Source organism: Oenanthe melanoleuca, chromosome 2 (assembly GCF_029582105.1).
Source record: "Oenanthe melanoleuca isolate GR-GAL-2019-014 chromosome 2, OMel1.0, whole genome shotgun sequence".
In the NCBI taxonomy this organism is placed as follows: domain Eukaryota; kingdom Metazoa; phylum Chordata; class Aves; order Passeriformes; family Muscicapidae; genus Oenanthe; species Oenanthe melanoleuca.
Window position 1 is genome coordinate 63875685 of NC_079335.1, and position 280967 is coordinate 64156651.

Here is a 280967-nt window from a genome sequence, read left to right on the forward strand (position 1 = left end):
AAACCCACCCTGGCTGGGCCTGATCTCCTGATTGTCCTGTCTGTGCCATGTGATTGCATTCAGGACAATCTGCTCCAGGACCTTCCCTGGCACTGAGGTCATGCTGACAGTAATTCCTGGGATCCTCCTTCCAACCCTTCTTGTAGATGAGTGTTGTATTTGCTAACTTCCTGTCATCTGGGACCTTTCTGGTTAGCTAAGACTGCTAGTAAATAATGCCAGGGTTCAATACCCATATGGTCATTTACCTGAAGAGTTGATGATCCTTCTGCATGCCTTCCAATTCAGATTATGGTGTGATTCTGTAAATGATGGAAAGTGGCTTGGTGAGCTCTCCCAGGATCCCTTGGGTGCATTCCATCCAGCCCCATAGACTTGTGCTGTTGTCATATTTAGCAGATAAGGCAGAGGGAAGACAGAAGAAGTGGGGGATGCTCAGAGTGATGGAGTTTGTTTTCTCAAGTTTCCACAAACATGATGGAGCCCTGGTGGTGGCTGAACACTTGGCTGCTCATGGGAAATAGAGAATGCATTCCTTGTTTTGGTGTACTTGTGTGCATGGCTTTTGCTTGACCTGCTAAACTGTCTTTATCTCAACCCACAAGTTTTCTTGATTTTCCTCTTCTGATTCTCTTCCCCATCCCACTGCAGGGAGGGAATAAGTGGCTGTTTTAAGTTTAGTTTCTGGCTGTGGTTAAACTCTTACAGTTGGTCAACAGCATCAAATATACTTTAATTTGTATTTGAAGAGGGACATCAAATATATTACCTACCAGACACAGCAAATATCCTAAAAATAAAGCAATATATTGAAAGTAATGAAGCACAACTGGTAAGAGTAGCTCATCATATATTTGTTGCACATTGATTTTTAGTCTGCACAAAAAATTCTGAATCTTTCAAGCTGAACAATCAAATGATAATGGAAAGGTTAAGAATGGGAAGTTGGATGAGAAACATTATCCTATATTTAGGGACATTTTTAAGTCTGTAAAGATATTTCAAAGAGAGACAGAATTAATTTTTTTTACAAAGTTGCCAGTGTGTTAAAGCTAACCTGCTGGGAGTGACTTTTGGAAACTTGTGATAACAGGTATAAATTATAAGCTTCATGGTTATAAACAACATATATGTGGATGTGTTGCAACTTCTATGCAGTAGAGAAATCTTCTTTGCACTTCTGCATGTGTATTTATGAAATGTTTTGGATTTTGTAACTGTAAAAAGCCATTTTGCCATTTAAAGTCGGTATCACTAAGCCTCAACCAGCAAGATTATGACTCTCCAATCCACATTAATAATTCAGTGTAAAATATCTTCACAAAGCTTGTAGCCTTGTCAGAGATAGAAAGTGTTTATATTTTCTGGATACATTACATTAAAGCAAAAAGCATTTGTATGCTGCAAGCATTTGCAAATCTAGTCATGCTGGATGTGTTATGAAATGAAGACTATAATTTTGAACCCAACCCTGCATTATCACTCATGTTGATTTCTGTGGACATTACTGACTTATAACAGGCAACTCATGATAAAACTACCCCGTCTGGACAGGTGTTAAGGGTGAGGACAAGTGACAAAACCTGAATCCCAACTATATTCACTTCTGACCTACATAGGGGGTATGAGGTTCGCCAAAAATATTGGGTTTGGTCCCTCTTGTTAAAGCATATTTTGGGTTTGTGTTTCATTCAGTCCTTCTGTTTTTCTTGTATTTCTATCTAGTGTGCCCTGCCTAACTCTTAGGGTGACAAGAGGTGCATGCAAATGGGTTTCTACTGAAATCTTCTTTTGTCAGAATGACTAATGAAAGATGGCCTAGCTACTGTTTGTCAAACCCATGCATGTCATATTTGCAACACAATCAGCCTTTTAAAAGCAGAGGCTTATGCAATCAAGTCTTCCTTTGAACTTTTGGATTCTCGTGAGAAGCACAAAGCTTTGTCATGCTGTTGCAAAAAATCATATTTTAATAACTGTTAAAACCTTTGAACATGAAGTTTAATAATAACACTTGCAGGAATTAAATACTTTCATTGAGTGTCTAGTGCTAAACCTGTTAGATGATCACCACCTGCTACAGAAGCTGGCACTGGGGTTTGCCTCCGAACAGGGGCTGTTTGCAACAAACACTGAAGAGATGTAATCAGTAACAATACAAAAAAAAAGCATTCTGTCCCAGAGCTTAAAGTTTAAAAACACAGGCCTGAAGAGGAGTGGGGAAATGGGGCAGAATGTGCCACCTGTGCTATCAAGGGTTTCTTTCCCATCTCTTGATAATTGCTACTTTTTTCAGGAATGGGGATCTATTTCAGGATTTACCACTCACAGGCAAGGATTAGGCAAATTCAAAGATAGCTAAAAGAGAAGGTGTGCTGCAAATAGACTGGAGGAAGAAGTGGGAAGCACATGTAGGTTGAAGCTATGAGGAAATGGTGAGCATTAGTGGAATGGGAAGGTAAAAAGGGTAGGGAACTGACAGGCAACCCATCCTACCTGCTGAGTGGTTAGCCCCACCAAATCATTGTGGCACCTGTGTTTCTGCTCAAGCTTCTTGCATGACCTGTCCTGCTGGCTCAGGAGTCTTCTCAATCTGCTGATCTGGATTTGCTTAGAATTGCTTGCCCTCATAAGGGAATGATTAAGGCATATGGCTGTACAGTCCTGGAAGTGGTTGACCACAACGGACTGGAGGATGCAGAGGTGTACAGGGTTGTTATGACTCTGCCAGTGCAGTGGTGTGAGGGGCTGCTTCCCTGTCTACTCTCACATTCCCTTCCTGCAGTGCTTCTCCTCAGCTGTTGAAGTGGCTCTAAACACCTATGGTTGCTCTTAGTCATAGTCTTGGTAATATTGGGGAACATGCAGCAAGCCATCAAGCAGGGACAGCCTTCTCAGTGATTCTTCTGCCAAGAACTTATTTAGGAATAAACCCCAAGTCTATTGGTAATGTACTTCAGAGCTGGAGTTAGTCTTTTGAGGGCTGAAGCATTTTCTGTTCTTTGAATCAACAGACTCCTTCCACTTAAGCCACCAAAACTGTATTTTCATGCTTGCTTTTGCTACAACTGGAGTACAATTGTTTTTTGTTTTTTTTTCCTGAATGAAAGATTCCCATAGACCAAATGTCTGAACAGTTCACAATGACATGTCTAATCCTGCTGAGAAATTTGGCCATTTTCATTACTAAAGACAACCATCTGTGTGCAAAACAGAATGCCAGATGTCAGTGAAGAAATATTTTCTTTTTCTTCAAAATTGTTTATTGTGGCTTTGTTTAGGGTGGGGTTTTTTTTGTTCTTTTTTTTTTTTTTTTTTTTTTTTTTTTAGACAGGAGCAAATTAACAAATAATCTTGGCTTTTGCTCTCTGTGCCCTAGCAGATTTTAGATAAAGTTTTCATTATAGCCAACAAAGCCAAAAATCAAACTGCTTACAGTTAGTAAGCAACAGCATCAGATTTCTGATCCTGCACATCATTTCAGATCAACCAGTGAGTCAGACTGGAGCACTGTGTGCACATATTGGGATGTCTCTACAATGAGCAAAACAGTATTTTATCATTCTATGATGCAATATGCAATAGAATATAACAGAGTGAACTAAATTTTGCATATAATGAATAATAACAAGGGTTTTGTCAGTCCTACACATATAACAAGTGTAATCTGGGCTGCAATGAGTTAATAATGCCTTTGCTATCACAGAAGCACAAAGGGGAGGCTGTGCCTGTGCTGACCTCAGTGCAATCATTTAATGGCTGTAGCATTCATTTTCACTAGTGCTTTCAGTGTCAGCAGAGGATCAAAGAGAATCTGGCTTTCTGCTGGCAAAGTTCTGCCAGAGAGCAATACCTCTCCCTTCCAAGACCTATTCTGCACTTTTCACATACACTGCATTATCTTGGCTCTTACTATTCTGCGTGCTTCCTGTAACATGATTCCAGACTGCTCAACTCTTTAATACAATATCCAATCATGCCCATAAGCTCTGACTCACAGTTTTCAGTAATTTATATCTAAGGCTACTCAGATATAAGTAAGGAAGGGATACCCTCTCCTGCTCATACAGTAGGCCAAGGCAGAGACAAAAAGCCCTAGCTCACAGGTTTCTACAGCACTAGTCTGTGTGTTTTATACCCGCCTTGTCAGTAAAGCTTTGTCAAAGCAGGTAACTGTAAGACATGCCTTGGTATAGTCTTGTTATGGTTAGGCAAGGTGGGTGTGACAGGCTTCAGAACTGGGAATCATGGCTTCATGTCAAAATTCCATGAAATCTCCAGCTTTTACCTCAGAAATAGTGTTAACAACAAAGCCTAGTTGGTTTTTTAGAAGTTATACTAATCTTCCAACACAAAAACTTTCATCCTGACACTGAGCGACTGAATGCCTCTCACTATCTAAAGACTCTGGTCAGCCTTTATGACAGATTAACGAAGCCTTTTATTGGAAACTGGTACAACCCCAATAATCAGTGTTCATCCCCATGCTACATACAGTGTGCAAACAAAGCACATTCTAAATTAATGCTGTCTCCATGTATGTGTTACTTCCAAAGGGCTAGTCTTCAAAAATCAGGACGAAGAAAAGACAGAAATCAATTGTGAGGGACAATATTTTATATAAAAATGTGAATGGAAATTCAGTCTTCGAGACACATTTATAGTAAGATCAGCAAGCTGCATTCTGTCATCTGTTTAGATGGGGAAAACTAGTCTTGTTTCAATAGGGAACTGCAAACAACTACATGACATAAACAATATATGAAAATGGTGAGAGAACTATAGCAATCAATATAAATAAATTGCTCTGTAAATTGATAACAGGAATCTAGAAATATGAAGGAAAATCTATAGCAGGTATTTTCTACATACACTTGCAATAAAGAAATCATAGTGAGGGCATAGGTTCTCCTAAATTGCAATGCATAAACTGTTAAAATAATTTCACAGAAGGTATTTGAGGCAGGGTTTTTGTTTGGTTGTGGTTTTGTTGTTTTTTGTTTGTTTTTTTTTTAAGTGGTGTCAAGAGATCAGCCAAGAACATTCCTCCACTTGATAGCAACTGTTCTTTTTTTGTCAGCAGCGTTTTGTTCATCTGGAAGGAAATGTTTAAGATGTAACTTATTTCGCAATTAGTTCTGGTAAAATCATTGGCTGGCTGAAAGGTGTACTATTTCACCTGGGGATGTCATACACTACATACCTGCCCCAATCCTGAAGAGAGTCAGGGGCAAACACATTTTTATAGTGTTGTAGAAATATATGCCCTGAAGCCAAGGGCTATGTGTTTAAATTCCTAATATATAAAACAGGGAGCACATAAGCATGCATTTTATGCCATATATTTAATTTATTAATTTTTCATTCAATATATGTCACATACTTCATTTTTTCATAAAAATGATTTTAAATAATTTACAATAAAATATTTTATTATTTTCTAAATGGCTTTATTTCAGTACCACTTTGTAAGTGAAAATCTTTACAGCTCAGTTTGGGCTGAAGTTTGTTCCGTGTAGTTTCCCGTTTCACTGACATCCCACTATCAGCATTTTGTACACTGTAATGAGAGTCTGCCTTACCAGTTTCTGGATGTAGGTCCATCCTAACATGCAGTTCAATTTTGGCATTGGTATTGGACTAACACGGGAGGTCATTTAATGCTCTGCAGATTGCAGAGCTGTAAGTAGGAAAATTCTTTGCAAGTAGCATGTCAGGAAAAAAAAACAATGCAAAAACAACACAACAAAGCAACATAAAATCCAAACAAAATCCAACAGCAAAACAACAATCAAAGCAAACAAAACCCCAAAACAAGCACATTCCTTTGGCTATAAATATATATATATATATATATATATATATATATATTTTTTTTTTTTTTTTTTTTTTTTTTTTTTTTTTTTTTTTTTTTTTTGTTTGTTTAAGTATATGATTACAGTTTATCTGACAAAGCAGAGTTTTTCTCGGGAATGGTTTTCACGTCGCAGAACGGGCTGTTCTCTCTACCCCTGGTGCCCAGCTCAGACCGCTCCTTTGGCTCGTGGTACTTTGGCCTCACAGCACCTGCGGCCAGGAGAGCTCGGCGTGCTGCAGGAGTATCGTACACCAAGTGCCAGGAAAAGCTGAGATTGAACTGGAAAACTTTAGGGGAGAGAGATTTCCGTGAAGTATTTCACGCAGCACGCCTCAACAGGAGGGCACACTTGTTGCTGCTGTCCACAAACCGATCTCCCAGCGCTTCGGGAAACTTCTTTCACACGGGAAACTCCTCCCTGTGCCGCCCCGGTGCCCGGCTCCGCCGAGCCGGAGCGGCCCTGGGCAGGCGGGGCGGGAGGCGGGCGGAGCGGAGCGGATCGGCCGGGCCGGGCCGAGCGGGCCCAGAGCGCAGCGCCCGCAGGCTGCGCCGCCCGGCGCCGCTCTGCCCTCAGCGCGGGCCCTGCCGGCAGCATGGCCGGGGAGCCGCTCTCCTTCCGCGCCTTCCTCGCCGCCCGCCCCGCCGGCTGCCACTACGGCTACGGGCACGGCGAAGGGCTCAGCGCCCTGCGAGAGCGCGAGTTCCCCCGGCTGCGAGGTACGGGGGGCGGGCCGGGGGCGGGCCGGGGGCGGGGCAGGCGCGGCCATTCCCGGCCCGGATCGGCCCCGTGAGGGAAGGCGCTGGTGCGGGGAGCGGGGATGGGCGGGCACGGGCACGCCGCTGGGAGCGCGGGGCTCTGCTCGCTCCGTGATTTCTGCGGCTCTGCCTGTCCTCCTCCCTCCGGCACAAATGCCGTGGATTCAGCACAGGATTTCGATATGGATATGAAGACAGGGGTTGGGAGGGGAAGGAGAGACATTATAATAGCAAACCAGCCCATTTCTAGTAAAATTTTACAGTTGGACAGGTGTTTGTGAACCACTTTTGTAGATTTTACCACCCTCTCCCCCCCCCCCCAGCATTAAACATCCTTGTGCATACTGCTAGTGAAATATAATCATGACGGTTATATGACAGTAATTTGTCCTTTTTAAAGAAGTGTCAATGCCCATGATATTGACACTTCAAAATTCTTACAGCAAAAAGCCCCAGGTAGAGCGTGGAGTAAATCTCGTCAGTTTGGATGCCCTATAACTGTTACTTAGGCCACTCTTGAGAGGTTTGTGTTACTGCTTTTTTTATTTTTTGTTATTTTGCCGAATTTTGGTGATTGAATATAAGAGCAGGATTTCTCAGGCACAGGTGTTTAGATTGAATGGAGTTATACTTGGCCTCTAGAGGTACATTGAAAAAACTTATGCAGCCCTTTGATTCCCTAAATCTTCAAGTTCTTCAATGTCACAGTCTTGTTAGACAGATACTAGACATAGTAGTTGCATCAGGGAAAGTTTGAACGTGAGAAGTTGCTTGTCTGAAATTTAGGTTTAAATTGTGAAAAGTGGCTATTTTGTAACTGAAACATTGTTTAGGCCTTTAAACTGATGAGTTTCTAAATCAGGCCCATTTCTCAGAGGCTCCCCAGTTTTGAAATAAAGCGTATCTGCTAATGAATGATGTCTGGTGGATTAGTTTGGTTCCTAAAGGGAGGTTACTGCAAAGGCAGAGCATTAGAAGTTTTCCTCTATTGGAAAATGTTTTTGCTAATGTTGTCTTCTGAGTTGTGCAGCCTGCTGATATAAGATGTAGATAACTTAGAATGTTTCTAGAAAGAGATGAACAAATACAGGGTATAAAATAGAATCTTCAATGATGTTAGCTAATTGAAATTACATTATCATCTATGGTAAGGTGACCTAGGCTGCAAATTCCTTCTGTCTTTTGATTTCCCCTTTGGAATTTTAACATGTTATCTAATTCATGAATTGTCATCCATTCATCTGGCAAGTTTGTGTCACCTCTGTGAGGAAACTCTCTGTGAGGAAATGTAACTGATTGCTGTGCATTCACATGGTGTCCTGTCTGGGACTTCTTATCCCAGTGACACATTTCTGGTCAGGAACTGGTGCCTTCAAATGGGACCAGCAATGTCAAATGAAAGGTGCCCAGGGACAGATTCCTAGGCCTAGTGTCTCCTGCCTAACATCTCTTTGTCTCAAAGCTGAGTAACTGGACTAGTCCAGGACAGACTACAGGAACTGGCTGACAGCAGAGCATTGTGGACAAGAAGCACACTGCTTTTACTTATTTCTTGGTCTCCTTTTATTTAGCCATGTTTCCCCACTTTCCAAAGGTCTCAACACACTAATGTTGATGTAATGAAAATTCTTTTAAAGCTCTCAGTTTTGTTGCCTTGCAGGAACAAGGCAAAGAAAGGGTGGCTAATGTACTGGTTGGTAGCAGCAATAGTAATAATAATAATAATAATAATAACAACAACAATAGCAATAATAGCAATTATAATAATAAAGGAACATTCTCTAAGTGACTTAGAAAAAACTAGCATTTACCTGCTCAAGCATTTTCAGTGGCCTGCCAGAACATGCAGTTTGCAGGATGAGGTAGAAGTTTTGCATCTCTGGTGGCCTTGGATCAGCTCTCTGGATAAATTCTGGTTGGACACACAGTGATACACTATAGGAACTCCACCTGTTCATAGTGTTGATCTCTGTTGTGTGTCTGTCTACTGCACAAAGCTTCTGCAGTTTTATCCCTTCTAGTAAAGAGCAACCTTAACTAGTTTCAGGGGCAAAAGAGAGCAGGTGCTACTTTAGGGACTTAACAGCAATCATAGAATCATAGAATGGTTTGTGTTGGAAAAGACCTTAAAGACCATCTAGTTCCAACCCCCCACCATGGACAGACACCTTCCAGTAGACCAGGTCACTCAAAGCCCCACCCAGGCTGGCCCTGAACACCTCCAGGGATGAGGAGTCCACAACATCTCTAGGCAACGTGTTTCAGTCCCTCACTCCCCTTATAGTAAAGAATTTCTTCCAAAACAGCTAATCTAAGCCTACTTTCTTCCTGTTTCAATCCATTCCCCTGTGTTCTCTGAATACATGCCTTTGTCCTAACAGTACAAGTCCTCTCCACTTCTCCTGTAAGCATCCTTTAGGTACTGGAAGGTCTCCCTGGAGTCTTCTCTTCTCCAGGCTGAGCAGCCTCACTCTCTCAGCCTGTGCCCTGTTTATTTGGGGCATGACTTAACGATCTTTCCCTCATTAAAGCTGGTTAAAAATCCAGATTTTGCTGCTCACTTTTTATGTGAGCAGAATTTTTGGGGTCCCCTTCTAGATAACCATGAATTAAGCCTAACGTTTGATACAGGAAGTGTCATTTTCTTATTAGCATCATGTGTAAGTAATTATTGCATATCAACATACTCCCTTTTTCCTGATTGCTAATATTTTGTGGCATTTACTAAGGACATATTGTGCAAATGGTGTTCCCTGGGGAAGGCAGAAATCTTTTCTGTGTTACAGACCATTGCTTACGTGGTGCTGGTGCTTCTGTTGTCACTTTAGTATGAAGAGTTGCACAGGTGCCTGTTGAGCAGAAGGTGCAACAGATGTCTGGAGGGAACACCAGCTTAGCTACCAGGCATACTGTGAAGCCAGGATTTCTCAAAGGTGGTCCACCTGTGGCCATATCAAGTCTTGGGGTGTTTCACTCTTAGCTTCATCAGAAGGAAAATAAGGTTCATACTCTTTTGGGGATTTCCCCTTCAGGTTTTTTGAAGAGATAAAAAGAACTACTTTGCTTCCTTAAATCTGCAGGGGTCTGTCTGTTTGGGCACAGAAGCCTTAAATTTTCCCTTCTAAGCCAAAGTTTATCTTCACTTCTGTAATTCAAAGGCTGTTAGCTGATGACTAGAGCAGCCCTTTCTAAAAATATATGTGGAGTCTGTGAAACAGATCGCTGTTTCGCAGGCAGCAGTGTATGTGCGATATGTGACCTTGACTTTAATCTTGTGAGCAGTATACTCTTATCTGCAGTGTAGGATTTTAAATTGTGCTTTAGAAACGGATAAAGGAATCAGCAGGAGTTTATATAGGTTCTCTTGTTAAGTAATGGGGATCAATATGCTTCTGTGATGTTTATCATAGCAAGGAAAACATCAGCTTCAGTTTGTATCATGGTTTTAAAAAAGAAAAACCTGACATGTGATTTGGGTGCAGCATTTAATCACAAGATACCTTTCCATTTTAAGTTGTGTGCCACTATTCTCATCTAATATAGCTGTGGTAGTTCAGTGGGAGCTTTCTAAGAGCATTAAGTAGTAGATATCTATCCTCCAAATAAAAAGCAGCATGTATTAGGAATTGGGTATTCTTAAAGGGCTACTGACTATTTGAAGATAGTCTTTAGGAGCTTGAGATGGACTGTCTCATTTAATGTTAAATTGGTCACTATCCTGTACTTCAGCATCATGCCTTACCTTAGTAGTATGAACATTTGTGATATGTGTGATTGCAAACAACTAACAATAATAATGAAATCTGTCCATTAAATGAAAAGGAAAGGCAGACTGAGCTTTGAGTAACAGAGTTGGCCCTTGTTTCTTTGAAACTCAAATGATGTCTCATGAACTGGTCATCTGTACGAGATCTTATTGTATCATTCAGTTAAGGAATAGCTGGGTATTGGATTGACCTTACACAAAAATAAGTCTTTTTTACTCATATTGCTGGTAATTATTTGTGTGGTGACTTTTCCTGTGAGTAGGAGAATGTGAAAAGCAGATTTTCTGTGTGCTGCAGTTAAGTCCTGTCCTCAGCAGCTCGGTTAGCAAAGTTCATCTCTGTCCTCTGAGAACAGAAAAGCCAATCTGTTTTGTCACCTTTGGGGTAATACAGTTTTTTTGGCTGAACTTCAGAAGTAAGAAATACATTCTGGTGTGTCAACTCAGAGTAATTTTGTTGATAGGTAGCTGATGCTCACACTTTATGAAACATGTGAAGATGAGTGGACTGTGAGCCTCAAGAGTCGTGCTCACCTCTTGATTGCAAATTTAGGCTTGCCTTGTCAACCAGAAATTCTACCAGTCTTGTGCTTGAGGCTTTTTCTTTATTTTAAAAAAAAAAAAAAAAAGGAAAAAATTTTGCATCCTAAAATGATTGCTTTTGGAGGGGTAGGTATGGTTATTTGTTTTTTGTTGTGCTTTTTATAAGACCATTCTGTTCAGTCTGGTAGCTGTCTTCTTTCTGTGTATGTGTTACTCTGCTGATTTCTTAACTATCAGTAATTTTTATCTGTGGATGAATAGTTTCCTTTTCATCTCATTTTTCCTTATTCTTGAAGACTTAAGTGACTGAGTTTTTAAGCAAACCTTTAAGTTCTTTGAGCAGTATTGGTCTCTGACCAACTAGGCAAATCTGATCTTATTCTTTAAAAACCAATTTGATAGCGAGGGATAAGTTTATTTTAATGAGTTTTTGTGGAAGACTATCATAAAACAGAAACAAGGCATGTGCCATTTTATGGTAGGATGCAGTGCTTACTGTGAATTCCCTGAAGCACACCCACCCATTGCTAACCAGAGTTGAGACAGCTTCTCCTGGAAAGGACAAATTATTTCTCCTGCAAGCAGAGACTGGCATATGTTAATGCTAATCCAGTGCTTGCCTCTCCCACACACAGGCAGCAAAAGCAATGTGTAGGGGAAGGATGAGGTTACTTTTTGTTGTCTCGTTGGAAGATCCTGTGTAGCCTGGAAGAGCTGCTAATTGTGTTCCCTTATCTGTAGCTCATCCTGAACAGAAAAAAAAAATCTTCCAAATTTTTCCATTTGGTGTTTAAAGCTGAGATCTTCTCTTCCTACCACTGTCCAGGCCTTTTCACTCTCCTCAGTGGCTATGAGATCTCTGGTAATCTACTACTGTTCTCTGTAGCCTCTCCACCAGAATGTGATTTGATTTTGTGAAACACCTAATTATTTTTATTTGGAGGTGAAAAGAAAGCAAAAGACATTATCATTATTGAAGGAAGCTGCTGTTGGAAAGTCTGAAATGCTAGAACACCTCTGGGAAGATGTGTTTAGTGGGTGGAGAAGGTATTTTAAAAAGAAGTTGAGGTATGGGAGGTGTAACCACAAAACTAATGACAATAGTTTTGTAAAAATAAAACATAAATATGCTCATGTAAAGCCTTAACACTTCCTGGTGATTTCAAGTCAGCAGCAGTTATCTACATAAGCTCTTATGTAAAGAACTGAAATCAGAGAGGAAGTATGTGATGAGCATAAAGTGTGTTTAGTCCTAAATGCAATAACAATAGCTGTGTGTTCGTTTTAGATGTTTCTCTCTGCCTACAGAGTAATAACAAGTAGAGTTAAGGAATTCCTTACATTGCATTTCAGGGTTCAGAAGATGGTCTACTCTGTGCAGGACTGATTTTTCAGTTGCTGGTAATTATGGAGATAGCTCTAAATGAAGAGTAGTCAATGATATTGTCATTGTAATATTTCAGCACAGAAAACAGTTTTAGGTTTTTTTAGGTTTAGTTAGTGAAAAAAAGAAAAAAAAAAAAGAAATATGGGGCAGGAAAGCAAAGTCCCAAACCCTATAAACCTGATACTGCTGATATGAAATCCAAATACTCAGTGGTGTTTTAGAAATTAATAGTCAATCGGTTGGGACTAGATTCTTTACAAGAAGAAATAATATATAGACATTAGATTTTTAAAATCAATATGTAGATGTAAAAAAATACTAGATTTGGGAAGATAATTTAGGGAACTCCACAGATGCTGCAGGGTATCAACTACCCATTTTTTTAAAATTGCACTTTTAATTAAAAGATATATTATCTCTAAAATTAATGCCTGTACAAGATATTAGTATTCAAAAGTATTGAAATAGGCAGATGTTCTACTTAGAAGAGCATAAGATGCTTTTTATCTCTTATTCACAAATTGGAAAAGCACCAAAGTATTTTTCCAACAAAATACCATATTTGTTGTACTTTCATCTTTCTGTTGCCTTTGCATCCTCTTAGATTCTCTTCTGTCTGTCCTCTTGGGTTGTTGTGATGTTACTATATGTGAGATATGTATTGATTTCTTTCCAGCCTATTTCTATATGTTTCTGTGTGATCATGGACTTTTTTTTTTTTTAGTGTTAAATATGAGATAATGAATTAAAGAGTCTATGCATGTTTCCAGCAGAATTGATCTGCTTCTGGTGTTCCTGCACTTATGCTGAAATTTCCTCTGCCAAATCACAACATGGAACCTGATGCCCTTGAAATTTCCATTAGCTATTATGGTAGCAATTCCCATTTCTGCACTGCTTTTTAGAATTCAGGGGTGCTCCCTGTGTAAGGACAAACAGACAAATGGAGAGGTGAGAGGTCAGTCATTCTTGATCAGCTTGATTCATTGCATGCCTGGTATCAGAGAGATGCTGCAGAGGCATTGCTAGATGTGAAAAGACTGCCATTGAATTCAGGAAGGCCATACTGCAGAACACTGCATAGTAAAAAGCACTGATATGAGAGATTGATAAATGTGTGGACAGCACAATATGTTTGGAGAACAGGAAGCCAACAGGATGCTTAACTCCCAGAGGATATTTAGAAAGTAGGATGAGCTTCCAAATGCCGCAGGCTTTTCATAACTTGTTGTTCTTGGTCCAAGCCATCAATTTAGATGTTTTCCTTTGTGTGACACTAAAGTAGTTGTAAGGTGGGCTTTTTAATTTTTTTTACTTCTCTGAATTTAAAAAGGAGACTGAAACAAAATAAAATTATTTTTAGGAATGAAATAAAAGTGTCAGCTTGGGGTTGGCATTGTTTTTTTCTTTCCCTTGGTTAAAATGCTGTTAGTGTTACCATGTCTGGATATTGAGAAGCACTGACTGGTTCCTACATTTGGAAGAAAGGAATTTGTTTTGAGGAGGCATTAGAAAAAGGGTGGTGTCAAGACTGAAGGTGTGGGACAGGGATGTCAGAGTTAGAGAGAAGCAGGTATAGTAGGGCAGGGAGGTGTAAAGACAGGCCACAAAGCATTCAAAAGTGAGACATAATTAGTTTAATTGCTAGTGAGTCAAGTTGTTAGGCTCCTAGCAGTATTTGTGTCAGGCCAGATAGATCCTGTGCCTTCTTCCTGTGCTTTTTCCTTTTCACCTTCTGCTCTGCTGTAGAGAAGTGATGATCTGTGAGATGCCTGTGGTGGGGATGTGACCCCGAGTATGCAGCTCTTGTGAGAGTGGCATGCAGGAAAGTGTGAAGTTACTCTTTTTCCCCCAGTATGTGAAATACCCTTATTAAATTGAAAGGCAAGACTTGAGACATCTTTCTGTCCATAGTATTTTATTTATTCTTCTTGCTTTCAGCGTTGACCTGACTCACTCATGGTTTCTTGTAGCAGCCATGGGAATATGGCTTTCACATGAGAAGTAAAAACCAGATGTTTCTGTGCTCATTCAGATTAGTCTCAGGAGCACCAGGATCTAAAGCTTTTAGAAGAAAGCTAAGAACATGACTGCACAGGGCTTTTGTCACTTACAGTCATCTTAAAAGAGAGATATCATCACAAGGATGTGATATTTTGGTGACATCGTTAGCTGTGAAGGATGATTACACAACTAAGTTTATTTCTTCTGCCAGTATGCAGAATAATGTTCCAAATTAAAATTTGGAAAGATGACAGGAAGCTTATTTGAAGAAATATTCATTAATTAAATTAATGGTGTGTGAATTAATTTCATTAATGCACAATTAAGCACCAGATATCACTGTGTACCCCTTTGCAAACTTATGAACAGGTCAGGTGAAATTACACAGTCATCAGAAAGTTTCTCCTGTAATTTCTTCCAGAGGAAGAAATTGTAGCCCAGGATTTTCCATATATTTATGTTCACACCACACAGCACATTAAAGATGTCATGATTCAGTAATTTGGAATTGATGATATGAGGACTCCAGTGTATGTTGCCTTTCTTTAGAAAAAAGGACTTGGTGTTGTTGTTGAGTAATATACCCTGTTCATCTGCTGTGCCATTCATTTCCCAATTTACTGAGGAGTGTAGCTTATTAAATGTGCCTCAGAGTTGCATTTTTATCATTTGTATGCCTGCCTATAATTTCTTTTAATGTTAAGCAGTTAAAATTTTCAAAAAGCAAAATGATACTTGGCTGCTCTGGCAGTATGCAACTTTCTTTAAATCTGTCATCTTCTTTGATTCCTCACACACTAGGAAAATATTTGTTACATATTTAATCAATTTAGGTGTGTGTAAGCCCAGTGAACAGAGTGGCATTTCTTTTTGTAATACTTTGTCCAATCTCAGCTGTGATGGACAATTTGCTGTGATAATACACTTTGCTTTCTCATAAGCCTGGATAAAAAATGATAAATGAAAGTGGATACCTAGCAAGAGTTCCCTACCTGGCAGACTGAATGGCCCAGAATTAAAGACTGCATGAAGAAGAAGCTTTTGCCATCCACAGACATGTTGCTTTCTCATCCCCACACACATAAACTCAGGAGTATTGCTTAGCTGGGAAGCTGACCCAACTAATGTTCAGATAAAGCTCTGTGTAGGTTATTGCACTTTGTTGTTGGTCATGGAGTTTGCGTTCACAACAAATGAAGCATTTGATGAATGAGCAAATTCCCGAAGAATGCAAATTCCTCAGAAGTAATGTGGTTTTGGCAAGCATTGGAATGGGCTGCTCAGGGAGGTGGTGGAGCCATCATCCCTGGAGGTGCTGGGATGTGGCACAGTGCTGTGCTTCAGTTGACAAAGTGGGGATTGTTATGGTTTGGAGGTGATCACCTAGGAGGTCTTTTCCAACCCTAAAGATTCTATGCTTCTTTGATATCATGGAAGGTTGTCATGAATTGTAACACTATGATAATGTTCCTCTTCTTACTACCTTAGAATGGATGTTAGAGACAGGTACAATGCCTCCAAGACAGCCTGATACCACAAATATGGGAGGACTGTTTGCCCTTCTAAAAAGAAGATAATTTAGTACCGCTATAATGCCATTGAAATTCATCAGAAGTGACTTGGAAGACTTGGACTAATAAGAAATAAACTAAAATCCATGTAATCTATGATTTGGGTAGCATGAAATTACATACAAGAGACATTGAAATGCAAAAATAACCTTTGAGGGATGACTCAAAAGGTGTACTTTTAAGATAGACTACGGAAATGCACCTCTGAGCTGCACTGCAGCTCACTTTTTCTGGGGAGAGAGCAGCCCATGTAACTGGGACCCACAAACTCCATTTAGTTTTTTTCCATTTCTGATATGACTGAGGTGCATGTCCCTGACAGATATTTTTCTGGTAATGAAATGAAATGAAGACCTCTTTTTACAAATCATTAGCTCTTTAGTAAACATTTGTTCTGTGAACTGTCCACACTCACCAATAACAGAAATACAGAAGGGAGAGAAAACTATCACAGTTGTAAAAGCAAAATTACTTTCTGTATATTAAATATTGCCAAAAGCAATCTTAAATTGCAAAGATGGAATCTTAGTGAGAATCAGCCTTCCTTCCTTCCTTCCTTCCTTCCTTCCTTCCTTCCTTCCTTCCTTCCTTCCTTCCTTCCTTCCTTCCTTCCATCCTTCCATCCTTCCATCCTTCCTTCCCTCCCTCCCTCCCTCCCTCCCTCCCTCTTTGATATAGGTCTTCTTGAAACCACAGTTATAAATCTGAGATTTTTTTTTTGTTGTTGTTAAATTAGTTGTGGATTTCAGTGAAACTATTCAAAATTTACACACAGGTGAAACTCTCTAAACTGGAATTTGATTAAAAAGTCATAGCATCAGCAGATTTATCTGCTCTTGGTCCTTCAGGGTCAGTTTCAGAGTAATAGGTTAACTTGTCTAATGATCAGAAAATTAATGATTTGTTTTTCTTCTGCAGAAGGAGTAAAGGTTCTGATTTTGGGTTACATGGAGATTAAGCCTTTCATCAATTAGAATAGCAGCTATTGATGTACTTACACACAACTACTGGCTCTGCCATGTTGAGGAGATTACCATGCTTTGAAGAGGTTCTATGAATGGAATGCTGCAACTATAACTCCAGCATAAAGGAAATCTATTCCTTAGGAAGCACCTTTTTTCCTTTCCGATGCTGTTAAATATCTTCCTTGAGAAGGGTTGATTGAGAGTTCAAGTCATTTCAGTTACATTCCTCAAAGCCTCTGTGAAAATACTGGAGAAAGAGGTGGGGCATGAAGAAGGGGGAATGAGGCAGATGCCTGGGTCAAAAAAGAAGCTTTTTAAATATTCATTATTCCTGTCACAAAGAGCTGTTTCAATAGTAACTTCAACAGCTTATTGTAAAGTTGAGTTTTAAACTTTCCATTTTCTATTTCTGTAGAGGCCTAAGTATATTTGTTTAGAAAATAGAATTTAAACTGATCTTTAGTCATAAACTAGGGCTTGGAAAGAAATCAAACTTCTGTAAATAAGTAAGGAAGTCATGATGGGATTGTTAGGAGCTGCCTCATGTTCAGGCTTGGTGAAGCTCATCTGCAGAGTGCAGAAAGCATCACTGACCACAGAGCTGTGGAACCAGGGCTGCCTTCTAGTGAGCACTGACATGGCCTCAGCTTCTACTGATCCACTGGGAGAGACTGGAGGGCAGGAGACAAACCCTTCATGTAGCACTGTGGGAAGCCTCATTGAGACGCAGGCTGTGTAAAAACAAAAACCAAATCCTCCCTCCATCCCCTCCTTTTCAATGTCATCTTGCCCAGAGGATGAGGCTACTCCAATAAAATGCTCTCTAGGGCTTGAAGCCATCTACTTCTCTCTCTTACATCTCATCCTCTTGGTTGCCCTTAGAAACCTGTAATAGTAAGAGGTTGAGTGCTTCGTGAATGATGAAAAAGTATAAATTCTGGTGAGTTACTTCAATACTTTATTTTTGTGAGTTTCCTTTCCATCTGGTGTTTTTCAAGAGTTGGAAAAGTCTTCCCCTCTCAGCCCCCTCCAGTGTCGAATCTAAAAACACCTGCTTTTGTTGGAATATTTATATGCTGATTAGCAATAATGAAAGGCAAATCAAGCTTTTTAGCTCATGGGTGCTAAAGTTATCCATTAAAAAAATTTTTGAAAACGTCTTTTTCTTTGGATGTGGAGTTCACAGTGTGTAATGCTTGTTTGAAGGCACTCAGTATATTCTCCAGGCTGTGCATCATTGAGCATGACAGTTCCTGAGAGATTAAAGAGCTGTTACCATCAGAACTTTATTCAGTTTTTCTTTCATTTTTGCAAGTACAGAGAATTATAGGTGTACGTGTAAAGTGTCACAAGGATTACACTGCAGTGCATTCTGGATAAACTTCAGTGCCACTGAACTGGGAGAAACAGTACCAAATAATCTCTTGACAGCTGTCATGTCTCAAAAAGTGTCTGATCTTATCTTCAAATCTGAATGTTGGATACCTTGTGGGTACATTTAGCCTCTAGTAGACATCACTTATGTTTTCATCCATTCTAGTCAAAGGGATGTGATTAGGCACTAAACTAATCAAATTAATTTAGCATTATCTCAATCTTACATGTGGAATGATGTATGAAGTGTGGGGTATTCAGAAATTTTGGGGAAACCTGTCTTTGCCTTGTTCCCACTTCTTCAAATGCTTCCTAAACTTCATGTTTAGAGAATGTATTGTGTCTTTAAAAATTATTTGGATTGTTACATGTATTGAAATAGCATGAGGCTTTCTCAAATGAGTAAAACTGATATTTATATTATAATTATAAAAATCTTCCAGGTATGAAGCATGGAAGGGGAGTCTCTTGGGTCTTTAATATGAGAGATTCTGTGCATATGTGGTGTTTGCTTGATTGGTTGGTTTGTTTTATAATTAGCTACATGACTTGGGTCATTCTAGTCACTACTTTTTTTTTTTTTTTTTTTTTTTTTTTTTTTTGGCTTATTAATTTTTTTGGTTTTTTTTTTTTTTTTTTTTTTTTTTTGGAGGTTTTTTTGTTGGTTGGTTTGGGGTTTTTGTTTTGTTTTTTACTGCAGGTTGAATTTCTCTAGTTGTAGAACAGAAATAGCTGAATCCAGAGGAGAAGCTTTACTGTTTAGGCTCTTAATTAAAGTGAGATATAGCCAGTGTTGCATATGTTGAGTCTACTTCACTGTATTGTGTATTCCATGTGGAATGACTCAGAAGAAAACAGCAGTCTAGTCTAACATACATAGTCTCTGGATATATGTTGTCTGGAGTTCCTGGCTTCTAGACAGCAGTATATTAGAAAAAATGGAACACTAGAGAAAAGGAGTTATATAGGGAAGAATCTATTCCTATCAAAACTGATTGTTTCTTACTGTCTTTCCACTGAGCAGTCATTACAATGGGTATATATACAAATTCAGATAAAAAATATAAATAAATGGATCTCTCTCTATAAATCTATGACTTTTACTCTCACTGTGGTAAGAACACAAAGCATCATCTTTCATAGCAGAAAGAAGAAAAGAGTTTCAGATTAGAAGGGAGAGTAAGGAAAAGAGAGCACAGAGTAGGCATGGGGAAAAATTTGCCCTTAATACTTTTATTCTTGTCCCTCAGTCAGAAGGAAATGGGAAAAGAGAAGCCTGTAGTTTGTTCTGTAATGAAAAATAAAATACTCTGTGTACATTGTGCAATAACTGATCTCACAAGGTTCACTTGGCAAAGTACCAGATATCTGGTGTCTGTAGAAAATATTGAGGAATACTTGTTTCCCATGTGGAAACAAACTTCCTCAATTCAGTTATCTCTCATGAAGCCAGCATTCTGTGCAGCTGAATGCCTGGGCTCATTCTTGCTTTACTACTGGGGAGCCATTAATTTTGTTATGGTAGTGGTTATATGACATAGTAGGGATCATTTGCATTAAAGTATTTATGGCAGAAGTTTGGAGGGGAGTTTTTGGAAGTAAATAGGTCTGGAATGAAACATGTAGAATGAATTGTTATATGCACTGAGTTAGATGCATTCTTTGAGTTATCATTGTTTTAGGGTATTGTTGCCCATATTTTTTCCCATTAGTTGTTTGAATTTTTAATAGTCTAATTTGAAATGTGGTGGGCAGATTGAGATATCATTGAACCAGATTTACAATAGAGTTCTTACAATTCTTTGGAAATTAGATCCTTCTTGAGGGAGCTATAACTAAGGACACAAATGAGGGCATGCTAACATACTAATTTTAAAATTAAAATTTTTATTTAACCAATTTGATTTTGTTATTCCTTTGCTTAGAGGTATAATCCTTTCCCTTACAGTTTCCAAAGCCCTGAACCATACCTTGACATTTTGGTGTTCCAGTAGAAGCCTTTACTCACTATTTTAGAATGTGGTGTTGCTGTGTTTAGGTTTTTTCATTTTTATGTATCCTGGGTGTTTTTTTGGTGAAAAATGTTCATGTGGTTTTCCTAAAAATAAACAGAATTACAAGTTAATTTCATCTTAATGAAAAATAAGTAGCTTTAGAATGCAAGTTATGGGAACCAAATGTGCTATTGTTGCCTTGAACGTATTTGCTTTAGGGGAATATGGTAATAAAATGTCTGCAAGCACAAATTCAAGAAAAAGTAGGAATGTTGAGGATATAAAAGGAACTCATTACAGAAGCTCAGTACTATTCTGAGATGTTACCTTTAGTTAGAGCAAGTCTGAAGGAAGTATTTGAAAATTAACAGTGCATAAATTAGCTTTGGAATAATAGCAAATTACTATTACTTTTCCAATTATGGTAATACTGTTCATTATTAATTAGATAATTCATTGTCATAAAAAATGTTCACTTCACTTAAAATTCCTCTCCATCCTCACTTCATGTTGTGGAATCAGTTCCTGAATTCCTTCGCTTGTGGAAATCTTCATGTGTTACCAGACATCCTCTGCCTGTGTAACAATGAGGGTGTTCAGCCATTGCTTTGTACAGCATCTGTAGAAGTGGTCTGTAAAGAAAAAGCATCCTTTGGCCTGGCTAAGGAATTCCAGCAGCTCCAGCACTTCCGTGTGGCTGTGCTGGTTATGGACCTGTTCTGTTTAGGAAATTGCTACCCATACTTGGAATCCCATCCTGTAGTCACTTCTAGAAGCATGTGTGCTGTGTGTAGCTTTATCTAGGTAGCATTTCCAAGTATCTTGTGTCAGAAATTGAGTAAGATATGTTGTATGAACCTTGTGTCTGGTCTTGTCATTTATTCAAGTATTATACAGTTTGTGGGGGAAGACCTTGATTTTTAAATACATCATGTTTTCTTAGATGCTTTGACGCAAAGTGCAATAGCTGGTGTTGGGGCAGAGTTGTGAATTTAAACTCAGATTTCAGAGATTAGGGAAACTGGAATATTTGTTTTTCCATGCATAATATTTTACTCATTTTCAAAGCTAGCCTAGTGTTAATGAGGCCATTTGTATTTAGTACTTTGAATAATTTATGATGAAATTATAATTCTCTTTAATTTCTAAAGTCATTAGTATTAGAAGCCCTTTGATTGAGAGAAATTTATACTATGATCTAGTGAAGCACAGGTGTATGCTTATAAAACTGGGATGATGTAGTAGCAATTGCTTTATTGCTGGGTCCATTAAAAAAAACAAAAAACGAAGAACTGTGAAACTCATTTTTGTAGCCATAAGTATCCAATGTAAGGTTGCTACCAAAAATGAAATTCTGTATATTTATATCAGTAGTGTCAGATTGTTACTGAGTTTTTATGATGCTCAGATATTTATACCTCTTGGTACTGACTAAAATCAGACTTAACTTCACAGGTGCCCCAAATACTGCTGTCATTTAAACACAGAGCATTCTGATAAATAGAGATGCAAGGTAGTAGTTGACTGAGTAGACTTGCATTGAGCTGAGCCGGATTGTAACTCAGTCCCCAGTACTGGAATTTTATAGTAGATGCAAATTTATTCAAATTAGAAACGTGCCTGACTCTCTGAAAAGATACTCGCTGGTAACTGTGGTTAGCATAGTGTTACTATAAGTTGGTTTTGTTTTTGTTGAATGTTGATGATGTTCTCTAGATGTTAATTTTAATTGAAAGCAGATGTGATGGCTTCTATGTTATGACTTTGCTACAAATATCAAATGTACAATTGGAGAAGCGCTAGAGAAGAGTAAGTGGAAAAGAGCTGTAAGGGAAGAGAGTCTTCAGGTTCACATCTGCTTTTCCTTATGTTCTGCTGCAAGAAGCACCATGAAAACATTAATTATCCTCTAAAGGGGATACTTATTTACATATATTCATATACCTATTTCAGTGCTTCATACACAGGCACATTTGTGCATATTTGTAAATAAAGGTGTAGAATATGTTCTAGGAGGAAATGGGGAATCATCTGGATACCTTAAACATACCTCTGGAGCAATTCTTCATTTGATGTAACTGACTCTAATGAATTAATTTATGTGATTTTGAGATTCTGTTACTTTTGCCTGTTACTACAGCACTCTTACTTCTCTTGTCTATGAGTTATTTCAAATGTTGCACGTTTAAAATTAATTGCTGGACTCTTAGAGAGTGCATGCATACCCTAGAGTCTGAAAATACTCTGTAGGTGCCAGATGGAGATACGGCAATTTGAGCAGTCCAATGCTTTTGATTAAAGAAAGGAAAATTTCACTTATTTCAGAGGTCATTTAAGCTTCTATGAAGATTTTAACCCAGCTTTTTAATTTGGCCTGGATGCAGAAAGGTGATCAGTGCAGTATGTTTAGGAAGTGCTGGTTATAGTGTATTTGTTAATGGTTTAACTCAGAGGTGAGCAGAGCCTCATAATTACTTCGTAGGCTCTGGGTACCTCCTGGACGTGTGTTCTCATACTTGAGTGGAGTTTATTTCTCTTTGCAGAGTGGAGGTCTCTGTGACCTGCTTTGGTTATTCATTGCAGTACAGCAGAAATGCTGTCAGACTCTGCTTGGGTTCCTTTTGAGTCACTGGACTTTGCAAAATACTTTTATTGTTGGGTTGCAGCCCTTTGAGTTCAGAGAGCCTATCCTCTGAAGGTACAGTATCTATACCCTGTGCAAGGTAGTGTCTCTTGAAGAGCCATGAACTCCTCCTTCTAAACAACTTTAGGGCAGAGTCCAACAGTAGATTGTTGCTGCCCAAAGTCAGATTCAAAGTAATCACCAAACTTCCAAAAGTTGTGTCACATTCTAGCTGTCATTTAAGGAAGACGTAAATATAAATGATGTATTTTTGCCAATAGCTCAAGAGATTTTCACTTTCCTTTTAGAAAGCTTTAATATGGACATCAGAGAATTTAAAAAAAATTGAGTATCTGGAAGCTGTTATCTGTATTTAAAGCAGGTCTGTTAAGTAGGATTTCTCTCATATGCTGCTGTGTTCAGACCTACTCATTAGGAAGTTGGTATTTTTGTCAGAACTAGTTAACAAATCTCTACAGTTGTCAAACTATTTCAGAATTAAAACCTTTGGTTTCCTATAACAGTATTTTTTGATAAATGTATTTTTTCATTCCTAGAACATTTCTGAAAATGGTTGTTGAGTATTTTAATCTATGCTTGGGAATACCCCTAAGAAATGGAAAATAAGCTGTGGAAACTAATTTAGGTTGAGTATAATAAGGTAGTAACAGAACATTTATTCCAATGTTTAATTGCATACCTATTAAATTTTATTTACTGAAACCTGTGTCTGTTAGATTTTATTTTTTCTTTTTGAATGACAACATTTTTATTTGCCAGTTAGGAGATGCTTTTTGTACTGAAACATTACAGGTTTTTTGGTGGTATCAGGAAATTACAGTCAGTCCTCAAAAAATTCGCAAAACAATTTTTATATAAAAAATTTCCCTAAATAAGAAATAAGGTTATTCAATGAGTTCTGTTATTGATATCTGCATACCTAATATGGTCAATGAACTTCTGTAGAGGTAAAGCAATTGAGTATAACCTTACTTTTTATGTTGGTCTGTTTATAGTTGAACAGTTTCACCTGAGAGAGCAGTTTGAATCAAATTACTATAAAACATAAGTTAATCTGTGGGAATGTGGAGCCAAAAGGTTTTATGATGGAAAAATGTCTAGATTAACTCAATACATATACAGAAGAAAAGCTTAGTTTTTCATGCATGCTTACTATCTCCCTAATGAAATCTCAGTCTTTTCTCTGCCTCATTAAAAGTAAATTGTTTGTATCAAGTCTTAAGTATTTATTCAGTAGCAATACTGAAACTCCTACACTTAACATTTTTACACACCATTGTTGTTGTCTCATGTTTGTGGTTTCACTTTTACTTGGCAGCTGCTCAGTGGTGAAAAGGAGATACAGGAGATTTTGGTCAAGCATTATATATGGGCATTTGAAGCATTATATATGGGCATTGCAAGCATTTAACATCTGCTTGGTTTAATAATGCTGGGTTTTTCTGACTACACTACAATAATTTAGGAGTGTAAATCAGGTAAGGAATAACAGTTATGAGTGTTACCCAAGAGGTCTGGATGTGTGGGTCTAATGAGGTATTTTTCCAGTGAAGTTAGGGACACTTTCTCTAGGTTTCCAAAATTCCGAGATTATCTTCTGGAATGCCTGTTCTGCACCCTCACTCCTACTCTCCAATCCCCTGTTGCTCCCAGAGAAAGGGCTTCTAGCTGGAAGAGGCATGGTTGGGATTGAAATGAGTTGCTAGAATTACCATTTATTAGGAATAAAGGAACACAGCAGTTTTAGCCAGAGCGAGTGGACAGATGCTACTGGACTGTCAAGGGAGAAATACCTGTTAAAGCTGCTTGGCTGAATATAGATATTAAAGCAAAACAATGCTGACTATGGGAGATATGAGAATACACTGATCATGGAAAAACAGTCTAGAGATTGATATGTAGTTTCTTACTAGGAAGATGCAATTCTGAAGCACTGTTCTGATAGACTAATAAATTGCTTATTTTTAAGATGAAGGTGGCTTAGCTAATGAGTGTTGTAGCCACCACTGTGGGCCAGGAGAAACTTTTTAGACCTCTCAGCTTGTGAATGTGGTTTATGCTAAAGTCATCACTCACACTCTTCTTTCCATAGTCTTTGAATTTATGCACAGTTCTTGGTAGTGTGGTCATTTGGTTTTACATATTTTTCCCTGAAAGACCAAATTTATGCTGAATGGGAATTTATGATTCATTTATTCTTACATCCCTGAAATTGATCTTCACTATTTGTTCCTGGACTTTTTGCTGGATGGTACAAAGAAATCAAGGGCTCTAAATGTCTGTGGGGAACCTTGTGTGAAGAGATTCCATTGGAGAATAAAACTTGACCACTAGTTTGCAGTAGCAGCTTTGCTTCTTTGCCAGAAGAAGCAGCAGCGAGAAGTACTGGTACATTGGCCAAACAAGGTGATACTGTGGTCTTGACATTGGGAAGGAATGATGGCTGGGAAGTGCTTCTGCAGGGCCTCAGCAGTGGGGATGATTGATTTTTGCTCTCTGTCATTGAGTGTTCATTGTGTGTACCAGTTCTCATGTGGGTGTTTAATTATTGCTATGGTTGGAAGTTGAATCCAAGGCTCCAGCTGCCAGAGGCTCATAAAGAATTATTTCTGTGTAATGAAATGAGTTTTAAGGGAAAAGGGTGTAGAAAAGTGTTACTCTTTGGTTTTTGTTTTGAACTTAGTTTATCTTTTAATGCTTTTGGGAACACACAAAATAATTTAAAAGACTTTCTATATATCTTTGTACAATTAATTTGATATATTTTGGAGAAAATATTGAGTCACTATATTTTCCTATCATATGAAGCCCATTATTTCAGCTACAGAGCAAGAAGTTGAACTGATTAGAAAAGTCAGTTTTGAACAGTTTTTGAAAGTCTGTGGCTGTTTTATGAGAAGAAAATGAAGGAAAAAATGAGCAGGAGTATTCTATTAGAATGTTTAGGTAATGGCCACTATATAAACAACTATTTTGATTCTTTAAACATTTTTTTTTACTATTGTGTTTTCATCTGAAATGAGAATTCTCTTTCCTACACAAAGCTGCCTCTTTCCTACATAAATGTGAATGTTTCTGTGAAATTTTCTGGAAAACCAACAAAAGCGTTTTTCGGTAATAGAAGAACAGGGAATATGTTCTCTTTCAACTCTTCTTTCATTTGATCAATTGCATCAGAGAGACAGGGAAAAAAGAAAGAGACTGAAAAATGGTCATGTCTTCACTAGGGAGGTGTGAATGCTGGTTTCTGTCTGAGCAAGCCAGAGTTGTTTGAAGGCATGCATGAATATGAATCACTTGTGATGTATATTTCATTTAGAGAGACAGGCTGAGGTAGGTTATTTGTATGAAGCTGTGGTATCTCTGGTTCATGCCCACAAATAAGACTTCAGCCAGTGTCACACAACCATTAAAGCTGTCTGTGGAAATAACGTCCCCGAGTGCAGTCGATATTTAATCCTGCCCCAGTGATGCACTGAGTAAAGCTCTGCCTTACAGGTAGGCCTGTAAGGGTGGGGTGCTGATGGATCTCTTTACTGCAGTCTTATTTAAGACAGGAGTTGGCAAATGATGAAATGCAGTTTTTATTTATATGTTTTTCTGTAGCTGTGAAGAATATATAGGCTTGGATATGATTTCTTAATAAATGTGAAATCATTAATTTTTTTTGCTCTCTCCTCTTCCTCAGTACCAGTAAGCTGTAAACTGAAAGCTGCAGGTAGGGACTCATGTACATAGAACAGTGTCAGTGCATAATGACACTGAATAACTTTATCCACCTAAAGAGCTTTTGTTGGTATAGCCCCTGCTGGGGAGTACAGCAAGCAAAGAGTGTGTGTGGTATTTTCTGTAAAGAGTTTTGATGTTCTGCCTGCTCTGCTGTAGGTAATAATGCTGTCAGACAAATAATGCAAGCCAATAGCACATAGAAAAAATAATGGGAACTTATTATGGATAAATGTAATTGCACATTTCATGCTTTGCTTTTTGTAATGAGTCCATCGAGTCAAACACTCAAGGACATAAATTAAACACCGTTTTCCCACAGAACTCAGAACTGGATAGAATTAGAATATTGGTACTCTTATCCAGGTTGGTCACAGCCCAGTGCAGAGCAGCATTTGGCAGTCAGGTCAAGCTGTGATTGCTCGAATTGATGAATTTGGTGTACTGGCAGAATGTGCCCCGTGGCTGTGGGCTGACTGCTGTGTTACTTCACCAGGCCTGCAGCAATTAAGTCAAATCATGCTGAGGAATCTCCTTTAAGTGCATAGTAAGTATTCAGGTTTTGAGCATCTATGGCCTTGCCCATCAAGCACTATGCTTTTGCGGTCTTTTGAAGGGCTCCTTGGCCCTAAGCAAGGGAAATAAAACATTACCTTGTCTAGCAGAACTGGACTGTTCAGATGAGAGGTATGTTTTTATTGAGAAAACATACTCTGATGTGATAGTTCTTTGTCTCATTTGATGCCAAAAAGGAACTGAAGGTGCACATAAAAATATTCATTAAATGTTTAATCCGGAAACTATCCAGGAAAGGCAAATCTCAAGCCGTATTAGTAGGATTTTGTTTTCTTTTAATGTACTTCATTAATGGTTTTGCATAATGAGGATCTGTATCTGTCTGCCCATTCCAGTGGGCAGACACTGTGCCCAGTGTGTAGGCATATCATGCCCTGTGTCAGAACTTCAGGCACTTTTAGAAAGGCTACATGTATTACATTACATAGTTAAAGCTACTTTTGCTATTTAATTTAGGAGTGTCCCTTGGGGGAGCTAAGTCTTATGCAGTGACTGGAAAGAAGGAGCTGACTCTAAAGGGTATCTGACTTAGATTGCTAAAATAACCTGGCCGTGTGTGCTGACAGCCCAGAAGGCCAGCTGTATCCCAGGCTGCATCCAAAGCAGCATATCCAGCAGGGTGAAACAGGGGATTCTGCCTCTGTGCTCCACTCTGATGAGACCCTCCCTGCAGTGCTGCATCCAGCTCTGGGGACCCCAGCACAGGGAGGACACTGACCTGTTGGAGCAACCTAGAGGGGGCCACCAAGATGATTAGAGGAATGGAGCACCTCTCCCATAAAGAAAAGCTGAGAGAATCGGCATTGTTCAGCCTGGCGAAGAGAAGGCTTCAGAGTGACCTAACTGCAGTCCTTCGGTACTTGAAGCCTACAAGAAAGATGAAGAGGGACTTTTACAAGAGTATGTAGTGACAGGACAAGGGGGAATGCTTCAAAGTGGAAGAGAGTAGGTTTAAATTATGTATTAGGAAGAAATTATTTACTGTGAGGGTGTTGAGGCACTGGAACAGATTGCCTAGGAAAGTTTTGGCTGTCCCATCCCTGGAAGTGTTCAAGACCAGGTTGGATGGGACTTCAAGCAACCTGGGCTAATGGAAGGTATCCCTGCTCATGGCAGGGTGGTTGGAATTAAGTGATTTTTGAAGTCCCCTCCAACCCAAACTATTCTATGATTCTATGAATCTGAGGTACCTGATCTGATCCTACTTGTTAAAACCTCTGTGTGTCCAAATGATACCACACTTGTCTACAACCTCTGTAGAGCCTGCTTCTCCCTTTTCGTCACTTGTTTTTTCTCCTGCTTGTGGTTTGGTATATGGAAATGTGATATTTATCTTTTGACAGATAATGTTTAATTTTGCCTTCAGCTTGTTTTTACATAATCTATTTCATACTGGTTTGTTAATATTGCCATACTTAAGATATATATTCTCTCCCCAGGGCATTTTCTGTATCTGCTTTCCAAGTAATATAGTGCATATAATCCTACTGAATTGCAATTATATCCACCAATCAAAATTCATGACTCTATAGAGTTGCTGCCTTGTAACTACACATTTCATTCTTTATTATGAGACTTTTGGCAATATAACTGGCAGCCTATAATCAGCTGGAGTGCAGGAATTTTGAAGTGTCAATGCTGTGGGAAATAATCTGTGAAGCTCAGGTTGGCTTGTTTTGGTGACTATAGTGGAATCACAGAATAACTAAAGGTTAAGGAGGTGAATACAGAGTGTCCAGATGATGTATAGGTAAATTGGTTATTTTTGGAAGTGATATTTAGACAAAATGTGTAGCACCAAGAACAATTTAAAGGATTGCAAGAACATGTAACACCAAAGTAGCAATTGTTTAGCCAGAGAAAGCTGGGTGACTGGACATGGGTTCATGAGTGGGTTGTGAAGTCAGAGACAGCTTAGTCCCTTAGTTGCATGTGGCACTAAGCCATTGTAGGAAGTGCCTCCAGGGTGTCTCTCTGTGCTTCCCCTCTAGACTGTCCTCTGGGTGGTAGACATTTACACAACTTAGCAGTTACTGAAAGATTTAGTAAAGCTGTAACTGCCTTGTTCAACTTTCGCTTCATCAAATTATGTCTTCCAATATATTCTAAGTCAGGTGGAATAACATTTTAGACGTGTGCTTTTGTCAGAAGCAGGTATTTGGCTCACAGAGAGTAATCTGGTAGTTTCCTCTTTGCCTTACATGTTTTGCAGGTTCTCAGACTTTTGTGCAGTTGAGTGTTCTCGCTTGGCCTTAAACTCTAATATTGAAATGCTCCAAGTTAAATTATCTTTTTTCTCTTAAGAGGTAGAAATGTTCAGTTAAACTGGATGATCCCCTGGCATTTATGAGGCTGTATGTAGGTGTGCACTCATGAAGTTTTACAAAGAGTCAAGAGCACACACTTTGTTAAGAGCTGAATTGTAGCATGTAAGGAGATCAGAGAGCTGGGCTGGGACTTTTTCAGCAGGACCGACTGGCCTGTATTGACTCCCAAAGACTTCCCCATGTAAAATTATTCTGCAAGGATATTAGCATATGAATATTGCAGCTTATGAACCGCTACTCAGGCTGAATAACTCTCCATAACTAATGCCAACACATTGAATTTTTTTTTTATACTTGTATTAAAAATAAATTTACTTCTGAAATATGATTTTATCAAATAGTTGGTATATTATTAGACGAGTTACACACTCCAAACATAATAGTATGTAAATGAAACTAAAAGTTAATTTTACATTTTCCCTGAGCAATGAAACGACATCCTGATGGATATTGCATTTTAATGTTCTTTTGGTTGATCATATTATATTTTCTTTCTCCTGTTATTTCCCATAAACAGGATCATTTCATAGTGCTGACAGCCTATATACTAAATACCACAGTGGAGCAATGGCAACTGTATTGTTCTCTATGTACTGACAAATCTCTTTGCTTAATGTGCATTCAATAAAGATAAAATAGCAAATGTTATTAAACCAGGGGAAAAACACAATGAAAGTTATTAATGTGTTTTTCCATGGTATTATACATGTGCCACTTTTTTTTCTTTTCTTTAAAAAAAAAATTTTTTGAAGTAAGACAGCAAGGAAAAACTGCATCATAAAAGTGCAGTAGCAATGAAGATATTTGTTTCAGTGCAGCCTCAAATGACAAGAGAGACCATTTCTTTTTTTGGGCAGTTGGAGAGAGTATTAAATGCTTTTCTCTGTTTTCAATTAGACAGTAGCATTAAATATAAAATTAAAGTTTAAGAATTAATAATTTTTCCTTCCTCAGCCAGATTTTCTCCCAGATTTTAAAAGTATTATACCCAGAGGAGGAGTTTAAAAAATTACTAGCTTCCATTTCAGAGAACTGCAATATCATCCTTCATCATGAGCTACATAAGGAATCAAATTTGAAAAACCACTTAAGGGGCCTTTACCTAGAGGTCTTTCAGTACACATTGTCTCACAGGAATGTTGGTCGGGATGGGAAGTGCCTGTCCCTTGTCAGTGGATGGTTTGTGTTTGAGGAGCTGGTTTGTATTGAGGAGCTGGCTGCTTGTTTTTTGCTCATGCTGTAGGGCTGTGTAATGACTTCAGTGCTGGGACTTTCCTTGGGGCTGGAAAGGTCCAAACACAGCAGCTGCTACCAGAGGAGCATCACCTGGCATCACCTGGTGTCCATGAGAGCCAAATGACATCTTTGTGGAGGCTTTATTGCAAGAGTGTTGGCCAGGGTGGTTCCTTCCAGGACAGCAGTCATTCTTCTTGTGCCTGGCTCAGGGCTGCCTCTTCCTGTTCTCAGCCCCAGTCCTGTCTTTCCCACCTCTCCCAGCTGTAGCCAGTGACCGTGGGCTGCCTGTTTTCCTGACTGATGCTGTTGGAGCTGGTGGAGGTCCTGGCTGTTGCTCCAGGCTTTAGCTCCATCTCAGGGCATGCCTGAGCTTTTGGTGCCAAGCTGCAGGTCCTGGGTGGCCATGGGCAGTGTGCCTCTCTCCCTCCAAAGCCCTGCATTCCTGCGGAGAGCTGAGCAGCTGTCAGGAACTGAGCAGGTCAGACCTCCATATGCATTTTGACCCCTCAGGGTTTCTGCGTGCTGCTTCGTACTGCTTGGGAGAAACTTCCTTGGATTCTCCTTTGTAAACAACTAAAAACCTAAAAAAAAAAAAAGGACCTTAAAACACTTGATTGACTTCAAGCCATCATTAAGGATTCTGCGTCTGCTAGGCACTTTAAGTGAGGAAATTTTAAGACAGGAAAGGAGTCTTCTCTTTTGAAAATAAAGGGTAGATGTCTGGATTGGTTTTATTATTAGCACTGCCTCTCAGCTTTACCCACTGGATCACTGCTACAGTAACATAATATATAACAGTATATATTTCCAAGTGTCAAGGCTTCTCATTTAAAGCTTAATTTTAAATCCATGTGGAAAGGGAAGACCTTTAAAATACTTAATAAATTCTAATCTTAATCATATTCATCATTATTAAAATTTGAAATAGGTTGAGATGCTTAAGGTAAGTGAAATGAAAAAACTAATAAAGAGCACAGAACACACTGGAGGAATGGAAAAATAATTGCTAAAGATTAAGAAATCTAAAATGGCCAAACATGAAACAGCCTTCATTTCCAATAAGCATTTCTTTTAAAGTTTTGCAATAACTTAATAATATAAAAGGAGATTTTAAAAAGGAATTGAATGTTAAGTGCAGCAGAATGGAGAGACATGATTAAATACATTAAAACATACTAGTCCTGTCTTTGGGCTTCAGGTCTTGTCAATTCTTGAGAGAGTTGCATGACCTGTCAGCAAGGAGACAATATCACTATCGGTGTTGCTGTTAATAATAATTATTAGCATTGTGGTAATAGTAGTTTTCATAATAAGTAGTGACTAAAAGTAGCAAGGTACTATAGCTGAAGACACCAGCTTACTCAGTTTTGTACAGGCCAAACAAAAGGTTTTTCTCTTCCAAAGATTGTGAAATCTAAGCATGAAAGGAAGGACCTATTTGGTTTTAATTAAAAATTATACACAGGTGACCAAAATGTTTGCCTTCTATTATTTTTTTTTTTTTATTGTCTGCTAGTGAGTGAAAAGGGGTGTTTGAATGGTGCACTTCACAACGTAATCTGTGGGAGAAAATGGCATTAAATCTTTTAAAAATTGAAACTAGTAATTTTATTTGTATTTTAGGGATTACTTACCTTGACCATGCTGGTTCAGCACTTTTTCCAGAGAGTCTACTTAAAGCTTTTACTGATGACCTCAGAAACAATGTTTATGGTAAGTGCAAAGCAAAATTCCCATGAGTCTTCTCAAGTTTCCATCTAAATCATTCAAACCTGAGTGTCCAAGTTTAGGACAAACCTGGGGGGGAAACCTCCAAAGGAGACCCCCAGAGAATAAGCCCCCCTCACAATTCCTCCCCCCACTGGGCTCGGAAAGAATTGTACTCGGGGGGAAAAGTGGAAAAAACCTATTTATTAACAAACAAAGAAAAACACTTCCCAGCAACAGGAAAGTACAATCCCAGATGACAAAAACGTTTCCACCAGTGTGAGAGACGGTCGCTGCTGGGAAGGGCGAGAAGCTTCTTGGGCAGGCTCCGGAGGCAGTCTCTGATGTCCAGGTCCCGTCCGGAGCCGGTTCAGATCTTGGAGCTGAAGGAGAGAAAGGGGGAGGGGAAGGCAGCAGCCGGGGCAGAGCTGGGGCAGCAGCAGCAGGGCAGCGGCTGGGGTAGCAGCAAGCGGGCAGCAAGCAGCAGCAGCAGCAGCAGCCGGGCAGCAGGGCAAGCCAAGCAGCCCAGCCCCGGGGCACCACCACCCCGGGGGGGGGGAAAGGGCACCAGGGGCAGCTCCATACAGACAGCGAGGTGTGGGAGCAGGAGAGGAGCAGACACAACACCAACCCAGGACATTCCACCCCTTATCCCACATCGTGAACGTTACACACGATTGGGATATACACCCACTCACTACAACGTAAAAGCTTTCATCCGACTTGCTCAAACCTTCATCACTTACACATTTCCTCTCATTTCACTTACTCAGACCTTCAACACTTACATATGTCTTTCTGTCTCATCCTACAATCAGTTCTCCCTGTGGTACACACCGTGTTGCTCCATCTTCCTGCATTATGCACCACGTGCATCCTGGTCCTTGAGCAAAGACAATCCCACGAATGGGTTTGCCTGTACTCGAGGCAGGATTAACCCACACTGCCTTTCCTAACAAACCTCTGACATGGGCCACTGGAACTTTATCTCCATCCACTGTATTAAGGGAGTCAGACTGGGCAGGACCTGCTCGGTTGATGGAACCTCTGGTGTTAACTAACCAAGTAGCCTTTGCTAGATGTTGTTCCCAGTTTTTAAAAGACCCCCCACCCAATGCCTTCAAGGTGGTTTTCAGTAATCCATTGTACCTTTCCACTTTACCTGCAGCTGGTGCATGGTAAGGGATGTGGTACACCCACTCAATACCGTGTTCTCTAGCCCAGGTGTTAATGAGATTGTTCTTAAAATGAGTCCCATTGTCTGACTCGATCCTCTCGGGGTGCCATGCCTCCACAGGACCTGCTTTTCCAGGCCCAGGATGGTGTTGCGGGCTGTAGCATGAGACACTGGGTACGTCTCTAACCACCCAGTGGTGGCTCCCACCATGGTCAGGACATAGCGCTTGCCCTGGCGGGTCTGAGGCAGTGTGATGTAGTCAATCTGCCAGGCCTCTCCATACTTATACTTGGACCACCGCCCCCCATACCAGAGGGGCTTCACCCGCTTGGCCTGCTTGATGGCAGCGCACGTGTCACAGTCGTGGATAACCTGGGAGATGCTTTCCATGGTTAGATCCACCCCTCGGTCTCGTGCCCACTTGTAGGTGGCATCTCTGCCCTGATGACCTGAGGCATCGTGGGCCCATCGAGCCAGGAACAATTCTCCCTTGTGTTCCCAATCTAAGTCTATCTTCGACACCCCTATCCTTGCAGCTTGATCTACTTGCTGATTATTTTGCTGCTCCTCATTGGCTCTCCTTTTGGGGACATGGGCATCTACATGGCGAACTTTCACAGGTAGTTTCTCTAATCGAGTAGCGATGTCTTTCCACTCTTCAGCAGCCCAAATTGGTTTTCCTCTGCGCTGCCAGTTCGTCTCTTTCGATTTCTTCAACCATCCCCACAGAGCATTGGTTGAAGCTTACTTTCTAATTTTGCCCCTGTCCTCGAGCCTGGGGTGCTAACTACAGCCTGAGTAGCTGGCATAGTAGCTATGTTATCTCCCTGTTCCCTTTCCTTTGTTTGTTGTTCTACACTATCAAACAGGGTACGATAAGCATACGCCAGAGCCCAGCTCACTGCAGTGATTTTTTTTTCTTATGGTCATCCTGGCATTTCTCTCTCAGGTATTTTGCAACCTTGACTGGATCCTGAATCTGGTCAGATGGGAAGTCCCAGATTATAGGGTCAGAAAATTCTTTCAGAATTTGGCCCATGTTCTCCCATTTCCCATTCCACTCAAGATTCCTTCTGCTTGGCTTTACTCCTAAATCAGGAGTCTCACCAGCCCCTCTGGAAATCTCAGCCTTCATTTTATATAAGCTGCAGACAGTATATAAAAAACTTACTAAATTAAATACCAAAAAGATGATTTCCTTAATATTCAGGGAGAACTGAACATTTTCTAACAGAGATGTAAATGATTCAGAGGAGAAGAAGGAAAATAAAGGCGAGAAGTCCTCTTTGCCTGCTTCTCCTCTAATAAATTGAGTGCACAACAAAAACCAGGAAGTATACATCCCTGAAGTAGATTCTAACATTCTTATGAACCTCCTGCAAATCATCACAAACAAGCCTAGCCCAATAAATATTTTGGTTAATACCCCTTTAATGCAAAAACTACTTATTAAGGATAACACCGGGGCTATCTCCGGATAAGAGAACAAGCCCAAAGACCACAGGGGTATTAACACTTCAAAAAGCCCTAAAGACCAAATATACAGGCAGGCTTCCACTCCAAAAGCCATTATGGATTCAATAACCATACCAATACCAACACAAACAATTGAAAACAAAATATTATTAGAGTAAGGTTTTTTCCACTTTGTCTGGTTTCCCCATACGGGCCACCAAATTATTTGTCCAAGTTTGGGACAAACCGGGGGGGGGAACCTCCAAAGGAGCCCCCCAGAGAATAAGCCCCCCTCACAATTCCTCCCCTCACTGGGCTCGGAAAGAATTGTACTCGGGGGGAAAAGTGGAAAAAACCTATTTATTAACAAACAAAGAAAAACACTTCCCAGCAACAGGAAAGTACAATCCCAGATGACAAAAACGTTTCCACCAGTGTGAGAGACGGTCGCTGCTGGGAAGGGCGAGAAGCTTCTTGGGCAGGCTCCGGAGGCAGTCTCTGATGTCCAGGTCCCGTCCGGAGCCGGTACAGATCTTGGAGCTGAAGGAGAGAAGGGGGAGGGGAAGGCAGCAGCCGGGGCAGAGCTGGGGCAGCAGCAGCAGGGCAGCGGCTGGGGTAGCAGCAAGCGGGCAGCAAGCAGCAGCAGCAGCAGCAGCCGGGCAGCAGGGCAAGCCAAGCAGCCCAGCCCCGGGGCACCACCACCCCGGGGGGGGGAAAGGGCACCAGGGGCAGCTCCATGCAGACAGAGAGGTGTGGGGGCAGGAGAGGAGCAGACACAACACCAACCCAGGACACTGAGTTTCTTGGAAAAGACCTTCTGCAGGTTTTTATCTAGTTGAGAATCACACTCTGAATGTGATTTTGTACAAAGTCAACAGCATCCATTGTTTAAGAAATACTGTTACTGTGTGAAACAATTTACATTAGAGTGAGTCATGCTCAATCAGAAAAAAATATACTGCACAGTATTATTGATTACTGAAGTAATCAAAGTTCCTATGGTGTATTCTGTGGGTCATGTTTTGGCTGGTTTTTCTTGTGCTCCCTGATGCATGGAACAAAGGGATTCATCACTTGGGAACTAGGTACCACTGCTTTACAAGAAAATGCTTGTTCACTCCAGCACTGGCACACATATGCTTATCACCTGGGCAAGCCACTTGAGAGTTTTGGATAGTTGTCATTTTCCATGTGCCATTATGTCATTTCCCCCTATTCTTTTTCCTGAATGCTGGCAAGGCTGGGATCCAGAGCATAAATTTAAGTTTCACTACAAATAAGTGTTCTTGATAGGGATAGGGACTTTTTCCTGTTATAACAAAATACATCAATTTGATTACATTCAAGATCTCCTATTCAAGTACATGACAGTGATATGAAAATTAATGTTCTGTCACATTCACTCTGACATTGTAGAGTGAAATATATGTGCTCTGATCTTACTTATTTCAAACAACATTGGGCTCAACCCTTTTAATAAGTGCCATCTGTGGCAGAAAAAATTAATTTGTGAATCAATTGAGTGCTTGTGAATGGAAATAGTAGTACTGCCAGTTTGGAGCAGATTTGCATAGTACCTATAATGCTATAGGAGAACAAATTGTGTCTTTTTATTGGTGTTTTCATCTAAAACGATGATGAGAGCTCCAGCATGGTCAATTTTTTTTTTTTTTCATTTTCATCTTATACTCTAAGGACAGTAAATTCTGTATAGGAAGAGTTAATTTAACAAACACAGATATGAATAAAGGGGGTTTGACTTGCAGCTTTTTTATTTTCTTGGTGATAATCCACAGGTCCAAAGACCTGCAGTATAGCTGTTGCATGTGTAAATGAGGGAAAGTAATATAAGTAAGAGAGTACTTCACTTCTAAATTGAAAATATTTAAACTGAAAATTACAGAAATGCACCATCGGACATGAAAAGTCTTAAGTTTTGGTTTTCAGTTTGAGCTCTAAAGTTACTATTTTCAATACCTTCACTCAACAACTTTCAGGATAACTTTTAAATTTTGAAAAGAGTAGCTAATATCGGAGCCTATTGCAAAAACTGTGTTAGTATAGCAATTTTTTCCTTATTCCCTTTCCAAACTGTTTTGCCATGTTCTCTGAGTATTTGCTGATAGGAAAATGTGCTGTGCCTGGGTGAATCTTGCAGTAACCTTTTTTACTCAAGAAGATAAAATGCTGTCTTAATTGTTATATTGTTTGTGCTGAGCTGGGCTAAGGCGACTACTAACTTTGCAATAACATTTCTATTTCAATGAATTATTTGAATTTCAGACACTGAAAAAACAGGATTAATTCTGTCCAATCATGATTGTCTATTTTCTCCATATCCTGTCTTTTGCTTCTTAGCTACTGCACAAATACATTTATGAATGTGCACTCCATCTGTAGTTTTTTTTAGTATGTTTGTGAATATGCTGTTTCATTTTCTTTTTAAGGGAACTGCATGAGTATTAATAAGAGATTTCAGATGAAGTTTCTGGGTCTGTCATAATTGCTTTACCCTGTTGTGTGTCCCTTCTCTTGACTAGGGGGCTTCAGGGAACTGCTGTTAAGTATGCATTGAATCTTTATCATCTTTTACGCTCACTTGGTGTAATACTTTGATAAAAGAGAAATTTAATAAGAAATTTTTGATTAATGATTAATTTCTGTATTTCTGTTGTCTCCTAGGCAACCCTCATAGTCAGAATATCAGCAGCAAGCTGACATATGACACAATCGAGCATGTTCGATACAGGTAGAATAATCTTTTTTTCAGATGTTGTATGATGCACTTGATTGTTTTCATTTTGGTCAGGCCTGCACTGTTTTGATGACTTTGATGTGATACTATTTTCTAAGGGTCAACTGTCATACCTAAATAAAACACCTCACTTTTAAAACACAAGGTATTTGGACAATCAAGTCTTGGATCATATGAATTCTTTTTCTCCCAAATCCTCAAAGTCATGTAGTTAATTTAGTGCTGTAATAGAAGTCCACAGTTTCAATTAAGATATAGGACTTGGAATTTCAGAAGTGATTATGAGTAAGATGGTATGGTAAGATAGTAAGGTGGGACTAAGTGCAAAGACATGGTTAAAATTCATATTAAATAGGGTGTAATGGCTTGTTAGAATTTACAAAAAGCCTATGGGAATGTGTATGTTGTTTTACAACAGGTACTTCCACTGGAGTAATAAAATACCTTTTAAAGCAGTTTTAGTATAACTTTTAAGAGTAGAAAGGAAAAAAATGTAAACTTGAGTGTTGGGGCTTCTGGTATGGGCAAGAAAATGAACTGTTTCTCTAAATAAAGTATTCCTTTGAAAGTTCGGGGTGGAATGTGCTGAAGATACACTTCTTGCCATTGATTTGTCATGATTTACATCATGACAAAATGTACAACTTAGGCACTTGGTTATTGATTTTAAGATTTTTTTTTTTTTCAGAAAAGTCTTGCTATTTTATAAAATATGTTTTTATCGCAGAATGTGGATGCTTTGAGTTTATTTGCCTGCTTTTAATGACACGCTTAAGGCAAGTAAAGAATGTAATGGATTCCTATTTTATCTTCTTCCTTTAAATATTTTTTCCAAAACACATCACAATTCAGATCAATAGCATTCTAGTGTTCATAGCTGTAATGCAGAAAATCTGCTTTATACCTTTCTGCTGCATTTTCTCTGACTGTTCTTATGGGAAGGTAAAAAACCCAAGATTTCTAGTTGGATGCTGCTGCTGGCTGTAATCTGTTTCCTCCTTCCCATCACCAGCTTTCTGGAGAAAGCATTTCTTTTTGCTTCTGCCACAACCCTCAATGCTGTGCAGGATGACAGCCTATTAATGTATGGCCAAGTGAAATGAAAGAGACTACCTCTGAGGGATAGCTGTCTCCAAAAGCAGACACTTACAGCCAGTTACAGCAATACCCACAGTCTGCAGTCTTTTGAGCAGACCTGTGTGCTCACATGCAGAGTTAGCATCCTGATTTCTGTTTGCTCAGTGCTGTTGCAATGTTGCTGTTTCACAGTTCTGCTTATGAAGGCACAGTAGGAAGTGTAACTGTTTTTAGAATAATTACTAGTGTACTGTGTGTTCTTCATTGTTAGGGAGTAAAGAAATAGGTTTTCACTGAGTAAAAATCTAAATCACTTGAAAAGAACTTATATCTTCAGCATGTTTTATTTTGATCCTGCTTTAAAAACGCTTGAGACATTTTCAAGTGTGGAATAGGAGATTGCAAGAACATACCAGTGTTAGTACTGAGGGGGTTTTTGTGTGTTTTGTTTTTGTTTTTTTAAAAATGCCCTCTGCATCTAAATGAACATGTTGGTATTACACGTGATAGAATTTTTCATCTGTCCCTAAAGAAATGCAGCCATTTTTAAACTCCCAATAAAAATTTAAAAAGCATAGTCATCAAAAAGGCATAGACATAAAAATTCAGGAAGAAAATGCCCCAAACCTACTGTCAATAAGTCAGCTATCCAAAATGCAATAAAAGTATATTAAAAATCTATACTTCTCTGCCATTGCAGCTAATAAAAATAAGCAGTATGACAAGACAGGGAGAGAGGCAGCTCTGTCCTGAATCACAGTGCATAGATTGGATTTCCTCAGTGAAAAAATAATTCAGTAGGCAGTTTAAGAAATCTTAAAATGAGTTGATGGCTTGTAATTTGCCTTTTGGCATGTGGCTGCAGTCAGAATTGTAGCTTTTTTTTCAGTGTTTGACTCCTAGACAATGGTATTTTTTTTAAGTATTTTTTTAACATTTGAGTTTCAGATGTGGTGGCACAATCAACTAATTAAAAATTAACACAAAACCTAATTTCAGATTTAGATTTGCTGATATGGGTGACAGCAGCATCAAAATAGAGTTTCCTAATCTGTCAGGGTACACTGTTTAATGGTACAAAGCTGAATGATTTGGCTTTACCTTCATATCTGCTTGACAGAAAGAAACCATTCTTAGAATGCGGCTTTGCAAGAGAATAACATAAACAAGTAATGGAGTCGGTGGATGTTTTCTCTGATTTGCAGAATTATAATAAGATGCTTCACCTCTTGACCAACTCAAGTGTAATAAGATTAGAAATAACTATTTTATTCTTAAAAACATTGCTTCTCTTTTCTCAGCGTGAACTGCTGAGTGATTTTAAACATTGTGCATACCTCAACATTAACCATGAGTAATGCTGAAAAGAGGAAGGAAGAAATGTAATAAATGTAATAAACCTTACTGAAATGTATTAAATGTATGCGTCAAAAGATTATAGATCCTTTTTTATTACTTTGCTTGTGGATGTATGGCACTGCCATTGCTCCACTTCCACACAGCTAGAAAGTAGGAGTACAATATCTCCTTATGATGCTTCAGTTAATGTAACTCAGAAATTCATTACACTGAGTATTAAATAACCCTTTACCCATATGAAAGCATTTTAAAATATTAGATTTCTGAATATTTTAAAACATTGTCCTTGTGGATCTTGCACTTGCAATATCAAATAGTGCAGCAGTGTCTTCTAACTAGAACCAGACTGAAGTTGCTTGACATTTGTGGTATGTTTAAAATATGCAACAGGATACTTTCTCATTTAAACACAGTGTTGTAATAGAGTTTTGATGTTCATCCTTAAACTTTCAAGTCCTATGTAGAGTTAAACTGAATCATACTTCAGGAATTCAAAAATATATTTAAAAACAAGGCCAGAAATTTCAGTTATGATTTTGGTACCGAGCATCTCCTAGACTGTGGCAATATGTGTATTACAGAATTTTCTTGCTGAAGCTGAAAGGATTGGGCATTGAGCTAAGTGAGATCAAGTTAAAATATAGAGCCAAAACATGTATTTCTATAAAGGCTTCTCTCAAAATATGCCATCTAAGTGAGCTGCAAGAGGATAATAATCTCTGTGGCCAGTACATAGAATCAAAAACAGGTACAGTGGGCATGCACAAAATGACCGTAAATGGCTTAGTATTTTAAAAATATATTTGTTTCTGTGGTAAAACACACAGGTGGTACCAGATTATGCTAAGGAAGATTTGCATTGTATTTTTAGAGAACATTTCATGATAGCAAGATAGAGCTTTAGATTCCTTCTGCAAGCATCATACCTTGCTTATGAAATAAGTTTCCATTCCAAGTCTTTTCTTTAAGTTAGCACATTTTGAAATGGTGTTTTGTGCAAGATAGGGTTTTTTTCTTAATTCTCAGGTTTAAGCAGTTCCCTGTTTGAAAACAGTAATGTTGGAACTGATACATACATGAAAATGGTTGACCTTTTCTACACAGTAAGTAGTAGATACAGTATCTGCTTAGTATTGATTTGTTTTTTGCAAAGGTCATTGACAGGAGACCCATGTGGATGAATGACATCTGAGTGCTGCATCCTGTCCTCCTTAATGGTACCCATCAACTTGTAAACCTTGTTTCCAGTCTAGGGTGGTTCAGCCCTTTTGCATGCTTGTTTTAGAACACTATTTGCAATTGCTGCTTTTCCTGATCCCACTGCTCAGTGGGACAACTCTGAAATACCAGTCAGTGAAGTCCCGCAAAAGGTCACCGTGCTCTCTGCAGCGACTCTGTACGTGGCAAATTAGAGAGGTGTTAGAAGATAATTAGGAATAATGGATAGGTTTTTTGGAAGAGCTTAGGCCAGAGGCGTGATCTTTTCCTTGTGGTTCATGAAATTATTTAGGTGTGCAATTAAAGAATCCCAGCGTGCCCACAGTGAGTGGCTGATGACCCCACTGTGGGCTCTGTCATGTGCTGAGTGACAGCACAGCAGGGGCTTTGGTGCAGATGCTTCTTGTTTTTCCCTCAGCCACATCTAGTCTTTTGTGCAAAGGACTCCATTTTATAAGCAGTTGTTTCTATGAGTCAATCCATTACTTTGGTGGGTTTACTCGTTGCGATCTTATGCAAGGTAGCAAAAAGCTTCTGGTCTTCCTGGGTAACAGGTACTGTCATTTTTGAGTGAGTTAGGAGACTGTTTTAAGAACAAGTAATATCACTTTGTTTTACTGTGGAACTTTGCTCCTGGACTTTCAGCTCTATTTTCATAAATGAATTAATTATTAACTTGATAAACTGAAGCTTTAGAAAGGAATTTTCTAATGCATTCTGTTACTCTTCTGGTAGTCAGTTTTATACTTTCGTATATATGGAGACCAGTAAATAAAATTGGTACATGCACTGTCATGCTCTCTGATTAATCTTTGTTGCATAAAGAGTCAAATCTGGAATGCTTCATTTATTGAAAGAAATGAATACTTTAGTAAAATAAATTAAATGCTAGAGGTCAAGATTGCTAGTTTATGGAAAAAAAGGATGAAATGCTTCTGGGGAAATTCTGAGTTTTATTATTATGGGTGGCTAGAATGTTTTGCATAGAGGTCTGTAAAGGACTGGATACAATTTTTTTTTTTCTGATTCAGGAGAAAGCCCTCAGGACTCTGCTTTTATAATATGTCTGTGACAAAGAAGCTATGAAGACTAAGTTTAAATGTGATCTTTCTGTGCTATTGCTCTCTAGATAACATTCAGAGTAGAGAGAGTGGTACAGGCTTGCTTGGATTCAGGCCACCAGTTTAGTTCACGTTTTTTCAAATGTACACAGCCTTGATGCCTCCTCATCTGCTTTTCTTGGCAGGAACCCAATGGCCTCTGTGCCCACGGGGAGGTCTGTGAAAGGGCACATGAGCTAATGAATGAGATAGTCCAGCTGGAACAAAACACTGATAAAAATAGTGAAACTTCTCCAATGCAAATGCCATTTTTCCATTTTCTCCGTCTCTTTGTCTTTTTCAGGATTTATATGGCAGCTTTTTTCCCCTCCCAAGGCTGTACAATACTTATAGAAGCAGTGCTCTTCTCTCTTCCGTGTTTGCAGCTGCTTTTCCTAAGAACAGCATTGTAAGACGCCAGTGGGTGACGTTTCTGGTGACGTGTGCGTTGCCTTGGATGTTCAAGGAGCAGTAACATTGTCCTGCCTGGCTGCTGGGAACACTAGCTGTTCCTTTGCCAACTCCAGGGGAGCCTGACAACTTCATTCCTGGTTTACATGATTATTTGTATTTCAAGTAAGGCTTTTGGAAGACCAGATATTTAGCACAAATATGATTTCTTCCATCCTCTGTGTGCACCTGTTGTGCTTGACAACTTTGTTTTGGCTTCAGTGCACTGCTGTTTCTCAGCACAAATTATGTAGCATTGGAGAGGTGCTCCAGCTGACTGAAGTCAAGAAATTTTGAAAGCCACTTTCAGTTATGTATATTATTCAAAATACGGCTGATTTTTTTCATGTCTAATTTTTTTGAAGTCTGTGGATGCTTTCTGTTTTGCTCCATCTGAAACTGATCACTGTGATCAATGTGTGATCAATGATCACTGATTCAATGTCAGTGCCTGAATGACAAATTTTAATTTGTGCTGTTCATACCTTATATTGTATTTAAAATCATAACTTTGGACAATACTAATTAATCTAGTTTTTTAGAAACACAGAGATAATTTATTACTGGCCCTTTTAAAATAGTCTCTAATAATCCTGTGAAATTAGCAAACCCAGTATTGAGCTCCATTTTGAATCTTATTAATTTCGCTTGTAAAGCAATATGAGTATTTAATTTATTGTTATAATTTAGCTGTTCAGGACACACTAAAGCATTCCTAAAAGCTTCCATGGTGCCTGCCATCTGTGTCTCAATGAATCTGAATTTCCTGGTGTCATTGCTACTGCAATGCAATTTTGCACACATTCTTTATTTTCTATCTGAGCCCCACCTTGGTGCACTTTTAACTAGCAGATTTGAGTCCTTAAAAAGTCGTCATTTGCACTATGAGTCTTCTTGCTCCCATGCAAAATTCTGACTGCCAGTTCTGATTCTACTTTTTGTTCTGTTCCCTCAGCACTTTGGTACTGTTTTTGTTGCTCCTGCTGTATGATCCTTATTGGTCCAAATCTTTAATAATTTAAACACTGGTATCCACTGAAGTAGTTTTATTATAAAACACATTTTTATATATTTATATATTTATATAATATATATTAATATATATATTTAAATATATTTATTTACTTAAGTGAATAGCTATTAGTGTTGCCTATGTTTTTATTATTATGAATGGGGACAAACTAGTTCATAACTTACTATTCAAGTTTTGGAAAAAAAAAAATTTATATATATATATAATAACTGCTGGTGAACTTCTTATCTTCTAAATGTAGCAATGTCTTCAGGATCTTCTGCTATTTTTTTCTCCAGATGCAGATATGACATGCAAGTAGTAGTAACTTTGGTATAGGTGCCTCCACAGTGTTTGAGTGATTCCATCACATTTCTTTTTCTTTCATTTCAAATATAACCTTAAAATTATCTTCTGTGCCTGTTACATCAAGTGTGACTGTGACTACCTTCTCATCTATGATAATGCCAGTTTCCTCTCTGCATTGTTCCAGACTATCTATAGCTCATCTGGTGGTCTTATAGACAGAGCAAACACATTTACTTTGTCAAATGATGGCACAAGCCTTCAGCTCCCTTTCTCAAATGAGCAGGCTGTTTACAGCAGCCAGCTAGATGCTGTAGTCCTAACACTGTTGGGGTTGTTTTTTGGTTTTGAGTTTTGTTTTGATTTTGTTGTTTTTTTTTTAATTTTGCTGCCCTCTGCAACCTGCTGTCTTCCTGAAATTCTCAGTTAATATCCCATGTCTCTTAGCAGTTGTTGTCTTTTTTTCCTCCCGTCAGCACTGAGACTGCATTTGGCCTCAGGCAGGTGCCAGCTAGCTCTGTTCATTAAATATAAAACAGCCTGTTGCTGAGGCCATGGCTGGCCTGATGAAAACTTTTCTGTAGCTAAAGGCAGGCAGCTGCATGGCCTCCAGGCTGCCCAGGAACATGTTAAACACTACTGGGAGCAGAGCCAGCAGAGCACTGCACCAGGAGAAACTGAGGAGAAGAGCAGAAGGATGGGCAGACCCTATCAAGGGGTGAGGGTGTGGTAAAACCCAACCACCTTAACCTGGACAGGGATCAAATGAGTCTGTGTGTGCCCAGTAGGGATTTTAGGGTGCCAGGTTTTAGGACAGCCTGGTCAGAAACATATCCCAGCTGATATGGTTCAAGAGCATAGGAATACACGTAACCTTCAGGGTTTTTGTGTTCCATCTCTAGCTGTTATAAAGTACTTTTCATCTACTGTTGATTATTTTTCCCCATTGGAAGGAATAGGACACTCCCTCTTACACTGGGTCTTGAGAAACCAGTGCCCTTTTGTTCCTACACCAAAATTTTGTGTTGCTTATTGTGGTCTGTTCTATTATTAACCCCTTCTGATGTATTTAAGTAGAGGAGACCTGTTTTCATAGGTTGAACAAGATATGCTCCTCTAGATACTACTTCCAAAATGCATTCTTCATCCCCCACAGTAATCTCAATTACTCTGTTTCTGGCTTGATCCGAATTACCTCAATCTTTCTGAAGTGTGTGACCAAAATAGAATGGGATTGTTGAAGTAATATCTGCAGTCTAGCAAGTGAAGGTTTGGTGACTGAGACAGATTAAAAGATTCTTGAAATGATGGTGTGACCTCATCAAGTGTTCTGGGTGCTATGAGAACACCACAAGTATTGTAAAGCTAAGGAAATGGCTCAAGCATTTCAAATAAATAGAGGAAATCTGGTGGCACAACGGATTTCCAGAGAGCAAGGAAGCACATCTTTCTGGGAATTCTTCTGGAGTGTAAAAATTTGTTGCAACATGAGCTTTCTTGTTTGTTTTTGTTTGTTTTTGTGTTGCTGGGCTGAAAGTGATAATATGGTCCATAAACTTTTTGATACTTATAAGATTGGGGCAAAAAATCAAAGAAGATTGTGAGATTTTGTACAGAGTGTTTTTATTTATGGATACCACAATGACTTAAAGGAGAGAAATTTTTTTTATTAAACTTGGTCACTTTAAGCATTTGATTCTTTGAAGCTAAATGCACTAATTGGTAATCTGAAATACCTAAAACTCTGATAGAACTTTGTAGTGTATGCTGGCAGTATTAGTCAGTTCCTTCTAACTTTCATTGTTCTTTCTGTTGTTTCTCTGCTGATTCCATTGATTTAAGTTTCTTACCTGTTTTAAGCTTTATTTCTAATTTGAAGGTTGTAAGCAAAGATGGTATCCTTGAAATTAAAGGCTGCCTTTAAGAAGCAGCACGAGACATGGTAAGATACAGGAATACAAAAGATAAATGAAGCAAGACTTTTAACAGAACTGTCTCCTTTATATAAAGGTTAATTACACCTAGTGAATACAGGTTTAATTTGCTAGATTTTATTGGTGTATTTGGTATGTGTCAAGGTAGAAGAAAATTGCACCATTGATATTACTGAGTGCCAGCTCAATAACATGTTGCGAATAATTTAGAATTTATTGCAAGCTTTTGGATGGTGAGACTATTTAGAGGAGAATGATGTATGTACTTCGGATTTTATGGAGACTCCCTAGGCTTGTAATGAATCCAGTGATCACAGACAATGATTCTCAGAAGAGCTTTTCAACACTCAAGCTTTTCTCAGGCATCCACTTAGAAGTTTCAGTTTGTCTGTTTTTACCTTTTTGTGTTTAAAATTTCAATACCTTTTTTTTTTTTTGCACCTGTTATGTAATAAAAAGGAGATTTTATATGCATGAAACATGTGATCACAGACCAGATGTTTCTCACTTGTGAGTAAACTATGTATGAAAACAGTATTGCTTTACAGGAAGGAGAAAAAAATGAATGCATAACTACAGAAAAACCAGAGATATGAACAATACTAAATCTGACCTCTAGAATATAAGGCTGAGGCTTCTGTGCTAACAAGGGGAGCACTCTGCACAGAGGTGTGAGGCACAATCCTACTTATTTTTCCTGTGCTAAAAAAAAATGTCACTGACCTGTTGGTTCCAATATCCTGGTGCCAATATCTTGTATGTTGTCCAATTCTGTCTTCTTTTAAGTGCCTGGCTTTCTGGTAAGCTGGGTGTGAAACTTGCAGTTCAATGACTGTCCAGCTAACTTGCAAGAGGAGAAAGAGATCTGCCTGCCTGTAAGAGCTTGACCCAAGACACATACAGTCTTGCTGTAAATTCATAAACGCTGAAGGTTATTTTATTTCACACAGATCTGTCTTTCTGTGAAAGGTGAAAACAAGCATCCAAAAAGTTCATCTTGCAGGACTGTAAAGCCTTTAGTCCCTCACCCCACAACAATACACTGCAAACCCTAAAGTCCCCATGTACAGACTTACTGTGAAGTGCCTGTCTGGCCTTCCAAGGACCAAACAGCCCACCACATATGTAAAACTTTATGCCAAAATACTTAACATTAACTCCATCAATATCCTATACACAGTATAATGTTTCATACTTGAGGAATGCTTCATTCCCTGCAAAAGGTATTTATCGGTGGTTTTGGTAATTTAATTTTTACCTGCAATCATAACAAAACATTTACAATAACTGTTATTACAGCCTGCCTTGATAGCAATTTGAGTTTACCATGCTTTGAAACTGGAATGAGACCAGGTGACAGACCTCTGAAGTGTTGTGGCTGAGACAGTGTATGAAGGCTGTGACTGAGCCTAGATTAAAACAGACTCTTCTTGGTCATGTACCTGCTATGTGAAGAGTGTGCTACAAGCAGGTAATTGCTGCATTATTGTCCATGACTTTGGCACAAACTGCCTGTGTTTGTGATGAGCTCAATGTGTTGCTGAGGTAGAGAGAAAGGACTTTGTAATACAATCTGTCAGCAACTGGTTACCTCAGCCAAGGAAGAAACCTAAACAACCATGGTATAGTTCAGCTAACCAGATGTGCCTGAACCAAAATAGTGCCTCTCCCTCCTACTTGGCTGACAAAGTTGCTTAGATGAAAGAGGAAGGCTTCCAGCATTCCAGAACACTTGTCACCTGTCTTGAGTGGCTGTTATAGTAATGCCCATAGTAAATGGGATGCTCTTGCTTGTTTTAAGACTCCTTCTCTCTTCTTTGAGTGGGGGGAAGGTTTTGTGCTTACTTTACGTGTGCATTGTCTGAAGGCAGGGCACAAGGGTAAGTTTCTGTCGGTCTGTGAGGAGTCCTTGCTGTGTGAGATAGCCCAGCAATGAGTATAATATGCTGCTTTATTTCTGAGAGGAAAATAAAATAAGCTGGTTTACTTTATAGGTACACGTACAAGCAAGATAGTTTTTCAATGCCTTGAGCCATACCTGTGAAAATTTAAAGTGGAGGATACATCATGTAGCTCACAGTAGTGGTTCGTTCAGATACAGAAGACTTCATCTGAAAAACCATAGAACAATCACAATCCACTGTGAGTTTATCTGACTGTGTTTGCCTATTTAAACATCTAAATGGAAAGGGATTGCCATAGCAAATAGTACTGGCATTTAGCTTTCCTAATGAACTTCAGAATGAGTTTGATGAAGTATGCTTTTAGTATAAATTGGAGTTAAGCTGCACTGTCAAAATTTGATATTATAGGTGACATTCTTAACAATGAAGTGCAAATGGAATTCTATCTGCTTTTAATTAAATAAGCACACACTCCACTGAATTTTGGAAATTTAATTCTCTGAATCTGAAGTCTCGGGCCCTGAACAACTATTGTTATTTGAAAGATAGTGCTGATATATTTCAAAGCTGTTTGTACTTAACAAAATACTGATGTTGTTTTCTTTGGTAAATTTGGAGCCCTTTTGATTTCTTCAGGTATTTCTTTTTCAATTGTGTGAAAAAGAGCTAAGGTAACCTTCCCCCTAGTTGTGGCCCATGAAAATCAGAGCTGTAAGCATGTAAGTATCAACAGCAGGGCTAAAGCACCTGGAATCTGCGCCAGCATCTGGAATACTGAGGAGCGCCTGGAATCTGGAATACTGAGGAGCTGTTGGTTGTGGCTGCACCCTGTGGACAATGCAATGAAGTGCTTTGCTGTGTATGAGGAATTCATGCCTGGCAATTCAGAGCTGTCACAGGCCTTCCCAAGTGGAAAGGGATTGACTACAAATTCTTGCTGAGTGCCCTGCCATTTTTAAACTGTATGACCATGATAAGATGCTGGAAAGCCAGTTGGCTGAAAAATGTTCCTCTAGAAGGGTCATAAGGCTTGGAGGAAGGAGATTCCCTTGATAAAGCCTTCTACAGGATTAGCACTTAGCAGTGCTAATTACTTCGTTTTCAGTGTTGTGAGAAGCTGTGTATACCAAATTGAATAGGAAGGGAAAAAGAGGAAAAATAACTGTCAACATTCATGTAATACTGTGCTTTGAGTTACAAGCCTTTTAGAGAAATTAGTATGTGCTTCATCCTTTTCCTCTTCCTCGACTTTCAGTATCATATGATTCACATTGCTACAAATAAAAAACAAAGATTTATATAAAGTCTTTTAAGGATAAGAAATACAATTTTATTTGGCAAAAGTACATGATAGGAAGTAAGGTCTAGTTAATTAGCTAGTATGTAAAAAAAGTTGCTGTTCCTTGAGTTTGGAATAGTCAAATTTAAATGTTTCTCTGGAGGGTTTTTTGCCTACAAAGACCTGCATTCAGACTGTTTCAGAACCATTTATAAGAGGTGGCAATCTTTTTGAATATGTTTATATGTGGTTTATGTGTTTTGGAGTCATCTCAGTTTTATTTTCACAGCCTAAAGTATTTTTCACCTCCATTATAAGTAATTTAAAACCAGTGGCATATAATATTTTCTATGTCAGTTGCTTGACTTTCATTTTCAAGTCTAATTGACGTTTACTTGCAATGAATTTGAGCTCTCAAATCACTAAAACCATTACTGTAGCAGAATCACTCTGCCTTTAGGGTGTACTTATATTTCTACATTAGCAGATTTGTGTTTTGTACCTGTATAGTGAAATTCCCTGTATCAAACTCAAACAATAAGAATAAAAATTAAATCCTCTCTTTTTGTTCTCTCTTTCTAGATGTGAGAATTTTGCTCATGTGGCTATATTGAATTCTTATCTACCTGACCAATATAGCAACTATGGCAGTAGAACTAGCTAGATATGGAATTAAGCATTTGGGAAAACAATATTCAACGTAACTTTTCAAGAATTCAGAGTTATAGTGCACAATTAACAGCTTAATGGACCCTTACATTTTCTGAGATGCTCATTTTAAATGAGACAGATTGCTTGGCAGTGTTTAATAAAAAGTTTGATTACATGCAGTGTATAAAATGAAGACTTAGAAATTAGGCATGTTCAGAAGCAATTTCTCTCAAGCACACGTGGGTTGCTACAAAAGGAGAGCGTGTGTGAACTTGATGACTTAGAATATAATTACTGAGGTGCACAGCATATTGTAAGTAATTTAAAATTTGTGAATGGCAACTCTCTGTGAAGGTTTAATCACAGCAAAATGTAAGTGTTGTTAAACTTGTTTTTACAACCACAGTGAAAGAATTGCCCTCCTGATTTATTCTGTGTAGCATGCAGATCAGTGTCGCTTTTTAGAAGGAAAAGAAAAAACAGCAAAGCATTTTTTGGTGAACAGAGGCCAGTAGACTTAGCGGATAGGGCATTCTGTGTGTGAAGACAGCTCGTAAGGGAGCCATGAGATGAGATGTGACATAAATAATGCTCTACCAGCTTTGGTCATGTGCTGTTACTGTCTCCCATGGGCTCCTTCCATGCTTTTTCCTTGGTACTGGCAGACTGGAGTTGCTGACAGTCACTTGAAGTCCAAATGCTGAATGTGGAGCTGAAGCAGTTGGGACACACATGTGCACAGTACCAGCTGTGGTGAAGACAGGTCATTTTGGGCAGGCAGCAAGGCAGACGGGGTGGGGCATGGTCAAAGCCAGACTCACAGCAGCTTAGAATAATGCCTATGGCACGTGGGATGTCTGGGGTCCCAGCTAGTGAAGCTGTAAGATGGTAACTGCTACCCTGGAATGTGGCCTTCTGTCAGTGCTCTGAGTGGATGTTCAAATTGTTTGAGACTTGCACTTACTCGAGGATCCAGGGCTTGAAAATCCAAGATAGTGGATCATTTGGTAGAGATCAGCTTTCTGAAGGCTTTTGCATAAGAAAATTTTGTTCTCAACCAGTCCTATTCATTATTCCCACTGTTAATGGTGTCAGAAGAGTTGTGCTAGATGGATTTTGGCTATTTATAACTTCAAAGCTTTTGGGTCTAGCACAAGCGTGTTGACCAGGAAAAGCTACTGATACAACGTAAAGAAGAAAATGAGAATCCTGAATTCTTCCTGGGAAAATGTGAGATTATTATTGAGTTACTCAACAATTTAAGGCCTGTTAGACCTATTAGAAAATTAATACATGTTCCTCCATGCATTGGTAGTCCCACTGCCACTAAACTTTCTGAATTTACAGTATTTATAGTTTATTGAATACAATCTGTTATGCTAATGGTGTTATATTTGCTTATTTATGTAGGTAATTTTAAATGGAGCTTCTCACCATTGTACTAGGTGCTTTGCAGAAAAATTAAAAACATAAATTACATAAGCTACCTGTGGTGGATACAGTAATCTAGGGCTGCTGATAAAAATGACCACCAAAGCTGAGTTCTCTGAAACGAAACTGAAGACAAAAATTTGGATGAAAGTCAGGAGAGAAGAACTGCTAGTCAGATGCAAAATTAAACATTACTTTCTTCTGTGTCCCAGCAGTAGTTTGTACTGGGCCAAAATGACTAATGGACTAGAAGAAGGGTTATAGCAAATTTAATCATATATTTTCTACATTTCTTGAATAATGAAGAATGAAGTTTCTTCCCTTTTCCTCAGGCTTTCTGCTCTAGATATGTTCATACAGGTTTGTCTGCTGATTTCATAACAATGAGAAGGGATTATTTTGTTTTCTTTCTGCTACTATGGGCAGGTGATTTGGCTACAGGAAAGAACTTTGTAAGGCAGAGCAGCATTATATGGTTTTGTCATACCTTATACCTGTGTGATGTGTGTGATGTACCTAGAAGGCTGGTAACGTGAAGGGAAAAAAAACCCAGCAAATTCAACTCTGTGGGTGATAGGCTACTGAGAAAGAAAACTCTTTGGTCTTTACATATGCAGTTCTATTTCTGAGAGCAGAAATAGAAGCAGACTGAGATGAGAGGCCTTAAAATGATCTTGATAACCCTGAGGGCTTCTACAGTGCTATGTGGCTGCCATGATTTTATTTTTTATTAGTTGTGTTTTTCTCCATTTCTCTAGCACACCTTTTAAACCCAAGTTGTATAGGAAATTCTGAGAATTTTTCAGCCATTTTCACATCCTCTTAATGCTGAGTTCCACATTTTAGGACTTTGGAGATTCTTTTCTATCCTCTTACTTCATGACATGGGATAAGACTGATTGCATGCTGTTATTGCCCAGAGAACAGTTAGACTTTAAGGAGGAAAGTCATACTGCCATTCATCATTGTTTTCTTTGATCTTTTTCCTGCTTGTTTTGTATCCAAAGTATTATTTTCTCACTTCATGGACTGCATTGGTGTTACCTGACTGTTTTATCTCCTTGGCCCCTTATCACCCTTTTCACTAATTTCACTGTCAGGCACTCCACAACATATTTTCCATTTAAAAACAACTTTGTGAGCTCACTTATATCCTGATATTGTCCATGTAAAATAGATTGTCAAATCATCCTTGCTGCTTCTGAAGAGCTGCTAGAATAGCAGCAGCCTTCAGATTCTGCCTGGTGCCTGCCTTGAAATAATTTGAAAAGGATGCTTTGGACATGAGAATTGTGTCATGGCAGCAGATGTTAAAAAATGCTGTACATTTAATAAACTGCTAACCAAGCAATAACAAGACAAACACCAGAACAGAATTTAAGATTCCAGCTTTTTTTTGCCTCCATGGACTCTGGGGTCTGTACCTGCATCTTATGTCCTCAAAAAGACGTGTGTCTCTTGTCTACAAGAGGAATGCTGCTTGTATTGATTGTGAAATTGTGAGATTTTGAGTGTTAAAGCCCACAAATGTGACTTCTGCTCCAAAGAGAAAACCTGACATGATCTCTGCAAATATTAGGAGACTTGTGGTATCTCCATTTTTGTTTTTGAATGCTTCTGAATTGACATTACTAGTAAAGAGCACTATAGCATGTTATTAGGCTCAGATGGGCATTTTGCTTGACTGGCTGGCTTGGCTTCTGAGAGGTGGCATATAGCAGCATCCTGCTTAGTTCAACTGCAGCTGAGAAACACAGTATTTTTTTTATTTTTTTTTTTCCTGTTCCAGAAGTCTCCGAGACCTTCTCCCCTAAGTTGTACTGATTTGAAATTTGACAGCATCCTCAGGAAGAGCTTGAGGTACAGATCCTACCAGAGGATGTAACATGGCATAAAGTTCTCCTTATCCACCCCAGAAGGCTGCAATTATCACTGGGGTTTGTCTTTATGATCCTTTGTGAGTTTTTATTGTGCTGATTTGCTTCTGACAACAGGACAGAGAAGTTACAACAACAACAGAGAATTGAGGATGGATAATCAAAGGCAAGGGAATTTATGAAAAAGAAAAAATTAAGTACATCCTATGTGTGCATGTCTAGCATGTAGTCCCCAAGTATATTTTCCTGAGCAGTCTTTTCTACCTGATTTGGCCCGTGGGTTTAAAACTTCACTTTTTTTTTGTTTTTTTCCCTGAGGATGCCACTAGCCATTGATCAAGAGAGTTGGTCCCTAAACACTTCTTTTACCTAATTATTATTAGTTATATGGGAAAGAAGTACTAAGTGGATAAAGAAGATGCACATTTTCTCTCTTTCAGCTAGTTTATGTGATACTGGGGTTTGCATGAGCTTCCTTGTCTCAGTCTTGCATAATAAACACAGTCTCTTTTTTTAATGAGGTTTTAGCTATTCTGGGGATTCCTTTTGCCTCTCCTAGAGTGTTTGGTCTTGTCCTTTGTGAAACATGGAAAAAAAAAGCCACAAACACTTGCGTGTTCATGAAGACCTCTTCTCTCCAAACCTTTCCTGTTTAGCATTTGGAGTTACCTGCAAGGTTTTCTTACTATAGTAATTACACAGACTCATAATGCTATGAGGGAGTTGTACCCATTTGCAGCAATTGCAATCTTAATCTTCTTCTGCCTAAGTCACTGGAATTGGTTTGCTGCCAAGCACAGAAAGAAGTGCACTGTTGTTCTGGAAGAATATTTTATTCCACAAATGTCTGTAATATCTGAAGCTGTTTTTCATAGTGGATAAATAAATTGATGTGGTGTCTGGGTTTTTTATCCAGTGAGAATCAATCCAGATTTCCTTTAATCACTGATTTTGAATTTAATTGTCTACATGTAAGCATCTCTGGTCACACAAAATAAGTGCCATACAGCTTTGAGTACAAAGGATTGGATGGTAGCAATTGCACTGTTTGCATTATTTGATAATAGCTATAAGTCTGTGTGTATGAATTATGAGGGATGCACATCCTTCATGAGAAATGTTCACTTTAGTTTTATAGTCTATTCCACGTGCACAAAGCCAGGGAGTGTGTACTGCTATAAATGGTCTCTGATTTATTTTGATAACTTCAATTGTCAGAAAGTATTTCTATGTTTATGTACCCACTGTAGTTTGGACATGCTGTAAGAGGTGGACTATCTAATTTAACTTTTGCATTGAAGTCTGTGCAGGTGTTATGCATTTTGGGATGCATGAGGGTATGTTACCAGTACCAATATATACCAATATCCTTTTCTTCTGCTCTCCTTATCTTTCTTACTTACCCTCTGGAACCTTCATCAACTTTACTGCCCTTCTCTGGACTTGCTCCAGCACTTCAATGTCAGTCCTGACCTGAGTTTTGGTACTGTTCATATACAAGTTGGTCAGTTTAGTTACCTTAACTATCTCAGTTTGAGATTGGTATCTAAGGTAGGTAGCATAAATCTACTGTTTTAGGGATGACTAGTAAATGTTTAGATGTTAAATTTAGGCGAAGCAACTCCAGTCCCAGAATCCAAAATGCATTATTTACAGTATGCATTTCTGATGCTATAATTCTATCTATAGAAGAAAACAGACATTATATAAAAGTGGTCCAGAATGTAGTAATCTGTAAGTTATGCAGAATTTTAGAGCAAAAGGAGAGAAGGAGGATGATAAGGATTTTTTTTTTTCAATGACAGGAATGATTGAACCAAGATTGATATTGGCAGCTGTTTTTACTTCTGTTTGTACTTCTAAAAGTGGCAAAAATAGTTACTGTACTATAGTGCAGTAACCTGAGGGAGCAGTGGCTTCTGAAGAACAGTCTACTTCTGAAAAAAACAAGAAAATGCTGTAGAATATTCAATGCAAAGCTCTAAGTTTGTGGGATGCAGTCATCTCAAGCACCATAACTGCTAGTTAAGGATCAAAGACAATTCATTGCAGTCAATGGAAACTGTAAGAAGTTGGTAGATTTAGGACCACTCATGCCCCCTATGATTCATGGGGAAGGACTGGGGAAAGACATGACTGTTCTTTGTTGCTGTATTTTTTCCCCTTCCAACGCTGGGGCAGTAAGTTTCCTATAAGTACAAACAACTGTGTTATGGTTAATCTTAATAACTAGTACATGTGACTGGAGAGCAAATGTAGTGCACTCTCTGCCCTTCCAGTGTTACATGATGGCCACATTATTCAATTTGGAGTCCAACCTTAAAAAATATTTTGCTCAGAAAATTGGGAGTCCAGCCTTTTGCTCACAAAAAAACCCCAGCTGTAACTAGGAAGATGTAAAACTAGAGTTTTGTTCCTCTTCACACAGCTACTTGGAGCTTTCTTTGGCAGAGGCTGTGAAATAACTGTTTAGTAAGAGACAGTATGATTCTTAGTGCAGAGCTGATGGTTTAAGCAGCAAGGTGGGAATATATGGCAGTACCATGCATCCCTCTGCTGAATAAGTGAAAATGAGAAGAGCTCTTAGTTGCAGAAGCCTGCTCATTGGTTTTTTTTTTTCTGTGCTGTAGCCTCTTTAGGGGAGGATTAGTGGTGATAGCGGCATATCTATGTGTTACATGGCCTGTTCTGTATCTTCTTTTGAATTTACAGATTTTTGGAACAATTAAAATCATTGGAGAAATACAACTATGTATTGAATGCATATTATAAAAAACACTTGTAAGACAATCAGATGTCGTTATTTTCATATGCAGTACCATATAGCTGTAAAGCTTTCCCACATATTGTGGTTGTGGCAAGAGTTTAGGATTTTATTTTAAAATGCTCTTCCCTTAAGAGAATGTGCTAGATGTTTTTTTAATGGTAGTGTAAGATGAGACAAAGGGCTATTATTTTGCAATTACCCTTAGCTATACAGGCCATGAAATGGTATAACTTTTGCTCCAGCTCTCAACAGTGCAAGAGAGACTTCAGTGTTAAAAATTAAACCAAGAGGTCTATCTGCTCAATTCTTATTTTCACAGACACCTTCCTCACTACAAATGAAGCCAGCAGGTATGGGAAAGAAGAAAGATAACCTCACCTGTACTGGGGCTCCTAGCATTGTCCTTAGGGCTACATCTCAGCCAGTGCTAATAAAATAGGGAAAGCTTCAGCTGAATCTTTCATTTGCACAGAGCAGTTCTCTTATCAGAAGCAAAGAAATTGATATATATAATGAATTTTTTTTTAACCTATGTTTGGGTCTATTTAAAAAGATTTTTTTTTTTTGAGAAGTCTGGGAAGGAAATTTAAAGAGGGAGTATGTTTCTTACCTTAAGCCCCCCACTTATTCAAGGAAAATATTTAGACAAGTGAGTGTGAAGGAGCCCCAGCTACAGCGGCAAAATGCAGAATAGAAAATGTTGCAAGGAATTATAGTCTCTCCAGTATTCTGCCTAATTAGCATTAGGTGTGTTTGTGCATGTAAATACAACCTTCCCTTGTGTATACTCTGCTGTTCACACTCAGAGTTAAATTCATCCATGGGACAGCTACTAATGTGCCAGCTGCATTGTTAGTACGTTTAATAGACTTAAAAACATTGTAAAGCAGGACTGCACTTCAGTGAATAATAACCACTGGAGAGGAAGGGGAATATGTTGATTGTAGTCTCATTAACATACATCTGCCTGAGGTCTTTTCTAGTGGTGGAATGTGGTATTGGTAGAGTGTTGCCCCTCTGCATTGGTGGTGATCCATGAGCCAGATTATTCAAAATGCAGGTTTAGGGGATGTGTGAAGTTAAGACACAAACCAGAAATGTGATACTGGAGGTAATATGCTCAACACAGCAGTGCAAAAGAAACTCAACACAGAGTCATAGAATCTTAGAATGGTTTGGGTTGGAAGGGAACTTAAAGATCACTCAGTTCCAGTCCCCATTCCAAGGGCAGAAACACCTTCTAGTAGGACAGGTGATTCAAAGCCCCATCCAGCTTGGCTTTGAACACTGCCATGGCTGGGGTATCCACAAATTCTCTGAATAGCCTATTTTAATTCAGCAAGTGTACACTTCAATGAGTTACTGAAATTTAATTCAGTGAGGTTAAATCCTCCAAACCTGAATAGCCATTCTACTACATAATTAAAATACTATCTTCTTGTAGTCTTAAGTGAGGTTTCTATATTGAAGCTGCTTTGCATTCTATAGCTTGCTAGGTCAAACTTTGAAGTAATCTGTTTCTTCAGACCTTTTTGAGATTTTTATGTTACATTGTCCCTAGAATGTAGCACAAGATACTCGCTTGATCATTATTGTAATTGATAATATATCTTAAAAGTTTGCAGTTTCTAGATTTTATTATATTCCAAGTATTACAAATTTTCTGTGAGATTGTTGATTAGCAACATTAAGAAATCACTCACACTAGAAGTCAGATAGCTAATCATAGATTTAGAGCTTGCAAGAATTAGAATTCTTCTTGATAGACCAAATTATGTGATACAGTGGCTCTGTTTCAACTTCTTGGAACCTTTTTTTCCTTATGTATAAAATGTGAAGATGATATCTCGCTGAGTTAGAGAGGTATTTTGAAGCTTACTAAGGCAATACTTTTTATCATTGTAAGACACTTGAGTAGAAAATAGTATACTGAATTTAATTTTAGAAATATGCCAAACTTTATCAAAATCAGTGTTATAAAAGGAGTGTGTCTTTCATCTTTGGGCAGTTCAAGACCAAGGTTACAGATTGATGTTTTCTTAGAATAAATAGCTTATGCTTATACAAGTAGCCCATACTGCTTTTGATGGTTTGCTGTGAAATAAATGCTCCTAAAATTCTGTAAAGTCTATACACAAGTGCAGTTAACAAGACCTAGGGCCTTGTCTGTACTCAAAATTGCTAAGTCATTTGAGAGTGTGCTATGTCCTTGCAAAGCATGACATGTACAGTCAATGTTTAAGCTCAGTTTGTACTGATGTTTCTATTGTTCAATCTCATGAAATCTGTGGGGAAGGGGTGTCCACAAGCAGTAATGCTTTTGCCATCATGATAGCCCTTCTGAAATAACTGCCTGAAGTGACTAAGAGCATGATACATGAGGTTTATGGAAATGAACCACTATTTTCTGAGTTCGTAACTCAGATTTTGTTCCCCTCATTTTGTAGCAAAGTGTATACAGGTTTTACTTTATTTTAATTAAACCATTAAAATAGTGATATTTAAACCTGTATGCTTTTGAGTAGGACAAGATAGGCAGAGTGTTGATGATGTTGGTTTTTCTTTTTTCCTAACTGTGAAAATCGTGTATTCGGCTTTATGGAGTTTGTTAGTTTACAGGAATGCTGACTGTGAGGATCATTCTTGTTATTTGTGCTGCTGAAATGCATTACATCTTTTTTGTAGCTGTTAAGAGGGTAAAAAAAGCCTGTCTACAATAGGCCTTTTTTAAAACTTTTTGTTCTTTTTTCCCCTCTTACGTAGTGGGGGAAAGGGCACACAGTTAGTTGGGAAATATCTATGAAAGCTTAGGGTTATGAAGAGCAATACAAGTTAATAATTGACAACCACATTGCAAGTAACAATGGCTTTTTTGTGAGCTAATTTGCACTGTCTCTGTGACCTGGGCATTTTGGTCTTGGCAGTGACATGAGGTCAGTGTTTTGTCACCATGACCTCATGTACCTTAACTTCACTTACTTAGTCCACTGATGGGATAGAACAGTCAAAGAACACTTTCATGTTCTTACCCTTCAAACAGTTGAGGCAACTTGCACTGATAATTTCTAAATAATTTGCCTGATTGCACACATTGTGAAAAATTATTGATTTCAAATTACACACATTTGGAACTAAGTTCTTCAACTCACAGATGGCTTGGATAGATAAAAAGTGAACCTAATTATTGAAGAGGAAAATATTTACAGTACCATTCTAACATTTATGTAGCTTTTGGGGGACTCCAGATATGTCATTTGCAATGCACGGGCTTTGTTCAAAAGTATTTGTTCTCCTGTGAAGCTTAAACAACTTTATACCCATGAGCTTGACATCTCTTCTGATATCTATCTGAAGGGTTCAATCAGTAAAATATTAAAGGATAGCAGCTTTCTTAATGCAAATCTGTGTGCAAATCAAACTCATGGAAAACAAATCTTGTTTGCTTGAGACCATTTTCTGAGTTTAATTGAGAGAAAGAGCTCTTGACATATGAGATTTTTGACAGGCATTTGACTTAGCACTGCACAGATTTTCTTGTTTTCATTTATGTTTTAAAGGTTCTGCACCCAGACATGAAAAGCAGATTTTCTTTCTACAGAATAAAGATCTGTAATTTGGAATGAGTGACTCAAAAAGGCTTGAGATGCATGGATATAACAGACATATGCTGCACTTCTGCTGCTAGGATAAATAAACGGGGGGATTTTAGTCAAAAAGAGATTGTTCTGCCAGTTGAGGAAAACTGACATATGCATATACCAGAAAGAAAAGATGCATGTAAAAAAATTATAATCCACATTTTTGTTTGTTTTCAATGACAACTATTACGTAGCAGGAAAGAAGTTGAGTTTACAGGCTGAGACAGTGTCTGAGAGGCAAAAGAACTATGTTAAAACTTCTACAATGAATAATGGAGATACTCTCATAGAACATGCATGTTTATGAAAACATGTTTACTGAGATCGGGAGGCACTTGGGAAACCCTGACATATTTTTTACTGCTTCCTTACACTAATAGTGGAATTCAGTGGATTTTGATTCCCATGGAAATCAAGGAAAATGTATATGAAGAAAGATAATGTTCAGTTTAAGCTTAATCCACACCATATAAAAATGTTTCACATCAGTGAAACGTGCAGAGCTTGTTTGTAAGTTTACTGAAAAAGTCAAGATCTCAAATCACCTATTTAAGCCTCTTATCAAAAGAAGCCTTATAATAATTCATTTTTTCTAATATTTTTCTTATAATTACAATAAGTAGTCCTGCACATGACCATCCCCAAGAATCACACCATGTGCCTGAAAGTGTTGTCCAAATGCTTCTTGAACTCTCCCAGGCTTGGTGCTGTGGCCACTTCCCTGGGGAGCCTCTTCCAGTGCCCAACCACCCTCTGGGTAAAGAACTTTTTACTAATATCCAACCTAAACCTTCCCTGACACAATTTCAGGCCATTTCCTCGGGTCTTGTCACTGGTCACCACAGAGAAGAGAGATCAGTGTCTGCCCCTCATCTTTCCCTCATGAGGAATTTGTAACTATGCTGAGGTCTCCCTTAAGTCTGACCAGACCAACTTCCCCTCAAGGCCCTTCACCATCTTTGTTGCCTTCCTTTGGATGCTCTCTAATAGTTTAATGTATTTCTTATATTGTGTCACCCAAACCAGCCCCCAGCACTGGAGGTGAGGCTGCCCCAGCTCAGAGCAGAGCAGGACAATCCCGTCCCTTGCCTGGCTGTGATGCTGTCCCTGATGCCCCCAGGACAGGGCTGGCCCTCCTGGCTGCCAGGGCACTGCTGGCTCATGGTCAGCTTGCCATTGACCAGAACCCCCAGGTCCCTTTCCATGGCACTGCTTCGCAGCATCTCCTTCCCCAGTCTGTCCTGGGTTGCTGCATCCCAGGTGCAGAATCCGGCACTTTGCCTTCTTTAATTTCATCCAGTTGGTGATGGCCCAGCCCTATAATTTGTCAAGGTCTCTCTGCAGGGCCTCCCTGCCTCTGAGGGAATCAGCAGCTCCTCCCAGTTCTGTACTGTCTGCCAACTTGGTCAGTAACCCTTCTAATCCTGTGTCCAAGTCATTTATGAAGATGTTGAAGAGCCCAGGACCCAAGACAAAGCCGTGTGGAGCTCCACTAGTGACAGGTCACCAGCATGATGTCTCCCCATTCACTATGACCCTGTGACCCAACCCATGAATCATTTGCTCATCCACTGCGTGATGTGTTTATCCAGATGTGTGCTGTGCATTTTGTCCTGGAGGATATCATGAGAGATGGTACCAAAAGCTTTGCAGAAATCCAGAAAGTTTGCATCAACTTTCTTCACTTGATCATCTAGGTGGATTATCCTGTCATAAAAGGAAATCAGGTTTGATAAGTAGAACTTTCTCTCATGAACCCATGCTGACTGTGATCAATGGCTGGTGTTTTTCATTAGGTTCCAGAATAATCTCCTCTATGACTTTACCAAACACTGAAGTGCAACTGACAGGCCTGTATTTTCCAGGGTCCTCTTTTTTGCCGTTCTTGAAAACTGGGACAACATTTACAAGCTTTTCAGTAAGCTGGGACCACTCTGGCCCAAGACTGCTCAAAAATCATTGAGAGAGGCTTTGTGGTGACATCAGCTAGTTCTTTGAGGATTCTCAGATGAATTCCATCAGGTCCCATAGATTTGTAGGGATTCAGCTGGAAATTAATAGTGTTTTCGTATGGCCATCAACAAAAAATCTTTTTCACCAGGAAAGATACTCTCTGTCTGTTGCAGAATGATTGATATATTCTGAAAGTTAAGGAAAGCGTCTGGATTTAGTAGACCATCTGCAGATGGCTGTTGGCAGAAATAAAAAATAAATTATTGACCACTGACAGCCCCATAGCATTCTGTGGCAACTGACAAGTTGTTTTTCTTAATGCCTTGGAGGTTGTGGCAACTTTTCTACTCTAAAACAATGTACCTCTGTGAGACTTAAGGCTTCACCTGACATGCTTTTTAATAGAAAAGTAAATAAGTGGGGAAATGTCAGCTTCAAATGACACCCTGAAACCATTGTTAAAGATCCCGAGAATACCGTAACTCTTCCCTTTGCATGGAAGGTGACAGGTCACAGTGCATTCTTAGGAAATATTTTCCGTCTTAGCCAGCTATGATCAGTAAGATTTTCTCTTGTTTTATTTTTAACAAACTGCTGGAAGTTCCTCTCTGGGTAACAAAATGAAATCATTCAGGACAGAAGAAAGACATGAAATGGGAAAGGGGAATTGTTTGAATTTCAGTACAATTTGACTTCGAGTGGCTTTGGGCAAAAAGGTAAGGAGTTGTCATCTTTGCAAATCAAGATGTCCCATAGCCATTAAAATGTTTCTGTTTTCTAATAAGGTCTCTTTACATGAGATGGGCTTTATAATTTACACCTTATGTCATGTCCAAATTACATGTCATGAAAATCATATTTTTTCCTATTGCATCAGGAGCTGTAAGTAGTCAGTGTATTTTGATAACTGCTAAGGATTTCTGTTAGCTCAATTCTAATTAAAAACATATTTCAATCCCTATGTGGACATGTCCACTCAGAATGACATAGGACTTCCATCTCCATGAAAGAATTTTTAGTTCTGCTGTATTTGAGAAGACTGATTTTGAAGTCTATGTTCAGTCATAACCAATATACATGTGGTTCATTGTCTAAGTAACAAAGAAAGGATAAAAGATGCTTGAAATTTGAAGAGCGAACTTCAAGACTTGCCCATGTAATGAGAGTACATTTTATGTGTATCAACAATTTTTTATTTATTTACAGCAGTGCAATAATCTTTCTTCAAGGAATAGATGCATCTCCATCTTCATGGAACACTGAAGTCTAATTGCTGGTGATAGGAGTACTGGATGTTGATAAGTTCTATATTATTTTTACTGAGCTGTCAATAAGACCTCAGACTTGCAGGTGGCATTTCCAGTGGCTTAGTTTTGCCACATAGACTTGCAATGACTGTCAAGACACTTTGCTCACTTTTCACAATAACCCAAATAGAAACTGAGATATTTTATTAATTTGAGGGTTAATAAAAACTGCCTTTTGTTAGTGCCATGAACTTCAGTGATTTTTAAATTTGTAACTTAGGCTGAGGTCTGTGCCACCATCCTTACCCATTTAATAGTTACAGGTGTCCTTGGAACTATTTATAGGACTATGGTCTTTTTCTAAATAGAGAAAGATTGATGTATATATCATCCTTGACCTCATTTTAACATTTACCATAATTTTCAAGCTGCACGACAATGGTGGCCTTGTGAGAGGTTTTTGTATATATTGAACAATCACAGAGAACATGGCTCAGTTTTTATCCTATTGAAATCAATACATCTTGTCAAGTTTATGTCACTTGCTACTATTTAATTATCTACAAGCAAGTCAAATTGATTACGCAATGTAAGAACCTTACAGCTTTGAAGCAAAATAACTGTGCCTTTAGATTTGGCTAGGATAGCTATCAATGCTGATGGCAAAATATAATTAATAAATTAATATTTTTGATTGCGAGGAACAACTTTTAATAACTTTGAAGGACTTGATACCAACTGTAGCTTGGAACTAAAATCCATCATAAGAGTCAAAATCATTGTTGGGTATTGGCTTTTTCAATCTTCTGTCCCAAGTTCTTGGTTATCAGAGGTGCTTGTTCACATATATATCTTCCCTCTATTTTGGATATAAAAAACAGTCTTAAAGTTTTGTCCCTTATTTCAACTTTTGTGGTTATTGGTGGAGGAGATTTTAAGCTTGGGATAAAAACAGAACAAACTATCTGTGAATGTATGCCCAGGTAAAAGGTTGAGCGAACTCTTTTGCAACAAGAAATGCACGACTTGCGTGCCCTGTATGTACATGCATACCTTGCATGAAATCTCTCTAGATGCTGATAGAAATCCTTCAATTGACTAGGAAAAAAAAAAAAAATAAAAAGTAGTTATTGTCCCTAAGAAGACATTTCATGGCTCTTTGTTTCTTTTTATTTTTTTTTTTTTTTTTTAGAATGACAGTGAAAAATAAAGTTGTGCGGGTTAAAACCTAAGCATATTGAAAGGAGAGAGAATAAAGGACATTAAAATGCCAGTGCAGCAAAATTAAGGATATTTCAGAGGGATACGGATCTAAGAAGGAAGGCAAATTCTTGGTTAGGTAACAGATGTTTTCCCTCAAGGATACTGATGGAACAGAGGCACCAGAACAGGGAAAAAAAAAATCTAATGAACAGCAAAATCTCTTATTTCTTGTTTTTCCTTCTACTCCCAATGTTAGAACAATGTCTAAAGAAGTTGACAAGATCTGTCACCTTCTTTGATATTGCAACAGCACCCAAGAAAACAGATAACTAATTTTTAAATTTCCATGTAGGATGAGAGGTAATGCTCCCAATAATTAGATGACTAGGTCTATCAAGGGAAGCTCTGCACAGCTGAGTACTGTGATGTAGTTGAGCTGCTGTCAAGGGGAGAGTTGTGTGTGCCAACATTTATTGTTTTCTCCTTTCCATTGCTGCATACAAGAAAAGAAGAAGGAAAGTGCTTTACTCCCTAGAATTCTCACTAAAGTAGGATGTTAGTAGAATATTCATTAGAGGTTTATCAACATGTTTGTGTTGTGAAGGTTACTTTTGTACTTATTGTATCTTTGGTACTAGAGTAGTTAAGTCATGCACATTACTTCCTTACACATTTTTCCTGATTGCATCGCTACCTAAGGTCAGGTTGTGCACTAACTTGCAAGAGAATTGAATAAATCCATTTAACATGAAACGATAGACTTTGACATTTGGCTGGCACAGATTTTTTTTAAAAAGATGTTGCCAACACATCAGTTTCCATGTGATAAATACATTGTTTCCAATATTTGAAAGCCCAGAAGTTTATCAGTATAAAAGGTCATCTCCAAGTCAGAAATGGAAATGTATCCATGACTGTATGACTTTTTCCTTTTTTCCTTTGTTTCCTCATTTTTATAAGAACAACTAGGTAAGGCAACGGTAGGCTGTGAGCCAAATTTGCCCTTTGACATAGATTTCCTGTTGGTTATAAACCAGGGGGAGCCATATGCTTGTGAAGTTAAAGTATGCTTTTTTTATGTTTATTCTGTTTTAATGTAGGCTATGATCCTGCAGTCATTTATGCAGTAAAAATTCCCATCAAATTGAACAGCAGCATGAGGATCAACAGTGGCAATTTTCTCTTAGTAGGGTTTCCAGCAAGAGGCCGCCTGCTGCTCCGTGCCATGGCAGAGTGCAGCCTCACGCTGCTCACGGGACTGAGGGGCTGTGATCACATTACATCCACCCAGCAGTCTTTTCACTTGCTGCCTATAAAGTGACAATGGATCAATTCTAAACTGACCCCACTGACTTTCAAAGTCCTTACCGTAGAAGGAGCTGATTTTCTGCAAACCTTCCCAATTCCTTTGGCTCTTGAGTCTTCTCAGTTTTTTTCCTAGTCAGAGTTTACTTGGCAGGAATTCTTTTGTTGTGGGCACAGTGGTTTTTGTAGCTTGTTTATTCTCAAAGATCTCTGCAGTTTTTATCCTGCCATTTTTTAAACAATGTTGTATGAAGCCAGATTTTTGACACACCCTTCTCTCCTCCCCAGCAGCAGTTCAGTTTTAGTTGTTCTTTTACAAAGGATCAGCAATGTCATACCTTACAGCATTTCCTAATCATTTTGCCTAGTTTCCCTTATGAAATGAAGATCCATACAATAATTAAGGTTAGAAGGGATCTCTGGAGTGGCTTGTGTCACCAAACAGGGCTACCTTCCAAGCTAGGTTAGGTTGCTTGGGATTGTCAGTTTGGTTTTGCACACATTCAACTGGAGATTAGTGTCTTGCTCTCCATCCCCAAGCATGGAGGTGACACAGCCTCTGAGAAGCCTGTTGTAGTGACTGGCTGCCCTCATGGGGAAGACTTTCTTCTTTATGTTTGATCAGAATTTTCCTTGCTTCATCTGTGATTATTGCCTCTTATCCTGTATACTGTGTATGTCTGAGAAGAGTCTGGCTTTGTTTTGTCTATAACTCTTCTCTCTTTAATTAATGAAGGCAGTAATGAGATTTTCGGAAGCCTCCCTCCTCCAGGCTGAGAGAACAGCATCTTTCAGTCTTTATAGGACAGCTTCCTGGACATTTTAGTGGCCCACTGTTGAACTCAATGCAGTTTAGGAATACTGAAGACACAAAACTGAACAAAGTATTCCAAACATCCTTTGAGTGCTGGGCAGTAGGAATAACCACTGGACCTGCCATCCATGCTGTACTGCACAGTATATAGCTAGAATTCCACACAAGTGCACTGGTTGCACACACTCAACTGGAGATTAGTGTCTTGCTTTCTATGCAAATTAGCTATCAGGCACTGTGCATTCCTCTAGACCTTTCTAGTGGGAAGTGGGTTGGAGGCCCTCGGGGGTCTTCAGTGATCTTGATTCACCCCCACTGGGTCAGCTTTTTGACAGTCCATGCCTTTTTCTCAGACTCATTCCTGCTCATGCATTGTGCTATGGTGTGCTTGTCTCCAGAAGCCAGAACAAGGATGTTTGTGCCAGAGAAGTACAGCCCTACCTCCATTTGGTCCCCCTCTCCAGCCACATCCTGTTCTTTCTCACACTGTTAATACCAATAGTCCTTGGTTGGCTCTACAAGTATTTGGCCTGGCCATTGGTGTTTGAGTAATACACATTAGCTCTCTTATCTTCTAGGCTTCACACATGGGCAGACTGAAACTCTGATTTGCATTTTCTTTCTTTCTTGGGAGTCCACTGTGCATAATACCACTGTGTGTAGTGGGGGGATGGTGTATCCCTCTGGATATGGACAGGGTAATGGATAGATGCCCACAGTTCTGAGCACCTTGGAGATATGGAGATGTTTTGACATGAGTTTAGGTATTTCTAATGTTGTGGACAAATAGGAGATTTACCACAGAGTGTGGTGGGTCTCAGTGCTGGTTACTACTATAAGGACACAAGTCTATAGCTTGTTCTTTTGGAGAAGATGGTCTGTACATGATAAGGTATTTATCTCTAAGACTCTTAATTTTTGGCCTGTTTGGTTGCTCTGGAGGTTTTCCATGCCTCTTGGCTACATATACATGTGCTAAAATGGGCTCTACAGGCACTACAGCAAAGCTTAGCATCTTTATGAACCTTTTTATTATTACTTGAGGGAAATAAATGTCTGTTTGCATTATTCATGAGCATGCTGTGGTACTGAATTACTGTGTCTTCCATTAATTTGTCTTGTTCTCTTTCTTTATCAGCTAATGCTCATGATAATTTCAGGGGTGCATCTTAAAGCTCAAACAAATGAATATCATAACCCAAACAGGTGGAAGAACACGATATTAGGCTTCTGCATATTCTAATACATGAAACAGCCAGCCAGGTAGTTATGTTTTAACAAAACAGAGATATATCTGTGTAATAAAATTTACTGTTGCTGTAACCATTACACTTAGAATGATTACATGTTTATAATAAAAATGCAGTGGCTATTTGCTACATTAATTAGCTGTTGATTTAATGTTATACAAATGTGATTCCTTTCAAGTAATCATATTTCTTGCTGACATTTCTGAATAGGACTACCAATTGGTTAAACATGGGTAAATAGCAGCCCTGATTATAGGTAAGCCACAGAAGAAAACAATGGAATAATTTAAAAATTTTTAACATGTTACTTTCCAAGCCATGTTGTTGTTAATAAAAACTTTTGATGTATTATCAACACTTTTATAAATAAACACAGACCTTTGATATCCACTGCCCAGACAAAGCTGCCAAAGAAAGAAAAGCTCTCTCTCTGTGCTGAAATTCTTTGTAAAATCCTTTATTTTTGTATCTCCCAGCAAGCTCAGCTGCCTAAACCCTTAGTGAAATACTTAGTGGTTTACCCCACTCCATCTCAAGATGAAATCAAGGGGTACTTTTAGTGGTTTGGAATTTATTGCCATGTTAAAAGTGTCTCTGTAAGTACTGGAAAAGTTTTTTACTTAATGAAAAGCAGATAATATGATCCAAATGTGAAAATGTGTACAGCTTCTTCCTTGACTATCTAGCTGTCAAAGCTCCTCAGAAGACACAGTTTACCCTGTACTAATGGGGCTGTTTCATACATCTTCCTCATAGTGAGGATGCTTGCAGAATCCCTCTGCCTCTTGCTTACCTGTGCAAACCAAAGCCACATCCTCAAATGTCAGTGTCTGTTTTTGGTGGGGTTTGTTTCCAACAACTTGTGCTTAACTTGATGGATCTGAGGACTGGACCTGCATGATTTCCATCAAGTGGTCCTGACCTTAGGTAAGTTTTATGAGTCTGAAAAATTACATGTTTAATCACATGTGATACTTCATTGGTCGAATCCCTTAAACAAAGTGTAGATTTCTTAATTAAAGTGTTTTTTTCTAGTGATTGTATAACAGTCTTTAGATTGGAAGTGACTTGGGGATTAATAAAACGTGGTATTTGCTCTAGGCATTTTTGAAAAAGAAGTCTTTTTGTGTGCCATCTTGTGTATAGTTTTTCTTCATATACCTTGCTATATTCTTAGCTGCTTCCCTTCTATATATATATTAAAAGAACATGTAGTATTTCTTGTAGGACTCTCTCATACACACAGATATATCTTTTTATGTAAGACATTTGCCTAATCAGTAAACCATCAGCGCCATAAGACTTCAACTTAATGTCTTTAGAACTCTGCATGAGCATCTTCTACATTTGCAAAACTATAATTAGCCAGGACTTTTTGAGTGGTATTAGGAGGTAAAACCAGCCAAGTTCATTCTTGGTTTGTTTAAGCAGCAACAAGCCAATTCAGTCAATCATGCCCACTGGTAAGCTGTTTCACAGAAAGCTATGCAAAGTGCAGTAAAAAAATCCATTCTTTTCCTTTAAAAATGCTTAAAAACTGTAAAAATTGTATTTCAGAGAAATATTAGTGAAATTTTAATCTGCCTGGAAACTACACAAAGTGACAAGTTATTCTGGTTTCTGCACATCTGTAATGGTCTGCATTTAAACATTCATTTGCTGTCACAACTTCTCATCTTGCACAAGCAAGACCTACCACACATTTTGTATTAGGATTCAAATTTTTACTATACTCATACACCAAGGTGATACAAAGAAACCTGGGAAACTAAGAAAAAATACACCAAAGAACTATTGTACAAAATATGAATTGGTAGCATATTTTCTTCATTGTTCTATTTGTCCAAAATAATATTTCCTCTGGACTGACTGAGGAAGAAATATATACTCACACACATGAACCTCAGACAACAGAAAACCCTTTACTTTGGATTTTGTGTTAGGCAGACAGAGCTGAAGCAATCAGAAGGGAAAGAGGTGAAGAAAAAGTAAATCATTATTTTAAATGTTTTGGTTTGGAAAGATAGAGCCACTGGATTTTTTTCTGCCTTGTCTTTTCTCATGTAGTACTTGCAGATAGCTCTGGTGGTAGATGCCAGAAAGACCCACACAGACATGGACAGGTTTTAATAACCTAATCTAAGCCAACTTAAACTTCCTTTTGGTAAACAATGTCAGGCCACCACTCCAGAAGATAATTCAATTTGTCTCTTACTGTCTGGACTAACATATAAGCATCCATTAAAATCTCTAGTGGGACACAAGCCCACATTTAAAACTAGGTGTGTGTTTAACTGCTGTTCAGAGCAGGGTTTTTTTATTAGCAGGCTTTATTTTTAATTGCACAAGCACAAAGAAGGACAGGATGGGAGTGTTTGGTTTTTGGTGTTGTTTTTAATTTCTGGTTCGTTTTATGTTCTTGTAAACGAATTATCTTTAGACATGTGGTTTGCACTGTCAGCTTTGAAAAAAAAACCAGCAGCGCATCCAGTTGGAGTTAGCAGCCAGACTTCAAGTTCTTAATTATTTAAGACTTAACTATTTTTATTTTTCTAGTTGTGTGACATATATCAAACCCGTTTTCACACTTGCAAAGACGAAAGCACTAGCTACTTTGGGAGGCGTTTTTGCTCTACTTCTGGCTTTCTTGTTTCTGTGAAGTGCAAAAGAAAACAGCCAAAGATATCAGTCATCCCTTGTGAGACAGTTTAAATGTAGAGAACCTTAGGAATGGAAGGGGAAGGTGTTTGGTATATGGTGAAAGCCATACACTTCTTGAAAGCCACATCCATTTGTAAAGCTCCAAGAACCCCAGTCTGTATAATACTTCTTGGCAAAGTTTCATTTCTTTCCTGTCCCCATCGGGCAAAAGCTTTTGCTTTTTGATACTCATTTAATTTAATATATTTTGCCCCACATCCTCACGCTGCAGCACTGTGAGGAGCCTGTCTCTGTCTTCTTAATGACCTCCTCACAGGTAAGGGAAGGCTGCTGTTAGATTCCCCTGAAGTTTTCACTTCCAGAGGCTAAAATCCCTGCAGGTCATGTGCTCAGCCTTGATGTTCCTGCACTGAATTAGCTGCACTTGATCATTGTCTTTCCTGTGCTGGAGGCCTGAAGCTGTGGTGTTCCTGATGATTGCTTCATAGAGGAGGCTGATGGGCTGTGCTTTAGGTAATCCAGCCCAGGATGCTTGCCTTCTTGGCTTTCAGGCCCATATTCCCTTTTGTGGACCTGTATCTTTATGTAAAAGGGAGTGTTACTCAATTACTAAAACTTTATAGAGGTAACCAAGCCTCCTGGCAGGAGCTGGTTAACTACTTGGCAGAATTGCTTGGCCTCACTCATCAACAAAGTGCTCCGTTATTCTCCTACTAGATGTAGCTGATCCTGGGATCTGCAAAGGCTGGTACTTTGGTCTGTCAGATATTTGGTGAATTGTAAATGTTCTGTGCACACATTTTCCCAGATGTGATACCTGCTAATCCCCAGTGACAGTGATCTGCTATTTTGAGCATGGAGTTGATGCATTATTGATTAATGCAGCTTAGACTGCACTTAAAGTGGTTGTACTCTAATTACATCTGGTGTCTAGAAATAATAGTTTAGCATTTCAGAGGCTTCTTGGGAGAGATGGGGTTTTCTGTACCACAGAATGTTTATTCTGATGGTATTTTTGTCTTAGCAGGAAAAAAGTGTACCTTTTAACAGAGTATTCTTTTAATCTGGTTGATTTTATATAACAATAATTTATCATTAGCAAGCTTCTTGTTCTCTGTGGATGTTTCATTTTAGCAGTAGAATTGGTTGCTTCCAAAGAAAATAATGTATCACTTGAAACCACTATACTGTAATCTCATAAAGAAGTTCTTTAGTGAACCTTTTCCTTTCTGTGTGTCTGTGTGTGATTTTTTGGTCAGTTACTCATGTTTTATTAATGCTGAATTATTTTAAAATATTTTATCTTAATAGTTTCTGGCTTTGCCCATTTGTATACTCTCTTGCTTTCTGATATTGAGAACAGAGATGTAGCTAAGTTTCATGGTTTAAAAATAGGTCTACAGATAACTTTCACATAAAATGTTTTATTTTCTTTTTGGGTACTAATAAGTACCCCTTTAGCATCATATTGATTGTGAAACGTTTCAGATTGTACAGCTGATGGAAATCAGCTTTATGTAGTAATTTGAAGAGAGGAGATCTACATTTTCACATATTCTCTGTGTGATTTCTTGGGTGAATAATTTCAATAAAATTATCAGCTAAAGTACAATCAGTTTAAAATATAGTCAGCTATTAATTAAAAGACAGTTTAATGTGACGAACTATTATCAACATTAGTAGGTGCTATAGGTGTGTTACTTAAGGCTGATTTTCAGAAGTGCGACCAAATCAGGCATCCAAAATCTTAATGTTTTGCATTTTGGATTGCATTTAAGCATTTAGAGTGCAAATGTTTACCATGCATCTCCTTTTCTTTATGCTCTGATAGTGCGTAAGATACCTGATGCATACTGTGGTACTTGTGTTAAGTAATGTCTGGGGAAGGTAGTATCCTGAAAAATTTATTATCTAGGTTTAAGAACAGGAACTGCACAGATGTTTAAGGGAGCATAATACACCCAGCAGACAAGAGAGATCAATAAGAAGTAACAGTGGTAGTGCCCCACTTGTTGAAAGAAAATTTATTCTGGAGGATAGTGGGGATGGAAGGCAACAAGGGAGACTTGTAATCGAATATCCGTAAATGGATATTCTCCTAGTGGATGTTTGCTACAAGTTTTTGCTAGAGCAGGAATGGGACTGTTTGAAAATGCAAACATGGTGAGGTTTGTGGCACAGAATTAAGAGTCAAAACCTTGGCAGTGGAGAACAAAATTCCCTTTTTTTTCAGTTGAGATGGGAAGAGCTACTTGGGGACAATGATTTGATCAAAGCGTCAAAGAGAGAAACTGTTTCTTGCAGTAGATTTTGAACTAGCAGGGAATGGGAGAAGGGAGTGATGTCAAAGGCAGAGGAGAGCATGCTAAGGGAAATGAGTTGCATTACATATTTTGTCCTCATGGGCATATGGAAACATGCATGTCTTGGGACATTATATAGTTGTGCAAGTGTAGTTCAGCTAAAGCTCTGAGGGATTTAAAGCGGTGAATTATTTATCTATTTATCTTTGAAACACTTTATTGAAATAAATGTTTGAACTTAAATAATACTGGTAGTGTGTTTGGGACACATTACCTTAGAGAAAGGTATGAGAAGCCTTAGAGAAATAAATGTTCACACTTGCCAACATTGTCCACACTTGTTCACATTTTTTTTTATCTAAGCAGTCTTTATTTAGTGCAATTGCTAGCAAGAGTGTTGGTTTGTAACATCTGAGCTATGACAATCACGTAATGGCAAAGAGTTGAGCTTGTGTCAGGGCCTCAGCCTGTAGCTTTCCAAGAAGAGCAAAGGATCAAAGTGCAGTGTACCTCGAGTGATGCACAAAGCAGTGGTTGCACAAGATCAACAGGTTGTGTACAAGAACATTGCAATGCTTGTGATTTTCTGACCTGGGTTTCTGAGCATCACATACCAAGAATTCTTCAAAAGCACAAAGGGAAAAGAGAGATCAAGGGGAGGAAAAAAATCTCCTAAGTTTTCTAATTCCCTGATGGCTGAGTTGTTACCCAATATAATAAGTATATTGCTTATTGAATTATTGTCCAAAATATAAACCTCTTTAGCACCTATGTATCATGACTTAAAAGTAAACTTTTCTTTGTTTTCTCATTCAAAGTAAAATAACAGTACCTCTGTTGATTGTAAAGGAATGCAACCTTGTGGCAGATGTATGTTTTTTTTTCTTCCTTTGTAATATGGCTGAGCAATATCTGAGAATCACACAAAGCTTAATTCTCCTGAGAACAATAAGGACAATAAAGTCACAAATGGTCTCCATATGTCCATATGAAGTCTTATGCACTGTATAAAGTAGATATCACAAGACTGTAAGGCTTTTTCTTTCTCTTAAATCGACAGTCAATTAGCTTTGTCTGGGGAACACATAGAAGCTCTGTTCCTTTGCACAGCTTTTAAGATCTTGTAAAGCTTTACAACTATTCTGGAGTAATTTTCTTTTTATTTACATGTTTTTCTCCCTAGCTTTAAGGGCTTTTCTTTTTTGTCTGTGCATACACACAGATGTGCATCTAAGCAAAACAAAATTTGTGTTTGATTTTGTTTTGTGCAGTCTGCCTGGTTGTAAAGTGTTTTTCAAGGCTGTGCTGTAAACCTTGCCAATTCTGCAGCACACACAAGCTTTCAGAAGGCAATCAGAGCCATCCTGAACTTCCTTAGGGATTTTAATTTGTTCTGTGTGAATACAGCATCTCTCACAGTGACATCCTGTGGGTGAGCAGAACTTCTTGTGTAGTAACAGAATGCAAATAATTAAACAACAACAATGACCAAATGTGTGTACTCTTGAGTTCATGGTAAGACGAACTGAGATTCTTGGAGATGGTGTTGAGGATTTTGGTTTTTTTAAGCTCAGTCCTTATCTTTTAATCTCACCATAATATGTTAGGTGAAGCATGAAGGCAATGGAAGCAGTTACAGATTTGCTAACATTTACACTAAAAGTGCCATAATATGAAAAATATGAATTGCAATATTTCATTACTTATAATAATATCTGTTATTATAATTGTTACTTAGTATGTGGAGTTATTTTGATAAAAATTAACCTTGTCACTTACATTTAAAGAAATGTCTAGGCACAGAGATCTTTGAAGACATCTGTACTGCAGCTTGATGGAATATTATAAACAAAGTAGCTTTCTTTATCTAGAATCTCTCTTAGAGACTTCCAGAACACAACATTCATGTGAAAAAAGAATCAAAAAAAGGTATGCTAAAATCTGTTACTAGTCTGCTCAACATCTCCCCCTCTTCTGGCAGCCTGCAAGCAGGAAGAGGAGTCTACTTTCATTTTGCTGCTTGACCCTGTGGTTAAACAAAAATAGTCAGTATGGCTCAAAATTGAGTAACGAACTGTTGGATAGCTTAAAAATTGTTATGACACTTATGATATTTGAATTATTTGTGAGGGTTGGGAAAGGAGAACGAATGTGAAAAATTCACTGTGTAATGTCTCCATTCAAGAAGGTTTTTAGGTATGTGTGTAATTGCAGACAAATTGAAAACAATGGGTAAACATTGAGAGTTAAAGACATGCTTAAATACTCTTCTTACCGAGGCATAAGTACCCAATAAACCTGCAGTGCACTTGTAGTACAGATATGTCATGTCAACCCTCCCTTTCTAACTTTAGTGAAGTGTTATGGGTACATCTGCTGCTTCCAGTGAAAAATAGACAGGATTTGAAGTGATAGCTGTTGCTGCAGGAGTTTTCTGTAATAGCTGCCAAATGGGAGGGAGGAGGGGAAGACAGCAGCAGAGGAAGAAGTAACCTTCCTGCTTCAAGAAAAGAAACAAATCAATCAGTAGCTCTATGGAGGGAATTGGAGAGCCTGCCCAACATCTGTCAGATGAAAACTGACATGCTGCAGCAGAATCTGCTTTATTGCCAACCATTGTGGGTGTTTTGCCTTCAGAAGTGTATTCCAAGAGCTTTTTGAAGTTCTTTATATGGTACAAAGGTGGTGTGTCAGTGGCACTGCACCCCCACATATATGAACCAGTAACTCAAGGGTCAGTTAAGGGTCAATAAATATCAACAGAGCTTTATGTCTTTCATATTCTTCTGTAATGGTCTTGATTCTGGATTTACTACAAGCAATGTGACACTTTGATACAACCAGACCTCTAGCCAAGATGTGCACTGAGTACACTAGAGGTGACAGTGGTTGTTTCAGCAGGAGTAAGTGGTTGAGAGGGAGAACTCAGTAGTGTGCAGAAATTGCCCAGTTCATAGTAGTGTGTAGAAACTCCTTTTTAACCTCAGAAACTCCCTGGGAAGTGCAACACCCTGGAACAGGACTGTCCACCAAATGAACCCCACTCTTTCTGGTTTCTGCTGTTTTGATGTAAAGGTAACTATTCATTTTGTCTAGTGGGAAAGACAAAGTGAACAAAACCACAGCTAGGATCTTTTAGAATAGGAAATTTTGGGGTCACAGAGCAAGAGTTCTTAGCTTCCTGTCTCTCACTGCAGGAACCTAACCAGAATGTATATTTCTATAGGGACAGTTGTCTAAACAAAATGGTAAGACAGGTGAATGAATCAGTGAGTGCTGATGCCCAGCTCTAACACTTTGCTGGTGAGCTTGGTAGCAGCTCTCTAATAAGTTGCAAGAGTTGAGCAGCAGAAGTAAAGTGGACAAAGCTACTCTGAGCCATTGACTCTGTCCTTAGATTTATAGAATCACAGAAGCATTAAGGATGGAAAAGACCTCCAAGATCATCAGCCAACTGACTTTTGACTGAAAACCACCTTGTCAACTAAACCATAGCGCTAAGTTGCACGTCCAGTTATTTCTTGAACACTTGCAGAGATGGTGACTCCACCACTTCCTTGGGTACCCTGTTCCAATGCTTAAGCATCTTTCAGTGAAGAAATTCTTCCTGATGTCCAGCCAGAACTCACCTGGCACAGTTTAAGGCCATTCCCTTTTGTTGTGTCACTGGTTGCTTGGAAGAAAAGACTGACCTGGCTACAGCCTCCTTTCTGGTGGTTGTAGAGAGCTGTAAGGTCACTCCTGAGCTTCCTCTAGGCCCTTCACCAGCTCCCTTGCTGTTCTCTGGACACGGTCCAGCACTTCAGTTTCTCTGCCCCAGGACTGGACACAGGACTTGAGGTGCAGCCTCACCAGTGCTGTGTACAGGGGGATGATCACTGCCCTTGTCTTTCTGGCCACACTGGTTGTGATATAGACCAGGCTGCCTTTGGCCTTCTTGGCCACCTGGGCACACACACTGGCTCATGTTCAGCCGCTGTTGACCAGCACCCCCAAGTGCTTTTCCATTGGGCCGTTTTCCAGCCCTTAGCACTGCACAGGGTTTTTGTGACTGAAGTGCAGGACCTTGCACTACACTTTGCTGAACCTCATACCATTGTTCCCAGCCCATCAACACAGCCTGTCCAAAAATGTATCAATACATGCAGTGCCAAACATACTGTAATGAGCACTGGCTGTAGTAATACTAAACAAGTTTAGGCCACGGTGGTAAACATGTCTAACTAAACAAGTCCAAGCTGTGGTCTGTATTGTGTACACCAGCCAAACTATATTTAGCTGTTTTTCTCCACATTTTCCTGCCTAGTTGTTTTTCTACGTATTTTGCTGTTCCTTCACACGCTTAGCTGTTTTTCTGTATATTTCTTAGTTTAGACCAGTGTTTGTAACAGGTGTGTGAGATAACTTGTTAAGACCCTTCAAGGCCACTAAAACATAAATTGTGCTAAATCGAGAGAAAAGGAGCTAAAAAACATAATACCAAGATTAGAAGACCCAAATAAAGGTGGACAGTGAAGTTTTAAACAAGCACCAATCATCGTACCTGAAGGGCTCGTGCAAGGCACATAAACAGCATAAAAGCACCAATCAAGAAACACTTGATTGCATGGACAGTAGTCTTAAAATATATAATTAGGGCTAAAAAGTAAACAACAAATCAGCTTCTGCATAATCATATTAGTTTGCTGTCCAGAATTCCTGTTTCTCCCGCAACTGGTTTAGCAAGCAACATCTACACATCTTGAATAAAAGCCTGATTGATAGCTGCCCAATCTCAACAGAGCAAGGTTTTGCCTAATAATTTGATCAAATTTGCTTTCTTGAAGTTTTTGTGTAACAGGCTGTAACTATACCTTTATTTTTTTTTATAGCTATGTAAATATTGGTACATAAAGGAATGTCAGAGTTTCAAAACAATCAAACTGTAAGTTTGAAATATCTATGCAATTCTTGCCCTTTTCTTTGTTGAAAAATTATGCATAATGAAAAAGAGCCCAATAGAACTATAATGTGAATGAGCAGCAACACATAAAGTAGCTTGTACCCTTCACATTTAATTGTCTTTGAGTCACAAGAGAGGTACATTTGGAATGAGCCCTTCTGCTTTTTATAGCAGACCACTTACTGTTTCTGACTTCTTCTGCTAATACTCATAGGTAACTTACTTTGATGGTGTCTCTTGACAATTCATGCATCTACCTTTGTTTTAGGGACATGCAGTTTTGAGCCGCAGCCAGATGGTCTAGACAGATGATTAAAGAGTATGGAATGATACACCAGAGCACTTACCTCCTGCTGCTCTGTCACATTGAACAAACACTTAATGAAATCTGAAGTGTAATAGCTAAAAATATATACTGCAGTACAATGGACTTTCACACATCCTTCTGGGATTTTCTTGTCTTTAAATATGGCTTCTGAAAAAAGGTTGCCTTTTGATTCTATTTCTGGACAAATTCCTAATGAGCTGATGACCATGAGCTTGTCAAAGAACATAATTATTTATTCTGTGTTGGGAATTTCATATCACTTATTCTGGAAATTGACCATAAAAAGAAGACTGTTCTTCAGCATGGTTTGTTATTTACCACATAATTTGCTGACAAACTTGTTGAAGGGAATTCTTGCCAGAAATTAATTTTGAGGTCTTGTAATTCAAAATTTGAATCTCCTAATAAAATACAGCATATGTGTTAAGCTTCTGCCTTTTGCTTTTAGAGCACAGCTCTTAGAATCAGATTTCTAGCATACAATTACAAATTCAGTATTTGCCTTCCTAAAACATTCTGTAATCATTTATACTTGTTGTACATTTGCTGGAATGTTTGCAGAAAGCAATGTACAAAGGGCATAGACATACACACCATGAGTGTCCTTAGAACTTTGAATAAATATTCATCAAATACTTTCACTTTTCATTCTGCTCCTCATGATATTAGATGTTACCAAAGCTAATATCAAAGCATCAAGGGTGTGACAAATCTTCCAAAATGGTATTGAAATTATGATAGGTAGAGTTTAAAAGTACAGACAGGAAAGAAAGTAGATTTTAACTGAAAAAACTTAGTAAAGTAAAAAACTTGGAATTCTGTTCTCCTGCTTTATGCATATGAAATGTGACCTGATCCTGCTGGAATCTGAGCTGGGGGCTGTGGAGAACAGCTTTAGCCGATCTCTAAAACTCTGATCAGATCTTACTGCTCACATCCCCTCTGGTTTGTATCTGAGAAAAGACCACTTTCACAAGAACTAACCTATTGCAATGTGGTGCTGCAGGGTAACACAGAGGCTGTTGCAATTTCTAATTTTTGTGGAACATATTTTTTCCAGCCATTAATAAAGCTTTCCAATTTTGGTGAATTTATTGAATGCCATATTCCCTAATGCAAGAGGGTTATAGGTTAAATCTATGTCTAGTGAAAGATTTATTCACTTAATTACATTTTTCCCAAAAGGGTTTCATAACTATATTAGATAATACATGAATGTACCCAGACTTTTGTTTTAGCTTGAATACACTTTGAGAACTTTTGGATCCCAGTAGCAATAATTCTAGACCATACTTTACCTTGAAATATAATCAAGGGTAGAGAGCTTCCTTTAAGGCAATTGTAAGCATGTAACAACACACATGGCCTTACACATGCATACATTGACAGGAACTGCATCACTGTTGCCACAACCATTAGTTCTGCTAAGTGACCACACATTTACCATTGAAAAACAAGAAGGATAATTACCCCTTCCCTGAACAACAACAAAACTAGGAAATCATATAGTGAGCAGCAATTTTTTTGTCAGTGCATGAACGTGGACAGCACTGTGAAATTATCCAAGTTGGAATAAGATTTCAATGTATCTGCATGTGTTCAAGAGAATGGGTATTCCTGCTTTTCTAGCTCAACACGTGCTGTCAACTCTAGTGGTGAAAGGCTACAGTGCAGATTTCAGTTGTCAGCTGCAACATGTTACTTTACTTACGGTTTTTTTTAAGGTCACTGATACCTGGAATAGGAAAGAGAAATTTTCACAAATATTCTAAACTGTTAATCATCCCATTTAAAATTGCACTTAAAACATGCTGAGGTTTTTCCATCCTGAGTTGTTGGGTTTTTTCTGCTTTTGTTCTGCAAAGAAACTTGAACTTTAAAAGTCAACTTAATCACTGTTTTGAAGGTGTGATCTCTGGCTCTTTCACCGCAAGATGCTGAGTATTTTGTTTCAGGTAAGCATGGTGTATCATCTTATGCATGGCAATATCCTATGCACGTGAGTAGTCCTCTGCTCATTTTGAGAATCTTTTCCTGACCTGTTGCTTGGGGGCTTTTGTGGGTTTGCTATGCAGAGTGGCACACTTGGAGTGCCATAAATAGGTTCCTAAATATTACTCCTTGTTGTAATTTGCTCTACTGAGGTTGCAGTGATGAATTTGCTTTCAGAATGTTTCCCGCAATAGAGACAACATGAGTGTGTGTTTCCTTATATGAATTGACCATCTCACATCTGGATTTCCTGGCCTCCTGGGTCAGGTTTCTACCTCCTAGAGGTGAGATAGTGACAATAAAAAGAGAAATTCAGGGCAGCCACTACATTTCCTGACTCATATTTTCTTCTTAGGAGCTTTACAGGATGAGATTGAAATGTAGAAGGATTATATGAAATTGTGGCCATTAGTACATGTTTTTAGTAATTTTTTTATTTCTTGAGATTTTCAAAAAGGAAGTTATTTCATATGCATCTTCTGGCTTGAATTTTATTATCAATATTGTGTTTAATTTATATCAGGATTAGTTAATGGGACACTTCAAACAGCATTAGTTTCAGTTTATAATTGTCACATCCATTTTGATTTGAACGGAATGATCCTCAGAAAAGATGGAAAGGATTGTAGCATCTGGTTCCTGAGTTTTATTCATATTTTCTCTTCAATTAATAAAGCAATAGCTTTTATATGATGGTTTTGTGATCTTATGGGTTTTAAGTTTCCTGTAAGCTGCTTTCATTTTATAATTCTAAAAATGTCACTTCTGAGCTCTTTAAAATGCTTTTGTTGTTCCCTTTTCCCTGATGTTGTAGATTGCCACCAGCTTTGTTTTAAGGCTATCCCTCAACAGCCATTTATGCCTTGTTGCATCCATCATGTGTCAAACAGTTTCTCTGTCAACTGCTAGGAGCACTGGAAGCTCAATTGTCAGGATTTAAGGTGAATGAAGAGAGCCTTGACAGGCTGAAATGATGTTTCCCATATGGAAAAAAAATCCATTCATAGTTTCTGGGAAATCTTGGGACTGTGAGCCTACACAAGAATGTGGTTCAGTGAGAACAGCAAGGGCACATTAAGACCAAGAATCCTTCGGTCAGCTCAACAAACAAGCAGAAAAGCCTTTCACTCTTGAGTATTTCTGTAATTATGATCACCAAGATGGTTTCACTAAGAATTTGTGGTACTGCATTATTTCTAACTCTCAAGCAATGAGCTAGTCCACTGTTTTACCAAAGTAGGAGCCTTGCAGGTTTCAGGAGTTCATGTGCCAAGACTTACTGGCTGTATTCTTCATATTATTGCCACTGCCCTCAAGGAAGTTTTTGCAGCTTTGTGTAAAATGCTTCAATCCTCTTCCTAGGAAGCAGAATCAGAGCTATGCTGCTGAAGTGGGACATCACATCACACGAAAAACAAATAGCAAATAAATGGTGGCCAGCTGTCTTCCAGGCTTCATTCTTGAGGCTTTCCCCCCATAGCAAGGTGAAGTACTGACTGCTGTTGAGAATTTGTCTGATTTGCTGGGATACCTGCGCCATGTAAAGTAAATACTGTTGAAATAAATAGATTTATGTAAGTCCTTTGTATTTTGAAAGCAGACTGAGATGATTTCTGATTAACATCTCCATCTAAAGTAATTTCCAGACAAAAGTACATTACTTGAAAAGCTACCCTTGATGAAATAAGACCTATATATGTGTGAGCATTTACCATAATCCCTGTCACCATAGTAACTGAGACCTAGATTCACAAAATCATGTAATTCCCTTTAAAGTACCTGAGTACCTCCGAAGTTTTGGGCCACATTTCTTGAGTAAATGTGAACTCATTGTACAGGCCTTTTATGAATTGCAAAAAATTATCCTTTCTTCATAATTCTTTTTTTTCTTTTGAGCAAGAAAGCTCTGGCAGGGGGTCTGATGATTTTTTTGTAGTCAGACCATCAGTCATACTGTGACAATATGTTATAGAGGTGGTTCCAAGAGGTTGTACTGGAAACAGTTTCTGAGCTTCTGGATATTTGGAATCAGAGTTCATCATCACCACTATGGGTACATTTTATGTAGTTGACTCATTTTGACATGAAAGCATTTTATCTTTGTTTCCTTTCACCTTGTGCTTTGCAATTACTCCAGAGAAGCATATTAATATCAAAGGACTGCAATGTGATCACTGATGTGACCATACTTCATTTGTACTTGATACGTTTCAAGATTAGGATCAAGGCCTTGTTTCAGAGCAGGAATTGAAAGTAGAAGTAGAAACCATCAGAGAGATCTCAGCATTGGGTAGGTGTCTTCTCAGTGGTTCATCCTACCAGGAAGGTAGGCAGCTGTATTCCTCACAAACTACAGACTCAGGCGTATCCATTTTCTGATAGCCACAAGTCAGAGTGATTGTCTCCTCAACCTTCCAAAGGAAGATGGTGGAAGAAGAATTTTAGCTTTGTGGGAGTTCATGGGACTCACACACCTTGTCACAGCTGTTGTGCTTAGATCCCTGGCACTCAGGATGGCTCAGGGATGGACTTGCTTGGAACAGGTGTAGAGAAACCCTAGTACATGGGAGTTGCACAGGCTTTTCTACACAACTGCTCTCCTCCCACCTTTCAAACCTACCTCAGTCCCTGGCAACACCAGCCCAAAAAGACTAAATAAGTAATGGCAGACTCAGTGAGCATATGCCTGTGCTTGACTCACACACTACAGAATAAACCTAACTGTTGCTGCAGAGTGTGAGAGCTGCTGGATTATGCTTTTGGTGCTATGCTTCATTACTCATGCCTTACAGTCTAAAATATCAGGCAAGGTGCAAATAAGTCAAGCTTACTTGATAGCAAATCCATTTTGTAAACAGGTCACGGACTCATCACATGTCCATTCTCTGGCACCTACAGGGAAAAGAGATTGGCCAGTGTTAGAGTGTCTGGGGTATTTGACACACTGTTTCAGGAAAAAATTGCCATAGTTTTTTTAAATGGCTACAAAACTACCACAAAAGCTAAAAACAAACCACTGTGGCTGAAGAGATCACAAAAGTACACAGTTTAAAGGCCAAATCTGATCTGGAAACAAATTCCACTAAATAAAAGTTAAACAAAGAATAATGTTTAAAAAAGATTGGAAGCAATGGTATGTCACTTAAGGGGGGAAAAAAGGCTAGCTTATAAAGTTTTTTTAGCACTGTTAAAAATATTTAATTTCTTATCTGATGTTACTTAAAAGGTTAGCCACTGTAAAAACTTGAGATTGTGGAACCACCAGAGCATCTGAGATTTTTTTTTCTGAAACAACCTTTACAAAATTCTATTTGTTATGCAGCTGAAAATAGCCAAGTGTTATGCTCAGGTTTCCAAGAATTAGAAAAGAGAATGTGTAGTAACTTCTGCCCAGTTACCAGAAATATCTCTGTTGCAGGTAGGCAGGCCTCATGGCAGTGATGCTTGCTGGCATTAGCAGCATTAATTTGACACTGCAACACTGAGTCAGTCTCCCAGCAGGGGCTCAGAACATGTGGAAAGGTCAGAGATCAGAACGTGCTTAGTAAGAATGGGAAGAGGGATGTTTGCACACCGGAGATGCTGGGGTTAAGCTGGATGAGCATAGCTGTGTATGGTGCACAAGGCATTTGGATACCTTTGGCATGCAGTGGAAGATTTGGTCATGTCCAGGTGAGATGCCTTAGCCTAAAGCAGGCCTCCAGCCTAGATTAGATGAGCTTCTTAATGCAGAGCCTGTGTCTTTGGGTGGCTCTAAAGAGGGATTTGCTCTGGTGTCCACAGTGTAGATGTCTTACAGTGATGCAAATTTCCATAGGCACACCCTTTAATTTGTTCCTGTAGCCTGTGGATAGGATATTGCACATATTCATGGTAGAAATGACACCTCTGGCTGGTATTGTGCTGTCTCGAGTGCTCACCACCAAAGCAAATCTTCTTGTGTTTGTTTCTGTTCAGGGGATGCCTAAATATAAAACTTCTGGTCTGTGCTAGGTAATACAGTGACTTTAGGTGTTTGGTGTAACTTATGAGGAAAATATTGTATTGAAAACATCTTGTGCTGGAGTTGCCTAGACACCAGCTGAGGTGATATGCTAGTCCATGCACAAAACCTTCCTATGTTTGTTTTTAACTTTGCTTCCTCCTAGTGACTCCTAAGATTTGCTACAGAAATAACTTGAATTCTAAGACATGAATGATTTAAATGCTGATTCATTTTCATTTGTAGTTTTTAAATTTGGCAATTAGTTTGTGTAAATACAGTTTGAAACATTTTTTTCTTTACTTGTTATGGCTAGTCTGCCTTAAATGGATGCCTAAAATATGGGTTATTTTTTACATTTCTTTCCTGGTTACTTGAATACCAGGTGGTAAATTTTCCTTTGCAGAACCTATAAATTTTCAGAATAATTTGTGTTGGAATTAATGAAAATACTAGGTTTTCATGGGCGCTTTTACAAATCTTTGGCACTAGTTCAAGTTCTGAAGCAAACAGGTCTGGCTGGTCCTACTCAGAAAATATAACCATGATGTGGTTTTAAAATCATGTAGGTATTGATCTTCCCTCTCTACACAGAAAAATAAAAGTTAATTTCAAAGAAAACAGTTACCATGGGGTTTCTGCCACATTTAGAAAGTTACAGGCATTAGAGACTTCTGTCAGTGAGAGGAGTTATAGTTGTGTGTTAGAACAAACAGTACCAACAGGTTGCTTGCAGCATCGGATTTTGTGGATTTTATGAGTCCTTCTGACTGTTTTGTTCTTCTGATTACATGCAGAGCCATAATACCACCCTTATTGGTAGTTTGCTCTGCCAGTGTGCCACTGACACTGAACACCTTTTGGATGTGCACTTTGAAATGAGTAATGAGGGTCAACACCTCTCAGTCAGGGTGTGTGCTTCTCATAGGCTTTGTTCATCAAAGCATCTTTTCCTGCAGGAAGATGTTTTGTGGCCATTAAAGAACCCCTGCAAGGGAAACTCCAGGCATTCTGCTGAGCTGCCAGCTTGGCAGAGCTGGAGAGGGGATTTGTTTGGTGAGGACTGGCTATGACCCTTTGTAAGCAAACAGGTATTTCCACAGTGTGTCTCCAGTGAATTGGACAGGGGAATAAGTGTAAGAGATTATAATGCTTCAATTCAGAGGGCTGAATGGGAATGTCTAAAGAAAGTAATGCTTTCCAACAGAAGGGGCGGATTTTCCCATCACCTGCCTGTGCTAAGTGTAACTTATAAGGTGCATTCCATCTTACCATTTATTTTGTCTCCAGGGAGCAAATAAACAAGTCATGTAAATGAGTAAAATCCTAATCACTCTTGTGGAAGCAGTAATGGGAAGAAGCTGGGTTCAGAATGAATGCCTTTCAAGTAAAAAACTTCAGAGAAGAAGTTTATATGTATGTAACCACTGAGGATAAACAAGGCAGTGTGCAGCTATTTCACAGTTAGCATGTGCTCTGAAAAATTTAGATCTGTACATTGTCAGTATGAGAAAAGAAACTGAAAAGGAGACTGAGGAAACTGAGAGAGAACTTTGAGAGAGAGAAAAGATTATTTGTCCCACTGCTCTTTCTCATGCTGGTATTAATCCATGGGCAAATCCTTCAATTTGGTGGATCTCCACCAGATTAGCTGCCCAGGTTGCAGATGATATGGTATAGATTTTTGATGAAAACATTGCTGTAAGAAAAAAACAACCAAATAAACAAACAAACCAGATAAACCCCCCCCAAACCTTTACAAGGACTTTTTTCTTTAAGTTATATTTTGCTGAAGGAAGACAGGTTAGGTAAATTTTTTCTTAGTTGAATATATTTGATTCTTTAAAGCATTTATAGATTTTAATTTTTTTTTTTGGGAATTGACAATGAAAATATAACTTGGTGCAGTGACATACTGGATTGAATAAACCTTGTCTTTATGAAATAAGATATGAAATATTTCCTACCCAGAAAGCTTGTCTTTTTAATTTGTAACCTGGAACACTCCCTTCATGGATAGAGATGTAAGGTGTCACTTCTGTCATCAACAGAAATTAAAGAAAATTTGGGTTGTATGTTAAGAAATATATCCTTTTCTATGGTATCCTTCTGTGCTGGCTTCAAAGAGGATAGCCACATCACCTTTTCCTTTTTTCTCTGTATATGTAGAGAGAAAAACACATAGAGAACTGCTGCTGCACATGAAGTTAAGCCTGAAAGCAGGGATGGGCCCTGCTCTGTAACAACTACAGCAGTTTACAAGACCTTAGGAACTCTCACTAAAGCTGGTGGGAGTTTTTCTATTGGCTGCTTTGATAGCTGGATCTGACTCTTGATTAATAAATGGGGAATGTTAAAACACTCTTACCCAGAAATGTAGATTCAGCCACTGTCTCTACTTTGACCTGCACTTCTGTGCAGAAAGGATTAAAATGCTAGTTACATAATTTAATTTTTTTTAAATTTACTTTTAAACAAAATTAAATAAAAATAAAATATTTTCTGGCTCTGAAGTAATTTTTAAATTTCATTCTTACAAAACCAATTCATTAAACAACAGCATGTTACATCTTTTCAGATTTTCCGTAAAACAGAAAACAGTGTGATGATATTTCTAAGGCCTATGGTAAGCATCTCTCAATACAAATCGAAACTGGATTTGTGAATCTGGGTAGCATGATGCTGAAAAAATGCTAAAGTAAAAAAAAAAAAAAATTTAGATGTAAATGTGTGGCTGAAAAGCTTCCTTTATGAAGTGCTACCTAAACTTCAATAGGTAGTTATGCTTCTGTCTTTGAATCTGAATCTCCTGTTACAATGGCCATACTTAATTTTTTATAATGGATTTTTAAATATAGATCAGCTACTGAATAGAGAATCATTGTACTCATGATATTTATGAAAACTCATACAATCTAAGTAAAATTGTGAATACAAATATGAAGCATATAAACCACAAACTCTTTCACTTTATTTTGATCTTGCTAACTAGAGATAGAAATGTTTACACAAATTGGAATTAAAGTATGGAGGGAAGAAAACCTAGCAATATAAGCTGCTTTTCAGCTTTTTACAGCTGTTTTCAAAAGGTAGATTTGAATAGAGAGAAATTGATGTAAAACATATTTTAGAAGCATATTAATCGTAGCAGCATGGAAGAAAAGCAATCAGCTGGATGTTGGGAGGCTGTAATGGAGATGATGTAGTATGGGAGTAAGTTTTTTTGCTACTGATCTTCTTTGTAGCTGAGAGCTACAAAGAGCTGATGGCAAGGAGGAACATGGGGCTTCTTGCATGAGGGAAGGGCAGCCAGGCAGCAGCTTTGGAGAGCCTCTCTCTCATCTGACTTTGGGTCACAGTGTTCCTAAGGTAGCTGGACAAATAGTATCCTTTACCTTCTGCAGAGCTGCCAGTGGCACTGTGGAGTGATAGCTCTAATTAAATTATTAGTTCAGGCTTTTGGATTAGATAAGTTAGATAATGCGACTCTTCCCTCTAAATATATAACTTGATTATAGAAATCTTTAAGTATAAAACTCATTCATAATTTTGAGTGTATTAATCATATGAAATGAGACGGCAGGCTTGCTTGGGTTGGAAATTGGCTTTCTTTGCCAGTGTTTACCTTGAAGTGGAAAGGTATTTTGGCTCAGCTGTTGTTGTAAAGATACAAAAGTCTCCTGGCAACTTTTACAAATTATTTAACACCAGCTAACAGAGAGGTCTCAGAATACAAACACGCACAGGAAAGTGTGGTCAAGTGAGGGCATTTTCAGTGCCTTCTCTCTGGACAGGTTGCACGATCTGTGTCATGATCTGTGCTTCTGGGGATGTTGAGAGGACAAGGAGAAGAGATGGCCACTCATGGTGGACCTTTAGTGTCTTGCAAAGATGGAGCTTCAGCTTCCTCCCTCACCTTGCCAGCCTGCCAGCAAAAGACTGGTTCCTCAGCCTTTGTGCCATCGTGCAAGTGATGGCACAGTGGTATCCACATGTTTAATGAAACAATTACCCTCTTAGTAATTTCTTCCAAAGAGTCCTTTGAAAAGTGGGAATTTGTAATACTGTAAAATGCTACTGCTCTTTGCAGCTGTCAGCTGTAGTAGATCAAGTTATCAGTTTTCTACCGCAAGTCTTTAGTCCTGCTGCCAACGGCGACCTTACATATGGCTATAAATCTTCCTGGAGTGTAATAAAGGTGTGCTGCATTTCACTGTAATGGGGTATGTCTTGCACAAAGACAGACAGCATTAGGAATTTTGTGTGTAATAGCCAGTGCTTCTCAATATCCACGTCAAAACAGAGGATGTCCACCTGTGGGCTACAGAAGTCATTGGGATGTATTGCAGTTATCTGTTCTGGAGAACTCTGATTTTATCATGGCAGTGCCTCTCTAGTTCAGGAGTTTGTGGTATTCATTTTATAAACTTTATTCTGAGGTTCTTGCAGCTTTCCTGGTCTGCACATTAGAAGTCATTCTGGAGAAGAAAATTCTCTGAACTCAGTTGCTTTTGCTTTATTTTATTTATTTTTCTTTTCAAGGTTAGAAATAGTTCAATCAAAATGTAAGTCTGACCTTAAAAATTCCACCTCTTTTGCAAGTACTGAATTCATAGCAATTTTGTAAGGCATTTGGAGACTCAAAATGCAGTAGGTAGCTAATTTGACTCACAAAAGAATCTATTTCCTATCTAAGTAAATTAGAAATATAAGTTGGTTGTTTCTCTAGCTCTAGGAACATAAATGGATTTTTTAAAAAGCTTCTAATTTATTTGGAGACTTCTGAAAATTAACCCTAAAGCTTGACATTTTTTTTCATGTGAAAGTCAATTTCTGGTACTGAACTGAATAGATTATATAGCAGTGTTGTTCAGAGATTTTATTTCAGAACTGTTTTGCTATTTCTGAATTTGAATGAATTAAAACTAAATATAGCTAAAATACCAACAAACTTTGTCTCACTCATTTCGAATTAAACATAGAGCTAGAGTCACTATTTGTGAGACTAAACAATCCAAAATAGTATTTATTGTCTTGTAGAATTCTGAAAATGTTTAATAGAAGTACTCACTGGCTCTGATATTTATGGTTGGATGACAGCATCCTGTTATTAAATCCCATTCCACCATTTTTGCATTCCAGCTGTAGTCATTTAACAGTCTCTTTTGCTCAAATTAAGTACTGTGGTAAGCAAGTACAATTCCAATTGAGAACTCCAGGTGCTATTCTTATGCAAAATTTTGCTTTTAACCCAGTGTGTCTCACCTTGCACTGAGCCTGTGTGGCTGAGTGAGAACAGAGAAATTATAGAGACTAAAAGAGGAGTAGACTTGATGATTGCCTTCAGCTTGCTTTTTGTTGTTGCTCTTGTCAGCTCACTCTTATGAAAAGATACTACATATTAAGAATTTGCTCAATTCACCAGGTTTTTTAGCTCAAAATGTATTCTGTGTGTGCATATACATGTGAATGTGTAACTTGTCCTACAGCTCACAGAGGTGAAAACAGACCAAGCTGGATATTTATTGTTGCTGTTGATTTTTGTTGGAATTGTACAACCTGTGCAGAGATGATTCCAAAATCTGTAGAGCATAAAAAAATAAGCCACATCAGATAATATATTAAAAGTGATGCTTGTAACCACAAAGACCCGGCCTCCTTTCTAATCCACTTTCCACCATTCCTTTCCCCTGGAAACAGAGGTATGATGATGCTTTCCGTCTTTGTCCCTGAAGACTTGCTTTTTCTGCTTTCCACCATTTCTGTATCTAAATGTAAGGAGAGAAGAATAAAGGCAGAATGATATTGGGACTGAAATTCAGGGCATGGTTCTGAACGTTAACCCTGGAGCCAGCTGGGTTAAGGGTTTCAGGTTCCTTCACTCAGATGTCCTACATGACACAAGCACGTGCTCCAGGCTGCAAAGGAGGTGGTGGAGGGAAAGGCTGCATGGATCTGTGCAGGGGGCAAGGGGAGTGATTCAGTGACCAGAGAGAGAAGGTCGCAGCAATGAATGAGCAGGCTGTCAGCTCAATACCTGATACAAAAACATCTGTGATTGTTCCTGCCTCCATCCCTAACAGGGTTTCTGAGCTCTAATGGAAAAGTTTGGTTTCTACGGTCTTTAAAAATTGTGTCCAGAGCTGTGAATGCTTGCAGCAACTGTCCCCTGGCAAGTGTGTTTCAGAAGATTCTTACAAACATCAGTTTTCAAAAATTTAAGTTTTGAAGAAAGTCAAGTCTCATTTGGGCCTATGAATCCATCTGTTGCATCTTGTACTTCCCAGTACCATAAGAGTTTTCTTCAACTGAGAAAAATATTCGTAATAGCATTTCAGTGGGTCTTTTTAGAGTAGTTTTTTTAGTGCAAATCATCAAAGCCATTGCAATTGTTTCTTTTCCAGCGTTTAATATTTGACTGCTGCACCCACCACCCAGCTCTAAAACCCTTTGTCTGTAGCATTTGTGTTTCAGACTGGATGAATAAAATTTTAAGGAATTTCACCACTGTCCTATGTTTCAGGATTTTTAACTTGAATTTGTCACATAATCTTTTGTGCAACTTATATTTAAATGCACCTCTATCTTCATTTCCTGCCTCTTCTAGCAAGGGACTATCCTGTCATATACAACATGCAGACTTTTAATGATACTCATTGGAAACCAGAGTTCATAGACTCTAGATACTGGTCTGTATCTTGGAATTCCACAGATCAGAACACTAGCTGCTTGTAGAACATTTCTGAACAGTAACATGTATGCTCTGGTTCAGTTTTCTTTGCTCCATTCACTGAAGCTGATGTCTCTCAGATGTTTGTTACATTTTCTGTTTATATTAGTAGGAGTTTTATAAAGTTAATTCAGAGAAAGTCTCTCAGATGAAATAGGTAAGAAAGGTGACTGAATTGAAGCTGTTCCTCAGCCTGTGAAAAGACTCATCTTGCACACTGCAAAACTGTAGTAGATGCAAAACCTAGCATGGATACCACAAGCTGTGTTAGATGGTGTTCACAAAAAGTAGTTTAGAGCCAACAAGGTGCTGTCAAGACATCAAATGTGTAGCATAGGCATACCTCCAGAGACTAGTTTGCTTTTCATAGTCTGGCTCATTGGAAAACAGATTTCTTCTGGTTTGGGCTACCTTTGTGGAGTACAGAGATTACAGCCTTATATGCATAAGGCCCATGGAAATGTGTGTTGCTTCTTGCTGCCTTCTGTTTCTCTCATTAATAACATAAGCAAGGAGCAAAGCCGTTTGCTAAGGTTTCCCTGTTGAATACTGTGAGCCTTAATTTGGATGCCCACTATTTAAGTAGATTATCTTAACTGAAACATATTCTGCCTGCTCTAAATATTTTGTCAACTGAAAACCTTCATAGTTTGCAAATAAAACTGGTCTCTCTGAAGGACAGTGTAATTTTAATTATATGCAGGCTTGATTCTGATCCCACTGAGGGACCAGACTAGCCACTCTGTTTGGAGCCAGGCAAATTGGCTTCTTAAGAACACAGCCACATTCACTTGAACACTGAAAAGAGTCTCTTGTGGGCAAAATGATTCAGGCTCCCTTGTTGAAGTTTATTGTACTGTTTGGCAAAACTTGTCTACTTCTGTTAATATCTGATGTCAGAGTAGAACTTATGGTGAGGAAAACCAAAATATATCATACAGCAATAAAGGAGAAAAATCAGAAAATAAATGGATATTTTTCTTTTTTCATTTTTCAGAATATTGCAACACTTTCACACGACTGCTGAGGACTACACCATCATTTTCACATCTGGATGCACAGCTGCACTTAAACTGATAGCAGAATCATTTCCTTGGATACCTGAAGGCACAAAGCAACCCAGCAGTCGATTTTGTTACCTAACTGACAGCCACACATCTGTGGTTGGTATGAGGGGCATAACTGCTTCAATGAATGTCTTGTCTGTTCCAGTAAAACCAAAGGAAATTTTGTTAGCGAAAAGCAGATTAACAGCTGAAGAGCAAAACTGCACAACACCTCATCTATTCTCTTACCCAGCTCAGAGCAATTTTTCTGGTACCAAATATCCCCTTTCATGGATACAGGACATAAAATCTGGGAAACTCTGCCCCATCAAAATACCAGGAAAGTGGTTTGTTCTACTAGATGCAGCCTCGTACGTGAGCAGTTCTCCATTAGACCTGGGAGTTCACCAAGCCGACTTTATCCCGATCTCATTCTATAAAATCTTTGGATTCCCAACTGGTTTAGGAGCATTATTGGTAAACAACAGGATTGCTCCCCTCTTGAGGAAAACCTATTTTGGAGGTGGAACTGCAGCTGCCTACCTCGCAGGAGAGGATTTTTATTTCCCAAGGAAATCCATAGCAGAAAGGTAAGGCTTTGTTTAACAAAAGAGGATTTTTGCTGATACTGTTTGCATCAGACAAATGTCTCAGGCTTGGTATATGCTCTGGGCTGTGATGCATGTGCTTTTTATGCAGTTGGATAGGTATTTCACATCTAACTCAGTTTGTCTTACTATTCTTTTTTCCTATCTAAAGAACATCATCTGTAATATCTTCCTTCCTTTCCTGATCTAGTTTGCCAAAACTGCAAAAAATATAAGGCTTCATTCAGTGACATAAAGGTCAATCCATGCATTTTTTTAGTTTGTATTTAAGGTACCTCAGTGGAAACTTGATGTGTTTTTGAAACTCTGCACCCAAAGCAGGCAGAGCAAGGTTGATCACACAATGTTAACTACCCTCAGTGAAACTGCAGAGTTAGGCCTACGTATTTCACTGGAAATGTGCAATGCTTTACCCTCAAGACAAAGCTTTATCAGAATAACAAGTGCAGTAAAATACATTACCTACAACAAATACTTATGGTGCTCTTACTCCTTGACTGAAGTTCTGAAGTAGCTCTGAAGCTCTCCTACTGAAAATAGAGGACACCTAAAGGAGGTCAAATACACACACATAAGAAAATGCAGGGTAATGAGGTAAGATTTACCAGTTCCTGAACATGCTGAAGTGCCACTCGTAGTCATGCTTGGTCTCTCTGCCCCCCTCCTTCATGGCAGCAGCAACTTGCATAAATGCAGTAAAGGGTCTTTCTTTCTCTGTCACATCTGCACAAAGGAAATGCTAGAGATCAGCATTTCATTACAGGATCATAGGACAGTTTGGGTTAGAAGGGACCTTAAAGATTGTCTAGTTCCAAGCCTCCTGCTGTGGGCCCAGACACCTTCCACTAGACCAAATTACTCAGAGGCCCATCCAGCCTGGCCTTGAACACTTGCAGGGATGAGGCATTGAGGAACTTCTCTGGACAACCTTTTCCAGTGCCTCATCACCCTCACAGTAAAAAGAATTCTTCCTCATAGCTAATCTAAACCTTCCCCATTTCTATTTTAATTTCTCTTTGTCCTGTAAATATATACCCTTGTAAAAAGTCTCTCTCCAGTTCTCTTGTAGGCCTCCTTCAGGTACAGGGAGGCTGCTGTAAGGTCTCCCCTGAACCTTCTCCTTTCCATGTTGAGCAACCCCAGTTCTCCCATCTTTTGTAAGGGAGGTATTCCAGTCCTCTGAGTATTTTCATGATCCTCTTCTGGACTCACTCAAACAGATCAATTTCCTTCCTGTGTTGGCTACCCCAGAGCTGGATGCAACATTCCAGGTGAGATCTCATGAGAGCAGAGCAGAAAGGCAGAATCATCTCCCTCAACCTGCTGGCCACACTGCTTTGGATGAATCCCAGGACATGATTGGTTTTTGGGCTGCCAGCAGACGGATTGCAGGGTCATGTAGAGCTTCTCATCAATCAACACATCCAAGTCCTCCTCCCCAGGGCTGATGTCAGTTCATTCTCCACCCAGCCTATATTTGTGTTTAGGATTGCTCTGACCCACGCGCAGGACCTTTTATTTGGATTGTTGAGATTTATGATGTTCACACAGGTCCGTCTCTCAAGTCTGCCAAAGGCCCTCATCCCTTTCCTTCAGTTTGTCACACAGCTTGGTGACATTGGCAAAGTTGCTGAGACTTCACTCAATTCCACTGCCTACATCACTGACAAAGATGATGAACAGCACCAGTCCCAGTATCACCCCCTGAGGAACACCTCCTGTCACTGGTCTCCACTTGGACATCAAGTCATTGGTGGAAGCTCTTTGGATGTCATCATCCACTGAGTGGTCCATCTGTCAAACCCATGCCTGCCTGTTCATTTTAGAAGCAATGGTGTCATGCAAGACAGTGTCAAATGCTTTCCACAAGTCCAGGTAGATGATGTCACTTGCTCATCCCGTATCCACCAATGCTGTAGTGCCATTGTAATAGGACACCAAATATGTTGGACACTGTTTGCCGTTAGTGAAACTATGTTGGCTGGCAGAAATCACCTTCTCATTTAATATGTGTCTTAGCATAATTTCCAGGATGATTGCTCCACGTTCTGGCTGGGCACCAAGGTGAGACTAACCAATATGTAGTTTCCTGGGTCTTCCTTTCCTCCCTTTTTAAAGTGGAGGTTCCAGTCAGTGGGAACTTTACCTGACTGCCATGACTTCTCAAATACAATGGAAAGTGGCTTAGCCACTTCACCCACCAATTCCCTCAGAACCCACAGATGCATCTCATCAGATCCTATGGGCTTGGTCACCTTCAGGTTTCTTGCATGGTCTTAAACCTTTTATTTTCCATCAGTGGTCCACTCCTCATTCTTCCAGTTCCTGCCTTTTTATTCTATGACTTGGGCAGTGTGGCTGGAGCACTTACTGGTCAAGACAGAGGCAAAAAAGTCATTGCATACTTCAGCCTTCTCCATATCCTGGGTAATCAGCTCTCCTGATCCCTTCTGGAGGGAACCCACATTTTCCCTAGTCTTCCTTTTACTACTGATGTACAGTTTTGCCTTTTTCCTTTGAAGTTCCCTGTCCAAATTTAATTCTCTCAGGGCTCTACCTTTCCTAGCCTGATGACTAGTAATTAAGACAACCCCTCTGTATTCCTCCCAGGCCACCTGTTTTTGCTTCCACCCCCTGCAGGCTTCATTTCTGTGTTTTGGTTACACAGAAAGGTTTGAAAACAAGAGGCTCCTTGCTGTCCATGCAGGCCTCCTGGCATTTTTGGCTCTTTATTAAGATGCATCATTCCTAGACTTGGAATAGATGACCCTTGAATGTTAACCTGGTCTCTTGCCTCACTCTTCCTTCCCGGGCTTTATCCCATAGTATTGTAAAAAATATGAAATACATATTGATATATAGATGTATATAAAAAATTGTAGACCTTAGGAAATAATAGAGGTGAAAAGGGGAAATATTAAAAAAAGCCCTTCATTCATTTCAGTTGTTTATGGGTGTGTATTCAGAAGCATGATTTCCTGCATCTCCCATGATGTGAATATCTGACCTTTCACTGTATGCATACTGATGATTAATGCATTTGTACCTCTTCTGGGTGTGTGCTCTGAATACTGCTGGGGGGTTCTGGTTCTGGACTGGTAAATGCAGAGCTGGCTGCATTCACCTGGGTCTTGCCATATAAGACCACACATTATCTGTGAATTGGATGTTGGTACAGTGAATATCCAGTTAATCTTTTAATATAGAACTAAAAAGAACAGGGAATCATTGTCATTTGCACCTCTGTTTCTGATTTTTCAAACTAAAAAGGCTTTGAAGTCAACTCTCACTGAAATTCAGGATGACAGGATATAGAAATCATGGTATCCCAGGGTGCTTCTGCATCATCTGCAAGCCAAGGATAAAACTCCCTTTAATTTCACCTGAGCAGGCTCTAGTTTCCAAGCAGCTTTTCTAGAGGTAATTGATACATGACTCCTGAGATTGCATAGCAGATAAAAATATCTGAAATGTGTTTTAGATCTCAGTTCTGCTTTTATACTTTCTTTAATTAAGAAGGGAAAGGTATGTGGGAACCTGGAGGGGTACTCTATTTCTAGTACCTTCTTCAAGAGTGTTCAGAAGTTGACTAATTATAAACCTTTCAGGTATCTGAGGCTCCCACTGTTTAAAGGGCTTGTTTTTACTGAGTTCAGAAGGGCCTGCTTTAGCCCTCTTTGACTTCAGAGTTAAAAACAAACGAAATTGACTTCTAAGGCTGGGTACACAATGTGTCATCTTGGTATGAGGGATTAAAACTAAAATAATCAAAACTGACAGCTGGATGCTAGTTCCCATTAAACACCAAAGTGTCATGCAGACAGTCTAAGCCATTGTTCATAGGTCAATATTTATACTTGGCCTCATCTGAGCCTTTGGTTGTTATTTGAAAAGTCAATATTTAAAAGTTCATGTTTAGAGTATTACTGATGCGGTCCATAATTTCTCATGAACTGTGGAGACTTAAAGTTCTGCCTGGAGAGGCTTGAAGTTTCCAAAAACAGGTCAGGAATGAGGGTAACTTTCTTGAAGAGTAAAATCAACATGTTGCATTGACATTCTCAATCAATGTGATTCAAGCTGTATCACTTTTTTTTTTTTCCCTCAGCTGCTATGAGTTTTGCTTTGTTATGTTTTAAAAGTGTTTTACTGATAATAAAATACATGCAGAGCAGTTAGGAACAGAACTACTACCCTTCAAATGAAATGTCAGGTCACCGTGGCCAGAGTTAATATGATTCCCTTATCTGTGGACCATGTTTCCATTTATTTGCTAGTGGCTGAAACACCTGGGTCATTATATGTCACAAGGACAGCAGCTCTAGTCAGGTTTTATCCCTGCCATATTGCACTAAGGAACCTCTGTCCTTGCAGGCATCCAAACCCAACTGGCAAAGACCCTGAGCAATCTGGTCCAGCTGGATATGCTTTATGCTGGAGGTTGGATTTCAGATTCCCAGGGGTCCTTTCCGGCCTCTGTGCTTCTGTGATTGATTTTGTGCACCTCTCCAAGCTCCATCTGCATTGTCTCTTCAGCCATGTCTTTGTAATTCCAAAAGGTTTTATTTTTAATTTTATTCTTTTTAAAAATGCTTCTTTACAGTGTGTGATTAGTATTCGGCTTGAATACACTGCAACGTGTCATTTCATGTTGTAATTTATAAAGAAACTTGAACTCTAGCAAATGTCATTGGAAAGGAGATTTGAATATATGTGTCTGAGTACCACTAGCAGAAGGTATTCCCCATTCACACATAATCCAAGAGCATTGTACTAAGAAAATAGCTTTTTCGAAGTCAAGGTGAAACTTAAGTGGGAACATGTGAGGAGATACAGCTTATCCATCTTTCCTTCCCAGGACTGTTAAAATGGTTCCTATTTTTCTTAATAGACACAGCTTTGCTAGCATTTCTTGTACTTTATTTTGTTGTTCCTGCTATATAAATTAATGTACTGCTGCAGTCTCTTTTACATTTCTTTAATACCTTTAAATCACTTCCACATTTTCCCATTTCATGTCAGTAGCCAATCTTTCCATCTCAAATTTTAAAATCATGTTTATTGTATTTTCATCCTTGTATCAAACAGCATGACATATTACTATTATCATTTCACCAATCTAGCCTCATTTCCCATGTTTTTTTTCTCCACAGCATGAGATAATAAAATAATATGATTATGTATAGAAAGAATTCAGCGATAAAATATTCATCATCTGCCCTATTTTTCTTTTGTATCTGGAAGTGCTATTCAGAATCTGATCATCCTGGAATTTATGACTAAGGGAAAAGAAGCTATTGTGTTATCTGTAAATTGGGTATCTGCATCTTAGTCCAGCAGTGTGAAAAATCTAGTACATTAGCTGTTGTATGTTCATTTCCAAATGCATTTTCAGAAGCTTTGGAAATCCAGGTGACAGGACTTTGTCCCTGACGAGTTATAGTGACTCTTGCTTCTGGTGCTTGAATAATTTGACAATCCCAAAGCAGCACCCACACTTATGTAGTCTATTATGCATTGCACTTAGCCTCAGCAGATTTCTTTTTTCCAGATGCTGTGGCTAGAGATCTCTGGGACAACTCTGCACGTGCTTATGCAGTGTATACTGACATGGTTTGGGTCCTCAGTTGCATTCTGGGTTTGTGTGTGCTGAGGGGAAGGGAAGGAAGCAAGGAATGAAAAAGAGAGGCAGAAAGCTAGGGATGAGAACTAGGGTCCTAAGAGCCAGAGCTAAGACAGAATCCTGAGGCTGGATGATGGGTATGCAGCAGCTTGAGAATCCTTTGGCAAATAAAGCTGATCTGCTTGAAGCAGTCTCTTTAGCATGATTGTTTCTGTCAGCCTGGAAAGAAAGAATATAATGACAGGTGCTGGCTTGTTCCACAGAAGCTCTTCATAGTGCTGAGAAATCACCTAGGGCCTGGACTGTGCTGAGAAGAGTGTGCAAGCTCACCTTGTAGTCTGGCACATACTCATTGGCTCCACACACATGGACTCTGGCCATCTGCCCATGATTACTTTAATGTGGTAAGTGGACTTAAGTATCACCCTGTCAAAACCCACATTCCGTTTAAGCATTTTGCTATGCTGCTTCTGCATTTTTGTGATGTTTAAAGAAGTCCAAACAGGGCCACTTATGGGAGAATTTCCAAATCTGTAAATATTCTGAACAAGCACCCTTTCAAATAGCAGTGGTGTATTTCAGATTATATACTCCTGAAGTGACAGGGGCCTTAATCTAATTTCTAATGGGTGTTTGCACCATGAGAATGGCTTCTGCACCTGGCAGACCTGTTGCAGCTACTGACAGGGACTCGTAAGCCCCAACAGGGATCAAGACAATGGACAAGTCTCTTCCTTCCTCTCAGTTCCCAGTTCCACCCTGTCCTGCAGTGATGAGACATCAGAGCTCATCGAGAAGAACTGAACAGGGCTCTCACTCAGCTGTTTCCTGTGTCTGAAAGGCTAAGTCGTTTCATTTGACTGATAGAACTTAATTCTGACAACTTTTATAACTGTTTTTCAAAACAAGAGCTGTGGAAAAATAAAAGGGTAAATGCAAGAAGGTTCAAGTAACCAGTTACTCTCTCCCTTCTCTGTTGAAGTGTAATATCTACTGGCAAGATTAATGCAGTCTGTTTTGTTACCTCTCAGGACATCCAAGGTGGCAGTTGACATTTGCTGTGTTTTTCTGCCAGCCATCACTGCAGCCAGCCAAATTCTTCAGTATTTGATGCAAAGGAAAGTTCTGCTCATTTTTTTGTTCCAAGTCCCACTATTAAGTAGGCATTCATGTGTCATTTTGCAGTGTAATCCTCTGGGTGTTTTGGTTTTTTTTAATACTGAAGTATTTTCATTCCCAGCAGAGACAGAATAAACTGAAAACTGTACATCAGTGACCCAAATGCTAACCTGAGGGGATCACTTTTGATCTTGATTTGCCATGCGATTCACCTTGAATTGCTGAATCTGGGATAAACTGAAAGCAGAGCACCTGATAAAAGCACAGACACTTGAAAATATATGTGTTAACTTGGATTAGTAGGTAGTCACCTAAACAGAAGCAGTAATATAGGTAAAACTTTGAAGAGGCAATACAGTTAGCAGAGGTGGCTTCTGTCAGTCAGACAGCCCCACCTCTGTTCATTTGCATATTCCTGGAGTGTCCAAATACCAGGATGCAATCTACAGTATGGCAGTAATTACAGAAGGAGGTGTTTTCCTCAGGTAGGGGAGGTAGTGGGTCTGACACACTTTTTAGAAATGTTCAATGGAATTAAATCAATAAAACTCAGAAATACAAAGAATTTTTAAAGTATACCATGGATTCTCTTACTTGGAAGTAGTCTGATCCAACTAACCATGTTTCCTCTTTTGTTTTGCAAGTGCTGTTGAAACCCACTTGAAATCATGGGTCCAGTGTAGCCACATGCCTACCACAGAGAGGCACATGTAAATCACAGCAAACACCAACCTGTATTGTTGAGAAACTCCATCCCACTATATGAATGGAACCAAATTATTGACTTATGAAATAAACCTTATAAACTGCTAGAGAGCTACAGCACATTCATTTTTTAAAAAGAAAAATGTGGAGCTCATTGTAAAACACATTTTACTTAAAATATAAAGTGTTTTGAGATGATAGCAAGGAAGAAGGGAATTCTAGTTTAAATCAGGATTTGATTTTGGCTTTGATCTAATACAGTAAAAATTTTCCTTGAACCAGGATGTATGTATCTTTGAAGTCATTGTGGCTAACAAGGTGACATAACATAGTTTTACCCTATGGAGTTCTTGTGCTCAAATTTAGAACCAAACCTTTTCTCTAATACTTCTCTAAAGGCTTTGTGAATTTCTAGCACCAGCTATTGTGACTTTACAGAATTGTTTTTCTGCTGACAAATTTATGGCAAATTTTTAGTTCTGCTTTGTAGATTTTACATTTGTGAATAATTAACCTGTTTCATATTTGAATATATATAATGGTAACTTATTTGGCATAAAAATCACATTTTTTTCTTTGCCATTTGTATTGTGTACTTAAATATATGTATGTGATATTGGATGTAAAAAGGTGAGACTGGCTTTTTGACCCAGACAGTATTTACAATATCCAAGTTCTATTTAATTAATGTTAAGGGATTGATTTACTTCAAAGTGCAGGAATTAAAGCTTTTTCTCTCTCTTTTTACCTCAGGCAGTTCTTAGTAACAGGAATTGCTGTAAATACTCCATGGTATAGTATATAATTAGTATAATGCTCTTTATTTGACTCCTGAAGTCTCAGAGACAAAAGCATGAGCTACAGCAACATATGGAAGAGCTGTAACTACTATCAGGGGTTCAATTTAGATATTTAACATTATTTTAACCTAGTTTTTATGTGGTCTGAATCCTCTGGCATGTGTGTGTGTGCTTAAATACTTTCCAAAGCGATGCTGAAATTGTTCTGAGTTGGCTGCTGAAACTTTATTGGCTTCTTTGGAGTGAGTTCATTCTCATTTAACATGGTGCAGCCTAGAGATGCGCAGAAAGCAGCAAGTCTGGGCAGCACCGTGTACTGCCCACAGGTCTGGTCCTGTACAGAACATGTCCCTGTACCTCTTCAGAACCTCCAAAATAGGAAGGAGTCCTTCCCTCCTTCCCCAGGAAAGCCATTACTGCTTTCTCTAACCTTGAGGAGAACAGGGGAGAGTGGTTTTCATGTCTCCAGGGAAGGTGTATATGTCTCCATGTTCCTGGACCACTGTAAAGGCTCCAGCAATGGAGACTGAGACACCTCCATGTGGCATATCATGGGGCAGTCACAGATTTGATCTTTTGAAAGAGATCTTCACTTTCGCTGAATTTCTTATAGTCTGACTCAGAATCATGCTTCTAAAATCTTTTTGGAATGCTATTCTTAATCAGACTTATTCTTGTCAGTATCATCAGAGATATCTTACCATTTAAAGAAAGGATATGGTTTTCCAGTCTAAATGACGTCAGAATGCAGGAGAGCAAGCTGAAATGCCATAAAGGTTTGTCTGTTTATAGCAGAAGACCTAGAGAACTATCTTAAATTTAGTGACTCAGAGTATGTGGCTTCTTACTTGATATCTGTATTATTTTATATCTTATTTATAGCTAAGCTACAGGGAGCTACTTTTTTCAAAAGCTTAGTGTTCACTGCCTTCCTAGTGGTAAAAAAGGAGATATATAGAAACAGAGTAGTTTACCTGTTTAGATGACACTACTCAACCTAGTATTTGAAGATTACAAGTACAAGCATGGGTTTGGTCTAGGCTCTTTCTTTTCATCTTCTTACTAGTCAGATATATGTAAGAATGCATCTGGCAGTTGTGCTCTTGGGAACTCACGAAAGAAATATCTACAGGCTTCTCAAACAGATTTAATTTAGAAGAAAAAGGAAAATATTGATGCTCTTGAGAAAAAGGGGTTTTGCAGTCGTTCTTAACTTTCAATATAAGCAAGTTTCCAAAAACAGAAATACGCAGATTTGATTAAACACTTGGCTGTCACATTTGTGTCTGTTCATGTTCAATTAAAAAATTCAGAGGGATTCTCTAGCATTATAATAATCTACTTTTTTAATATCTAGGCATTTATATTATCAACTAACATCTGCTATGGCTTAATAACTGTGTCAAATGATTGTAACAGCTTTATTTTTAGTGAATTTAATGATAAAAAGTTTTAGAGTTACAGCAGGGGAAGTATCTCTTATTTCATACTTTATGGCAGACGTTTTGCCATTATATTTTCAGATTGTACTCTGAAGTGGCTTTTTTTTTTTAATTGTTGCTGATGCCAACATTCTTAACTTCAGCAATATAAATTGCATGAATTTTCTCCATAGCATTCACTGTTAAAGAGTAGTTAGAAGGAATCTAACTTCTTTTTTTTTTTTTTTTTTTTTTTTTTTTTTGGCTTTATATTAGATCTTAATTTAGCTACACTAATATATGACCAGTTTAAGTGGGAAAAATGGTGTGATGATTTTGTCTATGAGAGATCTGACAAAGTCTGTTCTCTTAAGCAAATCAATAAATTGATACCATTTAATAACAGGAACCAAGTTAACCCTTCCTAGAAAAGAAAGGGTTACATTTTTTGGGTTTTCTACTGTCAGTATATGAATGTAGGCAACTGCTTTGAAGATTTCATCAGTATTAAAAAAGGGTGTTGTTCATGTCATACCATATCTGGGTCTTGGGTTTTATGTATATACATCTTTCTGTGTTTTATCATGATGGGTTAGTTTAGAAGGACAGTTTCAAGAGTTGTTGTTAGCCCTAGATTTCTTAACTTTGTCTTTAGAAAGATAAAAGATAAGCCTTGCATGAGCTTGCATGAGTTAAGCAAAGCATATGTATACATATAAGAAATCACAGAATACGCTGACTTGAAAGTGACCCACAAGAATCATCAAGTCCATCTCCTGGCCCTGTCACACATGTGCCTGAGAGCATTGTCCAAATGCTTCTTGAACTCTGTCAGGCTTGATGCTGTGGCCACTTCCCTGGGGAGCCTGTTCCAGTGTCCAGGTGCCCTCTGGGCAAAGAACCTTTCCCTGATATCCAACTTAAACATATCCTTCCCTAACACAACTTCAGGCCATTTCCTCGGGTTGTGTCACTGGTCATTGCCCCTCCTCTTCCCCTCACAAGGAATTTGTAACTGTGCTGAGATCTCCCCTCAGTCTCCTCCAGGCTGAACAGACCAAGTGACCTTAGCTGCTCCTCATCTGGCTTCCCTTCCAAGCCTTTCACCATCATTGTTGCCCTCCTTTGGATGCTCTCTAATAGTTTAATGTCTTTCTTATATTGTGTCACCCAAAGCAGCCCCCAGCACTGGAGGTGAGGCTGCCCCAGCTCAGAGCAGAGCAGGACAATCCCCTCCCTTGCCTGGCTGTGATGCTGTCCCTGATGCCCCCAGGACAGGGCTGGCCCTCCTGGCTGCCAGGGCACTGCTGGCTCATGGTCAGCTTGCCATTGACCAGAACCCCCAGGTCCCTTTCCATGGCACTGCTTCCCAGCATCTCCTTCCCCAGTCTGTCTGTACCTCCAGGGTTGCCCCATGGCTAGTGTAATCCATTACTTTCCTGGATTTTTGGACTTCATACAGTTGGTGATGGCCCAGTTCTCTAATTTGCTGAGATCTCTCTGCAGGCCTCCCTGCCTTCATGGGAGTCAGCAGCTCTTTCCAATTTTGTGTCATCTGTGAAGTTGCTTAGTATCACTTCCAGTCCTTCATCCAAGTAATTTTATAAAGATATTGAAGAGCACAGGGCCTAAAATGGAGCCCTGTGCAACCCATCCTTCACTGCCAAATAGCAATTAGAATTATCTCTGATAATTCTAATGATAAATATTTGTAACATTTTTCTAGACAGTTCAAATCACATCTCTGTGTGACAGAAATCTTTCAAAATAAGATTTTATACATCAAATACTTTAGTATGGCTCTTTGCTAGGACAGTGCATGTAGTCCTAGGAAGGTTGTGCTCTCTTGTGCTAAAAGCATAGGAAGAGCTTTTGCAGGCATTCAAAAACATGACACAGTAAATGCAGATAGCATAAGCTGTCTGAGAGGAGAGTGGCAGAACTGCTGTGTTGACCCAATTCAACAGGAGACCTTTGGTTACATTCCTTATGCCAAATTTAATCCATTTTAATCAAGTGCATAGTTTTTTTAAAAGTACATGGATCTCACCTATTCCCTAGCTAGGCATTTCTAGATGATTTTGCTAGGCAGAACAAAAATAAGCAGGGCCATGCACTTTAGCTGTTTTTTCTGAAGAAATTGTCATTTTATAAATATAAATAAATAAATAAAGGACACACATGACCATAGTAGACTCAACAGTAGACAAACAACCATGGAAGAATTCCTCCTTCCAAACTTTGACTGCACGTATGTGTACGTTCTACGTGTAACAAATTCATGCATTTGTAACTCTTCCTTGTTCTCTGACACCAGCTGGTGGGATTTACAAGGAGTTTCACACACAGAAGTGCAAGGTGCAATTTTAAATTTTAGTGAGGACTGAATGCTAAGTAAAACTTGATAAGGGCCATGGCATGCAAAATGTTTTAAACAATAAGATATAATAAACCCAGTTTTAGCTTAATAACATGATTGCATTTTCAAGAAGGTGGAGTTCCTTCATCATTTTCTTTTTTGTATTCTTTATCTTATGTTGCTTATGTAAGTCCACAGCAGAGCACAGGTAAATATTATGAATTAAACTGCTGTAAAATTTTACCTTCAGCCAAGAAGTCATATGTGGAGACATATGGATGTGTACAGCTTCTATAAAAACTGTTAATCAAATACTACTATTCTTCTCTTGGTAAAGGAGAATGGTCTCCGAATTGTTAGTGTGCCAGTTTGTAGCACACATCCTAAATATTTTCTGTAAATCCTTCTATTATGGAATGAAGTACATGAAGTGCAATGTCTGTAGCATAAACACACCTGCAGTCTTTATTCATCTGAACTATGCATAGGAATGTAGATATATTAATTTTGTGTTAAATCCTTAATATGATACTATGCACACCTTAGTGGATGTGCACCTTTTAAGATCAACTATATGAATTTTTCAGAAATTCAGATTATTTGGCAAATCAAGCTTAGAGTATTACAGTTAAAGTATATAAAAAATAAGGTTTATTTCATTTTTCCCTGTGCAAGAAAATGTAAATTTACATACAATTCTCCCATACAGGGTTTATGGAATAAATTATCATTTAATTTCCCTTCTTGTCTAATGAACACTAATACTTGGCAATCAGAATTGTGAGTCAAAGATAAAGATTTCTTATGCTAGCCTGGTTTATTTGAATTATGATCAAAAGGTGGGAATGTGAATCTTGAAGGCATTTTGTAGTTAATGAAGCAGTAATAACAACCAAGGAGATCTACCTTCAGCTCTTTAAATGGCTGCAGGAATGTTAGACATTTATATGATCATGAGAATTCTTAGCAGAACATCTTATTTAAGTAAACTTTTCTCATCTCTGCTGCTTTCCAAGCTAACAATTAATAATCTGTTAATTTAACATTTATGGTCTATTTTTTTTCTCAGATACACAAAGAATTTATCAAGGAAAGCCCAACCATCATTAAATATAATGTGAGGTTCATTCAGAGACTTTTTTAATCTATAAAGGCCTATCAAAAGACATGAAAATACTTGACAAGCCTGTGAACCTTGCTTTTATGTGGATGTCCTGAAGGGACCCCCTGAAGGGGGTGGAGGAAGAATATTGACTATATTTATATCTGCAAATTGCACTATCAACTCAGGTTCAAATGACATGTAAGGAAAGGAAAACTATATACACACAAACAAGGAGAGCATGCCACTAGCTTTTTTGTGGAACTACTTGCCAAAGGCTGTCAAAGCCATAGGGATGGATGCAGCATATTGAATGACAAGTATTTCTTCCTCTATCTTACATTCAGAACTCATTCTTCTTCCAAGAGTACCAGAGAGACAAGAAGTAGCTAATAATCAGAGTAACAGAGCAGTGGGATGCTCTGTCTCGTGACAGGTTAATTTCTCAATTCTACATGGTTCTGTGCATAAGCCTTATCTTACATCCTTTGCCTTTGAATTCTGTCTGGTCAAACTGTGTCTGAGGCAGTGACGTGGCAAACAAGACTGATCAGTGTGTTCTGTCAGAGGATGAGCAATAGCTACAATAGGTCTCTTCCTAACTATTGTTAATCTTGCTGGATGATTTGCCCTGCCTTGCTGTTGGCATGTCTGTAGGCATAACTGTACAGAAGGTAAAAACAGAAGCCAAGTCTCCTACTCACCTTTTCTCTGGGCTGTGCTGAGGTGCCTGTTGATTATAACTATAGAATAGAAGTTTGAAAATGTCAGTAGAACTTGATGTTAAAGAAACATCAGCATATCAGCTCTGTAAAGTGGTAGTGGCTTGATGCTTTTAGGGCTTTTGGGATCCAGAAAGTCTAAGTGATGCTGCCCTGAGAATAAATAATGTGAATCTTAACTGTGTCTGTAATAATAGCTGATTAATCACTTCATTTCAAACTTCTAACTTTCCAGGCATACACAGCTATTTTTTAAGCATTAATATGAGATTATTTAAGCATTAATGCAGGATTGTTCAGTTTCTATTTTAAAGCTAAATACATTAAAAACCCTCTAATACAAAGAGGGAAGAGGGAAAACCCAAACACTGAACACATCTCTTTCCTTTTCACAAGTGGAAGAGCAGGTTTTCAGCCTGCTTCTGTGATCCAGATAGTGCATAGTGCTGTAATCAGAAGTGTTCAGCAAAATTCTTGCCCCTGAGACTCCAAGGACATAGGAGTTGTTGCAGTCACAATGTCTAAAATGCAAGTGAGGCAAGGCTCGTGAGTTTAAGTAACCTTATTTATGGGATCAGCCACTACAGCTGGGAAATCTGTTTACCTCTTTTTATAAAACTTGAATTACAAGCTTTAGACACCATTAAATCAGGCAGCATTTGCTGGTGCTCCACTGAAAATACACAGACTGCTCCTTGCCCATTTCTCTCTAAGTCAAAACCAGAATTCTAACAAAGTTTAATTTCTAGAGGACAGCCTTATTGAGGGGGTGAAATCTGGTTCTTACATTTGAAAGAAAGAACAGTATAACTTCATTTGTACCAGAACATATAGCTATCAATTGCAACAGAGACTTTATGGCTTTATATACCACAGTGATTTGACAACCCATGGTGATATAATCACTATATGCATTACTGATCTGCAGGAAAAAAGTAAAGTAATGACAGTACCATTTTTCAGATTTCCATAGGGGAAAATATCTTTGGCATCTGTTTCAGTTTGCAGGGGGAAAAAAAAAAAAAAAAAGGAAAAAAAATCCTTTTAAACAGTCTTTGAAAGACTTAAGCTAAATTTCACAGTAAAAGAAAGATAATCTCCTTTATAAGATACTGCTCAATAAACCCTAATCCTAAAAGGAAGAAAAAAAATAGTTCGCAGTAATATTTAGATCTACAATTTTTGTTTTTTTAATTTCCATATACTACAATTTTTAGACACCATCTTACCTTCAAAGATGAACTTGGTTCTGCAACCTCAGGCAACTAAAAATCAGTTAAGCATGGTGTCTATCGTGTTTTCTTTATTTGTTTAATGATGAATATATCTACAGCACCAATTAGATTTGGAAGCCAAGGTCCCTCCTGGGTCTTCTTGCAGTCTCTCAACAGATTCAAGAAGACAGTGTTACCTTGTACTATTTCCAACATTCTGTCTTAATATTTTTATTTCAATTACTTCCCTGATTGCAGGAAAAATAGTCAATGGAGTGATAAAACCCTGAATCCTTTTGATCCTGGCAATTTGATTAACATTTAAAATGAGGATTTCTTTATGACTGAAAAGTTCAAAGTTTGGCTTCTCCCTTTCAGCATTGCCTTATAGCAGCATCCTAAGAGAATAAGACCTCCTTGGCATATATGAGATGCATCAGTAATAATCCTATTTGCAGAAACCCTGCATGAGCAGAAAATGACAACATTCAGACTGAGTGTGACTGTTTTGCAGGGGTTTTTTTATAAATTACATTTTTATGATCTTCTTTGCAAGACTATTCTAAGGAACTGTTGACTCATTATTCTGTTTTCCCTCCATTGTTTTTTTTGTTTTGTTTTGCAATCCCCTGATTATACTTCATTCTTAAGAAAAGCTTCAGAGAATGCTCTGTATTTACAGTGTGAATTATGATTCTGCCAGTGTGCATAACAATTACATTATAAATATTTCCTCAGCCATTTGATAAAGATGCAAATTAAGAAAAATAATTACCATTACAATTACAATTATATATAATTACACTATATTCAATTTAGTTTATCTCTAACCTACTCTTGCAATAATATGTTCATTGTTGAAGAATGAGATTTTAGCTGACTGTGTTGGAAGTAAACATGGATTTTTCTGTCATTTACAATGTATTTTCATTGAAAGAAGACTTTTATCACCAGAAAATAATACTGTTTAGGTGTTTCAACTTCAAAGCAGCCTCCTAGATGAAAATTTTGTATGTGTGTGGAGTTTACCCTTCATTAAGTTAGAGAGACTTTTGGCTCCTAAAAATGCCACTTCCTTAAATATAAATTATTCATACCTGGGCAAGCATAGTTAATTTGTACTTGTGCAGAAAGAGAGATTTATGGCTGCTGGATTGACTAAACATAGCAGATGCTTTTCTAGAGAAGCACAGTCTTCCAGAACATTGAGTGAGGACCCATTGTCTCTGAGAGGGAACAGTGCAGATACTTACTTAGCCTTATGCCCTTATTTAGCATAAATATTAGCCTTAGGCTAATCAGTATGTACCAAGACACCTGAGGAGGTAGAACATTTGCTAAGAGCAAGTATGTACATACCTGCTGTTAACAAGAACTGCACCTACACTATCTTGCTTTGGAAGGATTCATTTCTGAAAAGAAAAAGAAGACTAGAAGCTAGAAAAAAGATGATTGTTTATTTTTTCATTTTATGTCAAGAAATGCTCTGTGGTCTTCCACTGCTGCTGCTTCTGATTCAAAGTACTCAAATTATATTAGCAAGACCATGTTACATGCCTCTCCAATGGTACAGTTTTGCTGACAAAAGAGGCTACATACAGCAGAGCCTGTATGGTGCTGTTGTTGTTTATAATGCATTTATTTGGTATCGTCTTCATGTTGCCTTCAAAGAGTCCCTTGATACTTTAAGCATTCCTCGCGTACATTATGCAGTCATGTTAATTTGTGCTTTTCAGAGGCTCTGAGACTAAATATTTTCATTTCTCTACTCACTTTAGGGAATTCTTGTCCTATTCCAGATGACATTCTGTTTTTAGACAGTCGCTCTGTGCAGCTTTGTGTCTGAGATGTACACAGTACTGACTGCTTGCTCTTCGTTATTCAGTCTGTAATATGCCACGTACTGCGACTCCTTAAAGGAGTAATAACCTGGGATTCAGTCTCTTTCTCCCAGATAACAAATAACAGGATCAGAGGAAATGGCCTCACGTTGCTCCAGCAGAGTTTTAGATTCATAATTGGGAAAAAATTCTTCACCAAAATATTGGCCAGGCATTGAGACAGGCTTCCCAGGGGAAGTGGTGGATCACCAGCCCTGGTAGTGTTCAAAAGGTGTGTAGATGTGACACTTGGAGGTATGTTTTAGTGGTGAACATGGCAGTGCAGGGTTAGCAGTTGGATGTGATTATCTTGGAGGTCGTTTCCAACCTTTATGATTCCATCATTTTATGACTAAAGGAAATCATTAGAATTGATTTATATATATGCTTATCTTTATTTTTCAATTTCCATAATTTTTTTGCAATAATTTAGGATATGTATCTTTGCTGGAAAACATAGGTTTTAAAAGTGGACACAGATTTTATTTTCCCCAAACTGTTATGTGTTTAATGTGTTTAACACTAATGCCTTTGTTGCACTCTGAAATCCAGCATTGGTCAGTTGTCAAAACAGTAGCTACTCCCAGAACTTGAAAATAGAACCCAAATTCAGTTCCCATTTTAGTATCTCAAAATTGGAACTGCAGCTCTTGTATGCTTTAGCTCCAGTTCACCTGTGTAAAGCAGGAGAGCAGTATTTATTTTTGGTATGTGTATGCAAAAAGGTCAGTCAGAGCTTCACTAAGATTTGGTTTTAAATAGTGGCTGAGGAAAACATAAATGAAGATAAACTTAGAGTAGCATTTAGGTTATGTACACTGCTTGTATTTCATTCGCATCTCTTCATGGGAAAGATGTCTGTGAAAGGACACAAGGTATGAATTTACAACCTGCTCACAGTGGTTAGCACTGAGCTGACCCACCATCAGAGTGATGTGAGCTAGCTGGAGGAGCTGAATGGTTGAATGTGTTCCTGAGCAGGTGCTGGTGAACAATTGTTTGGAAAGTGTCTGATTGATTCTAATCAGAATAAACACTGTTGACTTACATCTCACAGGTATATGGGAAAAAATCTGAAATTACTCAACTCACATTTCTTCACATTAATGGATGACTTGCATGATTTAACTTGGTTGGAAACTGAACTAAATGCCAACTGAACTATCTGCCCAAAAGCAGGGAAGTCAAGATGACTCCCATACCTTTAATGAAAACCTTCATTTTTAATATTACATTTTAAAATTAAAAAATAGCTTCAATCTTTTGGAGAAAAAAGTACAAGTAAAGGCAGCATAGCAGATGGCACCTGTTAGACCAAGGGAAAGTGCAAGTTCTAAGGGACAGTGAACTTAGATATAGGTACCAGTACTCCATGAGAACATCTTGTGGTGGTAGCCAGCAATTTGTGTCTCTCCAGAAAATTCACCAGACACCTTCTCCCTCTGCGGACATGGGTGTTATAAGCAGAACAAGGCAGCATGGTGCTCTCTCTCAACCTACCTGCACAAACACTTTTTTCTTGGTGACATCTACCCGCGTGCAGAGGGAGGAAGTAAGGGGAAAAGAGTCACAAATTCTGATTACACTGCATGATATCTTTGTCCATAGAACTTGTTGCTGCTAGCAGATGTGTCATTAGAACAATTCAAAAGCTCTGAGGCTCAACTTCAAATTAGTATCCAGACTCTCCTGTGGCCAAGGGCTTCTTCAGAGTCGAATTTTACCAGGATCTCTCTTGCTGATGGATATCTATCTCTGTGGGTAGTCAACGTTATTTTTTCGGTCAGTTCCATCATTGGTATTTGTTATTATGGTAACAGAAGGTAGTAAAAAACGCTGATTCTTTTTTGCAGAGCCTTAAGTTTCTCAAGTTTTGTTTTGATTAACAATGTGCAAATATCAAATGTTGTACCTCTCAAAAATCTTCACTTATCTCACTAATTTATTCTGGTTTTCTCAAGGAGCCTTTGAAATGGATCCGGTGGGTTTGAACACCAGAATTTTAATAGATGATATATTGGTTAATTGAACAAATACATTAGTTGTATAAGTTGTATTAAACATCATATCTGCAGAGCTGAATTCCAACAACAAACGTAGCTTTAAAAACATTAGCTAATGCAAAATTGCATTAGGTATAATGTTCTTAACAATGTATTATTAAATGTATCCCTTCCCCCAAAATTATATATTATTAGCCAGAAAATAGCCTAAAGAGCACTAGTTTGCTATACAGATACCATAAAAACTAGAGAATGTGCTTGCTATGAAAACACAGTTGTTTTCATAAGTTACAAGTGAAAAGAAATTTTAGATTTTTTTGCAGTTGACATATGTCAGGAAGATACTAGTATTTATTTGTAGGTTTATACTGAAGTAATGATGATTTAGATTTCTTTCTACAACAATGCACAGCACTTTTAGCATTAGGTTTATTTTCAGAAGAATTTGTGGAGAACTGTGCTTTTTAATCAGAGCTTAGAATTGTGTCCCTCAAGTGTGTTTGGGTTTAGGAGGATGAGATTACAACATGTTGGTAAATTTTATATGTATTGTCATATGTGCACAGAATGCTATATGGTGCAGTGAGAAATTAGAACAAAATAAAAAAAAAAATCTGTTCAGAAGTTTAAACTTTATATATGTTTTCAGCATGCTGCAACTTGAAAACCATCTCCCCAAGTGAACTGATTTCCTATGCATGTGTACAGGTTTTCTCAAACTAGACCTTGCATCTTGATTTGGACTGAATGTTAAAATTTTTTCATTTTAGCTATGCTAACTACAAAAGTCATTAACATATTCTTGTTTCCCACCACGCCTGACATTTTCCTGGTAAAAACATGTTGCAATTAATTACCTTTGTTTAGTCATCACAGGGAATATATGTAAAAGTACTGCTTTTCTTTTCAATCTGAGGTCATGTACAGCAGCTCTGTGCTGTGCTGGGACACAGCTCCTCAGGGCAAACTTGCACATTCATTGCAGAAAGAGGCCCCAGGTCAGTGACAGGATTCACAAGCATTCAAGTAAATACACAATGGGGACCCCCTACAGTAGCAAATTCTTAGGACCATATCTGAGGTGAAGAGAAAATTAATTTAGTGGCTACAAAGAGAAAAAAAAAAATAAAAACAAGCCAATAAAAAAAAAACCCAACACAACAAATTAGGACAGTTAAGACTTACCTTAAAATACCCTGAATTGTCTGTCTATTGCATCCAAACTTATTATTTTTCTTCCCCCCCAGGATCTGAGGTTTCAATCTTTTGTGTGTATGTACACATTGAAAAGAAGTATATCTCTTCAGAAATTGTACCAGAAAGAAAAAAGACTGTTTATTCCCTCATATGGTTAAGCTGCCCTATTAATGTCAATTTTTAATTTTATCCTTTGGATTTCTCATTAGCTTTACAACATGCCTAGATTATTTAATTATTATGTTTCAGCTCATAGATGACATAAGATTTAAGAGCTTTTGCTGGTCTCTAGCAAATTGTCGCTATATTTTGCCTGAAGCTGCTTTTGTATAAAATAATCTTTCCGTAGTTAACATTCAGGATACTCTGCAGAGCATCTTAAGAAGACTTAAATGCTAAATAACTGTCATATAGCAAGCCTTAGTATTATTGCACTAAATTACATTGCAAGAAGTGTGATAAACAACATCATAATACTTTGACACATTCATCATTAATTATAACTGAAATCTAATCTCAGATGGATTTTTTTCAGTAATTATAACCAGTAAAGCAAACATTAACATACACAGGGAAGGGAGGGTGAAGGAGAGAAGTCTTCTGAAAGCATAGCTGATATATCAAAATACTGAATAGGCTGACAGTCTTATTAGGTTTTTTTATGGGGTTTTCTACATATATTAAAAGATTAAAAATCTGAAATGCATTTGGAATTCATTATGTGAATAATCATTTTGAAGGCAAAACTTTTCAGAGGCCTAGTGATTATGTCATTTTAAGGTGGCATATGACATTTTAGATTTCTGCTGTCTTACATACAAGACTGGTATCAGACTAAATTTAAAATCAGGGATCCCTCTGACCACCAAAATACTGTCCAGGTGGTATTTCAGTCTTCATGCTACTAAGTTTCCTGTATTTCCCTGAAAATTGTATAATGTATTTTGAATGTTGTATAATGTATTTTGAATATTGTATAACGTACCTTTTCTCTCCAAATTCACATTTATTTTCCACTGCAGAACTTTCTGCTTTTGGGGAGCTCCCATTCTGCTGGTGCAAACTCTTTTCCTTTGTGCTGGGTAATCTAGGAGAATGGCAGCCAAGCTGAGGGTAGCAATGCTTTGTGTTGCTTCCCATTGGGCTGTGGTGCACCACCAGAGCACCCTACTAACCCAGTCAGAGCTCACAGCAACCCAAGAATTTTTTCTCTCATTGCTACCTTCTTAAAACTCCGTTTCAGCAAAGTACTTTATTGCTTGTGTAGTACTAAGCATACTTTCAAGTGTGATTATACTTTCCTCTGTATATTATGAATTCCCTGCATATAAACTATGTGCTTTCTACCATTTTCAGTAGTTAACAAGTCTGAAGATATGTACATTTTGTCATATCTGTGCTCTATTTGGAGCAATGGAACCTGGTTCTCCTATTGGATGTTTCTACTCACACAAGATATCTTCACTGCCTATTATTATACAAGCATCAGTTACCTGGCTGCATGTCCCTGAAATATCTATATGCTGTACCTGAAAAATCAAACTAGTGGAAGAGGAAGTAGGTTCATTTCAGTCCTGCCTAGTCTTTGGTTGTAAATGAACTATGAGAAGGTTTTTTTCCAGTAGAATTTTCACAGAAAACATACCTATTTTTCTCTGGCAGCGGGAGCAATTTGGTGAAACTTGCATGCAAAGATTTTCTCTTACTGCAACACTGTCTATAGCATTTACAAAAACTCAGTATATTTTTGTCCAGAAGAATTATAGATGCATTGAGAGCTGAATTTTGAAAGTGCTTATATTCATAAGAGGGAATAGATGACTTGCTGTATTGCTGCATGTTGAGTTTTTGAAGTGAATGTTTTGTATTACAATGTCACTGTACAATTTTTCTTTCTTGATGATTCCTTTGTGTCTGGTATGATTGAAGCAGTGAGATTTCCTTTATTCTTAAGTGAAAAAAAAAATTAATGGAGATGGGTATTTCCATGTTTATTGTGTTAACGCCATCTTATAAAATAATACAACTATCAAGATCACCTTTTACTTCTGTGACGATCAATCTAAATAAAATTATCTATTTATTCCTCACCACCATCACCAATGACCCTACTTATAGAAGTGTAGGGAACTAGTCAATATGCCATACTCTCAGGCTGGCAGATAATTTTATAAGAAAAAAAACCCTGTCAGTGCATGCATTTCTTTTGCTCATGTCTCAGTAATCTCTTATACAATGGATGTTGAGTAAGTTGGTGTCATACTAATTGCATGTCAAACAGAACTGACTTGGTCACAGGAAAATCATCAAGAGAGATGACCCCAGGGTTTTCAGAGGTTCCCAGAGTAACAAACTTGTGCATTTGTGTTATTTCCATATGCAGTTTCAGAAAGTAAAAGGAGTTGCTATTTTGATATTTTCTTTTTTGGATTCTTGGAGAGGGGCAAAAAAAATTCTGGGTTATGTACTTGACCTAATCATGATCAAAGACATCCACACTATATAATCCCCTCTTTATACTGAACTTGTGTGCAGAATGAGGGGGATACCTTTGGGACAGGGGAAGGAGGATGTGTTGCTTTTGGTTTGTTCCTGCTTCTTCTGTTGGGAAATGGTTCTATAATTTCAAGTCTTGGATGTTCATGAAATTTCAGTTTGCAGTCTATATTTGTGGTCAGTTTGGTCATTTATCTACATTTTGTCCTGTAGCTGTTTTTCCTTCCTGGTTATTACCCACCTTTTCCATCTTTAGATCTACCAAGCAATTCTGCTTAGCTTTGAATTTCCATACTAAGTGAACTGAACAGTTCTCTAAGATGCCCTTTCCTTTCCCCTGTTCATAATATACAGCCTTATCATACCTTTATTAATGGTGTTCTTATATTTCTATCTTTAAAGCATGTTTTCCTGTTTGTCATCCTGATGGCTGATAGTTGATCTGATAGACTGGCAAATCTAATATTTTGGATGACAGTCCTCCAGTTCATGGCAGAAGTTAATGTCAGTAATCCCTAAGTGCATAATAGAGCTTATGCATAATGATGTACTTATCATACATTATAGCATATTATACATTTAATCTCGTTTCTGTTTTTAGGGTTTTCAACATTATCTGTTTCTTACTGCATGCATTATACAGCCCCATCTCCAGCACCAACAGTCCCCAGATTTCACTTCAGCAGCCCATTTTACCTTCACATTCCTACCTTATATGCCAGGATCATTACTGAGACTACTAAAAGAGATACTTGTCCTAAAGCTCAAGGAATTAAATGGGAAACCTTTTCCAAGCATAATAGAACCCCTTTCAGCACAATTGCTTGGCCTACTGTAACACTCTTCTAATATTCTTTGTTCTATAGTAGTTCTTCATATGACACTAAAGGTAATGTTTTCCTGAAATACAGATAAATTTGTTCTGCATTTCCTTCACCTAGAAAAATAATGTGCTTTTAAAATGGCAGCCTCTCTGGGATTGATTTTCCATTGGCACAATCCAGGATGCATTTGAACATGCTTTTATTTACTCATTTAATTGTGCTTTCATTCAGAACTTGTTTTCAGAATGTACACAGCACTGAGTTCAAGCAAACAGATGTGTTGTTCCCTGGATAACTCTGTTTCCCTTTCTTCGGTAGAAATACTGTGTTTTCTGTTTTCCATTCTTGATTTGAAAAATTTGCTTACTGGCCTGTGTTATTTGGCTTAGGGAGTTTTTCATGCCAATTTTTTACAGTTCTGGGACATAGTTCATCTGTCTGCCTGTGCTCAACTACTTTAAAATCTTTGAAGTGGATTTCCACACCAGTTGCAATAACTTCAGTTTTGATACTTTACACACACTTTCAGCCATGAGTCATCCTCTCCTGACCTTTGTTTTTCATCAGTCCTTCTTAGAATCAGAGTCCAAGTCCTCAGAATTAGTAGTTTTCAGACTTTTCCACCAGCTCTTTGCTTCTTGAATAACAATAATAATCCTTTTTATTCAGTTTTTTTTGTTTTATTTATATGTTATTATATATATTTATTATTTTCCATTGCTTGTATATAAAGAATAGTTTACTGTTCAGTTTGATTTGTTGTGCCAGGGCATGCCTCCTGGGAATTCTCACTTTATCCCTGTGCTTTCTGTCTTTCCAACAGTAACTTCCTTCCCTGAGCAGCACTTTTTCTGATTTCATGTCATCATTAATAAGAAGTACTAACATTTCTCATAAGAGTTTTTTCTAGTGCAGGTTGTTACTGGAGGCTTTCTCTAAAAGTTCATTTTCTTTATTTCTTTCATCCTTTTGGGATGCAAATTCTATATATTTTTTAACCTCAACTTCAAGTAATTTTAAGTCTTCTCTTTATCTAAGTATTTGATTATGTCAGTTCAGTCTTCCTGTCCGAGTAGCTTCATTAACGTCTCATTTTGCCCCAGTCACATTCAAAACCTCACTTGAGGTTGCTTATCCATCTGTGACACGTACACTTGTAATTCCTCTGACCAGGGTTTCAATCAATCAAAGTCTCCCACTATGTATTGTATAACTGCTTGTAAAAGCCATTTTTCAGGTAATTATTTTATTTGCAGCAGGTGTTTGTTGGGTTTGGCTCCAATATTAAGTAATAATTGAACTCAACCATTTCTGTTATCTCGGTTTTGCTTGAAGAAAATTTACACTTACATTTATTTCTGTGAGTGATAGAAAAGTACCTGTTGGACCCAAAAGCTTTTTTTCTCCTACATAGCTACATAACCTATACCAGAATCTTAGCAACTAGGCCTTCTTGTTTTGAACTTCTCACCAACAGCATTTCAATTCAGAGCGTTTCAGTTTTCTTCACCACTGTATCCTACATTAATGTGTTTTCTCCAGCATGATTTCTGTTTGTGATTGTTTTTCTACCATATACTAATAAGGTAGTGTCCTAGAGTGGCTCTGATCTCTCCATTTTGTAGCCCACATACTTTGTCTTAGCATATAAACATCTCTGCTTTTTTCACCCACTCATTATTCTATTTGGGTGGTAGCTGGGATGATATCGCTTACATAACAAATGTTTCTATGAATATTATGTTTTTTATTTCTCCATTGATGCACTCCTGACCCTCTGCTGTTCCTTTACTCTGTTGTTTCCTCAGCTGCATGACTCATGCACTTTTCTGTCAAAGCTAGGAGCAGGAGTCATCTCCCTGTGCTCCCTATTTCAAGCATCAGTAATGCCTGGTAACATGCCAGAATTTTCCCGACTTCTTGAAGGAATTGTTAGTTCAGCTGATCCTTTCTTCTGGGTTAGGATGACTGGAAGATTTCCAGAACTTCCTCCCATTACTGACCATATCAATGCAGGTCCAGGACAACTTTGATTATATGAACACATAAAATTCCTGGGGTCTCCATCACTGCTCTCCTTTTGAAGAGTAGAGGCAGTTGCATGGAAAGGGTCTTGGCTTTCTGAAGTATAAGCTGAAAACTACTTAAAACAGTGGGAAATTAGGAATACTTGCTAATTCAGCATCGCTGCTGTGAATTCAATTATCTGGAAATTTGGTAGCTCCCAATACCCAATCCATGCTTGGAAAGTCATTTACAGTTGGTCTTTGGAAAGAAAAGTTGCTTACTTCTTGAACTCCCCAGTCTGCATCACTGAGGTACTACCAGTTGACCTCACAAGGTAGCATGAAGTATTGGCAAGCCTCACAACAATGCTTAAAAATAAAAAAGCATTGGAAAAAATCTGCATATTATAGTCCCAAGGTGGAAAAATTGCTTGCAGTAGACCAGCTGGTTACCAGAATGCACCTGATTTATTGTAGCAGACCTTACTATATAATTTTTTAATTTTTTTTCAAACAATAGAGAGGTGCAGAAGCAGTAAAGGTTTCACCATTTGAAAGTCTTAGTTGATTGTATTCCCTGGGCATAAAAAGGCAACTCGTACTCCTTAGAATGTTTTATGAGCTGAAGTCTTCCTTGTATTTGTCTTGTCCCATTCTTCTTTGATGATTTTACTATTACCACAAAGATCTCAACATGCAAACTGGCTAACGAGACCTTACTCTGAACCTAAGCTGTTTCATAGCAGCAATTTAATAATGCCAGTTCTGTCAAGCTGCCAGCCTTTCTGGATACACAGTGTTGTTTCTATATATATCATGCATTAAACTGAATTTAGCTGCTTAGTGCTCAGTTGTTACTACTAGTAGTTGGTGTATGCCACTAACTACAGTAGTTTCACATACATGCACTTTCACATCAGAAGTAAAAGGCAAAAGCACTGATAACATTATATTCTTGCTGACACCTATGAAATAATCAGCACAAACATGAAACCTTCTGAAATCCATGTAACACTCATTCCATTTTATAAACATGAAAATTATTTCCTGCTTGTATTTTATCTGAGTTAGTCCAGCATCTCCAAGTCCATCACTGAACCATGTCACTCAGTGCCACATCTACACAGCTTTTAAATACCATGGAGGGTGACTCCACCACTGCCCTGTGCAGCCTGTGCCAAAGTTTGACAGCCCATTTTGTGAAGAGATTTTTCCTAATATCCAATCTAAACCTCCTATTGTGCAAGTTGAGGCTGTTTCCTCTTGTCCTATCATTTGTTATATTGGAAAAGAGACTGACCCTCACCTGGCCACAACCTCCTTTCAGATAAGTTGTAAAGAGCAGTAAGGTTTTTCCAAAAACCTCCTTTTCTCCAGGCTAAACAATCCCAGCTCCCTCCCTTTTCCAGTGGGCAGCTTCCCAGCCACTCTGCCCTCTGCCTGAAGCACTGCCTGGGTTTGTTGTGACCCAAGCACAGGACTCAGCACTTCACCCTGTTAAATCTGACATAGTTGAGCTGTCCCTCACGTTCATGAGCACACACTGGGCCTCTGTCTTACAGTCAGTAGCAGCATTTGAAGTTCTTTAAGTTAGTTTTTGGGTTGCCATGAAAGAAGAGCACATCTTTCCTAAATTGTGGCTCAATACAGAGTGGTTTAACATGATGGTCCTAATTCCCAGCTCCCAATGGTTTCTGTTAACCTTGGGTATACATTGCCTCTGAAAATTACCTCTGGAACAAATTTTTTTGTTAGAGAAAGAAGCTTTTTGGATGACATCAGAGAAGCCCTTTCTCACACATACACACACCCACCCCTGCTACCGATAAGTAAGACTTTCTAAAGCCTTACTTATCAGTAACACACCCCCCAAGTGAGGAAATAAAGTGCTCGGAAGTCTTGCTGAATTCACTTTTATCTGTAGCAGAAATAAAGTTCATTCATTGCAACAACCCCTTCTTCAAGGCACAGACCTTTGTACAGAACAGAGACCATCCATTGCAAAGCACTCATAGGGATTTTTCTCCAGTGTCTGATGATAAGTTACTGCTAACCTTATCCAAGGTCACTGCTCTGGGCCTGCCTCACTGGCACACACAATTAGACTGTGGTATTTTTAGGTGAAGGTTTCCAAGATTGAATTCATGTTCAAGTGGATCCTTTTTTGTCTGCTAATTTTTAAACTGATATTTCAATTAAAATCTTTAGCAGTTAATTAAAAAGTTATTCTTTATCCCCAAATGTACCTGTTTAAGGATGAAAGATTACATCTCAATCTTCATGAGGAAATAAACAAATCTGTTTGTACTGAACATAGAAAAATTATTACAGCTGGTCAGATTCTTGCCTATGAAAAATTTACTTTCAGAATGTCTTTCATCCTTTCCCTCCTCCTAAGGAGAAAAATCAAAGAAAAGGCTTTGAATTTTTATTAATGATTCATTACTCATAGCTGATCAGTGAACAGTTTATGCAAATACACTTTGCAAATTGCTCACTTTAACTATTACTTGGGGTTATATGTGGATATTACTTTCCCATGGGAAGCAGAGGTGTGAACATTTGGATTATTGATATATAATCATGGGAGTATAATGCATATCAAATGTTAAATATGTAGAAAGATACAGAAATCATTTGCAATACGCCTGCTCACACTGAATTGTACCTTAATGGGGTTCTTGTTGACATTAATAAGTTACAAGTTAAGATGAATGAGTATAAATTGCAAGCTAACTAGCTGATAGTTGAACATATTATTCTTTGAGGGTAGTTAACCAGCAGGCCTCATGTTTCTAAAGACTTAAATTTAATATACCTCAAGGAAATATCCCCTTATATAATGGAATTTAAAAGAGATTATTTTTGTTTCTCCCCCTCTGCCACAGCAATGCAATAAAAATATATTTTGTGAATTTGAAGGGAACTTTTGGCCTGTGACATGCAGTGCATTGGTTGTTTTGTGACCAATAACTTCTAGTGGAGAAAGAGAAAAGTAGTTTTGTCATTATTTTACTTTGGAGGGTCCTCCTAGGGGTTGGCAGAGGGAGTACATTATCCCTGAGGTGTAATTTTTTCAGAGCTCTAAGGAGTTGATAATCTACAGAATCATGATGTGTCATTCAGACCAATTTGAGTAACAGGCTTAAGGGTTGCTAATCTCTTCAGTGCAAATGGGGAGGATTTTTCTGGATAAATATATAGTGAGCAAAGTTACCATCTAGGAGTTCATCAAATTGTATGTAACGGAGAGATGTACAGAGACATTTGAGAAATAAAAATTGATTGATTTATTAATTCAGTTTTCTCCTTCACAAGTGGCTGGTTTTAGGGCACTGGATCTCCCTTTGTTGTATGAGAAACAATCAACTGTTCATGATTGTGTAAATTGCCGCCAGAGGTAAAAAGGAGTTGCTGAAGTGGTGAGAGTAAGTGTATTATTCAGAGGTCTAACATTTATTACTGCCCTCCTACTATTTCAATTCCTGGCTTACTGTAGTATGCTCCTGTGCAGGCAATTACACAAATGTTAGATAATTATGAAAGAATGGTTCAATGGTAGCATATGTCTGTTACAGCAGGCTATCTCCTAATTTTATTTACCTACTTCAATGGCATTCACTGTGTGAAATAGAGATATTTAGTCAAAATGGAGACTGTACCTGAGGTTAGTCATCTGTGGATCTTAGTGTGTTCCAGAGATTTTGCTAGTAGAGGATCAAAAAGCTCACAGACAAATGCTTGGTCTTGGGAGATGCTGCCTTAAAGTTCAGCTCTTGGTGTTAACATTATCAGGATTTGCCCCGGTTAAGAAAATGACTAATACGGTCAAATAGCAAATTGCTAAAAATGAAGAGTATCACCCGTGGAAGACAAAGCCAGACAAAGGGAATCATGTCCTCTGGAGACACACAAATACCCTGGAAAAGTACCTGAGAACTTTGTCTCAGGAAGAGTTGATAAAAGTTCTAAAGAGCAGGGCAGGACCCTAAAGGTTTCATAGCCTAGTAATGATATATTTTGGATTAAAGAAAAGCAAAACAAATATAGCTCCTTCTGCAAATGTTGGGTTTTGATGTTGGAAAGCAGTGAGACCAATTAAAATTTGTTCCCCTGCTAATATCAGAGATGGCAATTACTAACCTAAGAACATGACTGTGACTGAAAACAGTCTGTTCCTACAGCCATGAGCTTGATACTGTATACCCTTGGTGCTGTTATAATTCCAGAAAATGTCACTTTAGAATAAACACAAAAATATGTAAAATGAGAAAATTGAAGTTGCCAGGACAGATGTTTCATGTGGTGATGATACAGAGTATCTCTAAGAGTTGAAAAATAGGATCTGAATGCATACCAAGAACCTCTCTGTATTGTTGTATTTTTTAATTAGATGAAAATAAATGAATTGAAAAGATGAAAGGAACTCATGTAACATCTCACTTCAAAGGGCAGCTCCACTCTTGAGGAGTGTTTAAAAAAAAAAAAAGGAAAAAGAAAGAAAGAAAAGCAGCTTATTCAAGAAATATGAATTCTCTGTGGATTTGGTTGCTCTTTTACCTGCTTTAGAAACTCGGGAATGACTTCTGTTCGTTTGACCTAAATGGAGTCATTACCCTGGTGCAGGGGAGAGTGGCAGCTGACTGACAGCGATGTTCCCCCCACGCTCCTTCCTTGCACTTTGCATTGACTCAGCAGTGCTCTCAAATGAGCAGGATTATTTTTGACCTTGTGACGGGATGTTTATCAAAGTTTCAGTGCTCTGGCCTGTGTTCTGGATAGAAATTGCACATATGGAAATGTTCCTTAGCTGCCTCCCAAGGTGTGAACTAGAACACCAGCTACCTCAAGTGTATGCAATGTAAGTGCATGCAGCCTGGGAAACAGACAGGAAGAACTGGAGCTCCATGCCTAGTCAGTAAATTATGATATTGTAGGAATAACTTAAACATGGTGGGACAACTGGCATGAGTGGAGGATTGCAATAGATAGTTAAAGTTTCGTTCGTAAAGACAGGCAGGGAAGAAGAGGAGGAGGAGTCACAGTCTAAATTAAAGAGAGCCTTGAATGGACAGAACTCAAGTACAGTGATTATGGAATCTCTGGCTCAAGATCACAAGGGTTATCTCCAAGGAGGATCTTACAGGAGGCATCTGCTACTGACCTCCAAATGAAGGCCAACAAAGCAATATTTGGGTCATCTGAGCAAGCTTCAAGTCACCAAGAACCCTAGTCTTTTGGGTGACTTCAACCACCTAAACATTTATTGGAAGAACAAACAATAGCTACCAAATCATCTATCAAGTTTTGGAAATGTGTGGAGAACCATTTCCTTATACATATGTTAGCTGTGCCCTCTGGGAAAGAGGCGCTGCTGGATTTGCTACACACAAACCAAGAAAAAATGCTTTCATTTATACCTTGGTTAGCAATGGCTTTGTCTGCAGTGAACACAGTATTGAAGAGTTTGGGATCCTGCTGAGCATGCTGAAGGTGACTAGTAAAACAAGTAAGTGGTTTAGATTTTAGAAGGGAAACGTTTACACCAGATTCTAGTATTTAAAGGGCAGCTACAAAGAAGGTGGAAACTCCCTTTTTTTCAAGGAGTCCCATGGGAAATATGGGGGTTAATGGATACAAGTTACTCCTGAGGAGATTCTGATTGGACATTCCCAATGAAAGCAATCAGCCACTGGAATAATCTCCTCAGGGAAGTGACAGATTCCTCAACATTGCACACTTTTAAGATTTAGCTGCACAAGATGCTGCGCCATCTTGTCTAGACCATGCTTTTGCCAAGAAAGGTTTGACCAGATGATTCTTGAGGTTCTGTCTAACATCATATTCTATGAATCTGTGATTCTATGCACAGACCGAATGTGTATCTGTATAACTGGACTTACTTTATCTGGACAAATGAATTGAAAAAAACCGAAAACCTCAAACCAAAAAAACCCCTTCAAACAAATCAGTCACTCATCTGCCTGCAAAATAAGTCAGCATTCTCAATCCAGCAGCAGATGCTTCCACTCAAAACACCTAAAAGCCATGACTTGTACATTTTACATGCAGAGTATTATATTATGAAATTATATATATAATAATGAATATTATATTATATTATATTATATTATGAAAGGTATTTCACCACCTCAGCATTGGTTGTTTGGTCTTGAGGGAATTTCTGGAGACTTAACTCAGTGCTGTCCAACTTCAGGGTAGTATTTTTGCCTTCTACCAAATTTCCTCTAAGTCCTATTTTCAAACATGAAGGGGTTTTCTTTAGCCCTTCAGCACTTTATTTCCAATTACATCTGTCCAGGCCAGAATTCTTGTCAACATATTTCTGACCTTGCTAAGGGCAGGATGAATTGAAACTGCCCAAATGTCACAGTTTTCTTATGTGTTTCAGTTGGCCTACAGTGTGGGATGGTGACTTTAAAAAATAGCATTTATATGCAGAAGTGTAACAGAGAAGTGTCATAAGAACTAATTGAAATAAAGATTCAAAGAAAGACTAGTCTATCTCCATCCCTAGGAAGATCCTTAAGGCAGGACTGCTCACTGTAAAGCAATAGTTTTCTGTTGTGACTCCAAATTTTTTTCTTCTAAAAGTGAGTTTCTGTGTGACTTGGAAAGGGAGAGCACCTCATCAGCTTCATAACTCCTGGGTAGATTGTAGGCATGCTGCTCTGTTCTTTGTTATGCCACGAGTCTCTTAGCCAGTTTGTCAGATAGCAATTGGATGTGAAATGCTATTAGCACTTCACAAACACAATCAGCTAAGCAACTGAGCTCATCCCAGATGTGATTAAGTGAGATCAATTATAATAAGAACTAGATAAGAGAGGTAAGCTTCTTGTTTCTTGGGTTGGTATTCTGCAGTATTAGCCTTTGTAAGTATCCTTTATACATCATCAGCTGCAAAATCTTGATTACTTCAGGAAGTGGCTTCTAGACTAGCATTCAAATTAACTTCATCCTGAACTGATTATTCTAACACTGCAACTGCCACCGAGTGGGGAAACAGTTTATTTGAAGCATCAATTGCACCAAACAGAAAAAATAGCCATTGAAGCCAATGTTTTGCAATTCAAGGAACATGTTTCCTGTCAATCTTAAATACTGTTAAATATTTTGAGGGAGAGCTCTTTGTGTCCCAAAAAGGGAATAGCTGTCCTTCATAGCATCATGTTTTGCCATGGCACTATTGCTATAGCACTTAAGGCTTAATGTGCTAAATATCACAATTTATACATTATTCCTGAAAATTTTGACATGAAGTTGCACACTAGGTGTTCACTAAATCTGAAGGATGTATGTGAGAGTCAAGTGCACCAGAAGTAGAGTAAATATGCATATTATAGGAATAACAAAATATTTGTGCTTTGTTAATCAGAACTGGAAAGCTGGTAATGTAGGAATAGAGGGGGCCACAGGGACAAGCGAAATACAAGAGAGGAATGTTGCAAAATAGCCCATGTCTAAATTGTAGCAACTTACCCATATCTTTGGGCAGGTATTTTTAGCATTATTTTAATTTCTTTTGTGACTTCTGGTTCATGCCATGGAGCTCCCAAGAGGTATTTTTTTTGTGATATAGAGAGACTAAATGCAGGATGCATATCATGCCACGACAATTGTGCTGTTCTGGAGCATAATGTTTGACCAAAAGCCCACAAACTCTGTTTACTTCCCGCACCCCCACCTTTTTTTTTTTTTTTTTTTTTTTTTTAATTTGAGTGAAGATTCCTAAGCTCTGAACTATTTTCATAAAAATATTTAAGATCTTACAAGAGTGACATGGTTCATTCATATCTCCTATTGTGTAGCATTGGATGTACTGCAGTTGTTTTCTTAGTTAATAAATCATATCATAAACAGAAATACAATTGTTGCCTCTCCTTTTACTACGGGTAGGACTCAGATGTCTGACAGTCTAGGCTGGCACCTTTGTTGCCTTTTCAAGTGCTTTTCTCCAGTTTTATCACTATGACAGTGATACAGTTGTTGGGGATTGTGCAGTCTCCTTGATGAGCTCAGTGCCAGTGTCTCTGCTCTGGTCCAGTTCCCAGTGTTTTGTTTGCTTTGCTGGCCACTCTGAGTAACTGAGCAGAGCAGGTCAGTTCCCCCTTAGGGATCCTCTCTGTAATCTCTCCTTGGCAGACATGTGGGACCACTGTGACCTTTTCTGCAACCGGTGCAAAAGGTTTCTGTATTCAGTTCCAAAACAACTCTTAGCCTCTGCCTTATCTTTTCTTCCTCATCCTCCCACATTTTTTATGGCTTTTTGGATAGAGTAATGCTTCCCTCAAACACTGGTCCACAGGTCCCTGTGAAAATATTCCTCGTGTTATGTCTCCTTCAAATCACACATTTGAATTTTACATTGCATTACTGACAACCAGCAAGATTTCTTCTCTAAAGTTCAAGATCGATTATCAGCAATTAGTAGGCAAGATTCAGAAATTTCTAGGATGGATTCTTTGGCCTATGCTATGTTAAAATACATGAACATAGGTGGTCTCTTTTGGGCCAGTCCATCACTTTTCTCTTATCACTTGGTTTATAATTATTTGCTTCCTCTATCTCCTTTCATTACAGCTAAATGTATTGTCATATATACACAGTCCTCTTGCATTTTTCTTTTATGTGGGCCTTTACCAAAGATTTTTGGAAGGTTAATATGTTTTTCACCTGATGATGTCACTTGCAGTATTGAAAATATTTGATAAATAAAGAAAAATAAAATAGGAAGTAAGAATAATTATGATCGAAGTGGGAGCTATTATGTTATTCTCTTGATGTTTATTTTGTTAAAGAAAAAGCATTTGATATCTGACATTTTTAAACTTTCAGCCTTTTCACAAGACATACTTAATTTGTGACACCAAAATCTTTTAAACATGCAGTATGAAAAATTATGCATCCAGGAAAAAAAAAAAAAAAAGGTAATAAAGTAATCCCCTATTTTCTGGCCTAAATCGTGTATTTAAAGTATTTTTGCCGAAGAGTGTGTGTCTCATGTTCCACCTTGTCCACTAATTCTTCAGTGTAGATACCATCTGATCTTCCTGAGAAAGGTCTAAGGAGATCCAGGTCCCTCTGGAGGTCTCATCCTCCGTGGCTGGAGTTTAGTTTGATACTTGAACCATGAGATTTGGAGTGGGTTCATTTCCAGCATTAACTGTTACAGTTTTGGGCATAGCTCCTTCCTGAAAGACTTGCTGTGAGCCCATATTCAGCCTTTTAAAATATTGAGTTCTGTACAGTTGCATTATTCTGCATTTTTCTTTGTGGTGAATCAATATGAATGATTTCTCCTTAAAACTTCTTGTGGACTATGGTGCACACAAAGCCTAAATGAAACATTTTGATGCTTCCCTGGTGTCCCTTCTGTTCCCTTGAATACTTCTGTGCATCAATTCCTGAATGCATTCTCACCTTGGAGCTTCACTTTCTCCTCTTGCACTGTGGGAATCACTGCAGTAGTTCATAAAATCCAATGGTTTTGCTTCTATTTGGTGTTTCCTTTGAAAGATGATGGTGGGGGATGTACTCTCCCCCCATCCTTGTATAATGCTCTTGCTATAGGTCAGTTAAAAATTAATTTCCGGGAGAAGCACACAGAAAGAGATTTGTTAGTGATCTCTTTGATTCCTCCTTGCACCAAATTACTGGAACCTTCTAACTCAACTGTGTTAGGTGTAATTACATTGGGGGATGGGGGGATGGACACAAGTCTCCACCTATCTTCTCACCCATTCCCTAAATTCTCAGAAGGTAACTTAGGACCTTGTGAATTAGCTCATGATGCATAACTGTTAACCATTGCTTTAATGTAGATTAGTACATGGTTACTCCATGTAGGAGAAAATTATGCCTTTCTGTGTGCAAACGTTTATGTAAAACTATTGCTTTGAAGAACATATTTTTCCTTCACAGGGTACTACAAGACTGGGAGACAAATCCCTATGGGAATAGCTCCCACTCTGCAAGATAGATTCACTAAATATAAAAATAGGAACTCTTAAATAGATTTAAAATCGGTACCATAGCTGCATGTTGTATTTACTGTGCTCATTTATTCCATTCTTTAGGTTTGAAGATGGTACAGTCTCTTTTCTTGATATCATTGCTCTGAAACATGGATTTGATGTTCTGGAAAAACTCACAGGTCAGTTAATATAACTCTAATACTGAAGACTGCAGGTCTGGTTTTATGCTCAGGGCACAGGTCTGATAATGTTTCTTATGGCTCTAGCTTAATTTTCCTTTCTGCTTTTACTATCTATGTTCATCATTGTGAAGATGAGACTCAGTGTAACTGGCTTATTCACATGCTCTCTATTAGATTATTCCAGCCTGGTTTGAAAGAAAAAAAAAAAGGATCCAGACTGTTCTGCATATGCAAGATTGAGTACATGGAGAACTTCTTATCTGCCTCACACTCACAAAGATGTGATAGGAAAGTAACACTAGAAAGTAGCTGCGTGACTCACACTGAGTCAACCTTTGAAGCTCTTGATGTGGAGCTAACACTGAAGTCCCAAATAAAACTTCAAGCTGATGTTCAGGCCAGAACCTGTATGTGAAGGGTGGTACTCATGTGCAGTGTTTACTCCAGGATAGACTGCTGCTTGTCTGGCTCAGCAACCCAAAAGCAGTGTCTCTGTGTTTGCTGCCATGGCTCAGGGACTTTCCTGAAAAGGGCAGCAGATGACACCTGGCCAGGGAAGCCTGCACCATGGGCTTGCAGCAGGCTTGTACCGTGGCATGTTTCCACGTGTGGCATGTGCCAGGTTAACAAAGGATGTTCCTGAAATGGTTGTCTTGCTCAGGTATGTGTGTTATTTAATGTATAATATCTGAACCTCCCTTCTCCAGTGCACTCTTCGATTTCCTATATAAAGTCATAAAGTGCATCATGATGTAAAAGATGCCTGAGTCCAGAGTGACATTGGCTATGTACTTTTCAGGTTATTATTCAGTGTAATTTCAGTGAGTGTCTGTGGAGGTTTATTGTCATGATTTATCTGAAGGATTCTGGTTTCTTCTTCCTCCCAGTGCAAGGCTTCTGTGAGCAGTATTGTTAGATGCTTCAGGTCTTGTTCATGTGGAAATCAATAGCGGTTTTCATCTATATCAATAGTCTGACTAAGCCTAACAAGTAAGGATGTTTTACTTTATGTTGCCCTACATGGGAACCAGGGATCAGTAACCAGCCTTAACTATATGTTCTTGTAGTACAGAATGCTTCTCAAAAATGTGCAATCTTAAACAAACACATTCACTTGTAAAGAGGGCTTTGGTTCAATGTGCAGGAGAATTGCCTGCCATGCATGAGAGAGTTGATGATAGCACCTCCTCTGTTGCATTTCTCATCCATCTTAACCTGTTATTGCTACCTATTTTAGCTAAACAATTGAAAAATCTCTTTATACTAGACCAAGGAGACTTAACCCTGTATCTGAATAAAGTGGATATCATTCGATGACATGATAGAAGAGAGGCATGAAAAAATAGTGTATTGAGATCTTTCTGTTGTCAAAAATGTGAATTGGATTCAAATTTTCATACTTACAATTCTTTCATAAAAAAATGAAAATAAAAAATTTAGGACTATTTCTATTTTAAAAATTTAAAAACATTTTTTTCCCACAGTGCTAAAATGTAGAAAGATGGGAAAACACAAACTGAAAGAGCAAACAAGAAAGCTATATATATATATATATTAAAAATATATAAATATATATATATTGAAATATATAGAAACATTTCTATATATTTCTATATATATAGAAAATCCTATATATTTTCTATATAAGTAGAAAACTGAAAAATAGAAATTGTTTTGAAAAATACTGGAATTTTAAAACTTCAGCACTGCAGGTATAGTCTAGGTACTTTATAGTCAAATTCTGGAGTGCCACACTGAAGAAAGCAGAAGTGCCAGCACTACCTCTTTGTAGATATAGGAGACTAAAGAAACCCGTAGTGGAGGAAAAAATGGAATTATGCAAAGGATTTTAATCACCACATGATCCAATACTTTTCCACAAAGTTGGGCTTGTCCTAGACCATTATCCATGATCAAAGATGAATTAAGCTTTTGTTCCAAATAAGTAGAAACTTTCTGTATGTTCATGCTAAAACTTTTGTGATTATGCTCATGTGTAGGTGCATGTAAGTAGAAAAATTTCCATGTGATGTGTTTTTGCTAATTAGAATTTAGTCATAATCACTCAAAGGTGATAGTAGAGCGTGGCACAAGTATGGTCATGTTTGGAGTTCTTCCATCATAAAATGCATTTCTGTGGGTTGACTTTTCAAAGCTGATGTGAAGGGTGGCTCAGCCCTATCAGGTCTCTTGGCTCTTCTGTGCTGGTTTGGGGGCCCTTCTCTTCAGTTTGTGTACGCATTGAATGTTCCTGGCACAACCAATGCAATAAGAGGTTCAGGGATTTGCAGTAGCCATTTCCTCTCCCATCCTTTTCTCCCCTGAATATCATTGACAACATGGAGTTTTGCAGGTTATTTAATTTCTGTCAAAGGCACAGTGTTGCTTTTGAACAGAGATTATTAGCACTTGGGTATATACAACAAAGCCCTTGCACGCTGTAGAAGCACTTTGTAATCCGGAAGGACTGCAGATTTGTTTTAAGCCTCTTTATGCATATTTTTTCCACTTCAACTGTCAGAGTTTTCAGTGGCAAAATGCACTGTCAAATGTGAATCACTTTGCTGTAGCTACTGGAGCACTTGCTTTGCACTCCCCAAACACAAACAGTGATTCTCATTCTGGGTTGGAAATAGCCTGGAGTAGAAACGAGCAAAATAGGGAAATGTTGTTGTTATTGTGTCCTAATGTGTAATAAAAGCACTGTTGAAGTTCTTTGGGGATGTGCTGTAGCTGAATTATTCTGGTGTAATTATTGAAGATAGGGAGGGAAATCACTAGTGGAAGGTAACTTAGAGTTTCAGTGTTAGTCAGTGTTGTGAAACATACAGATCAGTTTCTGACTCTGATATCATCTGAATACATCCTTGACCTGTCTCAACTTCAGTTTAGAACAAGGCATATTTCCTTCCAGAATTGCATAATGATGTGCATGTGTATTTAAACCATTCCCAGGGGTTTCACATCTATATGATTTTTAAACTTATAGTTTATGGTACGTATTTTTATTAATTAATTTTCATCTGCTTTCAAAATTAAACTAAGGCACAGCATTTGTGCCTTATTGTTGTAAGATTTAATATGATTATAATGTTTGTTCAGGAAACATTAATTCACTTCAGAAGAAAATATAAGAAGTATGGGAAGAAATTTTAAAGTGCAGAATAAGTCTCCTAACAATGATGAATTGAAAGTTGTTTTTAAATTCATTTAAATGCTTGATTGCTTAAAGAGTAAAGGTTATTTTGGCTTTCATAAAGACAATTGTACCACAAAACAGCCAAAGGAAAATGTAGCACAGGATGTTAAATGGTGATGCTAACATAGTTTTTCAGCTTGGTCTTTGGAACTTTTGTTGTGTTTTGCTCTGCTCCATCAAGGACTGGTTGCAGTCAGTGATGGGATGTTTGGCAGGGTGCATTTAATGGTACTTCAGAGATTCTCATGTGTGTTGTGTATAGACACTTATATGTCATCCAGTTGAGGGGCCAGAAAAAAAAAAAAAAAAAAAAAAAAGCTTCAACTTACTCTTATCTGGTCACATCACCTAACCTTGGACCATGGGTGTGATGCTTGTGTATTTTGCTGCTTTCATCCTTAGTGCTGCTTTTATTCATAATTTTAATGGATTTGGGCATTCACTAATGTGAACACAAGCTGTACAGTCTAAATATTTTGCAGGTTTGCATATCTTTCTTTTTACATGTGGGATTATATAAGAAAGGTGTTTTTTCTGCCTTACATCAGATGTTGGCTGTGAAACCAAGCCATGGCCTAGGGATGAGTCAGAACCTCTACAGAGGAATTACCTGCACTTGTTCCCTTTCAGATTTGCAACATGAGGTTGTGTTTCACTGTGAGGACCTCATCTGTGTGGACATTGCTGAATGCTTCCATTGAAGTCGATGAGGCCATGAAAAGTCTAATAAAATGGCCTGGGAGCTAGCCAAAGAATTGGGATACTTGAGTTCCTTTCCTTGGCCACAAAATTAACTTAAAATTTATTAGATCACATCACTAATCTTAAGGGGAACAGGGAGTTAGGTAACTAAATATGTTTAGAGATCTGCATTTAACCTCTGGATGGCATTTACCTTATCAACACTGATGTCTGAGATACCATTTTGATTCCCACTGAAATCAGTGGAACATACAGTGACTTCACCAGCCTTATCCCTCTGAATTTTTGGAAATTTAGAATGAGCGGAGTTACAGATAGCAATAGCAGCTCTTTTCTTTGTCTATTAAAGGAGCTTAGATGATTAGCTTAGTGTGGTATAGGGCATTTCTTTAATATTATATAACTTTCCTGCAAATGATCCCTTTGAGACTAGAAAGCTGAACTGCCAGATTAGTTAAGGTGGAAATAGTTTTGGGGATTTTGCTTCCCTTAGATCTGCAGCTTCTTTTGAGCAGGTCAGCTTCTACATTTCCTGTGGCTGAAATAAACCAGTAAAGCATAACAGGAAATGTTCTGGAAGTACCCTGAAGAGCATGAAGTGAGGTTTTCTATTTGTGAAACCTTTATCTGTCCATTACTCTAGGAGTGATTTCTGTTTTCCAACGTATATTTCATGCTTCAAATCCAGGTTTATTCAGGTAGATGTTGCTTTCTCTGAGGGGGAAAGGATCACAGTCTGACAACAAGCTATCCTGCAAAGGCAAAAAAAATTCTGTCTCCAGGGTGAAAATGTGCCTGTTTATGGTAAAAAGGGATGTCTTATATAAAGAATGTGTGTGTACAGCTGATTTTAGAAGTCCGTGGTGATTTTCATTTTCAAATGACTGGTTACAGCAGATTAGAAGAAAAGAAAGCTCAGTTGGTTCTTTTGCATCAAAAGAAGCCATTGTTGGGACTGTGGTTAATTTATTAGGAAGAACATGCTCAACTGAGCACATGTTTACTAATGGCAATGGATGAAATTAAAACAATTACAGAGGCAGTATTACAAAATGAGCAAAGAGGTGAGGCAGTCTTGTGCAGCTGCCTGGAAGTACAGCCAAGAACATACAGTATGTTTGGAAGGCAAGTTTGGATTAATAAATGGGAGCTACATTTTATACTGTAGATACAGAATATTTCCCAGTTCTGCCTGAGTGATGACGAAATCCCTCACTTCCAGGAAATAAAGTGGGAGAAATTATTGTACCCCCCATTGAGAGGCAATGACTGTAAGACCAAGTCTTCAATAAAGGCCATAGGAATATTAACAGCAGTCAAGTGTAATAAAACTGAGATCTACTGACCACTACAATGATGCAGCATTGCCTACATATGGCCAAAGGATATCTTGGAGAAGAAGCACTTTCTGTCTGTAATAGCTTTTTCCCAAGATCGTTTTCTGTGTCAGATATAGTTAGGACCTGAAGGACTTGTCATTTTCATTACAAAGTTGTCTTTATCACTCCTAAGAGATAAAGTCCTATGAAGCCAACTTTTTCAAAGGAGAACAGAGGTGACAGCTTTTAGACTCCGATGCAGATCTTTCAAAGACTTTCTGATGTGTCTTGTGATTGATTAGGTGAGGGACCTTGTTATTCTTAGAATACCCTTTTGAAGTGGGGGTGAAAAATCTTGTTCAGCTATATTCTTAAAACGTGCATATGAAATATTCAAGAATTGTCTTGTATAGTTCCAACTAAAACCTGAAAGGGAAATGGCAAATAAAGTTACAAATAAATTAATTGTATTACATTTTTAAAGGGTAATGTATTGCTAATTATTTTTTGCCACATCTTGATATACTAACAAGGAAATAAAATGTCACCTAGTGGATACTAATTTCCTTTTCTGATAAAGTGAAAAATTTTCTTGTTAACATGCACCTAGAAAATGAACCTTGACATGGTGGTGAAATAATTCAGTTTTAGAAAAACTAGAGCGCACTGGGACTGGAGAAGGATCATTATTTTGGCGTTTGTGGAAACAGTCTGGCTGGTGTTAGGGGTGCTCACTTCAGCCATCCCTCAGAGATCTCAGGATCCCGCTCTAGTATGTGCTGGCTACCATGGCAAGGATTACCTTATTTTATTTGGTACATTTTTTAATTTCCTAGCTAACTGGATCCAGCTGTTTCAGCCCTTCATGCAACACCGAGATTTTATGCTAAATCCAAAGGGGCTAAATTAAAGCAAAATGAAATTTGCATATCGTAAAACTCTACTTGTTCAGCAGATCCAGATTATATGGTGCTAATCACAAACACTAGACAGAGTAAATCCTCTTGAAGTCACCCTGGGGTTAAGTCAAATGCTTTACACTCTTTGACACATACCCATGAAATATGTAATCAAGTCTGTTTGACGTCCTCTCCTAATTATGTGTGTGTATTTTAAGCAGATGCTTTTCCAGCTGATCTGTGCCTTTTGAGATTTTTTTTTTCATTATTAATCAGAAAATCATGCTGTATGTTAACGGCAAGTGCCAATTATGCGAAACTAATATTAGTTTCTTTGCTTAGAAGCTATGCTTTTGCAAATAAGGCCATTGCCAAATAACATATAGATGTAAAGACAATATAAGAATCTCTGAATGTTTTCCATCAGGGGCATAATTATTCTACCATGCATTGCACTATTTCAGCCTAAAACCAAAATTTATTTTTCTATATAATGGTTTTTCAGTTTGAGGCAAAAATATTTAATAAAGAAGTTCTCTGTTGGAAGTAGAAAGGACTGCTTGTTTTCACAGAAGTTAGGATTTAAATGATAAAAATATATTTCCCGAAGACTCTACACTCATTATTTCTGTCAAGGATGTTAATGTATAAGTTTAGTCTTTCTTGAGTCTCCTTACTCAGTGAGATAATGCCAGGAGACAAATTTAATATTTAAGTAAGTTGGGAGTCACTGAGTTTTAAGTAAATGCCATTTTTATTGTGGAAATGTAAAGGTAGTCTTGAGAAAGGACTAGTGACCTACTTGGTTCTACCCTGCTCTTCAGCTGAAGTATGCAAACTTCCACTTGCATTTCACTGAAGTCCCAAATTGAATATTTTCCCTTCAGTGTGTTTAGCAGAGACATCTACTGGCAAATTGTTAACTGGCATTCTCCTCCTCAGGTCCTACAATGCCATTTCTTACATCTCTGAAGGAGAGACTTGCTAATATGGAAATGACTACTTTGAAGCTTTTAGATGTGCTGCAGTATTAAATTTATTATTTGGGAAGAAGTGTTAAGTAGTATATCAACAGATACAAAATCAATCAAGGCAAAATAAAATTTTCCTATTTTCTTGCTAATGTTACTTCCTGTTGAACTGACAAGCTGCTTTTAGCAGAAATGTGCATATCAGAGAAAAGGAATTTATGATCCATTATAGATGAACAGGACCAATTGCAAATCACGTAATAATTGTCGTCAGCCTCCATTGATTTTGGTTCAGTCAATATAAAACTGAAAGAAGGAAACCACAGGATATAATTGGAAGAGTTGTTTAGCCTACAGAAACTGGTTTCATTTCTAATGCTTGCTCCACACTCGCAGTTTATTTTTTCAACAAAGATCTGCCTCAGCTGTCACCTTTGCCCAGTTGTTAATGGCTCTCAATAGAGCCATTCTAGACATGGGTTCAGCTCTTGTGTGCTGCCTGCTCTAGCTGTGGTTTAAACGCTTAGAGGCTGTCAGGGCGGAACAAGACTCACACAGAGCTACCAGTGAGTCCCCCTCGGGTTTAGGCCTTGAAGAAACCCCTGGGAATACATCTGGCAGCTTTGTCTCTTCTTTCCAGCCTTGCTACCCCCCCCAGGAGACACTCACGTACCTTGGGGCGGCCGCAGCCTTGCAGAGGTGAAAAAGCAGAAATGAAAGGACACAGATGATTGATTACATGGCCCCAACAAAAGGTCTTTAATATTTCAAAATTAGCCTTTGCATTTTTTGAGCAACCTGTGTGCATTTGTGTGCTACATTCCTACAAACATTCATTTTATATTATTCTAGGTTTGTATGCATTTGTAATGCCATTTCAGGTCTGTTATGCTTTCAGGACTCCGTGTATACCTTGCCTAATTCCAGATTTGAGATCCACACATCTGCTCATCCATATCATGCCCCCTATTCCCCCATTTTCATCCACATCCTAATTTCCATGAAAGGAAGACTTTACTGGGCAAAGAATCTCCATTTGTAAGTTGCTTTAATTGCAATTGTTGCAATTCTATAATAGCTGGGGAAATATTTTTTGATGTTTTTCTCTCCTTTCTCCTTTCCTTAGTTGTTTCCCCAAGCAAACTAGGTTGAGTATTGTCAAGATGCTGGTATGAACCATCTTTATGATAGAAGGACTTTGCTACCATAACTACACTAGCAAAACCTTTAAGGAAAAGAAAACAAAACCTATTTGCTTCTGAATGTCCAGCTGCAAAACCTCAGTATTTTAGTCATGATGTTCAAGCATTTGAACAGGCTGCTTAGGGAAGTTTTGGAATCACTGTCCCTGGAAGTATTCAAAAAAGGCTTAGGTGTGGTGCTTAGGGACAGGGTTTGGTGGTGGATTTGGCAGTGATGAGTTAATGGTTGGACTCGATCTTGGAGATCTTTTCCAGCCTTAATGATTCTATCATTTTATGATATAAACTGCCATAGTTTATTGATGTTAGTGGAGACGTGATCATTGATGCTACCCATTCCTAAATCTTTGGCAGAGATCATGGAGGAGTTGCTTGAAAAGCTCTCATTTACAGATGGCTTTGACAGATACCTTCAGAGTACAGACCTGTAACAATTGTGCTAGTTTCAGTCATTGGACATGGCTAGTTCACACCTTAAAAGAACTTCATCCTAGAAATTAGAGAGTGAGGCTGGAGATCAGAATTATTGAGCTAGTTTTATTTATATAAATAAGTTTTCATAAATCTTTGCAATACTTGACAGTGGCATGATCTTCCTTCTGTAATATATAAAGAAAAATTGGAGCAAATTGATTCTAGGTGAACGAGCAGACCACAGGGAAGGTTGGGTTGCTCACATTTGTGTTTGAGCCTGTTTTGGGAGGGAGGTGGAAATCTGCATTGGAAGGGGTTTGGTTTTTGGGTTTTTTTCAATATAGTTCACATAATCACAAAAATTATTTATTTTCTTTCTTTGGCTATAAGTTAAGCTATGAAACTCAGCTTCTAATTAGCAGAGAGCTGGGGCCCAAGGGTAATTTACTTTCTAAAGTACACAAAAAATTGTTATGTGGACAACTGAAAGCAATAGGCCAGAGCCTATTCAAGGTGCTTCCAGGCACCTGTTTGTAATTTTTTACATTTATTTTTCCCTTTTTTCCTCTTGATATTAGTGGAAGTTTTGTTGTTGTCGTTTTTGTAGGGTTTTGGAAGTGGTGTCATATTGTTAATGGAGATGTCTTCAACTATATTTTCAACCCAGTTTCAACTGGAACAAGTATCATAGATTTTTTTGTTGTTGTAATTTCTTTTTTCTCCACAATAATTTATTTTTATTGTCTGGTGTGAAAATATCTGCTTTTTATTTTTATTTTCAGATAAATAAGGTCTTCTAAAGAGGCATGAAACTCAGGTTTTACTTAGGCTTTACTTTGCATGATCTGCTAATTCACCATCGTAACTGCTGATTAAGTGATTAGTAGATTTCTGTTTCCAGACACTGCCCCCAAATCTTGGCCAGAGTTGATGCCTAGAGGCTGAGTAGTCAATGTACTGACTTCTGAGCTCAGGCAGGTGGCAGCCCAACCTGCTAACTGAAGTTTCATCCACCTGTCTCCACAAATAAAAATCAGGAGACCCTCCAGCTGAATGCTTGAATTCACAATCCTTGTTAGGGCTGTTGCCAGAGTTTGCCACTTCTGTCTCCTTTTCTGTAGCCAGAGTGTCATGTAAGCTGAAAGAGGCTGCTAAGCAGAGGCTTGAATTTTGTCAGTAGAGGCTAAAAGACTTGAGTAAGGTCCAAAGGCAGTAGAGACATAAAGCCCCTGGTAATTTTAAATTAACATGCTATGGGTGGAGAACAGAAGCTCCATGGACTATCTTGGAGAATCATGTGGAAGATACATAAGTGCCACCCTATAAATCAGATGTTTCTTATAATCTAAAATGTCTAATGCAGTCCTGATTGTCTCACCACACAAGTACATCCACAGAATTGGAGGGTTCTCAGCAGCAGCACAAATGAGTGCTCACAGCTCACATGAACAGAGAATAAAATAATCAGTGGCATCCTTTAGGGACATTTCTCTGCTTATCAAAAAAAACCCAAACCAAACTAAACAAAACAAACCCAAACCAAAACAACAAAAAAGAAGCCTGTATGGACTTAAAACCCTTTTTAGCAGAACATAAATCTCTGTGTTTTCCCACATGTCTTTGGTCTCACAGTGTTTGCCATGTCTGAAGCATTCCTGTAATGCCTGCTGTTCCACAGGGCATTTGCTATTCTTAGAAGAAAGTCACCAGCAGAATTCGACCAGTGTTCAAGAAGCAGGGAGTAGAAACAGGAAAAGAAACTCAGAGGACAATCCAGTTGTTGCAATGCCACTTGATTCAATAAGAACAATAACATTAAAAGGATTTGGGGTCTGCAAGCTGCTGTTGTCTGAATAATTTACCATGTGAGTGAAAGATCGATGTAGGGGCCTTGAGCTAGCCAAAAGGCACTGTTGATCTGGGCAGTCAAACTGCTGGGTACATCCAATTATTGAGGAAAACAATGAAGTCCAAACTCCAGAATATCTTTTTCTTTATTTGGGTAATGCATGTGGATGTTTGGATTGTGCTAGTTTAATTGTGAGAAACATAAAGCAAAGATAATGATTACGCAGTTAAGTTGGTTGACATGTTTCTATTAATCACTTTCATTGAATTACTAAGCCACTTATTTGTCTTTGGCATTAATACACACTACATGACTAGTGAACATTGCATTGATAACAAGTCAAAAAGGAATTCTTACCCTTTTCAAGATGTATCAGCTAAGCAAACTAGATCGCTCTCTGCATCCATCACATACTGACAATGCAAAAGGTTGAATCAGCCTCACTGCAACTTGAGCAACTCCATTAAGGGATGCATGATTTGACCCAACATCATGAGATTTTGAGAAGAAACCATAACTTTTTCATTATGTTCTGAGATTTTTGCTCCCATGAAATAGCAGTTCTGTATAGGTAGCTATGTGTGTCTATATTGTGTGTGATTTGCAATTGTGTTTTTACATTGCACCAAGCTAAAATATAACTGGCAATTTTCAAAACACTAGCTTTGACAGGCCTCCAAATTATTTCACTGTCCAACAAGAAAGATCTCAAGTAATGCTGTATGTTTGGCATAAGGTATTGTGAGAAGGGTATGTGGTTGGCTTCCTGAGTTGTGATTGGAGAGAAGTGGGGAGGAGCATTTTTGTCAGCTAATCAGGGGATAAAAGGATCAGGCCAATTGCTGCGTCCAGCACAGAAAGTTATCAAACTGAAAAAAAGATATAATTATTACTTATGTTTCTCCCTCACTATTTGATATGTATAAATAAAATAAAATTATAAATCCCCCCCTTTAGTTCTGTATGTGAGACACTACTGCGAAGCGATATCTTGCAAGGACCTATGTCTGCCACATGTGTCCTATGGAAGGGCTGAGCCTGGGGTGCTGGGTCACCTCTTGAAAAGGTTCCCTTGGTGTTGTGCAGTTCCTTCCTCTTTACACTGAGCGCAGGCACAACTGGTTCAGCAGAGCAGCCGTGCTTGGGGTGAGAGGCTGTGTGTTCTCCTGGGTCTTCATTCTGCCGCAAATTGTGTTCCTCCTTTTCCAAGTACAGAAGATGAGGTTTCCTGCTTGTTAGCTGGTGGAAGCACAGGCAGGAGGAGTTTCAGGGCAGTATAACAGAATGAAGAAGATTCTGAAGTGTTTCTAAATGGTTAGGGTGCAGGAAGTACATCAGACATTCCAATTAGAAAATTGATTTTAAGAAGGGTAAGAGTAGAGGCAGCATTTTTGTTTAGTTTTGTTTGTTCTATTTTTTGTTGGGGTTTTTTTCATCAAATTCCAGAGAAAAAAACTTGCTGTGAGTTGCTGCTCATAAAATCTAAAAGCAGTGGGGGTCACAATTAACAGATTGCTGCAATTTGTGAGGTGAAACAAGAAATAAATTTGGCTCATGGGTTTTAGTAGTGCAAAGATGTTTTTATGTCATCCTTTCTTGTGCTTGTGATGTTTCATAATGGCTAGATAGAATGAGATAAAGTGTGGTAAATATTTTGCCAGTGCGGGAGCTGCTAGAAGAGCATATATAATACCACAGCAACAAAGGGCAAACAACATCAAGGTCAAATAACTCCATTAGACAGCACAGGCATGTGGTCTTTAGTATAAAGCATTGCAGGTAGAGCAGCTGCTGGAAAGAATGAAAAATATCAGGACAGATCTGAATAAAGCCCAGAAATGAGATCTATTACTATTTCTTTGAAGTCTTACTTACAACATAATGTCAGATCACCAACTGATGTAAAGTGATTTATGGCCTAAAAATATTAATGGAATTAGTACAGCTGAGCACCATTAGAAATCTGTCCACTGAGGTCTCCACCCACCCCGTAAACTCGAATTCCCAGTGTTGCATCAAGCTTGCCTAAGCACCACGCATCATCCAAATGGCAAGCAATGACTAAGCAATGTCGTATTTTAATGAATATTCAAACATAGATACATTATTTTACTTCTGTTGGCTTTTTAATTTTCTAATGCCTTTTCAAGGTCTGTGCATCTGGAAGGGGGAGGGAGACGTTTGCTCTTAGAGGAAAAAAAGAGGCACATTGCCATTTCATTTCTTTGTAGAGGTTCGTAATGCGATTACCAAAATGTGAATAACAATCAAATAATGCAGAGGCTTATTCCCTATGGATAGCAAAAATAAATTTCAGTCAAATGTTTCCGGCAGAAATCTCAAATTTGTCATGCAAAGTACTTCTCTGCATTCAAACATAATGTATTTATGTGACTCAGAAACATCAAACATTAGGATAAATAGCCAGATTATAAGTACAGTCCGCTTATGAAATGATTGGAATAGAAGTGCAATTAATGAAACTGGCAGAATGGCTATGAAGCAGTGTTAATGCCTCGAGATTTAAAGAAAGCATCCAGATCTACTTTACAGGACAGGGTGGAAGAGACATTTAGAGATTGCTTGCAATTCTCCCTGTTAACAATCATTGACTACTTTTTTGTGTTTGTGACTTATAATCACATCAGAAGGAATTTTGCAAGATTCTCCTGGGCTCAAATTTTAAAGGGAACTGAGGCCTGAGGAGTCAAGGGGAAGAAAATTAAAAGATTGGCAACATCATCGATGCTTTCCTTCTACCTAAAAGCCATGTAGCACGGCATACTTTTTTAAAACAAAAACAGAAAAAAAGAATCCCAAACAAAAGCAAAAAATAAACAAACAAACCTGGAGTAGGGAAGAATGGTGAGTTCATATCTCTGACAAAAAGGCTGGCTTTAACTCCTTATCCCAGCTCTCCCAAAAGCACTTACCTGGCAGAAGTATTCTCTTCAGTTGCTGCCAGATTTCTTTACCCCAGATGATTTGCTGAGTTTCTGTCTTCTCACTTGCTTTCTCTGCATCCTTTGAAAAGGAATGGATATAGTCTGAGATACCTGGATTGAATCTACTGATATTTGTGAGAGGTTAGGTAGGAGTGGCATAAAGCATATGAAATGGCATGTTTTAATAATTGTGTGGGTCCTGTGTTTCTGGGGCTGAAGGGTGCATGTTTGGGAAAATCAACAGGAATAAGCATTGCCTGCTCTGCATTAGTTTGTGTGGATGTGGTTCTTTACTGGACAGATATTTTGGAGATGTGCATCAACAGCCTGTGACCAGTGGATTTATTTTTCAGCAGATTCTGTTACTTGTCTGTGTCCAGCAGCTAGTGGTGATAGAATAAACATTTCAATTTTGTGAGGACCTTGGAAAGAATGTTCTGCAGGCAACACTAGGTTCAGTTAGCATTGTCTGATGGCGGAGGCTGCCATTACTTTTAAGCAGTGAGAAGTGCTGAGATGCATCTTCCTATTGCTGGAACCTCTGACACTACCGTTATGGAGTATGTTGTGGCTGCTCTTACTGTTTAGATTTTTTCCCCCCTCTGGTCTTACTAATTATTAATATATCAATGTGACTTGATTAGCAATAGCAGGAATTTTTGAAGTTACCATACTGTACTGTTTCAGGTACATTATAACAGCCTCCTCCAAATAAATGTTAAATTAATCAGGCATTCAAAACTTAATTAAGCCTGCTCAACACTAAGATTTCATGATACTTTGAATACGTTACTACTTGAGTAAATGAATGTATAAATAACAAACCTCAGGATGGGTTTCATGAGCTGATGTAGGTAGAATGCAAGTCTGGGTGACCTGTGCTTAGTACTGAATTTAGAGCATATGAAAGTAAAAATTAAAATAACTAAAAAAAAAATAAAAAAAGAGAGAGAAAAGGAACAAATGGGATTAGGACACCTACATTTTGAGGCTGTACATGATTTATTACAACTTATATAGCCTTGGAGTTAGCATAGCTTATATCCACTTATCTATAGTCTACAGATGTTTATGAGAAGGTGTTACCAGGAAATAGATGTTACGCTATAGTTCATCATAGGGGAGTGCTCCTCTATAAAGGAATGAGTTTTATTAGTCTCAGATTTTTCTTTTCCTGGCTTTAACAGGACCTGCAAATATTTTCCTCCAGAAAACCCTTTATAAACCTTCCTCTTCAAGTCAGCAATAATGATTTCAGATGTCCAAGCAACCTCTGTGCACTGAAGCTATACTTGCAGTAAACGTGGAAAATTCACAGGGGCCACATGAAACGTTATGAATTGGTATCTTACACCAGTGATTTCCCTTCTCCCAGAAAGTTCATATGAAGTCCTTATGTGCTCACATACAAACTTTATTTCTATTTGATGAGCCTCACAGACTACAGCTAGAAGGAAAAGTTGGCAGTAGTCTTTCTTGTACCCAAGCAATGCCCATGATGGTTTGTGATAAGGCTCATTCCCAAGGAATTGTAAGACCATCACTTCAACTGTTAAATCCTGAAACTATTTTTCCTTTCGTTTGTGTGTTGAGGCCAACTAAGAGTCTACCAAATCTCAGAAAGGTTACTCTAGAAAGAGTTGCGTCTTCTGCAAAGCTCCTTGACACCAACATAGCCTTTGCTTGCAGATGTATTGGACAGCAATGTATTTGCTAACCAAGTTACTCTCTGACATTTAATTTTTATGAAATTTAAACCCCTTTTGGAAACGTGCCATTTCTGGGCTTTTGGGTTTGTTTTTCTTTTCAAAGAAATGTCATTGATCTCGTTTCTAGAAAATATGGATAGGCTTTCTTATATTTTAAAAGATACTAGTTTTTATACATCTTCTTAAATGCTGTCAAATGATAATGAGATGTGGAGTTTTTTAACTTTAGAAGTTTTCAGAAGTCAGAACTAACCAACATGGTGAGCTTTTCAGTTACATCACTCAGAAGGTATTTGGTGGAAAGACACTTCTCTAGGATAGAAAGTTCTACATCTTCAGCAGCTCCAGCAACTTCCTTAAAAAAACCTGTTTATAAGATACTGAGAAGATGTTTGTTCATGGCATTAACTCTGTGGTGAATTTTGAAAATTTTCACTTTACAGGAATTCCATCACTTTATATTTGCAATTCAAATCAGAAATACTTTTTAATATGTTAGAATTTCATATATAACAGGAATTGCATTTCTTGAGCAGTTGAGTTTCCCTTCAAAGAGACTGAATTTTCTAATACAATGAAGAAAGTCATAATCAAGTCTGGCTGCTCACAGGTTATTAAAACTGTTAGTCACTGTGTCCATATAAGAGAAGAATGAATATATCATTGAAAAACTAAACTAGCAGCATAAATAGGCAGGCCTTTTTGTTTGAATGAGTCCATCTGTCTCTTCTAGGCCCACAGAGGGACTAAATGTTTTACTCAATGGAATGAAGAAAAAGAGCTCTCCCATTTCAAGGCTGAAGACTTTCTGGCAAGTTTTTTCCTGATGTTTATGTGGAATTTCCTATTTTTCAGTTTGTGCCCATTGTCTTTTGTCCTGTAACTGGGCACCACTTAGAAGAGCCTGGATTCATCTTCTTTACAACCTTCCCTTTGGGTACATCAAGAAGATCCCCACCTGAAATATCTATTCTCCAGACTGAACAGTTCCATCTCTCTCAGCTTCTCCTCATATTAGAGATGGTCTAGCCCCTTATTCATGTTTGTAATTCTTCCCTAGACTCGCTCCACTACATCTTGGGCTGTGGAGCTCAGGACTGGACACAGCACTGCAGATGTGACCTCAGCAGTGCTGAATAGAGAGGAGGGATAACCTCAGTTAATGCAGCCCAGGATACCATTTACCTCCTTTGCCACAAGGTGATCAGCTTGTCCACTAGGACATCCAGACCCTTTTCTAACAAAGCTGCTTTCCAGCCAGTCAGGCCCTGACCAATACTGGTGCCTGGGTTTGTTCCTACCCAAATGCAGAACTTTGCATTTCTCTTTGTTGATCTTCATGAATTCCTCTTTACAGTTCTCCAGCTTGTTGAGATCCCTCTGGTTGGCAGTGCAATCATTAGTTGTACCATCTGGAAATCTGTTGAGTGTGCATGTTGCCCCATTGTCCAAGTCATTAATAAAGATTTTCAATGGCAAAGGACTCAGTATCCGCACCTGGTGTACATCACTAGCTTCCAGCTGGTCTTTGTGCCATTGATCACTGCTCTCTCTAAGCCTGGCAGTTAAGCCATTTTTCAGTTCCACTTCATTGTCCACTTATCTAACCTATACTTCATCAGATTGTCTGTGAGGATTTTATGGGAGAGAGTGTCAAAAGTTAATAAAGTTAAGATAAACAGCACCTGTGTTCTTCCCTCATTTGCCAGACTGGTCATCTCATTGAAGAAGGCTATTGTCAGGGTTGAGCTTTTCTCTTTAAAAGAGCTGAGCAGTTATTACTTGTTATAAAGTTTTTTACTGTAAAGGCACAGCTGTCTCAAAAGGCAAAACGTCTTAAGTGTTAAAGTCCATGCTAAAAGTTTTTGGCATGGAGTCCCAAATAGAAGTAAAGTCCCGATTAGAAGTAGAAGCTGCTCCTGGTGCAAGGCCCTGAGAAGGCTGAAGTTGCAGAGCCCTGAGAAGGGGCAGAGGCTGCAGCCTGGTACAGAGTCTCGAGAAGCAGATACTCCCTGTTTTTTTTTCTCTTCTGTTCTTTTTCTACCTCTTCTTTTTCTTTTTCATGTGGTGGTAGTGATGATGACGATGGTGGAGAGCAAACAAGAATACAATACATGGATTCTTATTTGCAAATTACCCAATAAGCTAAAAACACAAATCTGAAGCATTTCTTCTCAAGCTATTAGAATTCTAGTTTCTTAGTACAAATGTTTATGTATAATCTACGCATATGGTCTATCTCTTCTATCTGAAAAATGTAAGCAATATTCTTAGTATATTTTTATTGTGTCCAAAACTATGTTTTGGAGCTTTCACAGAGACTTGGTTTTAAGATTTATTTTCTACACTGATATCTAGGACTAAGTTTTTCAGCTCTCACTGCAGCTTGTTGATCTCTCTCTGAGGAATTCAGAGAGGCTTCTGTTTTTCAGACTTCAGCAGGCTATGAGGTTGGTTAAGCGTGTTTTACTCTTTGTAAATCCAAGATGACTATTTCTGATCATCTTCTTGTCCTTCGTGTATGAAAATGGTTTCAGGACTCATTTACTTTATCACCTTCCCTGAGACTGAGGTGAGGATGACCACCTGTAATTCCCCAAATCTTCCTTCTTGCCCTTACTGAGAATGACATTCGCTTTCCTCCAGTCCCAGTCTTTGAGAAATTATCTCATTCACCATTACTTTCCAAAGATTATCAGGATTGGCCTTGCAAGCAACAGCAACCAGCTCTGTTGGCACTTGGGGGAGCATCTCATCAGGGCCCATGAAGTTGTTAATGCCCAGTTTAATTTACAGGTTCCATAACATCTGTTCCACCAATGGTAACTTATCCTTGAAGTATGCTTTTCCTCTGAGCTGAGGGCCTGGGATTCCCAAAGGCAAGGCTCACCAGTAAAAAATGAGTCACAGAAGACACTGAGACCTTTACCCTTTTCTGTGTCCTTCCTCAACAGGACTTTTGCTTGTAGAAATCCTTCTTGTTACCAGTTACATTCCTTACCAAATTCCTATTTGCATCCATGTGTGTTAGAACCATGGCTCTGTTTTTCTCCTGGGTTACCTGGTCCTGTTTTCACCTTTCTACTCCTGTTTTAATTTAGTGGGGAGCTCCTTGTTCATCCATTCAAGTTTGCTGCCTGAACTATATTTCTTGCTTGCTAGGATGGACTACTCTTGAGTTTGAGGAAGGTGATCCTTGGAACCTGCTTTTTTAACTTGAAATTGAATTTTTCTTGTCAGATTAAAACCAAATTTTTGCAGTCACTAATCCTAACTGTGCTGGGGAGCATTTCTGAAAAGCTGGACAAGGTCATCAGCATCTGGGTAATAGTGGGCATTTGGGTATGTAGACTATGTATCTGCTTCAGGAATAATTTAAATCACTACCAAAATTTCTCATTTATTTCCATAAACACAGAATCAGGAAGTGGGTTATTCTTGTGGTTCATGAGATCATTTTACCGTTCGGAGAAGAGTCAATCTATGCTACACCTATGGGAATGGTAGCAAGGGAAGAAGATGGAGTCTGTAAGCTCCTTATGGGCATAATAAAAAATGATTATTGAAACTAATCTTAAATATTTAGGGTTTAGCCCTTCCTGAAAAAGCTATCAAGGATTTAATAGAAAATAAAAGCTTTTCTATTACATTTGTAACCCTACGCTAGCAATTAGAAGAGAATTATGAACTGGATATAGAATCCCATATGAAAGCATGAAATGCCTCCAACCTCTAAAAAGGAAAAATTCTCTCTTAAACTGTACGGACTTCCACAGTAATTGCAAGGCAGCCCAATAGATTTGACTTTACTAGGTTTTTCTATAAGTAGTCTCTTACAGGCATATAGCTATTAATGATATTTAATTAATTACTGCCAGGATTGAGGTCTTAATGAAGTTTTTATTTTCAAGCAATTTAAGAGGCTAGTGCTGATGCAGTAATTTCTTTAAGCAGAATGTCTTCATTTTAGAGCAAACTTATTAAACCTTTATCTGCAATACACATCTGTTTATCCATCAAAGTTAGAATTTCTTATGTACATCTACGTAAATATGCTTATGTCCCTTTTTTTTTTAAAAGTGTCTTGCTAAAACAAGCCCAGCAGATCTTCACAAAACAAGTGCTTTTGTCTCTGTTATTGGATTTTAGTATTTCCCTCAGCAAACAATACTTACAGAGATATGTTTTATGTATTGATTCTTAGCAAGAAGTGGTTTAGATCAATGCTAATTTTGAATTGTCAAGGTACTGAGGAGAAGCATAGCTGCAACATGTTAGTAGTCGATGGCTTTTCTGTGTTCTACTAACATTAGGAAGTGGACTTTATGGGATTTTTTTTTTTATTTTGATGGAACAGCAGTTCCTAGCAAACATACAAGTTCAGCAGTGTATATTTTGTTCTCCCTCTGTATAATCTGTGTGGTATTCCAGGTGTGTTTTCCACTTCGGCATATTTAGTGAGCTGCACATAAACTCAAAGAACATTCATTATTTTAAATATTATTATTATTAAATCATTTATCTTTGAAGTTTTAAACAGAATTCTTTTTCATCTCCAAAAAGATCAGGCTTTAAAGTCAAAGTTTTGAGCTGAAAACTCAAATACCTGGTTTCATGTTAATAAATACAATTGTCATTTACATCATGTCAAATTTTAGCAGTTGCAGTTACAAATTTTGAAGGGGATTAATAAAATGGGGGGAAAGTTGTTGACGTTTACAGAGCAAGGCTGTAGAGCTGGGAATTCCTGTAGCTTGTACAGTTCTGCCTCCCAATAGCAGTGGGAGCTGAGTAATTGAGTCATTCACCCAAAGCTAGAAGATGGGATCAATGCCATCCAAAGGAGAGCCCCCTCTGGGGGCTACAATATCATGGAGCAGGCAGCTCTCCAGCCATTTCATACACGGGAGGAGGTGAGGTACTTTTCCTCAGAGATGCCCACCACGTGGCATGGCATTCATCTTGAGCTGTGCATGGGAGGATTTGAGCCTAATTAAACAGTAGCTGTTGACCTGGCATGTTCTGTAAATAGGCATGACACCGTTTGGTACTTAGTTGTGGTCTAGCATCAAACAGCTCCCTTGACGTGCAGATCCAAGGCACAGCTCAAAGAATAATTCCGTTTGCCTGCGACAAGCCAGGGAGCAGCTGACAGAACAAGCAGCATTAGCGAGGGTGGAGGCTGCCAGCATCAGTAATGATTCTATGTGCTGCTTCTGCCTGTGATGAGCTGCCAGCTTGTAAATGCTGAACAATTGAGTGACCTTGGACAAACCGGTCCCAATAATGATACGGCGTTTGGTTTAATATGAAAGTGGCAAGAAGGAAAAGATCACAGTGTGTCTCTCTTTCATCCAATCCCTCATCTCCAAAATGGATGCATCTCAAGTGAGTTTAATAATTCGTTTCATATGCAAAGCCTCTTTCTCTGGTATTAAGAACATCTTCATTTCAAAGCTTAGAAAAGTTAAAGACTGAAGGCTGGAGTCAAGAAAGGAAGGTAGTTCTTATACCTGCAGTGGCTGTCATCTGCTTAGAGTTAATAAAAATACTTTCTGAAATTTAAAACTGTGCTTTGTCTCAGCCTAGGTACCTGCAAGTTTTTTGTATTTGGGAGCAGTGGCAGCCTGTCCCCCCAGCCATGGCTGTCTTGAGGCACTGCATGTGGCCCATGTGCAGGAAGAGGAGGAGGAAGAGGCATGGGAAGGTGGTTGCCTTGGCACAGCATGCCCTCCAGTGATGGCAAGTCTGGCCTCAGCATCCAGGGAACTCAGTGTGGTCCCATCCCAGCACTGGGCTCTCTCTCCTGCCCCATCTTTCTCCTGGTACCTCCTCTGAAGGCTTGGCAGCCCCTCAGCAGGCTGGGAGTTGGTGTTCTCCAAAAGGATCTCCATGGTTGTCTTTGGCATCCTCTGCCAAATGCTGCCTCCTAAGACAGGGAGCTGCTCTCCTGGGAGCTGGGCACCCCAGGGCTCTGTGCTCCTTCAGTTCTCCCAGGACCAGGGTGCAGCCCTGCAGTGTCATGGTGGTCTCTGGGCATCTCCAAGCCCTGGTGGCAGATCCCAGGCCCTGCTCCAGCTGTCCTGTGGCAACAGATTCTGGTTAAATTCATTATTTTCTTTAATAATTTAGAAAAGCTAGAGGTGAGAGGAGGAGCATGGGAATAAGGGTCTGAGAGTCTTATAAACTGGAATTTTAAAATTGAGGGTAGTGATACCAATTCATTAATTGAATAACATCATAGGCATTTAAAAGCAATATATTTTTATGGCTGTGTTAAATGGTTTTAAAGGTATATTTTGCTCTCCTTTTCATAAATTAGTCTTGATAATATCTTCCTGCTCATGAAAGCAGAAATTCTCAAAATCTGTCTCTTGGCATTTTGCCATTTTGTGGCAGTAATAGATCATTCTCTTCTGATGGGCAGAGTTTTAAATGAATGTCAGCTCAACAAGCAGCTGTGTGAAACAGACTGATCCAGCCTCTGTCTTTGGGTCAAATACTCACTGTCTCTGCTGCAAACAAAATACAAAAATACTAAATAAAATACAAAAAAATAAAATACAAAATACTAAAACGATGAAGTCCAATGGGATGCATTCAGTTAGCACGGAAGAATTTCAAAACACTTTGAAGGATGGACCTACATCTCAGCATCACATAAGATATGGAAAAATGTTCTTGCTGGTTACTGCAGGAGAACTTTACAGCTGTGGAGGATCCTGTTGGCTTTAATAGGCTCTGAATATATTACTGACTAACCTGGCTTACAAGCAGCTGACATAAAAGTGCCTGATGCCCCTGACACACTCCTTCATCTCTTCCCTGCCTGTAGATGAAGAGACAAAGTCTGCAGGAAAGTAATACCAGCATAGCCAAAAAGCCAAAATAGTTGAGCAGTATAGTGATGTGTTTAAATTCTGTCTTACAGAATATTTTCAGATAAAATTGCAAACATCACACGTACCCAAGATCAGTGAATGTTATCCATAAAGAGATGTGGAAATGAGGGGGGAAAAAAGAACTGTATGAGATGTGGGAAACAAATTAATCCTTTGTAAGAAAGCTCATCATATGTTACAAGAATGTGTGATATGAGTTAAGTCAAAGCTTGGGATTTGCAGAAGAAAATAAAGACTGCAGTTGCTGTCTCTGGCTGTTGAACAAAGCGAGCCTTCAAGGTTCAGCTTTTAGTCAGAAATAATCAACGTGCTGTCTTGCTACCAACACTTCTTGTTATCTGCTCTGATAAAGAAGGATCTAAGCTTTATATTAGATCACATACTGAACTTGACAGCATCATTCTGATAAAGAAAGAAAAAAGGGAAGAGCTGTAATAAGTATGTTTGGCAGGATGCACATTGTCAAGGCCTCAAAAAGAAAGGTTTTTATTATTTTGATTGATTGATTGATTGATTGATTGATTGATAGGTCTGACCTTACAAGTGAGTCAAGTCTCTGCAGGACCATGAAACTAATTTTTCTGACCCTTCCATTTATAGTAGCTTCCTTTTTCCTTTTCTGCTCTGTCCAGAACAGGTGAAATGTTTCAACGCAGCTTCTACCGATCCTAAAAATTCTATGATTCAACGTAACTTCAGGATGTTAATCGATATATTTTTTGCATGTTCAGAGATAGAGAAGGAAAGAAGCCCTTGAGCCAGCATTTCTTTACTTATTAATTTATTTGTTTATTCTCCAGCTGTACAAGGAATCTTTTAGTCCTGTGAAACTTCTGTCTTCAGATGGCATGTGAGAGACTAGAGCTCTCTGGGACATTAGAGAGTCTCTCTTTAGATCAAAATATATGCTTTTCTATCACTTCTCAACACTGTGGAAGTTTTGATATCAGAATATCTAGGAAGAAATTAAGAAAGCAGACAGAACACAATATTATTACGAAGACTTAAGAGCAAGAGGTATGTCACATAAGTCTCTTCATACTCTGGAGAGCATGGTTGTCAGAGTATGTGAGAAGACAAAAAAAAAGGAAAATTGCTGACCAATTAAAAAAACCTCCCAGGGCAGTTCCAAACTGTTTCAGCAGCTTGCTAAAGTGGGACTTGCTGTATAGATGTCACTATTGCTTTGTCTCTCCTGGGGAGTTCAAGTTGACTGCCTGCCATTGCCAGGAAAGGCCAGCTCATCCTGCATCTTCTGGCCTCCCTTCATAGTTTGTATTGATGCCTTCTCCTTTGAGAAGGCTCTCTGGTGAGAGTTATAACAGGTATTATAATGAAAGGGAAAAAGGTTGAGAAGCCACATCACAATCCAAGCTAATATCATCTGATAAATGCTTCATCTGATCCTGGTGTCACATTTGGCCACCCTAGAATAGAACAACACACTAAGGTTGATGTCCTTGCAGTTGCCTCTTGGTCTCACCAATTCAGGAAAATCTCCCTGTTGAAAACTGCTCAGTAAATTCAAAGCATTTGTAATAATCATTGAAGATATCCTTGAATTCTTAAAAAATTATTGAGGAGATTAATGGGAGAATGCCACTGAGTACCAGTAAAAGATTTTGCAGATGGGAACCCGCAAAATTTTGGGGCTATAACTGTTCTTGTAAAAGGAAGCAGGGCTGCTTGTTTGCATATTGTTTCTCCCTTATCCTACCATATCCAAGAAGGCAGAAGGGTTTCAGAGAGGTAAGTGAATATACCAGTTCTGCATGAAATGTCAACATTAAATGCATTGCCATGCATTTAAATTCACAGCTCTTAGTTATACAAGTTTTCCTGTTGGGTTTGCAGTCAAATGTTTGAACAGTTTGATTAATCACTCCACTTCTAATTGGTCTAAAGTTTACTGCTGCTTCGAATTAGGTGTCTTCTCTCTCCTGTGAAGTACCTCTGCAGGGTGATGTAATTCCTGTAGGATCCTGAACTAGGTATGTAAAACTACCAGAGGTCTGGTGAGGCCAGAAGGGTTGAGTCAAAGTATTAGAGAGGTTAAGTTAAGAGAAATATTACAATCTTGAGTAGCCTGAGACAGTCATTCTAGTTATTAATAATTAATAAATTAAATAGACTAAATAATAATCTTTAATAGGCTTAAGTTATTTCAACTGCAAACCAAGGCCCCTGACTGGTCAGCTGGAGACTCCAAATCAAGACAATGTTATCTACCAGGGTGTCTTGTGTCCTATTGCAGCCATTCAAATCATCTCATGTATTGAGTTAAACACCTTTCAAGAAAGAAAAAAAAAGAGATTATTGTATTTAATCAACAAGTTTTGTAATTCAAGGCTAAGGTATGAAAGCAGATTATTTTCTCTGCCATTTGCATGTTTCCTGTTGTACAGCACCTCTGTGTAGCCAAAGGTCATGCAGCTGAGGATGTGCCAAATTTCTTTGCCAACAGTAGTGACACTCAGTGCCTGTCAGGCATAATGGCCATATACAATGTGAGTAATTTCTGAGGGTTTTCTTTTCATGATGAATAAGAGGCTCTTTTCATGGCCATACTTTTCATTTACAATAGCAAGATTGCACTTGGTGGGGCAAGAATGAAAAGGAAAGTAATAAGGATTGTCTGTGTATTTCTTTGCTTAAATTGCTTCTCCCTGAATATTTCCATTTACAAATAAAGGCATTGTAGATATCTTTGGAAAATATGCTGCATAAAAGAAAGAGTGAGATGCATGGTAGGTAATACTAAATAACCAAAAAAAACCCCAAAAAACAAATAAAAATAAAAAAAAAAAGAACAAAAAAACCCACCAAAAACCTCAAGAAAAGTTGTTGTTTCTGATGTTTTTCTTCATTAGCCCTGATAGTGTTCTTTAATATCTTAAAATATAAATCTCATAGAACAGTCTGAAGAGCAGTAGCCACTATTACCACTTTGGTGGATCTAAGAAAAAGCATTCCAAATACTGAGAGCTCCTAAGAAACCAGCTTCATCCCTACCTTGTAGGAAGGGAAGCCTTGCTGTTTTGTGTTTTCCTTGTTACCTAAAAATGGAATTTTTGTGAACAGGGCCTTGAGCTGGACCTTCAATTCTAAAGCCTTGCTGTTGTAAAAAATACCTGAAATGGAAATGATGAGGAAAATGGTTTTTTTCAACCATTTGTTTACCTTTTAACTGCAAAGTTCCCTCATTTGACAGAACTGAATCAGCCCCTACTCTTTTTCTCTTCCTTCTGCAGAGCTCATAATATAATGGGGTGCTATGGGAAAAGGCAAGGGCTTCCTCAGTGCTTGCTGCCTTGCTTCTTTTCCCTGTCAGTGGCTCCCTCTGTGTTGGCAGCACTCATCCTTCACAGTGCCTTGCCCACATCAGGGTTTTCTTTTAACCTTGCCCAAGTCTGTCTTCAGAGACAGTTCCCAAGCTCACCATAGAGCTTGATTTACAGCATGAGACAGCAAGCGGCACACATAAGTATTGCTCATGTCTTCAATACTTCAACTCTTCTGAACTGAATCTGAAGTACAGATTTTGACTGATTTATGGTGTTATAACTTATTGAAGCTGATATAAGGCCAAGAATGGCTGTTTTTTTTTCAGAAGCACACTACCTACAGTCTTTATAAAGAAGCAAAAACTGTAGTAAATTTCTTTATAATATTAACATTTTCTACCTAAGATTTCTCTTCTAGTCTTCTGTTTAGTTGATCTGTTCTTTGAACTAACAATTGAGTAAAATACCTATTCCATGCTTACCAAATTACAAATGTTCAGTCTTAATCCAGCACACTTACTTATTGATCATCAGCCCCTTGACATGGAGACCACACAAACTTCTAGGTGCAGTGGGCTTCAGAAGCTCAGAGGAATGAGCAGTGTAATAAAAACCTCCCAGAAGTTAATTAATGCAAGCCAACATTGCGTGACACCCTGCTCATAAAAAAAACCTGGTGCTGTTTTACAGGAGTGATTGCTGAGCATCCCACAGAAATGGCTGTCCTTTAAGAAATACTGGCATCACTCTTTTATTCCATGAACTCTTGAGAAGTGAGGCTGGGCCTATTACATCATTGCTGAAACCTGTGTGTTGAGAGTGTGCAGTACTGTGCCAAAATAGCCCCTTTTGCTCTCAGTTTTTGCTTTCACTGTCTCTGAAATGCATTGTGTGTTCACACACCTCACAAACTTAGCAATGAACTTCAAGAGGTCTGAGCCTGCTACATCCAGTCAGAAAAGACAGCCACAAGAGGGAAGGTGTTCAGTGGGCCACCTTTTGGTCCTCAAAAGAGCAGTGACTGATGTAAAGCAGACTTAATGCTGTGACCTCAGGGCAGATTTTATGTTAGCTTTAGGTCTCTCTTGTGGTGTTAGTGTAGACAATTATTAAAACAACATTAGCCTGGTTAACATGCCTGGGGAGAAGCCCTAGCATGATTCAGTTAAGCATGAGGTTCCAGAATTCAGAGCACTTTTTAATATTGAATGCATGCTTCCTAATGATTAAGACATCAAATTAGAGAAATTTCAAGGCAGTTTTAGAATTCATTGTATTTGCTTTATTACAACTGTTTTTTTAACGACATCTTCCTTCCATGGTAGCTATTACTATTATTATTATTATCATTATTATTATTATAACAGCACCAGCAGAGACCTAGTCTGAGAATGCAAAACAAATGGCAAAGCATCCTTTAAGGATATTGAAAAATATGATTATCAGTAAATCCAAAATTTCACTAAGAAAAATATTGTTCTTTTCATAAAAATGGATAGAAATTATTTTACTAATTTCCTGTATTCCTGAATGTTACAAATAGAGAATGGGAAAATTGAGTGATTTTTTTTCTCTTGTTCCATCACTATTCAGCAACATGCTTTAAGATTTGTCCTATGGAAACATTTCTTTTATTGTATTGTGATTCTTGGTTTAATTAAATGAGCTAGTGGTATTTTCTGTATTGCTGTGATGGGAAGGTTCAGTGGAGCCTTAGAAAGAGCAGGATACAAAGACTGCACAAGAGCAGAGATGGAGCATCCCCCTACTTCATATGCTGGCAGGAAGAGCCTTGGTCCAGAGAAAAAGAGGAAAGGTGTCCAACCAAAATTACGAGTAAGGAAAAAGCTGTACTGCAAATCAATATGCTGCCTTGGACACCAGAGTATTTCACTAAAAGAGAGATTCCAAAAATGTTATGTTAAATGTTCTGCTAATACAAAACCTATAGGAAAGTAGAGTCAAACCAATGGCTACTGAGGTGTGAGTTCTGGGCACAGCATTAGCTGTTATTCTTCACCTAATGCAGGCAGGGTGAGCTTTGAAGCAGAACTGATTTATATCCCAGCAAGGCTTTAGATTGGGATCTGTCAACTTAGGAAGGAAAAGAAGGAAGCTGTCAGGGTTCACAGAATATTTTAAAGGGTTCTCTTGATGCTGAGGGAAAAATTTCCTCCTCCAAACCCCCCCACAACATTTGGCTTTCTCTTTATATCCAATCTATTTTTGGTGCAAGTTGCTTGTATCCATTGTTCTGCACCTCCCCTCAGGGGAAAATGAAAACAAACAACCCACAAAACTGTAGAGATGTTAGAAAATCATGATACTGTCAAGCAGCACTGGTGGCTGGGTCTTACAGAAAAGTTATTTTTTGGAAGAATTCAACTTAACTGCAGATCTGATGATAGTATCAGTTTAGCTGAGCAGATGACAAAAGTTTTCCTCCAGCTATGTTATATTTGATTAGAAAGTCACTCCTAACTCGAATAAGTTAAAAATTAATAAAGAGTGTTCATGCAAAATTAGGGTCAAATTAGTCTTATTGGCTTGAAAATATAAGATTTACTGCCTCATCTTACATTTTCTAAATTCCCATGATACAACTGTGAGAGAAAGAAAGAGCTTTATGTTCTGCCTTATATTAGCAGAGTAGTTGTGGAGAGTTAAAAATTCCAGGGAATAAGCAGCAGTTATGCTTCCACATTCTGATTTCAAGGAATTGTGCATAGCAGGCTCCATTAAACAAAGGACAGAGACATTTCATAATAAAGTAAAAAACAGGCCTGTATTCAGTTTTCTAACAGCTGCCAGGAGAATTCATGTGCTTTTATAGTACAAGCTTCTCTTGCATTTAATCCTTAAGGATGACAGAATCATAAGCAGAAGTTGTTCTGCTGGACTGATAAAAACCTTGGGAGATACAGCCTTTAGAGGTAAAATATCACATAAATACATACTTTTAGGGATGATTCTGCTGTTCTCACAGAAATCTCTGTGAGCTCATGTCATCCAGCACTCTGGAGGTGCAGTTTGAATGCTGCTTTCATGAGGTGTGTGAGCCCCTCTGCCTTTTTGAGAAGGACTCCCCAGTCATCTTTTATGTTGCTGGTTTTATGGTTTGAAAAGTCATCCTGTAATTATTACCTCTGCTGTGAGAGTATGGCATGGGCACATGGAAGAAAAGAAAGGATGGACAGAAATACCCTCACCTGGCTCAAAAAGGAAATCTCTTAATAGCAAACAGTAAATTCAATGTATCTTACCTGGAGCTTATTTGAATTCTTAGATAGTTATTAGTCCATGAAGCAGTTAACTGAAATTTAATTATACCTGTAATTAAAATATTGAACTAAAAGTGAGTCAGACAGCTGGCATGTACAACTTCCCTGCTTTCATGCAGCTCCCAAGAAATTTTTTTAAAAGGCAAAGTATTCCTCATTATGATGTTTGAAAATTAGGAGCTGCTTCTTTCAGAATGCACTGCTCATTTTATTTAGTACAGAGACTTCGAACTCCCCTCACTGTGTGAAAACAGGGCTTGAATTAGCTGCTCTAAAGAAGTGGGAGATGGGGCATCAAAGAGCCTTCTGTTCATTAAGATAACTACCAAAACTGTGTTTCATGTTTGGTTTCAGTATAACATTCTGAATAGAGGATTAAGCAGTTGCTTCCCACAGTCTTAAACTATTGAGATGGTGTGGGAGAAGGAGGAGTATAAAAGGATTTAAGCTATTATGCAAAGAATTAGTGTTGAGAGAGTAAAAGGTCCCCCTATTACCCATTGAATTCTGCATGGATTTAGTTGTGTTGAGAGTGTAACATGGCTCTCTGTTTTGGACACACAGAAAGTACATAATTAGGTTGCAGGAGTCCATCTAAAGTTTCAATCTGGACAATGATCTTATGAAATGGATTCTTGCCAGTTGATTATATACTTTCAAACCATATAATGTACTTTTCAGGAAAAAAAACAACCCATAGTTTCATAACTGAAATTTTCTTTTTATGTAATTCTTTTTGTTAGATCTTAACTCAAGAAAGAAGCCTGCATTATTTTTTTAGAAGTACCAATGACAGCTGGGGACACAGATTCTACCCTTCTTGCTCTCAAATGCAGTCACCTTCACTGCAGAAATGGTCATAGTGCACCCCACTTTGTGCTCCCCAAACCAATTTTTATTACATATGTTTTATAAATCAAGTTGATTGAACTGGTCATTTGAGTCAAAGAGGGTTTTGCAATCTGTCCATGCCTTATGCCTTTTCTGTGAGTGTGAATGATACATATTTTTATGAATTGGCTGGTAAGCCATTTACAGTGGTTTATTTTGAATTAAATAGATGAGATTTTGGTAGCAGTTATGACCAATATTGCAGTTCTCTTACATCAGAGGAGCTCTTTTCTGTTGACACCAAGGAAATGTTAATGTATTAATTGTAAAGTTCAAGATCCCCGAGTGGCTTTTATACACTTAGTTTTGTTTTAAAAACTAATCTTTAGCTGCTGTTAGCCAACTCATAAGGACATTTTCATATTTTGGGGTGTTTTTTAAATATATATATTTTGTTTACTTCATTGTAACTGATCAGAAATTACAGTCATTTCTTCATGTATTTTTTCCTCTAGGCATCTGTAACTCCTCACTCTGGGAAACAGGCAGTAGCTAGATTTGGTCTTACTTAGGGCAGCTATTCTCATAATTTAGGGGGCAAAACTCACCTGTAATGTATATATTTAATATTTTTTTTATAAATGTAGAAGCTCTGCCAGGGGATGACTGATTAAGTTGATTATATTTTCTCCTCTTTATTTTCTTTTCTTGTATTGTATTTATAACATTCCAGGGTTGGTTGGGGGCAGGGAGTTGGATCATCTTCAGAATATTTCATTTTCATTTTTGCAGCATTCTGTTTAAAACTGGAGTCCTAAAGAATAGCAGTGGTTAGAATATATTTTTAAATGTGATTTAAAGCTGAAGCACTCAAATTAGCAAAAAACTACCATTACCAAGTTTATCCTCATGAGATTTTTAGTGGGAAAAATAACACAGTCAGAAAAATAATAACAGTCAGAGACATCCAGTTCTATGCAAAAAAAGAGCACCAAAAAAAGCTCAGAAATTAATCTTAATGTACACTTCTTGGAGGAAGGGAAGGAAGGACTGCAAATGTTTGACAGGATTTCAAGGTTCCATGGCTTCATTAGCACATTGACTCACTGGTCCTGCCTGGTGATCTGTCTCTTTTGGGATGCAGTAGAAGGTGGCTATGTCTTGGTTTCACTCCCTGCTGATTGGTTTGCTGAGATTTCAGCTCATTATTTCTCTGCTTCATTGCTATCTATTAGGTGATGCTGATGAATAGTGAATCACATTGATCTTTCTCTTATCCACAGATATATGTGAGACTGGATTTACTGGAGTGGTAGAGAATTTGTCTCGCTTAAACCTCAATTTGTGTAGCTTTTTCACACCGAGTTAGAACAATAACTGTATATTTGTTTTATGTCTCTCTTCTTCCTTATCTCCAGTATTTAGCTTCTCATAGTGAGAGATAAGAAATGTATTTGAATGCATATCACAGAGGTTTCTGAGTACAGCCTGAAAAGTTTAAGCACCAGAGCTTTCATTCTAAAGGCTCATTTTCAGTCTTTGCTTTATCCTAATCTCTTTATTCAAAATCTTTTATAGGTGTTGACATACACTTATTTGTCTCCAGCTCTTTCAGGAAGAACTAACATTTGAACATTTAGGTTGCTGAAATCCTGGTTCTTTTAGAGAGTAGATGATATGCTATTACATGTGTGCCATTATGTAATGCAAAACCAGGACTCTGCTAGCTCAGAATCATTCTTCACTGAATACTTATTGGACATCTCTATATCTCAGACTTGTCTGTTTAGATAAAATTCCACTGGAAAAATAAAAACTTAATATATTCTGCATAGAACAAGCAGCTAATAAGACAGAGGTAATGCAAATACAAGATGTTATCACCAGGCGAGACAAGCAGTGGATTTACTACACCATGATGACAATTGTGAATAGTTTGAATGCCCAACAGTTTGTACCCTCTTGTGTGGCATTACTTCTCCTTTTCTTCCATATGACTTAACTGTCCCACAGTCTCTGTGGAGAAGCATTTGCACATTCAATTCCTCTAGAAGACCTGACATTATAAATTTATCTGTGGATTATCTAGTGCAGTGGCACTCTGAATTTTCCACACTTGAACAGTGTTAGTTTTCATAACAATACCCAGACTGAGATATAAGTTGGGATGGCAGGTCTGAGATGGTGCTGATCTATCAGAATGCTTGTAGTGTGCAAACATGCATCAGCAATATGAGGTGTAACAGCATCTCCACAGGTTTGCTAGAATACTTTGACAAGAAGGTTTGTACACAAAAGTACAAGCTTGCTTTGTCAATCTCTTCTCAAAAAGTTTACCACTGCAAAAGTGTGTGATATTCATTGGGGCAACAAGTTATGTGAAAAATCTGGTGCTACTGGGAAGAATAAATAATTAAATTATCATGTCTGGCTTAATGTAATGTCAAAAAATACATGGAGATGAATTAATAAGGGGCCCACAATCCACACAAATGCAGAAGTTTCCCTTTTAACAGAGAAATCCTTACCATTCTGCTATAGGTACAAGCCACTCATGAGTGCAGATGGTCAACTGTGAGCATTCTTTGTGCTGAATGTGTTCCTACACACATTACACACATAAATACAATGGATGGTATTATATACACTTCATCTGATGTAACTTAGACATGAGATTAATGCTGATCCAAATTACAGAATACATAAATTGTTCCTAATTTTAAAATAATTTTAAGAGCAACTATAGATGCTATTCACCTTAATGAAATAATCCAGCAGTAAGGAATAAAATCCCTAAATTGGGAAGGAGTCAAGGCATTTGAGTCCTTCCTAGCACCTTCTTGAGGTGAAGTGTCAATGATTTTTCCAAATTGTAAGTCTTATAAAAGGCTTATGATATGTTACTACTTTTAATCTCAGAGACTTGTTCTGGTTTTTATTTTCTCTTGCTTACATTCTTTTCTATAGAAGGGAGATGAGGTAAGCACTGGATTTATGTAATAAACAGTATAGATAATTTATTGACCAAAATAAATATGAATCACAGCTGTCAGAATAAATTTCAGATTGTTGGCAGTTTTCCCACAAGGTTTTCTGTGACATCAGACCTAATTAACACCTATTCTGCTACTTAAAAATATGGGACCCTGGCAACACGGCTTCCTTTCTCCAATCACAGGGCAGGAAAGCAACTGCAACTATTGCAACTATTGCATTTGGATTTGTCAGAATAAATAAGTAAAAGGCTCATCAGCTTCTCACTAATGAACAAGGAAATGTGATTAAGAAACTTTAAAGGAGAATAGCGGTAAACTATATAGAAACGATAGCAGCATGATTGCTCTGAATGAGTGACTGAAACTTCTGAATAAGAGATTTCTTCAACCAGGCACAAGGACAGTAGTTTTATCTTCTATTAAAAGAGTCCTGTCAGTTTGGAAAAGCTCTGAATCAGGAGATTAGACACATCTCAGAAGCTGACAAGGCAGTCACTTCTCTTAAGACAGCTATTTTCTGGCAAATGCTCAGAAATAACTTTTTTGTGTGTGGTTTTGGTTTTCTTTTTTGCTATTTCAAGACTCAACTTCTACCCAGCAATGACTAGGACATTTCTGACTAGTCAATCTTTTATTCTCAGAAAATACGAATCATCTTTCAGACCAAAATGTTCTAGAGATGCTTGCCAAGTTTACTGTGGGTAACATCTAGAAATTGCACTGATTAGCTTCTGGCACGCTTCCTTGCAAGTGCTTTGCATGTTAGTATCTCATTAAATATCTTATTCCTCTCTATTATTCTTCAGCATCAAAAAAAAAAGTACTTCCACCTTATATCTAATCTGTTACTAAGCTTTTAGCGTATGCTCTCCCAGTTTATCTAAAAGAGATAGCATGTAATAGGGAAACTAAAAAAAAAACCAAAAAAAGGGAAATAACAGATGCTGCTGCAGTCCTTCTGCATGTCAGGAAAAATATATCTTTTTTTTTTTTTTCTTTATATACATACATAAATGATGCTCTCCTTTTATGAATAAAGGCAGAGAATTCAACAAGATTATAAAATTTCAATTCAAGTGTGGAACTTCCCAGATACTCACATATAAAAGTAATATGCACAGAAATAAGTGTGAGATTCATAGTTACAAACATTGATTTTAAAAGGTATAATAAAATGTGAAACATGCTCATGAACTTCAAATAGGATAATCAGAATTACAAAAAATACTCTGGGTCTAAAACCCAGAAAGAAAAATGCTCTTCTGCTTCAGGAGGTCTTTGGTGATTCTTTATCTGTTTTTGTTCTTTCCATGTGATTTAGACCCACCGTGGTGCAGTGTATAGTGTGCATAATAGAAGCCCCTTCAATAGGGACATCTAGGAAAGACACAACCTCTCCTCAAAGAGCAGAGATGTTGAAAAGATCTTCGTCTGTCAGGAATTCTCTGCAGTTCTCTCTTCCAAACTTCAGTGAAGCAAAAAAAAAAAAAAAAAAAAAAAAGAAAGTATCTTTCCTCTTTATGCTTTTTCTGTTCATTTCAAGTTCTGTGAAAACTTGTCTGTGAAGTTTCTTCTATAGAAAGAAGTCTTGAAATAATAATTCCCCACTATTCAAGTAAATTCCTTGTAAAATAACATTTTTATTCTGTTATTACATTTAGAATTTTATTATTTTTATTTTATCTTAGACATAACAGTTTCCTTTTTGTGGTGTGTTCCCATAATCTCCAGAGTTAGATCTGGACAAAAACATGTTTTTCAATTTATTTGTAGCAGAACATCTTAGTTTTATGTATAGACTGGAACTATGCTTTGTAATCTTCTGATTCCTGTAAACCATTTCAGTGAAACTTCAGCTTTCTACAGTAGATTAACTAAAGATAAATCCTTAGTGCAACAGTACTTTTGGAACTTCTACATGAAGAAAGAAACATTTGAAAATTGTATATGCATTTAAAGAAACACAAAATTACCAATTTTGTGCTAATTGCCTCACACCACGCCATTCTGAAAAGTCATCCTTTTTTTAAAATTGCCATAAAAATAATGCATCTAATATTTACATGCACTTTTCCTTTGTAGGTGGAATGGAGAAAATAAAACAGCATACCTTTGCATTAGCTCACTACACCTATACTGTGCTGTCTAACTTAAAATATGCCAATGGGGCTCCTGTAGTACGTATCTACAGTGATACAGATTTCAGCAATCCTGATGTCCAAGGTCCAATCATTAATTTTAATGTGCTCGATGAAAATGGAGAAGTGCTCGGCTTTTCACAGGTATGTTTTTCTCTTGTCTTAACTTGAGTTTATGGTTGTATTTTAAGCATATTCATGATGAGTTCTTTATCCTATAAGAAATCTGTTAGTCACAGTAGTCCTTTCTGAGGTTTTGGGTTTGTTTCTTCATAGTTCTGCACCGTATATACACACCATTTCTAAAGCAGTAGAAAGAGAATCCAATAAATAGTGCTAGCACAATACAAAATACGTAACAGCCAGAGGCAGTATCTCTTTTGGAGATTTATTACTCCACAAATAGGAAGTTTGGAAGTGGGCTGTTTGAACAGGATACATTGGCTAGGCAGTTTGATTTTTGCTGGCTTCCTTCTCTAGAGTACTCAAAATTGGGAATTGAAGAACAAGTCTGGAAAAGCTGATAAAGAGACTGCCTTGGAGCTTTGACATACAAGTGAAATTAGATCTCAGAATATTGCAGTCACCAACGAAAGAGGAGTTCTCTTTTCCCTTCAGCTGTAACAATTACATTCTTGTAATATTCCTGAGGAACCATGGAATAAAGTTGAATGATCAGTGTAAAGAGTGAGGTTCAAGCTCAAGAAATCCTTAACACTGTCTTTCTCAGCAGCTTTTTGTATCTTTTATCCATGAGATGTACCAAGTATCTTTAAGATGAAGCTTCTTTAGGCGTTTCAGCAGAGAGTGACCTTAATTGTGTGTATGGCTGTGCACCATGTAGGCAGTGGGTGACATAGGGGACAGTAGCTCACTTGCTCTTTAGCAGAAGGCAGAAAAAACACAGTGCTCTTGTTTTGCTTGCTTCTTCTTTTTCATTGGCTTCCTGAGAGAATAGGATACTGAGGGGAACATAGAGATATGTCTACAAGAATACAAGAAGAGATCTATTTCTCATAAGGGAGAACAGAAGTGAAGCTCTTGTTTTTTAGCCTGCAAGTGTGGAGTTTAACATTTTTGTAAGGCATTTACCTGATGAACATGAGATTACCAAATGCAGAGTATTTAATAAGCTCTTCTTCACATCTTTTTTTAGACAATTCTACCAAATAAAGGCAAATGTTCACTATATTTCATTTCAAAGCAGTCCACATTTTAGCAATTAACTGGTCATTTATATAGCCTTCAATATGTGACAGTGTTCAGAAAAGATTGGAGATATTAGCACAGCTGAGTTTGTAAAAATCCCCAAACATTTCAATGTTTAATTAAAATCAAAATCGTTATTCTGATTTCTGATTTTCATGATTTCGTAGTAAAATTGGCTGATCCATGTTTCACTTTTTAAAACACAACTCTACCCTCAAATTAAACATTCTTTTACAGTCTTACGAATCCATGTACCTGTTTGCTACAGTGGCTGCTCATAGAAAGCTTCTTTATTGATCTGTATCATCTGGATTGTGCTGTTCACCAGTTTCTGAACATTTCTAGCATATGTGGAATGAAGAACTATAAAATTCTCAAATTAATCTCATTCTCATCTGCAGTGCCTGTTAGACTACTTTATTTAATCAAAATAGTGTGCAATTTAATAACTTTTAGAAATTAACAAGCACTTATCTTTCCAAAGCTGCAGTATTTGTGACATATATATAATTGGCTTCTTTATGGAATAAAATTCTTTCATAGACACCTTATAGAAGTTATGGGGGAGAAAAACCTTTGCTGCTTCTTGTTTATGATTTCAAAGAAAATACATATAACAGAAAGTAAGCTTCATCAAACTGACAATGTAATCTCTTCATACCTGCATGCATGTCTAAATTGATATAGGTTTATTCAAATCAAAGTTAAATCCAATACTTTAATTGTTTGGAAGTGAAATAGCGTCCTCTGCTTTGGTTGTGTTTGTGATCTGCACATTCATGTGGATTGTCTGGGCAGTCTCCAAATGCAATCCAGTGGAGTCAGCAGAGCACAGTTTCAGAAGGCTCCCAGAAAACATTTTGGGGAAATTTTTATGGAGGGAAAATTGGATGGCATTTCTGTCTGACATACCTTCTACCAGTGGCCACCAGTTAATGACTAAGGTTATCTTTGGATATTAAAAGAGGAATGACAGAACATCCTATTCCTTTTTGGATGATATCCCAAATATAATTAATTACTTATAACCAGAGATCAAGCCAGTTGTATTTGCCTTTCTGACAGGCAATTGTTTCGTGCCCATTGCCTATTGTAGGGCACAGTGTGACAGGACATTAACATTTGGTAGCTTGAAAAGGACAATATCGCCAACTGATTCCAGAGAAAATATTATGAGGAAGCTTGGAGCAGTTTATTTGTTGAGATTGGCAAGAAAGACTTTGTAAGTAGACAGTCTTCAGAGGATACCAAGCTTACATTTAAGCCTCAAGATTTGCATAATTGGCATGATATTCAAAACTCTGAACTAAGCCCAAGATGTTTAGGATGTGAAAGGCGTGTAGTGAAATACGTGACATGTAATACCACTGCTGAAAAATGAAAACAGAGAAAAAATTATGTCTTTCTTCTGTGTAGCAATGGGGAAGAAAGTTATTCTTACCTGCTCATGTGGTTGAAATCCATTTCTCAGTGTTATCAGCTTAATTACCAGAGCTAAGATTACTGGCTAAGATTTTGCCAGTAAACACAAACATTCTTGAATTACACACAAAGGGTCAATTGCACCAAGAGGAAATAGCCACAATCTCAGGTTCATCTTTGAGTAAAACCTTAATTGAAGCACTGAGAACAAATGAAGGCATTTCATTATCATCATACCATGATTGCACTCTCAGAGATGGCAGCAATTTTAACAGCCTCTTGTCCCAATATAGATGGTATAGAATATTTGGATGTTAAGAAGTGATAGGGTGGAGAGTGTAATAATTATGCAAGTTAGTATAATTGTATTGCTTTTTTGTTTAAATGTTTCTTTGTGACTGTTAAAGGGTAATACTGTCTTTGAATATTATATTTGGAATAAACTTGTGTTTAATTGACATTTTAATTACTAGTTTAGGGTTTTTTGCTCTTAATGGTAATTAAAACGAGTAAGAGGAACTTGTGGACTCCAAACAACAATACTTACTCAAAAGCTTTGCTTATAATTTACAATTTTCATTAAACATTTCTTTATCTAGAAATAAAACTACTACAGTTTTGAAATTTCCATAAATCTTTCATCTTTGAGCACTAAAATGGCATTAAATTTCCTCCGTTGAGCTGCACCAAATACTTTCCATGAAAATTATTTCCTTCAGAAAAAGCTGTCTTGTAGGCTACTATTTGTAGTAATTTGTTCTTGAAATCACTTGGGAGGACACCTGTATTCTTTTCACACAAGAAGCCTGTCCTCTGCAGTAGCACCTCTGTCATTTTGTTAAGTGTTTATTTGCACTGCAGCATCAAAAAGCCCCTGTTATGAACAGGGGTTGAATTATGACAAGTACTTGACAGGCCCAGGACATAAAGATGGCCTTTTTGCCAAATAGCTTCTTCATATATACTTGTCTAGTCAAGAATGGATAATTCCCCAACATTATATTTTTTCTGCTAATGAAGTGTGGACAGATGACAGACTGGTAATTTGGAAAGCTGCGAAAGTGCAGGGGTAGAGATGAAGGACCTCTGCAGGATGGAAGCAGAAGAGCTGACATTAAAGCAGCAAACTGTCAATCTTCTGTTTCCCTGTGAGGCTACCAGAAAAAGAGAAGCAATCAGCCCTAGACTTTGAAGATGGCTTGTGATGTAACAAAAGATGGTGTTACAGATATATATATATACCTGGTGCTGAAGTAATGCAGCAAACTCTTCACACAGAGAATCATCAGCTCATTTATTAACAGTGAATATCTGCAGCCTTCAGTATATATAAATGCCATGTGTTCTGTCATCCTCAAGTCTTTTCCAGCCTCTCGAGCACTAGCAGCAATGACTCAGCTTCAATTTGCATCCTTACCATCTTTTTTTAGCAAAAACTTGCATAGGACTCTATGAGGTCCAACCTGAATTCAATGTCAAAGAGATGGAACAGTCGTAAGAGAAAACACAGATTTGAAATGACAGTCATACACACAAAAATGTGAATTTCTTATAAACTGGGTCAAAGTGCAGATGTTGTTGTATGTTCTCTTCACATTTGCAGATGTGAAAAAGCATCACCATCTCTGCTCTGGGAGATCTTTTATGCCAATATAATTTATACAATTTTCTCTTTGTTTTGATAGAGAGAGAAGACCTGTGAAATTCTCTTTGTATATTCAGTAGATAATTGCAGAGTAATTTTATAATCCCTTCACATTTTATTCTATAAAGTCAGTTTGGAAGCCAGAAGAAAGGAAAGAGGTAGGAGATACAGATGGCCAGATGGAATTTTACCTGAAACATTTGTTGAATTGTGAGAGCTCTTACCCAGCTGCAACTTTCAGTTCAGTTCACTACTGTTTTAGTAGTGAAAAATAGCTCTTCCCTTATCAAACTTTCTGGTTTTCCACTCTGATCTTCTAAGGCAATATTTTTTTGTCCTCCTGTGTGTAATGCAGCTAGCAATGGGCTTTAAAAAGTGAGCAAACCATCATGGATATGTTTTGAAAAATGACTGTCATTTCACATTTCAGCTGTGGATTACCAGCATCCATCCCTACTCTGCTTTTTCACAGTGCCTCCTTAGCTTGGAGCCTGAACCTAAGCAGAAGTAACTTGCTGTGATTGGCTCACCTGCAAAAGTTCCCTTAGTGTACATATATGCTTGCCACGTCCCCTAAAGATCCTGCCAGGAAGGGAATGAGCATCAGTCCATTAGCAGTCTCAGCCTTCTTGCCTAGCACTTCACACTTGTGTGTGATAGACAAACTGCTAGAACAGGAATAGCTGCCAAAGACAGAGAATGTAAACATTTTGGTTTGCCTAAGGAAGGCTCTTCTGCAGTGTTGCATATGAATGAGTTTTGCCTCTCAAGACTGAGAACACTGTTCACATAGATTATAATCAGTTTTGCCTAGGAGCCTACATTAGCATGTCCTGGCTTACCCTCATCAATCCAGATAGAGTGAAGGGAGATCTAGATTTTGAGTTTACTTTCTTCACCCATTTCTCAAAAAAAAATTAACAGTTCTCAAGAGACAACTTTTAGTGTGCATCCCTTCAGTTTAAATCTATAAAACTGTTTGATGACTGCTTTTATTATGTCATGTGCCCACTGTCACTCACTTTCCTCCATGTCAGTCACCCCTGAATTAATGTAATGTAAGGATTGGCTTGATGACCCACTGCTGGGTTTTTTCCTTTTCTCCCTTGCTTTCTGTCATTCTGAAGTGTAGAATAGGTTCTTCCATCAGAATGTATGGCCCCAAATCACTTACATCCAACCACTCGCTGGGGCACCTTCTGTACTCTGGTAGGCTCTTTCTGCTAGCAGTATATGTTAGGAGTATAAGCTTTAGTTACAGATCATAAAATATTCTGAGTGGGAATGGATCCAGGTCCAACCCGAAGTAAATGGCCCATACAAGGATAAAACCCAAAACTTCAATGTTATTAGCACCTTGCTTAAAGAAGGCAAAACCAAAATGACACTCCACAAATAAACAAAATTTTATTTTCCTTTTAACCCCATTTACCTTCTAAATCCAAAGTATTCTATGTTAGTGAATTGTCTCATAAGCAGCTTAGCAGCTGAACTAAATTCAATCCTGTGGTTTGAGATGTAGAGGGAAGAAAATATATCTTAGAATTGCATGGTCATCTTTACTTAAACCTTTCTTACCAGAGGCAGTTTGTTCTGGAACTTCTTTAGAGTGAGAAACAAATAACCACACCATGATTGCACTTTCAGAGATGGCAGCAGTTTTTACATATTAAATGAAGTACTATATTCAGTACTGCAAAATATTTTCAAGTAATTAGACTGAATTTCTCGCGCTGCAGCTAAACTCCATTATTACTTGTATTGGGCAAAGAAAAAGGCACCAGTTTGGGCAGAAAAGCAGGAGAAAAGAGGATTTCAGACATCCAAGATGGGAGAAGAACTGGACAAGAAGCATGAAGCAGTGTTGTATGGGTGAGGTGTGACAAGGCAAGATACAGAGCAGTATATGCAGGTAGAAGTTATTCCATCTGCTTATATTTGGACAGGTCTGCAAACAAAATAACATGGGACAGAGTAGTGTGAGGCAGGATGGGATATGCGCAAAAAAAGTAGCTTCTCTAGATAAATATCATGGTGATAGCCATGTTCTGGAAGTGCTTTCATACTGTAGGTACACTTCCTTTGCTTTGGTTTCACACTATTCTCTTTCAAAAGATTCCTTTTTCTTTAGTAATATCTTAAGGAATTGTTTAGCTGGACTTAGATTAGTAACCAGGACCTGGCTATCAGGTGAAAATCCAGATGAAATGCCTTCTTTCTGCTGTAGGCTTTCAGTGTCACCTTGAGGGATTCAATGTCTTATCTTCCCAATTTACTCTCACCTCACAAGAGTGGAGAGAAAATATGTTAAATACTGTCAAATCTTCAGATGTCAAGTGGCGGATACATTTGTGTATACACACAGCTGGTTCAATACATATTCATATCACTGCTTATCATTACCTGATAAAAGGGACCAGGCAATACCTGAAGTGGGTCGATTTCTCAAAATAATTGTTGTTTGTGTCTTAGATGATATTTTAAGTTTCACTAGAAGATCATCTCCATCCTACTGTACACATGGTGTATAGGTACAGAATTAGAGCAGTGGCAACATGTGAATTACAGGAGTGAAAAAAATATGAGCTACAGCATTTCCCATGCACAGGAAGTTGATACCAGGTCAATTGGATCAGACTGATCAGAGCCTGATACTACTTGTCTCTAGTCTGAAAATTCATACCACATCCCGGCAGAAGAAAGTGGGCAATGAAGGGGAAACCTCCTACTACATTTGACCAATTTGAAATAAATCTTCAAAGAAAGACTAAGACATCTTTGTTGCACTTCATATTTAATTCTTTCTGTGTTTTTTCCCCATCTGTTTCTTTTTACTTCCGTATAAAACAATAATTCAGTTTTGTAAGTGCAGCGTTTTTTCATCTGGGCCACAGAAAATGGAAATCCAGCATTTTTTAATTCCAGCTAAGAATGGCTTTGCAGTAATGGTCGTATGACTCTGAGCTAGTTACACTAATGCTTTTAGAAGCATAACCACTCATTATATTAATTTTGATGACTCAGGGAAAGAAAAATGTTCTCTAACTTGCTTAATGGGATTTTTGGCCATCTTCCCAATAGCTACCTAAAAATTGCTGAGGTGATTACTCACTATTGATTTTAGCTATGGATTTAGCCATTGATTTCAGGAAGCCAGGAATGGCAGATGGACCAGCACAATAGAATGCAAACAAGATTATAAGGACAAAAAGATTGTAGTGAAGATTCCTGTTGAACATATACTGATTTCCTTGGTTCCAATTAGTTTCCAATTGTGCTGTGGATGTCTTGGACCAGGGAGATAGCAGCAATGCAGTAAACCACATTGGCGTGTCAATAAATGGCACCTTGTTTCTTCAAACTGGCAAGAAATCATTGCAGTCTGGATCTTTGCTTTTGTGACATGGTACTGGATGCTCAAAGACAGCCCTTGCAAAAAGGAGCTCACAATATAGGAGGCAGCTTCATTGATCTAGGTCTGAACATAATCATAATTGTTGATCACTGACTGAACATAAGGAGGTGCTGTGCTTCAGAGGCTTAATGTGAGAAATGCAAACCTGGCTAGTAAGTAAGCTCTCTTCTTGTTGAGGTAAGTAGTGACAGAGTACAGGCTGAGTTCTTTGTGTTTTATCTCATTGCAGGGGCACAAAGACACATGTGAGTTAGTGTGCTTGAAATTGCCTACTATTAAACTGCACATCAGAGTTTATCAAGTTAGAAAGCCTCATGAAAGACTAGACTGAAGGTGTTGTCTGACACTGTTTCTCTGGAGTGTCCTTGCATGTTGCTAAGGAAACGAAAAGAGATAAAAGAAAGATGCTCATAGTTGTTCAGATGAAAGAATCTGAGATGAATGAGGGAGGCTAAATATCTTCTGTTTGGTAACAGGGCCAAACTGTAGTTCTAAACTACAGACCTTGTCACATGGGAGAAATGTGGAAAAAACCCCATGATACCAGGAAAAGAACTACACTTTTGACAGCTTCCACTGGATTCCCTTGTCCTTGATCTTGTAAAAGCAGATAAGCTGCCTTTGAATGCATGCAGTGTCTAGTTTCAGTCCATCATCTAAATCCTTTCAAGACAAAATGAGACTGGCCCCACCTTCTCTATTACTCTGCTTCCTTGTTTGCATCTTCCTGCCCCCACACTCCTCTACCCCACCCCACCACACCACTGTATAGGATCCTGTGACTCTAATTAAAGTAATATGTGAATTTGACCCCACAATCTCCCTGTGTTCTATTATCCCTGTTTTCAGTGGTTAAATACAGACAGAAGAGGATTTAGCTGCTTTAAAAGAAAAGGGAAAAGGGGAGAAGATTTTGACTGTGACATGAATTAAATCTATGTCATTGGACTTTCAGTGGCATGCACTGCACACAGTTATTCCTAGGCATAATTTCCCCTTGTATTAGTGTGTTACATTCCCCTTCATCCCTATTGATATGAGTTATAGCTTAGTCTTCTGTGTGGTTTTCCTCTGGCTTCAGCATTTCTGACTAGCAGCAATTTGACCAAAAGCTTTTAGCCTACAAAATAGCTGGGGATGCTCAATGGGATGGAGAGAAACAGATGTTTTTCTGTGACTCACAAGAAGATGTTTTGTTGAAGTCAGTTAGGAAACCACAGAGGGCTTTAGTTCCTTTACTTTGCTTTCTTCCTGAAATCCATTCTTTCCCTGATATCATTTTAGCAAACCAGATTTTCATTGTCAATGAATGCAGTTTGAACTGGAGGGGAAAAAACCAAATCAAACCAAACCAAACCAAACCAAACCAACCCAAACCAAACCAAACCAAACCAAACTAAAACATTGGCTGGAGAGACCTATGGTCTTTAAGATACCAAATCAAAGAAAGAAAACCCAAGTGTTTAGCTTACTCATCAGTCTGTTCCATTTCAAATAGCTGGATCTTGGACTAATGAAGTTTACATATGTTCAAATAGGTCCATGCCAAATTCCCTTGCATATACAGCAGGAAAGAAAAAAGCAGTTGAAAAAAAATTTTAGGTCATCCATTAGCAAGACTGTGTTTCATTGTTTCATTTCATTTTTATAGCCAACCAATCCCCAAGAAATTTTCTAGCTTCTAATTGTCAGAAATGTAAAATTATCGTTACTCCTTTATGCATGAAGAACCTGCAGTTCACTGTGTATATGGCATCTCTTAAGTGAGAATTCCTGCAGAGTGGCAACCCACATATTTTGAATTATGCTACTATTTCCAGCCTGCTTCTCTCCCATGCAATCTTACCTGCTATTCAGCTGTCTTTAAAACTAGCCGAGAAAATTATCACACTGACTGTAAAGTTCCTGATAGGATAGCATTTATACTTAGCAAGCATATTCAGGACACTGAACTTGACAATTTTAGTAAATTTCAATATCTCTGTCTAATATTTCACTGCCTTCTACCAAAAGGATTTTGGATTTAGGTGATGAATGGATGAAGACTAAATAGAGATATGCATCCTCTGTTTGGTTAATTTAAACCATTGTCAACAATAGACAGGCAAAAAGGAGAGGATGAGATTACTCAATACTGAGGGAATCTGCCCACATAGAAATTATTTCTCCAAGATGGAAAAAAATTCCTTTATTGCAGAAAATCATGCAGTTAAAACAGTTAATGATACTGATGATAGTTATACTGATATAATGATAGTTAATGATAGTTAATGTAAGCCAACTAAAATTCCCCCTTCCCCCCCACTCATTAAATGATTTGGAAACAAGTGCTAGGTTTTTTTTCCTTCTGACCTACTTCTTATTAAATTGTATTAAACAAGATTAAGTGTGCATTTGCATCAGCAACAGCGTTTCACAGTCAAATGCTGGATGACAGAAAGAGCTAGCTTACTTTCTCTTCAATTCCATACCATGAATCAGTGAATTAATTTACCAGTGGACATGGAGAACAGCATCATGAAGCCTATTTTATAACCAGCCATCAGTGATGTGCAGTGAAATTCTTGTAATGAGCAAATCCATCAGACAGACAAACTGCTCTGATATTTGGGCACTGGCATTGTAGAAAGCAGAATGAGAAGTCCTAATCCCAATTCCTGAAGGACAGTACTTGCCAGTATTGAATTATATGATTATTTTTTTTCAGAACACTTCATGATGTATTATAAAAAGTTCCTTTATTCATGTGAATAATTCTTGTGATAACTTACACAAATAAGTACTTGCTTGGATAAGAACTACAGAATTGCATCCTATGGGAATTACTTCAGCTACTTCAGAGGTTTCTAAAGCATTCATCATTCTCAGTGAAAATCTTAGATTTAGTTGATTAGGAATAATTCAAAATTATGTGCTATTTGTAAATCTTTACTCTCATTTAGTATATGTATACCTACAGCAAGTATCATTCTCAGACTTATTTCAATGGAACCTGAAGCCAGAGAAAAGCTTACAGCTTTCACTGGGTGCTCCAGAAGCCCTGAAGTGAGTAGTTAGCAGAAGTCAGTCATTTAGCAAACACAGAGAGCTCACCAGTGCATTGTGTGACAAGGAATGGGAAAGCAGAACAGACCAGAATCTCATTTCTTCTCTGAGCTTTCCAGCTGATGAGCGTCAACTAAAATACCAGATTTCCAAGAGGGGACTACTGCATTAAAGTGAAAGCTCTCCACTTCAATATTTTTTATATTTGAAAAAAAAAAAAAAAGTATTTATCAGATACAGCACTATGAAAAAAACTCAAATGTGAGCATTTGATGAGTCTGGCAACACTAAAGGAAAGCTCACTGATGGAAAAAAAATTAACTGTTTTAAAAAATTGGTTTAAGCAAACTTCTTTTATGTGTCTTTATTAAATTTGAAGACCATGACTTGAAAGTATGAAAAGCACATTTTGCTTGTCAAAAATCAAGACAATGTGACATCAGAAGTCTTGGGATGTGAAGCAGTCTACAGGGCCAGGCCCTGTAGCAAAGAGCTTCAGAAAAAGTAATGAATGCCAAGGGACTCTGAGATACAGAAGGGACTCTAAGATAGCATGATGGCTTGATTACCATGTCCTCACTGACTGAAGTCAGTAAAATGTTGCAAGATTTCTGCATTTGTTTTGCAGTTTAATTGTAGTCTTTAATCTCTAAAACACCAAGGCACAAAAATTCCAAGTATCAGACCCAGGGAATCACCAAAACTGACAGTCCAAGACAGTACATTAAGCTGTGTACTTATCATTAGTACCATTCATGCTTCTGTGCCTCCATTGATGAACGCATTCCTGGCTCCCAAAAGTCAGCCTCTGCTGTTACAGACAGAGCTGAAGTGACATTCTGTATTTCATAACCCTGAGCTCAATATCCATTATTGCTCCTTATGGCAATTCTAAAGATGTGCTTTATTTAAGGAAGCTTTTCTTCATCGAAATAACTGTAACAGATGTTTTATGTTCTATTTGTTTTGCTATGTGATAGCACTGCAGAGAGAGATTAAATTAACTCCCCAAGTAGTGCATTTCTAGGGTGAAACTAAACAAGAAGAAAACAAAACATATGTCCAAAGGAAAACCAAGCATCTCTTCCAGGGACAGATATTTTCGCAGTGCTGCCTTTACTGGTTCTTTACATGCTGTCATTGTTTCCAGTGAAAAGTGTGCATCACATTCTCAAGATCTGTGCACATTATCACATGGGTGGTAATGAACTTCAGTTAATGCTAAACCTATTAATAACCTATATTTTTTCTCCTGAATCACAATTCCCATATTCATCTAATCATCATCTTTTTATGTCTCAGTAGTCCTTGTCTAATGTACAGATTGATATATATTACAATTAAAGTATTATTGTAGGTGAGTATTGGATTGCATGGATAGAATGAAATTACTGTTCATTAAAGAACAGTAATAATTTATTTGATAAAATTAAAAAAAAAAGGCATAAAAGTCTTGTTTGCAATTACTTGAAGATGTGTCATGGAAACTATATTACACTACATAAATTTTGATAGACAAAGCTGCCCCAGGAATGTTCTTTTAAAAAGTATTAATAGTAAAAAGATTATACACTTTAAAGGTTTTTGTATACTGAGTAAATAAGCCCAAACACTGTACAATTTCAGTAGTGAAGTATGTCATGATTTTTGCCTTGCTTGTCATGATTAATGGAATGACAGATCCGCCCACAAGTCACTAGCACCATGACAAACCATGCTCTGGGAGAATGACAACTTTTCTCATCTAAATGAAAAAAGACATCAAGAAAATGTCACTGTTCCCATACTGAAGTCTTCTGACAAAACAAAGCTAGCGACACCACAACAGTCTCTCTCAACAGATTCCTTTTACTAAAACTTCAATTTGAGAAACATGGTTTAAACACAAGATATTCTCCAAGGCATTAATCATCAACAGGGATCTTGGGGCTGATTGTATTATCTGCTTTCCCAGTCTGTATATATGGAGTTATTTTGATTATGTCTGTGTTGGAAAATCAAAAAATTTTGAACTGAACTAGTGGTGCAGAACACATTTAAATGTGAACTTGAGAATTTGTGTGCTATAGCAATGTAGATTTTTTTTGTATACAGCACATTTTTGTGCAGAGACCCTTATGCCCCACACATGAAAAAAAAAGCAATAACTCTGCTTGAACTGCTTTTAGAAGAGCAAAATACTATTTAGGTTGTATTATTTCAGCATGGAATAAGTTCTAATGAAGGCTTGGGTTTTCTAGCCACTGAGGCAGTGACTTTAAAGGTGCTTGGTGCATACAGTTAAACTCAGAGATATTAGAAGATAGAAGATTGACATACCAAGACAGAAGATAGACTATATTATAGCAGAAAGTGTTTGGTATATGTATTGGGCCACTGTCCTGTACAGAGGGAATTTATGTTAAAAATAATAAAAGCCAGTAGAGATTTAGCCAGCTACAAAAGCTAGGTTGAGCATTTATACTGATACCTCAGACAAAGCATGAGTTCATAGTTAGAGAAGTGGTTAGTATGAGTTAGTTGACACTCCCTTTCCTGCCCCTTTAGGCTGAGCTGTTGCTGTGCATCCAGCTGAGCCCAAGTTCCCTGCATGGAGGATTCTGTTCCTGGTACAGCAGAGTCCCCTGAGTCTGCAGCATGGTTGTGGTCATTGGAAGGGCTCTCTACTCTCCTTTTGTAGAAAAGGAGCAAAAGCACAGAGGTGCTAATGCAAGTCATGCATGGTTGTTTTGGGAGTCTGTGGTAGAGATGGGGGTCAGATATTTGTCTGTCCTTTCTTGCAGCTCTGACTAGGAATGCATATCATTTTTCGTCAAAGAAATAACTGGTGGTAGCTCAGCTAATCTTGTCAGCTGCTGCTGTTGTTTTTTGAAATCAATATAAAGTATTTCCAGGTCCCTGCATTGAGGTTCCTTGGTTTCTTAGCTGTGCTTAGAGGTTCCCTGTGGTGTGCTTCCCTTGTTTCTTAGGTGTGCCAAGAAACCCTGGCAATCCGTGTCCCTTGCAGTGCTGTCCTCCCAGTGCATGCATATATATGTCTCCTTCTGAGGCACATATGGGCACGTTCTTCTGTTCTCTTTGCACATCATTTTCATTCTTTCCCATAATTTATTCATGCTAGTTTGTCATCAAGTATTGTATTTCTGCCCATTCATTATTCAGTGGATGATAAAGAAATTATGTAATACCAAGCAGCACAAGAAAGAAATGCACCAGGGACTTGGTAGATTGGGGGGGTTGTAGGTGCAAGACTCAAGGAGACATTCCAGTACATTCTCTGTCCTGGCAAATGTTACTGCTTTACTGAGGAGTTGAACCTTCCAGCACTTGTGTGCCAAAATCCCATAGAGGCCATCAGTTTCTGTAATGAGAATTTGCAGTTTCAGATCCTTGGAGCACAAGGTTTTCTTTAGCTACCTGAAAAGGTGCCCCAGGCTTCTCTTCTGTCTCTTCAGAGGCAGGTGACTCTGTCAAGACACCAAGTAACACCTGCAGGCTGCAGGTCTGTAACTAGCAGTACTGATGTGAATAAACCTGTTCACAGCTTTAAAATTCAGCAGATGTACTGGCATTTACAGGTTCAGGATGTGATTGTGTGTGTTTTGTGTGTAGCAGTTGCTCAATGCTAAGGTAAACATCTCTGCACCTACCACTGTTTTCTTCTGGCTGAAGTAACAAAGTTGAAAAACACTAAATCTGTATGGGAATGGTGGAAGCTACAGTAAGTTGTTAATTATTTAGAGATGTAATTTACCTCTATTGATTTCTACCTTTAAAACAGTATATCTTGTTGACCACAACTTTAAAATGTCTATTTTTTGTTCTTCTCCTGTATCTTCTGCTGGATTGGGCAGGTGGACAGCATGGCGAGTCTCCACAACATACATGTTCGCACAGGCTGCTTCTGTAACACAGGAGCCTGCCAGATGCATTTGGGCATAAGCAATGAGGACATCCAAAAGAACCTGCAGGTTAGTTTCTGAATGTGATTAGAAGTTAAAAACTAAAGTAAGTATGTCACATCTCATGGTTTTGAGTCTCTGACTTTACAAATGAAGTTAGTTTTGACTTGCTTTCTTTAAGATTTCAACTCCCTTGCCTTGTTAGAGAACTAAACTAACTGAAATTTGGTTCATTGAAATGAGGTATTGAAACAAAATATTTGATGGATGCAGAGATGTGTTGCTTGTTATTATTTCATTGAAGAGTAGGAAATTGGACCTTCTTGTTTAGTTTTGGAATTGCATGATATCCAGACTTCTAGCAGAACAGAATTTCCTGGACAATTCCTCACTTTTTTTTTCTTTAAGTATCCTAATTAATTATTGTACCTAATAATGTTCAAGTCTTGACCTGCTGCTGTTGGGTGTTACAATTCAAAATACATATGCGAATTGGATAGGAAACAAGAAAGGCAAATACACGGTGAATCTCAGAGAATGAAGCAAATTTAGATGACATCTACTTAGATTACTGGTATGTTAGGTTTTTAGAATATGAATGCAAAGACTGTTTTCAAGATTACTAATGTTTTCCATAAGCTGTCATTAAAAGATGTACAGCAGGATGTATTACAGTGAAGTGGAGGAAGGTTCCTGTCTGCATATTTGTCAGAGTTTGAAATTACAGTAAATTAATTCAGAACAATAAAAAAATTTATTAATGGTGTTCTTTAAAAGGTAAAAAAAAAATCTAATGGTTGTTATGATATTATAGCTCCCTTATCATTTCACAGAGATATATAGATAATTTTGCAAACACATTTACATGCAGGACTGATAGCACCAGTTCTTAAAGGCTGCTGCAGTTCTTTAATATCTTTCTTGGCAAAATGGTGCTTTGACTTGCCATGGAAGCCCTCTCCTCTGAGAAAGCAAAAAAGGGTTTACCCTTTTGCTGAAGTGAAAATTGCCAAATAACCAGCTGCAATGCTCTTGGAACTCCTTATACAAGGAGTATTTTTCTAAGGAATGAGTGCCTTCTTTTAGTGTTTCATTTAAATGGAGATAGGCTCAAATTAAATTTATGAAGAGATGCTTAATCACCAAAGGTTGTATAATGAGGTGGTACAGTTACACAGTCGCTATTTTGGGACATTCCATTCCCATCAGTGCTTTGAGAAGGATCAGGATGAGTTATTGACAACATTACTACGTAGAGGAAGGCATCTTTTATCACGTTATTTGCACATATACTTCAGTTTCATCTTTTCCCAGGGTGCTGGCTGTATTCTTCCTTCTCTGATGAAGTTTTACATGATAAAATGTCTGTGAAGGAGGACTTTCTGTCTTCAAGTGTCCCTAGAGAAGTGTGGTTAGTTTTCTTAGAATGTTATGTAGGAACTCGTTTACTTATTTGCACAGTAGGAACCTCTCCTTCAGTCAATCAAGCAATACCTGGCAGAAGGGTTGCAGAAGGGTATGCTAACAGATGCAACCTAATTTTGCAAATATTGCTTCTGCTCTGTTGTCAAGGATAAAAACTACATCACACTGTATTAAAATGTTTACTACTGTGTTGCATGCTTTGACATAGATGTAGGGCTTTTATTTTTCTTGCATAAATGGCATGTGTTCACTGTCCTGTGACATTTCTCGCTTAAAAAAAGCCATCATAAACTATTCACCATAAATAAACTATTCACGTGTCCATTTTTAATGGGACAGGAATGTGTGCATAGATTAGGTTCTGAGAAAAAAACACCCCAACAGCTGCTGCACTTAGGGAATAGGATGCTGAGTTAGGACTAAATCTCAAGTCCATTGGTGAGCTGATATTAAGTGGATGAACAAAGGGGGACTCTAGCTTGCTTCACTGGTGGTAAGTGGCAGCACTTACTGACTCAAAGAATGAGAAATTTTCACTCTTAAGGGAGAGTTTTCCATAGAATCTTGTATGACAGGTGTATCAGATGGGCATCTACATGGAGGTCACTATAGAGCATTCAAAGAATTTTTCAACAAAATTTTTTCAAGTGGCAACTTGTGCTCTTCAGAGGAGGAAGTGTTAGAGGAAATACTAGTTCCCTTCATCCTGAAAGCAATGTGTTGACTGGATCAGCAAGACAGATTTGATGGATGTTTCAATGTCACTTTGGATGTCTGAGGTCTAGATTTGAGTCTCTGCTTTGCTGCAGTACCAGATAACTTAGTTCTCTGCTGTTTGGACTGAAAAACACAAGCTATGAAAACATGGTGTAAAATGTCACTCTTCTGACAGTGAATATCCAGAAAACTGCCCCAGAAAAATCAACCATCTCATAGTTTGTTCACTTATCTGAACATAACATTATAGTTTGAATTCCAGTTTGAACCAGGTGAGACTGGAATATCCCTGGAGATTGTTCAAGCTGACAGTCATGGAACATAGAACCTTTTTGTGATTCCTGATATGTTTTTGAGAAGTTTCTCTTCCCCCAGAGTAGAATAGGACAAGCAGCTCAAAATTATCTTCATAGTCTGAGTAAATCATGAGATGGTTGAGGGTTTTTTCTTCATTTTCTTTGTATTGATGACCTAAACTATTTTTACAACAGTTTTTCAGGTTAGATTTAAGACACTCATTTATAACTAGGTAAAATTAGAGAGAAAAAAAGAAAAGTATCATGATAGCTCTCTGTTTTTCTTCTTATTTCAAACTAGGCTGGCCATGTCTGTGGAGATAACATAGACCTGATTGATGGACGTCCCACTGGTTCTGTGAGAATATCCTTTGGCTACATGTCTTCTTTTGAAGATGCACAGACCTTTTTGAATTTCATCATAGCCACCAGACTCTCCAAATCAGACACTGGGATTCCTTGCCAGTCTGTTACAGAGCCGACAACAGAGTCTGTTCCAGATGACCACCTTTCTTCTAACAGTGCAGATAAATTGTCTCAAATACTGCAAATCTCAGACAGAGAACTCAGGAATATTCCATCTGAGGCAGACACAACTGGCAGGTGGCAGCCACTGGAGCCTGAGGCAGAAAGCATAAGGGCAGCTGTTTCTGAGACTGCAGTGCCAATGTGTAGAAAAGGTGGCAAGCCCATCACCATCGCCAAAATTTACCTCTACCCCATCAAATCCTGCTCTGCATTTGAGGTATGTGCTTTGAACTATTCAGAGGTATTTGTGCAGCTCAGTCTTGTGTTTTTCATCAGACACGTGTATATGAGATACTAGGAAGTAGTGTGTGAGTACCCATGTTTCCTTTTTGCCAGTTTCTGGGATCAAGTTCCACATGTTAGGCTAAAATTGAAGGATTAGGTATTAGGCTGAAGTTATGGGAGAGGGGTAAATGTGTCTTCTGCTCTCCCCCACAACAAGTAAATTTGCACATAATATGCTATCTTGAAGGAAATAGTTGGATTTGCAAAACTTGCCTAAAATATAATCAAGTAATTAGTATGCTTTTACAGAATGACATGTGATGGGCTTGTAGGCATTGATGGGTAGGCAGCAATTGAGAAATAACTTGATTAACATGTTATAATTGAGAGGCGGCTGATTTACATTACAAAGAAATGTTATCATTAAAAATACATTTGCAACAGAAATATGACATTTAAGTGTTGCTGTGCTATTTGAAAGTTCACTCTTTGAAGATTTTAATTGCTTTTTTACCAAGTTAATAATATCATCACCTTAGCTGGGACTTTTTTTTTTTTAAATAATGCATGATGAAATAGGTGTATGGCCCACACATGACCTAGAATGTCACTCTGCTTAGTACCATACTGGGAAGTGATTTAATGAATGTCAATAATGGTATAACTTTCCCTACGAAATCTTTCTGGTGTAGGTTAGTGTCTCACATCTGAGAGAAAATTGGGGTCAAATCCAGTGATGAATCCCCTGCATTTCAAACAGGGCTTCTCATCTGATTTGATCGTATTTTGGGTTTTTTTTTCTTTCTCAGTGCAGAGAGGTTGGGCAATTAAGCACTATTAAATGATCAACAAAACGTCTGTATTTTTAAATTTGGGTTGGCTTATGATGTCTTTAATTCAGAGGCACAATCCTGAGCATTAAATGAGAACTGAACAAACAATTTCCACCCCTTATTAACCTCCCACAAGATCAAACTATTTAGAAAATAAAATTAATTGCCCATTTCATGTGAAAATTTTTTAACTTTTGTTGAAGTGTTTCATAGCTGTATTACAGAAGCCCAGTATAGAAGCTGCTGAAACACACTGGCAGTGTTCATGCATGTTTGAGTTTAAGTTCTATTTTTGACATCAGGCTGCTGTTGTGAGATACATGCCACAGCATTCAGCATTAGGAAGTCTTTGAAGTGATTGTGCCCAGGAGCAGGTAAGACATACCTCAGCATGAAGGAAAGCTTTCATTTCCCCACAAGCTGAGCTGGGTTTCTCCTCTTCAAGCTCTGTGAGGGGAAACAGCTTTAGGTGATAAATTTGCACAAACCTGGTGCTCCCCAGCAGACAGGACTGCAGTTCTGTATGGAGGGGGGAAATCCCCATGCCTCATGCATAGTGCTTGTGCCAGCCATGTGTTAATGGGCCCAGGGTGAAAATAGGGCTCATCTTAGCTCAGCTTCATCTCTACAGTTCAACACTGTTCTGTAAGCAGTGAGAGATGGATACCTGCTTATTCATTTTAGCATAAGATAAGCATATATGCAGTAGGAGAAATAATTTTTCCTGGATATTTCTGTTTCTTTTCATTGACTGCAAGAGGAATCCAAGGCAACTTATATTATGCAGCTAATACTAGCTGATCTGAATAATTTAAAAACAGATATAAAAACTGCAACTACATTATGAGGTTTAATTTTGCATGTCTAGAGTAATTTTTGAAGTCTATTTTGATTTTTTTATGACAAAGCCTCAGCCATATTAGAGCCCTGTAGTATAAGCTCTGTCAGAGCCTGTATTGCTGAAGAGTAACAATTACAATTGAAAGAGAAAATTAAATAAATACTGGATTGAGTATATGGTATTGGAAGGGACTGGAATTTCACTATAAAGAGCATTTAGCTTTTCTCCTCCTCTACTTAAAAAGTAATTTTTGTGCATTTCCACATAGTTTCCATGTGGTTTATAGAAGATACATGAGCACATATGAAAGAACAGTAGAAGCTGACCTAACAAATCCACTTTCACTGCATTGAGAGAACCAGGAGTTGAAGTCAAAATAGTATTTTGATTTTTATGAGGTTTTTATATTTAAGTAAATCCCTGCAAAAATATTTTTTATTACTTTCTTCCTGTCCACCAGATGTTCTTCATGTTTTTTCTTCCCAAAAGTCTGACTGGCACTTCTAGACCTGTCATACACTTATACCCTGCCTATGAAAGATCTTCCAATCTCACTGTCTGCCTATTGAAAGAAAAAAATGCTATCTTACAAATGCATCATTTGTAAAATGAGCTTTAAAACTCAATTAATCCCATTCTAAATCCAAGTGGATTAGTCTCTTCCCAATAGGTAAGAGTAGAATAGAAAGCCATGACTGCCAGGACCTAGAACCTGCAGAGTGCACTAACCTCCAACATGTATCTCTATATGTGTTTTTATATGTCATTACTGCAGCTTCAGCCTGTATCACCTTGAAACAGGAAAACATTGTATGTCGCATGCACTGGAGTTTGAAGCAAGACATGCTAAAGAAGAAACCTTACCACAATTAAATAGAATCAGATCCTGAAAATCATTTTGCCTTATAAAATATTGATTATACCAGAATCTCTAGGCTTTATATTGACTGAATCATACGCAAAACTATTCTTTTGCCATTAGTTGAGTGTTTTTTTAATATAGACTTCACACTTAACATTATATTATCTCCTTACTTCAGGAAACACATAGATTTCTGAAGTAGAAGTCATGTAGCTTTAGTCTTTGATTGGAATGCAAGAATTTAAATTCAGTGGCTTGTTTTTAATCTAAAATATCTTTATATGCTTTGTAGTTGCTAGAAATTTAGAGCAGTATTTTCCCAATTAAAAATTTGTTCTTCATGTTTGTCAGTTATAGGGTAACTCTCAGCTAGCTGATATGAAAAGGTAAAAGGTTCAAGTCTGATCTGCAGTAAATTCAGATTTGTATCAGATCAGATTAGAAGCTCATAGATTTGTAGGTTCATACTCCTGCTGGTATGGGAGGTCAAATCTGTAGCATGTGTAGTAACTAGGGTTTATTGTAACTGCATGATCACTTGAGTTTTCCTAAAATAATATATGCAGTGGAAAATTCCAGCTAACTGTGTGCAGCACTCAGCCCATCTGCCAGTGAAATCTGCCCATGGACTTGCTGGTTGCAGGATAGATGATTAGTGGCAGGAGGACAAACTTGAGGAGGAAGTGAGTGCAAACTCACAGCTGTTTGATCTCCTTTTTAGAGGCACATAATCTCCTCCTCTCCTAAACTCTGATTTCTCTGTTCTATTCTAAGTGGTTTAGTATGAGAGGTTCTTGACCTCCAGAGAAAATGAGAGGGCAGAGTGCTTTGGCAGCTGGGAGGATGAAAGTTGGCGTGAAAATTGTCAGCTCACTGCAGGTTGGGTGGTTTCTGCAGAATTTTATGAAGTGCTCTGGCCACTGTTGTCCCATGGATTTTGTGCACATAGTGCAGAAAGCAGAGGGCAGAATTTTCTAACTCAGCTTCTCAAATGTGTTTTCCCTACAATTATTTTATTAAATGGAGAAAAGCAGAGGAGTAACCTTCTTTTTTCCAACATAAAAATGTGTTTTAAACATGCATTTTTAAACAGGAACATCTCTCATGTCGATGACTTTTGCATAATTATATAATGCAATGTGCCCAGTGAAAGAGGTTAGGAATTTAAACTAATAACTAATTAATAACTTTATTATTCTTGCAGGAGGTTTCAGAGTATAAAAAATTGCATCTCAACAGAGAAGACAAACTGGCTTTTAATTTAAAATACAATGCAAATTCCTAGTGATCAGTGGATAAATTATATGTAAGACCACTAATATTTTTAAACTTCGATAATTTAAAGCCTTTTCAGTGATTCCTTTAATGTGTTCAAAAACTGTGTTAGCCTTCATGGTGACATTACTGTGAACTATGGGAGAAATGCAGCCCAAAATATCTTACAGAAAATTCTGAAATAAAGAAAAAACCAAACAACCCCACATGTTTTTGCAGTGGATATTTTTACTTTGCAATAAGAAAAGATGGACTAAAGCAGATGGAACAATATCAAGTACTGGCTGTATTATGCAATTGTCCCTGTGGCAGATAGAGAAGACATTACATTGCATGATCCTGGGATGCATCATCACCTGCCATGCTTGGAATGAATGTGTATGCTGGTATCTATCAGTAAAACTCTTGCTTTCCATCTATCCTCCCACTTTTAATTTGTCCCAGCAGCCAGAGGTGGCCAGGCAACTTCAGGGAATCACGTTACAGGCTATAATGTAATGCACTATTGCTCACTGCCACATATGCTAACCTGTCCTATTTTACTTTATTTAAGAATCCCTTCAGCCTCTTTGAAATAAGGGCAAAGTATGCTCTGCACAGGCCACAGTTCTAAATGCTGAGAGAAGAAATGAATATGTTCTTCCTTGCTCATCTCCAGTGTCAGTATTAGCAGTAAACCCACTCTGGTTGTTAAGAGCCATCTGTGACTCTCCATCCAAGGCAGGGCACAGTTGTTTTGTTGTTGCAAGTTTCTTTACCAGGGTCCTAGCAACATGTGCAATACAGTGAGCTAAAGAGTGGGGAGGGAGTTGGGCACTTGACAGTGCACAGAGGACATCCATGAATACCCAGAGGCAGGGGGAAAAATGGGCTGAGGACCTGAAGTCATGTGCTGCATCATATTTGAGGTGTGAGTGAAGCATGGAGTTAGTTGCCATTATTTTGGACCTGTCAGAGGTATCTTGAGCGGAAGATGTTGATTATTTCCAAATATCTACTAGCTAGTTAGCTGGGCTTACCCTTTAATACCTGTCAGCATGTAAGAGCTACTGGAAACTGATTAAAGAGAGGTTTTGTTTAGCTCATAAAATCTATTGCCTTCCGTGAAGGGTAAGCAAACACTTAAGCTATTTCCTGAATAAGATTGCTGTCCTGAAGTGGAACCAAAATAACTGGATGTTGCAATATGGAACTGAGAAACTTTGTGCTCTTTTTCTATTTTTCTGCTTTTTTAGTTTATTCTGCTCTCTGTATCTTGCAAATCCTGTCAAGATCCGCTGGATTCATGAGAGGATGTATTACCAATTAATGATCTTCTTTTTTGGAAGGGAGATTTGTTAGCAGGAAATTCTCACAGCTTTCAGATGATCACCAGCTGTTCAAATGCATTTTGTAGTCTAATTATGCAGGATAACCAAAAATGCTGGTCTCTCCAAAGAATGATTTCCACTAAGAACAAAAGTGTGTTCTTCAGCTGATATTGCAGTCTTTGGGCTATGATACCTCTCCTAAAAAAGACAGGGTAAAGGTTCACATAGCTGAGGTGCTGACAGTTTGAGGTACTTGGATCATGTGATTTCAGGTGAAACCTAAATTTCTATTTAGCACTGAAATTTTCATCCACATTTGCATAAAAAATTGCCAAATAATATTATCAATCAAGTGGCTTGATAGTACATGTTTCTTCTTTTTTTTTTCTCTTTTCTGTATTCAGTATAATTGGTAGCACTGTGGTGAAATTATTTTGAGTTCAGCTTTGATGTTTTAAGTTTTCAGTTCTAGTGTGCCTGCCCTTAGCTTTCTATAGTCAGGCTGTCAGTGTCAAACTGCTGCTGCAGTTTGGACAGAAAAATTTATAAAAATGAGATATTTTAGGTTCTGTTAAGTTTTGGGTCAATCACATGATAAATAAAAATGTGTTTTTTAATTAATCTAGCCAGTGCTTCCAGACATGCTGTTTTTCAGAGCATCAGGCTGTGCTTGACATGTCTTTTACTCAATAGTATTTTGCTGAAGTCTTTTGTCAACTAATTCATGTGAGATGTACTCAGCTTTTCTGTAAGAATTCAGCAAAGTTCAGCTGTTTTCTACACATTCAACTGTGACTAGAAAGCATACATAAGCTGAAGAATATGTTAGTGGCCAGCTTTATATTACAAGAATGGTATTAATATTTTAACATTCTGGAGAAGAAAGCAGATATTAATGTCACCCAAAGGCATTACTAAAATTGCTCTCTTTTTGGATTTCAAGATTACCATCTGTGTAGCTTCAGAAACAGATGTTCTTTTCACCAGAAAAATGTATGTGAAAGCAAGGACAATATTCTTGTATGGACTATTGAATGTAAAGACTGCTATAGAAGTAGTGAAAGAACAGAGAGCAAAGAAGACAATGTGTTTTGTTGCAAGGGAATCTAAAGAACTATTATTCTCCCAGCTAAACCAGAAGCTTCAATGGCAGAGTTTCTCAAATGGATTAATTGATAAGATGGTCCCATGTTATAAAAAACAAGTTTTTACAGAATTGTGAATTTCAGAGTTTTCCTGCTGTCTGTTTGATTGGTTTTGCCTTAATTCATAAAATTCCTGTAAAATTTCTATGCTTTGTAAGTTAAATGAAAATTTCTGGGGGAATAGGTCCTAAAAATGGATGAGTATAAAATTGAAGACAGTTTTCAGAGTGTTTCAGAGATCGTTTATTCTTATAGCTCTGTTAAACTGTATGGTGATATGTAACAACTTAGAGTAATTTGATTTTATTTTTTTACTCAGCTTTGTGCAGTGATATCTTTATCTTTGATTTGCAATTAAGGTTTCTCTTATAAAAAACTGACATTAGCTTGCATAAATTTTCCTGATTTCAATGAGTTTCATTAATGGATTCTTTTCCCTCTCTTTTCAGCATGAATCTATTAATGTGGCTAACATTTCTTAAACTCTTGTACCCACTCCTAATGTTTTTCCAGGTTACAGAATGGCCAGTAGGAAACCAGGGTTTGCTCTATGACCGAAACTGGATGGTTGTAAACCAGAATGGAGTCTGCATGACTCAGAAGCAGGAGCCAAGGTTGTGTCTTGTGAATCCCTCAATTGATCTGAAGCAAAAAATTATGATCATTCAGGCAGAAGGTTAGTAAACAATATCCTTTCCTTCCCTTCTTTGTTGGTGTCAGACTTCTAGGCAGAAACACCTGCATGCTCCCACCAGACTACTGAATGCTGTGCATGCTTACTGGTGACTTCAGGAACAAGTTCTGTGCCACCTGTGGGCAATGAAAGCCCAACCTGTTACATGCAGCCCTGGGGATCTTCCTAACTTATTGTTGGGTTAGGCAGAGAGTAACAGTGACTCCCTGTGTGCGCTCATGAAGTGAATGCTCCAGGATGGAGAAAAGAACAGACAGATGTGGAAATTTACTGACTAGTGTCTCTCTATAGCGTGAAGTCCCATAGCTGAAGGGATTGTTAATGCTGCAAAGGTAAATAGAAGTATAAAATTATAAACACCCTGGCTAAAAATCTTCCTATTTTGTGTCTCTCTTCCTTCTTCCATCTGTGGGATTAAACGGTAGAGTCTTCAGTGGAAATTAGTATCAGTTAAAATAAGGACCAGACATTAACTCTGTTAAATACTTGCACTAGCAGGCAAATATTTCATGATGTTTGAGCTTTCTGGAAATTATCAAAATCCTTTTTATTCACTGCTGAGGGTAAAAAAGCGAGGAAAACAAACGTAAAGTGTTACAGAAAGCCGTTTGATACTCAGGGGTGATAAATATTTGTTTTTGTAACAGTGCCATTGCCACTGAACACTGGAACAGGTTTGAATTCCACAAAAGTCATTACTAATGCCGAGTTTGCATGTGTCTGAATGGTGTTCATCATTTCCCTGGGGTCCAACATTTACTCAGTCTGTATGTCTTAACCATTAATAATATATGTGTCCGCATTTTCTGCAGCTAGAGCAAAACAAGGGAACCTGTCTCCAGATTTTTCACCCTTTATTAGAAATCCACAAGTGGATCTGTAACCACAGTCTCCTTTCTGTGTGTACATTGCAGTTGTGATCTCCAACTGTCTGAGCACTCTCCATGGAATTAAATCAGACTCATTGATTCTTTTTGCCTGAAATAGGTTTCTCAAAAGTACTTCTTTGATGGTTCCACTAATCATGTGCTATTTTCTGTGTTTCCAATCCCAAACACAATCTACTCTCTTCTTAGGGATTCCAGACTTGCTCACTGGCACACACTTTCCCCTCTTTCCTCCATACTCTTTCTTTGAAAATATATCATTAAGCCATTTCAATTCTATGTGGAGCACCTTGCACTCAAATTTCTGTAGTACAATTGCACAGACAGATTTCTCCCACACCTTTTAAATTACAAAGTGCTTCAGAACTAATTATTTCTAGAGATTTATTTCCTTACCATCTCTCTTCCTTTGTGATCATTCTGAATCTGTTCTTCATTTTTTTTTCTCTTGCTAGCATTTGTTCAGACAAGTGCATACCCATTAGTATGTTCAACTGCCAATAACACCTGTCAGTAACACCTGACATACTTCAGGGCATCAGGAGGAAGTTTTCTCAGACAAAAAAGACAGGCAAGACTTCACACTGAGATTTACAATCTCTTGCCACAGTTAGTGCTGGGTGAAATTTGCCTTTAAATTCTACATTTTACTGTGTGTCTTTTTTGGAGTTTTCACTGTCATTTGCCTTCCTTCCAATGAAAGTGAGAACCATTTCCACACAGAATTGATTGCCCAAGTCTATTAATCATTTTTCTACTCAAAAGTAATTGATCACTGTGCTCTAACAGGAATGTCATTGCCATTTATTTACAGCCTGCTTTGCTACAGCCAGTGTGGAAGAATGGAGTCATTTTATTCTTTGTATAACAACTCTAGCTACCAAAATCCTAGCCCATGAGGTGATCTGGGCCCTCTTTCCTAGTAGTCCTGCTGTTTTTTACTCTCATGGTGGTCTTGCATTTTTTAAAATTCTTGATGGTGAGAGATAACGGCTCTCTTTTCCTCGAGGAGTCTTTTCCAGAGCTTACTGCTCCTAAGATGGCACAATGATGGGAGCACAAACAAACCAGCAGGATAAGACTGAGCAGATAAATCTGTAGGAAGTTGTTCCAATATTTATTATGTTTCCTTTCTTCTTACCTGCAGTCTAAATCTATTATTTGTTTGTTGGTGTTAAATTTTTAATTTTTTTTCTTTTATCCCTTCACAAACATGGGTCAGTGTTATATCATTTCACGGCAGACAAATTGAATTTAATAAATTGACTCTTTCCTTGAAAATCCCTCGTTAACCCCTGCTACTTTTGTCACCACTCCTCCAGTCTGTCTGTAGCTGGTTGCAAATGTAGGACCTGAAGCTGAATGGTGCATGTGAGCAGTGATCCCTGTGGTGGGGAGCTCGGTTGAGCAGGCTGGTTGTTCTGAAGCTCAGAACCTTCACTGCCTGTGTCAGTGCCTGATGTTATTTCAGACCTGTAGTGTTGGGTTCCTGGGATATTTTTTCCTCTTACTTTATATTTACATATATATGTGTACACAAACAATGGGATGGGACTGCTGGAGCAGCTGACTCGAAGCCTTTATTCTATCACAATCATTTTACAGAACCAAGCAAGGGAGATGGAAATGGCTTCAGCCGCTTAGAACAGTAGAAGTTCTCTTTGTTACAAAGTATTTTAACAACTTTCTACCCAACAGCAGTCCAAGCTTTGATGCTTTAAGTTTTCAGTTCTAGTGTGTCTGCCCTTAGCTTTCTATAGTCAGAGTGCCAGTGTCAAACTGCTGCTGCAGTTTGGACAGAAAAATTTATAAAAATGAGATATTTTCGGTTCTGTTAAGTTTTGGGTCAATCCCATGATAAACAAAAATGTGATTTTTATTTAATCTAGCCAGTGCTTCCAGACATGCTGATGTTCATAGCATCAGGCTGTGCTTGAGCTGACAAGAGTTTGCTCTAGCCAATTAATATACTTAAAAGTACCTCTTGCTTTGAATAATGCTTGGTTGAAATAGCTTAAAACAATGGATAAAGCTTCATTAAGCTTACCTATTTCTACTATCTTGATTAACATATTTTCCTGAGGACCATCTCTACACAGCTCATAGCCCTATTGTTTCTTGTCCTTGTATCTTCAGCGTTCTTGCATTTCTCCATCCTGAGATTTGCTTTCACACAGCTTTCTGAGAGTTTATACCTTTTCTATTTCCTACACCATAGCTCTTGCTCTGCTGACTAGCAGCCACCTCGGGGTCTCTTCCTGCTCTGCTCCTTCATCCACATGGAAGGCCACCCACCCAAACTGCCTCTCCTCAGCCACAGCCGCATGCATGCATCTTTCCAAGATGAGTTTTGTTCCCTCCATCTCTCCTCGCCCTGCCCTCACAGTCCCTGTGTGAGTTTCTCTGTTCTTTCCATTTCTGCAATGCCCTTGCTTCAGTGCCTGTGCCAGGCCAGCTGCTGGGTGCTGAGTGCCTGCCCTGGGCAGGAGCTGTGCCCGCTGTATTTCCCTGCATTCCCGCTGCTCTCCGTGTGCTTTGCTGGCTGGAGGCGCCTCTCTCCCTGCACAACAGAGAGTCTAAGGGAACCCTGCTGCTGGAATGGGTGCTCTGGTAAGTGCCTGAATCCCACAGAGCTGAAGTACACAGCGTTTTTTCAGAGCGTTTTGCTGTTGCACTATTAGATTATGGTGAAGACTTTATCTGTGCCACTTTCAAAACATATGAGTCTGTTCTCTCTTCCCCTCCAGGCACATGCTTTCCTCTCCCTCTAGAAGTTTTCATTAGTGGAAAATTTGTTTATGGCTATTTTATTGCAATGTGGCTTAATATTCTCTGTCTTCTCTGTCCAAGAAAAATTTGTCAGCATGATTTAGCATGACTGTAACTACTTTAACACCTTTTGCTGAGTTCTCCATGTGCTGAAACACCCTTTCAGGGTTGTTCTTTAATCCCTGCCTGTTGGGTGGCTCTGTAGCCCCAGCTGTGGAAGGGCAGAACCTGCTGTCTGACCAACCGTGCTGTGCAATCCTGCCACTACTGTGGACAGCAAGGATGTCACAGTGGGGCTCTGCACAAGCCCAAAGCTGCCTGAAGGCTTAGGATCCTTGCCTGGCATGCCTGCCAAATAAGTTGGCTTGCATGGCAGCTGGGGAGCTCCAGGTATTTCCTGGATCTCTGACAAAGGGGTTAAGTGAGAGCAGAGGGAAAGGCAGGGCTTGTGCATACTCTCTCACTGGCTGTACTTTTCTTCAACAGAGGGAGTGAGATTTTAATTTTGAGAAACTGTATTTATTAATTTTGTCAGAATTATTTTCTTAGGTTATGTGATTGTTAACAGGCATTTCCTATTTTGTTTACTGTTAAGAGTGTAACAAAGCCTTTCTATCACAGAACTCACTTTGAGAAAAATCAGTGTACCTAACTCCAAATCAGCTCCCGTGGAGAGAAAAAACTATTTTTGTCTTGACTGAAGTTATTAGAGGTTTGACTCTCAGTAACTTGAAGGTGGGCAGGAGCAAGTGCCTTCATTTCCAGAAATCCTATTACTTGTGTGAGAATCAAGTGAAATCTCCTTGTCCTCCTCCATCAAATGTGTGGGAGCACAGATTGCATTGCACTTGTTCCTGACCTACACAAATATGTAGCCAAACAGAATTTGGCTGAGAATACATTTCTGGAAAAGACTAATTTCTCTCTTTCCATTTTAGCTGACAATCAGCATTACTTTGGCAAGTTGGGCATTAGTTTGCCACTGCACAGTGAGAGAAATTCTGAGTGTTGAGGAGGCACTTTAAAATATTGGAGTAGAAAGATGCTAGCAAAACTGAGCAGCTAATTGCACTTTATGGAGTTTATTGTGCCTTCAAATAGTCATGTGTTACTGCCAATAAAAATAAAGGGAATTAAGCGCATATACACTGATGAAAGAATATACATGAATGGTTCATATTTCAGTCTATTGAAATAACAGATCTCTAATTTTCCTCATTGACTGAAAATAGGAGCTATAACTATAAGGTTTTTTTATATTAATACTGTGCACACATCTGTGTATTTTATTATCAAGTAAATGGCCATGGAGAATGACAGCTTTTACATTTTAGTAACTGGCAATATTCTACTTTATTTTTTTTGCCTTAAAGATAGAATAAAATTGTAATTAACAATGTTTAACTGACCTAAACATCACTGTAAAATGTGTACTATTCAGTGAAAATGTGATACACTTGCTGGTGTATAAAAGCCTTTTTAAAGCCTTGAAATTCTATTTTAAGAAATTTTGTGAGTATGCCTTTCATAGAAAGTATTTGAAAAATACAACAGTTAAGAATGCATCCAGGATGAAATATTTCAAACTCTTTTTTTTCCAGAAGGGATAATGCTAATGTTTCATTGTTTCAAAGTCCAAGAGTTCTAGTCTATAAGATGATAACATTGGCTTTTTTTCAGGTTGTTACAGGGCAGATCAATGCATTTATTACATGTAATATTTTCATAAGTGAACCCAACTTCTCCCCCTCTGTCTTCACCTATGTCATATACTAACATAATTAACCAAAGACGAAGTAGACTGCTTACTATTTTGAAAAACATGCATGAAACAGAGTTGATAGTCATGTTATAATTAATCTGAACTACATTTCATTGCTCTTCAGAAGAAAATAAGCCAACTTGATTTTACCATATCACAGAACTGGTAGAACATGATTCTTACTTGTTTTACAATATTATGTACTACCAAAATGTGTGGTTATAATTCTGGGAGATGGTGGGGGTAGGGTGAGAGTATTGGTTAATATATGTTGCAGTGTAATGGAAAAGCCGGATTCCTTGCAGCCACATACTAAAACACTTTGTTTTTCATTTAAGATTATTGTTTTCAATTAACAGAATGAAAATAGTACAGCTTTTCTTTTTGCTTCTAGTTAAGTACAGTATCCTTTCCAGTCTTTGGCTCATTCTGTTCAAGATGAGAAAAATGTGGGAGAAGTAATTAAAGTAGATCATTACCAGGGAATCCTCAGCTGGTTTAAACTTGGAGATAGATGGGAATAATTGTCTCATTCACAGTTCCATACATTTTGTCTTTAAATTATTGTAGTTTTATGTCACAGTATGTTTCTTTTCTTGAACAGACTGTGCCTCTTTTTTGTCTTCTCCCCTCCTCCATCTTTCAGGTCACAGTCCCTCTACTCCAACATGACAGTGTTTAACATCATCTCCTGACTTGTCAGAGGAACCATCCTTTCAATAGAAACCATGGCTGAGGCTGTAATTCTCTGCCAGTTTTGCTGCCTGAGATAAACAGAGAAGGAAGTTATTCAAAGCTGAAATTGTGTATTTTTTAAATATGCTTTGGGTACCAGGGTCATCTGCAGCCTTTGCACTTTGCTTTATCATTTGGAGCCACCTGCCGGCAGAGAATATAGCAATTCTAGCAAAAAGAAAAAAGATTTTTTTTTTTTTATTTGCTGTTTGTGAGGCTGCTGTGACTGTGAAAAGGAGCAAAAATAATAACTTTTTTCATGGACCTATCATTCTTCATAAGTTTTTTATTTAAATATGACTTGCTCTCTACCCTCCTAGGCATGGACCCAATATCTGTGCCACTAGAAGACAATACTGGAAAAAAGGCTGTGATCTGTGAGAGTAAAGTCTGTTCACACAGGTAAGTGAGAGCAGAGAGGAAATGAAGCTGAAAATCACTGTAGTGACACTCAGGATGTGAACAGATGTGCACACAGATAGAAATCCTTGAAAAAATGGTGGAAAGCAATGAATGGTTAGTGGACCAGGAGAGTGGTAAGTTGGAATGCCCAGCATGTCTTGTAGAAAACAGTTAAAATTTTAAAAAAAATTAGAAAGGAGAGGAAGAACAGTACAGTAAACTGACTTAGCCCTCACTTGAATGAGTGAGATCTTTTTTTTACTTGCTCCAAGCATGAGAAAAGGAGAAGGTGTCCCCAGTTACCTCCAAATGCCAACTGGGGGTCTCAGCTGGACTTGAATTCTGTTCCCACATTTAATAGTGATGATGCTGGCAGCTTTGCCCATTTCATACTACATGGATTTAAAATTACTAAAACCTTCTAAAGTTATAAACAGCTTTCCATATTTACGACCCTCTTTAATTTTGTTTTGACTACCAATGTTGTTCAGTGTCCCCTTAACAATCTTGGCTGCAGGTAAGTTAAATAATGTTAATTCTAATCAAGAGACATACCACTTCAGTGAATATAGCCTTATGAATAAATTTATTTCATATCCATAATAAACTTAAAGTGTTTATTCATCATATTTTCTAAGAACTTCCTGCAGTCTCATTAAGTTTTCTGAGTGGCAGAGTATCAATGCCTTCCTAAAGTACATTTGTATTATCTACTATGTTTCTTTTCAATGAGTCTCTTGGTAAGTCCAACTAAAATAGCCACTTAAAGATTAATGTCTTCCTTTCACCAAGGTATACTAATTCTTTTTAACCCACTACATTTGCTTCTCTGAGTAACACATAAACAAACCAGCAGAAGACCTGGCAATTTCCCCATGGAGCCATGCAGAAAATTATCTTCTCCTTCTTTTCTACTAGCTATTCAGATGATAAAGAGGATCTTTTCCTCAGAAGTGTATTTTCCTCAGGTAGTGGAATCCACCCAAGAGTCATTTGTTTTAACCATCTGTCCCACTTCCCTTAGTGTTGACTCATCCCTAGCCTCCCCATGGTAAGCCCATCTATTACAGGCTGTAAAACAGCCTGAGTTATCTTTCTCTCTGTGTGCATAAAATTTGTTGCCATACTGTTTATTGTAGCTTCTCTTTCATGTAACTGGCTGTGTCATTTTTATCATATCAAATTGGAAGTTTTCACTGAAAACTTCTTAGAGTTTTGTGAAGGAAGGAAAGGACAGAATGAACAAGAAAGGGTTTATGAAAGCAAATTGCACAGAGTGGACTGTGACTAGCAAATAAAAAGGACAAGGAAGTAAGGCAGGATGAGTGAACAACATTGATAAGGCTCTGAAACTGCTCATAGATCCAATAGCAATTGATGCCAGTTTCCAGTGTTTCAGCAGAGTAGCCTCCAGGGCCAAAATTAATGAGAAAAGCAGTACTTTGCAAGAGGGCAGGAGGTGATTTGTTGTCTGGGGTGTTTTCTGCAAAGTGTCTAAGGTAAGCAGTGGGACCAAAAGCCTTTGTTAAAAGGCTTTTATTTGAAAGAAACACCTAGTGAATGTATTTTCTATTTATTAATTTTGTGCTCTGATGCTGTTATTTCATCCAGTTCTGCTGGCTTACTCTGAATTTAGACTGAGATAACTGAGAAAAGTACACAATGTAGAATCTGCAAGCAGTCATGTGAGGAAGTTTAATTTCGCTGTAGCCAAGGAAGTTTAATGAGCCCAAATTTCCCTTCTGAAGCAATTCATCAGCATTAGCCTTCATCCCAGCAGGGGCTGTCCATCAGTATGTGCTGCTGACATCAGAGGGACATGGCTTTCTGATGCAATGTCTAACAGTGACATAAATGATGAAAGTAGAAGCTAATGTTGATAGGAATGATGTTGAAGAAGACCCTAAATGCTCAAGGTTGCTGCTCTACTGAAATAAACAGGGACACAGCCTCCCCTTTGACAGGTTGCAATATCAAAAGAGATCAAGGGAAGTGTAGCAGTGGTAGAAGACAAAGGTGTAGTTAAGAACAAGGTGAACTGAGCCCGTTGTTTTATATCCCATGGGATCAATATTCAGACTTCATCTGTCCTTGTTTCTTGTTCTGTAAATTACCCTGCTGGAGGGACCAATTGTAGCACACTGAAGCTAAATGACATAATAGAAAGATGAGTGGGAAACTCAAGGCAAACAGCAAGTGAAATCAGAGAGAAATAGGTTCTCCTTTATAAATTGCCTGACATGTGCCAAAGGAAATGTAATGCTGACAGATGTAAAGTTATACTCCACGAAAATAAACACAAGAAGAAAACAACTAGAATTGAGCTACAACAGAATGACTTTGACTAAGACCTTGAAGAGATTATGGTACTTGTTCAGAAAATGGTCTGACAATAAGGGAAAGCAATTTGAAAACACATGTTTTGGAATACAAAATCTACACCATGATATTTGATGAAATACCAAGAATGGCGTGAGTCTCTAACTCAGCTACTGTGACTCAAAACAATAAGTGTATAAAAAGAGGGCAAAATTTTATACAGTATTAATTTCCAACAGACTGCTAGAGGCAGTTGGCTCAGGAAAGATTTTGAACACCCCTGGTACCTCTGTGAAGGTACCTGCACCTGCACTGTTATCATGGAAGATTCATGTGTTCTCATTAACAGCCTTCTCCCTAACACAGTGGTGGTCAAGGGCACAGTTCAGACTGTGAAATCTCACGTGTACATTCACCTTTTGGCCTCTTCCTTGACACAGTACCTGCATCTCATACCAGAACACCCTTCCAGTTCTAGGGCATCATTGACTAGATGCATGTGGTTGACATCGGCCCATGCTGAGTGGGGAGAGAGATGCAAAGCTGCGCCATAATTCAAAATTCAGAACACTGAAGAGATGCCTGATCCATGCAGGATTATAAAGTCTGCTTGGTTTCACTTCTGCTGGCTTTGTACCTGTGTAATTCAGTTGAACCATACAGAGCATTTTGTAAAGCCAAGTCACTTCCTCTCCATCCTGGGGCTTAGCACCTTTTGCTGTGACAAACAAGCTGTCTTCTTGTTTCACAAAGCAGATGGTTTACTTGCAGATCAACTTCTTTGGCTGGGTAGGACATCAAGGTGAGCATAGGAGCGTGACTACTTGACTTTCCTTGCTACAGGAATCCTCCCTAGATCAGCACAAGAATTCACATTCCTCTTACATTTAAAGTTAGGTATCAGTTAAATCTCTTTATGTAATCAATAGAGTTGAACATTCCCACAGTGAGAGTCATCCCATCTTTATAGATGGGAACTACTTACTTCTTTCCATTATCTGTGAGTGAAACTCAGACAACTCACTTAAATTAGATGTCTGGATTTTGAAAGATTGACATTAAATTTACTCGGGGCTGAGGAATCTAATGTCAAATGGATCAGTTTCCAGTGATCTGACCTTTGGCATTCTTGGTTTGAGAGAGGTGATTTCAAAGTCCCTCTAGGAGAGATTTCATCCAGGTAAAGAAGGCAATTCTATTGCCAAACTTACTAGACATTTTGCAAATAATGGAAATCGTCTTTAGAGAGATACTTGGCCTCTGTTAGTGGTGCCATGTTTTAATGTGAAATGTCTGTACTAACATGAATTAAATTAGAGAAGTAACATCATTGTACCTGATGGGATCATTAAAAATTGCGCACAGCAGAGCAATCTTAAATTGAACTGAGATCATTCCTCTCTGTTTTTAGTAAAAAGTACAGACTTGAGTGTGACTAATTCATGATACTGTATTGTAATATTGTTATATGGGCAACCACTTACTGTACTTCAGAGTCAGTGTCATCAGTATTATGATTAGTCCTTTGTTCCACAGTAATTTTCTGTACTAAACTAAATTAGATCTTGTGAATGTTGACTTCAAGAGGAATGGAGTAAAATTGAGAAAATGGGGAGTTAGAATCATGCAGAGCTTCCCCTCAGACATTCATCAGACAATATGCATTCTGTACTTTGTATTGAAGGAAACAGAATAACCATCTTCACAATTTGACTTCTGTTTTGCAAATTAATGTTTGGGCATCAAATTTAAACTTCCTCTCTTCTTGTGATAGGGTAAAAACATATGACTGTGGGGAAAGAATTGCTGGCTGGCTCTCTATGTTTCTTGGTCATCCATGTCGCTTGATAAGACAAAGTTCAGATGTGAAAAGCAAGTCACATCAGAAAAATACAAAAGGTATGTTGTCATTCTTAAAAATATTTGTGATTCCTCATGCAAACATCAGGCTCATGGACTTCACACTTAGTATATAAGTACCCTGAAAAGACTGAAAGAATTATCCAGTATTGATCTAGTCATTAAGTTTTTACCCAAACTGACTTTTGCTGCCCTTCTAGTTGTTAAATTTGGTGAAAATTCCCCCAGTATGGGGGGGAAGTTATCATCTTAACCATGATTTTGTCTGGAAACTCAAAGACCATTTGGAAAAATAATTGAGAAAAATCTAAGAATCAAAGAATTTATTGAGAGACTAAATGTGATTATACAAATAATTGAAAGAGCTCTGAAATTTAAAGAGCATTGAAAATGGGTAGATATTGATCTTGTAAACTATTTTACAAATTTGGTAAAATCTCAACTCTAGCTCAGTTTCTAACTTCATTACATCATTATAATTTGCAGGTTTGAGGGCATCCTTGGAATATTTTCTTAGTGCCTGGAACCAAATGAATAAACTAGTAATGAGAATGAGTAAGAGGTCGAAGGAAAGATGAGGTGAAATTACTAATTTTTATGATCATTTTAGAATGTTGGATTGCTTTTGGTTTTTTAGGTCTGTCATCTGCTACAAACATTTCACTTTCTCTTGTGAATGAAGCACAATACCTCCTGATAAATGTAGCAAGCATTATGCAGCTGAAAGAACACATTTCTGCAAGGTAAGATGCTTCTGTCTCTAAATGTCTCTCAGTGATCTTGGATTCCAGAATCTCTCCATAAGATACCAATATAGGTGTTTTATGTGTAAATTTAGAGGTATTTACTTTTCAACATTCAAAAAAATATAGCAACTAAACTACTATAACTACTAATTATTTTATGACTTCTGAAAATTTGGATTAAATGCATGAGCATCATCTGTCTACCAATCATCTTTAGGAAAATTTAAATTAAATTTTTGTCAAATGATTTGGTGGAAAGATATTATTGAGAAGCAGCCAACTTCTGTTTGTCAGAAGAACAAGGATAAATACGTTTTCTCAACATAAATTGTCTGGCAGGTAGAAATACAGTGTTACTACCAGCTGAACTACTTCTCTCCATGGGAATTATTAAGATTTAGAGTAAATATGCACAACAGAAATACTCTAAAAGTATTTTTAGGGCTGGGATAATTTTATTTCTTAATTTAATTTGGCTTTACTTATACAAAAGTGGGAGATAGAAGCAGCAAATGAAATATAGAGTCAGACTATGGTTCAAAGATAACAAGCCCATTACCAACCAAATTTTTGTATACTGACTACAGGATATTTTTGGTTCTTGAATATAACTAGGAAATGTTCAAATTCCACAAAAAATCTTCCCTCAAGGCCTCCATCATGTCTGTGCATCCCACACTCCCAGCATTTGTCTCTGAGCCCCTTTTCCTGTTTCTCAAAACTTCTCTCTTGCTTCTTCCTGGAGTTATCTTCTCTACTCTTAGTCACCCTGCAAACGTGTCCCCTGCATTGAAAATTCCTTCTTTGAGTAGAAGAGGAATATAAAAAAATATTTTAAAAATATAAAAAAAATATAAATCATGCTATATGAATTTTCCAAATATTGAACTATCCAATGTACTTTCAAGAACTGCACTTATGGTTCTTTATTAAATACTGGAGGGTTTTTAGAAAGTATTATGTAGCTTCTTGGCATGTGGCTTTGTTTTTTGCTTAATGGAAACCTGCTAAGTTTTACAAAACAATTTCAATTTTCAGTTAAGTTTTTATAATTTTATTTGTATCTTCCATAAGTAAAAACTAGTCTTCCAGTTTGCACTTGGCTCTTGAAAGGTGATCTAAAACAGAAACAGCACTTCAATTAAAAGTTAGAATGCAACATACTGCTGGAGGGCTCCATGTACCTGCAGACATTTGTCTCTCTGGTGTTTTCCACTACAGGTCACCTCCATGAAAATCCCTGGTCTGACCTAATGCTCAAATGTTCTTGTTAGAAAAATAACCCTGAGGATATAAATACTAATTTTCAAGTTTGACTGTTAAATATAGGTAACGCATTCTTCATCACAGAGCCCACTGCTGTGAAAATCCAAAGCACCTAGGCTGACTTTGGCACGTTACACTGATTTTCAAAACAGGTCCGTGTTGGGATTTGCAGGATGAAGGTGTCTGCCACTCCATCCAACCAATGCATCTTCTGTGGGAGGAGAAATAATGGAAATTTACTCGGATGCATGTTGCCAAGTAATTATAAGCATTTCTGAGGGCTGGAGGAGGTGCAAAAGAAGTGAGGTATTCTGGACATGAGGAGGTTGAAGGCAAGAGGTCAAGGGAAGGGGCATTGCAGTCTTTGAGTTCAGCAGCAGGAGACAGATTAATAGAAGCTTGAAGTTTTTTTCAGCAGCTGTCTCAGGACACTGCAGGGCCAGCTCTGAGGTTACTGGGGCTTTTGATGCACCCACCAGTACAGGCTGGGGTGGCAGGCACTTTTGATTTTGCAAAATACGTTCCAAACCAGAGGCTCCACAGCAGCCAAGCTCCAAGGGCCCACAGCAAAGCTGGGAAGCACAGCACCATAATTGAGCATGTTCACAAGTAACTGCTAGTTTCCTCCTTGTTTGTATGAGCACTGGCACAATCTATGCTTCCTGTTGGCTCCCACCTCCTGCATTCATTATAAATTGTGTCTCAACCATGGGATCACCTGTGGGATCTTGAGGGAAAACCTGTAGCCTTGCAGCTTCCCATCCCACCTTCTACCCCTAGGCTGCTGGAGCCCTTGTGAACACTGGGGCTCAGTGGAACTGGGCTTCTGTGGTTTGACTGAAAGTCTCCACAGGCAGCTTATCCTTATGCACTTTTGTCTGCTGGAGAAGATCATCCAGACTGTTTTAAATAAAACCAAGCTCTTTTTTTTTAACTAGCAGACCTCCTCTGCCAAGGCTGCTTGATGTTAAGTTTTCCCTGTACTTGATTTTGCATGTTTTTTCTCTAACTAAAATACATTTTAAACTGTATGTCTTACTTTTTTTCTTTTTTTTTTTTTTTTTGGGGGGGGACAGAAATTCCTCTCTTCATATCCCAAAGTTGTCGTTGTCAGACTACAGTTTCTGGAGTATCAAAAATGGTTCATTTTGCTAATGCAAAAAGAAATGTTCTTCTTGACTAACAGTGGCACTGAGAGAGCTCTATGCCAAATTTTAGTGTCTTTTTTTTTTTTTTTTTTTTTTGATACTGTTCAACTTCTTCTTTAGAAGAAGAGTGAAGAATTACAATTCAAAGATGCAGCAAGATTTCTGGTATTTGTATGCAGTCTGCTGCTCTTTCTGTCTCATATACATTCTCCACACTGACACAAATCTACACTCTGGCAGCTCAAATGCTTGTAAAGAGGGGGAAATATCACCACACAGAGATGAAATTTTTTTAAAACACCTATCATTTTGTGCAATCTGCTGCCTCCCAAAGGCAAATAATAATATGAGGGATATATTCTCTCATAAAATTATTTTACTGGCCTTTTTCACCTTCAGCAACTGCTGGTTTTGTCCCTTCTGACATTGCAGCATGTGCAAAATAAAATTTAATTTGCCTTTGGTTCTAGAAGCTTCTATTTCTACAATATTTAGCAAGTCAAATGATTACTAACTGAAAAGATCTTTTTTATTTGTTACCATTAGCCTTACATATGGTAACAAATTGGGAATTTTCTCATAAGCATGGTCTACAATCACCTGTCTACATGTTTTCATACCTACAGTTTCAGGTTACACCTCTGAAGAAGCCTCCTAAAGGGTTATTACATATTATAGTTGAAAGGTTACAAATTATAGTTTCATACCTTGTGCCATTTCCATAGCCTTTGTAATAAAACTTGGTCCAGGTTATTCTGGAGAAGCATTTGCTAATCACATGAGCCACCAGATTCTTACAGCACAAACATCTAGTGCAAAATTAGTTAATAATTTTATTTTTTCTTTTGCTCTGTCAACTCTGTGAGACAGATTGAAGGAGCCATTGGAAATAGAGGAATTGATCCGACGTTTCCGTGCCAACATTGTCATCAGCGCACCAGAGTCCTTTGAAGAGGAAGAGTGGGTTGAGATTTCAATAGGTGCTCTGCAGTTCCAGGTGTGACCTTTTCTCTCTTGTCCAAGCTCCAGTATATCACAAAGCACTTTGATTCCTGGATACAAACCAATTTTTGCAAGGCTTTACTAGAAACTAGAATATGGTGCATGCTTTGTGCAGGTGAAATTTATGAAGCGTGTAAAAAAAAAAAAAAAAAAAAGGATGTGTCCTGTGACAAACATTCTTCAATATATTTAAGAGGTTTTGCCATATTTCTCCACACTTTTATTGAATTTCAAAATTCACAGCATTTCTTATCTTTATCTATCTGAACCGAATAATAATCAGGTTTTTTGAGGCAGAGTTTACAGCACATATTTAGCCAGCACTCCAGCAGAGAATACTTGTTGCACTTGTTAAGCACAGTAGTTCAAATGTAACCTCACATTACTGTAAATCAAGCAACTGATTGCCAAAAGACTGGACATGAATACAAGTGAACACTCATGGTCTATTGCCCTCTGTTGTATACATCTTATCCTAGTCTTCACTCAAGGAATGTTTCTAATTCTAGCCTGGTAGGGTTTTTTGGTATGTGCTTCATATCATAGCTAATAACATAACGTCCTTTGTACTGTAAAGAAAATGCTGAAGAGTCAGACCTTGTTTGTAAACACATTCTTTCAAGAAAAACTCTTAAAAAAGAATCTGTAAAAGCTACACATCATACCTAGGAAAATAATGCACACGTGTATTAAATGTTCTGCTGAATTTATCTGGCCAAGAGATATGAAATATGTATTTGAAGATGCTTTGCCTAGGATGTAAAAGTGGCTTACTCATTGTTTTCTTAGAAACTATAATTTGAGTGTGAATGACAGAACTACCAAGGTCAAATCTAGATGTGATAGGCATCACTCCTTTTTTTCTCTGGTCATCATGTTCTAAGAAACTTTTTCAGCAAGGGTGGAAAATACTGCTTTTCTGCTCTCTTCTTATGTGCACTTTGATTAGTAAGCTGCAATATGAGTTGAGGAATATTGAGGAGAAATTCCTCTAAGTAAGAAATGAGGAGCACAAAGGGCAAAATCTGTGGTATATAGCTTGTTGGAGGCTGGAGTTACACTGGGGAATTCAGTGGAGGATCCTGTGGATAAGTTACTATAAATCTACAAAATAAAAGGCATTTCTACTTCTGGCATTGATATACTTTAGGAACACAATACAAAAATAGAAAGGCTTATACAACTTGCATTATCTTTCCCCATTCTGCTAGATCCTTTTTCAGATACTGATGTAGTAACAGTAGAAATTATGTTAATGCTTCTTTATACCACAAAAATGGTAGAAGGTGCTGTACAAAGTAAAACAGGGAAAATATTTCCCTCTCTGTCTTGTTGTTCTTTTAATAAAAAAAGAATAGAGCTGTGGAAAATAATTTTTTAAAAGAGCTGATGTTTGGTATTGATGATTATACTGAAGAGTTATACAGGCAGTCTAGATGCATCTCAAAAACCAGAAATATCACTTCAGATTGGCACATAAAATGATTGAAGTGTACAGTTTAACTATTTGCTCTGTTTGAAATTTATGGCACATTTTACAAAAGTAGAATGTGTATACTGGGATACTGTAAGATGTAATTTCTGTAATGTACAGCTTTGCTAAAGTTAGGGATGCAGTGTTAAGTGGAAGTGCAGCATGTCATCCTTCTCCGTTTTAAAGCTCTAATAAGAAATTTGTTGCAGGGTTATTGGGGTCTTTTCCCTAAGAACATACTTTAATTCAAACAACAATTAACTTTAAGAACAATTACATATTATTTTAACATCATGCATAATAGATGATAGAGGATTAATTATTTCTTCTGATTAGGTAAACTTGTATATTTAAATATTTTACATTCTGAGTATCTAGAAGTGCCATGCATATAAGAAATATATTGTGCATTTCAGCTGCACTAAAACAGTCCCAAGAAGATCCTCCTTGCTTGAATCCCGAGGCATTGGCTTAATTTTGTATTCAGTTCTTTGGCCAAGCAGCCCTGCTAACCCACAGAAGTGAAGCCATCAGGAAGTACAAATACGTAAATGTCTGGTATTTCTCAGATCTGTCTCTGAGAAAGTTTGCCTTAAAAAAAGAAAAAAGTGAATTAAAAATTCTGTGAGACTTGGGAGTAGACCTACTGCATTAGGTGAACAGACTTGACCTTTTACATAATGAAAGCTTGAAAAACCACAGGGAAAGTATGCAAAGAGTATGTGTTTAAGATATTATGATGATCGGAAGCTTCTACTGTTTAATGCTGTACTGCTTTGATAAACAGCCATGAACTTTCTTTAACTAAAATTTCAGGTTGTGGGTCCATGTAGCAGATGTCAAATAATCTGCATTGATCAACAGTCTGGGGAACGAAACAAAGAAATTCTGCAGTCCCTGTCTGCTGCCAGAGGTAGAAAGGTCAGTACAGTACTTCAAAATAGTAGTGAAAGACTTTATTGCATGGGTAGTGAAATATCTGCTGAGAGAATATTCACAATTAAGTTGTTACCATTTGGATTTTTTCTGTAAAAAGATGATGCACTTACAACCCAGATATGCCATGGTTTATTTCTATAAAATGCTCAATACTTTTTAAATTCAGAAATGGACTATTAATATGCATTATTTTTAACTGTGCTTGATTTTATTCAGCATGTACTTCTTTACAGTGTGTTTATTTTGGTCTTAAAAACACAAGCTGATGCATTGATGTCTTTTAAGAAAAGAAATATGCTGAAAAATCAGAAAGTGTTTGAAATTATACAGTTGGTGTGTAAGACTGAACTTTATTCTAACTCTGAAAAATCAGTTAGCAGGAGAAGCCAGGCAGATGGTTGCTTAGGAAAGTGACCAGAAGGTAAGTGTGAAATTATTTGAGGTCCTGCTTCCTAAGGTTGCATTGCTTCTTGAGAGTGCACAGATGATGGCTAGACAGTTTAGCATCCCAAAAGCTCCACAAATCTCCTCAGACTTATTTATTTAGCTGAAAATCCTTATTCAAAATTCATTGCTTCCTGTTGGTTAAGCTTCTGTTGTTAAAGTGTCTCAGGCAGTTGGGGCTCGGGGGCCTTGCCAGTACTCGCCAAGCACCAGAGACGGGCACAGCACCGGCACAGAGCAACAACAAATAGGCTGAAAATCATTCAACCAGACAACGCACAAACTAGTTACAAATACTGCATTCTATGTTTGGACAGAAAAAAAAAAAAATTGATTTGTCTCAGTGACTCATAAAGCAAACAAAGGGCTTTCTTTTCGTTGGCTGTTACCCTTGGTGAATGGCTCCTCTGGCCCCGTGTCGGAGCCAGCCCGGTGCTGTGAGCCAGGGAGAGGCACAGGCCAGGCTGGCTGTCGAGGCGCAGCTTCCCAGTGACCTGAGGTGACTTAGGCTTGCACAGCAGGCTCCAGGTCATCACAGTACATGAGTCTCTGTGAGAGGAGCTCCTGCCCATGGTGAGGACAGGGGCCCTGCCCAAGTGGTGGTGAGCCACAGCTATAACATCTGGGACACTTGAGAGCACATTTGGGCACTCGGGACAGGGATGCTCTCTGCTGCCACTCGAGGAGTAGTATGGAAAGAACTTTTTCTACCCATGTGGTTTTTACTGGATTATGACTTGTAGAGAGAAAGCACTCTGTGCTCAGTGAGAAAATAGCAACAAAACCTTACTCAGGATGCAGATTCTCAGGAGAGGCAAAGCATCTTCTGCATGTTTCCCACAGCAAAGATGAGCTCCTTCATTCTGATTAACTCAACAATGAAGAGATTTTCTTGATGCACTGCTAGAACCAAGTGGTTCATTCACACAGGACTAAGGCAAAGAGAGCAATCCAGCCTGTGTAGAAGGAGCTGGTGCCTGATAAAAGATGAGGCAAGGCAGGCACTGCTGCTCAGCGCGGGGGAGTGCTCAGCTCTCCCTCCCTCAGCTGCGCCCATATTCACGCTGCATAGACACGGGCATTCAGCCCTTTTTATTTTTTCCCAGCATTCAGTGCTGCTGGCAGATGGGGTCTTGTGAGCATGCCCTGCTCTGCATGAGTCCTCTGGCTTAGCTGACAATTGAAAGCGAGAGTTTGAGCTGGTAGCTTTGCCTGGTCTGGTCTGAGAAGACCTCTGAGCCCATCCCTCCTGCATCCCTCCTGGTGATGGGCACCAGCTGATTATCAGTGAGCAGCACCCAGGAAGGGCTATGGCATTTTTAATGTGCTCAGCAGACCTAGCAGAGAACATTGATCCAAACTTTTCACAGCTCACAGTGGGGAGAGAGAAAGAACATCGAGTTCATGTGACTGTGTTAAATCCCAGAGCTAATCCTTCGGTGACTCATATCTCTACCATGTGCTTTTCTGAAGCTAAGGAGCCATCTAATAGATTTAATTTTCTTTTTTTTTTTTTTTTTTTTATCAGATGCAGATTCAGTGAGGCAACTCAGCAGTGTTTGCTCCCATCTCTCAATAATCAGATTCAAACTACAAAAAAAAAAAACTATTGCAGAAAAATAAGATTTAAGAAAATTTCCTATGTTTTTGGAAAGCTGCTGTAGCAAGTTGGTTGCCAAAACATTAAAGATGCTGCATATAGAAAAGAGAGCCAGATGTCAATATTTACCATTTTATTTTGTTTTTTCCAAGAACACCACTCTGAAAAAATTACATTGGAATTTATCAAGCAAGTAGCCCAAATAACAGCACTGCCAATGAACTTCAATAATGAGCTAAATAATGTAAGGCTTTTAAGAAGTAATTCAATATTTATTTCTAAAATCCCGTTTTTCTCCATTCCACTCTGAGACTCTGAGAACCTGATGGATTGCAGCTGAAAGTCAGAACCAGCTACTGTAACTAGCCACACAAACAATTTGCATTTTTCCTGATAAATGTAAAGCATGGTGCTGAAGCCTTGGCAGCTACTTTTTATGAAACCTTTTATGTCATTGTTTGACATGAAATGTAAACACCTCTATAAAGTGAACTCGAGCTCTGCTTTCTGAAGAGACACTCATAAAGGATTCCTTCTGTAATTTCTGACTGGAAAGGAAAGATGAGCTATCCTTGTGTGACAGAGTGCTCTCTGTTGCTGCAGGAGATTAGGAATGACTAGATAGCTCCATTAAGCAAATGGCCACATGCTGTTTCACATGCCTCACCACCAGACACAAAACACACATGGATGGAAAAGGGAGAACACAGAATTCCTGCCTCTCTTTGGTGTTTTACAGATGCTGTTTAGTGCTAATGATAGTGGAAGCCCTGTGGGTAGATGTGCAGCAGTGCTCTGAGCTGGGACTTGCTGTCAAGGTAGCAAAGGGAGTTATTGCATTAGCAGTCTGCCCTGGTCTAAATGTATGGATAGCATTACATCAAGGGAAAACCATTATGTTTGCACATGCATTCATACACTAAAAGGCTTGTGTTTTTTCCTGGGGGCTGTTGATCCTCCTTTATGTATCTCATTGTGCCTTGGGAGAGCTTCTTTTCCTGCAGAATTAGATGCTGTGCCTTTGGATTGCTTACTGAAATGTTAGTGAGGATAGCAAATGATCTCTCATATCTGATGCATCATTATCATTATTTTCATAGTAATGCAGAGCTTTACACCATGTAATGCTTTTCATTCAAATATCTGGAACATTTGAGAACAGTGCTTGTTGTAATTAATAGGCCTCTGAATTAATATGGTTCTCTTTTCTCATTGGTGGCTGAACTGGGAAATGCATTTATTTAAGGTAGAACAAAGGAAATTCGGTTCTTAAGTCAGAGAAAGAAAAAAAAAGGAAAATCAGTTCTACAGTCCAGATATTTTCAACTGAACAATATGGGGTTTTATTTACACCAGCTCAAAACTTTCCTGTTTTCCCGTATTAGAAATCAATGTGTCAAAAGTGAGTACTTCCACTCTCCTATTTTGTAAGGCTTTAGATTCTTGTAAATCTAAAGGTAATAAAACATTATTACATTTTAAAAAAACACAATAATTGCATCTCCCAAATCTTTGGATGAGAGGGAGGTTATGTTATTTCATGAATAAGTGATCAGACCTGAACAGGTAAATTTATCTGCTGGGATATGGCAGCTGAGAGCTACATCTGGGGGAAAAATTCAGAGCTCATCCATCCAAAGCTAAGTATTAGCACGCAGTATGATTTATGTGCTTTTTACATATTCTAGCAGGATATTGCTCTACCAGGATCTAGTCTGTGTTTCTTTAGGAGCTGTAGCTTGAAGACATCTCACCTCAGGCCTTTGTCACATGTAGCCCCTCAGATTTCTGTCTTACGAAAGGGAATAGTGTACAAAGGGTATTTCTCTGTCAGTGAATTTCTAAGGAGAGCATATTACTGTTGATACAGTAAATGAACTTGAAACAACATGCAAGAATGACAGCATTTCACAGCTCCTCCTTTAAGTGAGTGTAATGACTATCATATGATTCACTGTTGGCAAGAATATGTATGTTTTCTCTGTTTCTCCCAGCAGTGAAGTGGTCTGCTTTTTCCTAATCAAGAAGCTTTAAATTGTTTGTCCCTGTAACATTTTACAGTGATGGGAAGTGTCTCAACTGAGAGATAAAGCCACAGTGCTCACAGTCCTGCACTCCCTTGCCACAGTTCTTGTCGTGCTCTAGGAAGATTATATGCAGAATAAAATTCCCTTGAAGTCAGGAAAAGGTAGCAGGCAGAGATTATGTGTCTCACTGTAATAACTCTGCAAGCTGTAAAGCCTCATTTTTCATCAGAAATGTGAGGATTTCTACATTTTGTCTTTCTCTTGAAACAGACAGAGCTGAAGTGGCAAATGCAGCTTTTGTGGTTGCTTGGCAGGGGTGTGTGTGTGATTGCTATTATCAGTACTTGCTGAGTCATTATTTGAAATTATTGAAAAAAACAGGGAAATTTACTTAAAAAATGTTAAATCCACTTCAGGCAATTACAGGCTAAATTTTGGGTTTAAGAATATTCACGAAAAAATATAGAGGTTGGTGATTCCAAACAGGCATTAGTACTAATATATGTGCACCATTAGTATATTATCACCTTGGAAACTCCTTAGGCATTACTCATGGAAAAAAACACAGACTTTAGATGCCAAATCAGAGAAGAAAAATACTAAGAACCACTATTACAGCAGTATTTGAGAACTCCTGAAGACAAAATGCATTCAGACATGCATTTTCTTAAATAATTCTGAATACTTAAAGATGCATTTAAAAAAAAAATCCCGCTAAATGATTTTTCAATAACAAAAATTGGTAAATTAAGTTCTTCACAGTGAAAAATCTGCCCAGATTAATTTTAGTCTCATTGTAAGATACATCAAGCTGATAATACAGTAAAATTAACTTCTCATGCATCAAATAAGCTCATTTACATGGATGAGTTGTAAAATTCCTTCCTGTGTGAAATGTGGTCTGGCATGAACTGATATTAATTTTACAATATTTGTTTTATAATTGCCTGATTTAAAAAAAAAAAAAAATCATGGCAACTGTCATTTTTGCACTAGGCTATGGGAGGTGAATCCAACTTACTAATCACAAGGCTGAAAAATACATCATTTATGCCAATGGAGAAACTCGTCAACGAATGAGAGAAAAGCAAAAATAAGGAAAAATAATCAAAAAATGAAAAATAATACTCTGTATTTTAATATTTTAAATGAAACAGTACTAACACCATTACAGCATCACAGTTGATCCAACAGAGTCATTGTTGCTAGAGGCTGGGATCTTACAGTGCTGCAGCATTAACTTTAGAACACTGACCACAAGGATGTGCCCTGTGTCCACCTGGCATTGACAACATTATAGCCACCAGTATCCAAAAATTGCCAGCAGTAGGATAGGCATGATAGGTCCAGCTCATGCCCTATACGTGTCACATGCCAGTGAGATAAAGGAACAGCAGAGGTGGCCAAAAATACCTAAGCTTAGTGCCCATTTTTCTCACTGATGTTTAGAATTACAAATGGAACAGAAAGAACCAAATTCAGGGTCTGAGGCCATGTTTGGATAGTTCTCTGCTTTACAGCATCTCTCGTACTTGGGAGTAGGTCTCAACCTTACCTCTTACGAATTCTTCAAAAACTAAGAGCTGATCTCTGTTACCTCATTGTTGCATCTTTATTTAATTATTACATAATGCTAGAATAGGAGACAACATACTGCCTTCATATTTAGTCTGTGAAATATGCCCCCTTAAATTCATCTATTTTTTTTTTCTTTATTGCAATCCCTTTTACCTACTTTTTTAACCTGCTCTAAATGTAATTCACTCAATTTCAGAATCATTGATCTGAACAATGGCAGTAAATGTAATCAGGAAATAGAAAAGGGTAATAGAATTTTGTTTTTAAGTAATTTCATTTGCTTATTTATTTACTCTACATTTTGTAATGACTTGTACATCTTGGCTGCAGTCTCCCAAAGCAAAATACTTTTTTTTGAAACCTGCAAAAAGAGACAAGAAAATTAATACTGAGTTTCCAAGGTCCTCAGTTTAAAGAGCAGACTTTCTGAAGTCTAAAAGTCTGTTATCAATTTGGCATGGTCTTCAGTGTTCCTTTTATTCCTACTTCACATATTTTTTGATTAATTGTTATCTAATTCCTTGGAAAATATTGTCATGAAAAGACAAATCTTTTTCTTGCATATTTCTAAATTCTCCACTGTTGGAAACAAAACCACAAAACCACACCAATCTCTTCCTATGACATTTCCAGATCACACCCACAACTCTAACACTCAGCTGCTTGAGATTAAGACCTCACATAAGAATGCAGACACTCAGATCAGGTCTTTGGTGCCTGTGAGGATTGCATGGTCAGTGGGAAAGTAGATATTCCATTCTTCTTTTCTTAATTACTCCGTATCCCAAATACTTATTTTAAGTATTTCTAATATTTATGCAGGATGGATTCACAGATAATGACACTTGACAAGTGGGAGCAACATTAAAACAAACTTTCTGAATATTTTCTGTAAAACATGCTAAATATTCATAAAAACAAATGAAGGGAAACTCACAGAGGCTAGGCAGAATGAAGTTCTGTTAACAAAGCGAATAATTCATGGTAGGAGATGCAAGACTTCCTCACTGTTGGAACATACCAGTGTTCCCATGCTTCAGAGCCTTTGTTTGTGGCAATGCATTAACAGTGTTTGTCATAGAGCCAGAGCGGACATTAAATAACAAGATTGTGAGGGAGTGTGCATTACATATATAATACTGTGGAGCTCATGATGAAATACATGTTATTTACCCACTTACTTAAGCTATTCTTCTTGAATAGCCTGGTGTTAGCTTCTGTTTACCTGTCTATTATAATTAACGAGTTAAGAATGTTCTTAATTACATGGACATAATACATACCTCTTTATTCTTAAAACAACATTTTTCTTCTAAACATATCTGGGTTGTGAGATCTTCTATAGATTTGATTACTCTAACATGCAGTGCAATGCATCTTAATAAATATTTTGCTTTTTTCCAGACCAACTTTGGAATATACCTGATGAACCAGCCCTTGCACTCATCCTTTTCAGATACTTTATCAGTTGGGTCTCAAGTACTTCCAGTGCTGAAGGAGAATACAGAAATTCAGCCTCCAACATCCCGTGAAGAAAAATGTTCAGGGTAGATTCTCTGGTAGGGATGAAATTTTTATCCAGCTACAGGGAAAAGTCAGTAGTCAATTACTCAAAAAACAAAAAAGAAGAAAAAGCTTCCACTCATTTGCTTCTGGTAATTTTCTGTTTGCTGTAAATGTTATCAGATGGCAAAACTGTTGATAATTACAGCTCACCTACATGTTTTTGCTTGTGATTAGGTTGCAGCAGCCATAACTCTATTTTGCACAATTGCTTCAGGATGCAACAGGTTTGATCAAGTCTTACTGGTGGATGACTCCCAAAACAAGCCCAACTTTGTTGTCAGAAAGCCACATCTCAATGAAGGAAAGTAAACACAAAAATACACTGCTTCCTTCTACTGCTTTGTCAAAACCCCAATTAGGAGAGAGGATACAAGACATATTCTAGAAACAATGTGAGTAGGAAAAGAGCAGTGGGAGAGTGGCATAAGAGTAGTAGTGCATTCAGCTTTTCCAAAAGGAAAATGAAGGTGATTTGTAGAAAGTCTGAAAGCAATGGAAAAGAGGGAAATTACTGGGAAATCTGTGTCTACCCCTTGGCAAGTAGTGTGTGAGGATGCCAACAAGGCACAAAGGTAATCAGGATTCAGGATGCCATTTGCAAAACACATTACCTGTGAAGGAATTCCATTCATTTATTCTCAACTTCTTTCTCTTCCATTTGCTGCTTTTCCATCTATGTGATATCTTCCCTGAGATTTCTTACCTAATGATGTCCCTGCCTATGGGAGAGGAGTCGGAGCTAAATGATCTTTAAGGTCCCTTCCAACCCAAGCCATTCCATAATTCTATAGCCTCCACATTCTTGTTTCCTTATATATTTGTGGATGTTGATACATTAGAGATTTTTCAAGTAATACAGTTATTTTCTATACAAACTTGGTTTATCTTCTGCAGTCTCGAATGGCCACTTAAGGGCACTCTTGAGAGTTTGATTGCTTCTCAGTCACAAACAGGTCAAAGAATTCTTTTTTCTTACTCTTTGTTCATTTCATAATGCCCTTCTTAAATGGCTGTTGGAAGCTCCTTAAGAAGACTTATGCTTTCTGAGAGCAGTTGTCTGAAACCTTAGTCTGAAGTATCAATTACTGTGAAAATTACAAAAAATAAAGGAAGACATGGAGCAAAAAAGAAACCCACATGGAAAGTCTACGTATATCAAGACTGAATAATTGAGGCCAGGTGTTTTATGACCCTCAACATGTATCCAGCTAGCCATGGGATGATTACATGCTTCCAGGAAGTCCTCCTGGACAACAAAATTCTCCTAGGCTGGCTGCTCTATTGCCATCTGGGAAGTGAAATTTTGACCCCACTAAAAGCACAGTCAAAACTCTCATCCAGTATGATTTAGATCTTCCTTGGGGCAATTTTGGCTCCAGCTGTGTGAAAGTGCTTCTGGCTAAAGCAATCCTTGAGTTGTTTGAGCATATCCCCGGAGGGAGACAGGCAGCTTTGTGTAAGAGTTGGTCAAACAGTCATTCTGAAAGGGGAACAACTATCACAGAGCAGCACAGAATGGGAAGAAGGAGGCCCATCACCCAGTGCACAAATCAGAATTCAAAAATGCTCTTTATTCTTTCTCTCTTTCCTTTTTTCCTCTTTTTTTTTTTAATGTATAATGGTTTCTTTTTTCTTTTGTTCTTTCGAAGAACTGGTTTTACTCACTTCAGCTGGAACAGTCTCTCAGCAGAGCTTTGTAATGGAAATGAGAAGAAACATTATCTGTTTCTTACAATCTACCATAAAATATGAGGAAAGAGAAAGGTTTTTCATATGCATGTAAACTGAGAATCAGTTTTGAGAGTTGTACCTTGCACTTCAGAGCCCAAGGTCTGCTCCTTGATGCCTGCTTTGAAAAGCAGGGGGTTTATCTCTCTAATAGTCAATTATCTGAGGTTGTAATGAGCAGGGGTCTTTGTAACCTTGAAAAGCAGTTCCCTGGTATCTAAATCTCTTAAGTGCTTCACTCTTTGCCTTTCTGTTATTCAGAGCATTGCTTTGTTGGGTAGAAAGCCAGCAGAGCTCTGGCAGATTTAATATGAAGAGACCTGTTTTATGCTGACCTTCGGTGATTTCCTGTGCTCTGCTCTGTCCTCTTCACCTCAGCACTGTGTCATTTTTTTAAAATGGCACAGAAGTTAGAAAAGGAAATTGAAAGCAACCTCAAAAAGCTCTGTTTCACTCATTATTGCATTTAGTACACAATAAGTCACTTTAGTACACAGTGGCTTGACAAATACTGTTTGTGAATATCCCTAATGCAATGTATGATAACTATGGATGAGAGGATTTGAACTTTAAAAATGTCATGCTTGGTCATTTCGACCTATTATTTACAGTCAATTACACATTCTCTCTGCTGTGGCTTAGTAATACTAGATCAAGAATAATTTTGCCATTTTACAGGGGGAAAAAATGATTTTCTCTGATGTATGAACATACCCATTAGTATAGTCTGAGCATTTCCCAGAAGGAACATCCTTGTGGTACAGTGGTAGGAAATGTCACAACACTTCAGACTGATGGAAGATACATAAGGAATCTTTCAGCTAAATAAAGGATAATATTTCCCTTCTAGTAAGTGGAGTGTTCCCACCAGTACTGATATGTCTTTCCATCGGTGAAGACAAATTCTTCTCAGTGCCAAAACTTGTGGCAAATCTTGAAGTACGAAGAGTCACTTTTAAATGGCATGCACTGTAAGTTTGTAGAAAGAACATCCCGTCCATAATGTGAAAAAATAATTCAAAGGAAGAAGAAATTTAGCATACTGCAATCCCAAGGACTGCAGATACATAACGGGCATAAACACTTTGAAACACTGTATTAAAAAAGTAGATGTTCTATAAGGATTTATTTTATAACTTTCCAAGTATATAGAAAATAAGACCGTTTGATATGAATGTAGGCTCCTTGATCTAAATACTCCAGTTACGGCAAATTAGATCTTTGGAATAATTGCAGATATATGTTTGCCTTATATGGGTAAGAAGTATACCTATTACAGTATTTCCAGAGTGCTATATGTAGAAAGTCCTCTATATATTTGAAAACCAAATGATTATTTACTTGCAAGGAATTATTCAGATATATTCAATTTTCTGTGAGACCTTCTCAAATCTCAAGGTAAAAATGGGGATTGTTACAAGCTCTAATAATAGCCAGGAGGCTGAAATCACAAAACAGAAATCAGCATTTTTAGAAGATTCTGTGCTCTCTATTTTCTGAAATGACTAAGATATTTCAGGTTAGTTTATGATTTATATACTTTCAATGGTGTCCTTCAAAGTATAGTAAAAATCTTAGGTCATCTTTCTGTCAAAATTACACCCAAATCAAAATGAAGGACTGCATAAAAATTGTGATTATTCTTCATAAATTGTAGAGATTATGCTATGCAAGTCCTCTTTCATCTGGTTTTTAACTTCCTTGGAAATTAAATCAATAAAATATATATTCTGTTTGATGTGTCTGCTGGTGATGGTTGCATTCCTGACCTTTGAGCTCATGAGGTGCTCAGTTCTGCTTGGAGGCATTGCTGGGCACATGGATGAGTATGTGTCTCAGGACTGAAGGGATGTCTCATCACTGCTGGGATTCACAGGTGAGGTATACCCTCTGTCTGTGTAGCCACATGCCAGTCAGCTACACACTCAAGCCCTGCACAAAATGATCTCATAATCACTGGTTTCCTTTAAAATATGTGTAGTCAGTCCTGTTGAATCCATCTTGTTATCCAGGGGCAGGAGCTTTCACCGAGGGTGAGATGGTGAGAGAACAGATGGTTTATTTCCCTCTCCTGGAGGGATCAAACGGTGTTTCTCCTCACTGTCTAACCTGTCAGTCAGTAGGGAAGACTAAACAGGAGTTGGTGTGTGTAGGAATCTTGGGGAAGGCTTGTCCCTCCCTTCTTATGAGGTTTACATGGAAATGATCTGTGACTCACAGGGCCAGCAAGAGACAGACATGAGCACAGTGAGGCGGTGTCCACACGTGACTTCGAGCTACTTGTTCATGCATTTTTTGGTTCACTGAGTGTGGGAGGGGAAGAAGAGCAGGACTCTGTAACCAGACAGGTAGGTCACTCCCATGGAGGTGAAATGTGGGTACCTGCCTGTCTCTCCATTATACAGCTGTCATGAGACAACTGCTTGGGGAAAACACAGGCATAGCCCCCAGAGAGGGGAGGAGAAGGCAGAGTGCTCCTTTCCACTGGGCATTTTGAGACAGTGGGTTTGCAGAGGCTGCCTTGTCTCCTTCCTCGTGCTACCAGTGTTTAAGTAAAAGGTGGAACTTCATCAGGAATAGAGAATAACCTCCCTAATGTGCTTTGGAATAGGCCATTAGGGGAAATATGAGTTTGAGTCATCAAAAGATGAAATCAAAATGTGCCTACATTTCTGACTTCTTGGTAGGCGTGCCAGTGGCAAGGCCAGAGTGAACAGGAAAAACTGTGGGAGAGAAGGAAAAGGGGCATTTCCTACAGTCAGAGTTTAAGAGAAAGCTGTGATGCACATGCTTTTATCACCCAGTTTGTGAGGTTTTTTTCCCAGAAAATAAAGGACATAGGTATTCTCAAGCCCACAAATCACATTCTGAGAACTCAGAGTAAGTCATTGACAGAGAGGTGCCTCTTAAAGCACCTCTTCCCTCCTTTCCATGCCAACCAGTTTGCTTTGCTGGTCACTTGGTGAAGTGGTGGTTGTGGGTCCTTTGCAGTGGGAAAGAAAATAGTTTTCCTGCATGAGGAGTGAAGTGATTCACTCAGGACTATGGACAAGGAGAGATGTTAGGGAAGTTTGAGATGGGGCATCTTTGAGCATCACTGCCATGGGCAGAATACATCAGAAACCTTCCTAATAATCCCAGAAATATGTGTTACAGAAAAAGTTAGTAATTTTTCTGGTGATGCTGTGAAGTCTTCTTGTAAGGGTGACATTCAAGAATTGTGCTCTTGGGGAACAGATCATTGCAAAGGCAGGATGGGGGAAGGGAGAGGGGTGGAAATATTAATGTTGTAGCATTTGTCACTCAGAATTGCTGAGGGGTTTTTTAGATACCCACCAAATAAGACAAAATGTGAGAAATCAGGGAATTTGATTTAGTAAGTAGTTTCATGGCAAATTTGAAAGGACACTGATCTCAAATGTAAAGCCCCTTCCCTTGCATGGCTCATACATAGCCTATAACTAGGTGCATTTCTGTGTTAAACCATTTCTGTGAGCCAATCTATTCCAAACTTGCGAGCAAGCTTGTCAACACACTTCAAATCTGGAACTCAACATTAGCTTCTCCTAGATAACCAGTATGTTCCATATTTGAGCCCCTTTCCTGCTTTTTGCTGGCTTTCAGAGGAAAGTGTCCCATCTGGATTAAAGCACTCTGTCCAGAATTGTTAATGCAGAGATGATTCCAGAAGTGAAATCAGCTTTGGATTTCTGAAGAAGAGCTGTTTTCCATGAGGCTGTGTTTTAAAAGCCAGCAGTGATCTAATATCAAGTCTGTTGTTTCCTGGTACTTATGATAGATGAATCAGATAAAGCTGTTGAAAAGTTTGTGAGTTATTATTTCCAGAAGCTAGAGAAAGCTAGAAGACAACAGGAGGCCCTGCACTGCTGAACCCATTCTACAAATGGAGGAGAACCTCTGCAGTATCCATCATTCATGGATGTAATTCCTGTGAGTCATGTATTAAGTATTTGTAATTTCACTGGTTTAGCCAAATGCTTTCAGTTATTTCTTATCCTTGGAGCTTTTGCATTTCCCATCAAAGTTTCTCCCAGCAAACCCTTTAATACTGAAATGAAATTAAATTTTTCTTGGGTCAAATATTTGGTTTTATTCTGCTTTAAGGAATAAGAGGAAACAGTCTCAAGTTGTGCTGCAGAAGGTTTATGCTGGATATTTGTAAAAATTTCTTCATGAATAGGGTTGTCAAGAATTGGAATAGGCTGTCCAGGGAAGTGGTTGAGTCACCATCCCTGGAGGTATTTAAAAGACATACAGATGTGGTTCTAAGGGACATGGTTCAGTGGTAGATTTGGCTGTGCTGGCTTAACTGTTGGACTCGATGATCTTAAGGGTGTTTTCCAGCCTAAATGGCTCTATGATTGTAAGATTGTAAGTTTTCTGTGTGTGACTTGCTATCCAAAGCAAGTAGTGATTATGTAGTTATTTAATACACTTGAAAAGAGAAGGTTCTTGTCTGAGTTGCTTCATCTGTCAGCCAGAAGTTTGAAAAAAGCTACGGTGTTCCTCAGAAATGTCAGTTAGAAAAGAAGGTGGAGAGAGAGAGAGAGAGAGAGAGAGAGAGAGAGAGAGAGAGAGAGAGAGAGTACAGTGGCCCAGGGATGGTGTTGGAATGCTGCCCTGTGCTGTAGCACAGAAGTAGTATATTGTGGACAGAGACTTTAAGAACAATTAAAAGCCAACAGTCATTGGTAATTTAGCTTACCAGCCTCAGAGGACTTCTTATTAACTGGTTGTGCATGTTTTTTTCTGAGGGAAGGACTTTGTTGAGTTCTTATACTATTTTATGTCTCCTACTGGCATCATGTAATCACTTGGTATTCATTCCCTCTCCCTTGCCTTTCCCCCGGCACAGCATGGTAATTTGGAGCTATTTACATGCAAAGTGAAGACTATGTTGAGGAAGAGGAAATCTGAGGTTTCATTGAGTGGGTAATCTGAAACAATTGACTAAATCAGTCAAACAAGACTGAGAGCTGTGTAGAGCAGGGATCTGCATGAAACACTGGGAAAAATGTAAGTGGATTTCTACCAGCCCTTTTTGTTAAGTGAGAAGACAATACAAACCATCAATCGTGTATTTAAGAAGCTATATGTGATCTAAATGAGATTGGCAGGTATTGCAGTTAGCATATTTATCTGCATCTATATTAAACCAATATTCTACTTCAAATAAGAATGGTTGCATTGGGAGGGTCATTATAATCTGTGTTGTATTTTTTGTGATTGCATCTATCATCCCCAAAATACTAATGGGCAAAATATTTGTTTTTGTTCATCTAGTAAGAGGAGTTGAACTTTGAAAACACCTGAACGAGACACAGCTTTCTGAATTGAAAGTCTACAAGTTAGCTGAATAGTGATATTACCCAACCAGCCATTTGGAAAAATGGCCATGACACTTATCAAAGAGAAGAAAATTGGGAGTGATTCAGCACTTAGGAGGAGAAGCATATAGTCAGGCATCATGTTACGGCTCGGGAGGAATGTTTGCTGGAAGAGAAATCCCTTAACACACACACATATCTCTCTCAGAAACTGCCCAAATTAGGACATTTACTTTAAGCAGGTGTTATTTTTCTGAAGTCTCTGGTGATAATCTTTATGCCAGAAGGAACAGGTAGAGATTGAGAGGCAAAGTGAGGCAGATGGAAAGTGCCAGAATACAGCAAAACAATGGAATTTTTTTTTAATGAAAATGGCATACTTTGACTTTCTACAGCTTTCTCTGTAGGAAGATAATTAAGTTAAAAAAGAATATGAAAATACATATAAAAGTGAGTAACAGAAGTAAACAAAACTATCTAAGCCTTCTAGAATGCATTAATATAAGTAAAATCAATTTCTTGGGTTTTGAAGGTCCAAACCACAGTTCATCTTACCAGTTCTTGTTATTACAGCCCCCTAACTGCCAGATTGATGGACAGAAGTCACTGGAATAGTGTTGTTATCAGCTTATTACTGACAGAGATACTCATGCTGGATGTGGACATGGAGATAAAGTTGCTAATCAGTGTAGTTATATGACAAAGTAAACCTTAAAATCATAAGGGAAGGCCTCACAGAGAGACACACTTTCTAAGGAAGAGGAAACTTCTGACCTTAATACTGCAATGAAAAGCTGAAAAGCTTTCTAGCTGTAGCAAGACTTAATGGTTTAGAAACATCATGATTTTTGACCTCTTGATGCTGGCATTATTGTGACATACATTCAGCCTTTCTTAACCTGGATTTTCCGTGGAAGAAATAACTGCAGCTGGCAGGAAGAGGATGTCTGAACATGAATGGCAGAGAAGATGAAGCCTCTTAAGAGCCTGTAAGTAGAACAAGACCCCTTGATGCCCTTAGGGCAATAGGAGCCTGAGCCCAGTAATCCATCTCAAAATGCAGCTACAGATTCATGAATGGACTTGGGAATGGGGAAATGCTATCTTAAAAGTGAACTCTCCCCTCATCTTTTAGCTGTTTCTCATTTCTGTCTAAAAATTAAACAGGATGAAAACACCATGAGATTAGAAAGCTGTGTATTTCAGTGTGATTTCTTTTTCATTGTAAGTCAGTTGTTTTCTCATTTAATGAGCCAAAATATTGCCTTGCAATAGCAACTTAATAAATTTTTAAATATTTGTATGATTGGCTTTACATGAATTCATTCATGTAAATACTTTTTTCAGTGCTGCTAGCATTCATTAATTTCTGGTTAGCCTCTTGGTGATGGTGTTGTCAATGTCAGGGTAACTGTGTTTGAAGGGACTTCTGAAGATCCTCTAGTTCAAAACACTGCTTCAAGCTTCAGGGCTAGATCAGGTCTCTCAGAGTTGTGTCCAGTTGAGTTTTGAGTCTCTCCAACAATGTTCCTGGCCAACCTCTTCCTGTGGTTTTCCACCCTCTGATGAAGAAGTCTTTCTTTAGACTTAAATTCAGCTTCTGGCTGTTGCTTCTTATCCTTTCACTGTGCATCTTTGGGAAGACTGGTCTCTACCCCTGCTCCATAGGTAATTGTTCCCCCTGGCCTTTGCTTTCTCTTCTCTAGTCTGAAGAAACCCACTCCCTTAGCTTCTCCTCATACATTATGTGTTGCAATCCTCGGCCTTTCTCTCCAGTGAGAAGTATCATGCCTGACTTCAAATATCCTGTGGTGAATACTGGAGGATTTAAACCAGAGAACTCAAAAAAATCACTGCCTGGCCTACAGGGCTGCACAACATTCTTTCATCTCCTCTTTTGGTGAACAAGTGAGAAAGGCCACACAGTTCATGCAGGCATCATTTCCCTAGCAAGCTGGTCAAAGAAGTTACATTATCATCAGTTTAGAGACTTGGCTGTGATACATCCATTTTTTCTCCTCAGAGAGTGCTTCTGAATTTAATTTTAAATGAAACCTTTCACTGAGTTCAGGGTATAAGTCTATTACCATTGACTTACTGCCTGATTCTCCTTTTGATTTAATCAAGGAAAATTTGGGGGTTTATTTTCAAGGATTAGGAAAAAGGGGGTGTTTAGTACATTCTTTGCAAGACTGGAATGTGGTTGAAATCCTGGACTGAATGAAGTCAGCAGCAGAACTAAACTCGTCTCTGCTGAGTAAACTCACATTTCCTCTCTAGGCTGCCAGTAATCATGTTTGCTTCCCTCAATATGTTCTAAATGGATCTCCACAATATTCAGAAAGTTGCTGTGCAACTGAGGCAGTTCCGTTTCTGCATGCCCAGTTTTGGATTCGTAACAAATTTGATTTTCTAGACGTATGAGCTGAACACTCAATAAAAATTGGGTTGATTGAGCAGTGCAACAGTCAAATATCCATGCAGCCCAAGTACTTTTGAAACTTTAGACAAAGATGTGCCACTTCCTAATTTACTAAATGAACCACTTCTGAAGGTAGTCAATCAGCTGTTTCATTGCCAGCAGGCAAGAGGAAGTTGACAGCTGTTCACAACTGTACCTTTGTGCTTCTCTCCTTAGCATGTACAGTGCAAAAAGTGGGAATCAGGCAGAATAGGTCAGTGAGATTTTCAGGCAATCACAGGAACAAAATAAGGCCTGAACTGCTGAGCAGCCTCATTTTTCTTTCCCTGGCACCTGGCATGCTTATTTGTCCCAGTGCCACACATGGATAAAAGGTATAGTCACATGGGAACAGAGAACACTCCTTGGAGTATCGTTCTGAAATCCCCATGCTTAGGTGATGAATAACCTACATGAATTCCAACATGATGTTGAACCAGGATCAGTAGGATGTCTGTATTGTAAAGAAGTTGAGAAGAGAACCCGAATTCTTTGTCTGCTGAGGTGGCAGAGCTCAAAATAATGCCCAATTTTTTTACTTTTTAATTTTTTTTTTCTGTTGGATTAAGCTAATGTTGCAAGCACAGCAGCTGAGGTTTATGAATCTGAAAATCCTTGCAGCCAAGTCTTTTATTACCAGGCAGAGGTTGTTAGTAAGTCAGTCAACATTTCTTGCTTTTATGGGCTCTTCTTCCCTTTGATGGGATATCCTCACATGCATATTATCTAGCTGAACTACAGAGGAGTTGCACAAAGTCAGGCTTTTCCAGCAGATCACTTGGAAGAATCCCAAGACTTCAGTATTTGCAGTGATGTGCCATTGATCTCAAGGATGAACATCATCCAATGCATTATAGAAGAACAGCAAAATGGAGGGAGAAGAGTCCTTGAGAGGTTATCAAATATTTCTCTCAGCCAGCAACAAATATAGCAGTGCATCACCTGGCAGGTGACAAAGGGGTGAGAAAGGGTCCCCTAACACCAGCATTCTTCATCCCCAGCCTGTTGCAGCAGAGGACAGTGCTGAACAGAGTGTCCAGATGGAGCTGAGACAGGTCTCTGTGCTGAGCAGGGGTAGAGGTGGGTCTTGGGAGACTACTCAGGGTGATTGTGGCATATCAGTGCCCTCAAGGCCTGAACTTAGGGACAAGCGCTCTTGAAAACACACAGCTCTCCCTGTGTGACAATCAGGATCATTCTCCATTTGGCACAGAAAGCAGCAGTAACTGCTTGGACCAAGGACCAAAGTGGTCAGTCTGCTTCTGCACAAGCCTGGACACCTCAGTCTGTTCCTGCTTTTCTCCCTGAGTTTTACTTCCTGTCAGGTAACTGATATGGGCCAAAGACCAAGGTGATTATTTTTCAACTAATAGCTGAACTTGGAGGCTCTTGCTGTCCCTGAGCTGATGCAGTCTGACAATGCACACAGACTTACGGGCACTGTGTTCACAGGCTTATGTTCATGCAGCATAATGTGGAAAGGGCAACTGTTGATGAAAGGGTTTTGTCAGTCTGCTTAACTTGATCTTATAATCACCACCATGCCACCAGAGATCTGAAAGACTTCTATTACCATGCTCCCTTGTAATTTCTCAGATGAAGGCTGTGTATTGCTCATTCTTTATCAGCAGAGCTTTAGCTATTTTTAAATTTCCAAAGTAGAATATAAAAAGGAAAGTTCTTATCAGGCAGATGTTTACCACCACTGATTGATGCTCTTGCAAGGACTAATGTCACCTGAAAGGCATCAATTAGCAGTGTTTCTGTTGCTTTCATCACAAAAGTCAGTAAAGCAGGAAATAGTATGAAACTTGAGAGAAAGATAAATGAGTCTCATTAGGAGGAGTGAGGTATGATTAAACAATAGGGTACAGCAGGGTGGGTGAAATATGAGGCCAGCACTGATCTGGGGACAACTCATCTAATTGTTATCAGTTCCCCAGCCCAAAGGAGTGGTAATTCAGAAGTTAAACATAGGTACCAAGGTATGTCATTGGAAGGCTAAAAATTAGGTTTGGAGGATTAACCACACTGATCCCGAAAAGTGAACTCAGAAGAATCCTTGAACTGATGAGTTCATAATTAGCCTGAGGGATGACAGCTCACGATCAGTCGCGTCCGCCCTGGTGTAAGCTGGCAGCGTACTGACTTCCATTGACATGACTCTTCTGATATCACTGTGACTGTGAAAAGGCAAAACCACAGTGAGCCCTCTTCTATTTTTAATTCCTGTAAACTGCAGAACTCATTTTGATTTCAAGAGAAGCAGGATAGGGCTATTTGCTTGACTATATGAAGTCCTCCCAAATGTAATGGAAATTCATGAGAAGCTCTGTTGATTGTTTTTGCTAAGCCTGAAGCTGGAGGGACATATTACTTTCCATCCAGTGAAATGAGAGTAGTGCTCATTCTTCTCATAATCTCTTTGAAGCATCTGCACTCAAGGCAGAAGCTAAGGTCTGAAATTGAGGCAATTTAACAAACAGTGTCACTGACCTTGTGCCCAGTGCTGTATCCAGATAAATAATTGCACCACCTCTGGTGCTTACGTAACACACTCTTATGCAAGAGAAAGTAGCTGGGAGTCACTTTGTGTGTTTGGCCAGGGTGAGTGGCACAGCAGCCTCAACTGGATTGCACATAGCCAGGGCAGCTTGCTTTCACCTCAAGAGCAGGAGACCTGATTTTCTTTGGCCTTGCTGCCTGGATGCATTCATGCCTGCCCACCATGATCACCTTCCACTCCAATCCACACATGGGGTTGGAAATCCTGTCAACTTTAATAAGCAAGTAATATGTAGCTGCTCTGGGGCTCACACCAAGAGGCATCTCCTACCCAGGGACTGCAATGTACCTCTGAGATTTTAGGAGGAAACGGCTGTACCATCCTACTCCTGCCTTATCAACTGCATTTTTCAGGCAGCTCCAATAGCTTGTGGCCTGGATCCTTTTCTGTCCCTGTGATCCTCTTCATGGTCTAAAGACTGTCTTTCTGTGGTGAGCAGAGAATGATGTCTTGACTGATATTTTAGTCCCTTGGGGCATTTCCCTCACCTATCCTGCAGACTCCACTTCAGCAAAATATCAGGGCACAGATTCACTCCTTTGCTGTCCCTTCTTATTATTACACAGAAAGCACTAGGAAAGGAATCTCACCATGGAGTAGTTGTAGGAGCAAGATGGAGCAGGGATCTTTATGCTGGGTAAAAAGGACAAGTTGAAGGCAGATCTTCCTATCATCTTGTTCCAATCTCTTTGATAACTGGCGAGTTATGATCAATACTAAAATGTGTCACTTGCTCTTGTTGCTCTGATCATGCTAACACTCAAATGAGTAACTGCAAGAACAGGTTCAGTAGAAAGAAAAGTGGATTTCTGTACAGTTCCTCTAGATGGCAAGCTTTATCTGTTCTATTTATCTTATCTGTCCAAAAGTGAGTGTGTTCAGGCTCAGCCACACTGGAAAAAAACTTCCTACACTACTCAGACCATTCTGAACTATCAGCTCCTAGAGGCTAAGCAGGTTTCTGTAGGAAAACAAAATTGTGAATGATGCACCAATTTCTTGAGAAACGTTTTTCATGTGGAATATGATTTATATAGTAGAACAATGAAAGTCTTTTTGAAAGATGGCATATTTTGCAAACGTTGTTACTTCACCTAGTGATGAAGATGTGAATCAGTTTGCTCCTAGAGGCATTCTGCTGTGCTGGATGTGAGGGAAGTCTCTCTGTCTCTCTGCCCCAACTTTTCTAGGAATTAGCACTGATCATTACTTTCATTGCTGCTAAGTCAGTGAGGAATGAGTGTAAGAAATCAGAAATGGAATTAGGAAATCAATAAAATTGCCCTGAGAGCTGATGTAAGTCCTGTGTAATTAGCAATTATGCCAGTGGACTTCCTGGCATAAAATTCCTGTAAAATGGTCTTGTGTGCATCCAATATTTCAATATTAGAGAAAAATATTACTAAAGAACAGCTATTTTGCATCCTAGGTTGTCTTTTGAAAAGCTATAAAATAAGCATGGTGGTAGTGTTGGGACACAGAATTGGATTATGGATTTCATGGTATTAGATGATTTACTGGGAAGCAAGATGACAAAGAATCAAGCCCATATCTCTCTGCAAATCAGAATAGAGCCCTTACACTTGACACAACAGAAGAGGCTTCCAAAAACACTCTTGGTGTTTATGAAAACCCCAGCTGAGCGATACATCACTGGTGTAGTGGGTGTTTATATGGCATTTGTTGTTCTACATTTTCTGTGGGCACATGTCCATAGAGGCCAGTGCTTGTGTCCAGTGCTCTGCTGTTTGCATTGTTTCTGCATTCCCCTTGCTGAGACCTCATCTCTGCTCCTTCTCCTCTGTGAAACAGTGAATTCCTCTAGGGAGAAATCCTTTCATGCATTTTGCAAGTGATACTATACATAACATTTTGTTCAGGTGTGATAAATGGAGTATTTAATCAGTTTTCTTGGATGATTTTGCAATGGCCTATTTGAATTTTAATTTCAATTTAAGTTAGCCCTGTCTTAGTTTCAGCACATTGTTTATTATTATATCCCTCCATTTCCATTTTCTTGCCTTTCATTCTTTCAGTCATGCATCCTGTTATGCCTCTGACTAGAGCATAAGGGTCTCAGACTATGGATTTTTATTTGTTTAGTAAAATGTCTGATCACTCTTTAAGTGCTGTACAAGCACATAATGATCTGGCCATAGTGCTTGCTCTGCCTTAGATGATTTGTCTCCCTTCTTCACCTCCACCCTTCAAATAATCTTGTCACAGAAATTGCCTGTAGCTTACCCAGGCTCTCCTAATTTTCTTCAAGTCAGTTTTCCCAGCTTGGACAAATCAGTCTTCCCAGCCCAGAAAATGTTGCTGGCACCACTTGACCTCCCTCTGGTCAGGGATTTGACAGAAATTAGAAAGCAGGCTTTGCTTTCTAAAAGAGGGGTACCCAGACCTCTGTGCAGTTTTGTTGATCACACCTCGGCTGAGTCACCTGGAGGGAGTTACTCATCTCTCCTCCCTGTCGAGAAGAGAAGCCTCCTTGGTCGCTGCCTTCTGCTGCCACTGCACACTCCTGTCCCTGACAACACCTCTCCTACTTGCCTGGAGCTCCCTGCCTTTCCCTTCCCTGGGGACAGTGCCTGCCCTAGATAATGAAGTGGTTTGTGCCTGCTTCTTGCATAACTATTCCAGTCAGGGCACCAAGAGACCTGTTTTCTCCATTTCCTCTTCGGGTCACCACGCACCTCTGAGCACTTTGTGGTCAGACATGAACTGTCCTCCCAAATGGCAGGGGAAGTGGATTAAGGTAATTCTTTCATCTTTTATGGAGTCAGAGTTTTGACTGATAATGAACAGGAGAATGTGCCATGTCTTCACATGCCAGTGCATAAAATGCCTGGCAATATAATCTTGGCCACTACTATCCATGAACATGATTGAATTCTTATATTGTCCACAACAATTATTTCTCCCTATATTGACAAGAAAACTCTGACAATTTAATCTGTCCTGATCTGAGCCAACACATTCTCTTGATTTTACTCCTAATTTTACTGCTGAAAGAGGGGGAAAAATGGCTAATTGGCTCTGCTTAGAAGCAAGGACACAGCAAGCATGACCCAGTGCACATAGTGTCCTGAGGAGCCTTTTTCTTCCTCCCTGAGGCAACAGTGCAGCTGTCTAGAAGGTCCACAGATAATCAGCCTTCCCTTTCCCTGTTGCATCTGATCTCATGGCCTTTGCATATATTTAGCATATCCCTTTGAACTGACTGTGGGGTGGTGGGAATCCCTGCCCTGTGGCTCTCAGCAGCTCAGCCTGGCTGACAAATGAGGTGCTAACCCCTTCTCCCGGAGTGAGAGGAGAAGTGCAGTGGGACCAGAGCTCCCACAGGTCCCTGCAATGTGCTCTTGCACAAGATGGCCTTGGTCTTACCTCATGGCTGGGAGGAATAGCCAGCACCTGAACTGCCTGTTTTCCCTGCCTGTGAAAGGCATTCCTGTTACCTGCTCAAAAGATGCCCCTGGCTGACAGGTAGGTGCATACAGACCTTCTTGTTCAAGGTCAGAGTGTCCCAAAACACCCAGATAAACGCTGGAAAATCTCCATGGGATGAGTGTGTGTGACTGCTGAGAAAAATGGTGATGTTACAGACTCTTGTGAAAAAGAAGCTGCAGAGGAAACAGTGGCTTCTGACAATGTGCCAGTTAGGGAATTTGAGGAGAGGATATATTTCCTCATGGATTTGTGTTTGAAATATGATGTGCTTACTGTGTATTGCAGCAGAGTTTTACTCAACTCAAGGTCTCCTCTTCCTTCCTGTTTTTTTAATACTGGTGCTTTGAATACACATGTAATCATCCATGCCTTGACTTTTTAGTCACTTTTATTTCCTCTCCACACTCTTCGGAAGTGGATCTGTGAGTGGTGCTTGAATATTTATATATCTTGTATTGTGTTTTTACAGCTCCTTCAAGTAAGAATCAATGGAAAGACCCCGAGGAAATGAATTTTGGCCTGGCTTTCTAGTTGCAAAGGAGTAGCAAATGAAACACACCCCTACATCCTTCACTTCAGGCTATGCCCTGGGGCTGGAGCAGACCCAGAGAACAGGATCTCTCACATGGAGCTCAGTGCGTGGAGGTTGTATTATCCTTTTGTGGGGTGCAGAAGCACTCACACAGATAAGTTGTCCAACCTGATAGGAAGAAGAAGGAGCAAATTAGTAGGAAAGTTTCAATCTCCTTCTTCCACTTACAATGGGCAATGGATCTGTTACAATTTGGACTCTTGTTTTCATCTCCTTTGCAATGCTCTAACTGAGAAGCAGCTTAGGCACAGCATGAGTTAAATCTGAGCTTGTGTTCTGCTGTCTCCCTCATTAAATGTGCAGTAGGGTGGAGGTTTGCAGTACTTCATGAGTTGGGTTCATCACCAACTTTTTTGATTATATATATTTTAAAAACATTCTATAAATGCATGTGTATAGGTATCTTATAAGACTCCTCACAAATCAGAAACATAATACTGACAAAATGGAGCTTTGGAATAAAGAATTTCTTCACCTATCTCAGTAATAAATATGATAGACATATTATGTGATGTGCCTATTGTGCACTGCAGTGTATATTGATAGCTGTGGATCATACTTCTAAATGTGAGATGGTGACAAGGTAAAAAATTCTGTGCCTTTGGAAAAGTCATGCTTTGCAAGTCTAGCCTATACATGATCTTAAGCTGTGTTCATACTGATAGCAAATGCTGAGTGTATTTCATTACCAGGAGGGCAAGGCTGGCTGCCAGCTGGATGGCATTTGCAAATGATCCATCCCTAATCTGCTCTTCCAGAGCACGACCTACATCTTGCTGCTATCTTTCCTCCTTTTCTTTGAGTGATTAACTCTCAGTTCATGAGACTTTTCCAAGCAGGACCTATCCTTCAGGGTGCCTAGTAAGTATCAAGTGCTTTTGTCTGCTTGCACTCAGCTTCCAGCTCTCCAGAGCAGAAGCATCCCAGATCTCATTAAAAATATCATAAATTTTAACCCAGAGACCCAGCATAATAGTGTGATGGGAATCCATCAGTAATCCATCACTGTCACAGTCAGGTATTATCCTGTACACAGGGATAGGTGGGCTTTATGAACAGGAGCTGGCATCTAAAGGCCAGTCCAACTTCAGAGCCAAGCCAGGGCTGCCAGGTATCACCAGAGCAGTGAAGGGAGGGAGAAGGCCTCACATAAGGCTAGTCAGTGCTCATAATGCAGCCTGGGCTTCCTCTGTGAGAAGGTTTTCTAATGTAAACTGTGCTCTTTGGGTTTCAAGGAAGCCCTGGGGCAAATGGCTGGCTGCACAAAGGACTTCTGTTGCTGCTTGACCAGTTGGCTCACTCAACATCTTACACCTCCCCACTGCCCTTTGGCCAGAGTCATGTTATTATGAGTATATAATTGTATATTTAGCTCCTCTGTTAGGGCTTCAATTTAAAATAATGAAGGAATCTAATTTAGATCAGTGTGTTCCACATATGAGCTCAACACAAACCTATAATAAGCCAATTTATAAATGACACATATTTCCCCTAAACTCAGACAGAATGAAAAATATAAATAGGAGAAGGACTGACTGTTAATGTGTTCATGAAAGCTCATTCCAAAAATAGAGCTTAGGTGACCAAAAAGCATTTGTATACAAGCAATTTGAAAGTTTCTTTATAGTTTTCACAGGAAAATTAGATCAGTTCATGAATAACTGACTCACAGGACATTGTGATTGGCTGCTCTTTAGCAAGAGTTAAAGTAACTTGTGCTTTCCTCACAGTGTTGGCAAACAGATTTTGTTTGTTTGCAATTTGATTTTTGAAAACTAGTCAGGCCAAGGGTTAAGAGAAAGCTCTTAGACACAGGCAGAATTCCAAAGCAATCTGAGAGTCCATTCACTAACTGAAGCTGATGTCAGGAATCATGTCTTAATATCACCTTCAAGAAGTTCTTTAATTTTTTGCTTTTCCTTTTTCTCCAGTATAAACAGCAACTTTAAACATATATACCCACATATATTATTCTTTTTTTATCTCCATGCTCCAGCAAAGGCAGGAAAAGGAGCTGCTGAAACTGAACCAAGACAAAAGGAAGCTGGTCATTCCTGGAGAAGATGCCTCTCTCTCCCTAAAAAGCATGACACAGCAGGGTGGCTACCCACAGATTAAGAAACTGTTGAAAACCTTGGAATTACTCAAATGAGGTTATTGCCTTTGGGTTACCCAGATGGCCACAGCAGGTCAGCCCCAGCACTTCCACCCTTGCTGCCCAGAAGGCTGAGTCAGGCTCTCTATGGCCTCAAATCATCCCACTGCCTCTCATGTGTGGTAGTTCATGGTATCAAACCTCAGCTGTTGTCACTCCTGGCACCATGACTAAAAACATTCTCTGGTTTCTCTTGGGTTGCCTTTGCCTGAACCATTTCAGCTGAGCACTACCCTAATCCTGAGCATCTTTCCCCACTCTGGCCCTTCCTTGAGGAGATCCCTCTTTCTCAGTGTCCCAGCTGAAATCACAAGAGGGTTTTGCTCTACTGGAACTGTAACTTTCCTTCTGCATGCCAAGAGGGAGAAGTTGTGCAGAAAGTGAGATGAGACAATGCCCAATAAAACCAAAATGCCTGTGGACAAATGGCCATAACTAAGGTCACATGCAAAGCCCATTCCTGACCTTAGATGCTCTACCAGAATGTCCAAAACCTGTTGAATAAGCACAGAGTTGACTGTGCACACTGTTATAAGGCTATCCCAAAAAAAAAAAAAAGCATTGTAGCATCCACTTATTCCTGTCTGGGAACAGCAGGAGCAGGATTTTAAAAAGCAATATAATTTTTACCACAATAAAAGTGGTGCAACCCAAATGAATTAGAAACTCTAAATCTTTCTACTGCCTTAGCAGGGCAGGTGAGCTTGCTCTCAAAGATTCACACACCTTCATGTTAATGTTTTTAATGCCACATCTTCAGGTTGAGAAGAGAAACAACTGTCATTTTTGACCTTGGGAGGAGTCCAAATGTTGTGGGTGGTGGTAGAGCATTAGATGAGAAAAGGAAGGGAATATTTGCTGCTCTGCCTGCTCAGAAACATTTTTCATTGGCAGGGGCAGAGCCTGCACCACTAGAAAGAATTTTTTTTTTTCTTTTGGCTCTGCAAATGCACAAAACTTCATGAATGAAGAGCACTTTGGAATTTTTTGTAGGAGGACAAATTAACAGGAGCAAAGGTGAGATTCCTTGGGCATTTACCAAATCTGGATGTACAAGTTAATTTTCTGCTGCCTTTTCCTGGGAAATAATAGCTCACAGCAGAGAGAGGGTTGCAAGGTGGCAGCAGCTATTGAAAGGAATTGCAGTATATGGCTTTGTTCTGAAACAGGTGCTTGGCCATATCTGGTATAGTTGTGCCAGTTCAGAAATAGTTTAAGCAAAGAGCTTCCTTGAAAATGAAACCTAATCCTATGAGAAACTCTGGTATTTCAAAATCATGCAAGTTTTTTTAAGGATTTAGATGATAAACTGCTTTTTGCTTCTTCGTTGCTTGGTTGTCTTGTTTTTTGCTGGGGTTTTTTTTGTTGATTTTTTTTTGTTGTTTTTTGTTGTTGCCTTGAGGTAATCTTATCTGAAAACATAATAATAACTTTAAAATAATTTTTTTATAAAGTTAAAATACTTTCACTCTTAGCTTAATATATACAAAAACATATAATCCTGTAAGAAATTGTCTTGTCAATCAAAAAGCCCTCAGCCTCCACACCCCAGTCAGTTCCATGACACGGAATTAATTCAATTATCCTGCTAACCCTTCCCTCCATTAATACAGTCTGTTCCCCCCAAGACCTTTTGTTTTATAGAAACATATACTGTCAGAGGTGATGTGATTCAATCACCCAAAAACCCACAAACATTTTACTGAAGTAGCAACACTGAGCACTCTGAGGCCATGTCTACATTAGCAAACAGCACAAAGCAAGAGGAGAGGCTCTATAGAAATGCCCAAAATCCCTGTCACAGGGATTGTTTTACTCCATGGAGTGAATGTTTTCTTTGTGGCTGGAATTTCATTGGATTGGTGCTCTCTTAGGCCAAAGCTATGCACAGGAACTGAGAGAGTCACTTCAGCATACCCTCCTCACCTGGACTAAAATGCTAATAATATGAATATGAAGCTGACTCACAGCCAGAAGTCCCATCTGCTTAGATCATTAACTGTTGAAAGACATTATATGCTGAGGTACCAACTGCCTGAGGAAATAAGGTATCCAAAGACTCCTTCAAAAGGGTGGGGATTTTGGTTAGTGGATCTTTGCTCAGAGTATCAGCTGTTATTATCTATTATTTTTATATCTGGCTTTGTATTACTCTAAATACAGTTAATGGAACAAATATTACTTTGATGTAAATCACCAAACAGGATATCTGGCCTTAAAAGCAGAAATGCACAACACACAATGGTAGCTCACACTTCTTTCCAAAGCCTTTGCTACACAGCACTTGGACTGCAGTGATCACTGACATTTGCATCTAACAGTAAACACAGAAAAAAAGCTGATCCTATTCTTATTTAGCAGATATTTTATGCCTTTTTCTTAAGGCATAAAATATATGCTAAGTAGGAATAGGATCAGTTTCCTATTAATTATCTTATCTCCTTTATTTACTCAATTACCAGTGGACTATCATTTCACTTCTGTTTTTCACACTCACTGAATTACAAACTGTACCTGGTCCTAAGGGACGTGCAAAAAAAAAAAACAGATTGCAAACCACAAATTATTTAAGAAATATAATAATTTAAAAATAATAAACTCCCTAAATAATAAAAAAGCATGAAGTGACAGAAAATCGACACTGTCAGTGTAAGAACAAGGCATTGAGAGTTATCAAGGAAAGAGTAATGAAACACTTCCATCAGCTCATGGATTAACTTGTGTTATTAGCTATTTTGGTTAGAATTTATGGCTTAAAAAATGTGCTGTTCAAAGGGAGAAACACATTGTGAGAAACCACCTTAGACAATGCATTTCAATCTCTTCAGTGGCAGATTTGTGCTTTCTTTTGGAGGCACTTTCTTCATAGGCAGAGAGGCATGCGTGTATGGATAATAAACAAGTTGGATCTGTTTTCCAGGAAATGTTAATGTCTTCTGTAAGGGCATTCTATTAGCTCTGAATGTTTAGTTCTCATAGAGATTTTTATAAAAGAGTTGTAAGACCCACTAGATAATGCCTTCACTCTCCATGCTGGAGTGTGTGACTACACAAAGAACAGTAATATTTTTAGGCATGGCATCCATGTAAATTCATAAGATCAGTGCAATTAACAGCAGAAATACAGAGAGGTATATGCTGGCTTTTTATCACAGACCTCCTTTTATAAGCTGCAAAGGGATGGTATATTTTTGGTAAGCTGAAGGGTAATATTAGAAGTGTATAGATCCATAAAGTAGTGTAAAATATAGAGCTTTAGCTTTTCTTATTTCTTTCAGATGTTACCATAAAAACAGCATGATAATGGCAAGAAACTGGATAGAAATTATTTTGTTAGTGAAGTTAAATCAAATAGCTATGTGAAAAAATATTTCACCTTTGGGAAGTTAATGTCAGATCAAGCATTAAAATATTCTCTTTGAAACACTCATGTTTACTTTGCCCAACAACCTCATCTACTGTACATGTTTAACTTTTACATCTAAGTTTACCTAAATGAAGAAAATAAAGTTAAGCCTAGATTATGTTTTCTATTTATATCTTTGGTTGAATCTCCTGATCCCCAGCAGGCAAAGCACAAATGCTAAAGAAATCAGTAGCCAAGTAGATAATAAGCTAGATGTGATCCCTTACTGCAGAGAGCATATGAAAAGATAAAAGAATTCTTAAAATTCTTTGTCTGTACATAGCTGCAAAGGCATCAATGGATACAGTACTTCAAAGTGCTAAGGTATGGAGTATTTCACACATAGATGTGAGAAATGTGGAGCTCTATGTGGAGATGAAGCATCATCTATATGTAATGAACATAAATAGAGACTGATTAAATTCAACTAGCATACCTCTAAAACTCGTATTCTTGAAATACTGGTCCTGTGCAGCATTAAAAACAGTTTCTTGCCGTTGTTCTCTAAGCTAATGTGTACCAAACTTGTCACTTCCTTTCATCTAAGGTCTAAATATCTAACTGAGCACTAACCTGACTTTTGATCTGCACCCCCTGTTTGCACAGCTCTCAGTGAGGTGGTTAAGAAGAGGATGTCCCAATGTCCCATCTTGCTGACTGACTGGGAGACATTTTCTTTGCTGGTCTGCATGGACACATCTGACTCCCTCGCCCAGGTAGAATTGTACAGGAGTATTTCTAGCTTCTTCCTTAAGCATAAAGCTTAATGCATCTGGAGCTTCAAATTCACTTCAATTGTTGAACATGGCATGGGTCGAAGCTTTATTCAGAGATTGCCCAAATTTGGATTGCCTCTGCAAGGCCTTTTTGCTTTTCAGGATCCTTTGGTGGCCAGCCCCTTCTGCATTAGGCTTTCATAAAATTTGGAGATATAGTTAGTAAGGGCTTCTTGTTTTATGTGCAAGAGTCATACTTGTGTGTCAATACAAAAGTATTGATGGCACTTAAAACTAGGTTAGGAAGGAGCCACAATTCTGAGACTTATAGGCATGGAAAAGGGGCAAAATGTCACTCCATGTCATTAAGGTGTCACACTCACTAGTGAATAACATGGCCATGTTGACAATTTGTGTGATGATAACATGGTGGTGATGAATGCCACCATTCTGCTGCATGAAACCATGTGGATGTCACTTGGAATTCGTCTACCCTAAGGTATTTACTAAATACAGTGAAGCTTACATGTGTCCTCTGGTCAGCACATTGAAAAGAAGGCAAGAAGCTTACTCATCCAAGAAATGCAGGGTAATTAAACCCTCCAGCTAACTCTGAGCAACCTCCAACACCCTAAATGATCAGTTTTATGATTTTTTAAATGAATGTTTGTGGTTGCATTTTTCTCCTCCACTTGGAATAATCCCCTTCTTTCAGCTGACATACAAAATCATACCAGGAATCTCCTGTATATTTAATACCCTCAGTGTGTCCTCTAATTTCTGCCTATCATTTCCAGAAAAGATTGGAATTATTTGCCAACCATATGTAGTTTAACAAAGACAAGTGATGGATTCTGCACCCAGGATGGGACAAACAAACATACAAACTGGGAAATGAGATACTGGAGAGAAGCACCACAGAAAGGGACCTGGGGGTCCTGGTCAATGGCAAGCTGACCATGAGCCAGCAGTGCCCTGGCAGCCAGGAGGGCCAGCCCTGTCCTGGGGGGCATCAGGGACAGCATCACAGCCAGGCAAGGGAGGGGATTGTCCTGCTCTGCTCTGGAGTGGCCTCATCTTGAATATTGTGTGAAGTTTGGGGTGTCACAATACAAGAAAGAATTAAATTGTTAGAGAGCATCCAAAGGAGGGCAATAAAGATGGTGAAGGGCCTTGAGGGGAAGCCAAAAGAGGAGCAGCTGAGGTCACTTGATCTGTTCAGCCTGGAGAAGAGAATGAGGGGAGACCTCATTGCAGTCTGCAACATCCTCACAAGGTGAAGAGGAAAAGCAGGAACTAATCTTTTCTCTGTGGTGATCAGTGACAGGACCCAAGGGAATGGCCTGACGTTGTGTCAGGGAAGGTTTAGGTTGGATATTGGAAAAATATTCTTCACCCAGAGGGTGGCTGGGCCCTGGAACAGGCTCCCCAGAGAAGTGATCAAAGCATGAACCCTGCCTGAGTACAAGATGTGTTTGGGCAAGGCTCTCAGGCAGATGATGGGATTCTTGGGGATGTCCTGTGCAGGGCCAGGAACTGGACTTCAGTGATCCTTGTGGGTGCCTTCTAACTCAGTATATTCAATGATTCTATGATGTAGTCTATTTATGCTTAATTACTGTTTTCTAAAAGAACCTGGCTACGTGCACTGACTAATAGCAAGACTACCTCTTCCTCTTGTTATTATACCTCTCTGGTTTTCGTTCATGGCAAAAATAAGTTTCAGCACTAATGGTGAGGAAGTGCCAGTTTATGCTAATTGTAGTTGAAAAGTAGATTAAATTCCAGACAATCACTGAAAATTATAAGCATCAAGAGGAATGTGTCCAACAGGGGGTTTAGCCAGATAGTTTGCACCTAACTGCTCAAGGAGGCTTCTGGTCCCTGATGTACACTTAGATGCCCTAAGAGATGGGAGCAGCTGCAAATGGCCTCTGACGGAGGCACCTAACTGAGGTTTCCACAACCAAGGGTTCTATCTATGCCTTCTCTTCTCCAGTTATCCTCCCTTCTTTAGCTACATTAATTGGACTTCTTGACTCCTTTGTTTTAGGGTAATTCACAGAGATTAACTGTGGAAAAAGATCCAAGCACAACCAGTGGTGGACACATTGCTCTCTATCAATACATTTTTAATGGAAACAACAAATAAAGTCCTTCTTTTTCTGTTTAATATAGGAGCATTAAATAGAACTTATTATGCATTGCCCTTATTTGTCATTATAAAGAATTTCAGAGCTGATACATTAATATCTACCTCTCCCTAGTTTTTTCTGCAAGAAGAATATTTATCTCCAGAGTATGAAATTTTGACTTTAAGGTGGAGCTTTCACAGTTTCCATCTGACTTTGTTTCATCCATAGTGGAGTAGTATGACTCACTACTGGCAAAACAAAGAGTTATGGACCTGAGCAGTTCAAAGCTGCAAGTAATGAATCCAGTCAGTGGGGCTGTGAGGGGAACTGCTGCAAGTGGGAGCAAACAGCAAAAGCAAATGCAGGCAGCAGCCCTCCTGGCTCACCAGCCAGTCAGCCAAACTCTCACACCACAACATAACCAAATATGAAGACCAGACAAGTTGGAAGGAAAACTTAATCCTTAAAAAAATGTTCTACCTGATTATGCCCCCCTTAACAGGCAGGATTTGGCAGTGGAACAGCCCACAGACTTAACTGGGTATCTGTGTGTGCTGGCAGCAGTTTATTGCTGGATTCATTATTCTGCATGGTTTTGCCCTTGCAATTACTACAACTGCCCCTTTTTTCCCTTATGCAGTCTTTTTGTTTGCCTGTTTTAAGTCTGAGGTTTGTATCCATTCACATGTCCTTTGTTTAAACACATCCCTGCTGCTTTCAGGTGTATTTGTTGATCCCTTGAGCTGAAGCTAGGAAAAAAAAATGTAGCAGTGGATAACAACACATTGCATCACCCTCACAAAGAGTGGGAAAGCACATCACTTCCTCCCAATCTTTAGTACCTGGAGCCCTTCAGGTTTCTGCAGCCACTTAGCAGGCTGACTTCATTCCCATGGTCCTTTCAGCCTGATGGGATTTGCTCATTTACCTAAAGCAACTGGAAGTTTAGAAGGAAAAGCTTTGATAGTAGCATTGAATGGGCTGGTATTTAAAGCTGCATTCCTTAAAATGATTCCAGGTGAAGTAGTCAGTGTACCAACTTATCTTACCACACTTTGCACTTCAAAAATCTCCGTTGATCTGACAGCAGATACACATCACACAGAAATTACCCTGCCAGTGGATGCTTGAATTAGATTTTGTCTAAAAGTATGTGACTTGGTTTGTGATCTTGAGAAGTCAAAATATGAAGTTGCTATTTAATTTCAATTAAAAAAAAAAAAAAAAAAAAAAAAAGACACAACAACGAAACAAAACAAAATGAAACAAACAAACAAAAAGCAACCAAAATAACCCAACAAAAAAATTATTCAACAGTTGAATATCATCTTCAGAAAATCTTGTCTTAGGATAAATTTGAGGTGATCTGTGCAGGTCCCCTATTTTACTCCTAGGCAGAGACATGTTCAGCGCTGCTATTGCTGTGTATTGCTTTGTGTTTCCTCTTGCTTTTATGGTGCCATGAGCATCCTGGAGTCTGCAGAGCACAACTTAATGGAAACTATTCATCCCCTTGTCTGAGAAAATAGATAGAAAAGTGGACTAAAGCAAATACAACCTATCTGGTTTTGTGCAGTGTCTGGAAAGCAGAATTCATATTAGTAAATGCAGAAGTTCACCTCAGAGCTGGTCGTGGGGGAATCCCCTTTCCAGACAACAGAGAGCAAAGCAGTGGTCAAAGGGAATTAGGGCGTGGCTCACCTCCTCCTAAAGAACATGTCTGGAACAGCTCACATGACTTTTGCCCTCAGCATGCCTGGTTTTCTCCATGACTGTGGAGACAGTCTGGGCTGACCACCTCACACACAGGCATCTGCACCACAGGTGTCTGGAATTCAGGATACAGCCTCTCCTCTAAGCGTACAGATGGAACAAGATTACACTTCCTAAAGCCTTTCACAGGCAGCAGCTCAGCCCAGTGTGTGCTGTGCCTCTCACCTGCACACAGTGCTGTGGATGTGTGCTGCCCTAGTGCCATGCTTGGCACATCTGTGTTTCATAACCTCTTGGCTCGCTGCTTCCAGGGCAAGGCAGCAGTTCCAGCACAGTTTCTCAGCAAGAGAGCTTCATCTCTTCCAAAGAGAGCTCTGGCTCCCTTTCCTCTGCTTGCCCCAGTCCTGTGCAGCAATACCCGAAATCTTTTTTCAAACAAACACAATCCTGCTGAATTAAGCATTTTAAGGTTCTTCAGTTAGAGCAGAAAGGCAAAGATTACCCAAATGGCCTGGATGACACCATAACATGCCTCTCTGCACCAGTGTATTCAGGACTTGGTGTCACATAGCACTGGCTAACAGAGTTATTAACTGTAGTGGAAAATCTGTGCTGTTTAAAGAAGCAGCTTAAACCTGTTCCATTGAATGCCAGTTAGGGTCCACCCTCAGATTTTTGGCATATTCCCAAATCAGCCTTGAACTGAACAACCTTAGATCAGTTCCACAGAAAGATGATGATACATAATTGTAGGCTACAGCAAGATATTGAGGTGAGGGCAAATGTACCATTATAAGGAAGCAGCACAACTTAGTTATTTTGTCACTTCAGTGACAACAGTCGATTGCCCAGTTACTGTAAACCTGCACTGTTTGTTTTGGGTTTTTTTAAGACAATGATTATAACTATAGATATGAGCCTCTGGAAGACTGAGGACAGCAATTATGGGATGCTTGTCATTTGAACACTCTTTGAAGTAACTGAGGTACAAGTGTATGCATCAGTTTGAATGTTTGGAGTCTGTCCAAAGACATAGATGGCTGATACCACTTCATACTCTTAATTTCATGATTGCAACAGAATGCTATTGTATGTAAATTTGACTCTTCCTGGTGTTTTGGCTAAAGTCGACAATACTGGCTCACTTAACTTATTAGAAGGTTTTCAGATTTTAGGATTTGATGTTTAATCAAATGCATTCACTTATCTATTACCTCAAACAAACAGCACAGCTTTAGTTGATTCTTTTTACTTCTGTGCTGTAAAAAGTTGGAAACAACTCACACTATGCCTTTTATTTCCAAAGACTGAGGAACTGTTTTAATTCTTTACATGTTCCATTCACAGGAAGAATTACACAGTGAGAAAAAAAATTAAAGTATTGCCTGTGCAATTTTTATACTATCTTTCTACAGAAAGCTTTTCTTTTTTTTATATAAGAGTTCTTTCCACTGATATTCAAATCAGACTATGCTTATCTGATGCCAAATATGAGTTTGGTAATGTGCTTCATTTCAGAATGTGATTATTGAGAAGTCACCTATTGCAACTATATATATTCAGAACCAAGAGGTTCTGAGCTTGCAGCTCTTAAGTTATTCACCTCATACTATAAATTGTCAGTGCAGTGACCTTAGGACATCCTAGAACATGACTCTGAAGTTAGTGGATTATGGAGTAAGAAGCAAGTAGGTTATGCATTTATTATATGCATTATTATCCTGGTCTATAATAATGCTGGCTGGCCATGTTAAGTCATGTAGAGAATTATGTTTCAAGACTCAGGTAAGCTTTCAGAATGTGCCAGTATTAATGTTCATTAAAAGGGCATTTCACAAAAAGCTATTTCTCCATATCCACTTATCTTCAGTTCAGCATTGCCCAGCCTAATCTCTGGGCCATCACCCACGTTAAGGGCTTTAGCATAAGAAGGACAGTGGATAAATAAATATCTATTGAGAATTGTCCTACAGAAAGATGCAGAAGAAAAAAGCAGTAACTTCACTTCTTCATAGACCACACAAACCATATAAGTCCTGAAAGCTTTTGCAAATTTGTTATACTTTTCAAGCTTATATGAGCCCTCAGTGTATCATCTCAAGAATGTTGCCATCATTTGAGATGTCTTCAGCCTGACAGTCAAAGTACATAGATTATGGCAGCAGAAGCACAGGCAGGAAAGCCAAGGCAGATCCTCTTGCTCTTCTTGCAGCCCAGCTACTGCTGTCTTCCAATCAGAGCAGGTGAAAAATTATTTGCTCTAAACTCCAAGGGAAAATAAGTTCACTGTTGTACCCTTTACAATCCTCCTCATTGAGGAAGGCTCCTCGATGAGCAACACTGCAAAAGTGGGGGAATACATGCACAGAACCACAAAATGGTTTGGGTTGGAAGAGACCTTTAAAGATTATCTAATCCAAGCCCCATGCCAGGGGCAGGCAAATTTTTCACTAGACCAAGTTCCTTAAAGTGCTGACCAGTCTGACCTTGGGCACTTCCAGTGATGGAGCATTCACGATTTCTGTGGGCACCTCTTTCATTTTGTTCACTGTAGCATTAAAAGAAGTACAAGGCTCCCATATGAGTGAATTTACCCTCTGGAAAACACAACTTTGCATCAATCGGTTCAATCTTATCTGCACAAGAATAAACTAAAACAAAACTAGTCTTTGTAAGGATTGTTGAGTTTCAGTTTTCAAAGACAGAGAAAGAAAATGAGAATGAGGATTTAGACCCATTGAGTATAATTTAAGTAGTCACAGGCTGTAAAATGAGAGATTTTATTAACCTAGATGAGAGAAAAGCAGGAAATTGCCATATTATATCATTTTCCACTGAGAAGCCTCTGGTGGAATTGCTATTTCCAGTAGGGCGTAGTGTTCCTAGAAGTGAGAATTGATTTAGATTTTTCTCTCATCATTCCACTGCGAAAATAGAATCTGGGGTCTTGCCAAATTCTGTAGGAGTATCTCTTTTTAAAATCATTATTACAATAAGGTCAAGTTCTTCTTAAAACAAAACATTTTATATGCTTACAATCTCATATGCTTGGTGTTTATTGTCTGCCACATCCCAATATTTTACAAGTGTCCTATAATGATAGCTTCCTCTTTCATGCTGCATTTTGTAAAGAGATTTCAAAGCATTTCCCAAAGAAAGTGAACTATAATTATGCATGTGGTAGAGATGGGGAAATAGAAACACCAAGAGGTAAAGCAATTTGCCCAAGGTGACAGGGCAAATTAGAGGCAGAGTCAGGCATAAATCCCATGTCTCCTGCTTTTTGCTTCCTTCGCTAACCACAGCCCCACTTGGAGATGGTATCACCAGCTTGTAAAAGCAGTAGGGAACTGCTATGGGAGTACTACAAGATGCACCCTGATGTGAAGCTGACACAGGATCAGAATCAGGGTCCACCTGCAGTTCATGGTCACAGGGGTAACAGGTAATGGTAACTGATCTGAGAGGGGCTTGCAGGGCTGTGCTGGGGGCTCCTCGCTGGACCTTGGGTGGGAGACAGGGACTGCTGAAAGGCAGAGCAACAATAGTTGCTGCATGGAGGAGCCCTCCCTGCAAGCACTGAGGCACTAATAACCTCATGTTCCTGGAGATGCATTCCTCAGAAATCAGGCTCCTTCTCCCCTTCAGCAGTGATCAGAGCAGCTGATGATGGAGACAGAGGGCTCTGTAGAGCAATGTGGAGCTGCTTTGTCCCACAGGACATCGTGCCCTGGAAAGATGCAGTGGCAGCCCTCACCACCTTGTTCACAGCAGAAGGATTCCTGCATTCCCACAGTGCAGAAGCACTCGAAATCTACCGCTATTTGTGGTTTATTTGGCACGTTAAGATTGATTTGAAATTATTTCCTGTGTATTTGCAAACCCAGCAAGTCGTTTCCCTTTAAAGTGCACCAGCTGTGACATTGGGCAGGTTCTGTAATTTCAAATGAGGCGCTAAGAGACTACTCCTTTCAACAGCTTTTTTTTAATGAGGGTGGGTACCTGTTGCAATGAATCAATTAAAACTCTTCTGACACACAAGTTGTGTGTTGCCAGACCCGTTTCACAGGTTTCTCAGGAGGGAGGATAACATGTGACAGCACACAGAGAAGCCAAGAGTACTGGAGAAGATCAGAAGCCTGCATGAGTGAGCTTAGCTTTCCAAAATATTTTCTTAAAGCGCTGTTCAAGGGACCACTGACCTCTGCCACAGGCAGCACCATGGTGGAGCAAGAGATGCTGCTATCCTGTGCTTATCCTCAAGAAAAGTGTAAGTGCCCAAATATGATTTTGTATAAGAAATGAAAACAGGACACTGGAGGAAGGAAATGAAAGAAATTATCTAGGTTGTATAATTGAAAAGACTGAGGGAGTAGAGGGGAAATGCTGAAAGAAGGAAATAAGGATGCTATTAACTTTATATTGTAGGCATGCAATTGAAATACAATTAGCATACTTTCAAGCAAAAGAAAGGATGCTTGTATGCACAACTCTGATATAAAGGCTTCTTGAAGAATCTTGCTTTAATCTTTGAATTTCTGCTCATATTTGCAAAGTGCTGTGGTGTGGAGCTGCTTGTGTGGTAGAGAATTTGGGCAACTAGCTTTGATTTAGTTACTTAAGGAGCAGACTGGAGTGCAAAGAAAGCATTTTTAAGAAAAACCTGGTGTGATTAAAATGAGCAGTTTAGGCTTTTTTAAGAATGCCATGCCTCTTTTTCCTAAGACATCAGCATGCTTTCTGATATTTTAACCAAATGTCAGCTGATATTAGGGCACAGTGGGAATATACCCAAATCCATCCCTCCTTCCTGAAAGAATGCTGTCACAGAACCTCTTTATGAAGAATAAATGTTTTTATTACCAGAAAATATAATACAGGCAACAAACTCAATCAAATCTGTATGTATTGGCTTTTAAAATGCCTGGGAATGTTCTAAAAGACTAGTGAAATAACCAAGTCAGACTTCCAGCATGCTAAAGATGAGTATTACAGAAAGGTAGAAATGTAGCTGACTACAATAAAGTCGGGTAACTAAGTCTGGACTGGACATGTCTGAACAAAATATTAAGCAAATGTAGAAATGGAACTGGTATGTCCTGAAGCCACTTCAGTGTACTGCCAGAACAAAATTCAGTGAAAAAAAAAACCCAAACCAAAAAAAACCCTTCTCCCTTTCAACTAAAGAAATACTGCTTTTGAATGCCCTAGCTTGCTCCATGAGGAGGTTATTTAAATTTTACTCCAGATTGAAGGATAGTCTTTGTTCTCCTTGTAAAAATGCCACTTTGTACAGGGCTTTGTATTCATTTTTGGGAGCAGAATGTGACAGGGATGTCAGCAAAGATGCAGTTTACCTGTGGAGAGACATTTTCATTTTGTCTTGTTTTCTATTCCCTGCTTTGTATATGCAAAAGGCAAGAGAGAGATAAAAATCATCCTTACCACAGTGTCCTGTTGAGCTGATTTAGAAGCTCATAACCAATTGACTGTAACAGAGCTTAAATGAAACCTGGAGTTAAAGTATTTGTGCTGCTAAAAAAACCCCAACCAAACCATACTTTTCTTTCTGCTGCCTAGTGTCCTATTAAAGGCTTTTAAAAAGCAGGATGGCAATACTTCATTTTTATCTTTGCTGTAACCTTAGTAATATAAATGATTGTTTTTGTTTCAAGGACAGGTTTGGGGTTTTTTTTCCTGTTGTTCACTTCATGTTAAATAGAAAATGGGAGTCATAGTGGGTTAAAATCATCCAACTGCCTTTTATGGAAGACATAAAGGGTCAGTGGACCTCTTGAATTGCTCAGTTTTGTGTATGAAATTTAACTTTTTACTGTGTGCCATTGTATTTACATGTGTGTGTAAGAGTGAGAGATTTCTCAGTCTCAGTTTGGCTGTCAAATTCACAGAAATGTGACATGCAGCACTCTAGGGGCTGAAAAAATTACATAGAGAAATTAAATCAAGCCCAAAGGAGCTAAATCCATAGGAGGAAGGAAGCCATGTAATAGCTCAGGATGGATGAGCTGGGTCCACTAATTACACCTTGTGGTGGCATGAATCAGCAGTGACCCCCCTGAAGCCAGCTGAGTTACCCCATGGGCTTAAGAAAGGACTATGTGGAGGACCAGCCTCTCTGCATTTACAGTATTAAGCAGTTAGGGTGTGTATCTGACATGTTAAAAAGATAAACAGAGCACTGAATGGGTCCATCCTAGTTGTAAAGGGTCAAATTATGCATCAGTGGATAATGCTTTTCAGCTCAAAACCAAGTGATGTCTTGGATTGATCCAAAAGGTCAATCCAGTGTAGATTTAAGCTTATAAATAAGAACCTAGGTATTTTAAGAAATTCTTTCTGCTAAGCAAAATGAGCATGGTATGTCTTTGGAAGTCTGGACTACTTGTTGGGAGCTGTTTGTTTTCTACCTGTTGCTATGTGAAGTCTACAAGAAACTCAAAACTTTCTACCTGAACCAAAGGTCTGTGCATCTGTGATGATGCATTTCCACATGCCTTCTGCTCAATGTCATTTGTCTCCCTAAAAGTCTTGCAAGGAAAACTAAGATGTTTGTAGTTTGTATTTTTTTTTTTACCTCCAAGACACACCAGGATGGTCACAACATTGAAAAATTAGCCTGTAGTTAGTCATGTGCATTTTTTTTTTCATAGAACCATGATGGTCTAGTGCTGTAGTGCCATCTTATTCAGTCCATGGGTGAATACTTTCTCTTCTCTTGAAGGGAATATGACCTGGGGTTTTCTGTGGTCTGTAACCTTATTTCACCAGGTATTTGGAGCAAGCTTTGTTGAAGCTATTAGAAATTCTCTTGGCAGAGGCAGCTTTCAAAGGGAAAATACTAAATTAGCCATTACAATTAATTTTACTCCTCTTAGACAGAAAAAAGTGTATCAAATATGTACTTGCTCCTACAACAGGATAAACAGACTTCTAACTATATGACATAGTTCTAGGTATTCCTAAATAGCTGCTTGCAAATATAAATTTCCAAGGAAAATAATATAAACTGTCTTTTTGCACTTCTTCTTTTGCATTATTATTTATTTTAATAATGGTTTAATATTTTTTCATGTGTTTTGAATATCTTATGTTAGGCTGCTTCTTTAGGAAATATTTGTACATTCCCAAAGCCCAAATATAGATAAAATTTTTTAACTCTAGAAGAGCGTATGATAAAAATACACTGGTCTAAAAATTTGTTTTAAAAACCCCAAAGATCAAACCCAAAACAAAACAAACAAAAACTCAACAACAAACAAACAAAAAACCCCCAACACTTTTGTGCTTGTACTTTAATTTTCTGTCACACAGTTAATGACTACTTTTTTTTTTTCAATTATTCTAAAAGCAAATAACCTTTATGACAGAAGCAAACAAAGATATTTCAACAAAAAATTGTGTTTGAAGTGAGGGTTGGGGGGTTTTTGTTCATTTGCTTGTTTTTTGGCTCAGCTGTGAAATGCCAAAGCCACTTTCAGGATGGCTTACTTAGATTTCAGATTTGAAAAAATTTATAAAAATTGTAAAATTAATATATTTCATTCTTGCTGTATAAGAGCAGCACTGTGGTATTATGTGTGTGCTGGTGAGAAGATGTGGGAAATATCTGTTCTCTCTCTGTCTTGAGAAGACAAAAATGTGGTGTTGCCTAGGAGGAATATTTAAAAAGTCTTTATCTGAAACAGTTTTCCCAGACACTTGCTCATTCTCAGTCTCATTTTTTTTATTTTCTTTTTTTTAATTTTCAAATCTAAATTTTTTTATCTAGTCAGAATGCATTATTTTAGACTTAGACTTTTAAATTAATGATCATCGTCAAAGCAGATTAATTCCCTGTTAACAATATCTTTTTTTTTTTTTTTTAACTGCTTCTCAAATTTGCCAGAAAAGACTTCTTCTGTTTTGTTTGGATTGTGGATTAACGTATTAAATCATGTCAGACTAACAACTGGTCTCAGGTGGATAACAAGTAAAACAGCCCTAGTTATCTCCTGATGAACAGCTACCTTTTTAAAACCTAACAGGAATCAATTTCTAATCTCTCTAACACACTCTCTGTAAGTTCCAGTAAATGCACATTTTGAATAAAAAAGTCATGTGCAGTTAAATTGCATGTCATGGAGAAATCAAAATATACTGCTCCAATACAGATACAGTTCTTGAACAGAGCTGTCATACTGTCAAAACAAAATATTTATTTAGGGAAATCTGTTTTCCAGAGAACTGTGCTGCCTGTCAGCTTTTTTTGGCTGATATTTTGATATCTTGCCAAATTAACACATCAGCTTCTGTCAATCCAATCTATAGCTGTAGTCAGCTAATAGGAAATGAAGTCTGTAACATTCTTTAATTTCTGAAGATCAGATGTGTCCAAAGGAAGAAAAATAAACTGAAAACAAGCCAAAAGTAATACACATGCTCTTCACATGCTTCTCCACTCAGAGCCACATTGAAAGATACTTCCATGTGAATTCCTGCATGTTGAATTATCTTTGGAAGAAGGGCTTATGTATAAGGTAGATATAGATATAGATATAAGATGGATAAATGTACCTGTCAAAGGTTATAGAGAAGTATATTTGGGGCAGCAGTTTAAGCTATGTTCTTTCTGAGTAGAATGGCCACTAAAAATCTTCTCTGCATAAAGTTGGTATAACCAGTGCTGACTGCTCATTTTGCACAGATTATCTTAGTTGTCTCAGAAAAATGCCAGGCTTAGCTGGAAAAGGAGATGGAGAGGCAACACCCAAGCTCTGTAGACTCCTCCAGGGGCCTGGCAGCTGCATAAAGGCTGCTCAGGAGCCTGGAGGATGCAGGGACTTTGCCCACACAGCATCCTTGTGTTTAATGTTTTGCTGTTTGTGCTGCTGTGGTAACGTGGTGGGAATGCTACCAGCAGCTGGAGGCTGCAGCTCCCTGTGCAGGAAGATGGGCTCTGAGGGACAGTGGGAGGCTGGCCTAGGCTAACTCTGCAAGAAAGGGAAACTGTTTTCAGGGAGAAAACAGCAGAAGGAGGTTTAAAATGGACTCAATATGCCTGTAGTATTGCTCAGAATATACATCACATCTGAAAGGCATCACACACACATCTACAGCCCACTGTAGTCCTGGGTCCAGGAAGGTTTCTGTCTCTCTTAATATTTACTTATTCAATGATATCTGTGGGGTTTTTGCTGTACTGGATTCCCAAGGGGTAGAGGCTCTACTGCACTGGCCACAAAATGCTGTTGGTAGTGAGGTGTCTGCTTGTATTTCTCACCATACCGTAGCATAAACTTGCCCATGAAAAATAAAACAAAAAAACAAAACAAAAACTCCCACAAACCAATCCTGCTATCATATTTTTGGCTCAATTATGCTGTCAAAGTTGCAATGATGTAACTGAGAACAAAATTTTGCATGGTGTTTCCTTCCAGAGGGATGGAGTTTGGAGTGCTGCAGTCTGCAGGAGACTCTGCTCCTTTAAAATGAGCAAGGTGTCAAATCCATACCAGATTTTCTGACCTGGGACCTGACTCAGCTGAGAAATTTAAGACTAAAATCCCAACAAAGCTGATGGTGATTAAGCTCAAAAACTTATTTGCTTTTCAATTTACCAAGATCTTGAAGCTGTATGTCTGTGTGTATCCTGAGATGCCCCATTCTTAGTGGAGTTGAATGAGTAATTCAAGTGTCATTTTATACATACCCCTAACTAAGCCTATTATAGGGACACAAGTGTACTCTAAACATACTCAGCTTTCAGGGACATATTTCTCACCTTATTATATGCAGTGACTCTTGCTTTTTGCTGCCAAAATGCAAAATTCCTCTTCTCTGCTCAAGCACTTCATAGTAGACTAAGTATTTACTTCAGAGGACTTGGAGATTTTTATTCCCTATTTAAACAGAATATTCAAACCATTTCAGTCTCTTGAGACAAAGCCATGCCAGCAGCAGAGAGGCTACTCTGGCAACAGGCAGCCCCACTTCAACCATGCCACCAGCCTGGTGCTGGTTACTCATTCCAAGCAGAGCTGGACAGCCCTGAGTTTTAGTTTCCCTGCTGGGACTTCTTTTTCTTGTCATTCACATTCAACTGCCAGTGGTTAAAACACAGAGAACCAAGCACAGACAAGGGCCAGAAACCTGGATGCCCTCATGCCAGGTGAGTGTCCTGAGCATGAGGAAACCTGACTCAGTTGCCTAATGTGCTCTTTCTCTTTATGGACTAGTGTTTCTTGAAATGTTTCCTGCACACTTGCAGATGGAGGATGAGGAGCACATCCCTCCAGCCCACTCAAACTGACCTACTTTAGAGCTGCTAATGGCATAAGCCTGGGGAGGAGGGTGGGCAGGAATAACAGCCCCCTTCCCACACACACTGTGCAGCCAAAGAAGGAACCAAACTTAGGACATCCAGTTCCAGGCCACTGCTTCAGCAGCAGGGTCTCCTATGACTGTGTGGCAGCTGTGGCAAAGAGGGAGCATTAAAAAGCATAAGGCCTGCACAATTCTCTGAAGGGAAGGAGAAAAAAAGAAAAATGAAAATAAATAAAGGGGGCAAAAAAGCCCAAGAAGTTATATTTTGGGAGGGATCCACTTTGCAGATCCCAGCCAAATGCAAGAGTCTCCTTGCAGGTCTGACAGGTGGGTTTTAGGGTTTCTCTTCCCACACAGCCAGCTTTATTGGCTAGGTCTCTGCAGGTACATGCTAAGCTGCTTGGGGTTGTTATTGCAAGCTCCTAACACTCTTTGTGCACTTTATAGATCTATTGCTCAGGATTCAGACTCTGCTCAAAGGCCTGAGATCTTAAATACGGGTATTACACCAACTTAACACTGAGTCACCAAAGCCCTTTATTGAATCTGGCCCCAGTGCATTTTTCAGGCTTGTTTGCAGAGCAGCAGGTATTATTACTAGGAGTAACTGGGTTAATAACAGGGCCTCCTAGAGAGAAAGCAATTTGTAACCCCTCTGATGCTTTGACTGAAACATGTTCATTATCCCAAATCTCAGTTATGTAATAGGGAGAACAATATAAAAAAAATGCTTCTTGCAGTAATCTCTGCAGTGCCCGCTGCCTGTGTACGGCCACTGTGTCCTGTTTGCTCAGATTTACATGGTTACAGTTGCCTGGAACATCCTCAGCAGAATGTCCCTTGAGTTGTGGTAGCTGGACATTTGGTAGCTGGGTTAAAAAAAATAAATGCAACAAACACACAAAATAACAACAAAAAAAAGCTAAATGAAACAAAACACTAAAAAACCCCAAACAATCAAAAAAAACCCCACAACCAAAAAAAAAAAAAACCAAATAAAAAGATTTATCTTCACTGTGGACAGACAGTTGTTGCAGACTTGAAGTCTGACAGATGTGGTTTTCTGGCAAGTGGGTGAGAAAAAAAGCAATATCTTGAATCATGTTAGGGAGAAGGGTGAGTCTTCTTCAGTTTGAGAGAAAAAGATTTGAAAACTTTTGAAGCTGTCCTTAGCAGTTTACATGCAACATATGGTCCTTCCTGAGCTTTTGACTGTTCCCAATGTGGGACTCTGCCAAATGAAAGTTAAACAAAAGCTACCCTTACAAAAATATTTAGGAAGCCCTGTTTTAGAAGTGAGTGCACATGTTGGCTGTGACTCAGAGCACACCCACACACTGGGTAGATAGATTAGCATCTAAACCACTAGGCAAGTTCCAATTCTTGCTCAGAAGGTCAAAAAAGCCTGGGAAATGTCCATTGCTCCCTTTCTCCTCAGAACAATTATTTTTTTTCCAGATTACAAAGTCATTTTGGATGGCACTGAAACGGTGAAGTCAACTGATTTATTGTCATAAACAATTGTGTTCCAAGTTGGGAATAAATTTTGAAGTTTCTGGACAAAAGAATAAAGTAGAGATCAAAAAAAAGAAAAAAAAAAAAGTTTAAAAAAAAAAAAAAAAAACCAAAAAAAAAAAAAAAAAAAAAAAACAACCATAACGATAAGGCGCAACACTCCAAAAGCCAAACTGTTTCCTTTAGATTGGTTTCTTTTACCATTTGTTTTTGCTGCACAGAAACCAATGGGATTCATAAAATATTTGCTAGGGAGGTACATATTAATTGAAGAAAGATGAAAACCAAAAGCATCCTTGATGTTTTGTCCAGAACTGGAAAAGGTCAAATCTTATGTAGTTAGGTTTTATTTTTTTTAGTATTTTTTTCTCCTCCACCCTGAGGAGACACAGGGATGAAGCAGGGGTACAGCTATTTGCACTAGGAGCATTTATTAGGCTAGAAATTAAGTTGTCCTGAAGTTTGAGTTACCTCCTAATCAGGAAAGAAGAAAAGACCATCAAAAATTTTCCCTAGTGGTGCATGTTTTATGGGTTGTGGTTAAAAGGCTTTTAGTATAGCACTAGAAGTTGTGGGTTGTTCTGAAAACCAAGCTTTACTCTGTTCTAGAAACCTCAGACATTCATGCAACCTAAAACATGATTAAGAATATTTGTGAAATCAAAGTAAAGAAAATAAAACTCAAACTGCTAGAGATGACAAAAAAATGTAAACAAGAGAAAGGCAGAAGTAAAGTCAGAACTAAAAGCACCTTACAAGTTTCCAGCCATCTTGCATCAGATATCAAATCTGATTGCAAAGGGAAGCTGACTAGTTAGGTAATTCTTGTGACATCAGGCATTCTAAGATAGCTCCAAGCTTTTTTGTCTGTGCTTCATTCTGTACTTTTACTGTTGTGGCTGAGATAATGAGAAGGAAAATAATATATGGTGGGCAAGGAGAATGACAGCAGAGTCTGAATGGGAAAAACCTTATTCCTTTTTCTTTTTAATGATAATGGAGAAAAAGGGTCAGAAAAGCACCATGATGTGAGTTTCAGTAATGCAGAAACAGCCTGGAGCTATATTCATTGTGGTAGACTTGGCATGGAGGAAATACAACAGACCTACAAGATGTATGGCATTATTAATATTTCAGCTGTACAGGCAAAGCAGAGATTAGTTAAACCTTTATTAATAGTTAATCCCTTGCAAAACCAGGGGCGGAAATACTAACTCACCTTGATGACTTGTGGTTTGGATTTCTTTTCCCCCAGTGTGGTTTTTCACTGAGCTGCCTGTTCTCTGTGATTCAGAGACAAATGGCCCTGTGAACCCCCTAGAGAATCCTTTCCCAACGTTAAAACCAGCAGGAATGAGAGAGAGGAAAAATAAACGGCATGAACGAGAGGGCTTTTATATTTTCATTCCTCCCACTGGTTTCTGTGTGAGAGGTAGTCCAAGAAATTGGACAAATACCTACAGAAGTGTCTAGAACCAGTGTTCAGTAAAACTTGCTTTTCTTCTGCATTTGCAGTGCCATTTCAACAAGTTAGATCTTGTTCCCTCTTCCTCGGTAACCATCACGTGTTCAACAGCGAGGGTGCTCTTGCCAAAACATTTTTCTTATCAGGATTATTCTTTTGCATGATAAAATATCAAAGACTCTGTGTGATTAATCTTTTGAACTCTGCCTGTTAATAAATACAGAATTCTCTCTGGCCTCAGAAATGTTTCCTAGTAACTCTTCAAGTGGAAGTTTTGAAGTTTATCAGGACTATTTGGGATGCTATTCTTACTCGGATTTTTCATCTTTGTTGAAAAAGAAAAAGCAACCACCTTTCATTAAGAATATTTTTCATTTTCATTCAATTTTATTTACCTATTAAATTAAAGAGAGCATGCCTTTTCTTCCCATCACATTGCTGCAGGAAGGAGCTAGTCAACCATCCTACAAGCAGTTCATGCTCAGAGAAAGCAATACTGGGCAATTTTGCTTGGCTTCCCTAGAGAGAAGTTATCCAGGAGGAAGAAAAAAGCATGTTGTTGTGGAAAGGTGCTTTCCTTTCTGTGGATCCCTCAGGAGCAGTGAGGGACCATTGCTTCCCTGGAGCTGTGGCATTCCCCAGGAGTGCAGTGGGACAGTCACCATGGTCATGACACAGGACAGGCTGGCAGTACCTGCCTCCCTCTTGTTTTGTAACTATCTGAGATGACAGGAAGCTATTGGCCATTAAATCTTTTTTAATAGCTAGTAGTCATGGTTTCTGTGACAGAAAAAACAGAAAAGCCTGTGGAAACTATGGTTCTGCTCTGCCATTTTGGATTTTTCGTATGTTATGAGATGTCTCAGGCAAGCTGTCTTCCTTCCACATCTTAGTATCATAGTTTGCTCTTTCTTGCTGCTTCCACGTTTTTTTTTCCTTCGTTTGCGATATCAGCTTCCCCTCACTGATGATCAGAGAGGGCTCTGCTCCTGGCCATGGGAGAAGATCTTGGATGAGAACTGATGGCCAGCTGTGTAGATATCTGCCCTTCCCCCAGGAAAATGCTGCTTTGGGATGGCATGGTGAAGTTTTGGTAGCTGGAGAGGGGGCTACAAGCGTGGATTCTGTGAGAAGCTGCTAGAAAATTCCCCCATGTCTGATGGAGCCAGTGCCAGCTGGCTTCAAAATGAACCTGCTGCTGGCCAAGGCTGAGCCCATCAGGAACGGTGACAGAACTTCTGGGATAACATACTTAAGAATGGGAAAACTTACTGCACAAAGGCAACTGCAGCCAGAGAGAGGAGTGAGAATATGAGAGGAGCAGACCCAAGGTCAGTGGAGGTGGGGGAGCAGGAGGTGCTTCAGGCACTGGAGCTGAGATTCCCCTGCAGCCTGTGGCACAGACCATGGCGAGGCAGCTGTGCCCCTGCAGCCCAGGGAGGAGCACAGTGGAGCAGAGATCCACCTGCAGCCCAGGGAGGGGCACAGTGGAGCAGAGATCCTCCTGCAGCCCAGGGAGGGGCACAGTGGAGCAGAGATCCTCCTGCAGCCCTGGGAGGAGCACAGTGGAGCAGAGATCCTCCTGCAGCCCTGGGAGGAGCACAGTGGAGCAGAGATCCACCTGCAGCCCAGGGAGGGGCACAGTGGAGCAGAGATCCTCCTGCAGCCCAGGGAGGAGCACAGTGGAGCAGAGATCCTCCTGCAGCCCAGGGAGGAGCACAGTGGAGCAGAGATCCTCCTGCAGCCCAGGGAGGAGCACAGTGGAGCAGAGATCCTCCTGCAGCACATGGAGGGGCACAGTGGAGCAGAGATCCTCCTGCAGCCCAGGGAGGGGCACAGTGGAGCAGAGATCCTCCTGCAGCACATGGAGGGGCACAGTGGAGCAGAGATCCACCTGCAGCCCAGGGAGGGGCACAGTGGAGCAGAGATCCTCCTGCAGCCCAGGGAGGGGCACAGTGGAGCAGAGATCCACCTGCAGCCCAGGGAGGGGCACAGTGGAGCAGAGATCCTCCTGCAGCCCAGGGAGGGGCACAGTGGAGCAGAGATCCTCCTGCAGCCCAGAAAGGGGCACAGTGGAGCAGAGATCCTCCTGCAGCACATGGAGGGGCACAGTGGAGCAGAGATCCTCCTGCAGCTCATTGAGGAGCCCACACCAGAGCAGGTGGATACCTGAAGGACTCCATGGGAAGCCCATGTTGGAGCAGGCTCCTGGCAGGACCTGTGGCCCTTGGAGAGAGTAGTCTATGTGGGAGAGTGTTGCTGCCAGGACCTGTGACCCATGGGGAACCTGCACTGGAGCAGCCTGTTCCTGAAGGACTACATCCTGTGGGAGGGGCTCACTGGCTCTAATGAGCACTTGGTTTCTAGTCACAGCCAGTCTTCCACAGATGACTTTTACCTCCCAAATGCTCCTGGTGGGGAAGAGTGCCAGGCTTTCCCACTGCTGTGGACTCAGATGAAGGCTGTGAGAGCTCAATCCAAATCTGTGTGGAGACAGGGTCTTTGTTACCTGTGAATCCCGGGTAATACCTTCCATCAGTGCTGCAGCTTTACTCAGAGCACCTTGCTGGTGTGATTCCCTCCAGCTCTCCCTGAAGAGCCCCACTGGTATTATGGTATTATAGCTAAAGTGCTCTGGCCAGTGAGGACAAAGATGAGCAAGTTTCTCCCAAAGTGTCTTCTTGAATGACCTCCTGTAGCTTGAGCTCACCTGCCCACAGGACAGCAGGCAGAGGAGCCCTCCTTGGGAGCAAAGTGAGGCCGCCATATCTGTTCCCTTGGTCAGAGCAGACCTGAGGGAAAACTTGTGGAGAGCTGTCAAGTTGCTGAACCACAGGCATGGCAGGAAAAAGAGTGGGAGAATGTACAGGCTCCCAGTGTCAGAGCAGACAGCTGTTCCCAGCTTCCAGTGGGACAATTAATTGAATACCACTGTCATTAGCTTTACTGCTGTTGGGGTTTTTTTCTGCTGTGTAAAGATGGAGCAGCAGCAGCAACCGCCAGTCAGCAATTATCTATCCCAGCTCTAGCTGGGAATATATAACATATATGAGCAAAGTGAAATATTAAGTTTCAGCTCTAGAAAGGGAGAGAATTAGGTGTGGTGTCCATAATAGAAAAAAATAATTTTAGCAATCTAAACTGTAGTCCTAATAACATTGGAATTAATATGCTGTTTTCTTAATTATATTTGATACCATTGAGCTGGAACTGTTTGTTTTTTTAACAATAACTTAAATTGTTATTGTTGTATTATTGCTTGAATTTTTAATGAGGCCAATGAAACAGTATTCATCAGTTTAATTTCTCTGAAGTATTTTATCAACTCTAGGATATTAACAAAAAATTATACAAAAGAAATATCTGAGACGTGACACCACTAATCAAGTTCATGCTTATCATCCTTACAATCTCATAACTTCTTTGTAGGCAAATATCATGGCATTCCTGTGCTTTTTCTTTACTAGACAATAATCTATCAGCTGACTCATTCTGCCAGTTTGATTTTATATCCTCAGATAATCTAATATTGAAAAGCTGGAAAGATGCACCAGACTGGCTACTGTGATGAGTAAGCAAGCAGCATGCACCTCAGGCTTCAGTGGAAAGGAAGGGCTGTATTCTAATCTCAGACTTGCAATTTGGTATTTTCATGCCACATATTTTCTAAAGATTTCCACCAAACCTTCTAACAAATTAAATCTTGCTTAGCCATAGGAGGAAAACAGATCTGTGAGATGATGTTTGAATCAAGTATGCCTCTATATCTGCTGAGAGCATGTCAGCACTGTAACAAACATCTTGCAAATTCTTCCTGCTGCCCCCATAGCCATAGTACTTTCCTAAACTGGGGTGCAGGTGCTTACAAAACATGAGTGTTGCTTCCTAGCAAAGTGATAAGGAAGAGAAAGAAAGCTGAAAACTGACAGCAGAGTGGATCTACTTGACAAGTTCTGTGTGCCTGAAGAAAAGACAGCTATCAAATTGGACTTGATTTGCTAGCTTCTTCCCTTTGTATGCTAGCTGACTCCCCTCTGAAAGATGCTTGCATCCTTTTCTGCTGTTACTTGTCTGCATGGAATGAATCTGCTGTATTCTGTGCCAGAAAAAATGAGTTAAACAGAAATCTGATTCATGAAACTGGAATCTTGAGAGAAGAAGCTTCCTGGCAAAGGGGACTCCTCTCCCCTCTGCTCTGGTTAGCACTGATGATCCTTCTGGAAAGGAATACTTAATAAATAACAAACTACAGAACATAAAGATATATTGTGTAGGAGGTGTTACCATCACCTTCAGGGCACAGAGGCAGCACAGCCTGCCTGTGCTAATTGAAACAGGGCAATTCCTAACCTTGCAGTCCATGTGACTCTGGGTACACGGAAAATTTGTCTTTATAAGGGCATGGCAAATTCCTTCCTTGCTTCTAGTGCCACTGCAAGATCTGTGTCCAAGATGGGTGTAGTGATTTTCCTGAATCTGAGCCACAAGACATCTGCTGGAGGACTAAAGGGAGGAGAAAATTTGAAAGTAATTCATGGTAGCAGATGACAACAGCTTCCCCAGGGCTCTGGGGTGTCTGCTGTGGGAGGGGAGCAGACCCAGCCCAGCTCTGCAACCACCTTCAAAACAGCCTGGGCTGCCTGCCTGCCTCATCTGCAGGGTTTCACCCCCACACCACCACTCCTCCTGCCCACCATGGGCTCTCCCCATGCCACAGTGGAGGTGCTCATGGCTGGAGACCCCTCCTGTGGTGTTCCACACGTGGGTGGATCAGCTCAAGGCTTGGGCTCCTTCTGGGTCTCTGCAAAGACAGGGTCAGGCACTGCTTCTGTGCCAGCTTTAGAAAAGCTTTGATAATGTCTAGTACCTCCAGAAATTGTCCTCCTGAGTTCCTTCATTATTTTCAACAAATTGCCTCTAGGCCATGTGTCCTGGGTGGGTAGGATGTTAAGGAATCATGATTTCTTTTGGTGTAATCTGCTGCCAGCCAGGGACTGTAAAACACACAGAGTTGCACAGGTACTTCCATGTCATTAGCTCAGCCAAAAAAAAGGCTCCTGGTTTAAAAACAAACAACAGGCAGCTGGCTGGACAGTGGTTACAAATTGGAAATGACTAGCAGCTTTTAAAAGAAAGTCCATTGTGTCTGAGAACTACCTAAGAAAGAAGGGGAAAGAGCAGATAAAGCAAACAGGACAGGTGACAGATACTACTCTCATTTTCTGGTAGTATGCCAATTTGCAATTGCTGGATATTAGCAAGGTGAAAGGTGTGAATTACAAAGACAAAAGAGTCATTAGGCCAATTCTCAACAAATATTCTCAAACTTTGCCTTGTTTCTGATGTAATATAATCTCATTTTAGATCTATGTTTACATTAAAAGGAGTGAATTAACCCTCTTGGTAATTGCAGACCAGTTTATCCTGCTTTTGCTTACTATGAAGGAATACTGTCATGGGGCAGTTGCTAAAGAGCACTGGATCCACCCTGGCTGTTTTTGTTGCCTTGCACAGGCAATCACATCATCTGTGTCTCTGTACTGCCCCCTAATCCCTCTGACTGTGCACCCAGGCAGCAAACCTGGCTAAGAACTGCTTACAGTGGAGACTTTTGTTTTGAGGACAAAATGGTGAGGTGGGAACTCACTGGGAGCTGCTCCAAAAGAAGTCTTGTTTCCTCTCTCAATCATTCAAAGACTGTTTTTCCAGTTTTGGTTTTTTGCTTTTTAAATGGCTTTGGGCTTTATACCACATTTCCTTCAGACTTTCAGTGCAACTTAGTTTTTTTTTTAAACCCTATTTTCAACCCTTCTCAAGTGTGATATTCATTCTTCCTCTGCCTTGGGCTGCATGACCCCCTAGTGCAACCACTCTTGGTGTGATCCCAGTATTACCATACTCTCCCTGTCTAGCTCATGGCAAAGCCCAGCTGCACTTGGAAGTAAGGCCACTCCTATGGAAGATGTATAAGTGATTAACTAATAAATAACCTGTGAAGAGTTTTTTTAAAGCATGATTGATTCTTCTATTCACAGTCATAATACATTACAAAAAAGGATGGAATGGGTCCAGTGCTCTATCTCTGAACACTTCCTTGGAAGCAAATGTTTGTTCTTTCCAACCTAGATCTCCATCACTGTCTGGGAGCAATGTTCTGTGTGATGGGGAGGCCTTCTCTTCCAGGGCCTGTCTTTTTTGCTCTTCAAACTTCTCCATAATTCTCACAGATCATTCAGCCTCAGTAGATTTCTAGATACAATAACAATAGTTTAGACTCTTTTTCTTCTTTTCTCTTTCTTTTTTCTACTGTAATCAAATATGGGAAGAAAACATCCTTTTGGGCTATTCCTAGCTGAAGGCAATTCCTGAATATTTGTCTTCCCTACTGTTTCTTCAGGACATTATCATTGTCTCTTGTTTCTTTAAAACTTTTCTATTAGTCTTATGCATTCAGCCATTCATCACACAGAACCTGAATTCCCCAACACTGTTAATGAGCTGATTTGTAAGTGGTGGGGCCATTATGAGAAATTCTGGTACAAATTCTCCCATGTTTAATAAGATTTATATTTGTTCTTATACCCCTAATGGTCTATTAATAGTGTTTCTTTCACAGCTTCACTTACAAGCCTGCTTTGCTGACACTGTAAGAATTGTAGAACATTCTGACACATTTCATCAGAACTAGATTCAAAACCTTTTGGGGGTGTAGGAAGAGAGAAGGAGGACAGGCAAGCAGAGACACATGGAGAGAATGATAATGAAATTTTCTTAGGACACCAGACCAAAGTATATTACAGGCAATGTTTTTGTACTTCAAAATATTCCAAAATAAAAATTTAGTTAATCTGAATAAAAAGCCACAATTTGAGTTTGTTTAATGAAAACATTTCAATGAATATAAAAAAGTGGGGGTTTTTAATTCTTTTCTCATAATATGAAATCTCTCAACTAATTTCTTTATTTACTGGCCAAGATTCAAAAAAAGCACTTAAATGAAAAGCAGGGAAATACAAATCTTTGTCTTATGTAAGTAATGGGATCAACTCCTTGTCTTCTGATTATGATGACAAAGGCTGAAGATCTTCTGTTTCTCTGTATTTTCAATGCAAAACCATTTTGAGTGTTGCTCTTTCTAACCAATGATACAGTTCTGCTGTTGGGATGGAAAGCTCCATGGCGTTCCCAAGTAGGGGATCATACTACAGGTTTGGTGTTTTCCTTCTTTCTTTCTTTCTATTTTTGGGCTTCGATTGAAGCTGGTGAAAATGATACTTTTCCTTTTTATTGAGGATCCAAAGATTCTGAGTAAGGACAAATTGAGAAAAGATGTTCTAAATATTCCACAGTGGAAGAAAAAAAAAAAAAAGAAAGAAAAAAAAAAAAAAAAAAGAAAAAAACCCACACAAAAACCTCAAAACAAACAAACAAACCAAAAAACCAAACAATAAACCAAAACCAAAAAACCAAAAAAAAAAAAAAAAAAAAAAAAAAAAAACCAAAAAAAAAAAAAACCAAAAAATCCCTCCTTTTAAAACCCAAACAAACAAACCCAACAAAACACCCCCTGAAACAACCAAAAAAAGTTTTGGAAACAAAAAAGGAGTTGAGTCTGGAAACCTCTGCATAAAGAGGATTTCCAGCCCTGTATTGCAGAGTCTAAAGCTAAGGTTCACTGAAGATAAAACCTCAGGGTTACCTGTCCCTTGTTTCTGCAGCAGAAACCTTGGGGATTATTTTTTCACTCCATGTAGCAAGGCTGTGCAGGAATCTGTCTGAAAAACCCACAAACAATTGCAAGCATTATAAGATGTGGGAGCACCAGAGCCCACTGAGCATCTTTGCAGGATGTCTTATTTCCTTGTTCTTTAACAGTTACATTTTGGAGAACCATTTTAGTTCTCAGAAATTGAATTTTCCAGTAAAAATATTTTGTTGGAAAATCCCATGACCCTGTTTTCTGCTGCCTTTATTAGACAGGTTCATTCTGAGACAGAGAACTTTGGAAACAAATAGGTTGTAAATGTGGTGGACTTGCAGAGGGCAGAGATTTACTACTTAGACATCTTGAGGTTGCACTATAATAGGTGCTGTCCTACAGGGTGCTATGACTACATCTCGTGTATTACACAGGTTTAGCCACATTTTTGTGAGCTATTATTAATGCTGAGTTGCAGCATACGCCTTTGGAAGCAGTACAGTCAATGCATACCTGCTTACAGGGAGAAACAAAAAAAGCCTCAAATTTCCTCTTGGCTGGCTCCTTCCTCCTCCACCCAACTCGGTCCGTGCCATTCAAAAACAGAAGTTGACATCAAGTAATTTTCTATTGTTGGAAAAACAGTCATAAGAAAACCCACATCCCTTGTTGTAAAGGCATTGGAAGGTTGTGGAGCAGGTAAATTTGAGGACTGCTTCTTTTTAGATTGTTTGCAAATGTGTCATCTCCGTTTTTTGCCCTCGCCTACTATTATTTTAGCAGTGGTAGCAGGAATGGGCACCTTAGCCACTTTCTAATCAAATTAACCATGCCTCCTCCCACTCAGGTGGAAGTCTGGTTGGATTTTCCAGCTTGGATTTATGCCCTGTGGACATGAGTTCAGAGGCACTTTGCCCACTCTCACAGTTTTAGTTGGCTTGCTGCTGAGGTTTAAGTTCTGTGGAAGTTGTTGGTGAAACTTTTGCATAGCTGCACAAAGATGGATTAACTACTGCACCAAAAACCCTGAGCTATTTAACTCAGCTGAGATGATCAGATTTGTTATTAAATGTAGAAATCAGAAGCAGAGAAGAGGATGACTGAGGTTGGCAGTTTAGCAAGGAGAATGTTTGAGGAATTTGGATTTAGCTCATTTTATTATTAGGTGAAGCCACATAGGTTTTGAAATATCCATAGAATAGGCAGGTGCCAAACTGCAGTTCTCTTCTGTGCAGAAACTTGCACTGGGATTTATCAGTACAGCTCCAGTTATTTCAGTGGTGATTTGAAACTTCACAGTAACTAAGGGGCTTTTGCCTAAGGTATGTTTCATCTCACAGTCTTAATTGTGCAGACAGAAAAATTATTTTTCAGGAAGTTTTTATAACCCAAAGTCTAATTTTGGCTTTACTCTGGTATAACCAAGAAGAAAAAAAAATCAGGTTTTCTTTTTGAAATGCTTGTGTTTTAATAGCTTATTATCTATTTCTGTACCAAAGCTGTGCTGATTTCCATCTTCATTAATTAATTGGAACCATAAGTGTTGCATCTGTAAAAGATTAACTTTCTAATATTCCCTTTGGAAATTATTCTTCTTAAACCACTAGGTACTTAAGGCTGCCTTCCTGTCTGAGATGGACTCACTTTGGAGAATATCCCTGCATAATTAAAAATTATTTTTTGATTTTTTTATTTATTCACAACTTTCTAATATGCTTGAAACTCATTAGGATGCAAGACTTCATTTATTAGACTATTCTTGAGCAGGAGCAATTGCAATAAGATTCACTTCATTAAAGACAAACGTAATCCTTACAGTAATCGACCTACTGTTCACAGTGAAGAACTTCATTAACCGATTTTAGTTTGAGGCAGAAACCTGCAAAAAAAAACAAAACAAAAAAACCACAAAACACAATCTCAAAGTGAAGGTTGCTAACTTTCTTTTGTCCTTTCTTTCCCAGTGGCTTTGCCACTAGGTTTTCTTTCTATGTATCATATAAGATGAAGCCACTTAAATTATCACTGGCTTCAATAAAGTTTTTGTGCATTATATTAGCTGTACATCCAATCTAAGCTGTGGCTTTACCTTTGGAACCATTGGCAATGTTGAAGTCGTCTCTGAATCGGTGTTGGATTCATTGTGTAAAAAAATAAATCTATTTTTAAAAGAAAGAGTAGCTACTCTTTTAAGGCTACCCTACTATTTCACTTCAGTTCATCCTGTGGATCAAGGCACATAGAAAAGGTAAAAGCTGAAGGTGTGTTTTGGCCCCTCCTTTCCCTCTTTTCCTGGAGAAATGCTGGAGATTTCAGAGCTATAATGTCCTGGAGTGCATTTCATACACCCTTTCCTGCTTGTTACCTCCAGTACCAGGGCCCAGGTGGGGGCAGACCAGGAGGAAAAAAACTACAAGCTTCCTTGCTAGTTGACCCTGCAAAGGTTTATACTTTAGAAAAGCCCTTTTTCTTCCAGGACAGGGTATAGGGCTAAATGCCAGTTTCCTGCTGCTTGCATCATCAGTTTGTGTGTTCCAGTTGTCTTAGAGATGAAAAAGCCATGAGGTTACACTATCTCTATATGGCACCTAAATCACCATTCTCCTCCAAAGAGACGCTTCAAATTCACATAGATTACTGCTTAGCAAGAAGTGCAAATCCTCAGGAGACCCACCCAAGCCTGAAGAGAACATGTCCCTAATACACAGGATTGGGCAAGTCCACACCAAGCCATAGCTTCCAATCACCATCAGGGGTGCCCACAAGCCTGTATGTGAAGTAGCAGCCCAGCATTCAGTGATGCTCTACCTTCCCTAGTGTGAGTATTTCCAATGGACAGGGCACAGATTAGCCAGGCAGAGAGGCATTTCTTCAGTGACCAGCCTTTCCCAGGGTGATATTTCACAGAATCTCAGAATGGGCCAGATTGGGAGGGACCACAGCAGGGTCATCTGGTCCAGTCTCTGTGCTCAAGCAGATTGCACAGAATTGCATCCACATGGTTTGTGAGTATCTGCAGTTAGGAAGACCCCACAGCCTCTCTGGTCACCCTGTTCCAGTGCTCAGTCACCCACACAGTAAAGAAGTTCCTCAAATTCAGGTGGAACTTCCTGAGTCTCATTTTCTCCCACTGCCTTTTGTCTTATTGCTCAGCACTGCTGAGAAGAGCCTGGATCCATCTGCTTCAGATACTTAGAGATACTAATTGCCTCCAGTTTTTGTTTTTCTTAAGGTCATGTAGGAATCCAGCTGAGCAACTGTACACTGTGAACATTTCTTTACCAATATGAATATCAGCAGATTATGGAAAGTTGTGCATGAAAAATACAATTATAAATTAAATCACACCCTGATTAATTTTGAAGGTCCAGCTTCCACAGCAGTAGTTTTTGAATTTGTTATCACAAGGTCCTGGACATTTTGTTTATTGATGTGAATGAAAGATATTTAGCACCATAACAAACTAGGAAAAGTTAAAGCTCTTGAAATGAAGTTGCACCTACTCTCATCAGGTCATATATTGGGGTGAGGAGGTGATCCTGAAACAGAGAGCATTACAGCCTTATGGGTTTAGGGAAGCCGGTGTATGATATTCTTGTGGATTTTCCTTTCAGCTAAGCACAAACTCATTGAGGTTCAGGAAAGCTCTAAGAGAAAAGAGGAGGTAATGGACTGAATGTTGTGATGGCATCTTCCTTCAAGCAGTCCCTAAAAGGCCATGGCATTTACACTCCTGTTCCTTTCTGAACTTAATAGACTCTGCTAATTGAGCTCCCTGTGATATGCAAGATTTATTTATCCCAAGAAGCATTATACATCCAGTGCTTACTGTAGTTCTGTTCTGGATAGTGTGGCTATCAGTATTTCAGCTTTGCAAACAGCTGTATGCAGATGATGAGTGTATATGGTGTATTGTTCTACATGTGTGCAGGGCAGCTCACTGCCCAGGCACCAGTCCCAAGGGCAGTGGGAAGGCAGGGATCATCATGGAGGCACAGCCATCCCAGCAGTGCTTGGCATTGGATTTCAACAGCTGGGGCCAACAAGGGTGCCAGTCCCTTGCTGGTTGATTGCAATAACTGGGAGCAGAGGAAGGATGCCCAGTTTTATCTCTGGAGATCACAGCTATTCAGAGGCTGGCACTCACTTCCCAGCACTAGGTTATCTGCAGCATGACTCTCTAGATAACACTGTGGATAAAAGCATCACAGCTCTGGGCTGGCTGCACCCATGCAGGTCACCAGAGCTCAACTGCAGCAGCAGCTGCAATAAGCACAGTGCAGCCAGGCCAGCCAGCACACCCTGGCACCTCACTGGGCCTGCAGCACTGTCACAGAGCTGTCACCCCTACCATGGGCAGTGCTTGCTACAGCCAGGGGAAGCTAAGGCTAAACCCAGACACAGATTTTTTTTTGTTGCTGTTAGAAACAACTACAATGCAAATCTTACTGTAAAACAACAGTGATAACTATATGAGCTGTTCAAAACTGCAGTTAGAATTTGCTTTCCCTCTCCTTCTCTGGTATCAGAACAGAATAATACACTTTCAGCCTGTGATAATGTTTCCTATGTTATTTTTTCCATGTAATAATGCACTAACATTCATTAATTTTCTTAAAGAATGGAATGTTTGCTTCCTTCCTGCATTTGGCATTAGTTAATGAAGTGCTAGCAAATGTTAACTGAATTCTCAAAGATCTGTTCTTTCATTTTTTCTAATTAAGGTTTAATGCAGCCAAATGCATATGGGGAAAATCTTATTCCTATATTGAAAACAAATGGAAGATTCGGCATCAAATGTTAATTTCAAAACTGTTAGTTGCTAAGAATAGGAGTAATTACTGTTACCTCAGAATAAACTGCAAGAGCATAAAATTGATCTTGAGCCTAAAATTTATAAGTCAGTGGGGTAGCAACCTTCAAACTGCTCATTAAGGCATGTTTAAAACCCATATTAAACTAATGCAACACACCTCAGTTAAAAATTTGTGCATGTATTTACCATGTTCCCATTCATTATCTTAGGGAAAGGTGAAAATAACACATGCTGATATTTTCTAGTTTTATAAGTAGTGGTTAAGCCTGTTGTTATGCTTTGCTGATCCAGTTATGTTTCATTAGAAGTCACAAAAAATATTAATTTTACTTGTCTGTGATGACTTTATTGCTCAGTGGTGAAGGAGAACTACTTCTTTATCCAGTGTCAGGGAGCTCATTTTGTTGTAGTCAGATCTGTGTAGTCCCTTTGCACTTTTAGCAATGCCAGGAAGAAGTTTCCTCTTACCTTCAGTGAAAAAATGGATTAGACCCTAAGCCCCCAGTCCAGCAAGTTCTTATGCACACTGACAGCTCCATCAAGGAGCCAAATGGTTATCCCAGTAGGAAATGCCAAGGAGAGGTCCAAGGACTGAGTTGGCAGTTGGGGATAGCTGGGAATCTAGCTCTTGGCTGGACAAATGACAGCCATGGACACTGGCTATGGGCATGTAGGACAGGTCCAGAAGTAAGTCATAAGCAGTTATAACTTGCAGGTTTTAAAGTTTCTGATATCAGCTTATACAGGAACTGAGGTTTGTTTGTTTGTTTGTTTTTAAAATATGCCTCATTTAGAGCTAGGATTTGAACCCCCTCAGGGCTGCAGGGGAGGTAAATCCTCAGACCTACCAGCAAAGTAAATGGAATGACAGGTGGCCTTGTAATCTCAGTGCATGTGGCACTGTCCAAACACAGGTGATCTATATGTGACTGTGAGCTGCTCTTTTTCCTTAGACTCTTTGTGTGTACATAGAGTAGTGAGATAGAAACAGGATTATTTTGTGTATAACTTCCTGTTATGACCATATGTTTCCAAAAATATTGCTATCATTGTGGCATTCCTGAGAGTGGAGAGGTCACTGTTACACGAGATGATCCAGAACTGGTATCTGAGCTACAGTACTGAATAATTTAGACAAGATTACCACTGTAGGTAGAAAACTAAAATTAAGACTTTACAGCTTTCTGGAGAATTCTACCAAATTCCACCTGCACACAGGTACTGCCTGTGACAGAAATTGTAGTAGCATTGCTCATGTCCAAAGGGAGGTGAAATCCTCTTTGTGATAAGCTTGTGTGTGCAGAAAGGGTGTATCTGTAATTATAGGCGATGAGAAACAGCGTGGTTTGCTCAATAATGCACCTCCTCCCATCATGACAGACACACACAGGAACATGCCACATGACAGTGGTCACACTCTTACTCCTCCTCTTTCTTTCAGAGCTTTTGGCTCCCCTCTCTGATGTTAACTCATCTCCTCTGCTCAGTCTCAGTTCTGAGCTCTGCTGGCTGCTGAACAGCCAAGGACCTCCAGCAGCCAACATGTCTCTGAAGCCCTCATCTTAATTTACATTGCATCCTCTCTGCAGAGAATCTAATTTCATCTACATTGTAAGGCTCAAACACTTATAAAAGTGTATAATCATAAAAAGATAAGTGGCAAAAGAGAAGCAGAGTTTTTGGGAGCATCCTTGGGAAATGGCAAGCTGCTTTCTGAAAAGAAAAAGGTGAAACTTTTGAAAATGACATTGAAAAAGAACTGTGCAGCAGGAGAGTTGCAATACACATCAGAAAGGATTTGAGAGAGAAAAAAAGGAGTTATGGAATGAGATCCTTAGATAGGGGATTTGTATTTTGTGTTTAACTGTTTTGGCTATTACTGCACATGATTTCAGTGTCAACACTCCAGAAACCACAGGAGCATCAGCAACAACAAACTCTCAGTTCAGTATACCAGGGCTAATACATTTGGGAATTCCACTGTTTTCTTTACAGCTAATGTCACATAGTTTAAAACAAAAACAAAAAACCACCCAAATCAAAACCCCTTCATTTCCAGAAGTCGTAAATTGTTATTACCATGCTGCAACCTAGTGTAAACAGGTTCCTGGCCCATGACTAAGGCTGGTCGGCTGCCCTGCAGTGCAAACAGCAGCGAGGATCTTTTCCAAAGGCGTTGTTGGATGCAGAAAAGGCTCTGCTTGCTTAGAGTTCCAGACTTCCAGTTTACAGTTTCTTGCTTGATTGGAAGCTTCAAGTCTGGGGCATTTCTACAGAGAGCTTGAGTGCTGCAAATCCGGAGCTTTATAGAAACTGCTTTGCTCAGGAAGCTCGGGATTACCGGGGACACCCAGGTCCGGGTTCAGCGAAAGGGCGCACCTCCAGCAAAGGAAGGAATGCGTCCCCCCGGCGGTGCCAGCCTGTGTAAGTGCCAGCCTAGGCGAGCAGAGCAGCAGGATGGGCCCTTTCTGCAGGAATGGCATCTTTCCCTTCTTCCCCCTGCGCGGCCCTGCCCCGCTCAGGCGGGGGAGCGCAGACGGACGGCGATCACCAGAGGGCGGCACAGGACTTGTGCAGCAGCGCAGCAGCATCTTCACACACAGCGGGGGAAAACAGCCTCACAGCCAGCCTGGTGAATTAGCTCCTTCCAGCTGGAAAGCTGATTTGATGCTCATGTCATTCTCTCTTCCCTTTTAAGAGGGGGAAAAAAAGGAAACAAAACCTGCAGCATCATTTCCATAACCTTATGAACTCTCAGAAGTGCTAGGACTCTGACAGGGTTTTTTTTTTTTGGTTTGTTTTGTTTTGTTTTGTTTTGTTTTGTTTTCTTTGGGGCTTGTTGTTTTGTGGGTAGTTTTGTTTTCCCCCCTCACCCAACCCTTTCTGAGAATGATCATTTTGTTTGTGACTTTTTTACTAACTTGAGGCCACCTTCACAGGCTTTGCTCTTGTGATCCAGCTGATCTGAGCACTCTGATTTGTGAAGAATTTATTGGCTGTGGATAGTCGGAGTATGTTGCAGACATACATTCTTTTGAAGGCAGTGTAAGTGTGAAGGGTTTATGTGAATTTCACTTCCTGCAAGTTTGTCACCAGAGTTGCTCCTGACTCATCCATGAGTTACCCACCTGCAAAGGAGCACTCCTCTCCCACAACCAAGATATTCATGCACAAAATTACTCACAGATATGCGTCTACTGTTGTTCAACACCCTCTCTTCAGTTCAGGTGTTGACTTTATTCAACAGATATTTCCTTTTGCGTCCAAAGTGATTGTACTGTTCTTGAAGTACTAGAAAGACAGCAGGGCTGAGCAGAAGCTTTGTGCTGTTCTTTTCAATCATCAAGCACTGTAAATGACCTATTAAAATTCCCATAATGCAGGCAGAAATGGAAGTGATGCATTTTCTATTTAGAAAGATGCAACAGACATTGCTGGTATGCACTGCAGAGATTCTATGACCAAGCACAGTGTGCTTGGTCTATCAGTTCATCTAATGAAATTTTACTTCTCTCTACAAAGCCTTCTTTCCTGAGTTTTACACTTCAGGATCCAATAGAAACCTGTACATTTTGTGGCTACCTTGGACAGTGTATCCATTTGACTGAATGTCACTGGAAGTAATGCCTGAGCTCTGCTGTCTCCTCTGTGCCTCAAGTATCCAGACCATTATTTTTCAGCATGGACACTTGCTGTAAGTACTAACTGTCAATTAAAATAAAATTCCAGGATTCCATCATAAGGAAGGTACTTTGGCCTCCAAGAAAGCAGTTTATACTGACTCATCAGTATGGCTTGCTAGCCAAGTATAGCTTTATTCCTTACCCTTTAGTTAAGGTACTAAAGGCAAGTAGCCAATAGAAAGACAGGGAAAATATGGGCTGATACAAACCTAGAAAGAAAAGGTTGGCAGAAATCCACAGTATTTTTGTCTGTTAAAGACTAGCGGGTTCCCTGGCCCAAACTCTTGCAAAACCACTCAGGACACCATGGGATTTTTTTTTTTTTTTTAATTTTAGGGTTTTTTTCTTAAACCTTCATGAGTTTATATTATCATAGGAAATGCTATACTACAATTTCAAGCAGGTTTCCTAGGTTTTTTTTCCAATTGACATACATTTCTGGTGATTTCCATCAGTTTTCCAGGGTACTGAGAACATAGGTGGCAGTTTTCTGTAGAAGAGTATCTCCTGAAAAGTTATCACCTCGAGGACGAAAAAAAAAAAAAAAAAAAAAAAAAAAAAAACATATTTTTCTTTAGTCATTTAACTGAATGTAAATTGAACTAGGAGACCACACCTAGATCGTTGCCAAATGAATTAATGCTACAAGAAAAGAAAGTGCTGCTTGTAGGTTGTGCCACAATACAATTCTGCCATTATGTAGAAACTGTATCTTGAATTTCAAGTGTTCTTGACTCCTATTAAGATGATAGAGTTTCATTTATATTGGAAATATAAAATAAAATCACAGCCTCTCTAGGGCAAAGGAGAAGAGCTGGTGGGAAGAAAGCTTTATGTTTGGGAGCAGGGGACTAGCCCTCTAAAGCATCATTCCTTAGATTAGAGTTGCAAAATGGATCTCTTTAGTAGGCCCTAAAAATTAGGACAAATTAGTTTCATATAGTTTTACTTCAATTTCTTCATGTTACTGAGAGGTCTTCAAACTGGGGCAGAGTCAGATAAAATATCTCTCTCCTCTGAGATGGCTAATAATAGTGGTTTAAGGGATTTGTTTCTGAACCTCACTCCCAGTCACCAGAAAAAGCATTCTTTAAATATAATCTATTTGCTCATTCTCAGCTAAATGTATGACCACACTGAAAGTGTTTTCCTCCTTTCCACATGCTCAAAAACCCCCACGCTGCAGTTTCAGAATGGAAAGTTTTATTTGGTTAATCATACCATCTTATATTAATTAGAAGGTCATTTTCCTTTCAGCAAAACCCCTAAAATCACATCTGGAACCCCACTCACCTATGGCAAAATTTTTCTTTTCAAGCTATTTATTTTTAAATACATTTCCTCATGTTGCATTACTGCAAATGGTAAGATAAATAAAAAACACAGTGTGTGGGCAGGTAGGGTCCTTTGTCTGCATTTTAAAGTGGGTTAAATCACAAATCTGTCTTCTGTGTAAAGGAAGATTTTTTGCATTACCAGAAAACAGCACTGTTGACTGTTTTAAAAAGTAGTTTGTGCCATTATGAAACAGTAAGGCCTGGTCTCTCAGGCAGTCAGCATCATAGAAATTTTTGCTATGACTCAGCTTTACCAAGTCATTTGAGTTCATGCTCAATTTATTTTGTTGCTTTAGTCCTTTTCAAGTTGTCCTCAGAAGTGACTGACAGGCAATGCTTTCCAGTGATTTGATCTCTGGTGTCACTTTCTATGTCTAAACTCTCATTTTGTTCCTGAAATACAATCTGAAGGAGTGGCTTTAAGATATTGAAAAAACATGTCCCATAGAAAACTTCTCACACAATTGGGCTGACAGTGATTTTCATTTCTCTCCTGTGATGTGTAGAGTTACAAAGCAGTTTGTCTGATACAAAAAAAAAAAAAGAGATTTAATATACCAAATGCTCTTTTCACTTTAAACATAAAGGCAATAAAATGATGGTTCCTTAATGATTTTTTTAAACTAGCCCTTAAGTTTACAAGTGCTTAGAAATATGTTTTAATATCATGCATGTGAACAGTCCTCCTCAGTTTCCCTAGGACTCTTTATGGGCACAGAATAAAGCACCTGGACATGTGCAGTTTAGAGTCCCAAAGTACATAATGTGATTTTCTAAAACCCATTTCAATACAAAGATATTAGTTTCGTCATCAGGGGGCTTCTTATTCCCACTCTCTATTAGAATAGGAAATAAATAAAATTTGAAAGAGACTAAAACAGTTATTGATTGTTAATATATACCAAGGCCTGCCTGCCTGAAAATTTTAATGGAAATCAATCTTAATATTTTATACTCTTGGCAAAATATTATTTTCAGCATGAAATATTGTATTCAAAGAAGTTCTCTTTGTTACACAAAATACACAGAAGATATTTCAAAGGTATCTACCATCATATGAAAAGGCGTAAGTTTTGCTTCAGTGTTATGTAGATTACCACTATCAATTTCTTCAAATAATTCTTTAACTAAACTTACCAAGCTCCTTTTAATAAATCCATCAAAAAATTAGAGCTAAAATATTTCACTTAAAACTCTTTTTCTAAGTCTTAACTATAAAAAGTTAATAACCAGTTCTGAACATTTGCATGCTTTTGATGTGAAAATCTGTGCTAGTTCTATTAATATTTAGGCACTTGGTACTGAGGGTACCAACCAAACCTTTGCATGAAGTTTGGTATTGCAAAGTTAATGGGAATAGCATTCTACAGTTGGTAGAATCCCACAAAATAGTCTAAGTACTACATACTCCTGTTCTACTTCATGGACTACAAATCTTAGTGTAGAATTAAATAAGTTATGAACATTATGAAAGTGGGTTATTTGAAACTGCATGCCTTTAAAAATACTAGATTTTCATGAGTATATGTCTAAACATGTAACACATATATCTTCTGTGGTGGCAATTATCTCAGTGTGTGGAAGAGACACAAAGATATTTAACTGCAAGGGATACCTGGATAGACATGTGAAACACCTAAAAGGCATGCACAGGTTACAGATGAAAGGATGAATTGCCCTCTCTGCCACAAATCTCCAAACACTCCCAGACAAATGTGACTTGCAGGAAATGCCAACGTTGTTAGGACTCATCACATAAATAAGCACGGGGAGATCACAAGCTCTTCAGCATTTGCTTCAGGCCTGCAATATCTCTTCCATTTCTTTGAGCTGCACTTCCTGAATTTCACAATAGGTGGGAGAATAGATTTTTATGGATTTATGGTCTATAACCCTGATGCTGGTTGTTGCCAAGGTTGAATTTATCGAACCTGCTAATTCAAAGAAACTCTTGCATATAACAGTTGTCTTGGTATTGACAGGAAGAAATCAGCCAGACCTGCACCCTCTCACATATAATATTGTTATATTTCTGTTCTACTTTTATCTACTTTTTTATCTCTTACCTTCTACCTTTACATATATGTTTTCAAGGTGAGGTTATATACATACCAGATGAACTGTATAACAACACAGGACAAGTTAAATTTAGGTACAGTTAAAATATTCCCTCTTAATTACTTCTTTGGTGTCATTATAATCAATGTAAACTGTTCCATTAACAAGCTCTCAGAGAGCTTATAAACAGTTTGTGCTAAACCAGGGATTGAAGGGCAGCTTAAACTCTGAGCTCTATTGCTCAGACAGGATGAGCTTGGACAATGCTGCACAGCAGTCAACCACACCAAGGGGCAAACCTTATGCTCTCATCCTGCTCACCCCTAAGAGTAATCCAGTTCATTCAAGCTGTAGACAGGAGAAAGGCTGGCTGGACTAGGTTCCTAATAACTCTTAAATACCAGAGGCCTTTTGTGGTTTCATATCAGTAAATGATGCCAAAATTTCCAGGGAAAGAAAGCTGCTGTTTGTTTTATTTATTCTGAGAAAGAAATAATTGTTTAAGTTTGTCTCTACAAGTTTTTGCAGCAGAGCAGCAATGAAGTTCATTCTTCTTATCTCTTTAGAAATATGCATATGTGATGCAGGAGAGGGGAAATGGGGAAAAAATAGATTACCTTTTTTATCTTTATTTTGAAATTTCCTTTCACTTTTTCAAATATGCAAAGAAAATCCCTTGAAGTTATGTGACATATTTTTGCATATAAGCACTCAGAAGCTTCTTATGGCAATATATGGTCCCTTAAGCCCACGAACCTTTTGGCAGTCTCTCAGAATTACTTTTTCACTTCATGCAAATTGTGACTGAAATTAGAAATGACCTTCAGAGACAGCACTGCAAATGATAGGAAGAACATTTGCAATATAGTCTCTGGGTTTATATTTCCGAAGGACCATGTAAAATACTTTACTTCCTTGCCCATGCTGTTTTGGTGGCCAGCAAACCAGAGGTCATTATGTTTGTTTTACCTCTCTAATGACTATGCTTTGCCAGACATGTGTCTGTAAGATACATCACAGTTCTTTAAAAACAAATTGTGTCATGTAGGAAAATTAATAGTTTAAAATCATTGTGTCAAAGGCTATTTCTGTTCCCAGCTGTTAAAATCCTAGCACGACTTTGCTATTTTCTTTGCCTTTAGAAAGCTGCTGATCTTGTATTAGTAAGTGAGTCTAACTTTACAATAGGAACAAATGATGAAATACAGTGAAATCAATAGTAACAGTGTTAAAATAAATATTGTGCAGAAAAATAAATGTTACTATTTATGAATCAGGAAAGGTCACAGGCTATAGAAAATAATGGGCGCATTTATCCGAACTACTGTATCAGAGTCAAACTGAAAGCCCTCTGATCTGAGTCACCCTTGCAAATGCTCCTCTATATATTGCTTATAATGGAAACAACTTGTGTAGCCTTTGCCTTTTTTGTCACTGAGGCATAGCTGTAGGACCCCATCATATAGCCCTCACTCCCCTTTAATTCAAGTGGAGCCTTGTTTGATGATAAAACTATTGCAGCAGGGAACTATATTTAAAACTCAGTGACTCATTCATCTTATGCCCTTTTTTGGAGTCATTAGTGGGTCAGATAACTCTATATATTTCATTCAAATTTCCATTTATATTCCCTACCTATAATTGTAGGTATTTTGCTCCAAATAATTCTCTGACCAGAACAGCAGCCACTAAACCCACTGTGAACAATCCCTGCCACCTCCACTTCCCCTCCCCACCCATCCCCACTTTATTTTGTGGTCTGTTCTTTGACAATTTTTTAACAGAGTCTAATCTGAAATTTACAGATAGCAGCATACCAGGGTACAGCAGTGTTTGGTGTGTGCTACTTGGAGCTATTGACTCATAAAGAAAGGTTTGGAGGACAAGCATCAGGAATTATTTGCATAAAGGCCAAATATCCTACACTTATCAATTTATTTCTTTCCATACTTGGTCTTTCACCAACTAGAAAATTTCCAAAATTCTTTTGCTTTGCCTTTTCCATCCAGTAAAGAAGTTACAATAATTTTTCTTTTCCTTTTTGAATAGATATAAAAACTTAAGGTTTGTTTCAATAACAAACACATCAGTTTATACAGAATCTTATCATGCTAAAACATCTTTATGGACAAGCATCAGTAATGAGATCAGCTTTGAAAACAGGTTTTGTTAGCTATCAGGCTTTACAGAGATATAGTGCTGCCAGAGGAAATGTTGGTGATTATGTCATATTGTAATTCAAGAATTATAAAAATTCCACATGGAGTGGAAGGCAGGAAAGGCAGAACATGTGATGGTGTTATATATTTGTTTATTTATAGGGATGGTACTCACCCAAGAGTACACAAACTCTTCACATCAGCAAACTAGCTCCACACAGTATCCACATGCATCTGGGCATCAAAAACTTCAGATCCCATTGGAACTACGTGCCTAGTGACATCTTAAGTCCTTGGATTCCTTTGTTCCTTCCTTTCCTAGTAAAATGGCAAAACACCTATATGTGAACCTTTAAAACTCAGCATGTCCTCCTCCACCATCCTGAGGATTTCAGAGCCATTAGATGCCACTCTTATCACATGTCTAATCTAGAAATGCTGGCATTCATTTTTTGCTAGGAAAGTAGGAGATAATGATTAGACTTCTTTCTCTAACTAAAGCAATTCTAAATGTTGCTTAGGTGCCTGCTCACTCGGGGCAAAACCTGTCTCACTCTGCTTGGAATAATTAGAAATGAGAGCACTTGACTGCAGTGCTGGGACCTGGATAATAAATTTTGTTCCTATTTATTCTGGACAGGAATGAGTAAATCTAAGTATCTAAAGTAATGCCTAAACCAGTTTTCCTATTTTTGCCTTGCAAGGACATCAACTTCACTGCAAATTCCATCACAAGGTGGTTCAGGGAGAAGAAAACCAAACACCATTGTCTGTATAGCTTTGTGCTGCCTAAAAGTCTAACTTTTGAGAAATCATGTTGAACTTAAGAAATGCTTTTTTAAGAAAGAGGAAGAAAATCAGGAGGTTATGTTTCTTCTCAAAAGTGGAAAATATTTTAAAACCATTCAGAAACCCCCAAAAAAGATAGCTTTGTGACAAGGAATATATAATATTTCAATATTAAATGAGATGTTGTAATTGAGGACTTTGCCAGGATGTCATAACTATAAATTTGAATTATTTTAACACATTTCAATTGATCTCTTTCAATTCTTCCCTATGTGTGTAGTCCATAGAATGATGAGAGTCTTTTCAGAGCATCAGATCATTTATCATGAAAAGTCAGGTACAACATGGGTATTTAGAAAATCTAGAGTGGGATTTGGACTAAATATAAAATTCCTGCTTTACAACCCTTAATGTTTACAAGACAACAAACTGCAGACCTCAGGGTTGCACCTGGGGTTGGCAATGGACAGTCTCTGTCCCTTGAGTTCCACTCCTGCCCGCACTGACATTTACAGTAACAGGGCTGTGAAACCACAGCTTGGAGAATACCTGGTCCTGATCAGAATCCAGAAATAAGGGACATAAATCCTACCTACACTCAAGTGCACACTTGTGAAAACAGTCCCCAAGTGAACAGAGGTGCCTCTCTGGAGCACCTGAGGCAGAGATGTGAGAACACAACATGAACTGGAAAACTTTCCCTATGTACTCTGCTGAAGCAGCTCAGAAGCTGAATGTAGGATTTTACTCCTGATCCAGGCATCTGTACAATCAATGCTAAAACATTCAGCTTTTAAATTCTTTGATACACACTGTTTTTTTGTTCCTGTCACAACAAATAGCACCAGACATATCTGAGACATGTTTGGAGGGATCATAGGAGGACAACTTCTACAGGTGCTTTATATCCTAAATATCTGGAGCAAAAGACCTCATAGTTACTGAAAGTTACTGGAAGTTCATAGTTAAATTTAGAACTTCTTCTCATCCCTCCAAAAAAGGAACTCATTAGTATTTTAACTGTATAGGTTTTTAAAACATCAGCCTGTAAAATCAATTAGTCTAGTCAAGCTTTTGACTTCCCCAGACTCCAGACCTAATTCTTTATGTCTTTTCCCCTTAGGTACATTATAACCCCATGTGCTACTGAACTGAATTATTCTGAATACAAAAATGCTGAAGCATTTTCACATTTCATTAAGAATCTCTTAATAGAAGCATAGTTAAGGTTTTATTTTTTGCATTGATTGTAACCTTTAGAAAAAAACTGCTCTATTACTCATCTCCTGAAACATAGTTTCCTTGTCATGGGGTGGAGAGTGGGTGGGAGGAGAGACCTGTTTTTTTGTTGGCAGGGTTTTTTTTCCCGTTTCTGAGTGTTAATGAACACCATTTTACAGCAACACAGACAAAAGGGAAGGCCTTTTGTTCCGTTCATACAGGACACCAAGTAACGAAGGAGCACTTCTGTCACTAATTGGCCTGTGTGCCATCTGTTGGAAGGTACTTTTGATTTTCATAATGGTCACAGCCACACCACAAGCAATGCAGCAGAAACAGTTACCCCGTTAAGCACCCTGGGTCGAAATGTTTCACGAAAATCTTGCAAATGCAGAGCTCTGCCTTTTTAGAAAAGAAGTCTGATTGCAACAATTGTGTATATACCAACAAATTAGGAGACTGATCCAACCTCTCTTAAGTAGAGTGATTTTTTAAGGCAGTGGAAAGACACAGAATGGCAGCCAAATCTGGCATACCCTCCAAAAGTAAATCAGAAGAGCAAAATAAGCTTTAGAGTTGTTTTTCCTTTAGGGGACATCTCAAGTCTCATCATTAAGGCTTGTTGGTTGTCTGTTAAATTCAGAACAGTACTTCTCAAGGAATCAGGACAGTGACATATTAGGTTTAAAGACTTTTTTCCACCTTGTTTATATACCTGTGAATCAGGAAAAGAAAAAAAAGAGAAGGCACTTACTCAATATGAGACTAAAAATAATGCATTGCAGCATATGATATTCTGAGTTGACTTAAATATCACACTTTTCAAGAGTGTATATAGTGCTACTTTACTTATTTTGGCCTGCAGCACAGAGTCTGTACTAAAGCTTGTATGCTCGCCCCTCACTTTAAAGCTGACACAACCAGTACAAAATTAAAATGGACAGCCTGATCAACAACATTCCCCACCCACATCATGCAAATCAATCAACCAGAACGACAAGAAAAGTGCCCAACACTCCCTAAAGGCTCAATTCCATATCTTTTAAGCTTCAATTAAAGCAGCTTTCTTCAATGCTCCATCTCAAATTCAAATGATGCAGAACTTAAAATGGACTCCTGTTTTACTTCAGGGATTGGTAATTTTGAAAGGAATGAAATATGTTCTACAGAAAATTAGCATAGTATCATGTTGCTTCTCTTGTGCAGCATATATATGCTGGGTTGATTTAAATAAGATTAATTTAAATATGCTTTTCATGGTTAATTGCTAAATGTAAAACATTTACAAATTTTAGACAAAACAAAAATTATTTGACACTTCTTTCCTATGAATCATACTTTTTGAGATTATAAAAGATATGTCCTGGAGTCGGGAAATACTGTTATAGGTGAATGAAAAAAAGATTATGTGAGTTCCAGCAGTATGTCTCCTTCTTTCATAATTTACAATCATTATATATAACTAAGAGGAAACCTTTGAGTGGCCGTAAGGAGCAGTTAAGGAAGACCATGCCAAAACAATAATTTGAGATGAACACTTGTCAGAAAGGCCAATATCCATGTAAATACATATTCAGCATACTACTGATCAGATAATCAAAGTAGATATAAAAAATGGCTGCCTAATTTTTTTATACGTGTACATGAAAAGTATTTTACCAGCTACGTGTTTTAATGTACCCAAGTTTAAATGGCTCAGTTGATTGTACTTTCACTGTTTCCCTTAGAAATACTATTTTGCAGCCTGGTACAACTTTCACTGTTCAGGTGTAAGTGCAGAATTGTAGGCTTATCCCCATTGTCAGTTTTTTCCAGCACCCTTCCACTCTGTTTAACCAATATTTCACGATACACATTTCATGAATCAGCACATGTCTTGTTTCATACATGCTTGTAAGTAAATGTAAGCACTTTCAGAAATGTCAGCCAAAGTGTGGGAGGAGGACAATATCCATGAAGACTGTGCAAGCACATAAATTACTTTGGCCAGACAATTTACTGTCTAACTGCTGGGAACATTCACTGCCTGTGTGTATTCACACTCCCAGTCTGTATTCACATTAAACTAGTGTTTTTTGATAATGCAAAAATGCTTTAAGCTGCTCAGGTTTTTTGTTTTTTTTTTTTTAAGTTCACAGTGGGTTTATGTTTTTACATGTCTTGTGAACTTGAGATAAGGATGGTGGTTACAACTTTAGTTTCTCTGGAAGTGGAGAGAAGTTTATTTTGTGCTTGCTTATGCAGATCTATCTATAAGGCAGAGTGACCACAGCTCAGATTGCCAAATATTTTTCTTGTAGGGATCCTGCTTCTGTTAAAACTGCCAGAATGTAATTATTTGGGATGAAGTTTCCCATCATGAGTTTCTGCCTCTGGCTGAACTGATCAAAATTTTGCCTTTTCAAGAAGAATTAAGATAAGGAGTTGTAATTAAAAACAATCATACAAACTCTCTACTTGTAACTATCTTTTGAGAAGCTTTAGCATGTCCATGATTCTGATAGTAAGGGGTCTTGTTGACAGGAAGGAATTCCTCCTAAAGTTGACGGATTATGTTCTGAAAATCTGTATGTGTGTGTGCATGCACATATTTTATGGAATCATAAAAGGGTTTGGGTTGGAAGGGACCTTAAAGATCTGGTTCCAACAGCTTCCTCTAGCCCAGGAGGCTCAGAGATCCATCCACCCTGCTCTTTAACACTTACTGGGATGGAACATCAACAGCTTTTTACAGTTGCACATTTTCCCTTGAATCACTACTGGTTAACATAACTGCAGAATTTATCTATATTAAAAGTAACACTGCTCACAGGTTCTTTCCTCATGTGATTTTAATCAGTACCTGATCCCTGGGTAGGCAGCTGCTCAAATTGCTCTCAGAGATGTTTGTTACCATGACAGCACTTCTGGGTGATGTTGAGGAAGTTACTCCAGCTGGACTTCTTCCCTCTGATCAGTAACTGAGCATTTTTTTTGAGTAAACTGAGCAGAGGTTCAGTGATCTTTTTTTATTTAAAGAGGTACTCAGAGATGCGAATAAAAACACTCAGAAATTTAGTTGAAAAACGGTGTCCTAGATGTTTTCAGCTGGATACTCAAGAGGATGAGAGCAGACATCCAGTCTGTAGGGGTTAACATGTGCAGGAAGCAGCCATTGAAACATGCAGTGAATGGGAGATGATCCTGCAAAAAGATAGTTTGTTTGTGTAATTACGGACAATAATAACGCCCCAGCCACAAAAGTTGAAAACAACAGACACAACCTTTATTCTGTTGTTTTTATGGGGTTTGTTTTTTTCTGAGTTTTTTTCTTCTTTTTATTTTATTTTATTTTATTTTATTTTATTTTATTTTATTTTATTTTATTTTATTTTATTTTATTTTATTTTATTTTATTTTATTTTAGGTTTTTTTAGTTTTTTGTTGTTGTTTTTGTTTTTTTCTGAGAGGAGTAATGGTTTTTCTTTTTAACTTGAGGTTGTTATTCTCATGGAATTAATATCTTGTCCACATTTTTGCTCATGTGATAGGAAAATAGATTACACTAAATTAATTAATATTTATCTGATTTAGCACAATTTTAACAAGTAGGTGATAAGTAGAGGATTCACATAAGTGTTTGCTGTAAGCTGATATCACATTTGGAGGGACAAATCATCTTTTGGTGAGAGACAGTGCTTCTATGGTATCCCATGTATGGCAACGCTAGGTATTAAATTCTTTTTTTCTTTTCCATGCTCTTAATCACAATAGGATTCTCTGCCTTTCCAAAAAGTCAAGGAATTTGGGAAAGTACTTTCCAAGAACAGAAAGTTGAAGCTGAAATTAATTGCATGCAATAGAAAGCTGTGGTCTGTTCCCATTAAATCTGCAACTCTTAATCAAAAGTGGGGATACCCTTCTTCACTGGAATGACTGAAAGCACTTGATAAAATATGTAGTAGTTTTAACTCAGAGGAAGAATGGGATTACATATTTCCTTAAAGATTTTTCTGCTGCACAGATTTGGACATGAGTCCAGGAACTGCACCACTAAATCAAAAGCTTGATACACTTGTATTTAATCTCTAAAGTCATCAGGCCCTGACTGTGATTAATTGGAATGGATAGGCTCTCATGCCTCTGCAGTAATGCTCCTACAGTATTAGATGGGACTATATGAAGGGCAAGATACAGTAACCTTCAATATGGGTAGCAGCAGCTTGGCCCTTGATGGTGTGTTTGCTTTGTGCCTTTGTTATGTAGCACTGTTTTCCTGCATTGTCTCTAAAGGAAAAGATGATGACTGTTGTTTGCAAAGTACTTTGGAAAATGCTGAGTGTCACTTTGAAGAAAATTTAACTTCTTTCCATGGGACACAAAGTGTTAGATGGGTCTAATCTTCACTTATTAAGTAGAAAAGGTTCTGGTGGAAATACACGGACCAACTGGGCTGATTTGGGATGCCAATGCTTTTTAACACTCTTATTGTTCCAGATTTATATAAGCTCACATTTTGAGGTGATGTTATAGAATTAGCAAGTGAACTAATTCTCACTTTGAGTCTCAGAAACAGTTAAATAGAATGAAGCCCATCAATATTCCTTTAGGACTTAAATGCATGGAAGATTAAGAAGATTTATGTATCTTTAATAAATGGCAGGAGATTAGATTGTCTGATGGCTTCCTCAAACATTTGGGATAGATCACTTTTCAGGGTAGATATTAGTGAACATGAGTATAAGAGAGAACATTCAGAGAAGCCTGTAGGAAATCTTTGAAATCTAATGAATCAGCTGTGCTGAGCAGCAGTGGGCATTGTACCTGGTGGGAAAACCTGACATAGCCATGCTCCTCCCAGTACTCAAATTCAGAGAGGCAGTGCTGCGTACACATGCTCAAACTGGCTCCCAGTCTTCTGCGTTCACCAGAGCTGCTGCCTTCGTGTTACTTTCCCCAAACTAGCCAAGAACATGGTATACCAAGAAATGGCTCACTTGAAGAGCAGATGGCAAGAGCTAAATTGCAATTTGGAATGCCTCATATTCACAGCAGACATATTTATACTGTGTACTGTAGCACAAGGGTCCCTGAACTAAGCTTGCAAAGGAAATTTGGAATTTGAAACAATACAGCTATGTCAAGGAATCTTCTGATATGCTTTTCTCGGGCTTGTCTCTTGGAGCTTTTTTCAGGATCTGCGTCTCGCTTCTACCGCATCGGTTCACTCTCTCCCTGCTCCCAGCCCTGCATTTGGGTTAAGGGAGATGGCTGAAGGCAGGGGCCAAAACAGATGGGGAGAACACCATGCAAGCTTCACACAGCTCCGGAGGGTTTTTCTGAATACTTTAGTCCGGACTGTTCCAATGATCTCGCGTACAGTCGCATTAGCACAACTGTGCCACAAGGGACAAGCACCTGGAAATTTCTTTGAAACTGGAGAAAACATGCCACGGGCTTGCTTGGCCATTGAGGCATTCTGCTTCAGCTAATTAGCGCCGCAGAAAGACTCAGCTAACGAGCACGGTGTAGAGTTGCTCTGGCACAGTTACTCCGCTTGCAGGACCCGAGCTGAGGGCAGGGCCCGGCGGGGAGCGGGGACACGAGGGGGAAGCAGGAGGCACGGCCGGGCCTGGCCAGGCCTCGTCCCGCGGGGCAGGCGGTCGGGAGGGCTGTGGGGACACTTCGCACCTCCTGTGCCCGCCCCGTTACTTCCCCAGGCGATGGCACAAGGGACATCCTCCCCTGGCATTCCCCCGCTGGAGCCAGCCACTACAGCTCCCCGTGCCGCGCTGGCAGCGGGCACAGCCCGGGACGAGCTGCGGGCAGGGACGGACCCGGGCGGGACCGCGGCCACCACG

At 38.7% G+C, this 280967-nt stretch overlaps 1 protein-coding gene across 2 annotated transcripts; it reads left to right on the plus strand.

Moving 5' to 3' along the window:
* Positions 1–5946: 5946 nt before the first annotated feature.
* On the plus strand, positions 5947–215258 carry MOCOS (molybdenum cofactor sulfurase). Of its 2 annotated transcripts, XM_056483843.1 has the most exons (15): positions 6346–6574; positions 32350–32439; positions 37748–37814; positions 91531–92169; positions 127759–127835; positions 162424–162623; positions 177070–177186; positions 179857–180300; positions 187088–187250; positions 193742–193823; positions 197917–198041; positions 198640–198745; positions 202033–202159; positions 204455–204559; positions 211631–215258. In XM_056483843.1, exons 1-15 carry the CDS (start codon positions 6451–6453, stop codon positions 211775–211777), a joined length of 2613 nt encoding a protein of 870 aa, XP_056339818.1. In that variant the 5' UTR covers positions 6346–6450; the 3' UTR covers positions 211778–215258. The 2 variants fall into 2 exon arrangements, with proteins under 2 accessions (XP_056339817.1, XP_056339818.1); XM_056483842.1 differs by lacking the exons at positions 32350–32439; positions 37748–37814 and having other exon boundaries at positions 5947–6574.
* Positions 215259–280967: the final 65709 nt, after the last annotated feature.

What these genes read in the sequence shown, in the direction of transcription:
- MOCOS (XM_056483842.1), top strand. Translation starts at nt 5,973, where the DNA reads ATGGTTTTCACGTCGCAGAACGGGCTGTTCTCTCTACCCCTGGTGCCC. An exon ending in ACATCAGAAAAATACAAAAG is followed by an intron (nt 198,042 to 198,639) that starts GTATGTTGTCAT and finishes TTGGTTTTTTAG; the next exon opens with GTCTGTCATCTGCTACAAAC. An exon ending in CTGCTGCCAGAGGTAGAAAG is followed by an intron (nt 204,560 to 211,630) that starts GTCAGTACAGTA and finishes GCTTTTTTCCAG; the next exon opens with ACCAACTTTGGAATATACCT.